The following is a 288,358-nucleotide window of genomic DNA, read 5'->3' as shown; positions in this document are numbered from 1 at the left end:
TCCCTCTGTCGTTTTGTCGGATTAGCTGGGGTAAGGAAAACACGAGGATCGTGTTCCGAGCGTTTCCCAGTCGCTGGCTGCTCAGCATAAACACCAGGAGTGCTTGGCCTCCCTCATATCCGCCTCCTCAGCTCCTCCACCTCTCTCCTTGGCCCCTGGGGTTCTAGCGCAGGTTTGTTTTAGTAGTGTAGTCCCAGAAGAGTGTTTGGTTGTGTTGTGTGTCACACTGGGTGAGTGTTTGATTATGTTAAGCGTTACACAGCGCGAGTGTGCATGTGCAGAAAGGCGGGAGATGTTAATCCCTCTCTGCTTTGTCCTCTGTCTGTGCAAGACGCTTCACACTGGAACGTCGCAGGAATTCACGAAGCCGCCGCTCTGAGGGTCTCATAGTTGTGCGCAGATTAATAAGATGGCTACTTGGATATGCACAGAAAGAAAGGAGGTATCAAGAACGCCTCAGTATGCTCATGCTAATCAAAGAGACTCATTTAGCAGCCATACTTATGCCATGAAGGGCAATTCCCATTAGACTAATTCCAAGAAAAGACACAAAATCAGTACTGAATTTCTAAAACCCGGAATTGTTTTGTTTTTACCTTGTGTTTCATGTTTAGTTTTACTTTGTGCATTTGTCTTGTTCCCGCCAGCTGGATCACCTGCCTGTGTTGTGCCACAAGTTTTTAGACTGAGTCACCGTCCAGGATAGAGATGACAAACATAAGGCCCTGGGGCCAGAATCGGCCCAGCAAAGACTCCAATCCAGACCACTGGACAGTTTTGGGAAAACATGAAGGCGGGAATTCATTTTTGAACTTTTTGAAGTTTGACAGCTGCTTTTCCTGCTGATAAAGACCTCCCTCACAGGCATTTATACTACACCAAAGTAGTTTAATAATATAAAAACAAACGACATGACAAAAAAAATCATGCTTTTAATTGGCTAATACAGAAATTTTGGTTAAAAGTTCAAGTTTTAGACATACGAAACAGTCCGGGCAGTGAGCTACCAGAACCTTTTCTGTAATTGTACACATTTATCATGTAGAATAATTGAAATGTGATGGTGTAATTTCACCTCTTCATCTTATTTATTAAGATATCTCAGGGATTAAATGTGTAGTTGAACATCTTTACACTGACAATTGATGTAATATAAGTTTGACACCCGGGGCTTAAATATAACTGGAAAATATGCTCTTTGTACAAGTGTAGCCTTTTTATCAGTTAGTTAAGCAGTTAAAATGTCAGCATGTGATTAGGGGTTTAACATTTGAATTAGGAAACTCTCTCAGCCTAACTTGTAGTAGAAGCTCTTTTAGCAGAGAAGTCCTCGGGCTGCAAAAAGGATGGAAAAAGGAAACACAACAACAACACAAAAAGGCCCGGATATTGACTGAAGATAGGAGTGGAGGATGATCATGGGATCCTTTCCATGGCAAAGACCTCTTCAGATATATAATACTTAAAATCAAATGAAGAATGCGCTCACTATGTGGCAGGGTGTTTTAAAGGGAAAACAAGAAAAACCAGCCATCAGCTGCAAGAACAGAAAAAAACAGATTAGGCTCTGCAAAAACATCTAAAACAGCAGACCGGCGCTGGAACTGCATTCTTTGGATATCTTAAAGAGAATGACGCATCCTCTGTAAAACACACTGGAGCCAGTGTGATGTATGGACACGCACAGCTTCCAGTGGCGCTGGGTCACTCGTGTTTATTAGTGATTTGACAGAAGACAGAAATGATGAGCTGCGATGTGTACGGAGCTTTACTTCCAGCTCGGACTCCTCCAAATGAGGGAATGTTGATTGGACTGTGCTTCAAAGTGCAGATAAATACTAGCCCAAAAGATACTCAGGAAGAAACCTGGGGTTTTTAGGCTTTAGGTAAAGAAGGAGGAACATTAAAGAAGGAGGAACAGATTCATCACAACATAACTGAGCTGAATTGCACTTGAAGACAGCAGAAGGAAAGACCTGGCAAGGCATCACAAAAAAGAAAACTCATTAGTTATTGAGATCCATAGGTTTCAGACTTCGGGCAGCCGGTTTTCATTTGACTCCCTGCAAATGGGACTGTATTAAAATACATTGTTTTGTTCAGCTCCTTGAATTCAAGCGATTGCACTCTAAGTCATCATCATATAACTGCAACCTAAATATTTTCTGTAAGTAATTTAAAGAAACAAAAGAAAAGTTTGTCCTAAGTTATCCACACACAGCTTTACTCGCGCTGGCTCTAACACATTAAAAAGTAATGCACTATAATCACATTTTTCTGTAACATAGGCAGTTTAAAGCTCCGCCTGGCTGTTGTTTTGAGATTGCCAGTCCCCCTGTGGTTCAGCTGATGCCTTGACTCGAGATTTTTGTACCTGTTTTTGCTGCTTTGGTTGACCTTTTACTGAACTGGGCTGGACTTCTGTGAGTCTGTTTTTCTGAAATTAGGCCTCACTCTTTGTTTTTGCAACCTGGCGTCGTGCACACTTTGCATCTTTATTTTCGGGTCCTCCTTTGAACTTCTGAACTTTAAAAAATAAATGTGGTGTTATGTATTAATATACACAGCTGGAATTAGTGTTCAACAAATGCACACAAACCATTTATTCTTTCTATTCCAAAAGCTTAAATATTATGATCAGAAATTTGTGATTAGTAGTCTGATGGTGTGAAGTGTGTTAAGCATGTGTTAAGAAATGAAACACAGAATATCACCAGCATTATTTAATTCTGCATCTGAGGCCTCCGTGGATGATACATGTGCTGGTTTTTTAAATTAATTGCACACTTTTCTAATGAGTAAGCTTTCCTTCGCCATGTTTGGCTGTATTTTGGAAACCCAGCTGAAGCACCTGGCCCAGTTGGGTTCTGGTTTGGGGCTACAGACTGGTCCCACTAATAGGCACTTGAGCCCCCCCGCCACATCCGCCTAGTACCATGTTCCACTTAATGAGGCTCTAGCCTAGGCTGTAAACAAGCCCAGATGCAACCCCAAAACACACACAGGAAATGTCTCATGACCATAACAACACAAGGATCCTGCCAGCTCATGCATGATGGGGTGTGAACAGGAAGGCTGATCCTTGCAGGTTTTCTCCCTCTCTCCTCCACAGGCAGTTATTATCCTGAGGGAAAAGGCCGCATGTGGTACTGCTGCTGTAGCCCTTGGTCTGCATGCCAAATCCTCACCAGCCGCCAAGATCATCACAGACCGTTGCCTCACTCCGTTTCCACAGCCTACAGTTACAGTATGTACACAAACCGCAGTTTATTCAGCACTGTGTTGGACCTGGCATGGCAGCTTTAACACGCCACAATAGGAACAATGTCTTATACAACAAGGTTTTTCTTTTACTTGTAGGGGGTTCAGACCTTGACAAAAGGTCCAGTGTTGGAGTGAGTGTGGCCCCAGCTGGTTCCTTTTACTCCGCAGACTGGCTAATGTACAGTGATCAGCCTGAGTCAACAGTGCTGGCTAGAAAGGGGCTTAATTGATGATAGGAAAGTTGTTTTTTGGATAAATGTGTTTGAACTGCCCCAAAATGTCCTATTCAATAAATTCTCCTTTTATTTACAGAATACAAATAATCCCGGGCAACCTGAGCGGATACTTGCATAAAGTGCCAAACACGCAAGTTAATTAACGCACTCATTCTTGCAAACAAAGAACAGAAGCCAGGCTAGAAAACTGTTCCCATTGGTGTTATATTGAGGACTCCCCCTACACCCTTCAACTTTCCACACACACCCACAATAACAGGCACCATTCACACAGCGCCGCTTTAATTAGCCAATTAAGTCTGGTGGAGTAAAATCACCCCTCTGTTTTAAAGTGATAATTCAACATTTGTTATGTAGCGTCAGTTTGAGCCTTGTTCCATCCACCTGCCGGTTAGCTTAGCTTAGCATAAAGACTGGAAACAGGTGACAAAGAAAACATTTAAATCTTGCTAATTAAGATTTTACATCAAATTTATATAATCTTTTTGTAAAAAATATTTGAACAGAACCTCTCTTGAAACCGCATCTTGTTTGGATAAGTCAAACCTCACTGTTTTCCCTTCTTTCCAATCTCTTTGCTAGGTAGCGGGTGGCTAGCTTTAGCGTCATGTTTAGCAAAAAGACAGAGTGGTACTAGTCTTTCTCTTACTCTAGTCTTTCTTTTACTCTAAGAAAACAAGAAACTATTGACTTACAATTTTTTTGTGCGTGTAATTCTGTGAAATATTTGCTAATTACAAAGATAGCCAACGGTTAGCTTAGCTTTGCAAAAGACTAATGGTAAAATAGTTTCAGACTTGTGATTTTTTTATGGAAATAAAATTTATAATAGCATGTTAATGACAGAGATTTAGAGGTACTGGCTTGCAGATTTTCTTACTTGCTCACACTTGTTTCCAGTCTAACTATCAACTAAAGTGATGTGCAAAAGTCTTAGGCCACCCCTCATTGCTGTATATTTTGCTTCTAAGCAGCCAGACTTGTAGTTTTTTAAATGCTCTTGATCAATAATTCTTCAGGCTTTCTGAAGGTCTTTCAGGGTTTTTAGTTTGGGCACTGGATGCTTTCTCACCAAATTTCAGTCCACTACTTTTACCTTTTAGATGACGATTTTTATGTTTGCTTAATGCTGACCTATGAGTCATTCATTGATGAGTCAATATAAAAAGGAAACTAATTTGAACTATGAAGCAGTGTGTTGAGTCAACAGATCGCAGACAACTCAGCTAATTTAAAATTGTATTACTATACACACGATTTGGTCCCATTTTTTTTGTTTTTTTTTTGTTTTTTTTGTTGTTTAATGTAGGAAAGATGCCATAGATAACACAGGCAGATGATGCCAATAAGGGGATTCCCCATTGAGATATTAGTGGAAAACATTTCCTATCCTCAAAAATTGATGAAACTGAATAAATGGAGGAAAAAAGAAAAAGAAGGGGTAGGCCTGAAAAACTATTTACACCAGATAAGTATCTGGAAGTCATGTCTTTAAGAAATGGGAAAAAATACAGGAAAGACTTGACACAGAACCTGAGAGATGCATCTGGCCCTTCAGTTGATTCACTGAAGCCTCATCAGAAATGGTCTCGGCGGAAAGCTGTCAAGAAGTTATTGTTAAGGAAGGGAAACAGGGAGAAAAGATTGACGCATACCAAATTACACAAGAACTGGACTGAAAATCAGTGACAACAGGTGTGATGGAGCGATTAATCCAAACTTAAAATTTTAGTTCAGTTTGTTGTCACGATGTATGGAGGAGGTCAAGTACAACAGTGAGTGTCTGTAGCCATTTATAAAACACAGTGGAGGCTTCTGATTTCTTGAGCTGCATTTCAGCCAGTGGTTTTGGGGATCTTGTCAAAATTGATGAAATTATGAACTCAGAAAACCACCTGGAAAGTGTCTGATTGGTAGCAGCTTTATTTCTAGACATGACAGTGCATTCCTGTCATACTTAAAGAAATTCCAAAAACGTATACTTTTAAGGCTATGATTAACATATTTACACATATTGTATTTCTTTGTGTATTTGCACATTTGAATAAATCTCTGGACCCATTTTCCTGGCAAAATCTAAAGAAATGAGTGGTGTCTCAAGGACTTTTGCTAAGCTACTAGCTAGCAGCTTATTGTTTGAATACAGATATAACGATGGTACTAGTGCTCATCTCAGTTCTGCCAAGAGAGTCAATACACTGTAGAAGGAAAATCTGGAAAATATTCAACAAAAACAGCAGGCTTGCAACTTTGCAAATAAGTAACTTTTCAGACTTTATGCTAAATCTGCAGAGGTAGCCTAGCAGTCCTCTCATCTCACTCCCTGCAAGGATGTAAATGTTTGAGATTAAGACTAACTCATTGTTTTGCATACAGTTTATTGGCCTTCTTTGTCATTGCAAAGGCTCACTGACTGAGAGCAGGCGTATGCGATTACAGACAGCATTAGAGCCATCAGTGCTGCAGTGCCAGTTTTTCAGAGCATTCATCATCTGAAAACTTCATGAATCAAAACAGTCAATATGAAATAGAACTAAGTCAAAAAAAATAGAGAGGAAAAAAGGCAGACAAGAACAAACTTCAAAACTCCAAATCAAAGCGTGTGAAATGCAACGGAGAATAGCAGATCCTTACTGAGCCCGGGGCTGGGGGGGGAGGGGAGGATCAGTGGGTGGGGGTGGGGGGCGGTGTGCCTCCTTTTCTCAGAACACAGAGCCGAGGGGTGAGCCTTTGATGGCGGAGCGTGACATGAGCACATTTAGGATGGGGGTGCAGCAGCAGCAGCGCGACAGCAGACACACTTTGCCAGAAGACCGAGCTCCACATCTGAGCGGTTCTGATCCATTTTGGCACTCGCTGACAGAAAATCTGTGTCAACATTGTGACTTTCATCAACTGTCCTGCTTTGACTGACCCACTGGAGCTGTTCCACTTGTTTTGAAAAGCTAGACTCGAGAACTGAAGGCTGTTAAGTTTTCGCTTCCCGGCGTTAAGCAAGAGTGCCACAGATTCAAATGCTGAATGTAGCCCGCTGTTGTTGATCCTTTAGTTAGCGAGTCAATGGCACAAACAGTCCACAGGGGTTTAAAGATGTTCAGGAGGGCCAGAGCAGGTTTCAGGGCCGAGCTTAGACTCCCACATCCTGTCCATTTCCGCTCCCTCCCTTTAGAGTGTTTCTAAAAGCAGTCCTTGCATGGGTTTGTGTTCTTTGTTGATGCTTTTTTTCACATTTTTTCCCGTCCTTTGTAACTCCTGCTCCCTCTCTTTTTCTCTGGGGAGAGACTCTTTGGTACAAGAGATTAGAGCGGGTGCTGCCTAGCAACTGAATAAAAATGGCAGCTACAAAAGGGGTGCTCTCACTCTCCAACGTCTGACCTACATAATCCCAAGCCTCTGATCGTGCAACATAACAACATGATGAAAGGCCTGCTGTGATTTAGCCCTCAAACAAATACTTGCCATGGCTGACCCCCTTGCTCAAAGAGCCATCTCGCTTACTGCAGAACACCAAAGGGTGACTTCTGAAATCTTGACGGTGCCTAATTAGAAAGGAAGAAGAGGCTGCGAACGCTATTGGAAATGAGATGAATGTATTTGAGGAGATGGCAGCAGAGTGGCAAAGGAGATTAACAGTGATCACAGCAATGCTGTTGGCTTCAGAGAGCGAGAGCGAGCGGTGGAACCTCCCTCTGTTCACTGATTCATCTCTCCTTCAGCCACAGGCAGACGGAGCACAGGAATGAGTACAGAGGGATGAGAAAGCTTTACTTCTCTGTCTTCTGCTTATTGATCAAAGGACGTGAAAAAACAAAAAAATATATATTTAAAAAAAGATACAGCAAAAAGCTGGAAACTTTTTCTTCAAACTTTCACTTCCTGTAAAGTGCTCCTACTCCCATCCGTACCTCTTATGTTTTTATTTGTTCTGACCTACAGCGCTGTTTTCCCTGCACTTTTGACATCTTTAACTTAATTTGTCCCAAAGTAACTTCACAATTAGAACCATATCCTCTCGGTAATGCCACTTGCTCAAACCATCTTTTGTCTTTGGTGTCTTGAATATTTCAGATAGAGGTCCCGCTCTAGAGACCTGTGGCAAAACTGGCAGTTTTATAAACCAGGAGATCACGTACTGGTTCACTCTAGTAGAAGATCATAGGGTGAGTTAAAATGCACCCTTTCAGAACAGCAACACGTTTGAGAATAATGATTGTAGCTCTCACTAATTCTATAACTCTGAACATCACAAAGAGTGGATTTTACAAAACATTGTCATTTTTTCATCCCTGGACTTGGAACAACCCGAAGGTCCAATGTGGTCAGATTGGATATTAAGCACTAGGGAAACAATGGACTTGTAGTCTTGTTGCATTTGAAATGATTGCTTCACAGACGGAGACCAGGTCTGCGATCATTCAGTTGTCCTCCTCGAAGCCACTTGGATGCATCAGGAAGATGATAAAAGATGAAGTCTGCGATCAGTTTGTGTTTGAATGGGGTCAAGTTGATAATAGCATGCAGTCTGTTTGTGATAATACAGCAGTGTGTCTGTAATAAATCACTGAAAATTGCAAATCTGATGTCTACATACATAGAAGATCCCAATAAACAGAAATTCACATGAACTACTTCAGCGTCCAACCAGAAACTTGCAGACCGGGAACAGACAATTCAGAAATCCTCCACAAATAACAACATAGTTAATGCAGGAATGGGCTTAAACAGTAGTCTTGGTAACCTTGCTTTCCTATGGGAGTAAAACCAGAAAACAACCAGTTGGCAACCAGTTGAACCGAGTTTCCTATTGCAAAGAGATGAGCTGCCATTGGACAGACTAACTCCAATTGATTCCAATGTGTTGCCAGTCTCTCTTAATTTATAATTTAGATATGCTGTAGTTATCTGAGTGACTGCAGTCACTCCTGGATGGACTGTGATTGGCTGCAGAAGAGTTCTCTCCTAGAGGTTGTGGCTGTTCATTGGTTTCCAGGTGTCTGAAAGGTGCAGTCACTTCCTGTTTCTTGTGCACTCTTTAGTGTCAGTGGATGACGCTAAAGAGTGAAGTAAGGGCATTATTAATTATGATTTCAATACAACAATAGTCACCCATTTTTACTTTTTTCCTTACCGTGAGCTTTCCTCACTCACTGCTCCTTATTATATTTAACTCCTCTTATATCTCGGAGCGAGTCGACACTCCTTGTTAAGGTCCTGAAACAAAACTTTAGCTTCTTTCTGTAATTTTGCCATCTCAACAACGCCACAAACGTGTGCACCCGCTTGTAAGCCGTGCTGCAGATTGTTGCTGTGCCTGCGTGCTCTTCATTGAAGTTTTAAATGTTGATTTGAGTCCCTTTTGGACGATGTTTAATTCATAGTTCATTCTGATTTTAATTCAAAGGAACACTTCCTCCTGTTCGTGTCTCTACCCTCGTTAGATGAAGATGAAAGGATGAAGACTGAAGGTACGTGTCCTTGAGCTCACATCAAGCACAGTTACAGCTGAGACTGCGATCCACAGAGTAATAAATATCAGGTCAGTGTGATATGGATATTTAATATCTGACTTGTTAAAACTGACCAAACCTTCTAGGTAATGGATAATATTTTAAATACAAACTGACTTTCTTTCCTTTACTGAAGTGAGGCAGATGGGCCTTTTTCCCCCAGACAGCAGCAGTGAAAATATTGACGTGAACTTGGACGAGCAACAGCTGGACTTTATCCTTAAAAATATCTCTCAAACAACACAGAGAGGTAACTGGAGATGGACTTTCAGTACCTGTATACAAACCTCCAACAGATGTATGTATGACACAGTAATTTTGAATGGTGAAAACACCTTTAAGCATTCCCTCTGTGCTACATTAGAGGTTCTTAAACAATAAGAAACCCTCTGCAAAACGGCTTTTCATCTCTCAGTCTGCCTGCTTTCATTAAACCGGCTGGAAAACCTCAGCCCCTCAATCTCTTCCTCTGCCACTTGACACTGAAATCCTCATTTTAGACAAAAAGTCACCATCAAACTTGCCTCAGAGGTCGCCGCGCGGGCCGTGATATCAGCATGCGCGCGCGGTCGCGTTGTGTGGTTTTTGTGCGTGTACTGGGCGTCTGATTGGAGTCCGGTTGCGAGGACTGGTGAGCTGTGTGAACTTTGGTGCTCTCTGACTGCCGCATTTTCATGGAAAGCATCTCTTTGGGGGCCTGCAGGTTTTCAATGCGCTCATTTACACATCAAAACAGCACAGGAAAGGGATAGTGCTCAAGGGGGGTGAGGGGCTGCAGAAGGGAGGGAGGGCAGGGTAATGAAGGATGCTTTATTTTCTCTTTTTACCCTCAGGGTTGGGCAGGGGTTTTAAGTCTATGAGGGAGGCGTACTGATGCCATAATGATCGCCTTTAATCAGACCCATGACCAGATGGAGGGATTTCTCCTCAGCAGACAAAAACACAGTGTCAGCAGCTAAAGCGGGATAACCGCTGAGGTGTTTTTACGCCTTTTAGTCGAAAACAAATTGTACAAATCCCGGATAAACAGAATCAATAAATACTCTGTAAAGCTCTCAGCGCACACAATGAAATTTCCCTGAGAAACCTATAAGGGAAAAGTGTTGCCTTTTCTGGGAGTAGCCTCACTCTTGGCCCAGACAAACTTGGTGCTCAGTGCGACTGACTCTGACACTATTTAACCTCCTGAGCCAGAGGAGAAGAAAAACAGTGCCGAGCCTCAGCCAAACTAAATCTTTCGAGCGAGACCGGGCTTACTTACTCCTGAAATTGGACATTACTGGAGATGGGGTGGGGTCTTCTTCAAAACAAGCCTGCTGCTGATTGGCTGGCGCTCCTCCAGCCCCGCAGACCTCAGGTGTGTGCGCGTTTGTATGCGTGTGTGAAGGCAAGGTGTTCCCGGCAGCCACATATCTGGCGCCAAAAGAACCACAGCTCAAACAAACTGTTTTTGGAATGAACCTTTCTTTCGTTCGTGCCTCTATCTGAAGCGCTGTGCTGTGTGATTCCTTTCCTCTGTGAAAGAAGAGAGCTAAAAATAGCTCTCAGTGACCTGGAAATGCAGCGATAGACTTCATACTTGTGGAAAAGAAACACATTAAAGACATCCTGTCGCTGTTGCTGGCCCCACTTTTTTATTTTAAAAAAGAGGCTTTTTATTCAGCACTACATGGAAAAATATATTTAAAAAAAGCTCAAGAGGGGCTTAACCCTCTGCAGCTCCTATCTAATCAGAGCAGCTCAGCGCAGGTGGGACAAGCTGGTTTGTGTCTCACACGGCAAGTGTTTGGCCTCTCTGGGTCATGTCACTGGAGTGTGAACCGGGGAGGAAGCACGCGCCCCCGATCAGTCGCTCGTGAACTGGAACATGTGGCCTAAAAACACCACCAGCCGAGCCTCGGGCCGCGAGGGCTCTCCAAGCAAAACAGCTCTTTTTAATAGTTAAATGTGATCCACACAGTGTCAGAGTCCAGGACTCGCAGCGCTCGCCTGCCAAAACCGTGGACAACATCTACAATGGCTGAGCAATGAAAACAAAAGAGGGGAGGATATTGGTAGTTAACCCACATCTTCTTCCAACGAAGGAAGGAATAAGTAATTTAAGTTAACTCATGCGTTGCACAAATCCACGACAACACCACCACGCCAAGTGGAAATGTGGTTAATTTACTGCAGAGACACAACTTGCCTTTGATTTAAAAAATGCTGTGCGTGTCATAACTGAACAGTGGAACAAGCTGTATTACATCCTTAATGACTCGGCTGAAATTCAAGCGGTGGAGAAAAAAAATGCAAACGACACAACTTTTAGATGTGCGGAGATGGTCAGCGAGCTCACCCCTGCTTCACCCAGCTCACATCCCGGTAACGTTCCTGGTCATCCCACTTTTACCAAACTATCACTCCCACAAGCTGATCCTGCTGCTGCTGGTGATTGTGGTGACACAGCACACAATTACACACAAACATAATAAACTCCACCGCTGTCAAACACTAATTTCCACACAACTTGCTGTGTGTGTGTGTGTGTGTGTGTGTGTGTGTGTGTGTGTGTGTGTGTGTGTGTGTGTGTGTGTGTGTGGTTGCAGTTTACGTTTGCGCTTACACTGTTAAAGTCCAGTAATGTAAAAGCTATTTATTTTCACTTTTTTATGGACCGTGTGAGGAGATGGTAGCGCTCATGCACAGTTAAAATCAGGTTTATTACTGAAAAGTTAGCTGCAGAGGACCAACTTAGAGTATTTGTTCAATGAAAAATAATGCTATGCATACCTTCTCTCTGAATCAGCCAGTGATCATTTATACCTCGTGTCAGTTTCTGAGAGCACGTCGTTGCTTTAGCCAAACAAAATGCACTGCTTAGCGGAATTCCTTAATTCATATCACAAGCGCAGGCTCCAAGAGACACAAGCCGCATATAAACTCGAATATTAAGTTAATAATCCATCTACTCGATGAGCAACCACAGTTTTGGCCGCGTGCGCTAAGCTTCAATCTGTCAGTGAAACCATGCAATAAGGCTGAAATCCACTTCAGGTCTGTCCTCTCACATCAAAGTGCCGAGTGTTTGCACGGGGATCAAATAGAGCAGCGAGAGGGCAACAACAGCGATTCGGCGGAAGGATTAAAACAGCTATTAATTAAATATATTCCTCTGATGATGCAAACATTAATACTTGCCACGGTTTGTCACTCTATTCATCAGCAATTCTCTTTGAGGATTATTGTCGGGGACGCCTCTGGGATGTAGCCTGCGCTTTGGAAGACAACACACGCAGCAGCAGTCCTGCTGTAAAAAAAAAAAATCCCTGAAGAAGAAAAGCTACGAAATCTATTCAAACAATCATCTGTAGCCACGAAAACTTATTAAAGGTTGCTGAAACTGTTAAACGGTCATCAAAACAACAAGAAGGCAAGAAAGTTGAGGATGAGTTCCGCAAATTTATTATCCTTCAAAAGGCCAGAACCAGAGGTCTTAGAAAAGGCACTTGATTTCCCACGACCTTTTTAATAAATGTATCTAAACAACAAATCCTGTAAGAGCCAAGGTGAACTTTAAATTAAATATATTGACAATAAATAACACATTTATACACATTTATACAGTTAATCATGCCAGGGGAGGAGAATACGCTAATATTTCCCAACATACCTCCCCTACGAGTCTCTTTTTCCCTCTCTTTGCAACACCGGGCATGTCTACTGCACAGAACACTATGAACAGGAAACATATGGATAGCAATACTGAACATTTTTCCCTTTATGCACTGAATACTGTTTATAGTTTCTCATGGTGTAGCTTCGTGTCCCTTGGCAGCAGCACAGAAGTAAGTGACAGTTCAATTCAATGCCTCATCTTCATATTAAGTCTTTTAGCAGCTCCTTACACAGGGCAAAGGTGTGTGAGTGTGTGTGTGTGCTCAATCTCAGACGTGTGTGGGGTTGTCTGAGTGCAGGTCAGTCTTGGCCATGTGCAGAACCACAGCAGGAGATTTGTAGTGGCAGTGTGTGCTGCCGCAGCTGACACCGCTGCAGGGTTTCCTACTACTAGTCCTGTCTGCCAGCTTCCTGCTGCACAGGCCCTGCCAGGTCTGCAGGGTCTTGGAGCTCCAAACCCACACCCCGCTGGTGATACCGACCACCAGCGACATGAAGATCTTCAGCATGAACACGGCCACTGTGGGCACGGACGTCTGAAGCGAGCAGTCGCTGCCGGGTCCGTTGAAAGATCCGCACTTCATCTGCAGCCCCCTCAGCTTCCAGTAGTCCATGTTGAGCCTCTCGTAGAAGTAGCAGACTATGACGCAGGTGGCCGGCACGGTGTAGAGGATGGAGTAGATGCCGATTTTCACCATGAGCTTCTCCAGCTTCTCCGTGTTGGTGCCCTCGGTTTTCATCACTTTCCGGATGTGGAAGAGCGCCACGAAGCCCGTGAGAATAAAGGAGGTGCCGATGATGAGGTAACACGACAAAGGGATCAGGACGAAGCCCGTGAGGGCGCCCGAGTCCATGCTTCCTACGTAGCACAGCCCCGTCAGCTCGTCTCCAGCCACCTTCCTCATAGTGAGGATGACGATAGTTTTGAGAGCAGGGATCCCCCAAGCAGCCATGTGGAAGTAGTTGCTGTGAGCTTCGATAGCCTCGTGGCCCCACTTCTTCCCTGCAGCCAGGAACCAGGTGAGGGTGAGGATGACCCACCAGATAGACGAGGCCATGCCAAAGTAGTAGAGGATGAGGAAGACGATGGTGCAGCCGGTGGACTCCAGCCCCTCTTGGATGATGTACAGCTCGCCGTGCTCACGGTCGCAGGCGATGTTCTCGGGCCCAGCCACTGAGCGGATGATGAAGGCCACGGAGTAGACATTGTAACACATGGAGAGGAAGATAATGGGTCGCTCTGGGTACTGGAAGCGGTGAGGCTCCAGGAGGAAGGTCAGGACGGTGAAAGCGGTGGAGACGAAGCACAGGATGGACCACACAGTCATCCAAATGAAAGCAAAGTCTTTGTCCTGCCTAGACCAGAAGACATCCACAGCAGGGGAACAGCGTGGAGCGCAAGACTGGCTCTTCTCCACAAACTGGAACTTGTCTGGGTTCTCGCAGGAACCCACGCTGCCCGGAGAGCGGTTGTTGCCCGTGCCCGGCTGCCTGGGGCGAGGGGGCACTGGAAGCATGCCCTCCCCTTTCTTCCCCTCCGTCCTGGTTTCGTTCTCCGGGGCTTCCATGCACAGAGCGTTGGGGTCATTCCTGGTAGGCAGCTTTTCGCAATTAAGTGACTCCGGCCAGGTGTAGCTGAACTTCTTCATGACGGGAGCGCACTTCTCCTTGGCCTGCTCGCACATGGGTCTGCATGCGGGGATGGAGGTGGACACTTTGTCCGTGCACATGGGGGCGAAGAGGGAGCAGAGGAAGAAGCGGAGGTGCACATGGCAGCCGTAATGCACCAGGGGGGCAAACTCTTGCAGTTTGATGGCAGCCTCCTTCTGGTCGTCGTGGGCCATGAAGTTGGGCATCCGGGTCAGGTTGTAGCCGATCCCCTGGCACATGGGGATCGTGATGAGCTCGCACTTGGCCGGTCTGCCACGCTCCAGGTCGTAGGAGCCAATCTCAAAGCTGGAACCCGAAATCACCAGCAGACACCACAAAAAAATCACCACCTTCAGCGGACAGCCGTCCATACTCATCGTTTCGGCCAAAAAGAAAAGAAAAAAAAAAGGGGTCTCTGTCTTTCAGAAGACACACGGGGTCGGGTAGAGAAGATCCCCGCTATTTCCCCATGTCGAGGGCAGGTCGAAATTCAGCCAGCTCTCCGTTAGAAAACCTCCCCAGCTGCACTCGGAGCGGCTCGCTGTTATGATTTAGTCCTGAATTAAAGCGGTTACTCCCACAGTCTGCCGAGATAAAGGTCCGTGACTAAAACGTGACAGAAACTTCGATACAAGATTGAGGAACGAAAACAAAAACAAAAATCGTAAAATCAAACGCCGGGGAGCTGTGCGTAAATCCTCAAAGTGGACCGAGCGAAGAGAAAAAGAGAGGCAGCGATCACAGCGGCTGTTTGAGCTGCTGTGAGGCTGTTTGTCGGCTCCAGCTCTTCCTCCTCCGCTTTCAGGCTCGACACTGAAGTTTGAAAGCCGCTCAGTGGGACTTCACTGAGGGAGAGACGGAGAAGAGGAGGAGGAGGGTGGGCGCTCCGTGACGCTCACATTTCAGCCCGAGCACTACACAAGGAAAATTATCAGACAGATGCTGGAGGATGGTCAAATACCTCTGACATTTCTGCCCTGAATAGTATGCCTACCCTTTCAGGCGCTTTGCCTGGAGGGTGGGGGGAAGCTGCAATGTCACGACGAATATAGTCGTTTGCACACTCGAGTAAAAAACAAAATTATCGATGTGACAGAAAAGCTGCTGCACTTATTTGGCAACTTTTCAAAACACGACGTAGGGCAGCAGTTAAAAAAGGCAAAAAATCTCACTCAGGAACAGCTATAATAATAAAAACTTACATGCAGTAATGAGGATACCATGGATTTCTTTTTCTTTTTCTTTTTTTTACAGCAGGCTATTCTACATGTTTGCAGTGTGAAAATACATAAAAGGTATTCATGCATTTGGTCATTCATTAGTAATGTGCCAAGTAAACCTGCAGCACAGCAGCACTTCTAGTCCCAGGTAAGGGGGCCTTACCTGGGACTAGAAGTGCTGCTGTGTTGCCCAGCTTGTAGAATAATTAAATGCAGCATTTAACACATTTAATATAACAGGAAAGTGGGTCACAGAGCAGATAGTTCTGTGCCATTCTGCAAATTTTGGTGTTGATCGATACCAAATTAATACAGGGTCAATATTTCGCAGACCAGTATCGATACGTTTTACTTATAGAGGCAGCTTATGTAGGGGAAGAGCAGTGCGTCATGACGTATGAGATCAATTTGAAAATTCTGATCATATTTTAATAATCACCAAATCACACCTTTCAGCTTTTCATGTATTTTGAAACCTTTTTGTAGACCCTGAATGTAAACACAAAAAAGTTAAGACATTTTTCATAGCGCATGTTTGGGGTATATTTTTTCACTCCCAAAAATATAATTAACTCAACAAAAATCATCGGCCTAAATACTGAGGATCAGATGGTATGATACTAGTGATATCTGGATAGATCCGCCCAGCTTTAGTACCAGGTTTAGACAAAGGAAGCTTCAGGATTTGGTAAAAGCTAAGGTCTGTCTTTTCTAGAAGTATCACATTTACAGCAGATACTTTCAAGCAGTTGGTTAGTATTAAATATTAGTTACAAACTAGCATTCCAATGAGGACGTGAAGTCATATAAAATGCAGACCATACAGTCGGATATGAAAACAAGGGGAGCTGGAATGGTGGTTATGTGTTAATAAGTAATTTTGAGGACTCCATAAAAATGACATATGTGAGGCAGGAACGTTCCCCCTCTGGATCCCTAATAAGGAACCTGCTACTACTGCTCCTTAGAGTTTATTTTTCTCCAGCGGAGTTGTAGAAAATAACCCGCTCCTATGGTAAAGTGATAGTCCCAGTGGCGTTTCACTGTTGCTGACTCACAAATTACTCTGTCACCATTTCTGCTAATGTGTTCATGCAATATAATGTGAAACTTTATTAAGCTCTGCGGGCCAGTTTCTATAAAAGCAAAGCAGTTCTGCAGCTGTTTTTTTTCTTTCCTTTTTCTTGCTGCCTTGCTAAAAGATGCTTCAGAAGAGGCAGGTGCTTGTATGCAGACCAGTTGAAGGATCTACAAACACAAGACCCATGCATACCCAGAATACATAAACAGGATGATTTCACGGGCATGATGAGACAAGACAAAGCGGTGCACGGAATCAGGCATAACAGGCAATAAACGAATGCAGTGGTGGTCGTGCAGAGCAGGCTATTGTTTCCATCTAGTGGCTGATTGGGAAGAGCCTGCAGCTCCACAGCTGTCGCTCTGAGCATTTGATCTTTTCTCAAACAGGGCTGGAACTCAAGGATTTTGGCCCCTCGCCCTGCGGGACTGAATGGGTTGTCAACTGCATACTGTCTCTATTAGCCCCTGTATTAAAAGTCTGTCTGCTGCAGCGAGATGCGTTCATGCCTCGTCCTGCCCCTTTCTGAAGGGTTAACATTCAGGGCACTGCACAGCAGGTTAAATACATTGAAAAATTAGAAAGATGCCGTGGAAGTTCATGGAGCGTTCTTATTTGCTTCAATAGATGATAAGAGTTATATGAAATACCACTCCCATATCTAATGTTAAATAAAGGGTTACCAGCAGCAGCAGCAGCTGGTAGCTAAGCAGCATGATAAAATAAAAAACTTTTTTTTGCTTGAGTTATATTTATGTATTTATTTATTTTATTTAGGACAGTGCATGTTAATGAACATAAATATAAAAAAAAAAATTACATGAATGTAAACATACCAGATTATAGCCAAGGGCTATAAAACTGAAAAGCAAACCACGCTTGGTTAGGCCAAAACAAAATCTGCAGCTGCTAGCTTTGCTTAAAACTCATATGTGCAGCTCGATTTCAGTAGTTAAAATGTTTTAAAATCATAACCAAGAGGCAAACTTATAGGCTGAAAAATGAAGACAACCCAGAAGCACCAAAAAAATGCCATTTATTCAAAATGTGTGCAGTGCAACCCTTACAGTTTACTAATGCAGGACCCTCTCATATGAACATGGTTACTTCCAGCCATCGTTTACAAGCTGAGCTTTAGCCACTACAGGTCAGACGGATATAATCTTTGATGTAAACAATAAACCAGAATGTCAGTGAGTTAGCAGCTCATCCAGCCCACGATCCTTCACAGTTCACCTGCCACGGGCTACAAATGAAAATTAGCTTGTGGGTCTAAATCTGGCATTGTTTACACGGTGTATTAAAGTGCTCATGTGAATTAATATGCATCGTCCCTTTCTGATAAACATAAATATAAACACAAGGTACTGTATTTCATGAGATGCAGGAAGAAAGTGATAAGTTTTCTTGTCATCGGGTGGCTGTATTGCACAGAATAATTAGACTTAAACTCCTTTGAGAAGTTGAGGAGACACAAAAAATTCATATCTAAGACAGAATAACCTCATTTACTACCAAATCAAAGTGTCTGAGTTCAAGCGTATTTAGGAATATTTATATTATTATATATTTCCACAGTGGCCATAAATCATCTGCTATAATTAACTTTAACCTGTAGTTTTTCAACTCTTGATGATCTGGTTTCTTATTATAATACCAAACATCAAAACCTTCTTAATACATTCGCTCCACTCAAACGCAGATCTGTCTCCTTTTCTCAGCACCTTGGTTTACATCCACCTTGCGCCTTCTCAAAGCTAAGGGGCGCCAACTGGAATGCCTCTTTAAGAAAACTGGACTAACCATACACAAAGAAATGTATAATAATCACATTTTGTTTTACAAGAACTGTATTGCCTCAGCCAAATCTGCATAATATTCTTGTTTAATCTGTTCTAGTGCATGTAAAGTTTCTTTTCTTGTTTAACAACATTACTTGGCCTCTGGACTCTTTTCCTTCTCATATGTATGTGCTGGCTTTTGTAACTCTCTCATGTCCTTCTTCACAATCAAAATTTCTAATATTCACCAGAAACCTAATTCTGCAGGAGGTGAAGTCTTTGAAGCTGACTTCCTGCTCCACTCTTTGTTTACCATTTGTCATTTTCGAGTTTCACTCTCCCCTCAGTATCTGATGTATCAATAATGGTTCAAAAGTCTAAATTAAAGCCTATCTTACCTCACTGGTCCCCCTTATTACCACCATTAGTCACTCTTCCCTCAGTACTGACGTTATTGAGAACTACTTCCGTTACTCACATTGTTAAAAACCTGGTACAGATCTCCATAATTTCAGTAACCTTTGACCACAGCACAGAAACAGCATTATTAAAAATCACCAGCTGATGGCAGCTGATGCTGGTTCTCTCACCATCCTCATCCTTCTTGATCTGAGCTATCCTTCTGAAAAAACTTGCATCCATCGGTATTAATCATAACTCCCTTGCCTGGTTCACCTCATATCTCTTGGATCACACTCAGTTCATTTTCTGTTTCTGCTGGTGTGCCCCAGGGTTCAGTATTGGGGCCTCTTTTATTCATTATTTACATGCTTCCACTCAGTCACATATTTCAGAAATACAATATTAATTTTCACCGTTATGTGGATGACACTCACTTGTATATTTCTTCCAAACCCAATTTCAGCCTTCCACCCATCTCCCCTTGTGACTGTCTCATGGAGGTTAAATAATGGTTCTCCTTCAATTTTCTCAAACTCAATATTAATAAAACTGAAGTTCTTGCACAGATTTCACTCCAACCGCATCCCACGCATTTTCCATTAATATTGACAAACCCATCTTTCCCTCCCCTCAGGCTAAGATTTTGAGTGTCATCCTCAACATTTCTTTATCATTTCAGTCTCTTATTAATCACATCACCTGATCCGCCTACTTCCACATTACCAATTCCTCACCCCCCATGCTGTAACTATACTTCTCACTTCTAGGATTGATTATTGTAATTCTCTTCTCTTTGGTCTCCTAACAAGTCCCTTTACAAACTCCTCCAGAATTCTGCAGCCTGGATCATAACTCGCACCCCTTTTCTTCAGCGGCTTCACTGGCTACCCGTAGATTCTAAAATCACTTTCAAAATCTTGTTTCTCACTTCCAAATGCATCCATAACCTTGCCCCTCCCTACTTGTGTTATTTACTCCACATTACTACTCCCTCTCGTTCCAGGTCACCTTATTGTTCCCTCTGCCCATCTCACAACTATAGAGAATTCACTTTCTCCTGATATCAGAAATACTTGCTCTATTCCCTTATTCAAGTCAAAACTCAAAACCCATCTTTTAAAACATGGACTCTAATTGTTTTCTAATGCTGTTTTTTAAAAAAATCATTTTTTCTGTGATCCTGGCTTTTAGAAAGGTGCCAACAAATAAAATGTATTATTATATCATTATTATTAAAAATAAAGAATATTTATGTATAATATATGAGAATCAGCATGTCATTGCACTGACCGTATTACTGATATCAGCATAATGGTTGATAAGCAGGCCCAAATCACACCTTCATAAACCAGGAGGACCACTTACTCCATCATCACCACCAGTAAGATGATGTTCATCACCATCTGCATGTAGCAACAAGTATGGTGATTTTAATCCAATAATAATACTGTTCAGTACATCAGGAGCGAAGATTAGATGAATCTGTAAGTAGAGTGCGTTAAAGTCACGCTTTAAAAATGGAAATGTTGCCATAAAAAACACAAATGTGATCTTGAGCAGAATTTGAATGAAGACCTTTAAGGTGAACACTTGTGTGCAAGTTTCAGTAAAATTGGAGCAAACTCCAAAACGAGCTTCGATTTTTGTGAACCTCTCTATGTCATGAACTCATCGGTCCTTCAAGCTGGATAAGCTAAAAATAACTTTAGTAGGCTTAACTTTACTAACTCAGTTTTGGTGAGTCGTATTTTATGAGTATCCTGGACTACTCGGACTAATACCAATACCAATACAGATACTTAAATACACAAACTATAACCCCCGTCCCCCGAATCATAGCTGTTATACTTTTAAAACGTTTCTCTTTATCCAGCTTTAGAGCTGAAGTACTGCTTCTGTTTTTTCCTGTCTCATGCCTGCTAAGGGAGTGACTTCAGGCCTCTCTGAACAGTAAAGCAAATTTTCCCCAGTTTCAAACTATTTCTTTAAGATAACTGCAAAGCCTGATATTTTCATCTTGTCCAGTGAAGTGTGAAAATCAAACACTGCACTTTGTAGTATCAGACGTATTTTACCTTTGCTTTATGAAAGGAAATTTACTCCTGTGCTTCTATTTGACAAATCGGGCTAGAAGACGGTTTTATCAGATCTGGCTTCAGGTAGGAAAAAAAGGCTCCGACTTTAAATTAAGCCTGATCGAGCAGGGGAGGAAATGCATTCCAGACTCCGAGATGATATCTTATTGTACGTCAGCACCCAGACCTCGGTGTATCAAAAAGAGAAGCTTTGACTGAAGTTCCATTACCACTCTCCACTTTAACGTTTTTTAAGTTCACACTTCAAAGACAGTGGGTCATCGGAGAGGGCCAGACTGAAGGCTGAGTATGCCCCCTGAAGGCTTCAGTTTATTGTTGGAGAGATTTCTCTCTGTAAGCTAAGCAACACATATCAGGATGCAGTAGCAGGTCTATGCAAGGCACAAGGCCTCTCACGGTGGGAGCGCTGGTGGATCACGGTTAGAGTGGAGCAGTAGCCTGGATGATAGTTACTTGGCCCTCAGTCTGCATCAATCAGGATTGACCTTTTTAAAACAAATAAGGAGTCGTTCAACATTTTAAATGAGACGATTCATGATGCTCTCATGTATAACTTAGTTTAGCAAATGCAAACTAGATGTAAGATATCAAACAAATGCGAGCATTGCTGTAGGGAGTTTTAGAGGAGCTGTTAGGTGGATTTTTGATTCATATCGGTTGTTTGTCTGAAATAACCCACATAAGGGTTCCTGAAGTAAAGTGAAAGCTCTTTCAGAGACTGAAAAACTCAAGCTTTTAAGTTTGGGTTCATTCCCTGGTTAGAGCCAGACAAAAGAATAGCAACTGCTTGGTATGGTCCCCTCACATAAGTAATTAAGTAAGTAAAATAAAAAAACACCTTTCAAGACAAGGATCACAAAGTGTTTCATAACAAAAAACAGAGAATAACAAAAGTTAACTAAATGCAAGTTACATAGAAAGCAGTACGCACTACATTGACTGTTGGTTTGAGCATGAAATAGCCCAAAACTTGTGTTGTGCTCTACCCATAATGTCTTTTTTTGTTGCACCTTTTCACAGCTTTAGTGGCCAGTCCAGGCTGTCCTAAAAACTTCTGTTAAGTCTTCAGTTAATCCAAAATACTGCAGCAAGAGTTCTGACAGGGACTAGAAAGAGAGAGCATATTTCTCCCATACGTTGGCTTCCCTTCATTGGCTGCCTGTTAAATCCAGAATAAAATTTGTATTCCACTTTGTATTTGGGAGACAGACACTATGTCTACTTTTAAGATTGCAATCAAAACTTTCCTTTTTGATAAAGCACATATTTAGGGCTCGATCACATGACCCTGAATCCTCCCTTAGTTACGCTGCAATACTCCTAGGCTGCTGGGGTCTTCCCATGACACACTGCTTCTTGTTCACACACCTTTTTCACTCCACTCTATGTGTTTATACACCGATCTCTGTTCAGTCATCTCTGGTTCTCTTCCACAGTGTTTCTTTTGTCATGTTTCCCACCCCCACGTCGCAGCAGATGGCTGCAGGTTTTTTCCTATTAAAAGAGAGTTTTTCCTTCCCACTGTCGCCAAGTGCTTGCTCTGATTGTTGGGGTTTTCGCTATTTTATTATTGTCTTTATCTTACCATATAAAGTGCCTTCAGGCAAACGAGTATTTACCTGTCAGATCACCGTTAATTTTCTGTTAATTTTCCATGGTGAAAACCAGAAACCTCCAGCAACCACTCGCTAACCTGTCAGGTGAGGACTAACAGGTGAGAAATTTCCTCAGAAAGTCCTCGTAACATCTTGTCCACGTAACATCTTGAACACACGGCCTTTGGGTTGGTTTCTAGGCATGTTAGTTTTGGATTTTCTGCTTTAACCAAGGTGCTATCCTAACCGACCATATTTGTAGGCTTTATGCTAGGCTAAGCTAGCTAGCTCAAGCTCTGTGTTTAACACAGAAAAATCCAGAAACTGATATTAATCTTCTCATTAAGAAAGTGCATTTCCTAAACTGCCTATTTGGAATGAACCACATCTTTAAATAAAACAATGCTGCAGCTAGCCTGTCTTTCAAAAGGCTGATTAATGGTTTCTGTGACTGTGTGGTCATTTACTATTATATCTCAGGACATCACTGAGCCAGAAATAGCTGCTTGGTGAACGGATGTCGCTTTATTTTTACTACAGAGTGCTATTAATCTTCTCAGCTAACTCCTGGCACAAATAAGCCGAGTGTGATGCAACTTACTGGGTTAATTTGCAAATTAACAAATGGGTCCTCTGAGTTTGGCTGTTGCACCTCCTTGGTATTCCTGCTGCGACTTGCATAAAGAATAAATGGCACTGTGCCGCTGATTAGCTTTGGAGCCACACGGTCTGACCACACTGCTGCTGTGTGTCCCGGGCCCTACAATAGGATACTATTGTGCTTTCTTTGTATGTTTTTATTTCTTTTAATCATGTTATTCCTTCCTGACCTGAACAGAAGACTGGAATAGAGTCGGAATGTGTGCAATTGAGTATTTTGATTTGGGCATTTTCTGGCTTGCGGCTGATTTGTTTTAAGAAGGTCAATGCTATTTACTTTGCTATTTGGTGGAAATGGGTATACGCTATTTATACCCCCCTTTGCCTGCTCATAATACTGCCGTATGTCAAGTCTCTGTATGTCTTTGTAATAACAAGCCTCCACAAAGAACCCCCATCTTTTATTTCACGCATTCATCAGGCGATCCGCTGGAGTGTGGGCCTTGTAATTACTACTTCTCACTTATTGGTTATCATATATCAGGCACAAAGCTATAAACAACCTGTGGAGAACAATGGGAGAGCCTTGCCAAAGCCCAGCATGACATTACTATCCCAGAGACACGGGCTGTCTGAGATTGTTATGGGTGTAATAAGAGGCACTTCACATGTAAAGCAATACATCTGGATGAGTGCGCTGCCTTTGACAGGGAGTATAATGGCAAATTGTTAAGGCTCGGATCGTCTAATTACCTCTTTGTTCACGTTGTGTAGCACTAATCTGAAATTTATGCAGTGTTGAAGGGTAAAGAAAAAGCATGCGGAGCAAAAGTCAGCATCAGCTGGGGCCGTCTTGTTTTGCAATCACGACTGCAGGATTTTGACGTCCACATTCGCCTCTTTTTGAACGCTCCTTTTGAAACAATCATTTTCTGTAATGAGAGGACAGCGTGCACAAAGTGTCTCAGTTTCACTGTTATGCAATTTTATGTAGTGCTATTAGGTGACTGAGTGAATGGGCCTGATTCTTCACCTCAGTCCATCTGCGTTCCTCATCCTGTTTTGAAATGAGATAATGTTCTTCACAGCCTGCGGCAGGTAGCATGAATGACGCCGCTGCCATATCCTCTGAATGTCAGCATTACTGGAATTAAACGAGCAGATAACTGAGCTGCTAAACAATCAAAATGTTGTGATTGTGATCCAAGTTCTCTTGAAATGCATTTATGGAAGCACGTTTTAATAGAAACGCATCTAAGAGGCAGCTAAGTCTTACTGTCCACACTTGAAAAATTTCCAGGGCTTTTGAAATGCCAGCATGGATATTAGAATCACTTGCTTTATGACTGCTCTGTAGAAATGTCGAAGTTTTCCATATGCATGCCTTAAATTTCCTTCTCTTTCTTCTTCTTGTGCCTTACAAACAGCCGATCCGTCTCATCCGACGGTAAAAACAGAGCTGCACAGCCACTGCTGCTTCCTGCAGCTGCCATCCTTCCTAAAACTGGCGTTCAACCCTTAAGCAAATAATTTGTTTAAACACTGATTATAGAAACTGTTATCTGTCTTGCTACCAGCTGACTACATGCAACACTGTGGCAACGTTGCCAGCTCTTTTTTCAAGGACAGTGGGTACTTGTTGCTAAAAACGTTTCCACAAGTTGGCTCTTATAAATAGGATATATTTTCTACAGTTCCCTGTTTGGAGTAAGAGAAGTGCACTACCCCTGAAGAGCCTGAGCGGTTCATGATAACACCGCTTGGGTTATGACTAGTATGTGACTGGCTTGCCAAACTGAAAGGTTGGGTTTAGACATAAGCTTAACACTGGTTATGTTTAGGTGGGAGCCTGAGATGCTTAAGTTTGGGTGCAGAGTTGGACGTTGTTCTGGTAGAGATCTTAGTTGACCTTTTCTGTCTAGTTAAAGCTGCTGTGATGCATGGTCATCTGTTCTTTTGTTTTTACTTGTTTTACATCACTTGCTCTTATTGCGGTTCCTGAGCTTCCATATCAGTCATTTCTATACGCAGGTATCTGCAGAAGAATATTCAGAATCTTAGAGTTAACCTGACTTGTCTTGTTTGAGCAGACATATTGATGTCTCTGCTGAAACTCAATCTCAAAATTATCTGCATTATAAGCAAAGTCTGGTGGAAACAGCAGGAAGTGTTGAATCTGATATCGTGGCTGCAGTGGAAGCCCTTAAAAGCTGGCCACTGTCTCCAGAGGCAGACTATCTGACGGGTTCACAGACTGTCTTATCATCACCTGCCTGCACACCTGTCCCACATTGCCTTGTTTTTATACCAGCCCACTGTCTTGTCAAAAATCCTGCTCCGTCAGTTTGACGGAGTTTGACTGCCTGACTACTTGCTGTTTGGTCTTGTTTGCTTTGCTGGCATCTTATCTGTTGTGTCTGACTGCATACGTCTGTACTTACACTTGCTTTTCTCATGCAAACGGGTGCTCACACTGACAAGTACAGTCATGTAATGAAAGATTTTATAGGACTCTCTGAAGTCCTGTGAAAAACTACATACACCCTTACTACTTCCATAGGAATTATGAGGGTCAGTAGCAGAAGCATCAAATGTGCTTGATAAACTGATCATCAGCAGGTGTGAGCACCTCCCATTGTTTGATTATAATGCATAGCACCTCGTTTGCAGAAAACCAAACACAGTATATCAGCACAAACACCTCATATTTACTCTCAGGACAGTGGAGCAGGGGTGAGTCCAGCATGAGTCCACCTGTCTAACAGCTAAAGCTTGACTCAGACTAAATCATGCAACAGGACAATGATCTCAAGCACAGCAGCAAATCTACAACAGAATGTCTGAAAAAGAAAAGAATGAAGGTGTTGCAATGACCAAGTCAAACTTCAGACCTCAGCAAGACTAAAATGCTGTGACCTTATAAGAGCTAAGCATGAAGAAATGTCTGCAAACCTCAACGAAATGAAACAACGTGCAAAGATAAGTGGGCCAAAATTCCTCCACAACATTGGGTCGTGCAGACTTTGTTGTTGCTAAAGGTGGTATTCGCCAAATATGTTCTCACCAGAGTACCAAATGGCAATCTAACAATTGTCAAAAGGTTTGGTGTGGAATACTTTAGACTTTACATCATCCATGGTCACCAGCATGTCTAGTTAGTGGAAGGGGGAGCACCAAACAATTTTCAGCCAATAGGTGGAAGATGCTTTTTTAACACAGCTACCAAATGGTTGCATAGTTATCAAACACTGTTGTGTAAAAGCTTTTTCATTGTAGAAGAATTTAGAATTAGCTGTGGCTCTTTTTCTGAGCACTTTCTGAGTCTCTAAATTGAGACAAAGTGCATGCAACCTTACAGTCTGTGCATACTGCGTTTGCGATGTCACAACAACTTAATGAAGCTAATGTGAAGTCATTATACATAAAAAAAACCCTGATGTGAAATAAAACATACATAAAAGTTGTTGGTTATGTAAAATAAAGTTAGTGTCCTGGGAAATATGGACTAGTCCTGCACAGGCCTCATCTTTTTGCAGCCGTCCGTATTAACTCCTATCCTCCCGTTGCTGGTTTGTGTAGATTTACAAAGGAACTATTACAAAATGTAATTTTTTTTAAAACTCAGGTTTGTTCATTAAAACAAAGCTTTTTGTGACCCAAATGTATTTCTTACTTAGAAATCAGAGAAACGGGTCTACAGCACAATTATAACCGTTATAACAACAGCCAGCTGTGCTTCTGAACCATTCCACCCCAACTTTGACCTGAGTTCAAACCAGCCTCTGTGGGAAGCAAATTCATAGCAGCTCTGCAGCTGAATCATTAAGAAATATAAAAATAGATGCAAATACAAGAAAATAGACAGCAGCTCTGATTAGCGACCTCAAACATCCTGAAACAATGTCCGAATTAGGGCCTTTTTTTGATGAACATGTAAACATTTAGTTAAAAAAAATATGTTTCAGGCACAGGATGTTTATCCATCACGAGACATCACAAAGTCTCTCTCAGACTCAGGAGGACACACACAGCCACCATAAATGTGCCAGCGAGAGCAAAACATTTTTGAGATATTACAAAATAAATTGGGCCTGTATATTCATATGAGAGGGATTTGTGAAAGTATAAACATTGCCCCAAAAGTTTGCATTAGCTAAGAAGAATGAGATGGATTATAGTCTTCTTTCGTTCAGCTTTGTCAAACACATGAAATAAACGTATGATTCACTGGTGTATTAACAGGACGTCTGCATGCGGTGCGTGCATTCGTGCGTGTTTGCACAGGAGGGCTAATGCTGAATGGCTCAATTTGCAAACAGTGAAAAGTCTCTGCTTTGTTTTTAAAGGCTGGAGTTTCTGGGCATACACTTGGACACTCTCAGATGTCCTTGGGGAGCAATGCAGTTGAAAGCAATACCAGTGCATGGTCATACAGACGTAGTGGAGAGGGGTGGGGGTGTGTGTTTTGAATGGCTAAGGATTTGCACAGAGAGAAAGAAGGGTTGGAGGATTTAGGAATGTTTCAAGATAAAGTTTTTAGGGGAGGTGAGCCAAAACAATGATATTATGTTATTGAGATTGTTAGAATTTCTGTGGGAGGAGAAACAACAATGCCAGTTTGCCACAGTTGTATAACAGGAGATGATCGTATATTATTCTTCTTTCCCAGAATATGAATGCTCTAAAGGCATCCTGCTTGGGGATTGATTGTGTTTCACTACAGGTCGTAGTGCAGCTAGTGACCGACACAGGCTGTCAGCCAGCCCGGCATGGAAAGACTAAAAATGGACTGAGGGGTGTTGGGGTGAGCAAGGTTAAAGGAACAAGTAGCATATCTGACTTGAAATAACACATGCAGTTGGTGTTTATTATGTCAGGAGCCGTCAGTCAGCTTCAGAAACTTTCCTTACACAATGAACAAATCTTAGATGTGTTTATTCTTTAAGGTCGGCTTGAAATGTGTTTCGTAAACTGTCTGCTTTGTTGGCATTTTTAACACCATGCTGCAAGAGGCAACAACCCAAATGGACGCTCTTTAAGGGGCATCCGCACAAAAGCATTTATGTTATTGGCTCAGTTTCCTTTCACACCTTGCTAAAACCTTGCTAACTAGGCAACTGGAGCCTGGAGTGTCCAAGAAAGCCATGATTATACTTTTACACAAACTGACACGAACAGACCCGATGCTGAGTACTCATTATCAAGTCCACTTGAGGTCCACTCAGGTCCGAGTGACAAGAATCAACTGTCAGGTAAAAAGCGATGTGCAATCTGAATCAGATGCTAAGGTAACCCTCAGTGTGCTGTATTTACCTGCAAATGTCAGTCAGCTGTATTCTTCACTCTCATTGGTAGCTGCTTTCATTGCTCGACTCAAAGTTGAGACGAGTCTTAACTGGGACCCACCCACTTCACATGCTGTCCATCTACACCAAGCGGTGCAAGTCCAAAGCTAGGAAGATTATGATGGACCTCTCCCATCCCAACAATGGACTCTTCTCACTGTTGAGGTCTGGGAAGTGCTTCCGCTCCCTTAAGGCCAAAACAGAGAGAATGAGGAGGAGCTTCTTCCCCCAGGCTATTCGGGCCCTGAACCAGGTGTAGGACTGGACTCTCCCACACACGTCACTATAAGACTGGACTCTCACACACGTCACCACACACACCATTTCCTATAATCCTATAATTCCTATAATTTATAATCCTTATCTTTATAATCTCTTCTGCTATTTGCACATTCTTTACTGTAAATTCCTAAGTTAATTTGTAAATTTTTGTAGTAAACTGTAAATTGTAAATATTGTAAAACTTTCTTCTGTCATTTAATGGTCGGGCATTGTACAGCTACAAGCATTTCACCCCCATGTCATACTGTGTATGGTTGTGTGTGTTTGACAAATAAAATTTGAATTTGAATTCAGCTTGTGGCCATTTCGTCCATCGCTGACATCACTGCCATGCCTTCGACTTTCTATAGTTGCTGCTAGTTGCTTTTATGTGGATGCCCTTAAGGGGTCAGGCTTGTTGGGCGTGAAGAAGGTGGAAATATGAAGCAAAACTTGCAAAAAAACTAAAGAGCTAAAAAGCTATGCTAAAGTGAAAAATATTGAGGATTGTCATGTGAATTTTGCTCAAAAGTTGTCCAACATATTGGATGTCTTAAAAACACCTATTCCCGGGCTGGTGGGCAGTGGTGGTTGCTGGTGGAAGTTGCTGCTTCTACCTGGATGAAACTGGCTGCAAAGAATGTACTGCACCAAAACCTCGCTTTTGGTTGCTTGCAGATTGCCACAGTCACCTGTAGTTTTTATCCCTCAGCTATAAAACACTGACATCATCCACCCAACTTTGTGAACATGATAACTCGAGAACGATACAACATAGGACTTTTAAATTGTTACCATAGGTGCATAAAAATAATCTTGGACAAGTTAGAATCTTGGTGGCAATGATCTCAAGTGCAAAGTTTTCTGAAAAGCTTGTGAATGCAATAACTCAAGAAGGATGTCGCCTACGATGTTCAAACTTATCAGTGCATCCACTGGGAGGCTGAGGGGTAGCACTGGCAGCATTTTTCATGTTTGTTTAGCAGATACTTGCTTACTGCTAGCCCAGCGATAGTAAAACTTGAAAAACTGCATTGCAAACAGAAAATGTAGACTGTTCACCTTCAAAATAAAAGTTGTTAGCAGTGCAGCAAACATGTTTCAAAAACCTTTACTTTGAAGGCTTTCATTTCTAATTTATGTCACACTGTTCCCAGTTTCACTACAGCTCGGAGAGTAGACATACAGTGTTTGTACCACTTCCATTGAAACTATGACTGAGCAATGTGATAGCAAACAAAACAACCACATGGAAGTTTCTGCCAACCAGCTGGACAATAACGTTTTTTCCATAGCGACAGCTGGATGCCAGGAAGTCACTGACTCATCTGGAGACCTGTGTGATGCGGGCGTTAGCAGTCAGTTTCCCAGCAATTACAATCAACCTCCAGCAATAGATAGACTGTTACTTAGAACTAATCAGCAGATATGGATACAGCTTGATGACATTTGCTGAAAACTCCCTTCTTTTCCTCCAAATATGGTAACACCAATAAACTTCACACCATCTACCAATAAACCAACATAGTGGCTTATGCTGAGACTTCGAAATAAAAATTCAACACTAATGGGTGACATCATGAAGGCTACATCCATGTTCAAAAGCGTCTGTAGTCTGGGGGCTAGCACGAGAGAAAGGAAGATGTTTTGCGCTGTTGGCATTGTTGTTTCCAGGAAATCTGACCAATACTGGATAAATTATTAATGCTAAACAAATAAATAACGCATCCAAGTTTAATTAGAAATTAAATCCAGTCGAATAATTAGCCCTGAACGTAGTTAAAGAAACCTTTCCCTCTAAATGGTGAAATCTGGTCCTGGTATGTGATTAGCTCTGTGAGTTTAACTAGTGCTCCAGTCTGTAAAACCCTCCCTGGTGTTCAGGTTCAAGGCCCTGTGGACGGCCCTCGGATTTCTCTCCTCTCCTTCTCTGTACTGATGGAAAACTAATAAAATACTGAAGGAGGGTGCATTGCTCGCTCTTCTTTGAAGAAAAAAAAGGAGGGAGGGGATTATTTCTCACAGCTGTGCAGTCCTCGGGCCATATCTAAGGAGCCGCCACCATAGATGTCAGCTCTGTCTCACACTAGCTCTTAAATCAATCACATGTCAAGGCTGTGAATAGCAGCCCAATAAGCTCAATTAACACTAAAATACTCCGAATCCATGCCCCTCTGCCACCCGTCACCACCTCCTGGGCGAGGCCTCTCAGATCTCGGGACATGAGAAGACGCCGACATCCCTGACTCACCATAGCTCCGGCCCAGCAGTGGCCCCCGTAGCCACGCACAGCCCCTATCAAGCTATAGCCGCATAACTTAAGCCTGCATTCACACACAGACAGCTCAGTGCCTATTTATACACCACATCCTGGCAACGCACACGAGAAAACAAAACTCCTGCAGTATCAGTGTATCCAGTGTTGTCTCCCTCTCAATGCTCAGTTCCCATCTGATGTCGGAGGGGGCACAGAGACATAGCTGCTTAGGATAACTGAAAGATGGCTGCTTTAGATAGCTGGAGGTACCAAAACAACCTGATTATGCATTTGGCTGATATTCCAATTGTATTCCCTGCATGTAATGCATTCCTGGCCATGTAACTGTCATTACCGACATTGTTAGCTACAATAAAACAGCAGGTAGGCGTGTGATTTAACTCCCACGTTCTGCTGTGAAAATAAAGACAGACACCTTTAACTTTACTAAAAAAGAAACTCACAACTGGGACATGAGGTTGGTAACATATCCAGACCTCACAGTATAATCACAACTATAGCTTTAGTTGTTGTGAGTGAACCAATATTCTGTGAACTTAATAAAAAAGATGTTAAAGATGCTGAGCACTTTCCTGGTTTGAGTTTAAAACAAAATACCTCCAAACTACTTCAAAAATGTTTCTTATGATGTGGATTTATTTTTATATTTACCAAAAAAACCACACCACAACAAAAAAAAAGGCTTACACGTGATTAGGTGAACATCAAATGGGAAAAAATAGACTCCTCAGATCAGAAAAAATGAAAGATCACAAAGAAGCACTCTTTATTATTCAATTTTATTTATATAGCGGAAAATCACAACAACAGTTGCCTCAACGCGCTTTATGTTTTAAGATAAAAACTCTACAATAGGACAGAGAAAACCCCAACAATCAAACAACCTCCTGTCAGCAAGCGGTTTGGCGACAGTACAAGGAAAAAACTCCCTTTTAACAGGAAGAAACCTCCAGCAGAACCAGACTCAGGGAGGGCGGTCATCTGCCGAGACCAGTTGGGGGTGAGGAAAAGAAAAGAGGACTTCTGCATAACGCAACTGATGCTCCCAACCCCATTAAGAAAGAAGAAATCCCATGAATGACCCCTGATAAGGCACACTGTGAAGTGGAAACCATTTCAGGTGACTACATCATTAAGAGAAGGCCAAGGGTTTGCAGCGCTGTCAAAAAAGCAAAGGGTGACTACTTTCAGGAATCAAAGATAAAAAACAAAACAACTTTTACATATCAATTTTATCTTTGTTAAATAACTTTACATCTTGCTTCATATATTTGATGTCTTCAGTTTGTATCTACAATATAGAGAGTAGTGAACAAAGAAAAACCATTAAATAAGGAGGTTTCTCCAAACTTGACTGGTAGTGTATATATAGCAGCATAGTGATGGTGGGTTTGAATCCACTGTCCAGCTCACGTCTTTCTGTGTGGAGTTTACATGTTCTCCTCATCCTTGCGTGGGGTTCTCTCCGGTGCTCTGGTGTACTCTTACAGTCCAAACACATGCATGTCGCTGGTGGCTCGAAATTGACTGCCAGTGTGAATGTTTGTCTGCCTCTCAGTGTTAGAACTGTGAAAGACTGGTGACCTCTCCAGGATCCCAACAGCTTGGTTGGTCTCTAGCCCCTGAGCTCACTTTGACCAGAGACTTGAAACAGAGACAAACAATAGCTTGTCCTCATATAATTTGTCTTTTAAAGGCATAAGCCTCTGAACCTTGGGCAGAAGCACTTCCCACCTTACGCTTAAAGACAAAAGTGTTTGCTGGTTGTGGAATAACCTGCCAGAGGAAATATGGTTCACCTCATTAGCATCTTTTATATCCCCCAAGTCTCATGTATACTATATACTATGAATTCAAGAGTCAAAAATATTAGGATTACGATTTAAGGATTAGCCTCCCTTGTTGTGCCAAGTAATGATATTTAGTATTTCTACTTTTTTATTTTTTTAAACTAACATCTTTACTTATATTGACAAATAGTCTGTAGTGAGCATGATTTATGAAGGGGTTAAATATAAAATTAATAAATTACCTGATTAAGTCATTATGACTTAACCTAGCCATGTTTTGGTTCCTTGAAGTAGGGTTATAGAATAGTGATGTTATCTAAAATTTCTGCTGCCCTCTCGGCCAGATCTCTCTTGAAAAAACAAACAAGGGAAATATCAAAGTTCCTGGAGCAAGTTTTTGGCACAACACTGTTAAGGAGGAAAAGGGCAGATACAGACATTTATGCTGCAATCATTATAGTAAGATTATTATTGATCATTGTGTCACGGTGTGCAAAGGTGAATCGTGCGGAGAGAATGAAGAAGGGACCCAAACGCAGACAATGGAAATGAAGATGAAACTGAAAACGAGCCTTTATTTGTGGCTGAATGAACACTACAAAAAAAAAAAAAAAAAAAAAAAAAAAAAAAAATTTAATTGGGGACAGCCAAGCATGAAACTGGAACTAAACAACCTGAAACCTGGAAACATGGCACAGACTTTCAAAGTAACAGAGCACAGAGTAGACATAACATAGGACACAGGGGAGGCACATAAACAAAACCTAAAGACTAGAAATCATGAAATACTAAGAAATAGGGAGCTAGAAATACTGAAACTGAGACTAACAGTGAAAACTTATGATAAAATCAAAGATTAATAACAACACAAACTCAAAACACTGGTTTGCAGTGAAAGTACCCACACCTCAAGGGCTGGCTCCAGACAGCCCAAACCAGAAGAGCATAACAATAACAACCCAACCAGGGCGGATGGTGGTGGTCCAAAACAAAAAGCACTAGAGCTCATGAAATAGTCGAAAACAGAATATCCACAACAAGCACTGGAACTCCAGAAACAGCCTAACCCTAACCCGGCCTGGAGGATGAAAGCGCAGGAGCCCAGGCCTAAAAAGTTCAGGGGGCCAAACTGCACGGAAAGCGGCGGCGCAGACACAGTTCAGGAGGCTGTCCGTGGAGCCAGCAGCAGCGAAGAAACAGTCCAGGGTGCCTGCCGTGAAGAAAGCGGCAGCGGCGCCAGTGTAACAAGTCCAGACGCTGACCACATGGGAAGCAGCTTTGGCAACACAGTTCAGGAGGCCGTTAATGATGTCAAAGATGCTCAGCTGATGGCCTGGAAAGTGGCTGGCGACAGTGTGGTGCTGGACGTGGACAAGCAGGCTGTGGACAGCTGGATGGACTCTCCAGAGCCCCCAGTGGGAGCAGATCCAGAGCTAGCAGTTGCGGAGACCTCTGGCTGAGATGAAGCAGGGCCAGCAGGTGTGGAGACCCCTGGCTGAATCGGTGGCTGAGCAGATATCTGAGCTAATACCTGAACTAATAACTGAGCTAGCGAGTAAGCTAGTGATAGAAGTTGATGTTGTTGTAATGGTGGATGAAGTGGTGGATTAGCAGGTGGCTGAACTAGTTCTCCTAAGCCTCCAAAAAACGAGGGAAACGGCTGGACAGGCTCACCTAAGCCTCCAGCGGAAACAGGAACGGATGCAGGCACCTGCTGGACACTAGCCGCTCCCACTCGAGGAGTGGGTATGGGTGCAGAGGTGGGCTGTGTCCTGGCTAGCATCGCCCTGGGAACTGGTATGGTTGCCGGGGCAGACCGGACACCAGTCACTCCCACCCGAGGGGTAGGTATGGGTGTAGCAGGTTGCTGGTTCATGGCCACCCTCACCCTGGGAGCCGGAATAGGTACCGGCAACGGCTGGGCAGCTGCTGTCCCCACCCGAGGAGCTGGTACAGATGCAGACACTAGCAGAGCTTCACCTGGCCTTGAATCCGGAGCAGGGACCAACCGGGCCCCGGGCCCCAGCCCCCCTCACCCGGGAAACTGATACAGGTGCAGGGGACGGCCGGACCACAGCTGCCCTGGAAACAGGGGCACAGAGAGGCAGAGGAGAAGGCTCGGAAAAAACAGTCTCAGCAAAAATAGGTTTAAAACCTTTTTGTTCACTCAACCTTTTGGTTGAGTGAACCAACTGTGACTTGACAGAACCTGACTTGGTAACATGGCTTACAGTTTTTGATTTAACAGCGTTAACAGTCCTTGAAAAATGATTGTCTTTTACCTCCTCTGGAGGAGCAGAACGAAAGGAATCCTCCAAGTCCAACTCCTCATCAAAAAAAGAAATCCCAAAGCTTTCCTGGGTGAGTTCATAGTTTCTTATGTTTGCGGGTTCTGAAGGCGCGTAAGAAAAGGAGTCACTTTTACTCACCACTGAAGGTTGCTCAGCTGGTGTAGAGTGACGGCGCCGTGAGCGCCGCTTCCTCCGGGAAGAGGAAGCCGGTGATCCAGGCAACTTGGCCTCCAGCGCGCAGAATGGGGAGCGCAGGCATGAAGGCTTGGGTGCTGGTTTAGCAGCAAGTGAAGCAGCACGGCATCTCCGGTGTCCCCCCAGAGCTAAACGAGTCCCTTGAAATATGCTTTCGTAGTCAGGGGTGAGCCATGGCTTCCACCTGAGCTCGTCTTCCAGCTGGGCGAGAACAGCCTGCTGTCGCTCATGCATTTCGAAGGCTGCTGCGTCCATTATTTGTCAGAGCTTCCAAAGGCAAATTGTGTGGTGAGAATGAGGAGTGGACCCAAACACAGACGATGGAGATGTTTAACTGAAAACGAGCCTTTATTTGTGGCTGAATGTAATACTACAAACTAACAAAAACCTTAACTGGGGACAGCTAAACTGGAACCCTAGCTAGCAAGAAACTGGGGAACATGAACAGAATGATGAGACACAGACAGTCTGATGAAGAACAGAGGTAAATATACACACAAGGTAACGAGGGGAATGCACAACAGGAGGGAGACACAGCTGAACCTAATTAGACGTGAGGAGACAGGGAGGAAGCAAAACAGAATACATTGCCATAGGACACAGACTTTCAAAGTAAAACAGGAAACACACGAACACGGACGCAAGGATGAAGAAGACACAGAGAAAAGAGACGTGGAGCAGGAAGGCACAGGGGAGGCACATAAACAAAACCCAAAGACTAGAAATCATGAAATACTAAGGAGCTAGGGAGCTAGAAATACTGGAAACTGAAACCAAGAGACTAGCAGTGAAAAATTATGATAAAATAAAGATCAATAATAGTACAATCTTAGGACCGTGACACATTATTTTTAATATTTTTGCAATTATATAACTTTAAAGTTGTTTTTAAAGTGTGCTACTAAGTTTAGCAAGAAAGTCGTGATCTAAACTTAACCTTAAGAAACTGCAGAAAAAATACAAATAACCCGAAACAAGACTTGAATGTGCGTGTGTTGTCCCTCCTGCACCCCGCTTTCACCCTAATGTGGCCGTTTTTGGTCTTTTAAAGTGGAAACACACGTATACGGCATTTGTTTCAGGAACGCATGCATAGCTATTTTTTTTAAAACCTCATACATTGGTCAGACTTCAGTCTTCTTATGATATTTTACGTATTAACCGCTCGAAGTTCCAAACTGCTGCCAGAACGGCTAAAGCGGCTTTTCTCTCTAAAATTATTACCACTAATGGTGATAATCCACGAATTCTATTTAAAATTTTTAACTCTGTGGTGAACCCCCGTCCCTCTATGCCACTGCTGTCTTCCCCGGGTCTTTGTGGAAAATTCTCAAACTATTTTTTAGATAAAGTTTTATCCCTTAGATCTACTCTTCCTCTGGTGACTGATTGTATGTCTACTCCTGATTGTTCGGCCACTTTTTATCAATTTGAACCCGTTTCTCTCTCCACTCTGAAGCGTCTAATTGATAAATTGAACAATACTAACTGTGTACATGATGCTCTCCCATCCCGTATTGTTAAGGATTGTTTCAGTGTAATTGGACCTTGTTTATTGTCCATATTGAACTTCTCCTTGCTTTCTGGCTATGTACCTTCAGCTCTCAAGCATGCCATAATCCAACCTGTTCTAAAAAAAAGGAACCTTGAGCTTAGTGATTTTGCCAATTTTAGGCCAATTTCTAAGCTTCCCTTCCTGGCTAAAATACTTGAGAAGGTGGTTCTGCTCCAACTGCAGACCTACCTTGATGAGAATAATATAAATGATAAATTTCAATCGGCCTTCAAACAACATCACAGCACAGAATCAGCATTGCTTCGTGTTTTCAATGATCTCCTACTAATGGCTGACAACGGACGCCCCTCAGTCTTAGTGCTTTTGGATCTATCATCGGCATTTGACATGGTTGACCATAATATCTTATTAGCGAGACTTGAGCACACTGTAGGCATCAAGGGCATCGGCTCTCTACGGTACATCTGGCTACATCCTCTTCCTCGGCTGTACCTGTTTGCTGTGGTGTCCCCCAGGGATCTGTGCTGGGCCCTACCCTTTTCTCATTATACTTACTTCCTTTAAGTGCCATCTTTGAGAAATACCATATTGCTTATCACTATTATGCAGATGATATCCAGCTCTATTTTGAGCTAAACGACGATCTTGCTCTGTCTCTGAATAGCCTCCGAGAATGCATGTCTGAGGCCAAGAAGTGGTTGTTGTCGAATTCTCTTATCCTTAATGAGAAGAAAACCGAGATTATGATTTTTGGTAGTAATGCCCTTCGTGCCAAACTCTGGGATGCCTTTGGTTTTCTTAGTTGTTCTCTCTCTGATACTGTCAGGAATCTGGGTGTCTTATTTGACAGCTCCTTTTCACTTGACAAACAAGTGTCTGCTGTTGTCAGATCTAGTTTTTACCAGCTTCGTCTTATCTCTAAGGCTAGGCGCTATATCCCGCATAAAGATCTCGAAAAGCTCATCCACGCCTTTGTAACGTCGAGGCTAGACTATTGTAATTCACTTTATTGTGGTCTCCACTCTTCCCTTTTACAGAGATTACAGACAGTTCAGAATGCTGCAGCTCGCATTCTAACCAAAACCAGCAAGTTTGCCCACATTACTCCTGTCCTTGCCGATCTGCACTGGTTGCCTGTCAAATATCGTATTCAATTTAAAATTTTGTTGTTTACTTTTAAAATTACTAACAACACTGCACCCAGCTACCTTAAGGACCTTTTAAACCCTTATGCTCCTGCTAGGGCTTTAAGGTCATCGTCACAGTTACTGCTGGCTCAGCCCAGATCTCGACTTAAGACTAGAGGTGATCGATCGTTTGCGCTTGTTGCACCTGTGCTGTGGAACAAGCTCCCGATTGGCATCCGGGCATCTGATTCTATTCATTCTTTTAAATCACAGCTTAAAACATATCTTTTTAAACTTGCCTTCTCCACCTTTTAATTGCTGGTTTGTTTGTTTGTTTGTTTGGTTGCTGTGACCTATTGACCTCTTGTATTAATTCCCTCCTATCTTTCTACTGGTGTCTTTTATTATGGTGGTACAGCTTTTATCTTGCTATTACCCATGTGCTGTAGTCATTCTTATTGGTAGCTTTTATCTATGAACATAACTCGTTATTTTTATTTATCCGTTATCAATGTTTGAACCTTTTATTGTTTTATGTAAAGCACTTTGGTATGCCCAAGGCTTTTAAATGTGCTCTATAAATAAAGATTGTTGATTGTTGTTGGTCGTTTCCTGCAGCAGGAACAAGCTGGCCTGATGGTACAAAGCTTCTCCAATTCATGCTTCCCAAAAGCTGAGCTATTCCTTTAATTCAAGGTCAACACTGCTAGTTTAGCTAAAATGCTGGGGGTAAGTATCTAATGGCATTTGTGGTTGACATGAGGGACACCGAGTGCCCAAACCAAACATATGTTATCAGTGTATGGTGATATACTGTCAGAGCTGCTGATCAGACCCAGGTCAGTGGCTCAGCATGGTTCCCCCTCTCTTTTCCTAATTACTTCTTTATCTCTGTTTTCTTAGTGGAGGAATCCTCCGACACGGCACCAGGAAGTTTGATTCTCCAGGCTTTCTTTTCCTTAAGATTAAAAGTGCTTCAGAAGTGGATAAACAGTGATCACACAATCTGAGCCAAAAACTATACGCTGGGATTTAAAACGGGTTTAAAATCAATTTGTTGTTCTCCACTTACTCAGGCATCACATTTAATCTGGTTGATCATCTTTAATCTCGTTAAGCTGCACATCCCGTTTCTCAGGGACTCTCTGTTGGGAAGTACAACATGTGCAGGCTAAATAGTCACAGGTCATATTTTAACACATGTTGACTCATTCTGCGCTGCAGCCAAGTGTGTAGGTCCTGCTGGAGGGGAGGAGGGAGTTTGGGGCCCGTTATAATTATGATGATGAAGCACAAATCTCCTCTCAGTCGCCTCACCATTTGCCGTGTTGCCCATGCAGTTTGGCTGCAAGCTGTCAACTGAGCTGCAGCTGAACGAAGTGCAAAGGAGAGACCGCTCAGCAGCAGCAGCAGCGATGCTGATGATGGTGCACAAATACCTCCTTGCCATTTGTCATGTTTTCATGCGTTTGACCATTTCAATTACATGCTGTCAGCTGGGAGGGACGGAAAGCTAGAGAGAGCATGAGAGACGGAGCACATGCCGGAGAGAGTGCGAGTGACACATGTTGCACAGAGTGAGTGAGGAAGGACACATGGCGGGCCGAGCACACAGACAAGAGCACAGGGAAGAGAGGAGGGGGGAGGCAGACGTGCATGTGAGAGAAAGCTGGCAGCAGAGACAGGAGGGGGTTTATAGAGTGGTTAGGGGACAAGCACAGGGATATCAACTATCTCTGACCCCACACCCACCCCTGCCTCATCTGCCCACCCTGTAGGCCTCTGCCCTGGTACGTCAAACGAGTCCTATTTATAACCTGTGGATGGATGAGAGAATCAGGTGGACTCTCCTCTGGAAACTGTCCACGTCTGAAGGGTGAATGTATGTGTTAATGTTGACGCGCCTGCGAGTGCGTGTGTGCAGGGATGGGATGCTGGCATATGTCCATTTGCTGCAATATATGTGCACAGGAATGTATCCTAAGTCTCACTGATCTGCAGTGCTAATGTGCTATAAATGTTTTGTTTTGTTTTCTCCATATTAAAAGTGAATTAAAGGTAAAATAGTAAAACAATTTAATTTTCCCTTATCTGCACTATGGGTGAACATAAATACAGACGAGTCTTTAAGGCTATCCAAAGGTTTACAGATGTGTCGCACACCATCAGACGTCAGCATGGTTTGGAAGTAGCTGCAAACTTAATTCAACTTAAATTTAGCTAATAGGCATCCAATAAATAGATTTGAACTATCACATTGTCTTCATCAAGCTCTAATGACACTGGACAAATTCCAGCTGACACTGGGTGAGAGGCAGGATACATGCTGGGCAGGTTGCTGCTCTGTAACGGGGGGGAAAGGACCACTTGGTCAGTATTGTTTGTATATAACAGCATAATGAAATAATAAAGGCATAAGGAGTGCTCCTTGGTTGTAGTAAATGCAGGATTAAAGAGACTGTTAATTTTTTAACTCTCTGTCACAGCTTACAAGCTTGTAAAGTCTGATCTCCCCGCTCTGTGGTGGTTTCTATCAGTAAATCATGATACATAAAAATAAGATGGCTTCAAATAATTCCATTTATATTCTTGTCGATGTTCAAGAAGAAAGGAAATTTCATTAAAATGCAGGATGTTACCCAAAGAGGAATGACATAGTATTGATGATAATAATGCTCTCATAGAGCAGGTGCTCCATACTCTGTGGTTCAAATCCACTTTGGGCTGTTTGCTGTGTGTCTTCTCCAATGATTTTGGTCCATGTTGACATGACAGCATCACACAGCTGCTGCAGATTTGGCGACTGCGCATACATGATGTGAATCCCCTGCTCCGCCACATCCCAAAGGTGCTCTATCGAATGAGATCTGGTGACTGTGGACGCCATTGTCGTGTTCAAGAAACCAGTTTGAGAAGCAGGGTTCAAAGATGGGTATGGTGTGGTCATAAAGGGATGGCTATGGTCAGCAAGGCAGGCTGTGGTGTTTAAACGTCTATACTAAGAGGCTCAAAGTGTGCTAAGAAAATATCCCCCAGGATGGATCCAAGCTTTCACGATGTTTACACCAATCATCTGAATGTTGCTGCAGAAATTTAGACTCATCAGACCAGGAAGCATTTTTCCAAACTTCTGTTGCCTACTTTTGGAGAGCCTGTATAAACGTTATCCTCAGTTTCCTGTTCTTAGCTGACAGGAATGGCACCTGGAGAGGTCTTCTGCTGCTTCATGTTGTACATGTTGCATAGTCAGACCTCTAGCAAGTGGTTAGTTGAGTTATTGTTGCCTTCCATTTTGGCCATTCTCCTCTGACTTCTAACACCAGTAAGACATTTTCTCCCAGAGAACTGCTGCTCACTAGAACTTTTTCAGACCTTTCTTTGTATTTAAGGTTATGTAGCAGTGGATCAGCAGTTTCTGAAATACTCAGACCAGCCTGTCTGGCACCAACGACAATGCCTTCAGAGTTTCTTAAATCACCTTTCTTCCTCATTCTAATGCTCAGCTTGAACTTCAACAGGCTGTCTTAACCATGTCTAAATACTTAAATACACTGAGTTGCTGCCACATGACTAGATATCTGTGTTCTGCACGTTCATGTTTATATATATTTACATTGGTGCAGCTGAGCAGGTGTACCTAAGTAAGGGGGCACATTCAGGTGGATTAGAAATACCATACAACAAACTCCAACTATGGAAACAAACAATTTTCCTTTGGTTTTAATTCTTTGTTTCTCCAAGTTGTTCTTTTTAGTGACGTGCAGCATGCACAGGTCATCTGAGAAGTACAATGTGGCCATTCGTTAAATTAAACATGACTGCCAATCGTTTGCAGGAGCAGATGTCGATTCAAGCATACCCCAAACGCGATATCATCATTTCATCCCGCTCCCTCTCCCTTTGGTTGCTGTAATCGCCCGTGGTGTGCCATGAGGCGAGCGCCGCCGAGCTGTAAAGCTAAACCTGTGCCAACACTGGACAGCTAATAGGCTCATCCATCATGGAGGGAATGAGACAGCCCCCCCACGCTCGCTCCCTCTCTCTACCCTCTGTGTCAGCCAACTCTCGAGCCCAGACATACTCTCACACACTTACAGGCAAAATTACTCCAAGGTTCTCCACCAGGGTATCCTTTCTTTATTATTCTTTAGTGAACAAGGGGGCCCTTCATAGTCAGCGCAATTTATCCCCTGTCTCGTTTCGAAATAAAAAAGTTTAAAACGAGGCAAACGGAGTGAGAAGGTCGTTGTGGTTTCAAACCTCCAAGCCGCAGGCCTTCCTGAGCGTCCTGAATGTGGAAGCGAGGCCAGAGGGTCATGAAGAGGCCCGTTCAGTCCCAGCTCTGTTTGCCACAAAAACAAACCCATCAGTAGAAATGTTTCTCAACTCTCACATTTCCACAATTTACAATTTCTTAATAATTTGCTAGTTTGTAGTTTCAGTATTTTTTAAATTTCACAACTTTAAGGGAGTCGGTGATTGATAATCGGACAGGACTGCAAATATATTAGACGCCTTCCAGGCGTGTTTTGTGTTTTGAAGCTGACACCTAAAAATCAGTTTGAATGTTTCAGGTTCATTAAATTCAGCTTGTTTAATATTTCATTATCAGTGAGGAGAGTAAACATTTTGATGTGTCCTTACTTTTAAAAGGCCAACCATCTGTACGTGGAGATGGACGCCGAGCGGTGACGTCGGCTTTAGAGAACGATATTAACTGACTAGTTTGTGTACGGTGGTACTGTGATTTATGTTTAATATCCTGCTTAAATGTTTTTTTTAAAAAGTAACTTGCCAAACTGTAACAATTTTTAAAAAGGAATATATTTTCTAATTTCACCATATTATTAGGTATTTTCAGATAAATGCAAAATATATGATGACTTAAGGCTGGATTAGCAACATGTGTGTGAGATCATTCGCTGTTTTAACAAATTGCTTCATTTTTTTCCCTTCTGTCAATTAATTCCCATAAAATCTGGTATTCCATGGCAAAATTCCATCACAGGAAAACTGTAATGCCCTCTTTATCAAAAACCTTGATTTCAACAATGAAGAAATTGTGCGGCTGACACGTAGTGTAGCTGACATTCGGTGGTTAATGGATGATGGTTATATAATAAATCCCAAAAGTTCTACCACATTAGTTAATGCTGGTTCTCACATTTCAGTCCAGTGTTGTGGTGGTAAACAGCCCCCCTCACACAGGTTTTCTGTTGACATAAAACAAACATTTTTCCTCTTCTGAAAAACTTTATATTTACTTGAGAACATCGGAAGAACTTAAACCTACATTTGTGTGGTGATTGGTTCACCGTAGCCACACACACACACACCTTCTCATGGTAAAAGATGCCTTTGATATGGTCCCAAGTGCTATACCCCGAAGTCTGTATGTTTTCCCAAAAGGAGGAAAGTCATAAAAAGTCCAGGTTCCCAAATTACTGTCACTCAAAGAGTTTCTTTCTCCTTCTCTCTCTCTCTCCCCCGTCTCCATTCACCTCTCCTCTCGCCAGCCCCGCAGTCTCCAACCTTTTCCTGCTTCCACCACTACCAATGGGGGCTTTCTCTTGTTTCCTGGTGCTGGAGCTGCTGGATAAACACACAAGCTGCCCCTCGTATAAAGGCTCAATTCTTCTCCATCATGTTTTAAATATGGATACAAAGAGAAACTTGTATGATAATTTTTGGCATATGGTGGTGGGGGTCAGCGGGTGGGGTGTGTGTGCATAGAGGGTGTGGGGGGCGGGCTAGACAAAGTTGTGCCTTGTTCTGATACTTGTCTAAGATTTCGGGGTTTTTGTTTTATGCAAGACCAGACCGATGCCATCTGATGGAGTGAACGGCAGTTTGTGTTTTAACGTGCCCGAAAATGCGAGGTTGAACAAACGTTTGGCTCCCTTCAGTCTTTGGCTGATGTGATAAGTGTTGGCAGGGTGTGCTGCAGCATAAGGCAGCACTGTTATGGAATTCGGGTGGCGTGTGGAAACACTGAGGAGCCAGAGATTAAACAAAGACGTAATTGCAAATCTCAATCTAAGATGATCAGGCGCTCCTCTCCGACGGCGAGCTGTCGAAAGGCTGGCAGCTATCTTTGATCTTTGATTTCGTGATGCAGGAGTGGAAATGGAAAGAGAATCTGGCTCCTGGGTTGGAACATGCCAGAAATGACACAGATACCCGAGATGATACCGATGGCCCGCTGATAGCCTGAGGATCACCTTACTGCCCCTGTGCCAGCAGCACTGCAGCTGGGCAAGTACAGGCCTCTGAGGAGAGTGACGTTACCCTCCGATGATGCTTTAAACACATTATTACGTTAATACAGAGAAGGAGATGAGGGTGGTTGTATTTTCAAATAAGTACATTTTTACACTTATGGTTTCTTAGTTAAAAAATAGAAATGAAAGTTTGAAACTAAGAGCATCAGGATGATTAACTTTGCTTTCATTTTAAACTTGCTTGTTGTTGTTTGTTTTGGAAAGCAAGTCATTTGTAAAGGGTCATTATACAGGAAGTAATTTTACATAAAAATAATAAAGTGCTTTGTTTTAAAAAGTACCGCTTTTACAGCAGTGTCTGCAGTTTTGTTCTGCGATGATTGAAGAAAGCTTACTCCAGTCACACCTGGGAAAACAGTAGTGGGAGTCCACAGCACGACCTACATTTTTATCTCTTTTTCAGTGGTTGCCCTGAAGACAGGGACCAGATCTGCAACCAATCACAGTCAGTTGCTGTCTTCAGTGCAACTTTGGTGCGATGAGACAGTGACAAAAGCTGGATAAGACGGAGTCAGACTGCTGTCTGCTATCAGTTTGTGAATGAATGGGGTTAAGCTGACAATTACATGCAATCTGTTTGTGATAAAGTGGCAATCACCTGGGATGGTTTGGAAAAAAAACACAAGTCTGTTGCCACTTGTCGCACGTCTGTTACCGTATCATTACAGTCAGAGTCCAAACAGAACCTCAGAGATTCCTCCAGAAATAGTGACGTAGTTTCTAGGGGGCAACAATTTAACTGCAAAAGGACATATGCACTCAGCAGCCTCACGTTTATATAGGAATATAATGAGGCTACAACCAGCTTAGACAAAGCCCTATTAGAAAGGGACAGGTTGCAGATGAGCTGCACTCATACGCACAGACTGATTGCAGTGTGTTGGCAAACTGCCTGCATTTAGAAATTAGACAGATGGTAATTATCTGCAAACCTTTGCCAATCTGCCTTGGCGAAGGTTTGCAGATAATCGCCGCTGGTGAAAGACGATTGTTTCGCCTTCGATCAGGCAACCGGTGCGGTCACCTGGTTATCAAAAGCAGTCACAGCAACTACTTGCAATCATTTTGCGAATGCAGAAAATTGAAATGCGATGCCTGTGCAACCAACCAAATGTTTCCTAGTTGCAAGGAGGATCCCGTCATATTTTTACTCCAGTGACTGAGCCATAAATAAAATCATCTAGCGGTGTAGACGTGCCTGGATTAAATTCATTACTGATGAGTCACATTCATAACCTCCTCAGACAAGCCTGTGTGTGCTTGTGGTAAACTGTGTTTTTTACAGTCAGTGTACAGCGTAAATATCTAAATGTCTGGATTTGCTACCTTGTGTCATGCCTTGTTTTGGCAATGAAAGGGCCACGGGCTCTGCAAAATAACACTACTGATTAGGGCTGCTCGATTATGGCAAAAATGATAATCATGATTATTTTCACTGAAATTGAGATCTCGATTATTTGACGATATTTATTTAACCCTTTAAGACCTACTATAGAACCAAGTCCGCCAGAGCTTGTATTATATTTTTACATGCTGTAGTGCCATTTGTGGGAGCATTTCAAGTTGCTATACAACTGTTATAGCCCATATTTTAATAATATGTATGCATTAAGTCCATAGCAACTACATTAATTGCAAAAAAGTGCAATAAACTACAAAAAAATTAAAAATCGTTTGGTTTTTTTTAACATATATTTCTACTTGGAGAAATTTAAGAGGTTTATCCCTCGAAACTTTAAATACAAAAAAGTTGCAAAAAATAGTTTACAACAACAGGAAATTTATTTTGAGTGTCTTCATAGTTTTATTTTGGAGATACACCAATTTTTATATACTGCAGAAAAAATGAAAAAACAATCCTATGATGCAAATTTGCAAAGAAAACAGCAGGTGCATCAAAATAAACTATTTCCAGCAGTGCAATTCGAGTTCTAAGCATCACAGCAACTATTCAGAAAAGTCAAACATGACCAGTATAGGCTTTTAAGGCCTACAAGTAAAAAACTACATTTTTCGCGAAAATGACGTCACTTCCGGTTTCGGGCAGGAAATGGCGGACATGCGACAGTTCGCGCTGACATCTGTTTCACTGTGGGAAGTGTTACAAACAGCTGATCAGATCGGCAAAGCGTGTTTCTGGAATATTATGTTTTTGTTCCTGCAAGCGCTTTTTATGCAATTTTTGCAAAGCTTTATGTGGAAGGAAACCGTGACCGAGGACAAGCTGATGGCATCAGATGTAAGTACAACTCCTCCGGTTTCATATACAAAACAAATTATTGCGCTAGCTTACACGGTTCAGGTTCTACAGGGATTTAAAAATAGTTACACAAAACGGAGCGTGCTGCTCTGACCGGATTTAAAGGGTTAACAATGACTTTAAAAAATAATATAAAATAGTGTGCAACACCACTGATGTTTTTTTTACCTCTTTTCAACCAACAGCAGTCACTCTCCTCTCCAAATAACTTCTGCTTAGCTTTCCGAGCTTCCCTCGGGTCCTCTTAATCAGTGGTCTCCAACCTTTTTTGCGCCACGGGCCGGTTTATGCCCGACAATATTTTCACGGACCGGCCTTTAAGGTGTCGCGGATAAATGAGGGAGGGGCTAATAATCGGCTCAGTCATTTTTAATGATCGTTGAAAGCCCAGATCGTAATCGTGATTAAAATTCGATTAATTGAGCAGCCCTACTACTGATCAACATGCATTAAAAATGGCTTCACACCTTAATAATTTAACAATAAGCAAGTTCTATATGTCATTCAGTCATTCACCCTGCATGACCCTGCTGTCTCTGATCACTCACCATTGTCTAAATACAGTGAAGTATTGGTTAATGGTATGTTGCTTATTGAGCCCTCAGTATTCAGTGAGCATCCGGATGGACACCATAGTCTTAAGCCAGTACTTAAAAAGTACTATGAATGAAATCCTAACAAAGCAGAGAGCTTGAACGCTAACAGATCCATCTTAGAGTCACCTTAGCAACTCCATCCGCTGATAAGGCCACAGAGATAATGACAGGGTCATTTTGGTTGGCTCTCATGATCTGTTTTGTTGCGTACATACATTTAAAATTTGATGCTCATCAACAATGAAAATCAAGGAAGGCAGCAACTAAAACCATCAGATACGAGCTTTCTCCATCGCAGTGCGTTTCTTCTGACAGAGCGGGATCAGCAGGATGGAGCAGGGAGCGTGACTCCAGGAGTCGGCGTAGTGTGGAAACGGCTGAATTCTCACTGAAAAAGTGAAAGAGACGTGATTTGATGCGAGATAAAATGAGGGCGGTGCGCTGTAAGGTCAAGATTATGAAATCCCGCCTGTGTTTGGGGCTTTTGTATCCATTGCAGGATCACTGTATGCAGTAAAGGTCATTATATTAGTAAAACACTGAATATCTGTTCAAATGGAAATATATATTTTAATACATTATACTCCATTTGTTTTTGCACTAGTGTGAGGGGATACCCGCCGTATGATGATTGGCAGCCCTGCGCAGAGGTAATAAAGCAGCTCATTCTTCTGTCTGTCAGGACATAGAGCGCGCATTCACCGGCAGCCAACGGACACAGCTTACTCTGGTTTGCTGAAGAGGACGTATAAAAACCCTGTTTCTTTTGTAATGAGCCCAAAAGCCTATTTGATATTTTAATCCTGTCTCACCTTACCCCCGTCTCTCAAAATTCAAGCCTCCAGAAATCTGGAAAAACAACACATTAAGTTTACATTTGGCCATGTCCTTTCCATTTTGACCCGTTCCAGTCAGAAAGTTTGTATTTTTGTGGAATGGCTAAAAAGTCCACATCAAATGGTTATAATTACTCTTGCGTGGTTCAAAGGGAACTACTGACAGTCACAGTTGGATGATAAACTAGATTTCCAACCAGATAACTACAGAAAATCTTCATTCATGCATTTATTTTCTCTGGACTGTTGATGTTTGTATATTAAAAACTCACAAACTGGCTCAGGATCGTACCTTTTCACCCCGTGACCCCACGCCCACATCTAAAGCGGAGACTTGCTGTGAGATTAGGAGACTTGATCCGGTGAGGACGATGTGAGATAAAGTGCCTCTATGCCAAACTGTAGACTAGAAAACCGATCTCAGAGATAATAAAGATTTCAAACACTGAAGTTTCGACCTGGTAATTCTGACTCATAACAGCCGCCTCACTGGAGCGGGCATGAAAGAAAAACCTTGAATGGATCTGACGTGTGGGGGAGTGAGAGATACGATTAGCAAAAAATAGCAGGAAGAAAAGCAGACAAGGCTTTTAGTGTTTCCACTGCAACTCGTCTGTAATCTTATGTTGTCTTTTTGATAGAGACAAATCTCTCTAAACAAATAGATACATGACTGTCTGAACAGCATATTAAGTTACTAAAGTTTTATTTTTTGCCCATGTGATCACTTGATAGTTACAAAGGCCTTGTCATCCATAAAGAATGAACAAACATTTGATATAAGGCTTTTTTTGCTTGTTTTTGTTTATGTATGCTTAAATAAATCTCCTGCTGCTGGTGTTGGCTGTGCGACTGTATTATATTTATTTATATTATATTTAGGTTTACAGTAAGTCACTGCTTAGTAAATGTTAGAATGCTAAAACACTGCTAAGTACACACATTCATAACTTAAGCAGAAGTACTGATACTTGTGTTAAAAGTACCTTGGTAAAAGTTGAAGTATTAATTCTTTACTTAATTAAAAGTAAAATTAAAAAAACATACAGACTCTGAAATGAATTTTAAAAAGTATGAGAGTAAAAAAAGGCTCTTTGAGATACCTTGTCAGATGTACAGTGACAAAGACGGAAATGCAATAGTCAATGGCATTAAAAGATTTGAATGGAATACAATCTTTATTTAAATTATAATTATAACGAAAGTCTTCAGCTTGTACATCAGTTTGCTAGAACATCAGCAGAGAAAAACAAAGCATTATTAGCTGTTGCCTACATTGTAGATAGGTAGATACTGTGGTTATACTGGTGTATACTCAGGGGTTAGAATGGGATGTTTTAACTTCATTCATGGGGCAACTCTAAGATTGGTTGTAGTGGTGCAGCGTGGGGGGAAACAATCCCTCAGGAATAGTAACAAGATATAAGCAGCAACCCTTAGACATTATAAAGCTAGCATCCAGTGCGTGACTCTATTCAGCATCATTAGCTAAAATTTAAATGGTAGCTGACATCAACCAGCTAACACTGACCATGAACGCCACAGCTTCTCTGCACCGGTGCATCGTAGTTGCAGTACTACAAACAAACCTGCATTAAAGTTCTTACTATTCATACAACCTTTGAATTCCACTAAATTATTATACTTGAATTTGTTTTTTAAGACTTCCCACAGTATGAAATCTTTCCGACATCTTTCTCAATTTCTGAGAGTGAATTGATCACACATTAACGTTTCTTTTGTCCTTAAGGTAAATACAGAAACTGTACATTTAACACGCACCTTTACTGACAAACTGCACAGAAATAGTTTGTATGATTGCTCATATTAGCTTGGGTCATAAGGGAGGTTAGCCTCATAGCTAAATATATATTTAAACCCAGCTAAGGCTACTGTTAGCCTGCTATACTCGGGTGGTCTTGTAGAAATAATATTTGGACAACTTGAGCAGTAGCTGTAGCCACAATCCAGAGGTCAGGAAGTGGATTAGTCACCTGAAAGTTGCCATTTTAAGACCAGAAACTTGGCATTTTGTTTCCGCTTTGATACCATAAAACACCAGATTTATTCCATACAGAGTTTATGCGTGTCTGAGTGTGTAGTGTTTCATTAGTGGTCGGACAGTTTGTGAGCCATTAAACATCATCCCGTTCAGTGGAAGTGTCTTTGAACACAGCAACAGAGCTCGGCAGTGACCGTGAATTTCCCATTCATTTTATCCACTGATGGTTCAGAACACGTTATATGCGTGTGTTCTGAACCATCGGTATAAAAAGAGTTTTAAGCTTTGAACCAGCTGCAGGATGAGTCCTGATCCTAAAAAATATTTGATTTGGTTTAACAAAAATAAAAGAAACTGGAAAAAAGGGTTTATGATTGAGGATAGACGTGACCTCCGCCGAGGAGGTTATGTTTTTGGTAGCGTTTGTGTGCATGTCCTTCTGCTTGTAAACACGATAGCTCAAAAAGTCTCGAATGAATTCTGTGGAAACTTTGTAAAGTGGAGAGTGTGGTCGTTATAAATCTGTTAAAATTTAGCTTACGTCCATCGAGGTCTTTAAGGTGAACTCTGTAATTTATTGGTCAAAAATGGACAAAAAACCTTATAACTTAAAGACTATGATTTGTAAATGGGTCTTGTGAATTGTCAACATATATAATTTATAGTATAATAAAGTATAAAACAATACAAGGTTGGTATCATACTGACTTGGAGCTCCAACAGGAGCAGCTGCCATCATTTCACCAGGTTGTAGCTCGTAGTAGGTCTACTTTCTATGGTTTTAACTTGATTATGACTCATTATCAAAATCCCTATGGAGAATATGAGAGTTTTACTTCATCATTGAGCTCTTTAAGAGGGGAAGGGCAGTGGGCGATATTGGCGGTAATCTCTAGGTTTTCCATCTAATCAGATGTTAGGAATCGTTCCAGTATTTCTTCTGATATTTTTCCTTTGGGTAAAGAAATGTATTCTTTGTCATGGTCATCAGCCAGTTGACCCAGTTTTATGGAGACTTTCTAGATCCCGGTGTTGTGTTATGTTTATGTTATTTCTTATATTCATTATCTTTGTGTATTTACTCTCAGTTCTAAATTCCTCCCTAGTGTTCCTCCCTCCTCTTTCAAGTCTCTCGTATTAAATTAATTCATGTCTTTGTCTTCCTGATTTAATGATCACTTCCTGTTTTCTGAGTTTGCAGTCCCGATTCTTTGCTTTTAGTTTTACGTCGTTGGTCTCGTCGCTGTGATTTGGTTCACCTGTGTCTTTTTCTCTGTCTCCAGCTGTCTCTCCTCCCCAAATCACCCTTTTGTGTGCATATAGTTGCTGTCTTCCCCTTTGCCTTTGTCACAGTGTCTGTTCACCTTCCCCAGTGCTCCTGGTTGCTAGCGCTTTTCCTTAGTCTAGGTTTCTGTTAGTTGATGTTTTTTAGTTACCCTTGTTAGTTTTTGTTTAATCTGGGTTCCCCTCTTCACTAAATATGACATTCTTTTGATTGGGCGGGCAAGATGCACATCCAGGTGGCCTGAGTCTCCTCCATCCATGGTTACCACTATGCCATGCTAAGTGTGAATAACCAAACAAATGGTACCAATGAGAGTTTTGTGAAGGTTGTGATAAGCAGGTACCCGATCGGTCTGTTGACTATGTGCACAGGCAGTCCGGTTGTGATTGATGAATGTGGCTTCTCGTGAAATACGGCAGAACTTATTGGCTCATTAATGTCAGATCTGCAGTCAGTTTCCCGTGCTACAATACTGGGATTTAAAGAGTTATCAGAATGGTTCCAGATCAGTTCCATTTTCCAGCTTTTTGATCCAACTGAAACAAATAGGATCATAAATAGGGAATAGGCAATAAATAATTTATAGATACATTTGTGCCAGTTAAACAACATCTCCTACAAGCATGCAGGTACATGTGTATATATACTCTGTCCTCTTCATCGTGTTTGTTTTGTACAAATACGCCAGTGTACCTATTTGATTTTAGGAGAGCTGCCACTGTGCAGGTCATTCATCAAGCAGAGCTTAGCCTGTAAACATTCAATAATGTACTTTACTGAGCCCTGATCTTACAAAGCTCCAGCCAGCATAGAAAACTGTCTATTTTCCACAACCGGCTACACGATGGGCTGAAATATTGATTGCACTTACGTCTCCTCATAAATCCCGTTAACAAGAACGCTTCATCTATCACAGCTGCTGGATGGAGAACCTTGTGTGTTCAGGAGAAAAAAAACATGAATATTGCATGTGAATCTCAGCCATAAATTCTGAATGCAACATATTTCACACTGCCGATGAGATACTGAGGCCATAACAGGCTTAGTTAGTTAGTGCATATAAGGTAATGAAACTTCTCAGCTTGGCTCAGGCGTTCACTCCCGTTCGGATCAGCACCTCGTGTCTTCCCAGGTTAAGCAGGTGTGAGTTATGGTGCGCGTTCACCATCAGGAGAGTTTAGCTTCCTCAGGTGTCATTGTTCTGGCCTGCTGATTTACAGCACATGCCTCAACTGTTTCCCCTGAACTAAGAGAGTCCTGACCCAGGGCTTTTAAGCCAATCATGTAGTGGAGCGATCCAGGTCAGGCTAGGCAATGTGGTCCAGAGGGAGTCTAATAAAACATGTCAGGGAGCGGAGAGGCCCCAGTCCATAGGGGGGACTCAATCTGTCATGGCCCGTCAGCACAGCCTTAAAGCACAGCGATGGCTGTGTTGCTAACAGTAATGAAGTTACCTGAGTTTATTACTGGGCAGGCCAGAACTGCTACTGCCTGGATAATACTGGATGAAGTCTGTCTCATGAAGGTGGCTGTAGGTGGCTGACTGTGCACTGCAGGTCACATGAATGGACTGGTACTAACATTGTGCTTTCCTGCTCCATTTGAGCACTCAAAGTACTTTCTTACTACAACCCTCATTCACACAACCATCTTTCTGGTTGAAGTTCTTGCAACCTATGTAACACACGCAGCCCGACAGATGCATCGGGGTAACACAGGGTTCAGTATCTTTCCTAATGATACTTGGACATGTAGACTACAGAAGCACCAACTTTCCAATGTTTGTATTTATCAACCACTTTGCATGCAATCATAATCATCCCCTCGCCCCCAACCGGTCACAGCAGATGGCTGCCTCTCCCTGGGCCATGCTTTGCCAGAGCTTTCCTTCTTGAAGGCAAAAAGGGACTTCTTCCCACCGTCGCCAAGTGCTCCCTCATAGGGGGTCGTTTAATTGTTGTGGTTTTCTCTGTATAGTTGCAGGGTATTTACCTTAAAATATAAAGCACTCTATCTTCTGAGCCACAGCCCCACACCAGGCCGAATAACAGCGCATAACAACATATTCAATTTTTATGTGATTTTAGCAATTTCTTTTCTTTTTTGTATATCTAACGTCGTAAATTATGGTTTTTGAAACTTTTTAAACAGGTTGGAGTTAGCTGACCCATTTAAAAAGTTTCAAAAACTTTATAAATGGGCATTTGGGTTTAGTCCAAAAAGTCACAGCAAGCAATGAGAGAATTTGTACAGTCTGTCAGGGCAGTGAAGGGTACAAACAGTATGAACACAATCAGTTACAGACATCAGGTAGCTTGCACAAGAGCTTTCCTGTTTGAAAAGTACAGAAAGACTTCAGGAAACCAAATCCTCAAACGTAATTCTTCATTTTTTTAATTGTATAAACACAGAGTGACCGTCTGCTGTCCAGAAAAATTTAAAATGAATTTCAGAGACTTAGTGAGATGTTAGTACATTTAAAGCTTTAATCACAGTTACAGGTAGCGGTGGGGAATAACACATAATTGGTCTTTTCTGCGTTTAATGGATCCGTGTGCTACACTGTATGATTTATACACCAGTGCTGAGGAAATGCAAAGCAGAGACTCAGACAGCTTTTTCCAGGACACTGCATCACATGTAAGCCTCCACAAATGGACAGGTAGTGTTTTTACTCCAGCTGCTCTCATCTGCCAAAACAAACCAAGACTCTAAACTGCAGGTTTAGAGGAACAGAAACAAGAGGCCAGCTAGTTCAGTTTAAGTGTTTCTGTTGAAAACTCCTTTTTAAAACTCTTTATAACATCTCAGACTATCTGCTAAAATCTGCCAGTGTGTGTTTTACCCTCTCCTCCCTGGTCACAGTAAACTTATTGTTCAGTTACATGTAGCCTGCACTGTGCACGCTACGCTTGACTTGTTTGCACTGTGTCAGGTGAACGGAAACGTTTTTTTAGCACGTCTGATAAGACACGTATGCAAACAGCAGACCACCTGTGAACTGTGACTGGATTTCATGTTACCAGCTCTAAACACCATCTCTCTCCACACATGGAAGAGATTATCTCTTCATTAAGTAAAATTTAGTATTATTTGCGTGATTACCCATGATTCTGCATGCTACCGCTGGTATCACCTGACTTTCTTTTTATGCTGTGTTTGGGAATAAAGCTAGCAGTGGACATCCCAGTAAATTCACCCCGAGATCAAACCCTGCAATGCTCAGAGAAACTGCAAAAAAACAGAAAGAGCTTCATCTCAGACTCTACAGGCCTCAGTTAGCATGTTAAATGATAAAGTTCATGACATAATAATTAGAAAACAACTGAACAAATCTGACTTGTTCAGAAAGGTTTTCATTACAAAGCTCTTCTCTCAAAAAAGAACATGACAGGATGACTTAGACTCGCATAGCTGGATATGAACACAAGACCAAAGTGGAGATGTTTTGACCACAATGCACGGCATCACATATTGAAAACACCATACCAGCACTAACAGCTCATGAAAAGCCCGTCGGTGAGGGGGTGGTGATTTGGACCTGTTTTAGGCTCCTTGCAGTCATTGAATCGACCATGAACCAAACAGCACAATGAGTCTGACTGGGCCGTTGCAACAAATTGGTTCTCTTCTTTTCCAGTCATTCAGACCTCACCCTGATCTAAATGCCATGTTGGGACCTTAAGAGAGCTGTGCACAAATGAACGCCCTCAAACCTAAATGGACTGAAGCACGTTGTGTAAAGACTGCAGCAATTTCTGTTGTTTTCTTTTTTCTGATATCATTATGTTTACATATTATATTTGGCAAATTAAAGGAATTGCACATGCCAGGTTTTTTCCTGCATTTTTTTGCTCTTACTAAACTTTGGTATAGTTTTGTATTTGCTTAAAGTGGGGGAGAAAGTTGTTTTCCTATTTTAGCACAGCTGATAGCGAGCAAGCTCAGACTTTGCACCTCTCCTACCACTACACTGCTGTCCACTATGTTTTCAGCATACTGAGGAATGCTAGCTCGGGTCACTCGATGTGAGATCTTCCCCTCTGGCTATAAAGCCCACTTTATACTGCTGCACATCTGTGCCCCCCGCTCGTGGAAATATCACATTTGGCTGTTTGTGACTTGTGTGCTCTTGCTGGCGTGTGGGACACATGCACAGCTCACTTACACCCTTTTACCCGTGGATGCCAGGCCAGGCTTCTCTAATACATGCTAATGCATTCGGGGTGGAACATGTGCTGTATTTCCTAAGGTTTAATCCAAGCTAATGTTTAAAACATTTGACCTTCATGTGTTGATATCACTGCACAGCCAAATGAGTTCATTCCGGCTTCAGTCACTGCGACTGCTTCAGCGACCTCGCGTAGCATACTTGCGAGGGATTACATCGATGATCTGTGATAAAGTGCTCGACTGTTTTCCACATGCTGCTCTCATGGCCACAAGGGCATTAGAGATGGATAGAGACACAGAGAGCGCAAGAGAGAATGAGGGAGGGAGACGGAAATAGCAAGCGAGTTAAAAGGACACAAAGAGGGACAGAGAGATACTGAGAGCGAGAAACACAGGAAGACAGAAGGCCGGGTTAGAGGGAGGAATGAGCAGAAGCAACGGACTGCGAGCATGAGAGGGAGAGGGAGTGAAAGAGGGGAACAAAGAGCATATTGTCAGTGCTGGGCGCTAATCGTCTCCTCTTAGGCTGCCAGAGACAACAGGTGAGAGCAGTTTGACTCCCTGCAGGCTCCATGAGGCCTTCATGGCTCTGTGTGTGTGTGTGTGTGTGTGTGTGTGTGTGTGTGTGTGTGTGTGTGTGTGTGTGTGTGTGTGTGTGTGTGTGTGTGTGTGTGTGTGTGCCGTGGCCAGGGGACCACGGGAGAACTCACTCAATGCCAACTCAAACGGCAAATGAGGGCCGCACCATCAAAGTGTTCTTTTCAGACATGCCAGGGCCTCGGCCGTTTGTGTTTGTGTGTACGGGCGAGTATGCACATTGTGCGAGCGTCCCCATTTGCATCATGTGCAGTATCTCCTCCCACCAGCCGTAATAATTGTATATGTGTTCAAAGCAACAACGGAAAAGGACATTGCACCGGCTGGAAAAAAATATATATATGAGAGAGGAGCGCCTTTGATGTTTACAAGAGTGCGTGGGCTTATTATGTGTTAACAATCTGACAAAGCATGCGACCCAGAGCAGCTGTTTGAAAAAGTCTCACCTTCAGGAGGATGGAAGTGACTGCAGAATATCAAGCAGGAGTGATTAAGCAAGGAGAGCAGCTGTAAGTGATGCGGGTTTAAAAGCACATTTCTCAGGAAGGGGAGAGCTCATGTTAGTGTTGCATTTCAGTGAAGTGACTAGCAGACCTCGCCGCGTAGATGCTTCTCGGAGGTGAAAATTTGAAGGTGAGTATTTTTTCGGAGTTCATGTGTATCAGGACTGGACCTGGAGTTAAATCACATGAAGAGGAACAGATCACAGGGGAGGGGGGAAACTGATGTAGAAGTCTCAAAAATGTTCATTTTGTCACAAAATTGTTTTCCTTTCTCCTCCAAAAGTCGAGTTTTTAGGTTAGTTTTAGTTTACTATAATAACCTTGGTATGGACTTTGTGACAGTAGGAAGGAAAAACTCGCTTTTAGCAGGAAGAAAAGTCTGGCAGAACCAGGCTCACGCCCACACATGTGGCCCACACATGGGCCAGCACAAGGCCAGTTGCAGACACACTGGTGGTCCTGTGCTGGCCCATGTGTGGATTACCTCTGGCAAACCAGATCTGGGCCACCAAAGGGCCGTCATTCTTTGCGGTATGTGGGCCTCGTGTAAGTTGCGTGCAGCCACGGGCCAGTTGCAGACACACTGCTGGCCCAGTGCTGGCACAGATGTCAGCCTAATGTGTACCTTAGTGAAGCCATGTAATAACAACATGTACTGGAACATATTAGCGCAAAAGAAACATGACAAAACTCTGTTCAGACAGTGAACGGACTGATTCTTATATACTGTAGCACTTTTCTACTCTCCCAGATTACTCAAAGTGCTCCATACAACATGACACATTCACCGAATCACACACTTTCTCTAAACTGAGAACTTCCTAACTACATTCGTACACATCAAAACAGTTGACATGCAGACTGGAGGAGCCAGGGATGGAACCACCAACCTTTCAATCAGTAGATGACCCACGCTACCTCCTGAGCTACAGCCACCGGGTGGTAACCGTAAGTAAATCGTCACTAGGTTTTGGATAAAGTGTACACTCACAAACCTGTCAAACCTGCATTTGAAACGTTGGATACTACAGCAGTATAGTATTGTAACATGGCATTTGGGTCTTCTAACTAAAATAGGAAAATAAATAGCACCATTATTGCCAGACCTGGTTGACATACACCCCGCCATGACACTGGTCAGTCAGAAGTGCCAGATTGATGCTGGACCTGGACCAGACCTGTCTTCATTGAGCCTGGGCCACATACACCAAACTACAATCTGGCCAGATGTGGCATGCCATCACATAAACAGTGCCATCTACACCAGGCTTGGCCCATATCTGCTTGACACCAGGTCCGGGCCTGACCTGTCTGCTATGTGGGTAGGATTGGGTAATTGGGTAAACATATCCAATTTTGGGGGAAGTGATTGGGGTATTTTTCTACTTCAAACCATTAACTGAGTAAAAAAATGAACTTGTAAAGCACAAAAGCCGAAGAGTGTACAGACGTGCATCTCTCCTTTTCACTGTGTTGTACAGACGTTGAAAGATCTGGTAAGACCTGGTATTGTATGCGGACTGCAGACTTACATGAGTCATTAAAAAAAGTTGAAATAAACCAGAATTTTCCATTAAAATGAATAATTTCTGTGTCCTGAGAATTCACTGGTGTTGTGGCTGGTGTGATCTGTCTAGTTTGGCATACAACAGGTAAAACTCTGACTTCCAGAAAGCTTCAAAATGATGTAACATTTCTGAATGCTTATTTGGCCCTTTAGCTACAGCACTTTTGATAATGCAGTTATGGAAATATAAGCACAGTGACAAGTTCTGGCAATACACAAGCATCCGAGATGACGTCACTTGTTTCAGCCTCATTTTAAGCCCTTTGTGATAAAATCATTTGACTTCCAAATAGAAGAAAAACAGCCATCAGTACCATTTTAGGTGTACTAGCCATTGTGTTGGTCACTCTGAGAATGGAAAAGAGCTGCAGTGGAAAACAAAAAGCAGTGTAAGCTCTGTTGTGCAGGGCATGTAGCATTAACTATGCATGCAGGGATAAACAAATGTACCGGAGTCACAGCAGACCATGTCGGGAAACATCTGGGGGGAGTGTGTGCGTGTATTTATGCTGGCATATTTATGTGTGCGTGTGTATTTGTGTGTGTGTGTGTGTGTGTGTGTAAGCCGGCAGACCGCAACCTCCTGATCATCACAAGATAAAGCCCGGCCCTTTAATCCATCGAACATGGGAGTACAAAACGTCATTCACTGAAGATAAAAATAAGCACGATAAGGTTACAGTGTGGAGTTTTTAGATTTGAGGCGTGTCACCACTGAAAGCACTCTCAGCAGAAGTTGTGGTCGGCGTTAGTGAACCTGCAACTCGAGCTCAGTTTTCTTTTAAATGCCAAAAAGATTGCCGGCAAACAAGAAAGAGCCAAAAGTAGAACCTCCTAAATTAGCCCATCAGTCAAAACAAGTGGTAGTACCTCCGAGGACGCCAGCGTCCAGAGAGTGTTTAAAACTGGATGTTTCATGTGGGAACTAAGATCAATCTTTTTTAAATTTTTTAAATTTTTATCACACACAGTTTTCAGTTTTCAGGATAAATAAATATCTAGTTTTTCTGGTACTGTTGGACTGTAGTCCTTTATGTGGAAGACACCGCTACAATATAGTTGTAACATTTTGATCATTCCTGAATCCTGATTTATCTTTTTTTAACTATTTCTTTTGCATGCAAACAGCTTTTTTTTGTCAGTTTAAGGGGAATTTTTCCAAGAGTTGACTGATTTTAGCTACCCTAACAAAACACGGCTTCAATAAATCTGTACTAAAGGCTGCAAACTACTTTGTGGTTGTCTGGCCTGTAGCATTTAGCCCGGAGTGAATGTCACACACACCTTCTGTGGGTCAGCAGTGTACTTTAGTACAGATATCCCCTTTTCTATTTGTAGCTAAAAAAAAATGTAAGGTGTGGTTTACAACTGCTCCGTCTGTCTCAACAAACATTAGGCTAAGAAACAAGGCTGGAATAAACTAAACAGTGTGGGCACAATGGCCTTATTCAGGCCTGCAAGTCTTGGTTAATTGATTGATTAGAGCATATAAAATACATGTGACTCTTCACATCACATTTTAAACTTAATGCATTTTTTCAAAAATATAAACTAGAACACAAACATATTATATTTGCATTTATTACAAATGTTACCAGCCAATTTATCAGGTACAGCTGTGGTCACAACTGTGCCACTCTGGTCAGCTAAGAGCAGGAAACTGAAATACAGTTTTGCACAGGCCCTTTAGTACCAACATTTAAACACCACAGTCTACCTGAGCATATTGCTGCCCCTTCAATGCCTTTATCACCACAGTGTACCCACCTACTGATGGCTGCTTCCAGCAGGATAAAATGCACCGTGTCACAAAGCTTAAATCATCTCAAATGCTTTCTTGAACTTGACAATGAGTTCAGTGTACTTAAAAGGCCTTCACGGTCACCAGATCTCACTCCAACAGAGCACCTTCAAGATGTGGCGCAACGGGAAATTCTCATTATGGATGTGGAGCCGACAAATCTGCAGCAACTGTTTGACGCTGTCATGTCAACGTGGACCAAAAACTCTGAGGAAAGTTTCCAGCACCTTGTTGGATCAGTGCCATGAACAATTAAAGCATCTCTGAAGGCAAAAAGATGTCCAACCAAGTACTACCCTAATAACATGGCCACTGAACTATTTTTGTGCACCAAGATTGAATGTGTCTGAATACTTTCTAAAGCAACTGCCTAATGAGAAGGCATGAGGAAGTTAGGCCTCGTTCTCTGGCCTAACTTCTTGAGGCCAGAGAACAAGTTCTTGATGTAGATAAGCTCAAAGTGGACAATGCCCAGACCTCGCCTGCTCAGCGACATCTCCCCCACAGTCAGTACAAAGTGCATTCCTGTAAGAGTCTAAACATTTCGCCAAATATCCGAGTGTACCTCATCTTCTTTCTTTCCTGCTCGTGTGGAGTCACTGTGTGAGAAGTACCTGTGAGGAAATTCCACAGAGTTTGGTCATAATAGTATAGGAGCAGTTTAATTATCTTTTTTTTCCCCCAGCTCTGTACTTTATATAAACAGACTTCATATTTCAACAGAATCCACACATCGGCCTCTTTCTTTGTTACAGTCGCACTATCCATTAGCAGCATCAACACACCCCAGATGTCCAAGGACGGCCGCAGAGGAGTGAATTTAGCCACACACACACATGCCAAGTGATATTGACAGACTGGAAGAGGTAGATTAGAGAGTCTGGGAACACACACACACACACACACACACACACACACACACACACACACACACACACACACACACACACACACACACACACACACACACACACACACGCACACTTAAAGCAGAAAAAGACTTGGACTGAGTCCAGACTGCCTGTCGCGCCAACTGTCAGTCATATTACACTGCTAACAAAGAATGCAAGAAATACCAGCAAATTAAATCAAACTGGATACACTCTTAGAAACTAACACCGCCTCACAGATTACATTTCTGGTTCTCTGTCACCATTACCCAACGCCGTGATGACTTTTGTACCTGCTCCTGAGCACACACACATACACACGAGCAGCATATCTGTCCACACAAACACAGATGCCAGCAGTCCCCCCACAGTCGGTGACCCCTGAGGCAGCACGGTGCACTGCAATTAAAGTACATTAACACATGCACCACAACTGTTTCTTTCCTTCACTGTTTAAGATGAGGAGTTGTAAAGTGTTTCCCCGATACAGTATTCTGTATCATTATATCCCTCTCCCTTCGTTTGATGTGCTGATCTTCAATCACCCTGCACTGGAGGGGTGAAGGAACATCAGAAAGCTTAACGCTCCGGCCAACTCCGGTTTCAGGATGCTATAACTTTTTGAACTTTAAGCTGTTTCCTTGGGATTTTCTACTTGTGGGAGAGAACTTTATTCCTAGTGACAGGTGACCGGAGAGATGTGGCAGACTGCTGAACAAGGAAATGGCTGAACTGTGAAAGTTAAGAAGCAGGATAACAGCTTAAAAATTTACTGAGGCCAACATTAAAAGTAAAGGATTTAAGATAGAAACAGCTAAGAGTGCTGTATGAAGTGGTGAAAAAATACACTGTTTACTAATTTGTTCACTTTAAATAGATGTAGATGCAGGTCCTCTTTGAGAGGACCCAGAAATAATGAAGGACACCTTTTGATTGTCAACAATCCTGAAATTAATCATTTATGGAGAATATAATGTATTCAGTAGCCTAAACTAGGGGATTCCTGATGTGTCACTGATGTTGTTTTGTCCGGCCTTCCTCCCCTCACCCCCAGCTGGTCGCGGCAGATTGCTGCCCCTCTCTGAGCCTGGTTCTGCCTGAGATTCCTTCCTGTTAAAAGGGTGTTTTTCATTCCCACTGTCGCCAGGTGCTTGCATGTACACTGAAAACAAAAGAACATGTTGGATTTACTTAATTCAACAGTGGAAATTTTTTGCACACAATTGTTTTGCTTTGGAAGAAACTTAAACAACTGAGTTAAATCAACACAACTTATTCATATTCAATAAAGCTGTGCATTTTGTGTTGATGAAATGTGGTTGAAACATGTTTAAATGAAGTAAGTTGAGCTCTTGGAACATTTTAATTCTTCACAATTTTGTCACTTTATTCCAACACTATTCAATAACTTTTACCCAAATACTACTTGGTCATGTAAATACTACATGTTGTCTTCATATTACATAATGTTCAACAAAGTCTAGATAACGTGAAAAGTTAATGGATTCACAACAACTTCCACTGTATCCATCCTACTATCTTTATCTGGGAGCTGGGGCATAACCCAGAAGTGATAGGGTAAGAGGCTGGGTACACCCTGGACAGGTCACCAGTCTCTCACAGAGAGACAACAACTATTTGCACTCACATTCACACTTATAGGTAATTTTGAATCGCCAATTAACCTAACTCAAATAACTGCATGACTTTTAACAGTGGGAGGAAACCAGATTACCCAGAGAGAACCCACTGCAAACTATCTAGATTGGGGATTTGAACGCATGCCCTTCTTGCTGTGAGGCAACGGTGTTAACCACCACGCCACCAAACTGTCAAACCAGGCTTAACAAAAGTAGGAAAGCTATGATTACAGGGCTTCATGCAGAGTTTTTGTCCTTGACAGGTTAAACCACAATAAATAGCGATAGCGTAAATGTGGTGTGTGTGTGTGTAGTTGTCTGCCTCTTATAAACCCAGTGACTTTCCTTTTCCCCTTGTGAATTTCAGTCCAGCAACTAATAATAATAATAATAATGGATTGGATTTATATAGCGCTTTTCAAGGCACCCAAAGCACTTTACAATGTCACTATTCATGCCCTGGGGCAGACTGACAGAAGCGAGGCTGCCGTATCGCACCATCGGCCCCTCTGGCCAACACCAGTAGGCGGTAGGGTAAAGTGTCTTGCCCAAGGACACAACGACAAGGACAGAGAGCCCAGGGATCGAACCGGCGACCTTCCGGTTACAGATGCGATTCCCAACCCCCTGAGCCACAGTCGGGCGTATATAACTACTCTTACTAGATCCTATCGTGTCATCTTAACAAGAACAAATTAAGTTGTTGAATATTATGCAGATCCTACATGATTTAATTACGTTCACCATAGAAACATGAAATAATTTGTTCAAATTACAAGTTATACTTTTGAAAATGCAACAACCGCCCAATTTCCTTTTTATGAGTGTAGGGAACTGTCTGATTGTTGAGCTTTGTTCTGTGTTATTGTAGATTCTTTACATTATAAAGTGCCTTGAGGCAGCTGTTATTGTCAATTTGCATTATATGAATAAAATGAAATTAATTGTTGGCATTTATTTAAAAACAAAAACCTTTGTTGACAAATAGGCAGCCAATGGTAAATGGACTACTCTACCTGAGCACTCTTTACATTCACACAAGCAGGTTTTTGGTTTTTTTACTATACTTTACTGGAGCAGTCTGAGATCAAACCATCAACCTTACAATTAATAGATGACCTGCTCTACCTCCTGAGCTACAGCCATTAAAGAAAACCATTAAAACCACCTTTGGAACTCCTCCTGCCTTTATGCCACCACCACTGTCATGGCAAAATGATGGTTGTTGGATAATTTCTGTGCTGTTGCAATGACACGAAGACTCAGTACATCCATCTGTTCCTCCGTCTGTCCATCCATCCATCAATCCATCAATCCACCTGGATGGGCTTGCAGAGGTAGTAGTGCAGAGAATCTCTGGACCAATATCCTCTTGATCCTCTAGTTCTTCTGGAGGGGACACATCAAGCCATTCAAGAGATGATCCCCTCTGTGTGTCCTGGGTCTGAACCACAAACACTGCTTGCTCTAATGTCTACGTATCGCCGATATGACAGAAGGTAAGGATGATTGCTGGAGGATTTCTGTGCTGTAGCAATAACACAAAGACTCAATCCGTCCATCTTTCCATCCATTTATCTGCCGATATAACATTAGGTAAGACTTACATACTATACCAAAGCTTAGGATCCAGACACATCAATGAGTGAGTAAAGTCTTCTACATATGTGCTCCTGTAAGTAATTTTTATCCACTTCTAAACCTTAAGTGGCCTTTTTTCCAATCACCTGACACTGATATGTTAACCCTTTGAGGTCAGAACCTTAACCCTAGCTCTATGTGTTGGGGAAAAGCAAAAAGAACTTTTGCGGACAATATTTAAATAGCGTTTGATGAGTCAGAATAATTATTTGTTTTGTCCTCTAGTTGACAAGATTTTGGAGTAATCACATGGGCTTGACAGGGTTGATGTCTTGGGGTAATTTTCGCTGCTTTCGATATAGCTGTGCAGTCATGGTTCAAGACACTTTCCCAAGACGTGAGTTTGGAAACCGGTGCCATCATTTGGTCTCACTGGCAGCTTTTTTTGTTTGTTGTTGGAACATGAGATTAAATCACATAAACAGATGATTCTTGCAGTAAAGGGACCAAACATGGTGCAGAGATAGGATGAAGGCTAAGACTGTTTATAAATGTGTGTGTGTGTGTGTGTGTGTGTGTGTGTGTGTGTGTGTGTGTGTGTGTGTGTGTGTGTGTGTGCCTTGTCCATGACGTTGTCCACCCCCTGGCACTGGAAGGGGTCTGAGGTCTGGGCACCATGGAAACTACCCACTGGGCCTCAGTGGGGAAGAACATCATGCACACACGCTCTGTTTCTGTTGGACCGCCAAGCACGAATTCACTTATTTGTGGAAATGTTAAGAATTCAAGCAATGAAGCTTAGAAAATTGAACGTGAACCAAAAGAGCAAAAGACTTTCTGGGCTGTAGCAGTGAGGCTCACACTGGCAGCTCAGCGGGATGAGGATCTCAGTCCTGATCTGGTGCTCGATCCTCGGTTCAAATTTTTCTATATTTTTGTTACGCTGAATGGCGTGAAATTTGCCTAGAAGGAAGAAAAAGAAAAGATTTCAACCATTTAAAAACAGACTTTAATCCTAAAAATATAGACCTCACACCAGCTTTGAGTACGAGACAGCTCTCTTCCTTCTTCATTCTCTCCCTCATGGCTGGCTCTCGCTTTCCTTCAGCAGACAATGGCCTCTCTGTCTCTACTATTTAACCATTTTCTCACCTATCCCAAACACTCACACGCACACACACATAGAGGTGCGTATATAAACATCGCTCGGTGTAATTTTCATGTTTACGCCTTTTGAAGAACACGCACACATACGCACGCAGAGCCAAAAAAGGGGAAAAAGCAGCGATATCAGTGGTGTGATACCATCCCGAGGATGCCAGGGCAGAACTGAAGTGTGGCACATGCCTTTGATGTGAATCCAGAGCATGGGCATGTAACAAACGCAGATACCAAATTACACCCTGTCCTGCTTTGATCTCTAAAACCCCACACCTGCTTCTACAGAGGTAATAAGATTGTGTATGTGTGTGTATGTGTGTGTGGATCAGAGAGAGAGTGCGTGAAAGTCTTCTGTGGGATCTGTGCACATCTTCTTCTGCACAATCGGTGCTACAGATGCAGAAAGGTGCGTGCACCAGTGTGTATTTGCATGCCTGAGTGCAAATGTTTTATAGTACATGTTGTGTGTGTGTTGCAGAGTTGTTTGTGCTGTTTGTGAATTGGAGGGCAGCATTACAGCGCTGGGCCGTGGGGAACTAAACCCTGGCAGCAGCTTGTACGCGCCTGGTAAAAACATGTTCCTGGCGACCTTCTGCCGAGTTTGCCTTGTCGTCACGTCGTCCACAGTGGACTCCCCACTCTGCCTTCACAGCCACGATGATCAGGTTGCGTCTTGGATTTCCATCTTGAAGCACCCTCTAATCTTGTGACAGTGGAGCGTGAAGGGGGGGCCACTCCTCCGCCCTGTAAGGTTGCCTCTCCCCTGCCCGTGCAGGAATTAGCGCAACACATGTTTATGTGTCCCTCATTACCTAAACGTGCTGAGGGGTTTGTTTTTTGTTTTGGAGGGTTACGCTGACAGTGACAGATGAAGCAATCCGAATCAAATATTGAAGCAACATGATGTAACTGAAGACACAAGCTCTGTTTTTCAGATCGACACCGGGCTGCTTGGATAAATGATGACAGATGAGATCTGCAACCGTGAGATGAGCAACAAGAGGATAATCACAATGACTGCGTAGCTTTCGACCTGTAACTTCACATGTCATCGCTCTTGTGACTCACTTGTTTGCAGAAATCATCAGCGGCAGGAGGACAGGGAAATAACTTTATTTCACTCAAGCTTTTTGGAAATTTGCTTTTATTTTCTTTCATCACAGCTTGTTAAAAAAAAGGTTTGCCAGCATCAGTAGCAAAAAAGATGATCCATAAAATCCTTGCAAACCAAAATATGTTGTTGAAAGTACAAGAGCATATCATCTAAACTGCAAGAAAAGCACATTTCTGTGTTCAGAAATGCATTACAAAACATGATTGGCATTGTTTGGCACTAAGGTACGGTGGCCCTGAGAGGTCAAATGCACTGCAACTTAAGAAAACAGAAGCAGATAGAAAAACACAACGGAAATGTTTTCGGGGACAGAATAACGTGACAGATGAGCTGTGATGCGTGTCAATTTTAGTCACATGATTCATGTAATACTGTAGAAACATGTTTGGTATTAGCTATTTACTGTTAGCTTGTCACATCCGCGTCTGGTCCATCACCTTATTGTCTCCCCAAAAACTGTTCCGTTGTGCTTTGTGAAACTTTTTGTTTTGTTTTTGTTTAGTTATTGTGATGTTTTTTCTATTTGCTGGTGTGCGATACTGCAGTAGTAGTATGTACTGATCCAATACTAAGTATATACTAATACCAAGTACCAATACTTTTAACCTATAAAGCCAGCTTCTGTAGGGGAGCAGCGTGCCATTATTAATGAGAACAATCAGCATCAATTTGGAAATTCTGAGCACATTTTAATGACCACTAAATCACTGTGATTTTTACTTTCCACAATAATTATTTTACACAACAAAACACAACTTTTAGCTTTTTATGTATTTTAAATCTGAATGTTTTTGGAGACTGTCTTGTGCCTGTCTTTAAAGCAGTTTGGGTCAACTTCTGTTGGTTATTACATTCACAGACATTTTTGGAATTTATTTTTTCATTTTCAAAAACTAAAGTATCGATTCTATAGTGCCAGTATCGGTCGGATACCAATACCAGCATTGGTATCTAGAATATCGATATCTGGATCGATCTGCCCACCACTTTTCTTAAGTTGCAGTTGTTTAAAAGTTTATAAGTAAAAATAAGTCAAAAATAAGACACCTAGGGGATTCTGGTAGCCTAAAGGCCAAACCTGCCCCCCTGAAATCTGCTGTTTTCCAAGCAGAAGCTACAGTAGACTCTGCAACGATTGATTAGCAGTAACAGTCCGTTGATTTACTTCAACCTGAGTCTTCAGTCATGAATCAGAAGAAACTATGGATCCTTAAAGGCAACTTGTGTGTGAAAGGTTTTCTCAAACAGCCTACTTTTTGTTGTTGTTGTTGCTGTGCACTGAGCACAGTAACAAGGGGTTTGTGCATAAACAAAGGGTGATTTGAGGGGGCTGTAAAGGGGTTTGGCGTTGGCTCGATGGTGCCAGAAAATCTATGTTAACATGTTCTCAAGTGGAAAAAACTTTGTGCATGTACGACAATTTGTCTCCCTCGGTCGTTAAAATTAGTGAACGAGTCATCCAGTGCTTGTAAATACCAAAGCAGCGCGGGATAATGGGGATGATGATGATGAGTGCCGCGGGAGGTTGAGCGAACTCCGTGAGCGTCTGGCGGCGCTCAGTGGTGCGCTGAGAGACTTCATCAGCGCGACCCTGAGCAGGAGCTCATCAGAGGGGGAAAGAAGAAGGGCTCTTCAGAGGTCCCGTGTGAAACGTGGGCCACTAATAGAAAGGTGGCGCATTAGTGTGATGACACACAGCCATTATGGAGCTTGTTTACAAACACACGTAAACAACTGCCTGCCAAAAATTGCCAAGTGATGTAATGGAAACTATGAAGGTGCTGGGATCTGCTGTCTCACCGGGAACAGAGGGCAAAGTATAAAGCCGCAGCTGCAGTACAATGTCAGCATGTTTTCCATCTGGGCATTAATACTGCAAGTTTATTTTACTGCAGCTACTAATGTCCTATTATGTTTGGCTGTGGCTGCATAATGAAATTATTTATGTGGGGAAATGTACTGAGGTTAAGGAAAAAGGGCACGCGTAAAAAGGTTTCCGAGGCACATAATTGAAGGCACTTCGATTTAAGGACATCTGTGCATATTCAAGTGTCCAAAATTCCTCCTGTGAGTGTGCTTAGAAAAGGACGCACAGCCTGGTTTTCCACGCAGTCTCTCGGTCGCGTTGGATGACCGCGGCGCTGTTCAGCTCGTCAAACACGCCGCTCTCAATCATCTCCTTCTGCCACTGCATGGACACTGCGCCCGTGCTGAACTCCCTGAAGAACTTCTCATCCTTGGTGTCAAACGTGACGTCCTTGATGTCAGAGTTGTCCTTGAACTCGTCCGCGTCTTTGGCGTAGACCACGTTGGGCTTTGGCACCCAGGGGGCCTCCAGCAGGCCCGCCTCCAGTCGGTGGAAGTTGATGCTGTTGAAGAACTCGTGGCTTCGTGGGTCATCGCCTCTAAAGGTGATGGATTAAGAGGAAGTGTTACTTTGAGGCATTCAGAGAAATGCCTTGTCCATTAACAGAAAACATGTCAGAAATATGTGACGAGAAGTTATTGCCACGCATTCAGAATCATCTGCCTCGCTTCCCCTTCTGTTGATTTTTTATTTTTACACCCATATTCTACACCACTCCATCCAGCTTCAACCTTTCTGCACTTATCTTGACTCAGAGGTTATAATGAAGGTGACACATTACTGAGGAGTTTAAATAATTGAAATTATTGAAAACACGTAACTCCAGTGACCTAAAGTTTCACTGTCAATACAATAAACACATGTTCTTCTTGCATTTATGTAATTACAGAGCCGCTATGAAGCTATACCTATAAGCGGCTCTGTAAGTTTGTGCAAATGAAGCGAATTAAAAATAGCCTTCTTTGCTAACAAATAAAACTCAGAGCAGCTGAATGGCTTTAAAAATAGTAAAAGTAGAAAAATAAATGGGTCCAGCTGCAGATCAGCCAGCTGTGTTGGCAGGAAAAGCAAAAAAATCTGTTCGTGCTCTGTTGTTAACTTTTCTCATTGGCTCCTTGGGAAACTCAGGACTGACCATGAACGTTTATGCATCCAATATATAAATATAAACATATGAAATTTGTTTCATAGGCTACAAATTTTTATAATTGGAGAATGTAAAGAATCACACAAAGTACATTTTTGTCACATGGAGCTGCTGGAGAGGACCAAAAGCAGAGCTGATGGTCACAAAGTTCCTCTGAAAGGCTTCGAGGACACACCCTCCCTTTGTTGTGATGCTTGGAGAGAACTTAAGACGACAAGTTAAAAATATAAAAATAAACTGAAGCAGAGAAGTTTGAAAGTCACAAAATAAAAATCAAAGCACATTCAAGTCGGTGCCTTCGTTTTCGCTCAGGTAATAATTTCCTTTTTGAACAAATTTAGCGCCCCCTTGTGTTGGTGTGGTTGTAGTACTTTGTCAGTGTTCACGTTGATGCTTTTTTCTATCATTTGTGGTCGAAATCGAGCAATCTCTACTCAGGATTGTCTTAAGTGCTTCTTATGAAGGCCCCTTTGGTTCGTGGAGATGTTTCACCTCTCATTCAAGAGACTTCCTCAGTTCTGTAAACTGACTGGATTTGGTGTTGGATAAGTGAGCGCAGGAAAATCTACAAGCAGGGGTTAAATATGTCGGACAGTTCTTAGAACTGAGGAAGCCTGTTTGATGAGAGGGGACAAAGCAAAAAGCAAAAAGAAATCCAGCTGCATTCGTTTCAAGCGCTTAAGACAAACATGAGCTGAGAACCTACACTACACTGTTTCTCCTCAGAATGCTGAAATATTTATTTCTGTTTATTAAAGACTTCCTGGTCCCATTTCTTGTAAAAACCACACCAAGAGCCATGGCATGTTTTCATAAGTAAAAAAAAAAGGAAGTGAGACTTTTTCTGCTGCCGGGCGACTTCGCTCCATTACATCTAGACCATTCAAACTTTCAGTGTTTTTCTTACTGGCACCCAAAGCGACGCGCCACCCTCTTCTTGAGGAAGCGGCTGATAATATCTTTGGTGGGAGCATCGAAGGATTTGTGTTCAAACTTGCACTCGTCCTCCAGGGTGCGGCGAGTCACCTCATCGTTCTGCACCTTCTCCCTGAAGTCTCTGAAAGGCAAGCGGGCGGCCACCATCTCATAAATGCTGCATCCCAGGGACCACCAGTCCACAGAGTAGCGGTAGTACTCCTGCTTCAGAACCTCAGGGGCCATGTAGCCAGTCGTACCAGCCTGACCACACACAGAGGGCACAAGAAGAGAATTTAGGTTTTCATTGTTTACAGGTTTTTGGGTTATTTTGTTGTGGCATTCAACTAAATTAAGCTCCAAAGAATTGTCAGTCATTTGCTGAGGTGTGTGAATGTAGTATGGGGTGGGAGAAATGGGGGGAAATGGATAATCACGGTAGGAAATTAACAAAAGGCGACAAAACATTGCTGCTTCCTTAGCAATTTATGATTCTGATAGGCACCTAAAGGCCCAAAGTGTACAAGCTGTTCAAGAGTGATTCAATATCAAAACATGACATTGTTTCAATATTAAAAAAGGGTGCAAGAGTGACGTTCGGTCAACATCAGATTTCATTGTTGATTCAATGGAATCACCTGATATTGACTAAACATTGAAACCACGTCTCCTTGCTATCTGGGTTGATACAAGCCAGGATGGATCCTGGTCTCAGCTGACAGGAGGGGCACTCTGACATCATCAAAGTATTTTCACCCAGAGAACTGAGAACAGGATGTTTTCTCTTTTCAGACCATGCTCTGCAAACCCTGCAGATGTTTGAGTGGGGAAAATCCCAGCAGATCCAACAGCCTTTGAAACACTCAGACCAGCCTGTTTGGCACCAACAACCACACCACATTCAAATTTATTTACATCACCTCTCTTGTTCATTCTGGTGCTCAGTTTGAACTTCACTAGGTCACATTGACTCTCTCTCTGTGTCTAAATGCATTAATGATCGGCTAATGAGATATTTGCATCACTGACGGTCTTGTCAGGTGTTACAATTTTGTCAAAGGCTTCTGTGGGTCTGACTTCCTTTGCATACAGAGGAGTTGCCCCCTGCTGGCCATTGAACAGAATGCAGGTTTAGGGCACTTAAGTATTTATTATTTTGCTCAAGAGCTGGTTGTGGAGCTGACAGACAGCAGTCTCTGATAGCCAGAAATACTAAAGTCCGAGATTCAAAAGACACAACTGTTAAAAAAAAGACCTTTTTCTGAAACCATTATAAAGCAGGGAATGAACGTCAACATGATAATCTACTCCAACAAATCATTTATAGTTTGAATAATTATTTCAGTTATCTGCAACAAGAAGAAGCTGGATAAGATATACAGCTTCTGTTTAATTGAATGTAACAAAAACCAATAAAACATCAAGATAAAAATGAAGATGCTAGAATGCACCAAAACAAGATAAAGAGAAAATGATGATCCTTTAAAGCGGGGGTGTCAAATGTAAGGCCCAAGGACCAGAATCGGCCTGGTAAACACTACAATCTGGCCCACTGGATGGCTTTGGAAAATTTGGAAAAAGGGTATAAATTTGCAATCTTTACTGCAGAAATGTAATTAAATAATCGATAAATAACTGAATTTCTGAATTTCCCGGAGGAACCCACCCGAGGGATTAATAAAGTTTCATCTAATCTAAATTATTAAATGACAGCTGTTTTTTCAATATCTGCTCTATAGATTGTAGTTTTTTTTTATTCAGTCCACAGTAAATAAAGAAAGAAAATGAGATTTTTTTTTGTAAATGAACTAAAGCTTTGAATTTTAAAATTACAAGACTGTCTGAAAAATTAAACAACCACACAGTTTTCTGTAATCTTACACATTTCTTACAAATTTAAGCCCATAGAGAGATTACATTTCCTACAGCAGCGTTTCTTTTTCAGGTAGAAAAACCAAGACATGTGATTGAAGTTGAACTTCTCTACTTATATTGAAACTAAATAAATAAACGAGTAGTTAAACTCTCTGGTCAGCAGATCGAATGCTTCTGATCAGACGACCCCACTCAGACGAGACCGGGTGTTCTCTTTGGTTGCTCCCAAACTGTGGAACAGCGTTCCCCTCACAGTCAAATCTGCTCCCTCCACTCAGTCCTTTAAAACTAGACCTAAAACCTCTTTTTACACACTGGCATTTGAGTCCTCCTGTACCTGCACCTGCCAACATATATTTCTTGCTTATTACTTTCCCTTTTTTTTTCATTTTACATTTTGTACAACACAAGTTGTACACCTCAGATCAAAGTGGGCTGTATGTGACCATGCCTGCTTTAATAGGCACTTGTGAGACTCATCCAGTGAGTGGAGGCCTGCTGTGAATCCTCTGACTGTGTTCCTGGACAGACACCTGTAAGCCATATCTGGCAAAGCAAAGATTAGCCAGCGAATGCTAACAGGCTCTGGTCAATCTACCTTACATTTCTCAGGCTACACAGCGTCCAACCGTGGATGAGGTCAGGCACCTTTTAATGAGATTCATTTGGGTTACACAGGGCTGTGCACTTATTCGTTGTTGGCCTGAGCAGGACTGGGAGTCAATAAATCTATTCCTGGTAAGCTCCTTGGAATGGCAGGTGAACACACTGTGAGAGAATTCAGTGTTAATGTCAGTGAGGATTTCCTTAGTGAAGCAGAAAAATAATACAAAGCATTGGGTGGCCATGCAGGACAATAAAACAAGAGATTCTCTGGTATGGAGAGTAGAATTTCTTACTCTTGCACAAACCACAGAGAGCCTCTGATCCTGCACATATCTGACACTGAAAGTCAAGGCTAATCTAGAGACACTCACCTTCTGGCAGATCATTTTGCCCTTGGACAGCTCCACAGCCAATCCGAGGTCTGACAGGCGACATTGTCCTTTACCATCCAGCAGCACATTTTCAGGCTTCATATCACGGTACACGATGCCCATGTTGTGCAAGTGCAGGAGGCCACTGGTTATCTGGGCTGTGTAGTAAACCACACGCTCCATCCGTATGCCTCTCTTCCCTAAGTCGTATATGTGGAACCTGAGGTCTCCTCCAGTCATCAGGTCCATTACCAGGCACAGGTGGTGTCTGCTGTTGTAAGCGTAAGCCAGGTTTACGATAAAAAGGCTGTTGACCTTTTCCAGAATCTGCTTCTCCACGAGAGCCATTCTCTCACCGCCTTTCTTCTTCAAACGCCTCTTATCCAGCTTCTTGCAGGCGTACATCTGGCCCGTGTGCTTCACCTGCACCGCGCACACCTGACGGACAAATTTATGACAAATCAATATGAAACATGTTTGAGCTACTTTCTGCTCTGAAGGACAAACTAGCCATGTTGCTATCACAACAGCCTAAAGGTGCTTTATGTTGCAAGATAAAGACAATATCATAGAGAAAACCAACAATCAGATGATTCCCTATGAGCAAGCACTTGGAGACAGTGGGAAGGAAAAACTCCCTCTTAACAGGAAGAAACCTCCAGAACAAGCCTCGGGGAGCGGCAGCCACCATTTAGGATTAAAGTGAGGAAGACAAGACAAAGGATACAATATAATACACAATAATAAATTGTACGACATAACATTATTCTGTAGAGGTGATTTAGGGGGATTATTTAAGTTAGTAGCCTGCCTCACTAATGTGAGTCGCACTTTCGTGCTATTGGGCTGTAGCAGGAAAATCCGTTGACTGTCCAAACACTTTTATTCTGACATTAATGTTTTTGGCACTCACCTCACCAAAGCCACCTTTTCCAAGAGTCCTGAACTCATAAAAGTATTTGTCAGTGATCTTCTGCCTCTCGTACTCCTTCCACTGCAGAAACCTGTAGAAGAACTGGCTTTTCAGGTACTCTGAGAAAGGTCTTCCCTTCAGGAACTCTCTAGTGGCTTCTCTCAGCTGGTCCAAAATCACCTCATCAAAGTTACTGTCTGATAAGTCCTTGCATGTTTCAGCATCCTCTTCGGTGAAGTAGGACAGGAATCCCGTAGACTGAGACTGGCAGAACTTGGCGAGGATCGTCTGTTTGGCTTTTTCTCTTTTTTCATCTTCGGCAAAGCTCCACTTGCTCAGCTCATCCAGAAACTCAGCAGCAGCCGCGTACTGGTCGTTAGAGGTCAGGAGAAACTGCTGGAACAGCTTGCTCCCGATAGGCTGTTGCTCGCAGAGTGACTCGTACATCTCTCCCTCTGCTGCCTGGAGAGCAGAGGTCTTCTTCAGCTTGGGCAGCGTCAGGGAGAGTCTCCGTTTCCTCAGCTCGTTGCGATCGATCTGCTGGGCCTTCAGGTAGGTGGTGTTGGCCACCAAGTTGTCCAATCCTAGCAGGTCACCCATGCTGGATGGATCCTGTGGCACACCAGCGGGCAGTGGATGAACTTAAAACGCTGACGTTAACCCATCTGCAAGTTCTACGCTCAACTGAGCACCTGCATCCTGAGCATCCCTCACTTCTTGGGCCATGCATGTTTGAGTCCTTAAAAGCACCACCGTCCTTAGGGATTTGTTGGTGGCTAAGGGTTTATTCGTATGTGGCACACGGGGAAAGCAACTTATGTGGTTTGAACTTAAGAGGCTTTATCCTGGTCTATTCATAGGAGTTACAAAGTGACTGTGTGCAGTAATTGGGCTGCCAGTATAACACGATGAGGTGGCTGATAAGGACCCTAACAAGTTATTGTAGAGTTAATGAACTCTTCATGAGAGTATAATGCCACTGACAAGGCTATATGTGCATGCAATTTGGTATGCACACTTGGTTTATTATAACTTTATTATAGTCTTCACTAAATGAGTCATAATTGGCTCAGTAGCAGCTCAGGAATTGATTTTTCCCAACAGCTAACAAAGCGTCTGAAGACTTAAACGCCACCTTGACTCACTTTAATATCTTTGCTTGTTTTAAAACAACCAACATGTGTACTAATTCTGAATATAATTTTTTTAAAACCTCAGATTATACATGACTGGATTTTCTGTTTCCTCTTTTACTTTATGGACAGAATAGCATGAAAAACTGGATGAATACAGTTTATAATTTATACCAAATTCTAACCCTACCATCTGAATGTTCGCAGCAGAAATTGAGACTCATCTGAACAGGGGACTTTTTTTCCCCCAACATTTTGTCATCACCCAGTTTGAACTGGAGCCTCAGCTTCCTGTTCTTAGCTGACAGAAGGTGGTGGTGGTCTTCTGCCGCTGTAGCCCATCTGCTTTAAGGTTCAGCACCTGCATTCAGAGATGCTCTTCTGCATACTCTGCAGTCTGACCAAACTCCTCTGACATCAAGAAATCTTCCCAGAATATTAGCATTTTGTGAAATACTCAGATTACCTTGTTTGCCACCAATAATCATGAGACATTCAAAATCACTTCACCTTTCTTCCTCATTCTGATGCTGTTTGAATTTCTGTAGATCACAGACTACACCTACATGCCTAGATATGATGATGATAACAAGCATCTAAACCTAATAAAGTGTTCAGTGAGTCATATCATATCATACAGAGTTTATTCAAACTTCTTACTGAAAACCCCCCACATATTACAGATCTTCAGTCTTTTTTTTTTTTTTTTTAAAGAAGAGAAAAGGGTCACATATTCAAGGTGTGCCAAACACCACCACAGACACCAATGTAAAGCTAACAAGTGACCAAACAATTCAACATATTTCATCCATCTTCTTCAGGGCTCCATGAGTAACCAGTCTGTGCAGCTTTCATTTTGTCCTTCCTCTGGTACCGGGACTACTGAAAACATGCAATCAATAAGCAGGAGGACAACTGCGGTGTCAGCGGCTCCGCACAAGGCTCTGCAGTGATCACTGCCAAGTCTGTCACCGCTTTGGGGTGCACGCAGGTGTAATCCACCTGGATGTGCAGCTTATTTGCCGATTCTCTGAACCACCCAGTCCTGCTGGCAGAGGGGGCAGCGGTTGTTCTGCTTCACCCACAGGGACATGCAGCAGTTATGGAAGGAGTGGTTGCATTCTCCCCACACAACTGAAACACAAAGGCAGAGCATAAGTGGCACATATTGAAAAACCATTTACAATAAGCTAAAAACAAAACACGACAGTCCTATTCATTAAAGGCATTTACCATGCAAAAATAGCACCCCAAGGATTAGATTAGGTGCCCTTTGATACCTTATATTTATATCAAAATGCTAATAAATTGTCATATAAAATCTCTGCTTTATATTTTAAAAGAAAGAAGTAAAAGGTTATTATCTTGTATTTTGCCTGGCTCAACGAGTTTGTCTAACAGCTCCAACTAGCTACTGTTAGCTTCTTCTTTTTTTCCCCTTTTTTCTATAGATTAACCTGCCGAGTGTCTGTGCTGCTAATAAATATGTCAGTGCTGGCAGGGTCTTACCAACACAGTCCTCCTGTTTATTTTCCGCCTGGCATCGTAGACACGCATCTGAAAATGAAGAACAATGTTAGAGTACCTCCACACGCCGGGCCGTTCGGGTTTTAAAGGTACAAGTAGCCAAGTTAGCTCCGTTAGCTCCTTGGACTCACCCATTACTTGTACTCGGCAAATGGCACAAGTGTCACACTCAACGTCCCAGCTCCACATAGCTACAGCATTCCACTTCTTCAGGGAAAACATCTTGTCCCCACCCGACTTGGAGCCCGACGAAGTATTGTGAGAGAGGACTAAACCTGGCTCGTCGCCGTCATCCATCTCTGCCGCACTGTAAATACACGCAGCTTAGCTAGGCTAAACAAAATGGATGAAACAGCTGGGTGATGCTAGCGCCAATGCTAGCAGGTTTAGCATGTGTCTTGTCTCCATAGAGACAGAAGAGGGCACTGTTTACCAGGAATTATCCACGTCCCAAAGGAACCGCACACTGACTAGTCTCTGCTTCACTTTCTCATTTTGCAGGAAAAAGTTTAATCTTTGAAATACTGAATGTCCTCAATACTTTATGGTAACATAAAATAATTAAATCTTAAGAAGTATATTTAAAATACTGTGTAAAAGTCTTGAGGCGCTCCCATTTTTTATATTTCTCAAGAAAATACATTTGAAAAAACAGCATATAAGACAAAAACAGAATTAGTACAGTTCTAGCGAGTTTAAAAGTCAACCTTTATTTCTCAACACATTCTGAACTCTCTTAGGCAAACTTTCTTTTAATTTCTTTAAGCAGTCTTCAGGAATAGTTCTGCAGGCTTCTTGAAGGACATTCAAATCTCTTCTTTGGATGTTGGCTGCCTGTGTGTAGTGTTCTCGGTTAAAATGATCCCACATTGCTTCAATAATGTTGAGGTTCGGGCTCTGGGGAGGCCCATCCATGACTGATGGTCTTACAATGAGTGAGTCCAATATGTTTTTTGTCAACTAGATGTTTTCCACGTGGTACTGAATAGTGGATCAAAACATGATGGTATTTTCTGAGTTCATAATTACACCTATTTTGGTGAGATTACCAACACTACTGGCTGAAATGCAACCCCAGTTCAACAGTCATAAACACTCACTGTTATGCCTCTCTCCTGACCTCCCTGTTTCACTTCCTTAACAATGGCTTCCTGACAGCCATTGTTAAGGCACACACACATTGGCAAGCTACATTGTAGCCACAGCTGCCCTGGGGCGCACTGACAGAGGCAAGGCTGCCGGACACTGGCGCCACCGGGCCCTCTGACCACCACCGGTAGGCAAACATGGGGTTAGTATCTTGCCCAAGGATATTTGGCATGCAGCCAGGAGGCAGCCTGGGATCGAACCACCGACCTTCTGCCACCTGAGCTACAGCCACCCCACTGTAGCTCACCCCACTACCCAACAGTAGGATCAGCTGAAGGGCCAGTTGTCAGGTCTTGGTTGAATTTCATTGTTTATACATTTAACTAAAGACGTGTTTAAAAATGTTCAGGTACCAGGATTGGACTAAAAATAAATAAATAAATAAATAAATAAATAAATAAATAAATAAATAAATAAATAAATAAATAAGGGATAAGCAAGAAGCTGTTTGATATTTTTGCTAAACTGTGTTTGTGATTGTTTTTTTTTATAGATCTCTGCAATAACCAAGAAGAAACTATAAAAATCTGTAGCCTACATATTCCGGGAGCTTTGAACCTTCCATTTAGACCCATATACTGATCAGTAAAGTGTATACTTAGGTCACAGAGCAACAATTTCAAGGATCATTTTGTGCAGCAAGGTGTGCAGAAACTGTCAGTTTTTCACCAAGAGATTAAATACACACCAATCAGGTCATTATGACCACTGTCATGAATTACACTAATCATCTCTTCAACACGGCACCTGACGGTGGTTGGGATAGATCAGTGAGTAAACACTTTGTCTTCAAAGTTGATGTGTTGGAAGAAGGAAAAATGGGCGAGTGTAAGGATTTGAGCGAGTTTGACAAGGGCCAAATTGTGGGAGCTAGACAACTACGTGAGAGCATCCCCATAACTGCAGCTCTTGTGGGGTGTTCCCGGTCTGCAGTGCTAAGTATCCTTCAAAAGTGGTCCAAGGAAAGGATAGTGGTGAACCATCGACAGGGTCGCCCGAACCAACAGATAACCTACTGCTAAACTGCTGAAAAAGTTAATGCTGGTTTTGATGGAACACAGTCAGAATACACATTTTGTTGTGTAGTGGGCTGTGTAGCTTCAGACCGGTCAGGATGCCCATACTGACTCCTTTCTACTGCCGAAAGCATGAACAATGAGCCTGTGAGAATCAGAACTGGACCAAGGAGGAGTGGAAGAAGGTGGTCTGGTCTAATGAATCACGTTTTCCTTTACTTTACGTGGATGGCTGGTGCATGTGTTGCTCACCTGGAGATCACCTGGCACCAGGATGCGCTATGGGAAAAAAGCAAGAGCCAGTGTGATGCTTCAAGCACAGTTTTGCTAGGAAACCTCAGGACCTGCCATCCATGTGGATGATAACTTGACACACACCACCAATATTGTTGCAGACTGCGTACACTGATTCATGGAAACGGTACTCCCTGATAGCTGTGGCCTCTAGAAGCACAACAAAGAGTTTGAGGTGTTGACTTGGCCTCCAAATTCCACAGTTCCTCAATGCAATCGAGGAACTGTGGGATGTGCTGGAAAAACAAGTCTGATCTGTGGAGGCCTCACCTCATGACTTACAGAACTTAAAGGTTCTGTTGTTAACATCTTGGTGCCAGATACCACAGCACGCCTTCAGTGGAGTCCATGCCTCAATGGCTCAGTGCTGTTTTGGCAGCAAAATGGGGGCTGCCACAATATTAGGCAGGCGCTTATAATGCTATAAATGATTGGTGTATATACCTCTGTCAGAAAGATTTTTCTGTGTTCTGAATGCATGTTTTACAGCTGCAAACGCCTTTCACAAGCCTCCAACAACTAAACGCAGATAACGTTTACCAAACAAAGATGGACTATGTTTAACATATGACTATACAACCTCCAATACACCAGTGCAAACACGCAAATGAAGAGAAGCAGTGAAATCATATAGTTCCTTTCCCATCCTCTTCTCAACTCAAAATTTAAAAGCAAGCAGACAAATGCTCCTGAAGGATTACATGTTTAAAGAATTTGAGGTGAAGCTGGAGCTTTGTCTGATGTCAACACTAGAAGGTCTTTAAATCACTTAAGATACTGCTTTTACCTCCTTATGTCACCTCATGTGACATCTCCATAAAATACGTTTGTTTCCTATATCCAGCTAACTGCTGGGATTTCTTTAACCACCGCTAATCAAACTCAGGTCGGTGGGGGACTGGAGCCTATCCCAGGCGTTACTAGGTGAGAGGCGGGGTACATTCTGGACAACTCAGCAGTCCATTATGAGCTAACAAGGAGAGGCAATCAGTCATGCTCACACTTACAAGTATGACCAACTTATAATCAGCAATTAACCTAACATGCATGTCTTTAGACTGTGGCAGGAAGTCGGGGTACTCGGGGAGAACCTGTGCAGACACAGAGGGAAGTATGCAAACTCCACACAGAAGTATCTGAACTGAAGACATCATAATGAGGTCAAGGGAGAGTGTGCTATCTGTGAGGTTCAATAGGACCCCAAGTATGAGACTGCTGCTCATCAGAGTGAGTAAAAACTCTGCAATCACAATTAGTGCATATACATACAGAGATTCCTTGATTTGTCAGTCAGATGTCACCTTGTTTGTGATCATTTTTTTTGAAAGTTAGTTTAGGATTATGAACCTGAAAGGACCACATCAGCAGACAGGTCAGGCTCTTTATTGGTTCAGCAGCAAATCTACTGTCCTGTCTTGAAGAGGAATCCCCAGTTAAAATCTAGTATTAAAAGCTTATTGGCCTAATTAAAAGACAAACTGTTGTTCATTGAAGTAATCTTTCCTCCAGGGCTATGACTCAAAACGGGTAACTTCTGATTTTAAGTAGAACTTTTTATATATATATATTTTAAGATACAGAGATCAATAAATTTAGAAATACGAATTAATTACCTTGTATTTAAACCATGGATTTTAAACACTGATTCCACACTCTGTGGTTGTATTTAAATGGCTGTATGATTGATATGATTAAAAAAGACCATAAGCCCCCCACATCTTTTAAAAGACCCGCAGTCTTTCTGTGCAAGATTTTCCAACAGGTACCCTGCGCAATAGTGAGCACGCCACTGTAAACGTGAGAACAAAACTGAACCACATCGATATCAAACTCACTCTGAACTGCTCTTCATTTTAAATCCTGATGCATGCTCGATCATCCATTCAGCACCAAGCTAGCCAGCGCATGGCTTTAGCTTGCTATTTAAAAGCAGATGATAGATTTTAAAGGACTAATAATGTGTGACTTTTTAATACAACAACACATATAATTGCTCTGATCTATAAAAATGACAAAATACCTCCTCACCTCAAAGTTTTTGACCGCGGTAAAGTGAGCCGTATGAGCGCAAAATGTACACATAGTTAATAAAACCACGCCTACGCGTGCAAAGAAAATATGTGACATTAATACATTAGACATGCACCAGCTCTCGGGCAGCCACGTGCTTTTATTTGATTTACAACTCGGGATTGTAAAGGGTCCCAGTGTTATTACCTAATTTAACTGTCAAGTGACTTTCCAGCTGAAGTTCACGGTTCCGACCGTGCTTGAACGCATCGGACGCAGGAGCTCTCCTCTCTCACTGAAGTTGAGCTGCTACACTCATGCAGCTGATGCTTGTGCAGCTCAAACGACTGTTCAAGTGAACGGCTGTTTGCATTCATCAGAAGCTGTCGGAGGGAAATCTGTGTTTCAAAGGAGGATTTATGGTCTGGATTCAGGGAACAGCACCGGGTCGGGACAAACGGAGCCCACAGAGCCGAGCAACAGGTAAGAGAGCGGTGGTGGCATCACAGCTGGATGGGACAGGAGTATTAAACTTGACTGATCATAATAATTCAAATCCCCTTGGATCCAGTTTACTTAATTGTTTTGTTGCTTTTAATCCAATCACGTTTTTGATAAGGCAGGTGAAGTGTTATTTGTTGCAGCACAGTTTGGGGTTTTCACAGAAGCTCAGTGATAAAGGCTGTCAGTAAAACTGATGGTGGTGTTGTAATCATGTCCATAAAGTGTGAAGGTCACGGGAGGAGATGAATCTCACTGCTCCTGTGCTTTTAATGTCACATAAACAAGGAAAGAGACAGGAAGCTACATGAACCCTTTCTGCTGTGTTTGTGTGAGCTTTAACTTTTGTCAGTAAACTTCACTAAAGTTTATCTTTCCTGCTTCCTTATAAGAGCTAAAAGATGCTGAACTTTGCATTGTTACACGTTCTAATGTTGTGCTCCAGTGTAACCCTGATATTGTTCCCTAAATTGTGTTTTAAAGTGCACAGATGTTTCCTTTGTTGGCTGCCACTGATATTGTGCGCGCTTTCATGGTTTCTTTGTCCAGTGTTCAGAAACCGTGGATTCAAGTCCATTTCCATGCCTCATTTTATTGAGCTGTAAATATTTCATGGCATGTGAACTAAACAAGATGGGTGTCTGTGGTTGGGTAATAGTTTTCGCAATAAAAGTCAAATAAATGAAATCCAGATAAACAAAATAAACTAAGTTGGGCAGCTGTCGAGATTTGAACCGGCACTGTAACGTTTTAATATGACTGAAACTATGTTTATTTCTTTGTTTGCTGGCTGGCAGACATCATGGTGAAGGTCAGGCGAGCTCTACGGCTGGTGCTGGGCATGCTCAGTCTGTCCCTGCTGCTAGTGGTGCTGGGGGTCTACACAACGACCCGAACAGAGAGCCTGAATGTGACTGGCTATGCATCTGGAGTTATTGTAAGCTGTTTTTAAAAAAAAAAAATCACATTTGATTTTATTTAGTGAGACATCTGGTTGATACGACTAAAGAAATGTAAAAAGTTGTCAGGAGGAACAGGAAAGCATCTCAAGCTGCAGTAGCCAAAGGTTTTGCCTCACTCGGTGCAGATTTGGTAACCTTGATCTGAGTGTGAAATTAATTATGGACGGCTGTATTGATTTATATATATTGATTGATCATTTTAAACTCTTTGCATCTGTTTGGTTTGTAACAAACCGTATGCTTTTAAATTTGGTCCTTTGGATGATTTCTTCAGCTCACCCTTGGATCCTTCCTGGGACTTCTGGGACTCTGGCTGGAAGAAAACCGCAGGCAGCTGGTATGTTCAGCCCTCCCTGCGTCTCTTTAATAGGAATAAATGCAACACGTACATTAAAACAAAAAGCTCTGAAGACGTCTCACTAGTGACAGCACATTATTTTACAGTAACAATGTAACCAATTATAAGACACTGTCATTGGGCTGTTTTCAGTAAGTAAAAAGAAAAAAAATGTATTTTTTTAGGAAAGCGGCACCGATCTGCCTTTATCCAATGGGTGTAGAGTGAGCTAATCCTGGTTTTGTCTGCAGTTATTTGAACTTGTGTGTGTTTCTCTGATAGAAATTCTAATATAAAAAATCCTAAACTGTGAAAAACACCATTAAAAAACTGAGTGTAGCACAAAAGTTGGTTTAAAAAAAGGCAAAATAATGTGAATATCGTCACATGACCTAGACTTTACTACTCAAATGAGGAGAAATAATGTGAAACAGACAATAGATGTTTTTCTGGTTTCTTTCAGTTTAAGTATTCATCACCCACACTTTACGATATATCAAAGGAAGCTTTCAAAACACTTCTAGGTTATGTGAAAACCAGCAGCTTATCCTGTCAACAAAGAGAAAAAAGGCGTTGACGACTTTCACTCTGCTTGGATTTGGTCCAGTTTGGATTTTGATCATATCATCTTAGCTGGTGAGCCGCCACAGAAACAGAAACATCATTTGATCCTATTTTGCGTTGAATCGGTGAAAAATGCCAAAGATAAACACAGTTTGACAGCCTTAAACAGACAAGTGGAGGACAAAAGAAGAAGTGGCAGGTCTAAAAACAACTATCTGAAAATCGTGTTTTTAAGAAATAGGGAAAAGAAAATCCAGCAAAGAGCTGACACATGACCTGAGAGACCTTAAGCTGATCCGTCCACTGTTCACTGAAGCCTTGGCAGTAATGATCTCAGTGGAAGTTTGAAATTTCTGGTCCAAATCATCTTCAAGAAAAAGTCAGAAGAGGTACAAAAGTGAGTGTCTACAGCCATCTGTTAAACATGGTGGAGAAAATAGTAAAATCATACTTGGATAGAAAAAGCACACAGTGGAACACCATCAGTCATGGACTGGCCTCCACAGAACCCACAGCTCAACATCACTGAAGCAGAGTGGGATCATCTTGACAGAGAACAGAACAAAAGGCTGCCAACATCCAAAGAAGAGCTTTGAATGTCCTTCAACAAGCCTGGAGAACTGTTCCTGAAGACTGCTTAAAGAAATGACAAGAAAGCTGCCTGAGAGAGTTCAGCCTGTGTTAAGAATAAAGGTGGTCATACCAAAGACTGACTTCAAAAGCTCATTGGAATTATCCACATGCTGTTTTTGCCTCATATGCTGTATTTCCACGTCTGTTTCCAAATGTTTCAGTAAATCGATGCAGCTATTTCCCATTTTCCTGGCAAAATATAAAGAAATTAAGTTTGGCTCAAGACTTTTGCACAGTACTGTTTATATAATTAACAGGTTCCACCTTTAAAAAAATGTCTTTCATAATATTTTACGCCTCTCAAAGTTCGGTTTTTCAAAAAACACGGTTTTAAGTGCTTTGTGAGGAAACCTAATAGCTTCACACCTACGATACATGATCCACATGAAAAAACGCTTATGTGTTGGAGAGAAAGAAAAAAACTTTTCCTCAGCTTTTCTCTGCATTCCTGTCAGGCTTCCCTCCAGCCTTTCATCTGGCACAAATCTTACATTATAGCGCTCTCATTTGTGTTTTCACCTTTGCTTCTCCTCCAGCTGACCGCTGCCATTGTCTTTCTCAGTTTCGGGATCGTCGTCTCTTCTGTGTGCTTGGTGATCGACGGCGTCTGCATTGCCTTAAATATGGTGAGATACCTACACTTGCTTGTAACCTCAGCAGATGGCTGCACAGTTAACTGAAGACTGTGAAGCAATAATAAAGGACCATGCTGACCTCGTGTTACAGTTTCAAATCGGACTGAGTGAATTTTGGAAGAGACCGTTTTATTCGACTTCAAACTTACCACTGTTTGCACCGAATAAAGATTGATTTGAATGGTTCTGGGTGAAATGTTGTGGATTGTTTCTCATGTTAACTTTTGCCAGGACATGCGGCCACTGAAAGCAGGGAGATGTCAGTATTACAGCAGCGGCAACTGCTACATCTATGAGAATTTCTACACTTCTGTGAGTAGAGACACGCTGAAGGAAAACATTATCCTGTGACTAATTCAGATACATAGTCACAACCAGTCTGGATAGATTCGAATGTGCAGGATAAACCTCCAGTTGTGTTGTCTGTATGTTTGTGAGCTTGTGGTTCGCTGCCCAGGTGTCGTGTTGGAGTCTAAAGGAGTCTTGTACCATGACGGTAAGAAGTGGAACCTGTTACTGCTGCGACCTGTATGACTGCGCCAAGTGAGACATTTAATCATTAGTATTCAGTAATCTATGTCATATGTGATCACAGATTGAACAAAATGATAGACACGTTCATATACATCCATACGTTTTGGGGCAAAAACACCTTTTTTTGCATTTTCTCTGTTCACCATCACAGTGGACTTTAAATCAAACTATTAAAGTGTAAATTTGCAGCTTTAATTCAAGGGGTTTAACCAAAGTACTGCATTAACTCTTTGTGCATTATAGTCGTTTTTGTACAGTCCCCATTGTGAAATGCCCAAAAGTAATCACATAGTTGTGTGACGAGCAGGTTTATGGTCAGGTGAAGCCTGTTTCCTTATTAATTCATGACAAAATCAGCAAACATCTGAAGTTGATTCAAATTCTTGAAATTGCATTTGGTTGCTGTTCAGTGGAGAGCTCGACATCCAATGAGTTGTCAGCAGAGATAAGTTAGGTCATCATTAAAAAACTAAATAAACCTACAAGACAGAGAGATGGGAGTGACCAAATCATTGTTAAAATGAATTGGATTGGATTGAGCAGCTCAGCGACACCATAAGGCTTTAACCCCTTCAGTTAAAGCTGAAAGTCTGAACTTCAGTCACAAATATCCTGATCATCCGACTTTTATGTGTTTTGTCTTACAAATCATTGGAACTAACCTGCTCTGTGGCTTTGTTATGCAGTGGAGGCTACCTCAGCAACTACTATGAATTTGTTGGAGTAGAAAGCTGTGAGGAAGTCTTTACAGTGTACATTTTAATTTGGACCCTCGCCGGCCTCAACCTCGTGGCCTTCTTCACAGGAATACTCACCACAGCAGTGCTGGGCAGCATTAGAGAGTTGGTAAGACATTCACAGCAACCTGTGTGTCATCTACATAACAGTGAACCTAAATGTTATATTTCCTGAAAATACTGCAGAGAGGAAGGAGAAAGAAAATAAAGAGCAGAGGTCCCGGGACTGAACCCTGTGGCACACCACAATTAATTGTAGTAGATTGTGATCTGTGTGCATGTATTTACACAAACTACCTTGAACAAAAAAGTGCAACAACACAAAATGTGGTGGATTTTAAAGCTGCACTAGTTGATTTATGACCTGTAAAGCAGGTAGCAAACTGACATCAGACGTCAAACTCACCTTTTTGCACCACGGACCGGTTTATGTCCGACATGACCGGCCTTTAAGGTGTCACGGATAAATACAACAAAATAAAGCCAGTACCGGTACCCAAAAAATTACGATTTATTCATCACACACGGGAAAAGACCCAGGGAAACCAAGTTAATGATAAAAACGATTTTAAAAAATAACAACCGTCAAAATTTCACACCCGTGTGACTTTCTCACAGATTGTTGTTTCAACTACAGGTGGACACATAATGACACCTACATTCATTGAGGAGACCTTGATTCAAATAAAACGTCTAAAAAAAAGTGTTGCCTGCAAGGTGTGGGGAGGGGTGTCTAAATAAAGTTAAGGGAGAAATTTGCCCATTATGTCCTCCTTCGAAGATGGCGGTTGATTGCTAGCAGATATTTCAGGCTAAGGTAACCCTCTAATGTATTTATTACTCTGTCATATCTCAGCCAATGTTGTCCTGTCGCTTCAGTTGCTCTGCTCAGATTTTTAAAAATGTTTAATTTTTAAATTTTCCATTTGGAAACATAAAACAGCCAGCAACAGTTGCAAGACTTTAGCGTAAATAGCACGATAGCAGGCATGTATACTGTAGGGGAGAGATTAATGTTTCGTCTTTACCCCTCACCAGTGCAGAGAGAGCAAAACAGAAAGGAAAAAGGATAACAGGAGAAGGAAAACACTGGAAAGCGAGCGTGGATCATGGCACCATCTGCTCTCACGTTCCTGCTGCACAGTATGCAGTAGCCTAGTGCAGTTGTTCAAAAGGCCAAAAATGATTCCCTCCCAAATATAAAATAAAACCGTCTCACTTTTACAAATTCCCTAGATACTGGTCATTCAACACTGAGTCAGACTAAACTCAACACTGTGAAAATGGAAAAATAATTCTGACTGCATGAAGTGCAGCATCTTAAAGCCAAGCCAAACAGCCATAAAGTCTGTCTCTCATCTCTTTGCGTGCCTTGACTGTAAGAAGTGATTACATCCAACCACAGAATACAGCCTTCCCACTCCTGACCTCCCTACCTCACTTTCTGTACACGGATAAAAAGATCCCAATAAAATAAATAAGTGTCAAAAAGTATGTTATTAATGATGAAAGGTGGTTTGATATTATGGTTTTTCTAATATTAAAAAAAGAAAATCACACAAATCATGCAGACTCCATCACATTTTGAATCACGGGCAGCACATTGTAATACTCACATGTGCTCCTCGCTTCAAGATCATTCTCTCCTGTTTAAAAGAGAAAAACTCTCGCACTGGCTTTACTCATTCATAAGTAGTTTCGTCATCTTATTGTAGCTGCATTTCTTTTTCTTTGTTGAAGTTTCCACTGGAGCGTGCCAGCTTTGTGGTGACTCATGCTCTTCCCTGTTGTGTGGGCAGTGAGATCAGGCTGACCCCAGATGACAGCCTTATTTATTGTTGTAACAACCTCTGCATTAAAGAAAAACTTTAGGAAATGTGTCTGAATTGCAGCGCTAACTGTTGAAAACTAGAACCAATCAAAATTTGGGACGTGCGGGATGAGAGGCAAGAAATAAAAGTGCTAGATAAGATAAGATAAGATAACCTTTATTAGTCCCACACGTGGGAAATTTGTTTTGTCACAGCAGGAAGTGGACAGTGCAAAAGTTATGACGCAAAAATTAGAATACAATAAGAATAAATACAGTACACAGCTGTACAGAATAGAATAAAATAATATACTATATACAGTAGAATAAAATAGAATAAAAATATACAATAAGATAAAAATAGAATACGAATGCTATATACAACTGAGTAAAAATACAACGATGCCAGAAAAGATTATTGCACTTAGTGTTATTGCACATGTGTGGATGTGTGTGTTTGTTCAGTTAAAGTCTTTGTTGTGGAGTCTGACAGCAGTGGGGAGGAAAGACCTGCGAAATCTCTCCGTCCCACACCGTGGGTGCCGCAGTCTCCCACTGAAGGAGCTGCTCAGTGCTGTCACAGTCTGCTGCATGGGGTGGGAGACGTTGTCCAACAGGGATGACAGCTTAGCCGCCATTCTCCTGTCACTCACCACCTCCACTGGGTCCAGAGGGCATCCTAGAACAGAGCTGGCCCTTCGGATCACCCTGTTCAGTCTCTTCCTGTCCCCAGCAGAGATGCTGCCGCCCCAGCAGACCACACCATAAAAGATAGCAGAAGCCACCACAGAGTCATAGAAGGTCTTCAGGAGTGGGCCCTCCACCCCAAACGACCTGAGTCTCCGCAGCAGGTACAGCCTGCTCTGCCCTTTCCTGTAGAGGGCGTCTGAGTTATGAGTCCAGTCCAGTCTGTTGTTCAGATGAACACCAAGGTACCTGTAGCTGTCCACAGCCTCAATGTCCATACCCTGGATGTTCAGTGGTTGCAGTGGAGAATGCTTGTGCCTGCGGAAGTCTACCACCAGTTCCTTGGTTTTACTGGCATTGATCTGGAGGTAGTTCAGCTGGCACCAGTCCACAAAGTCTTGAGTCAGTCCTCTATACTCCTTGTCGTCCCCATCAGTGATGAGGCCGACTATTGCAGAGTCATCAGAGAACTTCTGCAGGAAGCACTGGGTGGAATTGTGGGAGAAGTCTGCAGTGTAGATGGTGAAGAGGAACGGAGCCAGAACCGTTCCCTGTGGGGCCCCCGTACTGCAGACGACCCTGTCCGACACACAGCCCTGAGTCCTCACATACTGTGGTCGGTCGGTGAGGTAGTCCAAAATCCAGGTAGTGAGGTGATGGTCCACTCCAGAGTTCTCCAGCTTGTCCTTCAGAACCGAGGGAAGAATAGTGTTGAAGGCACTGGAGAAATCAAAGAACATGATTCTCACAGTGCTTCCAGCGGTCTCCAGGTGAGCGAGGGAACGATGTAGGAGGTGAATGACGGCATCATCCGCTCCAATGCCAGGCTGGTAGGCAAACTGAAGTGGGTCCAGTGATGAGCTTGTTAGGCGCCGAAGCTGAGCCAGGACCAACCGCTCCAGGGTCTTCATCAGGTGGGATGTCAGAGCCACCGGCCTGTAGCTGTTGAGGTCCTTGGGGCGTGAAGTCTTTGGCACTGGTACAACACAGGAGGTTTTCCAGAGCTGTGGGACTCTTCCCAACCTCAGGCTCAGGTTGAAGAGGTGCTCCATCACCCCACACAGTTGGTCCGCGCAGGACCTGACGACTGAGTCCCGCATGAAGCGGACACCTGATTGCTGTGCAGCCAGAAAATTGTAGTCAGACCACGTGTTGCATTGACACTGTGGTGTACAAGAGCATTGATTTGTCTGCATAATAAACTCTCCCTTACCTCTCATGCATGTCTTGAATGGTCTCTCATAAAAGTTAAATACAAGGAGAGTGATGCAATAACAATGTTCCTGAGACTGCTTGGCAGGCGGTTCTATCAGCAGAGGCTGACAGAGCTGTCTCTGATCCGCTAAACCTCAGTCCATCGGTAACATTTATCAGAAACATACCTTCACTTTTCCTCCTGCTGCTTCCACTCAAACTGTCACAGACGCAGAGTTCAAAAGACTTTTCCCACCAAACTAAAATCAAAGCTTAGAAAAAAAAAACAATTTTCAGAAGCGTTATGTTGCAGCTTCATCACATCGGTGTTGTTTTCACTTTGAGAGATAAGAACAAGAACAAATCAAAGACAAATGTTTTTCACTTCCTTCAATATATCATGTTCAGTGACAGTTTCCACAGAAGACATTGTTGATGCATAAGATAAGATGCAGTCAGTCTGATGTCAGTTTGCTAATGAATGGGGTCAAGTTGGCAATTATATGCAATCTGTTTCCAATAATAGAACAGTTCCCTGAGATAAATCATCAAAAATCACATATCTGCTGTCCTGCTACCCTGAAACCAGAATACGGCCGCTGAGTCAAGCAACCTTGACAGCCAGAGATAGAGATTTTGTAGAGACCCGACACACTGTTCCCGTGTTGCTTAATCGTTTTTATTGATTTTGCACACGAACACTGTTTCCCTGGTTCGGCACAAGCGTCCGCTAGCGTTCCAGCTGTCTCGCGCTATCCCGTCTCTGATCTCCAACCTCACTATAAAAAGGGGGAAACCTGATTAGTTAGATCATGTCCACCTGTCGCTCCAACCTCCCTGGCACTGCTCCTTGAGCTCACTGTACCACCCCTCCCCTGCAGCTGACCCAGGGACCACACCTCCGCCACAGTCAAGATAAGTGTGCCCAGTGTTGGATGGTTTATCAGTTTAGTGGATTTACTGTAAGTTATCTCAGGATGGTGTACGTGTTCGTACTATTCCCAGTATATTTTAATTTATTTAATAAAATATCAATATTTGGTGTCCCAATATCAACTGATTTTTTCCCCTTCTTTGCACTTACCTAATATCATGTGTGTGTGTTTCCCTTTCTTTGCCTCAGTGGAGCAGCAGCCCTGTGGCTGATCCCTCTGAGAAAACAGCATCTTCCCCAACAGCTCCTCTGCTGATGGACGCCAATATACACACAGCACACCAGCTCCACCCAGTCAATGTGAGGTCAACACCGTCTCTCTCACACACACACACACGCCAACACACAGAGATACAATTACAAATATATAGTGGCTGTGTGAAGTCTAAACTGTTTCTCGTGTAAACTTCTCGACTGGCCAGCAAACCTCTCTGTTTCCTCCCTATATTAAAAATTCCTTTAAAGCTAATTGTGGTTTCAAAGTGTCACACAAAATGATTTCATGCAGAATTTTTCAGTGTTTCTTTATGATGGACTTTGGAGACCATGGTGTAACTTATCAGCCACAATACTAAAACACTCATAGGTGAAGTGATTTTCTTGTCATGATAGTACCTGTTAGGGGGTGAGATATACATCAGTCAGCAAAGGAATAAATTTAGAAGGTGAGGCGGTAGAAGCTGGAAAATTGGGAAAATGTAAGGATCTAAGAGACTTTTCCAGGGGGAGTCAGAGGACGTCAAAAATGGCAGGCCTTGTGGAGTATTGTGGATATGATGAGCAAAAGTGGATCCAGAAGGACAGCCGGTGAACCAACGAGGGCATCAGAGGAAGTGTGATGATCTGGGCAAACAGATTCTGCCAGGAAACCATGCTTGTCCTGGCCTTCATGTGGATGTTACACTATATTCCAAAAGTATTTGCTTATCTGCCTTCAAACGCATATGAACTCGAGTGACGTCTATAACAGCTTCAACTCTTCTGGGAAGACTTTCCACAAGGTTTCAGAGTGTGTTTGTGGGAGTTTTTGACCATTTAAGGTCAGACACTGATGTCGGAGGCCTGGATCACAGTCTAAGCTCTAATTCATCCCGAAGGTGCTCTACTGGGTTGAGGTCAGGACTCACCAAACTCGCTCATCCACGTCTTTATGGACCTTGCTTTGCGCACTGGTGTGCAGTCATATTGGAACAGGAAGGGACCATCCCCAAACTTTTCTCACAAACTTGGGAAAATGAAATTCTCCAAAATGTCTTGGACCATTCTCATGGCAACTGCCAAAGCCAGGCTCATCCATCAGATTGCCAGGCAGAGAAGCACGAATCGTCACTCCAGAGAACACATCTCCACTGCTCTGGAGTCCAGTGGTAGTGTTGCTTGCTTTGAGGAAAAAGAAAAAAGTCAGAGGAAATTCTTTACATCTCAATCCAACCAAACATCTGACAGATGTGTCACAAAAACAAGTTGAAGATTTTACAGGATCGGCTGCTGAGATATCAAAGACCGCTTTTAAACTTTTACCTGAAAAACTATTCTTACAGTCATTCACAGATCTGCATCCTTCACTGAGGCCCAGTGCAGGCAGTAGTGTTTCTTGTTTCTTTGCATGTTGGCATTCGTTCATTGTGGCTACAGCAATAAATTCCTGTTCAGTATGAATGTTTTTTAAAGGTCATGCTGTGATTTTCACTACAGATACAAGTTTGTTTTGAATGTAGTGTACCCCGAAAGAGCTCAAAGATCATGGCTAAGATGATGTAATAATAGCATCTAGTTCTGGTTCTGACAGGAACACACTCAGAGGTGAACCTGCAAGTGTTTAGTGACAACCACAGTAATGTCACATCGTTTCCAGCAGCACATTTCAAAAAGAAGTGTGCTTTGATTTGCATGAGTTGTGGTTCTGATCGATCCAAATCCAGATGCAAATCTTGTTTGTTCACATTTAAAACACAGCACTGCGTTCAGTTTTTTTAGTACCCCGTGGGGTTTCGGTCTGTTAATTATGCTTGGAGAAGTGTTAGTTAGCTAGTATGAAGGAGATTATAAGTTTAAAATAAATGAGGAAATTCTTTTTTTTTTTTTTTTTTTGAGAAGGCCACACACAAGTGTTTAGGTGGAAAACAATCAGGGGAAGCCAAAGCTCTGTTTTAAATCTTCACGGGCCCTTTCTAATCCAGAAACCTAGTGTTTTCCACGAACCGCAGCTCTGTTGACCACCCACATCGGAGCAATTTATTGGCTGCATCTTAATAAAATAAACCCACGTGTTTACAACCAATAATGCTGAATGTTCCATCAGAACAATTAACAAGGCTTCTGCAGGTTTGATCTTAAACAACAGTTCGACTGAAACAACAAGCTGTCTGTGAAGGCCCGTGAAAAAGGGGGCCTCGAGTCGGGGTTTTAAACTCAAATGCATCAAAAGGGACCGGGTAGGCTCTACAGTGCTTCAGCTGTTTTCTTTTTTATAACATAACGGGTTATAAAACTAATAATTTATTTGAAAAGTGTGAGTTTTCACTCAGAAGCTGTGAACTCTGTGGTTAATGTCTCTTTTCCCTTGTCCTGCTCTCCCAGGGAGGATCGTCGTTTTGCTCTTCAGCAGAGAAGGCCAACCCGCCTCCCTTCGCCCCACTGGCCGGCGTGCCGCCTTGCAGAGCCCACGGCATGTCTGTGTGAGCAGCAGATTCACGGGACGATGCCTCGTTATTGTTGGGTGCATTTTAAACAGCAGATGCAGCTTAAAGCGGACATGCAGAAGTTTAATGGAAAGCGTCTGCAGCTACTTTACATTATATGCAAAGAAGAAAACAGCTTACCTAAAGCCTTTGAGTGTAAAATGTTTGCAAATGCAGTGCTTTGTCCTATAAATCTTTTCATTGTGGACTTTGTGCGTAAAAGGCTTCCTTTTTCCCCTGACACCAGGCAGAGTTAAAACTTTGCATGACCTAAATGTCTCATAGAAGATATATCGCTGATATTACTCGATGATGAATAAACAGATTGAAACAGATCAGTGTGGCTTATTTAAATTACAACAGACAGTTTTTCACCCTCTCTGTGGTGTAGCTGGAGCAGGAGATGCACACGTAAGAAGCGCAACACATAGAAAGACTGCACACGCACTTCAGGGACCACAAAGCAGCATCCTGTATGATCTGTGTATTTAACCTTAAACTCCTGTCTGAGTGTGTGTCTACCTTCCCAGATGGAGCTCTTTGTAAGGTGAGGACGTCTCACGCTGTGGTATAAATTCAATCCTCTAAACCCAAATATTTTTCCACCCAGAGACATTCAAAACTTGCCCCCTCCCCACCAGAGGAGCGAAAACATGTCTTTCATGTTTGATGTTTATTATCTTTTACTGGTTATTAGCTCTTACCCTTAGCGACCTTGGCAAAAATCACACCAGCTTATCAAGATCTCGCAGATGTGCGCTGAGCACAGGCAGCACAGGCAAGTAAGCATGCCTTACTTGTATGGTAAACAGGTTAAACTGATATCTGGACTCAGACCAAAGTAATAAAAGTCCTGCTACCAACACTTTTAAAGTGTTTCTAGGCAGCCAAGCTAGTTTCCATCTTTTATGCTAAGATCTACATTTCCAACTGTACAAACGTCAAGCTCGCTCATCACAGTTTGCCACAAAGCCAGCTTAGCCTCGCTCTGAAAACTAACTTTCTACAGTTAGAGGGCATGAGATGATACCTGCAGCCTATTCAGGTTGCACAGGTAGTCCAAGAAGAAGGTTTTTGCTGCATCTTCCTCAAAGTCTCAAGAGTGTGGAGGAGATACCAGGGCGCAAGCTGTGGCATAGGGCTTTAGACGGGTATCAACCCAGCAGCAGGACAGGTAAACGCTCCTTTGTGCGAGGAAAAACAGCATGAGCACGCTGTTAGACACAGGGTGGCGAGAGGGTCCAACATATTTTTGAGTCGGGATGAGAAATTAATTCAGCAGAATTTAGTTTGTCTTATTGGTGCAGCCCATCTATGCAATCCCTCCTTGCTAGCCAACAGTATCCTGACTGCTGTTATTATGGAGATAATAATCTCGACTGTCAGACTTTAAGTTGGCACAGTGAGCCCTGGGTCGCTCCTGGTGCACGGCCTAATGAGCCCAGTCCGTTGGTGGTTCCTTCACGTTGAAAACATTGGTGCCATTGGCTGGCCCTCAATCTGCTATAGACCTGAATCCAATTGCAAACCTTTAGCAAGTTATACGCAAAATTACACAACTTGTTTCTTTGTCTGAATCGTGGAGGACACTGTACGCAGGTCACATCAGCGCAGTAGGAAAACAGACACCTAACAAACAGAAGAGGCACTGGCAAAGTGTTTTTATTATGAAGAGACACAGAATAGACCATTTATGGAAAAATAAAATGTTTAATGTGTATAAAAATAACAGACATTCAGAAGAAACGAGCTGGAGATGTGACAATAACATCGAACTGCTCACCGTTTACTGGACAAGAAGAGACTTTAGCTTTAAAAAAAAAAAAAAGAAAGAAAAAAAAATTCTACAAAGCCTTCAGACGGTCATCTGCACTCACACTTTGCTTTGACACAGAACAATCTGATTGGCAGGAGAAAAAAAAAAAAAGATTGTTTCAGATACACCTGCAAAAACAAACTGCAGTGATATCAGATTTTGGTCCTTCTTAAGAGCCATATCAGATCTGCATGTTGGCTAATACCTTAATTTCCCCTGTGTTCACCTGATAGATCAAAGCACATATGGACATTTCCCTTCCTGTTTGGTAATCTTATGAAATGAAGCTGGCTGTAGTCCAACAGGAAAGTCACATGTTTCCACATATAACAACAAACAAATGAAGAAACTTCCCCTATTAAAATCAGACAGATTAAAACAACCCCACCCCGTTCACGTTTTATGAAAATAAGCACACATACACCACCCTCTAGTTTACTGGCCTTATTAAAACTAGCAATGGAGTTAGCATGCAAGCTTATGCGATACAACAACAATTGATTCTACGCTAGCTTTCCGATTCAGATGTCGAAGTTTGACATCAGAGATTTGTTTTTATTCAGCGTCACTCAAATCATAAGCAAAGTCCATTAACCGAATCGGCGTGAAATCACTTTACAGTTTTATTTTGGCTCCGATCAGGCACGTTGTTCACTACTGACGTGCACGTGAACACGCGACATTCACCGCAGTAACACTGTGTTAATCAGCTTCAACGAGAGGGAGTTTTGAGGGAGTTATGGCCACGAGGAGCCAATAAGGAGTGCGCACGGGCATAGAAAACACACACAAAACAACAACAACAAAAAAAAACAAAAAAGCAGAAAGCATCCAGCCTTGACGAAGTCGACAGACTGAGAACAAAAGTACCAGCTGAGTAATACATTAAAATCAGTGTTTAAAAGAGAGAAAAAAAAAAGGTACAAAACATTTTCCTAGAAAAATATATTGTTAAATGTACAAGACATGCAAGTTAGAAATAGATAATGGACCAAAGACACAACTCATGAAAACAATCACAGACAAATAAAAGAAAAGACACAGTTAACCCTGTAATATCAGCATTCAATGTTTAAACTTTAGATGTTCAAAGGAGACCCGTTATGCTCTTTCACTGCTCCATGTTCGTATTTCTTCTCATTTGATCGTCTACCTAAAATAACCTGTTTGAGCGTTTGTCTCTTTAAGGCTTTGTGAAATCCTTCCTTCTGATTGGATGCCCTAGATATCCCCCTATATGGAGCTGAGATGACCATATAAGGGGATATCCACTCTCTGACATCATCACCATCCATGAGTAGAAAAAACACAACAAAACAACCTCTGAAACAGTGAATGTAGAGCAGTGTGAACTTTTAACTCTGCATACACTTGTTTATATGAGCACCCACAATTAAACCTGTAAGTATATGAGAGAATTTAGAAGCATAACAGGTCCACTTTAATTTTGTCTCTATTCAACACTTCATCGTTCAAATGGGAAGCAGACTCAAAACCACAGGAAGGAACAAAAAAAGAACTCAAAAATCAAGACTGAATCAAAGTGATTGTTCACTGGTTCTTTCAGAGGGAAAAAATGAACAAAAATCCCCCTCCAAAAAAAACAAAACAATCCTCCGACTGATAATCAAAATCAGCCTAACTGGGGGGAAATTTTGCTGGTTACCACTTAAAAAATAAAATTGAGGAGCTGGTTTGTGTCAGTTACAAACAAACTGAATTCAATTAAAATGGAGTAAGACCCACAAAGTAAATTTGATAATCTCTATTTTACGCAATCAATCTTGATTATTTGCTATTGCTTTGTTCATCTGATGCAACCCTACTCCTGCAGGACATGCATGCTAGAATATGAGTAACTTTAAGAGTCTGACAGTTTGTAATAACATCATATTTTTCCCTTTACTACACAGACGTTTCTCTACTGGTCATTGCAGCAGAGTGCTGTGGCAAACAGCTGTGCCACATTTCAAGAAAATTCCCTAAAGACGATGAAACAGAACAGCTGGAGCCACGATAGTAAAGAAGGAGGACATAACGTGCGCACTGGCGGAGATTGTCTGGACTAAAGCGTGAAAGACAGGGGCGATTTTGTTATTCCAATTGGTTCCTCTCTGCAGGTTGAACATCATTTCTTACATAAGCCACTGTTAGTAAGGTTTCAAGGCTCTCAACACGACAGCACAGATCTGACGCACACCGTACCGATACGATTCACAATCACAGGGAAATACAACTCTTCACTACAGTCGTGCTATCAGGATTCAAAACTGAACGCATGCAAACTGCTTGCCTTAAGTCACTAAAAAGTAAAGGATATGTTAGCAAAAACGTACACATAAACCAAACATATATATATTTATATATATTCATCTTATTTATCTCCATTTTTAAACCATTTGTATTCAAAATACATTAATTTCTTCAAGTTCATGTTCAAACCTATGAAATCGTCTTTGGTCAAGAAAAATATCTTAAAATCTACAGGCTATAAATGTTATTGTACAGGAATGAAACAAAGGATCATGTAACTGATCAAAATGGGGAAAGCTGATACCAAGTATCCAATCATTTTCTATTTGGAGTGCTCCAAATATTTAAAGTGCTTTTGCATTATTCCCTCAGCATTTGATGTGAAAGAAACATCCGTCAAAGTAAGGCAGACCGGTTTAAATGTTCTTTGAAAATATACATTTACATTTGTTCAGGAGGAGGAGAAAAGACTGAAGTTTACGGGGGGGAGGGGCCTCCAGATTGGTGATTAGGAATCAACTGTAAAGACAGATGTTCACAGATGAGAGGAGAGCATCATTACAGCTGTTCGTATAAAACTCTGTGAATAAAAGAAAAAATTAGCAGCCTATTCACACACCATCTAATGATGCCCATTTCACACAGCTGTACGTAAAAAGGGGGACATAAGTTAAGACACGGATAGAATCTGTGACCTTCACTGCAGAGGACGGGGAGGAGATGAGGCAACATACTTCAAAAAAAAAGAAAAAAAGAAAAAACACCTAAGGGTTCATTCCTTTCGAGGATGAAGGTGCGATCCTGGTCAAGCTCACAAGCTTGTTCTGGCTCCCCTTCTCGGGCTGTCACTGCTGTAGTGGACTCATGACATGTGGAGGTCAGGTGGCGTATCATTCACCTGGTCGCACCTTTTCTCACTGGCACAACTCCTGGGGCTTCTAATGGACAACGTAGGCGCTTTGTTGTGATGCAGGCGTGGCTGCTTTTGGACCAGATCGCCCCAGCCAGGTTAAGAGGTTTTTCCCACTATGGGGTTGTCACTGAAACGGGAAGGAAGACAAAGATAATGAGTAAGTGATCTTTCTGAGAGTCCTGGGCCACAGCTGTAATAAAACATTAAAGTTAGGGCGTTAGTCCCTTTAAGTCAAACTTTCTTTTGTTATTTCTGCAAGCTTCCCAGCTTTACTTTTAGTGTCCAAAACTTTTGAACTGATCCTCAGGTGTAGCGGAGATCCAGGTGTTCGTCCTGGATCATCATTATCATTATAGGGCAGGGATAGAGGGGGCCATAGTCAGAGCTAGGATTAAGGTTTGGCTTTGCTGTGTGACGTGATTGTGTTTCCATGTCGAAAAACTATGACATCACAACAGTATTAATGGTCCCTTGCAGTATTAAAACCTGGACCAACATCGATGATGATGATGATCCAGGGACAACAACAACATGGGGATATCAGATGCTGCCCTGTGCACCTGTGATGTCCTTTGCAGGGCTTTAGATCACAACTTTAGCGTCTTATTTTGAAAATTTCCCATTTTTCTTTGCCATCGTGTTCTGCACTTCCTCTACCAATTTAGATCACATAGTCCTACTTTCAGCATCCACACTGCAGAATGTGTTTTAGTATTATTAATACGATTTCCACATCATTTACCGTCACTGCATTATATACTCATACTGCGTAAAACTGGTGTATTGTAATAATGTAACATGGAGACTTACAGGCTGCCGTACTGCCGTACGTCATTCCTGCTATTGTGCTGCCGCTGCAGCTCCTCCATGATGTTTCGGAGCTGTTTCAGTGTGTGAAAGGTCTCTTTGGGTTCCTGAATGGTGAACTTTGAGTATTCCTCCGGCTCTCGCTGGGGGCCCTGATACACTGCCAAACTGGCACAGGCATCTGTGGAGAGGACAAACATTACAAAGTGCAACTTCAAGTGCTCGGAAGTGAGATGGTGAACACGAAGACGGCAGGAAACAAGTTTTTATCTACGCGACGATATAGTGAAGTAACAGCTTCATTAGCAGTATGTGCAAAACAGTTTACCCTCGCTCTTTTACACAGACACCAGAGTGAAAGTAGAAAAACTGAGATGGCAGACTGGGTGTCCGAGGTGTTCAGCCCAATGGGGAAAACCATGTGATACAAAAAAAGGAGGCGTGTTTAATAGTTTGTATGAAACGTGGATGCAAACAGTGGCCCTGAGAGGTCAAATGCACTGCAAGAAAACACCAGTACATAGAAAAACTCCTGCAAAAGCACATAAAACACAAGAAAAATAATAATAATAAAATTACAAAACAAAACGGAAGTGTTTTCCTCCTGTAAGCGCGTCCCAGTGCAGTCCGGTGCATGTTTTGGTTTCTGTCACTTCCACAGCTCGTCTGTCCTGTTATTGTCTCCCTAGAAACACTTTGTTGTGTTTTGTGAGATTTTCCTGCTACTTTCTTATCTTGCAATCCATTTGTCCTCTCAGAGCCACCGTAGATTTAGCTTTAAGGTCAGATGAATGAAGCCTGTGTAAAAGTGCCCTAAGTTGGCCACCAGATGGCGATAGCTGTGTCTGTTAAAGGACTTCTGTTACTAGACAAGTCTGTGGGAAAATGTTTATTGAGATAACCAAACAGATTCCCGATGACTTTATGGGCTTAGTCACTCGTTTTGGGTCACACTGAATAATAAATTAAATCTATGTTGTAAAGTTTGGCGATACTGTGTTTGAGGAGGATTATCTGTGGGATGGTTACCAAATGCTCAGCAACAGATGATGTCACAGTAGCTACGTGACCATTTATACTGTCTGTGGTTTTGATTTAAGATGTTGGTGCTCTAGTGGTCCTGAATTAGACCAACTTCACCTCTAAATCACCAGATGAAGGCTGAAAATGAGTTGTCCCGCCACACTGGAAATTAAAAGTTTTGCCCTCAGTGGTTCGTGTGAAACACACCATAGTGTGGAGAATGAATGAATTTAAAACCTGACATCTTCATACGTTGATTGCTTTGATGGCTGATCCCACAAAGGACAGCTGCTGGTGTTTAAAAAAAAAAAAAAAAAAAAGCTCGCAAATGTCTGAGAGACAAACACCAGCTGATCTGACCTCACTCTGCACAACACTGGGCCTAATGTATACATAAGGCTTGTAGTTTTATACGATTAAATACCCTAAACTGAACGTCATATCATGAGTCAGCTGCATTTATATGAACCATACCCTGCTCTCTCTAATGAAGCATTTCTGAAAACGATGCTGATACTGACCCTCCATGCTCTGAAGCTTTGTGTCGTTTGCTGAGAGGAGTGAGAAAATTCTCTCTGCTTCTCGGTCACAGTCTATATCCAGCTGCAGGTTGGCCAGCATGGTGCTGAAACAGGAGAGAACACAAGTGTAGAGAAATCTTTGCAGGAAAAAGCAGCAAAAAAAGGAAACTCACAAACTAAGAAAAACAACGTAAATACATGCATCTCTCCACACTCGCACACATCACTTACACTACAGACGTTAGCATGAAAGTGCACCATCTGACTCATCTTTGTAAACTTGCTAAACATCTACAGAGGCGGTGAAGAAGATCGACAACATCAGAGCAGCTAAATGACAGTCCTCAAAGTCAGTAGCTGATAAATGAAATCAAACACTTCTCAATTAAAGCTCAGTTTAGTCCCTACAAAGCCTCTTCCTTATTGAAAACTTCAAACTTAACCTGCTTTGATGCCACGCTGAAAAGACTTTTCTTTTTTAACATCATATAAAAATCAGAACACCTGAAAAATCCTGCTTTAGAAGTTTTCTATTTTCCATTTGAAATGTCCTTATAACAAGAGAGAATGATTAAAAGGTTAAGGTTTGCTCGTGAGCACCTACACAGTCAGTCAAACTTAAGACCAGCAGGCAGTTTTATTAAGCGTTTATTGTGATCTGCAACACACGCCCCACGTATGGCAGCGAGGGTACTGAACCATTCCCCCCCGCCCCGCCCCTCGCGGTGGTGTTGATGTGGAGGAAAAACTCACGTTGTGCAGGGCTTGCAGCCTGGAGCGTTGCTACTCAGGCTTTGGCAGCACTGCCAGGCCCCGCTGGTGTAGTTTGACGGGTGGAAAGTGGCCAGGCGTCCCTCGTTGCAACGACTGACCTGGCTCAGGACCTCCAGCCACTCGCTGGCTTCCACACAGTTTCCAGCCTGGACGTAAAGAGGCTTCTCAGAGTGGACCACCTGAAACATCTGACGCAAGAGAAACAAAGTAGTTAAACTATGATGTGACCGTTTCGTTCCCATAAAGGTCATTCTGAGCGCAAGAAACAAAGCGCCCCTCTACACCAGCAACAACAACATTGTCATTTCTGTACTTCATTTGAAAGTGAACGTGCCCATGAGACCAACAATGCGCAGTTTTCACTGTTAATAACAACAGGAGGAAGTGACACTGGCACTGACGTTTCCATTTTAAACGGGTAATACATGAGAAGTGATGACGGGGCCATGTGAGAGGGGGAACTGGCTTACATTTTTGCGGTTAAAGGCACTTTCATCCACTTTCTCCACCGCCCGGATATTTTTGACATTAATGGTGCGGTCGGCATCTTTCCCTGGGGAGAACAAGTCATTCTGTTAGGTTTACGCACAAACAGCCTCCAGTCTCAACAACATTACCGTTTAGCTTAAATAATGAGCAGAAGAAAATAAAACATTTTAACTTCTCCTATGAAAGTAAAAGCTGCAGTTTTTGAACAGATTTTTTGGGAAATTCCTTGAAGACTTGAAGTTTTATATTCCTATCAACTGGCTCCAATGATTGATGATCAATCTTGTTTATTATCACACCCTCTCTCTCTGACAATTTACTGAGCACTCGAAACTTTCCTTAAGTATCACAGAAAGGCAGTATTTACTCTGCAAAGCCCTCAAAACATGCATTTCATTAATCAGCTGATGCAAAGTCAACACGCAAGTAATCAACACAGGAAACTACAAAAATAAATCAGGTCATTGTATATGCTTATTGTCCAGTACTTTAAAAGGCATAAACAGAAAAAAAGTGCTTGTATGAATGGGTGAATGAGGCAAGTATAAAGTGCTTTGAATACTCAGTAGAAATGTACTATATAAAAGAACCAGTCCATTTAATCTCTTAATTTTATAAGTAATATACAAGTAATTACTTTAGCTCCATCTAGTGCTAGTATCGGGAACTTAGCATTGCGTGTAACCCGTGCATACGTGTTTGTCTCATTAGTTTTCATCACATTCGAGTATGAGATTACAGTAAACTGGTCTCACCTTTATGTTTGTGGTAGGAGAGCTCCCTGTTGGTCAGTCTGAGCCACCTCTTCTTAAACGTTTTCATTCCAGGGGGTTTTCTCCCCTGAGCACGTTTCTGTACTTCCCTATAAAAGGACAATTTATTACTTCAGAGTAATCTTTATGCTCAAATGATGTAATTAGAGTCTTCTAACAGGACATAGTGAACGCCCTCAAACGGTTATCGTGTCATAAAATTCACTTGTTGTTTTATGCCTACTCTCAAGGCTTCTTTATTACCAAGTGAGAGTTCTCAGTTCTGCCCAGACTTGAACTGAACACTCACCCCTCCTTGAGAACGACAGCGTCTTCCAGCCCACTGGACTCCTTACTGACGTTGGAGGAGATTTCATCCAGAAACTGGAAACAAAATGATAACAGCCATTAGAAATGATGAATCCTTTTATAGACCTTTATGTGAGTATGTGAGGGGGGAAAAAATACCTTTTTAACTTTTTCGATACACTTCTCTTCCTGGAATGATTTGAAGAAGTCATACATATAGGTTTCTTTAAAACTGGACTAGAAAGAGAAAAAACAAAGTGGGTTTAATTAGCATAACAGGAAAAAAAAATGCATTTGGAAAGTGCCTCTGTTTGTCAATTACTATAAAGTGGACAACACGTAGTTCACACTAGAATTTCAGCAATATAAATCTTACCAGCTTTTTTGACAAGCTACCCCAGCTGCCGAGAGTCTGAATGGTTTTTGAGATGAGTGTGAGCGTCCGGGAAATCTCGGGATCCTGCAGTTACAGAAAATGTACAACGGCACCGAGGTTAACCGACTGAGAACGTAAACTGCAAACGCTCACTGGTCATTAGCGCTGAGAGTGGGTGACGTGTACTTACAGGATGATGGGAACGCAGTTGAAAGGAGTGAGGAGAGAGAACAGCGACAGCAAAAAAGCGCAGAAACACAAAGCTGCTGACGGCTGAGTACTGAACATGTGGGTCGCCTGTGGAGAGGAGAAAGAAACACCTGAGAAACCAGCAAATTCAATTCAATCGGCAAAAAAAAAAAAAAGGCGTATAAAATAGAGATATTTTATACGAGAAAAGCTCAAAACTGTCAAAATAGACCAAAACCTCAGGAATGTATCGAGCACCTTGCTGAATCTATGCCATGAAGAATTAAGTTAGCTCATAAGGCAAAGCAAAGGTCCAACCCAGTAAAATCAAGGTGTATGCAAAGAAAAGACTGGTGAGTGTATATATAAATATACCAAATATCATTTGGTTTAATATACTGCTGTGGACTACTAAGGCATTTAGCCAGCAGCAACATCGCAATCTGCTAAAAGCCCGGCATAATGACATTTACGTCACAATTTACACACCTGCTGTGGGTGTGCATATAACCTTTTGTCACAGCAGTTTTTCTTTTTAACACTGGCTCTACGTTTTACCTGGAAAGCGTTTGCAGGCCAAATGCCTCAGAGACCTGAAGACGTCACACATTAGTGGTGGGCAGTTAGAACTTGACTGGGTGATGGAGGAGAAGACTTTCTGGACGTAACCCTGCAGGTTTTCCTGCACAGGTAAAGTAAAAAACGCACAACAACTTAGCATCACTTTAAAATGTTTTAAACAGAAGCTAAAAAGTGGATAAACACTTTTTTCGCAGTTTTACGACAAGCAAAGCTTCAATTAATCCTGTTACAAGACTGATAAATCTAGTGAGATGGGTGCACTTACCTTGTTGACCTCTACATTGTCACCTTCCTTTAGTTTAATAGGGTCTATCTCACAGGTTTTGTTGGATTCACAAATCTGTTAAAGATACAAGGGGGAAAAAAAAAAAATCAAGCAAGCAAACAAAGAACAATTAGTACAAACCAAATCTTTAAATTTCAAGTGAACAAGAACTGAGATTTGCTGCTGTGTGGAGCTGCACGTTTATTCAGATTTTCTTGAAATTGGAGGGACACCAGCTGGACACGGTGAGTGAGAGGAGGGACTGAAGGCATTTTCAACACCAGCTGTGTCTTTTTGCTTTATGTCGAAGAACTCAAATTAACTAGCAATTGTAAGTCACAGATAAAAGAAAAGACCAAATACACAATAATGCACACTCTGTAGATACAGTTGCAAGAAACTGTGGTAATTACAGTGGCCTTCAACCTGTACATCTAGACCAGTGTCAACAAGCCAGACAGGATTAAAAAAAAATTACAGTTTTAAAACCGTTTAAAGGAAAATACCCTGCGCCTATCCAAACCCTCCAATTACATCTGCACATCTGCAGACTAAGGCTGAAGGGCAGATGTTTAAGTGGATTTTTCCATTCTAACCCCAGTGATTCATGACTATTCTGGCATCGACACAGGATGTGTGTGTGTGTGTGTCTCCTTTTTACTCATACCTCATCTATTACAGGCTTCAAGGTGACAGATAGGTAATTCTTTCCCACAATCTTCATCATGTCATCGATGCAGCGCGTTGCCAGCGAGTTGCCACGGAATATAGTGTTAGCCTCCCTGTATGGACACAGATATTCCACAGACACCAATTAGACTTTATTTTGTGACTAGAATTTTTATGAAGTTTCAGAATCAGACCGTCTGAGTCAAGACGAGTAATTAAAACCACATTCACTCTTGAAGCTCTATTGTATTTTAGAGCTGCTTCCTGTTTTATTGCATTAGTCATAGCCAGAAAGTTGAACTGTTTGTTAGGGAAAACACAGCGTGACTGCAGTGCAGTAACATCTGTTTGCATGTTTCTATCCGGTGTATCTACTTGGCTTGGTGTAAAAAGGTATGTGCCAGAGGAGTACTCACTGAGTGTTGTCCAGCTCCAGTGCTGCCACAGCAGAGACAAAAGGCACGAAGCGATTGTTGTGGAGCAGCAGTCGGACCATCGGCAGAACGACCTCGTATCGCTCTCTGCAAATGTCCCCCAGGATGTGTGCTGCTGATGCTGAGATGGGCTGAAGAAGGGTGAGAAAAAAAAAGTGAAAAGAGAAAAGACAACAATATCGATCTCTGCATCGTCTCAGTGTGGAATTTTCTCATCAGGATTTGCTTCGACTTAAAGCGTCTGTCTCACCTTCACATCTGGGGATTTGAGCAGCAGGGTGCAGAGTGGCGTGTAGCAGGCAGATGGCAGCACTGTGTCTTCTATGTAGGTCAGCTTCAAACGCAAGGATCCTAAATCATCAGACTTGGATTTGTTGCCGTTCCCTTTTGGCTGAAGGAGATACCTTATGGGTGACAATAAGAGAAACAACACATTACTGTGCTGTGACTAATGAGTCATCCTCTGAACACATGGAACCTGCGACTTATCACATAACCAAGACAGAAACCAGATAACTGAGAACATGTGTGTCAGTCACAGACAGCCTGGACACTTTCATAAAGTATTAACTCTACAACACAACCCACCTAAGATTACACATAATTTTAAAAAAAAAGAAAAAAAAAAGCTGATCCTGCTTGTTTGATACCAACTGTTTAACACATCACAGACCAACTGTACCAGAAAAAAGCAGCAAAACGAACACTGAAGCTTCCAAAAACACTTTGCAGGACAGAAGAAAGCATCTTCATTTGTCAAAATGTGCTTTTATCCAATGTCTTACCTAAATATATGATGAGTTGTGCACATATACTCATGCAGAATACAGTTGTCTGAGTCAAACACAGAGTTTAAACCTGCAATATTTTTTTTCACCCCTCCACAGCCAATTGAGGAAAGTGGAAACAAATTTTGAACAAAACAGCTGACATGTTATTATCTTCGATGCAGATAAAGATCGAGAGCTGCTTATTTGAGCACGCAGCGGTTTACATCTGGTGTGCATCCATCCAGTTAACTTAAGACTTCTTAGCTCTTTGTTTTAATGCACAAACTTCTAGTAGAGATGCCAGATTGTTGTACATGTACTACAAAATTGTGGGAGCGCCACACCATCTGAGCATGGTATGAAAACATAACTAGCAGGACAGCAGGAATAAATAACAGACATGAGGAGTATATACACAAAACAGGAGGAAGGGGCACAATACAAAGTCACACATTAGAGGACAGGGTTGAGAAAGTGACGAGGGTTACATAGGCCATGACTGATATTGGTGGGTGTGTGGGTGGCAGGGATAGGGTGCGGTGTGGTGGAGGTGGGAGTGCTTGTTTATAGTGGGGGTGGTCCAGGCAAAGAAGCAGCTTATGACCACTAATAATTAATAATTAACAACTAACACACTCTCCCATTTTCATAAATCAGTAACAGCCAGTTGAAACAGCAGATGAAGTAACAACAGAGATGCATGAGATCCTCAAAGTGGGAAAATATTAAAAAGACAAACAAAAAAAAACGCAACATTGAATCAACCAGGAACTGCAATCAGCCGATTCCCAGTGTACTCAGCTCGCACCAGTGACCCTCTGACAGCCTCACGTCTGATTACAAGACACTATAAATACATAACATGTGCACAGTGGTATATTCACAGCCACAAGCTTACACGGTGTTAGCACAGATGGTCTCAGCTCTGAGTTCGGCGACAAAGTTCTCCAAAGTAAACTGCGGGGGGACCACCACGAAAACGATCCTAACAACAAACCTAACCAGACACTTAAATCGACCTAACTTAAGTGAACAAGGACAAGTTTAAGAAGGTAACAAAAGAAAAGTGGTTGAACCTATCCAGAGGTCAGAGCCAGCCAAGAGTCGGCAGCTTCGGTATGAGCAGAACGATTAAAGCAGTTAGGAGAAAAATTATGGAGACGGGAGAAAAAGAGACGAGAGTTGATCTCCGGTTATCTAGTGAAGTTGTAAATATATTGGAAAATTATGGAAGTACCTGACATTTATTTTGTTCTATAAATCTACTAGACCCGGCTTTTGTCTAGAAAGATTATACATGTCAGGTACAGAAACTTATTTTCACCTCTTTGCAGTAGCAGAAAACTTTATACTCAGTTGTTTCAGCAAAAGAAGATCCTGTAACTTACTGCAGAAACTGTAAAGGTTTTATAGTTTCTTTTACTATTTAAGAAAAAAACAAATCAGTGAATAAAAGCTGATTAGCTTGTATGTGCTGGTTTTAGAAAGAAGATCGAAAGTGGAAAATGCTGGTATCGGAAAAAGGGAAATTTGAAATAAGCCAAAAAAGTTCAATGGATGCATCTTTAGAAAATATGTATACTATAAACATGAAATAGAGTAAGTATCAGGAATAGTGCAGTAAATATGCAGCATCACAAAGGATTTAAGTCCACTTTACAAAGGTTTTAAGCAATGAGCATAAAATCTTGAAAATCATAAAACCATGATAAATAGATTGCAAAGCAAGACGATAAACTAGAGGATATTTTACAGCAACAACTGAGAAAAACCAAAAAAAGGTTTCTAAATGCTGCTCAGTACAGATATACCCACCTGTTTATCACAGTATATCAACTAAACAGCCGTCTTTGCTACGCTGCCAATTCTTTCCTGCTGCTCTAACAGCTTTCACTTAAAATAAGAGGAATTCAATCATTAGGCTTGTTTAACAGCATATAGGGGTGTAAACCAAAGCACACAAATATTTCAGCTTTATCTCGACATAGGCATTTAAAATGTTCAGAAAATGCTTCTGTCTTTATTACAGGTATATGCCTAAACGAGGGATGATTTAACTTTGAACCCCTTTTTCAAAACAAGGGGAAAGAAAATCTAAATTTGTGAGGCTGTTCAACCGCTAATCGGCGTTTTTTTGACATTTAAATTAAGAAAGAAAAGATCAAAATGACCAAAAATCTGGACATGGGAGGAAAAGTCTTTTTATAATATCCATTTAGACGAGGGGTGGGGGAACTCCAGGCCTCAAAGGCTGGTGTCCTGCAGGTTTCAGAGGAGTCCTTGATCCAAAACAGGTTTTAAATTACTTCCTCAACATGTCTTGAAGTTCTCCAGAGGCCTGGTAATGAACTAATTCAGGTTCATTCATTTGATTCAGGTGTGTTGACCCAGGGCGAGATCTAAAACCTGCAGGACACGGCCCTTAAGGCTTGGAGTTCCCCCACCCTTGATTCAGAACATATTAGTCAGCCTAGTGATCAATAAATCTTCCTCCCATAGTGCCTGCACATCTCTCCATAAGCCAACAGGTGGGGTAAAACAACATTATACATGTCGAGTTGGCCTGCAGTCACTGCAGGTTTGCCCGTAATCCCCTTGATCTGTAATCACTGCACACAGACAGAACACTTTAACAGATCACCTGTACCCAACACTTTTTATGAATGCAACATGGACGACTTCCAGCATAAACACAGGACATGAGGTACTGCCACCATGCATAAGCCACCCACGCACTCGACTCAAAGCCCTCATCTACTAACAAACTGCTATCTGGCGTAATCCCACATCTCCTACTCTGACGCAAAGCAAGGAAAACACCCACACAGTGGAAAAACTGCTGAACTCTGAGAAATCTAGGAAGAGTTTTAAGATCACCTTGTAAAAGCAAGAAAATGCAACAGTGCAAACAGACATGCAAGACTGGGTTCCTGAACAGTGAAATACCAAAGGCAGCGGCTCCACCTTCCAGTGTTTAAATAAAAAAATAATAAAAAAAACCCCTGTTTGGTAAAGAGGAAGGTAATCAGGCCATGACAGATTAATGATCATGTTTTTTGTTTTTTTCCCCCCCGTAGTAAATTTTTAAAGGCACAGACGCATCAGACTGTGCTGGATTTAGTCGAGCACATATAGGTAAAACTGACCCTTCTGAATCTATTTTGGAAAATCTTTTAGGAGTTATGTAAACAGGAGGTAATAGGGGTGTAAACCAAAGCTCATGAACATTTCAGTTTTATCTCAGTATTGCCATTTAAAATGGGAAGAAAATGCTCTGTCTTTATTACAGGCATGTGCCTGAAGGGGGGAGGATTCCACTTTAAACCCATTTTCAAAACAAGGGGACAGAAAATCTAAATTTGTCAGCCTAGTGCTCAATAAGTATGCATAAATACGTTTAAAGATAGCGAGATACTTCCGTCTGCTCCTTACCAGGCTTTGTGAATGTGGTCGCTTTGTAGGATCTTGACAGGAACCCGTGTTTCCCCCAGAAAAACATCCTGAGCCAGATTCTCATTGTTCCACAAATCAACTCTGCAAAAAAGGGGAAAGGATGTGGATTGAAAGAATGTTTTTCATCTGCAAATATACAACTGTTACTACAAACTACATGTACAAGTAGCAAGGCAAAATAAATGTTGCTCTTTCTGTCTGTGTGTTCAGCACAAAACAACCACCCACTTCAAATATGGCAGAAAGGGCTTAAAAGAAAAATCGCTACTAAGCGGTGCTTACCTGCTTGGTGCATAAAAACCAATACAATGTGTGCAATGACACCACCTCAAATCCAAACCTCAACACCATGCACGAGTGTTTACCTTCAGCTCTGACTAGTCTTACCCAGTGAGCTATGAATCCACTGTGATGGAAGCCCCACATATCCTTAACCAGAAATCAAAGGCTCTCCATCAGTAGTCAGAATACACCAAATAAAAAGTTTTTTTGTTTGGGTTTGTTTTTTGTTTTTTTTTTTTTTTTTTTAAAACCTGAAGTCGTTAAGAAATTCTTCTTCTTTTGTCAAGACTATAAAGGGGAAGCGTGTACATGTATGTGTGTGGGTCTGTTAGACAGCGAGAGAGAGCGTTAAGCGCACACAAAAGGGGGGAAAAAACCTTCAAAACGCACTTGATCTCAAGTTTTTCGATGTCCTCCTCCTCCACGTTGAATTGAGTCCTCCTGGAGTAGGACCGTGTGACCTGCAGATGAACATGTCATGGTTAATATATACAATTATCTGCTGTAACCAACAGACCATTTGAAACCTATGATGTGGTAACATGTGTTACAAGATTTACCTCAAAGAAGAAGGTCTCTTCAAAATGAGGGTTGCTGGTTTTCTTCTTTACCTTTGTTTTCTTCTGATCAGACCTTAGGGGAGACATTACAGAAACTGAATGCCATTTTCTCTGATAATTTAAGGATTCAGCTATGGATACGTTGAGAAGAAAAGGGGAAGAGAAGCATGTGACTCCTATCGCACTGTCAGGGAGTGACTTAAGATGACTAAAATGTAATCTTGCCATCTGTAACAAGGTTCACGATGGTGGCAAGCTGTAAGTGGATGCTCATAGTTGAGCTCATAGTCTTTGTATTCTTGGAAAGTTTAGTCAGCTCACTCATGACATTCATTAAAAAAAATAAAATAAAAATTTGTTTAAACCAGAGGCTAGTTCTGAGTCTTTGATTTTGATATTGTATTTGTTTCAAGAGGTGTGGTTTGTTTCAGATAGTTTTAATTAGTTTCAGTCTTTCTAATCTTACAATAGCACAAAATCTCTGTCTGCGTGTTTGCTCTTTGTCTGCGAGCTCCTCCTGCACGATCAGGTGTTGAGCAACTAAACCTGGCACGCAGGTACAGCTCACGCTGCTCGAGGTTCCCAACTATATCAGAAATCCTGTCATCATGCCTAGCAACTAAAAAGACCTGCTTTTAGCATCTATAACATGCACCCTGTTACTTTAATTCATGACAAAAACAACTCGATAAAACAACTTTATATTCACAAAAGTCGAATTATAGATGCCTAATAACAGCCTTGAAAGCATCTAGCTAAAAACGCCTCCAAAAATAATATGGAGGGTACTTGCTGGGAGCAAGATTTAAGAAAGTCCAAACAGATATTACAATGCAAGCACAACAACTTGTAAAAGCTGAAAATGCCCCACAGAAGGTTGTTAGAATTACCTAAAATTAAAGGAAACAATTTTGTAAACTTTCAATAACAAAATATTTAGAGGAAAGATCCTTAGTCTTAGTATTTTTTTTAGTTTGGCTCAAAAAAATAAATTAAAAAAATTACAATTTCTCAAGGAGGCTTTGATGGATTTTTTTTTTGTTCTAATACCTGCACCGATTTTCCTAAATCTTCCTACATATTTCCTCCATACAATGATAGTTTAAAAACAAACAAAAAACTGACTAATACAGTGAAACCAATAAAAACTTTCAAACAATAAAAACTAAACTGAAAAGAAATCCACTCTGGAAATGAACTGAAACTAAAAAAACCAAACAAACCCATAATAACTCCCACATCTCAAATATGTGTGACAAAGCCTCTTCAGGCAGGCTGAGAAAGACTAAAACTAACGACATTTGTTGTCTGTTTGTACTTTATTTTAAGTCAGCTGTGCAAGTTCACGATGTTCTTACAGTTAGTTAAAAAAAGAAAACTACTTCAAACTTTTTCCACAATTAGCTTTAACCATAACAACCTTGGTTTAGACCGGGCGTGCTCCTAAAGATGAGAATATATGTAGGGACCTTACGCTTCAAGTCACACTGCACAATATTTCTGCACATATTCCTCAGTAGTTTTAAAGGCAGTGTGGAAAACCTGTGCACTGTTTATTTCAGGAAATTGGTCATTACTTATGTGATTACACAAAGCTAAAAAAAAGGAACAAACAAGCTACTTCTATATTCTGTAACACACTAAGAACTTATTTTGTTATCTGCGCGAAATTCAGAGTTACCTGGCAGGTCCGACAAGTGACACGGTAGCATAGGGGTCACAGTTCTGCCCACTGATCAAAGGCAGTTCCTTGCACTCAATTATCCTGAATAAAAACACAAGAAAAGAGAAAGAACATAAAATAAAGGCAACTATATTACACCGTTATAGCATTCTTGTTACATCTTATGATTCCACCTTTCTAAACACTGAGGAGCTGCTCACCTTGGACCAAAACCGTCAATATTTCACACAGTAACACTTTGACAGGCCCTAAAGTGACCCAGACCTTGGGAGAGATTAGCTTTTAATGCCGTGCCGCGGGTGCGTGAATGGTAAATAATTTCTTGTTGGTTCAACAGACGCCTCAGTGGAAATGCTTTTAGTGTTAAACCTTGTATGGTTTGCACTACCGGAACAATAAGAAAAACACCCCGTCTTCAAAACAGAAACCGTAAATGCTTTTGCACATTAAGCTTAAAGACATAATCATTAAAAATGTCACTGCATCACCCTATTTATTGTTCACAAACCTGCTTAGTTATGTTAGATGTCAATGACTCTGCACCAAAAGAGGAATCAGGCTCAACTGACAAGCATATACTACAAACCAAGTTTATATAGTATTGTATTGGAAAAAACAAAAACAACATGAAGCGTGAACTATATTTAAATGTAGCACTGGATTATTAAACTAGATTACAGTATATCATTAGAAACTCTGACCTCACGTTTGACTGGCGTCACACAAGGATCTTTTTAAAACAAAACAAAACAGGTGTTTCAGGTGACAACAGGCACTGTGAGCAGTCTAAACAGGATGTGGCTGCTAAGCACAAGTCAGCAGAGAATAAGAATGAATTTAGCCTGTTATGCTAAGCGGGGCCGGAGGGAGAAGCCAAGCAGCTGAATGTAAAGATGTTTGGGTATCATCTTCAAGGTTGTCATAACAATATTCCCTAAAGCCTCACTCTTACATCATTTTTAACTCGACGCGATGCAACTTTGCTCCGATTAGCTTCCTGCAACGGGACGATGAGCCTCACGCCCTTCGTGGACTTGTCTGGTCGACCCGATGGAGAAAAACAAGAGCAATTACGCACAGGTGACAGTGAGCAGGCCGACGGTTTAAGCAAACAATCCGATTCAAACACTGAATGACAGCAGCAGAAAACCACAGCGGTTGCAGAGTGAGAAGCGCACGCTTCCTGCTCAGATGCCATCACTTCCTTCTCATTACCCTGCTCTCCAAGCATGAATGGTGGGGGTGCAAAACAACATACGTAAACAGCAAGAGGTCTGACATACACATGCACATACGTGTGTGTAAATTTACATGCTCAGCCTAATCTGTCAATGGGCGCTTTCTTTCCCCCCCCCTCTCTCTCTCTCTCAACATCCTCCCACGTCATTATCTGCCCTTATATCGGTTTGTGCTTGTGAAAACTGTGTGATGTGAAATGTACAGCTCGGAAGTAAAGGTGAATGATAAAGGAATATTGTGACACACTGAAAACCACACAAAAAATAAGCTACCGAGACCCAAGATTAGCAAGCAATACTGAAACTTTTATCAATGATGACTTCTTCTTTTTTTTTTTTTCCCCCCCTTTTTTAAACAACTTTAAACATATTTCTTTCTCAAACAAGTTGTTGCTCAGAATGAGAAGTGTGGACAGTCAGTTTAGGATTGTATGCTATGCGCTATTACTCAAACTTTTACCTAACACCTTTTATGTTGGAGACTTGTTTTGCTGGGCTTAATGTGAAGGTTTGATCTTTAGCCAGTGAAAATACTCACTTGACTCAAGCTTTGGAGTTCTGTCATGATTTCCCTGCAAAGTTTCAAACTAACTGTACTCACAGGGACTTGACAGGAAACAAGTGACTCGTAGAACTCACCGGACTGATATGTGTTGGCCTGTTGATCCGTTCTCTGTGATCACTTCACTCAATCGCATCTCCAGGTGAACCTTGCCCTGTTGACCATGAGGAGAGGAGACGTTCTAAGAAGTTACACATTACTAAGGCCATGAGTCTACAGTCTTTAGTGAAGGCACAAGTCAAAAGTTATGTAGGCCGTAAACAAGATAAAAATCTGGCTTGCAGTACTGATGATATGCGATACTTTTGCACACCATGTTTATTTGTTACTAAGTTGCACATTTCTCTCGCTGTCATATTTCAAAATGGGTTCTGCTTATTCTCCAAGACCTGCAGTCCTGCTCCACCTCATACTCCATCTTGATTTAGGTTAATGGGAGAACCAGGAGAGTGACAAGAGCCACAACAGCTGTGAATTTTAAAAATGTAAAGGAAAAAAAAAATGTTCAAAATCACTCATAAAGATCTTTAGGGGAGTCGGATGTGGTGAAGGCTGCCGGTCTTGCCTTCGGAAGTGTCAGAGAGAACGAGAGAGAGAGATACAGAGTGAGAGAGTGAGCAACAGAGGGTGAGCTAAACAAAACGCCCCCACACTTGCACTCCGTCTCTGCAATTCAGCACTTGGCTGAGATGGCAAGTACTCCTTTCTCATGCAGCACCGGCCTTTAAGCCAATATACGTCCAAATGAACCAGCATCCTCACCAAATTAACGCTCACGTTCCAGCCGTGACCCCTATTAACTGAGCAGGTTACCTAAAATTAATACTGCTCGCAGGGTGTTCACACAGCCCCCCTGTTTGGCTGCAAATCAAACCAGAGAGGTACTAAAACAACACCTCCATCGCTCACTGATGTAACTTTGCTGTTGAAAGTGTCTACTTGTGAGTGAATCAGTGTAGCGGCACATACCCAGAATAGTCTTGGCGTGGGCTAATGGCAGCTAGAGTCAACATGTTAGCTGCAGCAGCACAGAAGTGGTAGTGTGCTATAGTTTCACCCAATACAAGCACGCCACAAAAACTATCTGATCAAAGATAGTGATGTACAGTTGAAACAGAGCAGCCCACATATATGCCCTATATGTGACAGAAACTAGAACTGCACTCATGAAAAAAAAAAAATGATAAAAATAAAATGCTGGAAAACAAAAAATGTAAGACGATGGACCGAAAACACCTGATAAGTCGATCAAGTATTTTAGCCCAGGATCATTTTTAGCAACAGCTTTCTCCTCGTGTGCATGCATTCTTAATTATACATCATATAAATGTGCAGGAGAAGACTTGAAATTACTCTTTTCAAAGTGTGCTTACATTTCAAATACAAATTTTAAGACTTTTAGTCTAAATCATGAAGATGGCTAGAACAAAACAAGTGGGGGGGAAATAGTATCAGTTATGGAAGCAATTATATTTTTCTGGTGGTGTTGGTTAAAAAGCTTCTTGCTGTCTATTAAACAGGTTAAATGTGCAGTTAGACAAATGTCTTTACTTCTGTGCCACAAACATTGCCTTTTTTCAGCTGCCATCGTGCGATGACATTAAGAGTCTGTCACTAATAAACTGGACACTTGCGTATTGCTTTTCTATTTCCATGCAAAAAGACTCGGACAGTGTGTTCTTTGGATGGTGACAGTCCGGATGTTAGTGAGAAGAGTTGAGTTTGTAAGGTTATTAAGCCTTATTTTGACATGGAAATGATCTTATCTGCATGCAAATTTCTGACTACGTGCGAGCAGATTTCCTGCTCGCTATGTTGGGGTACTGTGAGCTGTAAAAGACTATCATCATTAACTGTGCTGTGCTGATGACCAAGCGAGTGGAACTTTATGCAGTACGAGTAACCTTGCAGTAAAAAAAAAAAAAGGGGCAAGGGTCAAATACAGCAGGGTCAAATTTTTACATTTGTGAGTCATCAGCTTTCCTAGAAATTACCTGGACTTCTGAATTAGGATCTACTGTTTGAAGGCTAAACCAGTTCTCCTTCCCACTGTATTTACATAGGTCATCCTTCCGGATGGACACCTTGCCTAAAAGAGAAAGCAACACAAACCCACACACACACGTTAAAAATCAACACATTCATCGAGATGAGAAAATATACTTGCTTGTCCTCTTAAATGTTACTCACCAACAGGTAGGTCCCTTTGGAAAACACTCTTGGCATAAACATAGAAGGATAAACACTGAAATGGGCGTGGGATCTCAAAGTAGAAGTCCTCTCCGTAGAAAGGGCTGTAAAAGGGAGAGGTCTAAATTAGCTAACAAGGTTATCTCTTTTGGTAGAAAAGGGAACAAGCGAGAATGAGTATAGTCAGTGGTCAAAGGTTCTACTGTGAGGTAAACTGACCTGCAATGCACCATTTCAATATTTATTTGACAGGAATTACAAAACGCAGAAGTATTTTGTAACAAATAAATAAAATTAAGTACTGTTTCTATGCAAGTAGCAGCCTGATGATCAGTTAATCAAATGCACTTGATTAAATGATCATCAGCAAGTGTGAGCACCTCTATGTAAGCAGACGTACTTGAACATTCAGGTGTGTGTATACACAATGCCAAGAATGAGAGACATCAGCAACTGTCTCAAAGCAACTGTTACTTCTCTTCCACAATCTGGGAAGGGTTACAAGACCATCATTCTGCCATTTAAAAGATCATTTCTCACTGTGGAAACCATAAAAGGCAGTTGCCAGTCTTCCTAGGAGTGGACATTTGGGCAAATTAACCTTAAGAACAGACTGTGCGATGCTCACAGACTGCAAAAAACCAAAGAGCTACATGTCAGACTCTACAGTTCTTAGGCAACAGGACAAATGCTACAGTTTGTGACAGTACAATTTGGAAAAAGAATGAACAAGTATAGCTTATTTGGAAAGATTTTCATTGGAAAGACGAGAAGATGGTGGCAAGGTTTGCAAAACTACATTGGCACGCATGGTGAAAACACAGCATATCAGCGTTAACACCTCACAGCAACTGTCAAGCATGGTGGAGGAGGGCTAATGATTGCAGCTTGTTTTACAGCTACAGGTCACTGGGTCAACCATGAACTCCTCTGTATACTAAAGTATTCCAGAGTCAAATGTGAGACCATCAGACAGCGAGAGCTTGGTTGATTCTGATTCAAACTTCTTGATTAATCCCAGATGAAATAATGTCGTGAAACTGGGTTGTGCAACAGGACAATGATCCAAGCACAGCAGCAGATGCGCAGTAGAAATGCTGAAAAAGAAAAGAATCGAGGTTTTGCAATGGCCCAGGCAGAGTCCAGACCTCAACCCGGATGAAACAGAGCTGTGCATAAACGAATGCCCACAAACCTCAATGAACTGAAGCAACAGCGTAAAGAGAGGGTGCAATCGTTTTCTGTAAGACAGATAAAGTCATACAGAAAATGATGACTTCAACGTACTGCTAAAAGTGGTTCTAGAAGCTACTGAATCATAGAGTGTACTTAGTGTTTTTCCCACTCACACCGTTTCTGCATTTTAGCTTAGGTTTTGTTAGGTATCCGTTTGTGTAACAGGTCATGTTTTCTAGTTGACTTTAGGTTGCATTTACCCAATTTGAAGACCTGCCAAGCACCAGATTATTTTTTATTATGCCCTGATATGCAAAATCTAAGAATTTAAAGGGGATGCATTTTCTTTTTTCTATGGCTGAAACTGTTTGTGTTTCACTTTTCAGTCTAAAAATCTCTCACTTATGCAATTCTTGCCATTATGGGTGTCAACTCAAAATAACTAAAGACAACTTTGATATCACTGTGAACGCAGAAATGTTCCACATTAAAACAAGACCAAACATTCAAAACCTGATAGTTGCTATAGGACCAAAGCTGACTTGCACAGCTGCACTGGTAAATGTGACAACAGGCTGATCTATTGACTTCTGGGTATTGTTAATGTTTACTACGTCACACATCAGTGGCAATGCATTAGTAAACCCAGAGGGTATACTTTGATCGACAAAGAGTTAGCGGCATGAATGGACATAAAAATAACGAGTCAGCACTTTGGAACAATTTCAAATCTGCTAACTGCTGTAGTAGCTTATGTTTTACTTATGATTTATTGACAAACAGCAGTCAACTACAGTTGACGACTTTCCCTTTCTTCCATTTCCTGTTTGTTAAGTTGGTTTTAAAGCTTTTATTGCACATTATCATTGCATCAGCATCATTTTATATATCGCCCATCTGCTCGGTGGTTGTGGGGAGGGGGACGCTAAAATAGAACAGAGGATGAGATAAAGAAAAAAAATAAATACTGTCACCATGAATGACAGAAGGAAAAAAAAAGCAGTAGAGACTTTTATGCTGAGCTTTTATTAAATGGGCACCAATAGGTTGGTTAATAATGTAAAAAACAGTTTTTACTTGCATCCATTTGTCACGTACAGTCTAAAAATTGCAGCTTTATTGATTTTTATACTGTATTTGATTCATACTTCATACAATCATGGAGTGAAAAATAAAATAAAAACGGCAAATTGGTGCATTCCTAGTTATTAATATTGTATTTTACTCACCAACAATGTAGATGTGGTGATTATTACGTTTATTCCTCTACAGAATAAATCTCTTTATCTAGCAAGTGTGCATGTGTGTGCCGTGGAAACATGGTTGGGGTTATTTTTCCATGTTAAGTAGTAATTTTAATAATGGGCAATTATTGAGTACATGTAACATTGTAACAGGACATAAGCGTAATAATAATATCACATGACTGTCATAAACACCGCCAGAATTTGTTAAAATACTGGGAAATGAACTGGTTGAGCAGAAGGTGGACGACACAGGGTGCCCTTATGACTCATCGTGACTGAGGGGAATGTTCTTGATATCTTGTAGGTTTAAATCTGTCACTTTTACCAGTTTTCTTCTGATTTCCTGAACATACAGTGTAACTTTATTAAGAAAAATCAAAATCTATGTATTTTTTCCCTCTTGCATTATATTCCTGTGTCTTCCATAAATTACATTTTAAAAATTAAATGCAAAAACTGTGACAAGTAAGCTATAAGAGTAAAATGCAAAGAGCTAAAATGCAAAAATGTGAATAGCTGAGATCACAGAACAATGTGTTACATTGTCATGTTACATTGTTACAATGTTACATTTAGATACAATTCTGCATGTATGCCCAATGCTGCAACCAGAGAAATGCAGTACTGTGCAAAAGTCTTGAGCCAGCCCTCATTTCTTCTAAATTTCTGTTTCCAAGCTGCCAGACTTTCTCAAATATTTTTTTTTTTTAATGGTCTTGAGAATTAATTTTCCAGGTTCTCTGACGATGTTTCAGAGCTTTTCTTTGGACATTAGCTGCTTTTTCACAAATTTTCAGTCTAGTCCTCCTTCCTGATGACTTTCAGAGGAATGTTTTTATGTTTATAAACCTACTTAACACTGACCTATGAATCATAACCTACTCACGACTTATATAAAAAGGCACCTAACTCAAGGAATGAACCAGTGTTGTGTCTACACATAACAGACAACTTGAACAAACCAGTTTTAAATTGTATCTTTAGGCACTCTGTTACTGGCAGTCCGTTACAAAACAAATAATTTGTTCTCATTTCTTTAGTTGCGTCTACAGAAAAATACCAAAAGACAACACAGTTTAACTTAAAAAGTATTTTTGAATCAAAAAGGTGATTCCCACAGAGCTATTAGCTGAAAATTTAGCACATCTTGTTATGATGTTGAAAAAAATTTGAGGAATCTCAACAAGTGGAAGACAAAAGAAGAAGTGGCACGCCTTAAACAAAACAAAAAAACAACATCTAGAACAGACGACCAGCATCTGAAATCCATGTCTTTAAGAATTAGGAAGGGACCATGTCAAAATTGATGGAATTATTAACTTAGAAAAGTTCCATCAAATGTAAACCACCATTCAATATCATATAGAAAGCATCTCATTGGCACCAGTTTTATTTTTCATCGTGACAATGATCCCAAACGCCCTGGCAATGCAGTAATAGCATACCTGGACAGAAAAAACACACAGTGGGACAATATCAGTCATGGATTGTCTCCAAAGAGCAAAGTGGGATCATCTTGACAGAACAGAGCAAGTCAGCCAATATCCAAAGAAGAGCTTTGAATGTCCTTCAGGAAGCCTGGAAAACTATTCCTGAAGACTGCTTAAATTATAAGAAAGCTGCCTAAGAGAGTTGAAAAATAAAGGTGGTCATACCAAAGATTGTACAATTCTAACAAGCTTGAAAGTCAAACAATTTTTTTGCCTTATTGTATTTCAATGCATGTTTGCACATTTCAGTAAAACGCTGCACCCATTTCCTATTTTCCTAGCAAAATATAAAGAAATGAAGGGTGGCTCCGGACCTCTGCACAATACTGTGTTCTGCAATAGTCATCCAATTACAAAATGCCAAGTACACCCTGTAGAGCTTTGTAGCACACTGCTGGGATATCACACAGACAACATATTCACTCTTACAGTCAAATGCCTTATTCACCACAGGATTGACTGCCCCTTAGAAACTGGGGGATGGAGAGAAGGTCAGAATATCTCTGCCACTCAGCTGCCTCGTGACCAAGACTTTGAGCCAAACAGCTAGCAGACTGTAGGTTAAACGCTACCTTAATATGTGCTGCCTGCCCACCTGTCCCTAAACAGACTGAACAGTACTTGGCTAGATAAACTGTCCACATGTTCAAGTAAAAAAATGCAGTCCTTCTCTTTTAGATTTACTGAGATTGAAGCCGACAATGCTTGAGAAAAAAAACAAAAAAAACGTAATAGCGCACTAATTGACAGCCGGCATTTCAGAATCAGAATCAGAATCAGAAAGGGTTTTATTGCCAAATGTTGAGCGGGTTTACAACATTAGGAAATTGCTGCGGTGCTTCAGTGCAAACATACTGTTATAAATACTGTTATAAATTAAGCTTAAATAGACATGAAAATAAAAATGAGAATAAGAATTAAAAGTGCTAAGTAGATAGATATATACATGGGTGCAGGTGGTGATCAGTGCCAAACATGGAATGATGCAGTGAACACAGCGTAGGGTCATGTGTTAGTGGTGGGAACAGTCATACGGTTATTGTTCATGTGTTCAACAGCAGAGGGGAAGAAACTGTTCTTATGGCGAGAGGTTCTGGTGCGAATGGACCGGAGCCTCCTGCCTGAGGGGAGCAGGTCAAAGTGTATTTAGTGTATTCAGTAGATATACACTTGCTTTAGGTATAGATAGGCCAATTATAAACACATTGTAAATAAGTAGCTCTCGAAAGTGTGTGTAGAGCTTGTTGGTGTATTTATGACTTAATAAATTAAATTTACAATGATATTTCCTCATTAAAAAAAGAAACTGAAAATAAGACTTGTAAACAATCACATATGTATCAATATTTATTAATGTGTAGCTCTTTAATCTGTCCGCCTCTATAAAGTAGGAATCTTTTCACCTACCCATACCAGCTGTCATAGGACTTAGACGCAGGATACACAATGGACACGTTGCCAGTCTTTCATAGGGCTAGCATGGGCTTACATTCTCAGTCACTTTAGCCACTTTCAAAATTGGACTGTGGGAGGAAGCCGGAGTACCAAGAAAAGCCAGGCACACACAGGGAGAACATGCAAATGCCACACAGTCCATTAATGCATCTTGAATGATGTAATCTTTCTCAACACTTCCACCTTGGGCTTGGCCAGCCAATCCAATTTACACCCACATATCTTCTTTAACATCAGAGAACTATTTACCGTAACCCACCCATACACCCACTTGTCTCTGCTGTCATCCTAGTTTCCAAGTAAAGTGAGAAAGCCAATTGACCACAAAAGGGAGCAATCATAGTTATTAAAACCCGAAGGCTGGAGCACATACACACCAGGCATGAGTCAAACAGAACGCATACCCATATAGATTAAGATGCGATAAATAGTGGACTTGTGCAGCTGAGAGTGACAGAGGAAAAAGCCTCTAAAACTGTTGTTGAACTGCACTAAAAAAAAACCAGGACAAAGAGGAAAAAAAAAAAAGAACAGTTATGAAATGCCTAAAGAGGGCAGGACTATGTTTAAAGTTAAATGTGCAGCAATATAGAAAAAAACCCTTAAAGGTTTCATAATATCCACACCTTTCTCTGAACTGGCTGTGAACATGTAACTATGGCATAATGTCTCATTTCACTCAGAATCACACAACATTTCCCAGCTCAAAGGGAACCGAACACACACACACAGCTCTGAGTCATGTTTCAACAGCTTCTAAGTATTCGAAAGACTGCATTTCATCCATGAAAGACAGTATGACTCTGTCCATATAAAATCTGATCAAAAGGAGATTTTTTATTTTATGAAATTATTTTTTAAAACAAACAAAAAAAAGAAAAACTTAAAATATGAAAACACAAGTAACAGCAGCCAAATGTAATGTTCTTAATGACTCTAGACATGCAAAGTAAGCAGTCTAAACTTTTACCCCACAAATAAATGCCTAGTATTTGTACACGTGGCTCGTACTCACCAATAAATTCAAGACAGCATAGCTGAATAATTAAAATTGGCTCCAAAACATAAGTCTAAATATTATCTTAATAATCATTTTAAGGACAAATATCCTGGTGTAAAACACTGACTTAAAACAAAGACATTTACCAGACTGAAAAAGATGAAAAGTCAACCAGGACGTATTCAATATCTAATGATACACAGCAGCTGGAGAAGAGCTTTTTTTATTTGATGGAAAGGATTTTTATACTGCACATAATGAACCAAAGAAAGATTTTTTTTCTACGTTAAAATGTTTACAGTGAGGCGGAAACACCAAAACTAAAATACTAAACCCGAAACAGATAATGTTTGGATTTCTTGAATAGCCAGCATTACTTGTAAAAGAAAGGCATTGTTTTCTCAAGAAAAAGTTGACATTTTGAAGTGTTGCAATGATCAGGAAACATAACTTTCTTTTATAGGTGACAAGTCTATCAATGTGTGTGAGTAAGAATAGATTTTTCACACCTTTCACATCTACCATTTCACATATTTTTATTGGCCTTCCACAAAATCTGTGATGCAGCTACTGTGATCTCTTTCAATTCTACGTTTATATTAATAAAGGTTTAATAAATATCTATAATGATTTAATGACACCGTGGACTAGAAAAAAAAAAGCTGATCTGTACTCTACATCAGTGCAAAGACAAAAAATCTGCACAGTCTATCAGAAAAAGTCTCCTAAGTTCCTTTAGCTGCATCTAGTCAACTTAATGTTTAGCCATCTCCCACCTCGGCGTTCACGCAGCCATAATGATTATGTAGTTGCATTTAACTGAAGCCTACATGTGTAACTAATATTTATGAAACTAATACAAGTAATGTTTAACCTAATCACAATATGATAGCACAGTAACAGGTGCCAAACTGCAACCCTAACTGAAACAGAGAAGACAAAAAGGCATTGGGATTTGCAGCTGTAATCAGCATATTAGTACAAGATTATCCTGCTTACCAGACGCTCTTGTCAAACACCTTAGTGCGGAACACCTCCTCTTGATCCAGACTTATGGTGCAAAAAGTACAGAGATCCCTTTGTCGATTTGGACCCGAGACAGAACCCAGGTTTTTAGCTTCACCTGCAGCAAACAGAACATCATTAGCATCCTAGCATTATAGCAAAAATATTTTTTTTAAAAATAAATAAATTTTAAAAAAAGCTGTCTTCAACACAAGTAGCAATATCAGTAATATTTCTTCACCTCTGTAGCTCTTTTGGTTTACAATTGTATATCAGAATTTTAGTGATAAGTCCATGTATGTGCTAATATAATTAAGCTTAAGGTTTGGACCTCTAAATAATACATCTTCAGTCTGATAATTAATAATAAGCTTTTAATTTTGCAGCTACTTCTACTAACAAGCAAAAAAATCGTTATGTTTACATTAAAGTGATTTGATTTGCTCGACTTAGCACACAGGAATCCTAAATTAATAGAAGATTTATGATTGCAGTCGTTTTCAGCACACTTTTAAAATTCTGCTTTGATGTTCATCATCCCCTGTTCATTCGGGGGACACAGACTCCTGCCAGTTGCCAGGGTAGGCTGCAGAGCGGATGTAGCTGAAGTAGACTTGATGCTCAAATGTGGTTAAAAACATGAAACATCGACTTCCTCAGCAGAACCAATGGTGACAGCACAGCGCTGATTCACAAATGACAAACACCTTTGTAACACACTACTTCCATATCATTGCAGGCAGGCTCAGATTACATATCATGGAGTTTTAGTACAACATATCTAAACAATTCACAAAAGCTGCGCCACATAGGGTAAAGCTGATTTCCAGTACAGCTAATTGTTACCAAAAATACAGCACTATAAATAACTTCACAATCTAACATATTTAGGCCATTTACTGGATTAGAGGGGTCATGATGGTCTAAATTAGCCCTCTAGCTGCTGACCGGTACCCTAAGCCCAGGTAGGGACCTAATTAAGAAAAGCTGCCAGTGAGATCAGCTTTTTAACAAGTTATTAATAGCGGTTTGTGTCTAATCTTAGGAATGGCCAGTGAAAAGGGTCAAGCTGTCACTAAACTTGGACCAGGATGTCGTGGTGGGAGTAGGGCACAGAAGCACATATGCAAAAGAAGAAAAAAAAAGACAAACACATAAGGCATCACTTGATCCATCTTTGCCCTTTCATAGCATTTTCACTACAACAGAAGTGCGTCTCCCTGTGGAAAGAAACCACGACCTAAAGGGTGCGTAAGCCCTAGGACCTTTAATATGAGAATCAAACAAGGACACAGATGAAAGTACACTGGAAATTTTTTTGTCACAATAAACACATCTTCACACAATGCCACCTCCACTGAAGTAGGCTAAAGGAAAAAGGACAAAGTGTGAACGAGGAAGAATGGAGTTTCGCAAGACTGCAAAGTGAGTTACATGCCATGATAGTTCCTCTATTTTGTTCTGCTTACTGTTTTTTCATTAATTCATAGTAGTGAAACTGACATTTGTCTTCCTATTGTGTTCCTAGCAATACAAGCATTACATGGTAGCTGGCCTATACTCGTCTTACAGTAAATACACACCATTTCACCCATTACTCATGAGTGCCTACTATCAATTTGGAAACTGAAAACGTATCACGAGTGGCTATTAAAAAGAATGAACACACGATATAATTTCAGTAATACAGCAGTAATAAATATTGCTCTCATTAAATACAAATGCATTCATTTAACCAGTCGGTTAAATTTCATGTGATTAATAGAAGCAGTGCCACACACAAACCGAAACCTGAAGACGGAGACAGGATGGTGGGGAAGCGGATGAAGGCTAATGAATGGGTATTAACACTGAAAATAAGCAAATCTACTGCGCCATATGCAGTACCCTGTTATCTAAAACCAAAAACTTGCAATGAAGGAATCTACTCGTGTAACGTTTAAAACATTAAAAAAGGTGGTTAAAACGCTCGTAGAGAGAAGCCGTAGAAAACAAAACGATAAATCCATCAGGCAGATACCCCCACACAGGAGCTGACCCGCGAGGAGAGGACACCGAGGCTCTGCTGAGGTATTTTACTTTAAAGTCGGGATTTCCAGTTTGGACGTTTGACAAAAACGGGATGATTGTGGCATTTAAGTAACTACGATGTTATTTTTATTTATTTTTTAAGGAACAAGCATCTGTTTTTCAATCAGTAATTTAGTGGCACTTGATGACACGATAATCTTTTTTTATGACGATAGCCTCCACATGCATTTCAAACCGCAGAAATGGCTTCAAGAAACCGGTTTATTTTTTATTTTAACGCCAATAAACAATACTGGATTTATTAGCAAAAATAAGTTAGTGGTTCCCAGTTAAGTTAAGGTTGGTGTCCGGCTAAAAATGAGCAACTAACGTGAAACTTTAAAGGGTTGAGCAGCCACTGCTTTGCTGCCTTTCAATCCGATGTGCGTTTAAAGTCTGTGCTGTAGCTGGAAATAACGTTATTGCCGTCTAATATTTAGCATTAGAGTTGCCTGACTGGTAGATGCCCGCAGTGAGAATAGCTGAATGGGCTCCTAGCTTGGTGACGACTGACTGAAGAGGCTGGTGGTAGTAGCTAGCCCGACGCTGATTTAACTTGGCTTCAAGCTGCCAAAAAAAATAATACGAATAAAAATAAGAGTCACAGTTTCAAAATAGGCTCGGGGGTATTAAATGGTGGCGGCGAGGCTCTGCGCGATGAATGAATGCATTCACAACAAGCTAGTAGCCTCTACTAGCATGCTAGGCTAGCTTGACGTTAGGCACCAGCCAGCAGACGAACCAGCTCGCCTGTCTCTGCCTTCACTCAGTCGACTGTTGATAGCACACCGCACCCCTCCCGGTCTCCGTCTCACAGCTCTCGACCTCCTTCCCCCCCTCACACTGTGCGAGACTCTCAAAACGTCGGTTCACTTACATATTTTACCCCGCAGGCTCTGTAAAATCCGTATCTTAGCGTCGTCGTCTTCCGCCATGGTCAGAGCTGACTTTTGTCGCTGCTCCGGTGCATTCAGAGCTGGTTTATCATATCCGTTTATGAATGCAGGCAGAGTGGAGAAAAAGCCAGTCCCACTATAGCGTCACGTCAAGTCCCGCACACGCTCCAGCCTTGAAATGTTTGGAGCTTCCTCTAAAGTCGAGCTTCCTTTGGCTGGCGCAGCAGTGTGATTAGTAGGAGTTTTAAAAGGAATTTAAGGTCCCCCTCTCTCTCTGTGAGTGTTTGGTGTCATTCATTATGCAACCATAACGCTTTCGGATAACACGATAATAGTTTGACTTGTGGCACTAGCTTAGCTTAGCTTGGCTAATCTCGGACGCCAGCGCTTTAAGTTAACCCTGTACGCTTTATGCACGCTTTTAGATTTCAGACAGATAAAGGTGTCACCGGGTATGAATGAGTTAGCTACCTCTGCCCCGGATAAAAACTCATTTCTCGGGGCCACACACTGACTAAAACACTTTATTTTGAAAGCATTAACCAGAGGAAAGCTGCACACTAAATGATTGCACCAAAACATAAAAATGTCCGCGAACGTCACAGCTGCTTTATGAGTGTATTACTGAGCAAATATTTATTCGAGTTTGTGGGTGTGTCATACCTGGTTTGCATTTATTTATTTTCAGCAAAACAGGTAGATGAAAAAAATGTAATATTATACACTCTGGTTTTATTATCTTCTGTGTGGATTACAAGATACTGTAAGATACACAGTTCAGTGTGCATTTCACAGCTGTTTGTTTTTTTTGTCGTTTTATTCTCTTCCCCTTTCAAGGTGGTGTAGCTTTTTTGGTTGGGTGTCATCGTCAGATGGTAGTAGCATGGAGCCTGAAAAGCTGTCAGGTATGCGGTTTCTAAACAGCACATGCTGCATATGCTCACTACACATATACAGTTATTATAACATCGGAACCCAAGTGTTTTCCTTTGTTAATTTTGCACATGGAGTTCACCTCAGAGGGGTGTGGCAGTAGTTTCCCAGCTGCACAGGAGATTAAGATTCAAAGTAAAATACTTTGTGTATTTTTTAATATAATAATTCAGGAGTGGCCATGTATGTAAATTTTCTGTCTCCAAATAACATAAAAAATGCCTTTGTGATGTATGATACTCAAACAGAAAATATATAAGATTACTAATGATCATATTTAGATATACTAGATTTAGCTCATATTTATTTTAATGACCACAGTACTCAGTGTAGCTTTTGGGCAATATAGTGAGCCCTCTTCACCTGAACACTGGAGCTATTCCTAGATATAATCTTTCTTTCTTTCCTTTCATAGTATAGTGGTTTACACATTTGCTAGGCAGATCCCTGGTTCTGTCCCGAGGGGAGACACAAGTCCCTGTGGGGTTCTGCCAGGAAGGGCATCCGGTGTAAGAAAAAAATAAAACAAATTGCCAAATCAAACATGCTGAGCTACCAGCTGTAGCGACCCCTTGTGAACAAGGGAGCAGCTGAAGGTAGCTCACATACTTTGTCTTTCTTCCATCTTAATTTATAAATGTAAATACTTCTAACTTACGTTTGTAATCCCTATTCAGGACACATAACTCCACAATATTTAGTTATGCTCTTATATAATATGATGTTATAATTTGACCCTGCATGAGTAAAATCCGGTCTATTTCCAAAGCCGTATGCAGCAATACTTACATATTTAAAAATGAAAAGAAAAATCTGATCTGGAGTCACATCGCTGCCATCACGATTTGCTGCTTTTCCCTCATTAAAGTTTACGGCAGGACAGGCTGCCTCAATGTTACTATTGGTGTGTTCAACAGTGCCTTATACCTGAAAATGAAGAAAGGAATTTCTTTTACACATCTGGAAATTGTGTCTTGAGCCTAAACTCTTAAAAACAGATGCAGTTTGTGTGGAAGAAAACAGGGAATTAACTTTTCAGATGGTGTGCAGGTCCCCGAGGACCCATGAGGAGTGCACAACCATCTCGTGGCTTGATGGAAGAAGGCTTTGCACCAATAAGCCTGCTTAAATCCTTCTGCCTAAAAACATCCACCACACTTAAACACTATGTTTTTCTAGCTCCTCAGTTATAATTAGTTTCACCAAGTTTTAACATTTAGGCGTAGATTATGCTATGAAACAATGGTGAAGCCTTTATTATAGTTTTGGCCAAAGCAGGACAGGATGTAACAGTTTAGAATATCCAACAGTATTTATTTAAATAATTTTACATGTTTTATACATATTAAACACACAAAAGTATTAAGTTTAATCTCAGTGGTGCAATGAGTTAATTCAAAAATTGAAATTACATCAGTGGTGCTTCAAATTGAAATCGACTTATCCAAAGTATTAAATGAACAAATTAGCATAGTCTACCTATAAAGTGCAACTCGCCATGTCCAGCTAGCTGACAGGGAGATTCAGAAAGGTGACAGTCAGAAAATTCATATGGTTTTCTCCAGGCTTAGAAAAGTGAAGACTAGACGGATTTTACATATTTTCCAACACTTTGTCTCTCTGCTTTGATATTGCACATCGTTTTGAAGAAATATCACCAGTAGTTGTATTTATTTATTTTGTTTCCATGAGCTTTCTGTCATGTCACTGAGTCTACCTTACATGCATAGACAATGGACAAAATACAGTCTGTGTCAAGAGGTCCTATATTATGCAAGAAACAAAAAAAAAACTTGAACAAAAGCTTACTGAGTCTGGTTTAGGAGGGAAGAGATTACATGGATAATTAGATCATCATGTTTACTGTTTGCTGTCCCTTCAAACACTCTAAGCTGCAAATACAACATTGCAAATCCTATGTTCCCTAACCAAATTGCTTTTTTTTTTCTTTTCTCCTTAATCTTCCCTGTAGCTGGTTGCAGTCCTCATGGACCTTTAAAAAAACGGCTCCTCTTTGCACACCCATTTCTCTGGCTTGTGCATGGAAATGTGGGCACCTCTAGAATCAGAGTCATTTCTTCTAAAGAGTTCACTGTGACTGTTCGTTCTTGGTCCCGTCACAGCGTCCGTGTTGCTGTCACTGTCTCTGTCGCACGCTTGCCTTTTTGAAACCAGGTGACTTGAATGCTGTGTGTTTAACCTCTTTTTTGGTATTTTGTGTTTCAGCTTTGAGGCTGCAAGGGAAAACAGTGGGTCAGTGCAAGGTGATAACGGGCTTTTAATGCTGGAATATGACACATCTTGATGGAGAGTCGTTAAGTCAGTTTTCTCCTCAGTTTTAGGCTGATTCTCATCAACGGAAAAATGTTCCCCTTCCACTCTTTCATGTTTTATGTTCGTCGCCCCGTGATTGTCACTGTCCTCTGTTTTGACGGTTGCCTGTCTGTTGGCTTCGCTCTGGTGTGCAGAGTATTTCGAACACGGTGCGAAGTCGTCAAAAGTGTAGCCCTCCTCGTTCGCTTCCTTGTGTTTTTTCTCGTGGCTTCTCTTCGTGGCGAGGTAGAGAAAGCGCTGGGGACAGAAGGAGCAGCGGTACCTTTTCTCTCGGTTGGGGCTCTGGGGTGTGTTATCGAAGCAGGAGCCATTTTCCATACAGCTGCTGCAGATGTAATCGCGGCCGGCGGGCGCCTCACTGGGGGGGCCTTGTTTACCGCAGGTTCGACAGAAACAGGGGTGAGAGCCAATGACATGAGCCCTCAGACCGGTCTCCGTGATAAAAGAGCTGTCACAGATCTCACAGTTGTACGTGGCCCTTGGGCTGCAGTTCTTGCCAACGCTGTGCTTCACCCTCGTGCTGCTCACCGACACGCTCTCTTCTCTCAGCCAACTGCTTCTTTCCAGGTGGGCCTCGCTAGCAGCAGTTTTATCTACTGATGTTTCAGAAAAATGGTGAAACATGGCTTTTCTGTGCTTATATCTGAGCTTCTTCCTTTTCTTTTTAGCTTTATAGGAATAGTAGGGGCGCCAGAGCTTATCTGCTCCCTCGCAATCAGACGGGTCATCGCATGCCTCTGGCTCTCTGGTGGCAGCAACTTCTGGTCTGAAGCGGAGCCTGGGACTCTCTGAGTCTTCCCTTGTTAGAGGGCACTGGCTTGGGCTCTGCTCCACACTCAGTTCTCGAATTCTCCTTTTTTTCCTGGGAAAAAGTTTCGATCCTTTGATTTGGCGTCGGATAATGGCTTCGTTGCCAATTTTGACTGTTATCTGACACAGCGGCATGGCATCGCTGTCAAAAGATGGACCTGGGCATGCTGGTTTAGCGATGTATGTTTCTGTTTTTGCCCCCAATGTTTTATCACACAACAAATTCTCTGTGTGCGATTGAAGGATCTCCTTGGTCATGTCCTCGACTCTTTTGGCAGAAGCTGACAGCTCACCTAGCTTTTTAACAGTGTTCAAGGACTTTAAGAAGGGCATATTATGACTCATGTGCTCTGAGTTAATTAACGGAGATGGATTATCTTTGTAACCTGCAGGAGATTCTGCATGGGGTTGCACAGAAGAGGAACCGTCATAGCTAAAGAAGGGTGGACCTCTGTTTTCTGCCTCTTTTCTTGTGGCCCCTCGAATTTCCACCTCACTGTTTAGATTTTGGTCGCCATCCTGGTCACATGGCTTGTCAAAGCTGATGCGAGGCATGACAGGTGAAATCATCTTTGTCGTTGCCATGAACGTCAGAGGGAATGAAGCAGTGTCAGAGTGGCTGTTGAGACCATTTTCTTCAATTTGAGGGATAACAGAGTTACTGTCTGTTGCAGACTGATCACCTCCTTCAGCTCTCTCTGAATACGTGTGACTGTACGTCTTGTATTGTCTTTTTCTAAACTTCATGGGTAGAAGCCTGTAGAGTTTGAGAGGATAAATGTTGGATTTTAGCCCACCGTTTGCAGACTTTTTCTTAACAGACAGACTGGGATCAATGCCATGAAAGGACTTCTGATGGTTCTTCAGGATATAGTATGTCATGAATGTCTCCAGGCAGAAAATGCACTGGTAGCGGCGTTCACCTGTGTGCCAGATTTCATGCTTAGTGCGATACTCTGCCAGGGCAAATACTTTGTTACAGTAATGACAGGGGTAGGCCCTCTGCCAGGAATGTACATTCTCATGCCGCTTTAGACTGGATAGGGTGACGTAAACCCGTTTACACACACTACAGCTATATCTCCTCTGACCACCATATATCTTCATTGGCTTCTCATCGTGTGGAGGCTCTGATTGGTCCACTTGAAGGGGCTCTGGGGTGTGAGGGCTTGGTAGGTCGGTGGGAGGAGGCTGGGATATGTTGGTTTCCATTTCTGATCCGTCATCGGAATGGTGATCCACCTCTTTGGTTGAGCTATCCCTGGCATCTAGTTTAGGTGGGCCTCTCAAAGCCTTAGGACAGACCTGCTCATGGTTGCGCAGACGTTTGAGGTGTATAAACTTCCTGTGGCAAAACTTGCAAAACAAATGACTAACAAAACGCTTTTTATGTACCTCTGAGTGAATGGTGAGAAGAGCTTTATTTGTGAATATCTCCGGACAGTGCTCACAGCCATAGATTGATATACTGTCCTCTGTCTGAGGGGAAAGTGTTGGCGGACCCAGCTCCATTGGAGCTGTGTCTGTGGCCATAGGTGGCCCTGTGTCTATGCTTTTTTCTGCCTCAGAAAAAAGCGGAGGCGGGGTCATAACTGTGGCAGGTGTTGCAGTAGCACCGTCAGTAAATGTGGGGGTCACTGTATTTGGTTTGTCGGTTTCTGGTTCGGCTGGTGTCGGAAGCATGCTTTTACCCAAAATGCTTCTCAGCTTGTGCCGCTTTTTAAGCGGTCCTATATTCCTGTAAATGAGTTGCTTTGGCTGTGGTACAGCTGGCTTACAGACCTTCTTGCTGTCACACTGACTGCTATCTTTGCCTTCAGTGGATTTGCATACTGCATATGAGTGCTCGGAGAGGGCGTGGGTAGTCTCATTGTTCCCGCTGAAGCAGGATGTTGTAGAACAACTTGATGGGAGCTGACCCAAGTCGGGTGACTGCCTCTCTCTGTTTGCTTGATCCAGAGGGGTGAAAGGATTGTTTCCAGGACACACTTCAGTGATTGAGAAGGCATTGGTGATGCGTGGTCCTCTGCTGCTGTCTACCTCCTCAAGCCCAAGAGGTGCTTTCTTTATTTTTTCAGACACCGGGGCAGTGCAAGAATCTGCTGGTTTAACACATTCATCCTGTCTCTCTTGTTCTGCGAGCTTCTCCAAAAAAGCAATTCCGAGTCTTTTTCCAGCTGCTACGACACCCTTGGTGTCCTCTGCATCAGATGATGTCACCTTCGAGCAGTATATGAAGTTGAGGATACAGGCAAACACTTCAGACTTAAGGTCCATCAGCTCCAGCACTTGGCTGGAGTTCCATGGCTCAGAAGTCGTCAGAGCGTTCCTGAAGTACCCACTGCAGGCTGCCAGTATGTTCTTGTGGGCCCGAAACTTTACATCCTCCACCACAATGGTAACATCACAGAAGAGGCCCTGTAAACGCTGTTCATTAAGCTTGCTAAGCACAGTTTGAGGGTGAGCGTTATCCATCAGGTTGTGAGGGCATGGAGACACCACAGTCATCTAAACATAGGACGAGAAATAATCACATTAGAGTTTTGCGAAACAGAGAATCTGAATTCCAAAAGAAGACTCAGGAGTGAAGTGTGTACATGTATTATTTGAAGCTATCAAGCTCTTTGTGTGATTTAACACTAGATGGCAGTAATGTCCTGGCACATGAGCTCTAATGTCAACAAGCTGGTGAACACTTCTGACTCAAGAAACTATATTTTCACTTGCATTTTGCATAAAATGTAATTTTCTAACAATTCAAAAATGGCTTACACAATGACTTTAATGCAAACTGTAGGCTCATTGAAATATCAGACCTATAAACTGTGGCTGAATTGTCTTAAGACTGTGTTGCTCTCTGAAATCACTTCTGCTTAATCCCAGATGTGCTTCTCGTCTGTAGAAGAGCTCTTTAATCTCACATTTTTAAAAGTTAATCTCCCTTTTTATGTCGGGCACACATAACTGTTAATGCACTTTGTTATTTCAGGCTGTAAATCATTAGACGGTGCAGCAATAGGGAGGGTGTGAGTAATTACTTCAAGGAATGGAAATTTGAGCTTTAAGTGACAACTGTAAGCTACTACAGCAAAGGCTGCAGAGGAGCTGCTTTGTGGCTTATAGTTTGTACTAGAAAGTGCTCTGGTGGGAGTGTGTCACGCAACCGCATAGAAGTACTGCGAGCGAGCATTTTTATTCAAAGGCTGCGTTTAAATATGAGCTAAAACCAAAAATTTGGCGGAATGGCTGCAGTTAAAAAAAATCCTGAATCTATAATGACCTAATGGTTGACAGCTGGTGCACCTGGCATTCTCAAACAGTCGGCCCTTTTTGTTTTTAGTTGTAATTAATGATGAATAAATTGAATGGTAATCCAGTCAGTGTGATGCCACAGCGGTGCACAACACAAAGACCAGTTGTACAGTCATCATGACTGCCTGTTGTTTTTGGTTTGTTTTGCTTTGGTTTTAAAGTTAATATATGAATGTTACCCATAGAGTTATGAGTCATATGCTCCCATTTTGTTTTTCAGTTTGTTGTGCAGGCACCAAAGGTTGCTTTTAATTCCCAACTATTCATCAATACCTCGTTTAAGGGCAACTAACATAAACAATGCTATGAAAAGCTTATTTATTGCATGTGTTAGTATATAAAATTGATAATGCATTGATAACAGTAATGCAGTAGTTACTCTTGAGGAAATGCCTTTCAGTTTCCGCATACTGGAGCTAATGGCGGCCTTGATTGTACAGACTGGTATTTTTGAACGCTGCCAATCCAGCGTTTATGGATTAATTTGATTCTGATAATGACTTAACGCGATCTGCAATCTGCAAACCCTAGATGAAGTTAATTCTGACTTTGAAAGAGGATGACGGGTTAACTGTGGCCTACTCATATAGAGTCAGGGATGAGTTGTTACTGAGGCATTTAGCATGTGTTACACAGTGCGCTGACTGTATCTGCTAAAGCACACTCAGCTTACACTTGCAAGTGCTGAATCATCACGCCTTTTGCAAGTCAAGCTCAGAGGTCACCACTTTACATTGATGCTATTTTCATCTTTGTGGCTGCATTGAAAGTCGCGCAGTGATGATTGTACAAATTAGCATTAGATCCTTTTTTTTAGGAGTTTAATATGTTTTTATCTACACGCCAGCCATCTTTATCGGTTAGCTCTGTTTTAAATTCACAGTTCAGTTTGATATCTGATATTGTGTCACGTTTTGTTAATGTCTGCCAGTGGTGCGCACCATTTGGCAGCCTGCTGTTGTGAACGACCGGTATTCTTTACTCCCGGGACTGCAGGTGATTTATCACCGAAGGTATTTTTTGTTTACGTTTTGTTTTGTTTTTGAATTCTCGTGCAACAAATATGGCCGCCAGTCTTTAAAGCATCCCAGACTGATGAAACACAGCCACCCTGCTGCCGTCTTTCTCAGACAGGCCTCTGTTGTCATGGCAACATGCTATGGCGCAGCTCTTATTGGGATTCAGCTGGATGGCAAGTGACTGTATTAGCCGTCCGAGTATTCGGTCCCCTCTCTCTCCCACAAACAAGCTGCCCTCTCTGAGAACCTGCACCGCGCAGCAATCTGCAGAGCAATCGAGGTTTGCCTTTGTCTCGGCTTGAATGTACTTTGTGTCTGTGTATTGGTCTGTGTGTCTTTGTCTGCAGCAAAAAAAAATGGACTTTCTCACCTAGCGCAAGTGATGTGCCACGCATTTGTTTTAATTTCGTACTTTGTGCTTCATCAGAAGCGTTTCATCCTTTCCTCTGCATCGTTATTCTACTTCACCGCATTCATTTTTTCCACATTTTGTATGAGTTTTCTCGGATTTATTCCCACCACATGCTGAGCGGAAATTAGAATTTCTCATCAGGGCTTATGAATTTGCCACACCCCAACTTTAGTTTACCTTCAAAGACAAAGTGAAATTATTTTTGTTACATCTGTAATGAAAAAGTCCCCACACACTAAACCACAAACCAAGAAATGACAGTACAGCATACAGACAGCATTGTCAATCAAAGAGCGAAATATCAAAGCAAAAGACACTTCACTCATCTGTGCGAAGCGAACTTCCGCAAATAAAAATTAAAAACCCCAAACAAAAAAAGAGAAAGAAAAACGGTTAAAAAATCATGCAAAACATACCTTAGTAAATCAGAGAAAGTGATGCAGGGCGAACAGGAAGCAGTGTCATGCAGTATCCCTTTTCTACAGCCCCGTGTATACCAAACTATACATGAAAAACAGTTTCGTGAGACCAAGGCGAAAGTAGTTTTCTTTTTCTATGATGGTCGCTGAACAGTGGTGTTGTCAGAAGCAGAGCTTTTTCTGACGTCTTTCTTCCTCTCCCTCCCTCTCTGTATGAAGATGACTCCGGCTCCAACGTCCTTCGCCTCTATCCATGCAGCCCAAGTCCTGGGCTAGATCTGCCCTGCCCTCCTCTGGCTGTCCCTCTTCTGTCCTGCTACAAGCTATAGGAATAACTCACGGTTTAAGCAGCGTGTAGCTAAATCGGACTATTGGTCTGCTTTTGTGCTGGCTGGGCAACTGAAGCTTTCGTTCTGGAGCCACTGAGCAGGAAGCGGCAACTTTTATTAAGCATGGCAGAGGGTTGTAGGGAGAGCGGAGAGATGCAGGGTGCTACATCACACACCAGCTCTGTACTCGAATGCACCGCCAGAGAAAACGCTGAGCTGCATTGCTATTAGCAGCATAGAGTGAAGGGTTCCTCTGCTGTACAGCAGACGATCTATTAAATCTCCCCAGCACCGCACCAGCGGGATCTCGATGCAGCTCGATGTTGACCAAAAATGCATGACATAAAATCATCTCCAGCCCACTTAGAAAGAGCATGCACCTTAAATGCATGACGCTACACTATGTCTGTCTTTGCCAGTGCAGCAATACATTACACCAAAGGTTTTCGTCTGTGCTTACGCAGTCACTGTGGTTAGGTAATGCACAAGCTAAGAGAAGATGGCACTGTCCTATTTGTGTAGCTTTGTTAGTCAGCGGACAGATGTTCATCAATGCTTTTTCTCACAGTTGCATCGAGCATGCAAACCGGATGCAAAGCTAAGAGAGAGTCCCGCTTTCAGCGGAGACTCTGCTTATACCTACATAGAAGCTGCTGATTGATGCACCGGCAGCAGATGCGTCAGCAATGCAGACGAGGAGGGGGAGGGGAGGAAGCTAAACACGACATGGCTCTGTGAGCTTCTCACTAGCCTCTAAGGACGGAAGCACTGTTTTATTTACGTGGCTGAGAGTGGAGTCATATGACTGTGCCCTCCTCATCCTGACTGAGATCCACTTTAACAAACAGCAAGCATCAAAGCTTTCATTTTTATGGCACTATTTAGTTCAAAAGACAGAAATGAGGCAGGTGCTGTATCACCATGCATGCACTTACTCATCGCCCTGAAGGGGGGAATGTTTTCTTCATTAAGTGTTTGTGCTTTCCACACTTAAAAGACCGAACTTTAAAATCTTAACAGCCGTGACTGCTGCCCCCTTTTTTGTGTTTGCTGTATGACATTAATTTGGTTTGATGAATGCACACAATAGCCACCATTTCTGGGTGGCGTGGCACGCAGCCCTCCGCTCATCGCTGTTCAGTTTTCTTTTCAAATATCATCATCTACATATCTGCTTGTGTGAACTTACAGTGTAAAGCAACAAAAAGACAGATTAAACATATTTTTACTGTAGCAGCAAACATTAAAACGTGGATTAGTTGTTTGATTCAGAGTAAAAATTAGAAAAGCAGTCAGTTTGAGAGTGACAGCGGAATGATGATGTTTTCTTTTAACCTTTGTAAAGCAAAGAAAGTAAAGTTTATGTATATGAAGACACAAACTGCCTGACACCAAAAGGAAAAAAAAAACCCCTAAATGATAGTGGTATTGGTTGGACACTTTAGTTCATGCTTGGATCAGACTGATCCTTTAAGGCTTTTGAACAATGCTTTGTGGTGAAAACGCCATAATTACAGCGTGTGTTACTGTAAAGTTTACTTTGTATTCTCTGGTCTGACTCTCAGCAGAGTCAGCCTACAGGTTCGTTTGACCTTCATCATGCAGCGTCAAACTATCCGCCCATTCTGTGAGAAGTTCTTATCTACTCGCTCTCACGCATGTGAATGAGAGAACCCTGCTTTGGTGGGAAGAAGTTAATTTGTGTGCATGGATGCATTTAAATCTGCATTTAAATAAGTCTACACAGTAACCTTGTTTTGCTTTGATTGTCTGTGCCTTACACCGTACAGTAAAACTACTACATGTCAAAGTAACCTTTAAACAGAATAAGGTGGTCACAAAAACACGTGTACAAAAAATGAAAATGAAATAAAGTTAACGGTTTGCGGAGGCTGCTCTTGGAAAGCACCAGAGTGTAATGAAAAAGCGGTAAAAATGATTTCACTTTCATTTGGCATCATTTCTGGGAGGGAAGGTGGTTTAATACATTTGTTTTTAGACTCTCACCACTACTTAAGCCTTCTTCTGGACTAAGAAAGCTAGGAGCGTTTAATCCGGCCCATAACGTGCTAAAACTGGAGTAATCATCGCTACCATGAAGGCATTTTTTGCATCACTGTAGTGTATCAGTAAGTCCCCATACTGAGAGTAAGAAATAACTTGATGATAAAAAGATGGAGATTAGAATGGCTAGACATTTATTGCTTTATAACAAATTAAACCTAATCCATGTAGACCATTTAGGTTATTGTTTGCCACCATCTTTTTCAATAGACACGTGTGATTCCACTGTGTGCAGAAACCATTAAGAGCTCTTTTTCAGTAAGCTGCATTTAATTAATATTTATAGACTGCAAGATATTGAAAAGAGGAAGAACAGCATCAATTTCTTACTGGTCAGACAAGTTTATAAGCTTTTTTAAATAAGCTTATCGAGATTTGCATGTCACAAAGTGGGCGGTACATCAAACAGATAATTTTTGATCACGATTGCCTTGAACTGTCAAGACATATATACATATATGTATTTATATTTTCCTTCCTGGTATGACATCTCTGTCCAATCATAGCAGCCACCTGTTGTTTTAGTTAGCGCCTGTGTGGTTCTCGAATTCACAGCAAAGAGATATTAGACGTCAAATTAAAACCCTGGTTTCAGTATATATTAGTAGTTTGTGTCTAATTTCAGGTTTTCTCCTCCGTAAAACCTGACAGCAGATTCTGATGCTGGAAAAACGAATCATTTCTTATTTATGAGAAAAAGCCCATTTTGTGGTCTTCTTATTGTTTTAACCTAAATAATAACTCATCTGTATGAACAGCCTAGATACCCTTATTAGGGTTTTTTTTTTTAATTTATTGCTTGGCACAATTGCTTTGGGATTTACGAGGTTAGGTCTCAAGCTAAAGCTTAAAGAGGCCTGCAAATTATAAGAAAGAAAATAACTGTCCTAACTGGAAGTTCTGTGCTCATATTGGTATTTTGTAAACATAACCCTGACATTACAGCTAGGATGTGTTTAAAACCATAGGACAAAGTTAACAGGCCTCTTCGCCTCTGATGCTCAGTGAGCTCAGCTGCGGCCTGCAGGGACGCTCTTCGGGGAAAAGGCTGAGAGGAAAAGACTGCAGCAGAAGGCTGAGTAGGCCTCATTCTCATTCTCAAAGCATTCACACTCTTTCGCATACAAAGACATTCATCCCTTGGACAACTTATGTTGCTGCTGCAACAAGCACTCGTACTTTGAGATGCCTACCAAAACGTTTGTGTGGAAGGTCTTGCCGGGCCTGTCCCTTCGCTGTGGAAGCCTCTCTGGTGTTTGTTTAGAAGGAGGAGAGCGACTACCCAGCTCCCATTCTTCCTCTAGCCCGGATCAGGTCATTACCACTTTCCCTTCGTCACTGCCGTCTGTGGACTATGGCTCTGGCAGAGGTTCCCGGTTCCTGCTGTGCGAAGTTGCCTTCTGGAGGCTGCTGCTACTGCTGCGTCACTCCCGCTGCATCACTGACCCACAAAGAGGAACTGAGAAGGAGGGGTGGTGTTGTGAATGTGTGCAGTAAATGGATAAGCATGAAAAAACCCACACAGCCCTACACCAAGTCAGTAATCAAATGGATGTGGCTGATGTCTCTGTGCCTCAGAGTGAGGCCTAGCTGTTGCTGTGGTATTTGGGAAGTGGGTCTGGGAGACAGATTCTTTATTGTTACGTAATGAATATTTTTCCTAGACCAGACTCAGCTGAGAAGGCGGTGTCAGGGGCTAATAATAGGTCATGGTACCCACCATTCAGGGCTGTATGCTGTCATGTCAGATCACTCCAGCACACAGCTATCATTTGGCCACAGAAATATTTGATATTGCAGGAAGGCGCGGTCATTTATGTTAAACTACCTGCAGTTTAACACGTGTTCTACTTTTTGTTATAACACAAGGGCTTACTTAGGTTTTGTTTCTTTTTTTGGCATTCTTACATGACAGTAGGACTGTATTATGTTATTCTTTTAAAATTTACTATAACATGCCAGCTCTGATTCTAAAGTACCTGTAAACAGAGAAAAACAGTGCATACCTTTGTCTTATGTTACTGTAGCTTGCTGGTACAGGTTTCAGGAGAGGTAGGTAGGACTGCTGTGTCAGATGTCCTTACACACGTATATGTACAAGCTTTTAATCCAGAATAAGTAAGTTGGAGTCTTTTAGGCCTTGATATGGTAACCAGAACTACAGCACTTGTTTTGCACACGTTACCTTTACATACTTGATTTCCCTCCTCCTCCTCCTGTCATCTGACTCATTTTGACGTTTTTATTGTGACATTGCTCCCTCTGCTGGCTGCTTCAGTGATCCCACAGAAAGCCAGGCTGCCTTGTGTATGCAAAGACAGCGGAGGCCGGTTGAGGGCTTTCAGCAGAGGGCGCAGCCAGCAGTTCACCAGCAAATGTAAACAGGAAGTATGACATGATGTCAGCAGGACTTCAGTTGCTTATGTATTTTTCTGTAAGTTTGTTTACATTTTAATTTCACCAGGTTGTCATCCAGACATGAAGTGCCAATTTAATGTCATTTACAAGGAATCTTACACAACGCACACTCTTTGAAACAAAACAAAACTTGCAAGCAAGAGTTTCCTTTGTAATGCAAAAGTAGTGACTTCCTTTGGAGAATATTCACAACATTTTTACACACACACACACACACACACACACACACACACACACACACACACACACACACACACACACACACACACACAAAAGCCCTCATTCATTACTGAAGTCTTTTTTAGTTTGCTAATGAGCCAGTGTGATTTTACTTGTTTTGCAACAATAATAAAAGGGTTTGTTTTTGAATATATATTTTACTGCTGTTTTTTATCATCACTGTTGTGGAAAAAAGTTAGAAAGGTGCTCTTCCAGCCCATGGCACTGGCTATGTCCTCAATGTCCCTGTTAAACCCAGTGCAGTTCCTCACAGTCTGCTCCCAAAACTTCTCAGAGCTGAAGAGCTGGTACAATCCGGTTAGAGCACAGCACAACATACACGTGAACACAAATGAATTTGAACACAAGAAAAAAACAATAGACACTAAAGCATTATTTCTGTATCATCGAACAAATCCAGTACTTTACCGTTGTCCTCACCGTTTTGAATCTGCGTGACGTCTGTGCCAGCAGTGCCGTGTCTTTCAGCTCGAGGCAGTACATGATTCGGAGCATGATGTCATCAGGTAAACGCTCCAGGTAATCAAACTTTCCTTGGCACAGTGCTGCTGTGTAATCCAGGATCCTTTGCCCAAAAACAGCACCGACTTCATCTGCAGATGATAAGTCGACAAACACAGCCCTTTCTATGTCAAATTATAAACCCAAACAAGATTCAGAAATAGGTTAGAAAAGAATATTATCAAGAACTTCATGGAAGTGGGAGTGATGATTTCGATGAAGAAAACTTACACTGTAGAGTTTTATCATTTTGGAAGTCCTGATGAGATGTCTTCTGCTGATTTGGGGGAAGACCTCTGCATTCAAGTCGCAAAGAAATCCTCCATGAGGTTAGTATTACCTAAATTTAGAGGGGAAAAACAAAGATGGGACTTCAAGACTTTAATCCAGGAGACTCTCTTGAAGTAGTGACTACAAGATGCCGATATGCTACTGGAACAGGGCAAATGATTTTACTAAAACATATTGCTATTAGCTTGTTATTTGTTAAGCATAAATATTAGAAAATAGTAGCAAAGCCATATTTAAAGCTAAATAACAACGTGAAAATTAAGCTAGCCTCAAATAGAGGGATTGTTTTTATAAGCACGCTTTATACAGTTACTCCTCGAAAGTCTGTTATATAAATAATACATAACCTCGTTTTTGGTAATGACAAGTTGAAAAAAATCCTTTTGAGGCGGCGGACCCTGACCACTAATTTCAAACAGTCTATCCCCAAGCAAAGACGCCATTTTGGACGCAAAAAATGTTGCCATGACAACTAAAAAGCAACTAAAACTGTCTTTGCACAACGACTCATGAAACGGACCGATTGCTTTTTCATTGATGTTGGGTAATAACAAAAAGTTATGCGGGGCATATTAATTTTACACATATGCTTGTTTCATATATGTCTGTTGAAGGGGGGAGGAGGGGGGTCACGACCCAGCGGATTGATACTTAATATTTATGACAAGCTAATGTTACCGATGACTTCAGTGATTCAGCGACTGTCTCTGGATGCCTACAAAAATAGTTGAATTGTCTTCATTAGAAACCCGTCGCTTTGTTTCGAAAGAGCAGCCGATCCAGTGCTCGCGCTCGCTTTGTTGACTGAAAGCAAGCAGATACAGAAAATAAGGAGAAAACTAGTCCCGGAGCGGATGAATCACGCGGAGGTATATTGCGGTTGTAGGCCCCTCAGCTGATGTGAAACTAGCAGTGGTAGAGAGAAAAGAGGAGCTGGTGCACTGTCTGTTACAACTACAACACTGGAACAAATAGGTAACAACATTATACCAAAAGGTAGACATTTTCACTGACATTTAAACCTGTAGTCTTTTGGGATTTTGACAGTATTTAACCTCGAAATACATCGGAAGAATGGGTGTTGCGAAAATAACTCGAATCCCGGTCCTGCTTTCCTGTTTTTTTTGTGTCTAAAGGTATCAGGGGCCATTTCTTTTTGCTAGTTAGCGTTTACTTGCTAACTGCTAGCTAGACAACTTGTTAATGTTTGGGAAATTTTGATCAAAACTTTATCATAAACACTGAATTGGTGCGGTGTTGCCAAAAACGCTGTTTTCAACACAAATCATTTTAACCATCCTGTCGAGCTGGCAAAATGTTAGCCATCGACAACAAGGCTCGCTAACGTTAATTAGCTGGCATGCCAAGGTTAGCTGGTAACAGCTATAACGCTCTTGTTTGATTAAACATCGTAAGCTGCGCGACAGTCCTGTAGCTGCTAATTCGGTCTCGACGGGGTTAGTAATGTGGTGTTACCTCGGCTCCCAGCTTAATTGAAAACAGCGAGGTATTTTAAAGCCAATAGCCGGCTGTTTATTTATTTATTTTGTCAGCTTACTGTTTGCGAGAGAACGGTCATTGAAGAAACCCTCGCTGTGGCTAGGCTAGTATTAGCTTGCTAATGATAACCTAGCCGTGACGCTTTGAATTCTGAGCAAGGTACTTTAACGGTAGTTGAATGAGTTGTTTGGCGTTATGTGTCCCATTTACCCAAGTCTTAACAAGAACCATGCGCTGTGTTGGCACGCTGTTTGTTAGTGGTCAACTTGTCTTCCTGGCTAACAGTAGCTAAAAGGCTAGCCAGCGCTGTAGTAGTGAGAGGGAGGCACTGGCCTTAAGTCAGCTCAGAAAATATTGTTAGCCATCCTTATAGCTTACCAACATTAGTTGGGAGTCTGTCTGTACATAACAATTCGCGCTGACAATTGCATGGAGAGTGTAGAACTGTATCAGCGTCGTTACATGTCTAGGTGACAGTTGTGTATTTTGGATTTATTTACCCCCATCAATCGTAGACGGTGAGCTTGCTTACGAAACACAAACGTATTTCTCTTTTCTCTAAACTTGATTGTCAGCCCCCACCACCACCACCACCACACACACACACACACACACACACGTACACGTACACAGAGCTGTGTGTCCTGGCAATCTGACTGCCAACTTAGCTTGCTTTAGTTTACTTGTAGCCTGCTAGCTTTATTACATTAAACCGCTGTCGAAAGACGGGTCTTGTCGATGTTGCCTTTTTTCGACGTGAAGCTAATTTCGGATGAACCCGATCGTTATTCGCCAGTTGGAGGGGCGTATTTGCCATTTAGTAAGCATTATGTCGTTTCGTAACCCAAACAAGCTAGCTTCTCAAATGTGACAATTTGTTTGGCTAGGGTACTAGCTGAATAGGTTGACACACCGGCACGCCAACTACGCATTTCAGTGTAACCGTTGCTACGTTAGCCAGCGTAACTTTAACTAACTGCTGGTCCGCAGTTAGCAAGTCTTCTAGCGTTTTCTCTTTTTTAGATTCAAGATGTAAACGCCACAAGCTTCGCTTTTGGATGTGTGAAGCTTTTCTGTATAAATAAACCGATACGATGGAGGTATTGTTAAAATGTATGGGGCTTGCTAGGATATTAAGTGGCTAAACATGCTAGCGTTAGTCGGTGGTGGACAACTACGTCAGAAATATAGGCCTCTGTAAATCATGGGTATAAAAAATCGGACACTTCAGTTCTTGTTTTAGTTATGTGGTAAAATAAACTGGGTCGATGGTCTATGTGAGGCTGTAAATCATTTGATGAGCTTAACTAATACCATTATACTCTAGTGGGGAACACCAGTTGTCAGAATGGACGAATAACAAAGACTAGGATGCACTGTCAGTGCAGGCCTAACATGGCCCAGTGAGCTTGGCAAGTGTGGCGTATTTTTATCATCAGTATCCGTGATATCATAGTTTAACTTGTGACTTAAATAGTCAGATGCTTTTGAAAAGAAAATTAAAAACATATTTATTTAGGGATTCAATGGTTTTTGTCTAGCAAATAATGAAATCATCTTCCTGTATGTGTTTAGATCAAGTTAATCAATTGTCTTATCAGTACTGTCACTTTATTGACTCCTGTGAGTTAGATACATGCATTCACTTCTAATGTTAAAAAGAAAACTTCTGTACTATTCTGATCAATTAAACTGTTAAGATTGTACTGCACCCCTAACACTAAGCACACTGGATCAGATATATAAATTTTATACAATGCTGTAGTCATTTTGAAGCATAATTGCTGTTGGCAGTTAGTTTAGGACTTAAACTGAAACCAGAAAAGAATTAAATTATAGTCTACCGTATTGTATGTTTATTTTAATTAGGCTGTGACCTTGGTTAATAATACACAAAGGAATCTTTTGCTGTTGTAAGGAAATTGTAAAATGATCCTTTTGATGATTTTAAGTATGTGAAAAGGTTCCAGTAGTGCTTTCTGACAAAGATTTAAAGGTACCAATGTGTAAAAATGTATTATACTGTGCGTAAGTAGGGTACTTGATGATATTCATGGAGCACAGGGAGGGGGGAAAAACTAAAACATTTCAGTAAAATTTGATATTGGCAGTAAGGTTTAATATTAACAGCACTGCTGTATTTTACTGAATGTTATTCAGAGAAGTATACATTTTGTTATGACTGTTATTGAGAGATTAGGAACACGAACTGTGCTCTGTGCTATGATTTAGTTATTTTTAACGGGTCATATTGGGCCACAGTAATATAGTTTGCATAAAGTCTTTAAAAGTTCTTAGTTCCCCGTTTTTGATTTTCAGCTGTGAGGGGATGTAGTTACTAGCATGTGGTGTTGCTGCCAACCCCCACCCAGATGTTGTATCTTCATGTACAGTCTTGAGAAAGTTTTGCCACTGATCATCTCAAAGGGGCCAGAGTGGTGAACCTGTGGTTCAATGATACGCAATCTCAATAGACGGCAGCTTATTTTAAACCACAGACAACTTGGTGGTGATGGTGAGAGGGTGCAGGTTTAAGGGTGGTCTTTGTATTTTGTTAATGTTCTTTTGTGGTCTCTTTTTCCTTTATTACAGTGAATGGTAGTGTCTAGAAAGGGTATGTCCCTTCAGGAGAGAGGTGCCAATGTCCAACCGGCCTAATTCCAATCCAGGGGGGTCACTGCGCCGTTCACAGAGGAACACTGCTGCGGCCCAGCCACAAGACCACACAGTTGCTGGAAGGTGAGTGTATCTGCATCCTTACTGTCCAGTTAAAATCAGAATATTTAAAAGGCAGCCGTAGTTTGTGGGCAGCAGTTGTTGAACCTTTCTTGAAAGAGCAATAGATGAAATGATGTTTCGTAGAGGGGAATTTGTATTTGGGTTGTGTCTCTTTGTAGTTAATTGGTATTTAAACTTGCTGAATGGTAAAATTGTCCTATGTAATCAAAGGAAAAGCTTATCTTTGTTCTTTTGTCATAGTCGGTAATTAACCCTCTTTTAGCTTTATTTTTCATTAATCTCCAGACGTGATAATGGCCAGATTATATGCAGAGGGAGACAGGCAAAATGATTTGGAGATTGATCAAGTCTCTTTATAAGTAACTTAATCACAGACACCCACACTGTTACGTGCTCTTTAATTTCCAACCTTACAGGTTGCAGTCAGAGCAGGTAAAACATAAAGCAAATTCCCCACCTGAAAGTAGAAGACCTAATTCTAAGGCTCCCAAAGCCACAGCCAGCTCAGCCACTGGCCAGTCCAGAGGGCACAGCTCAAGAAGGTACCTGTGTTTTCTACTTGGTGCTTAGTGTGTATGTGTGTGTAAATAGGGTCATGCATTTTTTTGTCCTTTTGGACTTTGATCAAAATCTGAAAAAAAAAGGGCAGTGAATGTGGCATTGCAATGCTCTGCTTTTTAGGATTCATAAATCTTCTAAGATGGACTTCTGTGTCTTTTCCACCCTAACAGAAGCGGTCTTACTCTGTCCGTGGCTTCATTTGTATTGCAAGACGACCCAGAGGCTGCAGGAACATCTGAACAAGAGCGACCAGGCCACCAATCTAAGAGTGAAGGCAACCGAGGGCTGAAGCGAAGTGAAGCTCCTGACCAAATAAGTACCTTTGGCCCAACCCCTGCCAAGAAGCCGAAATCACTCCCATCACCCCGAGACAATACCTCAGAGACCAAGAAAGGCCCAGTTAAGTCCAAGAAGAGATCACTTACTTCAGAATTGCCTGCATCGTCAGGTCGAGGCCAGAGCAAGAAGAGTGTGGCCGCTGGGGCCTCGCCAATCCAAAAACGGAAAAAAGCAGACTCTCTCCCCGGTCTTAGTAGCACCGCTGGGTCCCTCCCCAATCGTACCGAGGGCAGAACTGCAAAACCCACCAAGCTGGCGTCTAAATCGGCCGCCTCAGCCAAAGCTGGGTGTAGCAACGTGACAGACTCCTCCTCCTCTGCCTCCACCTCTTCCTCTACCACAGGCACCAACAGCACCACCACCCAAGGCGCCCGAGTCAAACAAGGAAAAGACCAGTCCAAGGCACGTCGCTCCCGCTCAGCATCTAGCCCCTCTCCACGCCGTAGTACACGTGACAAAGAGCAGGCCAAAGCTGCCAGCTCTTCAAAATTTGAGTGGGCAGCTCGCTTCAACCCCAAAGTCAATCTGCCAAAACCCAAACTGTCCTTGCCTGGATCATCCAAAACTGAGACCTCCAAACCTGGGCCATCAGGATTACAAGCTAAGCTAGCAAGTAAGTTACATTTACTGTGTACGTCTGCATTATTAGCTCTATGAGGACAGCATTTGTACTTCAGAAATTTTTCTTTCATATTTGTTTTTATATTTTTTCTATTGTTCAGAATAGTTGACTATCACGGAGGGAAGTTGTTTTTTTTTGTTTTTTTGTTGTTGTTGTTGTTTTTTTGTTTTTTTTTAAATAGAGCTCTCCTTTAATTTTTCTTTCCATTGAACTTAATACTATAAAGAGGGTTAGGATTTGGCTTGTGGGTTTATTTTTCTTATTTGTTTGTTTTTATCTTTTGGCACATTGGTCTTTGATATTTGAATTGAGGTGTTATTTTCCAGGGATTAAGTGTTACATCATGAGATACAAAACCTTATTCTGAACTGCTGGGAATAAATGTATTTGTTTTTGTATTAGACATATTCCAGCATAACTGGTAAAGCATACACATGATTTTAACTTCAGATAAAATTGTGCAGAGAAAACATTCAAAAAGGCCCATATGCAGACATTAGTGTAATTCATATATTTATGATTTATAAGTACAGTTGGTGACACTGTAACACAGTGTGTATAAAAAAAGTTTGTGTCTTGACTAGGATGTCTCATGTACACATGTTGAGTGTGGACTGCACAGAGCTGGTTCATATTTCAGGCATAAGTACCAGTAGCCTGAAACCGGAGATGTATAAATACTGGTGGTCATTCAGTTGTCAGTGATTTCACAGGTATGGCAGGCTCAATCAGCAGTAAACAAGACTTTTTGTAACATGGTCTATATCGTGGTAGTCCTGTAAACTTAGTATAGTCAGTTACTGCTCTGTAAATTACTATGAATGCAGATGTTTTGAGTTTTAGCACAGTACACTAAAGCTGGTTCTCTTGCCCCTCCCCCAAAAGAGCAAGTATCTGAAATGGGAAACACATTGCTCCACCTTTGCATGTGTGCTGCAGAAGTTCACAACAGTTTCAGCTATATTGTGGCAAACATGTCTTTAGTTATCATAGAAGAGAGAGAGGTCAGTGTATTATTATTTTTTGTTTTACTTTTTGTGGCTTATCATATCTATAACATGAATTTGCATGAAGTTTTTTCTCCTCAATTGACATTCACAACACAGAACAGCACTTTAAGAGGAAATTCAAGAGGTCAGTAGTTTCAACAACAGTATTAAAAACGGTTATCATGAATATTGGAGCTAACGCTGGCGCACACATTAACGTTAGGTAGACACAAAGAGTCGAGGGTCACAAGGCCAGATAAAGAAGGGCACAACGGATGCCCTTCTTGCTGCGTTTTATTTCAAGTGGGAAGTCAAAAATCCCGTATTCCAAATTTGAATTATCAGCTGGAATACTGCCTCAGTTTGGATTTATATTTCTAAAACTTGGAACAGGCCTGTTAATCTTGACTTAACAATTCAACATGGCAGCAGTGTAGTAAAACTGTAAAACATGTACTCTGTCCTGAACCAGGGCTCTAGACTAACGTTTTGCCATGGTTGCACTGGTGCGCCTAAATTTTTTTTCTTAGGAGCACCAGCACAAAGGTTAGGCGCACCCAAATTTTTCAACCGCATCACTTAACAGCGCAGTTTTACATGTGCACTTATTTGGGGGGTAAATTGCTGTCCATACAGACAATATTCATTTGTAAATGATTAAATAACAATCTTGTGCTTGAAGTGCTTTGGCACTCCTTGGCAATATTGTAGACAATGTTAAACTTGATGGAAGCGCATCTGTAACCGGAAGGTCGCCGGTTCGATCCCTGGGCTCTCTGGCCTGGTCGTTGTGTCCTTGGGCAAGACACTTTACCCTACCGCCTACTGGTGTTGGCCAGATGGGCCGATGGCACAGTGGGGAGAGGGGACACTTAGGCAGTGCATTTATCATGACATATAATGTATTTTCTGGATACACTGTGATTTTTCAGCATTCAGAGATTGATGACTCCGTGTCAGAGCACTGGCTATGAATTTCAGACGGATCAGGGTTTAACTTAACAAAAAAGTTATCAATAGTTATTTTCATCTTTTCTTATTACCCATAGCTCTACATCCACTTCTGTCGGGCCTAGGCTACTCACTAGGGCTGGGTATCGTCACTGATTTCTATAATCTATTAGATTCCGATTCACAAGGTTTCGATTCGATTCAATTTTGCCTCAGACAGTCAGTACTGATACTTGTGAGACTTCATCAGAATTGTGAGCATCACAGCAGATGCCTTTGTGTTTTATTCAGTAACTGAGAATAAAACTTCCTGGCCTGGCTTTTTATAGCATATAATCTTAAAAATATTCTGCAGTATTCTCCAATTTTGCATAATTTCTTTAAATTTCTTCAGTATTGGGCAGCAGAAATTAGGCTTTCCTGTCCGAGGACATTTAAGTAAAAACAAAAAAAAAAACCACAGCTGCCGACAGCGCTGTAAACAACGGTAGACTGGTGGGTAATAAGCGAATGAATAATGCCAAAAACAGAGATTTGAGACGGGAAACTGTTCTTAAAAGAGAGAGAGCTGTGCATGAAGTGTGGTGGGTTTTTTTTTTTTGGGTTTTTTTGTTACTTGAACAGTTGGTCGCACCAGTGCGACCTAAGATTTTATTTTTTATTTTTTTATTTTTTTAGTCACACCATTGAAAAATTTGGTCACATTCTAGAGCCCTGTGAACTGTTGTGTATTTGTGACTCGATTAATAAGTCACATACAGTACTGACAAAACTACCTGTAAGTGCTGCAGGAGTGGTTCGAAGCTAAAGAAAAATGGGCCTTGCATATTATTGCTGCTGGTGTGGTATAGCTTTACCTTGTTAGCAAAACAAAGGCATCTAACTTCCTTGATAAAGTGAACGCAGCTAGTAGCTATGGCTACTAGTACTTAGATACAGGAGCAGCCCCCGCCCCCATGGCACCAAAAATGGCTTTGCGTATCTTCCTGGGTATTGACAAGTTTGAAATTCCAGTATTGTGACAACCATGTTGTGTATATGTAATAAAAGTACTACTTAAATGAGGTTTAGCTAATAATTATATTTGGTGAGTTTTGTGTCCCGGTGACCATCAAAATTTATACTCAGGCTTTCTCTCCAATCATTTACATAAGGACTTCATTTAACTGCCTCAAGGTGTTGCCAAAATGGCCACAGAGTTGCAAGAGTTGCTTCTAGGAAGACATTGGCTCTAGTATCCAGCTTGTCTGATAGCCTATATAGACCATTTGCACAAATGTATTAGTGAAAATCTGGTATGTCTGGTGAAGTGAGTTTGAACTCAGAGGGGTCAATGTGGGGTCAGTCTGTTCTAGATGGGTGAAAGGATAGTAACTGAAGTCAGCTCTGTTCCATGGGCTATGGCCCAAATAGAGACCCCTCCTTCGTAGGCTTTGGTGTGTTGGCCCACCAGCTGACCAGAGTTATGTTTGAGGGCAGGGAAGGAATCATGAGCTGGTTCTGTCAAAAGGAAAGTACTTCATCTCTCCTGCCATATCCATATCTGTCCGCCTCTGCCTTTTAATACACAGATTCTGTTACTTTATGCTGTAATGGTGAGTAAGCAAGCATGTACAGTGCTGCAGCATGTTTTTGTGTGCTTTTCAGTGCGAAAGAACATTTTGATCATATTAAATTAGTCACGTTACAGCAGCCTGTGTCATAGGACAAGTATGTGCTTTTAGTGAATTACCCCCCTGGAAGACTTACTGAAATAAGTCTGATGGACCTTTTTGTTTGACATGTTGTAAATCAGTAGCAAGTGGGACATGAAGATGAGGTCAAATGAAGTCCAGAAGTCAATTTTTAATGTTTAATTCATTTGGTTTTAACTCTGTTAATATTTATTTTTATGCTACTGAATTATGAGTCACAGACCTAGCATGAAGGTTGTCTTGTCATAGTGCCATAGGTGTTGCTATTAATACTCACTGGTCTGTGGTGCAGGGCTCTACACAGGCAACACCAGTGGGCCTTTACTATAGCATCAGTCTTTGCTTTTATGTGTTGACTGTGTTTTCACAGATTTTTAACCATAAACCTAATGTAGTGGCATGTTTTCTGTTTTCTTCCACAGCCCAAACTTCTTACATGTTTTACTATTGAATAATTAACCCTTTAAAACCGGTCGGAGCGGGCACGCTCTGTTTTGCGTAACTATTTTTAAATCCCGGTAGCACTGCAACCACGTGAGCTAGCGCAATAATTTTTTTTGCATATGAAACCGGAGGAGTTGTACTTACATCTTATGCCATCAGCTTGTCCTAAGTCACGGTTTCCTTCCACATATAGCTTTGCAAAAAGTGCATAAAAAGCGCTTGCAGCAACAAAAACATAATATTCCACAAACACGCTTTGCCAATCCGATCAGCTGTTCATAACACTTCCTACGTTGGAATAGACGTCAGAGCGAACTTTCACGTCCGCCATTACCTGCCCGAAACCGGAAGTGACGTCATTTTCACGGAAATGTAGTTTTTTACCATCGGGGCCTCATGAGCCTTTACTGGTGTTTTTAAAAGTTATGTTTGACTTTATAACTTTCTGTGTAGTTTCTGGGATGCTTAGGACTCATATTGCACTGCTGGAAATAGTTTATTTTGATGCATATGCTGCTTTTTTGCAAATTTGCATTATAATATTTATTTTCGTTTTTCCTGCAGTAAAAATAAAACTATGAAGACACAAAATAAATTTCCTGTGGTGGGAATCTATTTTGTGCAACTTTTTTGTATTTACAATTTTTAGAGATAGGCCTCTTAAATTTCTCTAACTAGAAATATATGTTTAAAAAAACAAAAATGATTTTCAATTTTTTTGTAGGTTATTGCACTTTTTTGCAATTTATATAATTACTATGCACTTAATGCAGACATATTATTAAAATCTGGGCTATAATGGTTGTATTGATGTATATCAACTTGAAATGCTCCCAAAATGGCACTACAGCATGTAAAAATATAATATCAGCTCTGGTGGACTTGGTTCTATGGTAGGTCTTAAAGGGTTAATTAAAAAATTTGATTCACCTCCTGTAGAAGATGTTTTTAAATGAAAGAATTTGATGCCACTGTTGGGGCCCAGTCCAAAAGTTATAATCACTGTTTTCTATTTTAGGTTTGAGAAAATCCACTAAGAAGCGCAGCGAGTCTCCTCCAGCAGAGCTCCCCAACTTTCGGCGGAGCACACGCCAGAAGACCACGGGCTCCTGTGCCAGCACCAGGTATACTACAGTGACAAAAAACAAAAATGCATGTTACTTCTGGATATTTATTTTTAAGGAATGTGCACATCATTGAAGCTATACTAAAGTTAAGAAATGCATATTCATGATTTATTCAGCATCTAAAATGATTGCAGTCTAATTTTAATGATGAGACCTAGTGCTGTGCTGTCAGTCTTTTCTCTTAAGCCAGAATGATGAAAAGAGCCTTTTGGTCAGGAATATCTGTCTAGAAGTTGGTCTATAAAGGTTATCTGCAGACAGATCATTAGTGGTGGCCTTTCTGTGCCTTTGTCTCTGAGGGTCCCTCACCTGGTCCACTTATGGTCAAGTGTTGGTTGGTACCTTTTGTCCTACAAAGTTCTTCCTGTAGATCGCCCAAAGCAGACCAAGGATTGTGCTGCTTGGACCTCTTTGTGCCTCTGTCTGCACCTGCAGAACTCTCACAGAGGCTAAGGTGCCAAATGCCAACAGTAGTTGGCATTTCAGAATAGGCTTTACTAAAAAAAAAACAACACACATCTGCTAGTTTATGCCATTTCTTCTACCGCCTCTGTTTCTTTTCTATTTCCCCAATAGGACATTAAACTCTTAAAAATATAAAAGATAATTTACATCCTGGAGTCCTGCTCTCAAAAATTGACAAATGTGATGCTGTCTGTGAAGCTGAATTTAAGAAATAAGCGCTTAAAGATTTGAGAACATGTGTAGTGCCATGTTCTGTCAGGACAGAACGCTGGGTCATGTGGTTGGTCGGCTGGTTTGCGGCTAATAGACTTCTATTAGTTTATGTTAGCTAACCAGAGACAGAAACCTTCGTGAGAATAAGGACACTAAAACTAAAAAAAAAAAAAATCACTTGTACAGCCCCTAGATGATGCAATCAGTTCACAGACAGTGTATCTATGTTATGTTATATCTAAGTCTACATTGTATCTATTTCAGTTTTTGAGAGCAGGGCTCCATGATGTAAATTAGCCTTTATATATGTAGTGTTTCATGTCCTCTTTAAGGTTGGAATGTTTACTATATTACGGTAATGACTAATCATGGTAAGTAGTTGCTAAACTTTTTTTTTTCTTCTTTTTTTTCATTCATTGGACTCAACTCACCCAAACACCTTAGCTTACATATATTAAACTCTTGGTTGTAGTCTACTGGGACCTAACTGATGCCTTTTTTGCTAGTGTGACTGCTTTATTCAGATGGGTGGCCAAAGGGTTGAGTTTAAACTTTTTATCAGTTTGCATATTAAAACTTTTAAATAACAAAAGATGAAAACTTAAAGATCCCTTGCTTTATTTCATGATGTTACACCAATGTTGCCATTTTAAAATCTGCTTGGTCTAATGATATTTTATTTTAAAGCACACGCCTCATCAGCTCCAGTGTCTGTCAGTAGCAGAGCTCCACCCAGACTGAACTGGATGTGAAGCCACTTCTCATCAAAACAGAAAAAAACTACTCAAAGTCTGTTGTTACGATTTCAGTAAAAAAACAAAAAAACAAAAAAACAACAAACATCAAGGCTGAAACGATTTTGTGCAAATGCTGTGATTGTGTTTGTTTAGAGTTCATTTAAGCTGAACGGGTTAGCAGCTTGTATCAGCTGAGTGGCCTTAAATAATCAATATTTAGGTCTGCAAATTGGCATTTTGGGGAAAAATGTCTCTATCACAGAAGGTACAAACTGGTATTTCATTGTGTTTATAGATCAGACCAACTGACCCCAATTTATTTTACCACCCTTTACAACATGAGGTGGCACAACAATCCTGCACAATGTACATGGTTGGCAGTATGCCCATGAGTTTAACATGAAAACTTCTAACGTGCATTTGATAAAAGGGCAGTAACTATGCATGGAAGCCTCTGTTTCAGTTGCATGATCCAAATTTACCATAGTAGAATCACTAGCCAAGGGAACCACTGCTATGTATTCGTATGATACAGAATGCATTGGAGTTTGACACTATAAAAGTATAATAATCAGAGTCTCTTTGTACGCATGTAACAGTCGGCGGGGCTCAGGCCTGGGCAAGCGCGGGGCAGCCGACGCTCGCCGACAGGAGAAAATGGCCGACTCCGACAACAACCAAGATGGGGCCAACTCATCAGCCGCTCGCACTGATGATGCATCACAAGGGGCTTCAGGTACTTTCGCTAACAAATTAAGATTACTTATTGCAACCAGAAATAACTCAAATGTTGGAATGATGTGTGATTGGGGTGTAGCTGAACATGTACTAAGAGGTTTTTCTAAAGTAAAAGGTGAACTACTAAGATTTCTGCTCCGATCTTTCTCATAATTATAGACTAGAAAAGTCGGACTAACTAACACCATCTTTTTATAATAACTCACATTGCAGTTTGAAAATGTCAGTTAATTATTCACTTCATTATTCAATTAAGCTTAAGACTTAAAAACTCCTTTGTCCCACACGCCATCAAACTGTTTAACTCCTCTCTGGAGGGGAGAGGGAGGAGAAACAGGAGGACAAAGGAGGGGGGAACGACTAAGCTGTAGTGCCTCTTCACCTCACTGTACAATACCTTGTGCAATACTTTTTGTAAATAGTCAATGGTGCAATAGACCTAAATACTTGAAATGTGCAATTCACTTGTATTTTTATTCCTATTTATTCTATTTATCCCCTTCGTATATTTTATTTATATTTGTCTCTGTATTCTGTAACTTCTGTCGGTGCTGTGCTTTTTGGAAATCGAATTTCCCAGAGGAACCCACCCGAGGGATTAATAAAGTTCTATCTTATCTTAAGATGATTCAGATTTCCATTCATTTATGTGAAGATGAAAACTTAACACAATTATGGCCATTTAATACATTGTTTTCACTTCAATAAAAAAAAATTAAAATATGAATTTTTACGGTTTATTTCCAGCGTCAAGCTCGGTTGCTGGAGCAGTGGGCATGACCACCTCTGGTGAGAGTGAGTCTGATGATTCTGAAATGGGAAGGCTTCAAGGTATGTTAAAACCACCTTAGAGATTTCTCATATTACAAAAAATATTTGACCTTTTAATACATAAAGCTTTGTATGTCCTTTAGCTCTACTAGAGGCCAGAGGTCTTCCTCCACATCTTTTTGGGCCCCTGGGACCCCGCATGTCTCAACTCTTTCACAGGACCATAGGCAGTGGAGCCAGTGAGTAATGTCTTCTAACATTGACATCAGCGTTCTTGTTGCACTCAAAATATTTTAATAAAAAAAAAAAAATCGCTCCCTTGTTTTCAGGTTCCAAGGCTCAACAGCTTCTGCAAGGCCTCCAGGCCACAGGTGACGAGTCTCAGCAACTCCAAGCCGCAATAGAAATGTGCCAGTTGCTTGTGATGGGCAATGAGGAAACACTTGGTGGATTTCCTGTGAAAAGTGTCGTTCCTGCCTTGGTAAATCCTATTTTCTTTGGCTGTTTAGCTTCCTGTACTCCACAGCCCTGTTTCCTGGTTTTGAAGCAGTGTCTCACCTATTCATTGTTTTACAGGGAAAAATTCCTCCCACAGTTATGTGTAATGTAAATATTGGTTGACAGAAAATCAGTTACTTTTTATTTTTTCACATGTATGCTATTTAATTCCATGTAACTGCTTGCTCTTTCGCAGATTACACTGTTACAAATGGAGCATAACTTTGATATTGTGAGTATGACTGGCTTCTGTTATTGTAAATGTCGTTGGGTTATTTACTTTTTGTTTGGGGGGGGTCATGCAACTGATTATCTTCACATCATTGCTCTGTGCATTCAGATGAACCATGCCTCGCGTGCACTCACTTACATGATGGAGGCCCTCCCTCGATCTTCTGCTGTGGTGGTCGATGCCATTCCTGTCTTCCTGGAGAAGGTAAAGCATGGCACTTTCTGTCAGTAATCACTTGTTAATTCATAACAGTGACCTTCTCATATGCTAATGGATTGTTCGACTTTCTTGTCTGCAGCTTCAGGTGATTCAGTTCATTGACGTAGCAGAGCAGGCCCTGACTGCCTTGGAGATGTTGTCAAGGCGACACAGCAAAGCCATTTTGCAGGCCGTAAGTGTTACGCTGTCTTTTTGTTGTGCCATTAATTTGTCTTTTCTCTGCTAGCCGCATTTAGTCGTAATGATCCTCACCTGTCATCCCTTATAGGGTGGGCTTGCTGACTGCCTCCTGTACCTGGAGTTCTTTAGCATTAATGCTCAGAGGAATGCCTTGGCTATTGCAGCCAACTGCTGCCAGAGCATTACTCCAGATGAGTTCCACTTTGTTGCTGACTCTCTGCCACTGTTGACTCAGAGACTTACTCATCAGGTACAGTTTTCATATAAAGGATACTGATCTGACATTAGCAACAACGGTACATTACGTCTGATTTGGGTCAAGCAGTGAGGTCATTTATTTAATGTGGTAAATCTTTTACTTATCCACCATTTATTCTCTTGCCTTTTTTAGGATAAGAAGTCAGTTGAAAGTACTTGTCTCTGTTTCGCCAGACTGGTGGACAACTTTCAGCATGAAGAGGTCTGTACCTCAGTTTGTTTTTGGTAGACCATGTTTGCTGTTTCAGTTGTTTCTTGCCATTTAGAGATTTGTAGTCCACATGCCCTCTTAATGTACATTTATGCATCTCCGTTCAAATCAACAGAACCTGTTGCAGGAGGTGGCATCAAGGGACCTGTTGACAAACATCCAGCAGCTGTTGGTAGTGACTCCTCCTGTGCTCAGCTCGGGGATGTTCATCATGGTTGTGCGCATGTTTTCACTTATGTGCTCCAACTGTCCATGCCTGGCAGTCCAGCTTATGAAACAGAGTGAGTAACATTTGCACATAGGCCACACATTAGTAGGCCCCCTGACAGTATTGGCTTTTTCCTTTTTGGTTTTACAGTGTATTTACTTTACGGGATAGCATATTTTTAATAGATTTAAGACGTGCTAGTTACTAGATACAGTTTGGTAACTTGTTTCCCCCCACAAAATTACTGAAATCCAAATTATGACTGCCTGTCAATAGTGGTCCTGCTAACAGCTACATCAACCTACATGATAAAGCTTTTCATTTTCTGTTTCTCATCTTGTGAACTTGCAGTCTTTATTTGCCAGCAAACCAAACAGATGTGACACTAAACATGTACTTAATGCTATTTTTGTGAACGTTTGCAGTCCTATGGCTCTTTGTAAATGATTTAAAAAGAATTGCCATGTCTTGAAATTAATTTATTTTAGTCATTGCGCAACCCATTGATTTATTTTTATCAGTAGTGTTATTATGGTGTGTATGAACTTGAAACATAACACTTAACAGAGAAAATGTTTGTTTTTATCTTTTTTTCTCTTCTAATTAGACATAGCAGAAACTCTGCGTTTCCTTTTGTGTGGAGCGTCAAATGGCAGCTGCCAGGAACAGATTGAACTGGTACCCCGGAGCCCCCAGGAGCTCTACGAGCTGACCTCACTCATATGGTATTGTTAAGGTCACACTGGGCAGTGTGGCAAAAATTAAAGACTAGCAGACATACAGACACCTGAGCAATGTTTTTATTTTGTTTGCTGCACATAGTTTATCAAAACTATGGGCGTCAGTGTGTTTTACCACTCTCTCTCTGTGTGTGTGTGTGTGTGTGTGTGTGTGTGTGTGTGTGTGTGTGTGTGTGTGTGTGTGTGTGTGTGTGTGTGTGTGTGTGTGTGTGTGTGTGTGTGTGTGTGTGTGCGCGTGCCTTTCTCATGTAATTTAAGGAATCTTCCTTAAAACAACAGCTTATTACTTTGTGGCATTTTTGTCTATAACATTTTTGTTGCATTGGGTAACCTCTGTATTTTCCCTTTCAGTGAGCTGATGCCCTGCTTGCCCAGAGAAGGCATCTTTGCAGTTGATGTAATGCTTAAGAAGGGCAGTGTCCAGACAACAGAGGGAGCAATCTGGCAGTGGAGGGATGACCGGGGACTGTGGCATCCTTACAACCGCATTGACAGCCGCATTATTGAGGTACACATTACTGTGTTGTTATTATTATGTTATGTCATATCAGTTTAGTCATTGTTGAAATTTTATTTATTTTGTAATATATTATAATGATTTAGTAGGATGCTACAATAAAGGATAACTAAAGAATGAATAATGGGTCGACTTTTAAACCTTGTGTCAGAATATTTAATGTGTTAGGATCATGTGTGGGTATAGATCTGTATATCTCTCACTGATATTGGGTGTGGTTGTCTTGCTCTGCAGACAGCCCACCAGAACGGGGAAGATGAGATCAGCTTGTCAACCCTCGGCCGCGTATACACAATTGACTTCAACTCTATGCAGCAGATCAATGAAGACACAGGAACAGCACGTGGTATCCAGAGGAAACCTAACCCTCTTGCTAACCCCAACACAGGTATTTTACTAATGATATGTGACGAAGATATGTGTGAAGACGAGTGTATTTTAGCAGAGAATAGAATGGGAACAAACTCCTTGGGTTGACTTATTTTAGGCTCGTAAAAGGAAAAGTCCTTTGAAAATCTAAATAAGCTCTCAGTGCCTAATGAATGAAGATTTATTTATTTTTTGTCTTGTGAGGGTGGTAGCTATAATCAGCTTGGAGTCGCACAGCTATATTTCTAACAGTGACAGGTTAACGGCCCAAAAAATAAAAACAAAAAAAATTCCCTGAAACAATTCCTTCGTTGTTAAATGCAATGTTTTAGTGGTGCAGCAGCACGAGCATTTGCCCCAGATTGTTTGGTATGCTTCATTGAAATTGAATTTGTTTGCTTCAGTACACACTGTAAGCTTAACAGTTACTCAGAAAAATGGCAATAACAATAGTTCAGCTAGTGCTAGTATGGTCGGACACATTAGCTAAACTTAAATTTTGTAGCTACTGCTGTTATTATAGCTTAAGGATAGTGTGTGTGTGTGGGGGGGGGGGGGGGGGGCTTTACAGCTTCCTAATTGGCCACAGCAAAAAGAGAACTAAACTATGACCCAAACAGTGAGGTATATACTAAACAACTACTATACTCTACTACAGACCCCTGAAATATTTCATTTTATCATTATGCAGTTATTGAGTGCATATGGTTAATGGCATTAATCTGACCCGTTCCATGTCTATCATTAGGCAGCCACCAAGAGGTCCGTCGTGAAGATGCACGAGCCCAGTTGATGAAGGAGGACCCTGAGCTGGCAAAGTGCTTTATCAAAACTCTGTTCGGGGTCTTGTATGAGGTGTACAGCTCATCAGCTGGCCCAGCTGTCAGACACAAGTGCCTTAGAGCCATCCTCAGGATCATCTACTTTGCTGATGCAGAGCTGCTGAAGGATGTGCTGAGGAACCATGCTGTGTCCAGGTAAGAGTCTAGGCTACTGGCTCCTGTTAGCACTGATATTAAATCTGGTTGTGGTCTTACAGTAGGCTAAAGATGTTGGAAAGGAAGAATTTTAAAGAAACAACAGGGCCAGTGTTGGGATTTTAAATTAAATTGACCTTTGTCTTGTGTTTATTTCTACAGTCACATTGCCTCCATGCTATCTAGTCAGGACTTGAAGATTGTAGTGGGTTCACTGCAGATGGCTGAGATCCTCATGCAGAAGCTCCCAGATGTTTTCAGTGTTTATTTCAGAAGAGAAGGTAGTGTATGATCCCATGGAGAACTGTGGTTTCTTATCTGTTCATCACACCAATAAGACAGTATAAGCGTTTTGTAAAAGAAGTATGCTCTGAAGCTGTCACTTTGTGTTAGTTTTTTGTATGATGTCATAGCTAAATTAATGTTTGTGGATGCAAATTGTTAAAGCTTTAAATGCAAAGATTTTTTTTAAATAAGATAGTAAAATGTGACAGTTAAGGCTGACTTTACCTAAAACCTTACTATATTGCAAGTGTGGCAATGGTGCATTGATGCTAATGGTTTCCTTTGCATTTTTTCCCCTGATGCATTATTCCCTGAATTACCTGAAATGTGAATTGAGTCCCAGTCCTCAGCCAGAGCTCTATGCTGGCGTGGAGCTCTGTATTGTGCTTCTTTTAAGGCTTTTTTTTTTTTTGCAATACTTTCTTTTTGTCTTCAAGGTGTCATGCACCAAGTGAAGAATTTGGCAGAGTCTGAGAGCTTTTTGGTCACTAGTCCTCCAAAGGCTTGCCCTAGTGGCACCGCCAGTCTCTGCACTACCACCATCAGCACTGCATCCACCACATCTGCTAATAATACAACTCCTGACCTGGGCTCACCCAGCTTCCAGCACAGCATGGACGACTCGCTGGACCTCAGCCCTCAAGGGTGAGTTTGAGGCCATATGTGGCTTTGGTTTGGCTATCTAAGGAAACGATATACATTTTTTTTTTTTTTTTTTTTTTTAGCAAAATCAAACATCCAGTGTGTATTTGGAAGAAAAGCTCATAAACACAAAGTAATTAAGTCATTAAGAGCAAATATTGTTGTCAAATAGTTGCTCAACTACTTAAAAATGTAAACAGAGCACAGATAATGTATATTGTCTGCAATTAATACATGTTACTATTTATCAAAGCATTATAGGGTATGTATGTATGTCTGTAGTTAATGGAAGAGCAAATATCTTTATAAATAACCACAAGAGCATGAAATAAATAACTTTCTCTTGCACATAGGCGGTTAAGTGATGTCTTAAAAAGGAAACGACTACCTAAAAGAGGACCTAGAAGGCCCAAGTACTCGCCACCAAGAGATGATGATAAAGTAGACAATCAGGGTGAGTGTCCCAGACACACTTTGAGACACAAATATGTTACAATAATTTTGTTGAAAAAGTTCTGAACCATACTCTTGAACTCAGATCAGTATGAGACTAATTATATTACACAGATTGACAATATTATTTGAACGTGTTTTTTGCACATTTGTTACTGTTTTGATGCATATGTTAAAGCAGGGGTGTCAAACATTTGCAGGCCACATGCAGCTCACTTTGATCTTAGGTGCTGTCAACACTGTACACAATGCAGAATGGTGCGTAACAAGCAAGCAAAATAGGCAGAAAAATATCATCATCTATTTTTGATGGAAAAGTGATCTGGAAGCACACTGAGAGCAAGAGAGCTGTGCAGGAAGTGTGGTGTGGATTTTTCTTTTTTGTTTTGGTTGGTTGTTTTTGTTTTTTCCCTGTTAATACAAGGGTAAGATAAAATTCATGACAATGTTTTTTCAAACGTCTTCTTTTGCTGCTGGTTCAGTGAATTTTTGTCAGAGGGTGCGAAACTTGCGGTTTCAGAATCTCTGAAATGTCGGTTTTCAGCTCCTGGGGGCACATCTGTGTACGCGCCGTCGGGTAAACAAGCCCACTTTGTGTTTGCATCTTTTTGCGGAATCTGTTTACCTGCTCTTTGGTCATTTGGTTTTTTTAGCGGTTTAGTGGTTTTGAATCCGTTTTGTGGGCTTTTATCTGAGATTCTGAGATCTGTATTAAATTACAGATCTGGGAGTAAAACCAGATGTTCTCCCTTTCACCTCTGGGGGCATTGGGGTTCAACAGGTTAATTGTTTATTGCTCAATTACTTTGTATAGTATGAATAGCCATGAGGGAGGTTTTTTATTAGTAGGAAAAGTTGTAAAACTTTTGAAAATACAGTCAAGTCTAGAACTTCTGCTTGTGCTTGCTTGTGGTGAGCAGCAGATCAAAGAAGTTAAGAATTATAAATGACTTCCTTAGCTGTGAGACTCATTTAAACACTGAGCCATGGCTCTGTGCCACATGCAGACATTTCTGCATCTCTTCCATTCAAAGACACTTTATATAATTTATTTTATGTAATACTTAACACTGAACTGTGAATGTAATACTTTTTGTCCTCCACAATGGAAAATGGCTGAAAATAAAAGCATGTATCACTTTATCCAGCTCCTAATGTCATGTAGCCTGTGCTCGTTTCTTCATTTCCTGACTGTCTCTCTGTGTAGCTGGTCTGCACCACTACACATGCTGTCTTGGGAACATCTACCTCCCTTCCTCCTTTTCACACAATGGGATGATCCCAGTCTGTCTTTGCATTTGATTGGTTGGATTGCCCATCAAAATAAAGTCCCACCCCCTGCCTGCATGGATTCTCAGCAGGGCTGAAGTTTCGGCTCCTATGTACAAACGTACCATTAATAACTGACACATGAAATTATCTAGCGGGTCGGATATAATTGTAGGGCTGTACATTTGACATCCCTGTGTTAAAGTAATACCTGCCGGCTAATATTTACAGTGTTGATCAGAACCTGTTGGTGTACAGTAACTTTTGGTACACTGAATTGTTTAGTCATAATCCTTTTTTTTTTTTTTTTTTTTTTTTTTTTGTATTATTAAAAAAAAAAAACCCAAAACCAACCCCAAATGAGCTAAATCTATAATAATCAAATATTTTTTATGTTATTAGTTGATAATTCTCCTGTTCTTCCTTTTAGCTAAGAGCCCTACCAGTACTCAGTCACCCAAATCATCCTTCTTGGCCAGTCTCAATCCCAAGACATGGGGCAAGCTGGGTGCTCAGACCAACAATGCCAACTCTGAGCCCTCGCGCACAGCAGGAGTGAGTGGCCTCGCAAGGGCCCCTCCCAAGGACTCAATTTCAAATAACCGGTACGGTTGTGAGTTAACAAAGACAGCTTAGCTTTGTCTTTACTCCTATATTATCCAAATCTCCCGTCGTGGGCTAAACCATTGTCCTTAACAAGTGAATTATTTATTTTGTCATTTGTAGAGACAAAATTAAGGCCTGGATCAAAGACCAAGCGACTAAGTTTGTGGAGCGCTACTTCAACTCTGAAAATGTGGATGGCAGCAACCCTGCACTGAATGTCCTCCAGAGACTTTGCACAGCCACCGAGCAACTCAACCTCCAGGTAAAACATGAGCGCTACCTCGAAAAAGAAGTTATTGAACAGCTAGCAACACCTTGTACAGGGTTGGTTTGTTTGAGGTTTTAAAGTTATAAGATGTATTCCAAGAAGATGGTAGTTGTACTTGTTGAGTACAAAGTAACTATCAATAGTTAAACCCCATACCTGAAATATTTTATCATCTGATGCATTTCACAGGTGGACGGTGGTATGGAGTGCTTAGTGGAGATCTCCAGTATTGTGTCAGAATCTGATGTGTCGTCTTTTGAGATCCAGCACAGTGGGCTGGTGAAGCAGCTGTTGGTCTACCTGACCGCCAACACAGACAGAGAATTGCTGAGTCGTGATGTGCGGCTCAAAAGGTTCCTCCATGTGTTCGGTGGCTGTCCGGTGAGACTAAAACATATATTATTGTTAAATTATCTTATTCTGCTCAAGTCTGAAAGTTCTGCAGTGATCCGTTTTTAGAATCAACGGTTTCCTCTAATAAATGTGTTTTACAGGAAGATGGTGGAAGCATGTTTGCTGGGTTTGTTTCTAACTTTTTATTTTTAAATTCCCTCATTTTGTCTCAGCCTCCAGGAATGGAGCCCATAGGTCGCCTGGATCTAGCTGAGAATGCACCTTACTTGGCCATGGTGCACAAGATGAACAGCTGTCTGAGCCAAATGGAGCAATTTCCTGTCAAGGTGCACGATTTTCCCAGTGGCAACGGCAATGGCAGCAGGTCTGTGGCTTTACGTACATTTTGTTTCCAGCTGTTTGTGCACATTTTGGTGTGGGTTTTTTTTGTTTTTTTTTTAATTGATATGAATCTCCCACTCTCTCCTCAGGGGGTCTCAGGCACTCAAGTTCTTCAACACACATCAGCTTAAGTGTCAGCTGCAGAGACACCCAGATTGCACTAATGTTAAACAGTGGAAAGGGGGACCTGTAAAGATCGACCCTCTGGCTCTGGTGCAAGCCATTGAGCGGTATCTTGTTGTCAGAGGTGAGAGACATTTGCAGAATGTTTATGTCAACTTGTGCTTCAACCCCACTGCAGGGCACTTTGCATTGTCCAAGAGACCAAACGTTTTTCAGCTGTTAGCCATTTTTCAGAACTCGCTGTTAGGTTGCATTGTAAATTTAAAATCTTGTCTCCACAGGATACGGCCGAATCAGGGAAGAAGATGAAGACAGTGATGATGATGGCTCAGATGATGAAATAGACGAATCACTGGTATGCGATTCCATTCATGCCAAATAATGGTTGTGCGTGTGCTTCTATATAATCCTCTGTAGATATGCATCTTTTTAATCCCTCCTATGTGATTTCTTGATTACTCAGGCGGCTCAGTTTTTGAATTCAGGCAGCGTACGTCACAGACTGCAGTTCTACATTGGTGACCACCTGCTACCGTACAACATGACGGTGTACCAGGCTGTGCGGCAGTACAGTCTGCAGGCAGAAGAAGAACGGGAGTCAACAGATGATGAGGCAAACCCACTTGGCCGAGCTGGCATCTGGACCAAAACACACACAATATGGTATAAATAACCACTTTTTATACCAACTAAATATCTCATGACAATCAAGATTCAAAGTCTCTTAAAGGGGGGGGGGTGACCGTGGCTCAGGGGGTTGGGAAGTGCATCTGTAACCGGAAGGTCGCCGGTTCGATACCCGGGCTCTGTCCTGGTCGTTGTGTCCTTGGGCAAGACACTTTACCCTACCGCCTACTGGTGTTGGCCAGAGGGGCCGATGGTGCGATATGGCAGCCTCGCTTCTGTCAGTCTGCCCCAGGGCAACTGTAGCTCTCCTCCACCAGTGTGTGAATGTGAGAATGAATGAATAGTGGCATTGTAAAGCGCTTTGGGTGCCTTAAAAAGCGCTATATAAATCCAATCCATTGTTTGTTGTTTAAAATATTGGAGTTTACTGCTTTAGTTGCTCTAGGTCAGAGTGACAGGGAAAAGGCATGAAACAGCCACTTAAAACCAGTGAAGATCCTTTACAGAGGCTTGCAACACACCAGGATGCCCCGCTTTTCAAAGACGTATTCTTCTCTGTGGCCTTTTAGAAGTAAAACTGGGACTGTACATGTTTTTTTTTTTTTTGTTTTTTTTCTTAAAGCATGGAGACCATTTTCTCTTTTATCCTGTAAACAGGTATAAGCCTGTGAGGGAGGACGAGGATGGAAGCAAAGATGCTGTGGGTGGCAAGAGAGGCCGAGCCCAGACTGCTCCCACCAAAACCTCACCCCGCAACGCCAAGAAACAGGATGAGCTGTGGCATGGTGAGAATTTTGGATATCTCAGGAGTAAGGCTTTGTTCGTTTTACATTAAAACCTCACCTGCTGACTATGAAATACTTGATGTCACTGACATTGAAATGTCAAGCAGGCCACACAGACTTGTACATCTGACATTTGATGTCACCTTTGCAAAGTTTAACTGTGAAATCAAAAAGCAAGTGAGCGGATCTGTGGTCTTATTGTTCAGTTTCTACTGAATCTAAATGTGTATGTTTTGATTAAAACTATTCCCATTGCTCCCAGATGGTGTATGTCCCAGCGTCATCAATCCCTTAGAGACATACCTCACTTCGGAGCCACCAGAGACCATAACTTTTGATGACCCTTCTTTAGAGGTCATCCTGCTGCTGAGGGTCCTGCACTCCATCAGTAGATACTGGTTCTACCTGTATGATGTAAGTCTCCTTTGGACAGGATTCTGACAGTGAGGAACTTAGTGTGTGTTTGTTTCTGATAGAGTTTTGAACACCAAATATCGTCCTTAAGAAAATGTTTTCACAGGCCTTTACACAATTAGGATTGTTCATTGTGTTGGGACATAAAATATTCCAGTAACATTGACTTTAATATTTTATTTTGTTGTACAGAACGCTGCGTGTAAGGAAATTATCTCTACCAATGAGTTCATTAACAGTAAACTGACAGCCAAAGCCAATCGTCAGCTGCAAGACCCTCTGGTCATCATGACTGGGAACATCCCCACGTGGCTCATTGAGCTTGGGAAGTCCTGGTAAGTTTCACAAGAATAGTCTGTGATCTGTTTTGCAACGCCAAGATTACATTTGTTGGGGTTGTTGCCTGGCTGTAGTAACACACTTTTCTCTCTCTTTTCCTCTGCAGCCCCTTCTTCTTCCCCTTTGACACTCGGCAGATGTTATTCTATGTAACCGCCTTTGACCGTGACAGAGCAATGCAGCGCTTGTTGGACACAAACCCGGAGATCAACCAGTCAGATTCTCAGGACAGCAGAGTTGCACCACGTCTGGACAGGAAAAAGGTGCAGTGTGTTACTTCGAAGCATTGTGCTGTACTTTTTCTACCTTGGAATCCACATCTTGTGTCGTGTGACCTGCTAAATGTGATCACGTGATTCCCTCTGTTATGCTGTGTTTTCAGAGGACGATAAACCGCGACGAGCTCCTAAAACAGGCAGAGTCTGTGATGCAGGATCTCGGCAGCTCCAGGGCAATGCTCGAGATTCAGTATGAAAATGAGGTATTTAAGTTTCTCGTATCTGAATACTCAAACTCTGAAAGAAAATAGGAGGAAAGTTTGGACTTTGTTTTCCCTCTCCTTTTCAGGTGGGCACAGGTCTCGGTCCCACTCAGGAGTTCTACGCTCTGGTGTCTCAGGAGCTTCAGCGCGCCGATCTTGGTCTTTGGAGAGGCGAAGAGGTTACTCTGGCCAATCCAAAAGGTACCAGCTTATATCCTGCAACTGTGAACAGACGTGCGGGAAATGATGAAAAGTGTTGTTAAATGACGCGAGTCTGTTAATACAAAACTCATTATCGAGGTAGTCTTCATCTCATTAGTCAGGCGTTAATGAAAGTGCTTAAGTTTGGTTTTTGAAGGATGTTGTTATTTAGGGGCCACTGATTTTAATTGATAAGTTTTCCCAAGAAGATATGACTGGAAGCGAGAAATGCATTTTTATTCATATTTAATGTTACAGTATCTTGTATTAACTTTCAGTGACCGCCTTCTTGTTTTGCAGGAAACCAAGAGGGAACCAAGTACATGTTCAGCTCCAGAGGACTGTTTGCTGTTCCCTTCGGCAGGACGACCAAACCAGCGCACATAGCCAAAATCAAAATGAAGTTCCGTTTCTTAGGAAAGCTAATGGCTAAAGCCATAATGGACTTCAGACTGGTAACGGCCTCCATTTTCATCTCTTGCACACCGTTTAGCATGCGGAGGCTGTAAACATTTACATGTTAAAACAAACTTTCTGACCTGATCCTGTCCTCCTCCTCGTCTTTAGCTGGATCTGCCCTTGGGGCTGCCATTTTATAAGTGGATGCTACGGCATGAGATGTCTATAAGCTCCCACGACCTGGTGAACATTGATCCCGGTGTTGCCAAGTCAATCCAACACTTGGAGGATATTATCCGCCAAAAGAAGAGGCTGGAGCAAGACCGATCACAGGTAGAGCGCAGAGAGCTTGTGTTTAATGAAATTAGCCCAGAGTATTGTTCTGTGGAACGATGCCTCTAAACTTACTTAGAGATACTGCTGTTGGTAGTGCTCCCCCTTCTTTGTACATATTTTGGTGTCTCTTACCTTTAGATCATACTTTATACCCAGAGCAGTTCTCCCTCACTTTTCTCTGCTAACCTGTTTGTCCTCGTTTGTTTCCATCAGACGAGGGAGACGCTACAGCAGGCTCTCGAGAGCCTGAACATGAATGGCTGCTCAGTGGAGGACCTGGGTTTGGACTTCACCCTTCCAGGATTCCCAAATATTGAGCTGAAAAAGGGCGGCAAAGACGTCCCAGTCACAATCTACAACCTGGAGGAGTACCTCAGGGTATTTGAGTTTTTCTAACAACCCACGCTTTTATCAATCCTCCCCCCGTCCCCACTGTTCTTAATGTTTTGCTTTGTCCCTGTAGTTGGTGGTGTACTGGACTCTAAATGAAGGAGTGTCCAGACAATTTGAGTCTTTTAGGGAAGGGTTTGAGTCGGTCTTCCCGTTACATCACCTGCAGTATTTCTACCCAGAGGAGGTAAGAAACTTTGTTTTGTTTACTGCGTGGTAGTCATTTTAAATCTATCTGTAATGATGAAATTCAGCAGTTTTCAGCAGTGTGTCAGCATTGCTTACAGCCGCACTCGGTGTGTTTTTAGGAATGCAGGGTAGACAAAAATGGGTCAAATATAGACACGAGTTGTTTACACTTTTGGTAAAGTAAATCCTGTGCTCATAGTTTGGATTTTCTCATTCCGTTCTCACTTTAACATTTAGCTTGACCAGTTGCTGTGTGGCAGTAAATCGGAGACGTGGGATGTCAAGACGCTGATGGAGTGTTGTCGACCGGATCACGGATACACACATGACAGGTGAGACAGTCTGTGGCTCTTAAGTTTTAGATCGTTGTAAATCTCAGCGTTCTTCAGTATTTATGCGAAGAATTTGGCTGATGGTGGCAAAGCATGATCAATTCCACATTCCTGGCTCTTACTGGAAATATCGTGACTCTCGTTTCTAGTAAACAGAACCCACAGTGCAGTCAGCTAGTTGCACCAGTTTTACCATCATTGCAAAGCAGAGGAGTATTTTTGATCATTTTAGTAACACAGTAACTTTTCTCAACCATTTCATCCCGTTTTTGCAGCCGTGCAGTTCGATTCCTGTTTGAGGTGTTGAGCAGCTTCGATGCCGAACAGCAAAGACTCTTTCTGCAGTTTGTCACAGGAAGCCCAAGACTGCCTGTCGGAGGTGAGGCGCATCATACACACACGCACACCATTTAATGAGCCTGACATGTGACTCTTAATCAAATAAACTCGGATGTGTTTGTACTGCAAGTCTGCCCCGCGCTCACCCGCTGTTGCCCTTGCACGGCAGGTTTCCGGAGCCTGAACCCACCTCTGACAATTGTGAGGAAGACGTTTGAGTCGACGGAGAATCCAGACGACTTCCTCCCCTCAGTCATGACCTGCGTCAACTACCTGAAGCTGCCTGACTACTCCAGCATAGAGATCATGCGAGAGAAACTGTTGATTGCAGCTCGCGAGGGCCAGCAGTCTTTCCACCTTTCCTGATCTCGCCACATCTCAACATTAAAATGCCTTCTACAGCAGCCGATGAAATCATGACTTCCTCCTTAGTTTTTTTGTAATCACACACATTAAGGCTACATGTACAGCCTTCTTGTTAGAGAAAGCAGCTTGCAGAAAAATTAAGACTCTAAATATATATTTGCTGCCCCCGTCTCTCAAAAAAAGGAGGGGAAAAAAAAGAAAAATGGAAGGGTGTTCCATGACGCAGAACTTAAAATATAAAGAGAGTAAAATCTTATATCAGTAGTTGAGTAATGTTAAAAAAGATGAAAACATCTGGGTGACATTTTAAATTGCTATGTGATATTTAAACAAGACAAAAAAGACAAAAAAAAAAGGGATGTCTCCTCTCCAGAGTGGTGGACAGCATCACTGGGTGACGGGGGAGGAAGGGGAGCGGGGAGGGCGGGTTCCATTGAGCAAGCTAGGTTTACTTTAGCTCCAAAGATCATTTGTACAGACAAATTTGCAGACTTTGCTCATTCTACACATTTGATAGAATAGCTCTTTGTTTTCACGTCTCCCCCTCAGTTCGACTGTTCGCGTTCTGTTCTGTATTATATTCGCCCCCAGTTCGTGTGTTGCATTGTTATTATAATTTTTTATTTTGATTTGGTTCGGCTTCCCCCTCCCCCCAGTGTGTCTTTGCTTCAAGTTGTGGAAATGAAAGTTGCAGTTGGTTGAATGCGGGTAGTGATGAGCTCATATTATCTTTTTTTTTTTTTTTTTTTTTTTTCTCCCCCTCGCTCTCTCTCCCTCTGCTCCTTCTGAGATTGTGTTCTGGCCTCATTTCCGAGAGCTTCAGCTCAAATGAAGAGTTGTAACTAATGTGTTGACCAGGTAAATTTTTTTTGCTCTTATTTTAATAGAGTTGGCGTCTTTCTGTTGGATCCTACCGGACGCGTAGGGTTATCTTGGTAGACCAAGCTCTGAGCAACCCTCAACACATAATGTAGCTGGGCACAAAGTTTGGCTGGTCTCATTTTTATCGTTTCATAGCCAGATTAGCATTTCAAGTTCATTTTCTGGAATAAAATATATATGCAGTTTCACACCCCGTTTGAAGTGGGAATGTCTGCTTTACCTCTTTTTTTTTTTTTTTTTTTTTTTTTTTTTTCTATATTGTCTTTATTTCTTGCTGTAGTGTTTTTTTTTGGTTTTTTTGTTTTTTCTTTGCACTGCTGGCTTGGAACAAACTGTGGTGTGCACCTGCAGTCTGTTGCCAGGGGAGGGCGCCACTGTATGCTCTCCTGGCCCCAACGTTCATGTGCTGGTTTCTAAGATCTGCAATAATTTACTGCATCAGGTTCATGTTTTTACCTGAACATAAATAAAGTAACTGTTTGACTCATATTACTGTTTGACTAATGCTCTTTGCCATTGCTTTGGCATGTTGGAACCAGCTGGGTTATTTCATAGTTCTTGAACAGTTTTCAGAGGTTCCCCCAAAGCTCAATGTTTTTCAACACCTGTCATTCTGGATCACAGGACTCCACGGTTTCCTGGTGGAAATGATTTGCTGTGGAGACGGTAACCATTTACAGGTCGCCTGTTGGGCATGGTTTGACAACAAAAGAGCTTAGCTTTAGATTTAACGTCGCATAAGATGTGTTTGGAACACAAAGCCATTTTCCATTTTGGACGTCTGTTTGTAGAAAATGGTTTCATTGATTAAAAATGTAAAAACAAAACATGTTGGTTTCATCTGACAAACATCTCCGTGGACTGATGTTTAAACGTCAACCTCTCTTCACGAGCTGTGCCTGCAGTAATGCCAGTGTTCAGAGCCACTTGGTGCATTGTGAGGTGAACATTTTCACCTCACAATGCACCAAGTGGCACCAGTGGACATTCATTATGGAAATGGGGAAGGTTGAGGCCAGGATGACATAGACAGCAGAAAGGTTTTGTATTGATCACATTGAGCATGCTGCAACAACCTGCAGCTGTTTTAAATGACTGACGGCATCAATCTTACATTATGGACAAGGTCAAGGACTGTTACAACTTTTGATTTCACGGCATAGGAAACGGATGTGTGCTTTAATATTTCTCCTGAATTACACTTTCCATGTTATTAGTTTTGATGACTAAAAAAAAATTATATTTGTAATAAATAAAAGATCTGCTCAAATTCAAAGGTAACCCTGACACTTAGGATATTTGTCTCTTTCAAAGCCTTACTTGAGTTGCCAGTATAGTTGCAGGGGTGGGCAATTCCAGGCCCCAAGGGCCGGTGTCCTTCAGGTTTTTAGATCTCACCTTGGGTCAACACACCTGAATCACATGATTAGTTCGTTACCAGGCCTCTGGAGAACTTCAGGGCATGTTGATGAGCTAATTTAGCCATTTAGATCAGCTGTGTTGGTTCAAGGACACATCTAAAACCTGCAGGGACACCGGCCCTCGAGGCCTGGAGTTGCCCACCACTGGTAAGGTCTAGAGTTTGAGTACATGATAAAGGCAGGTATCGATCTCTTGTTCCTCATACTAAAGTTTTGGATGTACAGTGCATCAATGCTTCATTTGTTCCATATTCTGTCATGTTACTCCAAAATAGATGAAACTTGTTTTTCACTTCAAACTTTGACACTTGAGCCCGTAATAACACAGTAGAAAGACGTTTGCTTAACATTCTTGCAAATTTATAAAAATATATAACATGTACATAAGGATTCACAGCCTTTGTCACGACACTCAAAATGGATCTCTGGAGCATCCCCATAAGAGCACAAGAGCACCAATGAATTGTGTGTAAACCTCAGAGACAGGATTGTGCCGAGGCACAGATCTGGGGAAGAGTACAGAAAAGTTTTTGCACCACTGAAGGTGCCGATAAGCACGGTGGCAACATCATCCATAAATTAAAGTTTCTGTAACCACCAGGACTCTTCAAACAGAAGCCGCCACATGGCAGCCTGCAGGGAGTTTACCAAAAGGTACCTGAAGGACTCTCAGACCATTAGAAACAACAACTCTTTAGCGTGAATGCCAAGCGTCAGGTCTGGAGGAAACCAGGCACCAATCATCACCTGACCATTACCATCCCTACAGTGTGGCATGGTGATGGCAGAGAAACCGAGAGACTAGACTGGGTCGAGGGAAAGATGAATGCAATATTATACAGAGACATCCTTGATGATAACCTTGAGCACTCTCGACCTCTGGACTGGGGCAAACGTTCATCTTCTAACAGCACACTAACTCTAAGCACGCAGCGTCCATCCTGTAGATTATTGCCATCTTGTGGTCGCAGTCAGCTATTGTCTCTGAAGACTGCAGTCTCTTATTTTGGCCTCATAAGAAACTGCAGCTCCCCATGTCCTGTAAACCTTGACTGGACCTGAGCGAATTGAGAGGTATTCGGGACACTGAATTGAAGACCGCCTCGCTTCCACGTGATTTATGACCTCAGTAAACTTTTCCTTTTTTCGAGTTTACGTTTGAAGTCTTATTTTTAAAGCAGGTGCTTCAGATTCTGCGATTTATAATTTAATTTAAAGTGAAACGAATGGTCTCGGTGAGACCTGCTGATCTCTGTCTTCAAAGAGATGGAAACAGCTGGACTGTGATGTCATTGAGGTGCTGTCCGTTTTTATTTACAGTCTATGTCTGTCTTTTCGTTATGTCCACAGCTGTCAGGTTGTCATACTTCCTGTAATCAATATATTGGCTTTGACATCGACCGCTACATGAACATGATCAACTGTAATCACCTACTGCAGGATTTTGAACAACAAAGAACTGCATCATATTAAAAACCATGTCTGCTCAAAGTAAAATCTACCCCAAAAGAGAACTGATGGCAACATTTTAAACACATTTCTTGGCACAGTTCACTGATGCTCTTAAAGCTAAAAAGCAAGGGATTTGAACTCATTTTAAAACAGCTCTAAACATGTCTGTGCTGTTGTGATTTGGGAGGCCTAAATAACCCTTACTTTCAGTTTTATCTATGCACACTTTTTTGTTACAGAACTTTATGGATTAAGTTTTCGGAGCATACCAGCCAAACTCGATCAGCATGATTTTGCAGTATTCAAGCCCAGAGTGCATTATCTCCCTTATGGTAATGCCGCCTGTTATCACTCGAAAGCAGCCAATCTTTTGGCAAAGCTGATGAGTTTTCTCACCAACCCCTCCTTCTCTGCTTTCCCTCCTCCCTGCCTCCTTGGAGGCCAAACTCCAAGAAGAGGATATGGATGATGAGACTCTAAATGAGGAAGGTGCAGTGCTCCTCTTCACTGTTTTTCTGCACAGTGAAGGCAAGCCAGGAGAGGGAGTGTGCATGAAGTTGGTGATGATGATGAGGAGGGGGTAGCGGAGGATGGTGTTTGTGTGTGTGTGTGTGAGAGAGAGAGTGTCGTCAGCAATCATCGTCACTGTGACTCGGAGGCAGAAAAAAGCAGAGAGCCCTCCCCTTCTCCTCTCGCATCCCTACCTTCTCTCCATCAGCCAGTCTCCTCTCAGTCATTCTACCCGCGCACAGCTGAGCCTCAGCATCCAACCAGCCTGCCTCCTCCTCCGCCCCTCTCTCGCTCTCTCCTCCTTTCACACACACCACACACACATTTCTCATATACCTCTCAGTTGCTGCTGAGCCCGGTCAACAGGAGCAGCAGCTCTGAGCAAAGGCGCAAAAGAAACACACAACCTTTTCCCCCGCACCCCCCCCCCCCCCCTAAACAAAGAAAAGAAAAGAAAACCAGACTAAGAGGATCAAGATGAGGATGGGTGTGTTCAGTGTGCCGGCAGTTCCTTGTTGCCGTCCCACAAAGAACGCAGGGAGCTTCACGTCCCCCCTGCTTCTCACCGTCCTGCTCCTGACCAGCGGCAGCAACAGCAGCAGCATCGGGGCCGTCCCCTCTCCGTTCCAGCTGGCCCCGGACACCCCGGCACCGGCCGAGCCCACCCCGACCCAGGCGACACCTCGTCCGGACCCCTGCGAAGGCAGACCCTGCCTCAACGGGGGATTCTGCTTGGCCCTCCTCCCCTCGGCAGGCAGGCCAGAGGACATCTGGGAGTACGCGTGTACGTGTAACCAGGGCTTCACTGGACGCAACTGTGAGGTATTTAATTTTTTAACCTTTTGCTACCTGTGTTGTCACACGATGGACTGTGAGCAGTCCCCGTAAGCGATGCTTTTGCTGGAGAAGATTTCACATACTTAGTGAGCAGGAAGTGGAGGTCAAGGAGTAGCCGGTGCAAGTTTGGCAATTTTGTTGGTCATGTGGAGAAAACTGGCACCAGCTGTGTCACTTTCTGTAAAATCACGGTGGGAAAATGTAGTTTAGTTTGGTTTAGTGCGCACTTATGTTATTATAACTAATTGTTTTCAGTTGTGGGAACTTTCACTGCTATTTTAGGATCATAATCGAGGCTTCACCAAAGATGACGTCAGTGACAAACCTGCATCATGTGTCCGTGTTATTTCTACGTGCGCCTTTACACTAGATTAGGCTGAGGGTACACTGCGTTGTAGTGCTCCCCGCTGTTTGCCGACGGTGATTTAATCAAAGCATGTGCTATCACAGAGACATGGAGACGAGTGCTGCGTTGCTGTGGCAACAGGAGGGAAGAGCGGCAGCAGTGCGATGCAAGCGAAAACTATAAATGTGTGTATTTTTATCTGTACCATATATGAAGCGTATATAAGTAGTTTATTATATGTTATAAAACATTATTTTGATGTTATTTATGTGAACTGCAAAGTTACAGTTAACATTGAATTTATCTGCTGCACACTAGTGAGCATGTTCACTGGGGTGTAAACTCAAGTATGGGTGAATTTATTAACACCAGGGATGCAGAGCCACACCGAATTCATTAACTACATCTGGATGGTGATGAATAAGAGAAGTGCCGTTTTTTTTCACATATTCCTGAAGATGCTCACGTCTGTCTTTTAAACCAGCACAGAGCTTTTATTAAGGTAAACTGAGAGCCCACTGGAGAAAGTGTCAGGAGCAAGGTTTTGTTAACATGGCATATTTAAAGAGTTGTTTTACTCCACTGGAAGACAGTTTTGATGAGTGACAAGCTGTTCGCTAGCAGACTTTAACAGAAGCAGATGCTCCTGCCTGAGCTCGGTCTGCTGAAGGTTTCTTCCTGTTTAAAGGGAGTTTTTCCTTCCTACTGTCACCAAATGCTTGCTCATAGTGTTTCTGTACCTTACAATATAAAGTGTCTTGTGGTGACTGGTGTTATGCTTGGGGCTGTAAAAGTAAAACTGAATTGAATTTAAATGAACAGGACAGAAATTTTCCTCTATTTTCCTTTTCCTTGACGTTAACCTACACTTCAGCTCCACCTTTGTACTCCTGACTAAGCCCTCGTTCTTTTATTCAGTTTGGCACATTTCTGATTTTTGCAAAAATCGCGTCTGCTGCTGGATTAAACGAGCTTCATTTCGAAGCTTAAAATGAGCGAACTGTAGCTGAGCATCTGCAGCATTAGGCTCAATAGGCAGCCAGGCTTCTGAGTCATGCTGGGGTGAAAGAGAGCATCCGCCAGCGGCAGAGAGGATAAATGAGTCTGCCGCAGCATCACGGAGGGGAAACAGCAAGGTGACTGGGTGAACCTCAGCAGAATCACCAACAGGTGGCAGCCATATCCTCCCCTCAGAGTTAGCACCTTTGCATACTGAGTGCTTCCTTACAAAGCATATGCATCCATGTATGTACGATAGAAGACAGGCGCTAGCAGGATCTAAATAATTTAGTGGAGTGTTTAGCAAGGGACACGATCACTGTCTCCTTGGCTGTCCTGGTTTTAACTCTCAGAATAGAAAGCATTTTTTATTTTTACCTCTGCAGCCTGCTTAACTGTTACTCTGGCCCACACGAACCGCAGACGCCGGTGTCATCACACCACCCGAGCTGAGGGGTGACAATTTAATGCAAAGAGGAGAACGCACAACTGCCCAAGCACTCTGCACAGTGTTTTGTTGTGCAGGACAACAACATCCTCTTATGCGCCACAGCTCAGGCCCGGCACAAGACCCGAGCCGGGCCCAGTGGGGAATCATTGATTTTTGTGCTCCCCTGTTGCTTGTTTCTTCTCCATGGAAACTGGAGCAGCAGTCAATTGAGATTTAGTAAATGACCTGACTGGCTGAGCACAAAGCTGGTTTGCATCTCACGTTCTGTGCATGCATCAAAACGCAGATGGTCGAGTGAGAGAGGGGGAGGAGAGACTGAAGAAAAGAGACAGGGCAAAGCAGGAGGAGGACAAGTCATATGGTGGGAAGACGTAGTGGCCTACGGTAGTGCTGTGCCATACTGCAAATTTTGGTATCGACCCAATACCGAGCATACAGGGCCAATATTGCCAACACCAATGCAGAGACTGATGCTTTTAACTTTTAAAGGCAGCTTAAGTAGGGAACAGCGGTGTGTCATGATTTATGAGATGATGAATGATCATCAATCTGCCAAATCTGAACATATTTTCATGACCAGTAGCACAAGTCGATGGTGTTCCCACAGTACACGCAGAACTGTTTCCAGTGTTTTAATATACAGCTGTAAAGAACTTCTACACAATGCTATACTTCCTCATTCACTGCAACACGTTGCTGCTGTGCACAGCAGGGCATGGAGGAGGGGGCGGAGCAAAGTGTGCCTGCATGAGAGGAGCGGTGTTTGTCTACTTTCTGATGAACGGGTGCAACGCACTGAACTTAGGCGAGTGAAACACAGCAAAATATCGATCCTGTCACGCTAGTATCGATCTGATATCTGTAGCAGCATTGGTATCGATCCTATCGATATTTGGATCGAGCCGCCTACTCCTAGCTTAAGAAATGAGAATGAAGAAAGGAGAAACAGTGACAGAAAGCTATGAAAAGTCCACACTTTCCTCCTCTTTTAGTCTAAATTCTACCTCCAGCCTGTGACGCTGCTCACAAAGCTGAATCTGTGAAACAAAACTTGCACAGTGTGCTTACTTTTAAGTCTTTGTTGTGCCTTGGGATATTTTGCGACATATTTTAAGTTCTGCGGCTAATCCTGCTTTGTTACTTACCTCCCTGGCAGTGTGTATACTGCTCTAATCAAAGCAGACTAATGCAAACCACAGCAGTGGGCAACATGGGGAAAATAAACCCTCTAAGTGTTTCTCTCTGGGTTTAATATTTGCCTGTACCTTTTTTTTTCCTGGATAGCGGCCTGTAAGCTGTCCTGATGGAATTTACTGCCACTGGCCTTTCTGCGAGTTATTAGCTGCTCAGCCGCTCACTTATTCATTACTGAAGGGCCTGTTGTGCACCCTGACGGATTTGCTAGCTTGCTCTACAACACAGTAGGGCTGTTACAGCACCAAACAGCCATCCGTCATGAAGCAAATTCACGGAGTGCTTGCTGCATGGGTTACTAAGCCAGTCAGCTACTGCATATTAAAGCAGTGGATCATAGCAGAATTTGCAGACTAAACTACAGCCCTGGCATTATAAACACAGAATTCATTTTTATTTGCTGCTATTCAGAGAGGTGATATATGGCACATGAGTTATTAGCCTCTACAGCAGGCAGGTCTGCCCCAGCTTAATAAGCTCATATGAGCATGTCAGCGCTGCGAAGAACTAGCGGCGTTTCAAGTCTTTTGATGATGATCTTTTTAGATCTCAGCTGGAAGATTTGCCAATCATTATTCTCTCTCATTACCCACTCATGCTTTCTCTGTTGTGCTGTTACATAAGCATAGTTGAAATCTTCAGGCTTCTTGCACCCTTTTCTAACATCTGTGGCTTCGTGGGCAGATCTAACCAGTGGAAGCTTAGCTTAGCTTAGCATGCAAGACTCGAAACATGAGTGAGACCCTAAGCTGCACCTATTCCTTATGCTGGCTCACTACATCCATGTACCTTCTAATCTTGTCCATCCTGGTCAGTCCCAGTGAAAATCTTAACACCTTCAGCTCTGCCTCCTGTCTGTATTCTATCTAGTTTCTACTACTCTCTCCAGAGCATACCTCCACCTCTCCAGGCTGTCTTCCACCTGCTCCCTACTGTCACTACAGATCATATTGTTGTCGGTTTATGGGCTCAGTCACTCATTTTGGTTCAATTTAAATACATGATCCAGGTTGTATATTTCAGAAAGGAGCTATACTTATTGGCTCATGACTTCCGATCGACCAATGAGCCCGCAGTTTCTCTACTCACAAAGATGACAAGGCTGGAAATGCTCATCTCGAGCCTTCTCATGTCAGTAGGTGACGTCATGCTGGCTACAGCTGAGTCTGTGTCTGTCATCAGGTCAAAAACCTTTACTAAATGTTCAAAAACCAGCGTATGAACATAATAAGTAACAATTTTACTAATGTGGTTGTTACATATAGCGTCTTTCTGTGCTAGAAGACATATCACAAGTCAAATAAAGCACTTCTCTGCTGCTCTGCTCCGTGTGTCATAAAGGAACAGACACGTGGAGCAGAGCTGACACCTGCACAGTGGGGAAGAGGAAGACAGGTAAGTAAAGGCAAAGTTTCCGAACTTGACAACTCATTTTGTTACTGTCAGTGCAATAAAAATGCAATAATCAGCTGTCACTCCGACGAACGATGTGAAATAACCCGCTGTTATATCATTCAGGTCATATGTACATATGCAGTTATACTACTCTGTTTTGCATTTATAGTTTGTATAGTTGTTTGTATAGTGAATTGTGGTCACATTCCTTGTTTTTGTGCACAAACTTGGCCAAATAAAGATGATTCTGATCCACACAGTGGGGTTGCAGGCAAAATAAATACATTTCCATATTCATAGAAGGAAAAATATCGGCTAAATATATGTAGAATCAGAAGCTTTTCTAATGCGCAAACAGATTATTTTCAGATATTACCTCTAGAGAGAACATAAGAAAACAAAAATCAAAAGAAGTCCAAAGAAGTAACTAAACTGTACAAACAGTACTTTACTAGTATAAATAAAAGTATTCAAAGCTAATAAGAATGATTTGTTGTTAATTCTGTTTTGTTCTACAAATTATTCTACTGGAATAAGTCTTTCGTCATTCACCCTAATGTAATTTTTCCTCACAGTCTTTTTGAAAGCTCCGGTTGATGGTTGAAGTGTTGGACTTGGCGCCCTGCAGTGTTTGTGGTTGGTAGGAAAGGGAGAACCATCCCTATCACATTTTTATAGACGGTATAAGAAGACAACTGAATTGTGCAGCACCAACACATAATAATAATGTAAAAAGGCGAGGTTAACCCACTACATAATAAAACCCACGCTGCTGAAAGTAGAAAGCATTTACAGGACCTGGAAATGTTCCCTCCAATACAGGAATGACACACCACTTAACATTACTTACAATATTATTTGTATCTCCTTTCCATAAAATACCTGACATTACACACTATTTAAAATTTACATACACACTTAGTCGCTTAGCCAATTTACTTAGGAGCTACAAAAATTACTCACAGTATAATTTGTGCCTCTTTTCCCATAAAGTACCTGAATTTAAGCACCACTTAAACTGTACTTATGAACTATTTAAAATTACTTACAGTATAATTTGTGTCTCCTTTTTGGGGGGGGATTCTACATTTTTCTAAGATCCAGAAGCAGGCTGAAGACGTTTATTAGACTTTAAAACATAAATGCAGCGAGAGTCACCAGCAATTCATTCAAAAAGTTTCGAGCAGGAAGCAAAATTAATGTTCTAATGACAGACGGTTTATTTTCTTTTCCAGCTGCATGTGCCAACTCTTCAATGAAAAGATCGTTCTCCTGACAGGACTCTGCGAAAGTAAACAAAACCAAGTCCTGAAGCTCTTTTTAATTGGAAGAGAAGGGAGTCTGTGTGTGGGTGTGTGGCGGTCAGCTCTTGTCTCCCAGGACCATTCACTCTGCTGCTACAGATACAGCCTGAGCTACATCCAATTAAGCGGAGCTCAGAGCTCATCACCAGCCTTTGGTCTCTTTGATATCCCTGGCTTGTTAGTCAGCGGGAAGACAGCAAGCATAAAGAATACATTTCTATTTATATATGCTGTATACTGTGCATCAGTAAGTTTGCTTATCCTCTTTATTTTGTAAAGAATGTGGTTGTCAGTGAATCGTTGTTTGTTTAGAAGATTTTCCACATGGCAAAGCTGATGATTCTGAATCATACAAGACTGCGAACTAACATTCCTGTGCATCACATCAGTCTCTATGAACTGCCCTGACTGAGGATCATAACTGGGACTGAAATGGTCAGAAAAACCTACTTTAGTGTTAGCTGACTGCCGATTCTAATTGCTTGAATAAATAAGATTTCTTGGTGGGTAATATCAGCGAATTTCTAACTGGATATTACACCACGTACCACTTAAATGCAGGTTCAGACCAGGCACAAGGATCAGCAGAACAAGATGCAAGGCTTTAATCTTTGCTTTACCAACCAGTCGTTATGTAAAGATCTCAGGTCACGCTGATGCCACAATGTTGAAAGTCGAATTTCCCATTAAAGGAGTCCATGGTTACTTTTAAAACTTTTTCTGTTTTATGTCCAGCTTCTTTGCCTCACTCTAATTACGAATAAAGACAAATTTTAAGGCTGATTAAATAGTTTTTCTTTCTTTCATTGGAAGAGAGATTCTTCTCATATTCTTAAAAGGTGTTGAATAGATGGATGCTGAAGTTGCTGTTACTAAAACCTTCAGTTCTCATTACACCTTAGTGAAGGCTAAACTTGAATAAAGCAGCGGGCAGTGCAATGGAAATGTGTCAAAATCTCTTTGTGACAAAGACAAAAATAGGTTCTGATTCTAGTAAGCGGATAAACTGTTAGCAAAGAGAAACATGGCTGCTTGTTTAATTAGGTACAGATGAATGAAGGGATGCTAGCAGGCTGCTTATGCCCCCACTGATACCTTTGATTTGATATCTACCCTTCAGCAAAAAGAGCCTTCTTTGAGCTATTATCACTGAGGTGTTGGTGGTGTTCATGTCGATGTCCCGAGGCATACACGTGCCGCCTTTGAACAGGAAGGCTTGAGGCCAAAGACTCTGGTCATTTCCATATCACACATCACCTGCTCTTTTGATCTGGGGAAAGAGTACGAGGAGACGCTGGTGTGAGGATTAGTGAAGCCTAATACAAATGCGGTGGATATGAGCTGCTCAAAAGCAAGTGCACATGCTACCGTGATTTCAATCACACTGGTTGTTTCGCATGTGTTTTTTTTTTTAGACAGACTGACAGTAGTAGTGTTGTTCTAGGTGGTGACTTCAATCTCCTGAGTCAAAAAGTCCACTGCTGATTGAACCATCTCTACAGCTGCTGCACTGGATGATCTGGAGACAGATATCTGTATGTCTGTTGTTTGGTCAGTGCTCAGAATGCACACAGTCTCAGAACTGTTGCCTATTCTCTGGTGATGGTTTTATCAGCTATTTTAAAACATAACCTCAATCTACTCACGCTGTAATCAATGAATGGTGCGCTGAGCAGAAGGTCTTGTACAGATATTAGATTACTGTCTGGATATTCATTATCTACACTCGAAGCCCCAAAATACTGGCAGCTGTATCCAGAGGTTGAGTCAAAAAAACAATAACCAGTGAGTTTTCAGGTTGTTTGAAGTATTGTAGTTAAAATTGGCACAAAGATTCAGCGTGCCCTGAAGACTTTTCCTTTAATGCCACCATCAGGTTCAGTTACGTGGTTCAGAGTGAAATATCTCCTCTATTGGATAAAATCACTTTAGCATTTCATCAAATTTAAATGTGCAGGCTTGTAAGGTTTTGGGTCATCAGGATTAAATACCTCTATGATAGGTTTACTAGCATGGTAACACGTTAATTTAAAGGGGCGGTGCACATTGCTGGGCAGTCAAGGTTCTGGTTGCCTAGGTAACCCTCGAATTTATTTGCCACTTTGTCATATTGTTACTGTAACCTGGTAGTTTAATAATGAATGACGACCAAAAGTTTTTATTATAGTCAAACCAACCAGTTATGATTCCTCATGAGTGATCAACCAAGACCCCCATTCACAACCCACTCAGAGGCACAGCAGAGTGGAGTCTTAACTTAGCAGAAATCACTGTCATAAAGTACGGACTGCAGGCTCAAATGGAGACTTTGAGACCAATTTCTTAAACAGAAAATAAACTTTTACTGAGGTAATCTGAAAAGGGGCAAAAAATAAAACAACAGAGCAAGCACATGAAGGAGGGCAACAGCGACAAAGGATGACTCAACAAAGAGGAGATGAAAACTGAGGATTTAAATAGATAAAGGAAGATAATCAAGGAGAACGGAAACGCCGCGTTAACATAGCTCAGCTGAAACTAATTAAGACAATGACAAGAGAAGTAAAACTTACAACAAAGCACAAGAGACAGAGAACCAAATGAGGAGAAAATGGGAGAAATTTTACATACCCCCCTAAAATTTTTGAAAGTGTTAGAAAATATGTTATTCATAATTCAATTGGTGGTTACAGAACAGCGCAGAATTCATTATTAAAGCAAGTCATCCACCGCACTGGTCAGCTAACAACAAGCAAAATATAATACCGCTGTTCAACCTCAATCATTTTTCTTTTCTTGTTCTTTTTCATACAGCCCTGCCCACTCGAGTATCTGCAGCCGCCCACCCCCCGGCGCGCTCATCGTGAATGGGGCTTTTGTGTCTGTGTCATTTGCTCTTTAATTCTTCTTTTGCCTGGCAGCAAAACATCCACCTCCTGTCCTGGATAGAAAAGTCATTACAATTCTCCCTGTGGTTTCGTGTTTTTTTTCTATTGCGTTTCATCTGCCCTCTTTTCTATTTATATATTTAATGGAGCAGCAGCCAGTTTCATCGCTAGTCACTGTATAATATAAAAATGGCTGTGCAGCTCTTACTCAGCACTAATTCCCCCCGATTATAACCCTCACTGTGACACCATCATTTTACTGTCGCTTGTAATGATTAGTCTTGTTGTTGCTCCTGTCAACATAATCAGGGTCTGTATCAGGGGTGTGGAAGGTTTGAGTATGTGTTTCATGAGTTTTTTAAAAAAATCTTTATTTGCAAGCTACTAGCTACTCCAGCTTTAAAGTGTATAAATGATTTCTGCTGTATTTTTTTCCTTCTTGATTCTGGATGATGTAAGCAGGAGGGGTTTTCCTTATATGGCCATCTCAGAAACACACAGAGCCCAGTACAGCGCCCCCACCCACCACGGAGAAAGCACAAGACAGGAGAGCTCTGTATGAAGTCTTTCTAGCAGCAAAGAAAACCTCTAGCAGCTAAATACATGCAGACAAAGCCATAACTTTACTTTGAGTGGTCACTAGGACATACAAACTCCATATACAGAATCACCAGTCTGTAGCCCATCTCTCTTTCTTGTCCTCTCTATGAATGGAAGATGCAAAAAAAAAAAAAAAAAGGTAAAACATATGTTAGCCATGCTAACCAGCATCGTTCTGCATTACTTTGATATTTGAAAAACAACCAACAGATTTCTGTGACAGACTCAGATTTTCATCATTGCGCACAGAGATTTCTCCAGATTTTGAGACCTTGTTGATGATATTATGCTTTATAGACACAGAAGACACAGAAGTCGTCCGCAGGTGCGCATTCACTGTCAAAATAAAAGAAGCGCACCAGATAAGAAGTTGCAACACGTGTTTGCGTACATAAGATTTTCTGGAGGAGGACAGACATTTGTTTAGAAGATGTCGAAGAAGCAAGCTCCTTTAAGCAATTACTTTGGTGTTCCTCCACCTCCAAAGAAATGTCAGAAGGAGTCCGAACCACAAAAGAAGCGCATATTCTCGGAAAAGCGGTTGCAGGAGGTGAGCTGGCTTCAAACAAATGATGAACGCACAGAGACGTGGTGCAGAATATGCCGAGAAAATCCCACTCTAGCGGACAAAAACAGTGCCTTTTTATATGGACGCAAATGTGAGCATGTGCGCGTTGGAACTTCTTATCTGGTGCGCGTCTTTTATTTTGCCAAAAAACCTAATGAGCTTCAAAATCTTCCTCCGGCTGTTTCTTTTTAGTTTCACTTGCTTTTCCAGTTTTCTGCTGCCCCTGTCCCAACTGTTCTTAGATGTGTTACTGCCACTGTTCATTCAATCCCTGCACTCCTGGCTCAGACATCAACACAGACCCAGTGTTAAAAATGTATCTTTTTTTTAATCTAACTTGTTGTTATTTGTTCATAAATTTGCTGGGTTGGACTCTATTTATAGCTTATAAATGAAACTGTAAGTGCTGGCCGTTTACTTCTGCAGCAGCTGCCTGTGACGTCTTTGTTATTTTCCTTTTCACGCTGACTGTTTTTCAGGCTCACTTTGGCCACATTTTAATGATAGTGTTAATAACCACATGTAAACAGTTAACGCTTACAGTGACAATATAGGAGCAAGATGCATTTGAAAACTGCTTGTCCTCCATGGTTTAGGGTAGTTTATAGGTTTGGGCTTGCAGAGACGTGTCCTGAGTTCTGATCCATACAAATGCCTTCGAAGAGAGACCGGCAGCAGAGCGAGCGCGTGAATCATCCTCTGCTCTGTTGCCCTCTATCTTCCAAAACATGGTGACTCAGTGACAGATGCAGAACTGACTCCTGCCATCTCTTTCTCAAACACAACTTGTCAGTCAGGTTTATATGACAATATGTTATTTAATGAGGCCAGCTGGGAGACACGCCACCACGCTGTGGCAAGTGTCTGTGTACTGGTGTGTGTTATGAACGTCTTCTCTCAGCTGCAGACAATAAATGCCAGCTTAATCCAAAAAAAATCCCTTCAGGACCAGTCGAGCACCTCCGACAGAGAGACGAGCGGGGCGCAGTCACCAGCCTGAGGCGTTAGACACAGAGATTAGCTCGTATTAACAGCTGGGCCCGTCTTTCAGTTGATAGGAGAGGCGCTGTGGAAAATTTGGCTGTCTGTTGGAGATTGTGGTAGAAATGTATTCATCAGGAAGTACACAGATGACAATAAAGAAGTTCCACTTGTTTTTGTAGTGGAAGGGAGAGCTCTGACTCGAGCACATGCATCCAAATCAGTGTTCAAACAGACTGAAATCATTGTAACCAACTGATAATAGTATTATAGTAATAATAGTATCATATTATTTTTATTACTGCTACTACTTACTACTAATAAAAATAATGTATGTGATGCTAAATTGGTTGTGAGCTTGAATGTTGTATTGGTTGGACTGTATCAAAAGTCTCATTTTAGTTTAAGCCACTTTTAACAGTTGGTCACCGTTTCTAAATTACCTAGAAAATGCTTTCTGGTTGTTATTACTATAGTTATACCATTACAGTTGGATGTCCTGAGACCGGTCTCGAGACCACTTTTACGTGGTCTTGGTCTTGTCTTGGTCTCGTTGTCTCAGGTCGAGATAGTGGTCGGGAGATTTGGAGTCAACAGCATCCATGACACACAACGTAACGTTCGATAATGTGTCATGCGCAAAAGCATCAGCTCTAAGAGCCGTGCTTAGAGAGTGCTTTGTAGTGAATCAGAAGAGTCGACTCCCATTGAGCGAGAGCCGGCTCCTCACTTAATTTCCTTTCGCTGCTCAGCTCTCACACAGTGGCTCAGCTATGCTCCAATCCCTGCATATTGTGGCCAATCACATGCGAGGATATAGGATAATATCATTATGTGAAAAACAGAGAGGGTGAGAGATGCGACGGTCAAGTGGAGCGTGCGTCTGTCCTCTCAGTACGCGAGTGAGACAGTAGACAGTGGTGAGGAGGGCTGTGCGAGTGCATAACACATAAATATGCCTGACACCAGTAAACGAAGCAGCATCTGGCTGCAGTTTAAAGACTTTTTGGTCTCGGTCTCGATCTTGGTTTCGTCTCGACATTGTCTTGGTCTTGGTTTTGTCTTGGTTTAGGCGGTCTTGACTACAAGTCTATATACCATACATCTTAGGACTAAGCTGTTATTTATGCTCTAATTTACAGTTTTGATATTTCATAACTAAATATGTAATCAATTTAGGATTCTTGTTCAGTAAAAGTGATAAAGAAACTTTTTCTTTAAAATTCCCCCAAAGATCGCAGGGCTGTTAATCTTGGAGGTGTTTCACATATTATTTATATAAAACCTGTGAAACATAACAGAAACATAACAGAATTACTGTGTTCAGCTACTTTGTGCAATCTGTTTGACAGAAGTGTTGATTATTTTAACAGTTACTGTGAAAGCTATAATTTATGACGCTGTAAATTTTCTATTTCCGACTTTGACCAGCACCTCTGATTCTAACCTCGATTCTGCAAAACCTCATCCTAACAGATCCAATGTGCCTAAATCAGGGATGCTATACTTATTTCACATTGTGGGCCACATACTGACGACTTTAATAGCAAGTGAGCCCGAACCAGTGAAACTACATGAAAAATGTGCAGAATTACAGAAAAAGCTAGTTTATTGCCCAGTATGGGCTATAATTATAAAATATTAAAATATACCTTTTTTTAGGACTTTTCTGTAGACTTAATTACTTTTTGTGTAAAATGGATTGCAAATAGTGGTGCACTCCTTCATATTTGGTGAACTCCTTTCATATTTTCAAAAGCCATCCAGAGGGCCGGATTGGAGTCATTGCCTGGGCGATTCTGGACCCCAGGCCTTATGTTTGAGAACAATAGGACAATAGCAACAAGGAGATGGAACTGTGCGATACACCGTGGACAGTCTTGTCACGGGGGATAGTTTTCTCATATTTTCTCCTCTTCCATCACTTTTCACTGAAAACCCTTTCATACGTTTAATTTTACTTTCTTAGGGCCCGAGCACTAGTGTGCAAGGGAGCCTAAACGAGCTCACCTATGTGTTGTTAAACGAATTCCTACAAACACATTGTTTGAGGTACATGAATGAAAAATGTAATGAGGTACATCATTACATCAGAAAAGTGCAAAATGAACAAAAAAGTCTTGTGGTCCATAGACCCAAACCCAAAAGGAAGTCTGCTATTTTGAATTGAAGGTGACATTTTGGTGCCGATTTTGCCATTTCCAGGTGTTGTATTTTTGCAAACTCTTCCTAGGAATTTTATTGGATCAAATTCCTATTCGGTAAGATCAACTACACACCTGGGCCATATTAAATCGCTGAGCTTTTGAGTTTACGTCATAGGGCGTGGCCGTGGTGCCACTGCGAATTTCAATCATTCGACATGTAATCTCACTTTGCACCGTTGGCTATAATCCTCATTGATCTAGATCGGATTTTAACTGGTGGTTCCACACATTATATGCATCAGTGTGACATTACATCAGATGGTAATCTCTAACGCCACCTGCTGGGCGTAGGTGTTGGGCGTGGCTCAATGCGCTGGGATGCGAGGGCCCTCTCAACGCTGCTTGCAGCTATAATTTAATTTGTGATTGTTGCTGTTTAATCAGTGCTTACATACACACACAAAAGATTTTTCACCTTCAATAAACATGAAGCAACTAAAGTTTCATTTTTTACAAGGCACATTTTCCTTAATGATTAATTATCATTAAGGAAAATGTGCCTTGTAAAAAATGAATGTATACCAGCAGAGTACATTTCATTTGACCAGATTTCATTAAATGTAACATTTTAGATTAAAATGTTCAATTTTTACATAATTAATTTTGCATAAATTGGTAAAAATTTGTATTTTAAAATGGTTTTGTATTGTGTTCCTCTTCCTGTACCAAGAAACAATATGGTTTACAGAGCCTGAGTGTTTTTTCAGTTTCTGACTAAATAAATTGAGTGTTTATTTGAAGCCTCATATCGAGTGTTGGGTAACCAGTGAGCTGTAGGGGGTGGACGAGGAGGGTGTTGGTGGATGAAGCTCTCTGCCAGGAGGAATTGATCCAGTCTGGAGCTTCGTCTCCTGCTGATTCATCCGCCTCTAACATCTGCTCTGCTCACATCAAACGTCACTGATCAGCAGTCAATCGCTGTTCATCAGCAGGGTGCTTACACACACCTATCAGGCTGGCCTTTTGTGTGTATGCTTGCAACATTTCATGAAATAGTGAAACAAGCAGAACAACTTGTTACTTGTTTGTTTGCAACAGTTACTGAACCCAAAAGAAGGACGTGTATCCTCACGTAGTTTTTAAATGCACAATCCATCGTAAAGTAAATAAGACGAGACTCCTGTGACAGTTTAAAGACGTTCAGCTGCAAACATTTCCGCTGTGACATTAAACGGTCTTTAACCTGCCAGCTTCCCCCGTGTGATGAGATCCTGTGTGACGTCTGAATGCACCCATGTGAGAATACGGTGCAGATGATTATCCGCTAAACATCACAGACAGCACATGGGCCTTGTGTTGTGCCTCTTGCCTACCAGCATCATAAAACTGAATACTGCAATGACAACATGTCTGGAGCAGATGAATCCCTCGTGTCTATGTGAAAACTTCAAAAAATGTCCTGAACTGATTCTTCCAACATTATTCAGATACTTCTTATGAAAAAATGACTTCACATTCCTGTCTGGCATTCTCAGCACTTTGTATTTTTGATTACTTATGAGATAGTGTTGTTCTGGGGTTATTATTAGTTCGTCTTAGTTGAAGTTTAGTCTAGTTTATGTTATCGTCCATCGTCTCTTTGTTTATGAGTCTTTTGCTGTTTATCACGTGTTATCTCCTTGCCTATGTAGGCTACCCTTGTGTCTCTCTCCTCTGTGTCCCTCCTCCTCTCTCGCTCGCTCCCTCTGTCTCTCGTGTGCCAGTTCATGTCTCAACATGTTTCCTGTTTTATATTGATAGTCTTATTTCCATGTTCAGTGTGTTTACTTTTGTTTTCCCTATGGTGATGTGTTAATTCGTGTCAGCTGTGTTTCCCCAGGTGTTTCCACTTCCCTCATTACCCTTCTGTGTATTTAAATCCTCTGTCTCCCTCTGTTCAGTGTCAGGTCATCTGTATTGCTTCATGTCTTGGCTCATGGTTTTTCATGTTTCTGTTCAGGTTTCTGTTTTCTCTGCCTCAAGTCTTGTTTTTTTTTTTGTTTTTTTGTCTTGTTTAGTTTAGTTTCTATTTTAGTTTTATCCCAGTTCGTCTTGCCTTTGTTTTGTGTTTTTTTCCCCCTTCTCTTCCCCCTATCAGCCAAATAAACAGCTCGCTTTTTGTTATACCTTAGTTTTCTCTTTCCCGTGTCTGCTTTTGAGTCTGCTCTGCAAACAGACCGGCCATCCTGGCCGTGACAGCTTGTCTATGATCCCGTTTGTCAATTCCACTTGTACTCCTACAATCAACTGATTTCACCTTGTGTGCTGGAGGAGTTCAGTAGTTCTGGACACTACTTTTACTTTTATTGCACATAAGAGGACAATGGTAAAGTAGAAACTGCAACCAGGTCAGAAACAACTGCATTTTGCTGCTAACACAACTTCTGGTCTTTTCAAGCACTTGCACAGAAAGCATGCTAAGGCTAAGCTAGCTAAATAGCGTGCTAATACTAAGCTAGCCAAGAGCCCAGGATGTTGTTAAAGTCGTGTAAATGCTGACCCCAGCCCAGCAGCCAGACCCTAATGGTTCATACTTAGTATAGTGACTTGTATCGATGTGTGGGTCTGTAGCCTAAAGGTTTATATATTTTATGGATCAACGCAAAAGTAATGTAACGAGTAGTATTATAAATTGCTTTTTTCTAAGTAACTTACTGCATTACTTTTAAGAAACATTTTGGGGTAATAATTACTTTTTTGAGTAAGGACTTAATTCTTAATGATGGTGGCTGCTCTCAAAGCAGAGCCAATGAGAACCCAATGATATCAATAATGGAATCAGAGTTGCTAAATCTTTTTTTTTTTTTTACTTCTAAGTATATCAGCTGCACAAACAGAGCAAACAACACTGTGGCATGGACTTGTACTAGTTAAAAAAACACGATATGAAACAGTAGATTTTTTCTTTGAGGAACAATGCCACTCTCTTCCTATGTTTTTAAATATTTAACTCTGTTCTTATTTGTAGAAACTGAACAGTCGGGCTTCCTCCCTTCCTTTGTAACGTCAGCCAAAGCCGGCTGAAGACCAGACTCCCCTGAATCATATTTGGTACTGTCACTTCAGATCATCCTCCCTGTCATCCTGCTCTCTCCCCCTGTCATGATTCAAGCGTGCTTTGTAGGTGTGTGTTCAGATGGTCCGGAGCTGCTCCAACAGAATCTCATTATCGTGGCTTCTAAAAGCGTTTGACAAAGCCAGTGGGAGGAGAGCGCTGATACATGTCCGGTGTTGCCTCCTACTACGAGGCCCAGTTTCATTTTCGGTGCCCTCATTCCTCTCCGAGGGTTTCTATGGCAACAGAGCAACGAGGGGGAGCCAAAAAGATCAACAGGTGGAGAGGACGTAACATCGTGCAGAAAATGTCAGAGCCGGCGCTCGGTCTCTGTTATTCATCAACGTAACAAATGATTTGTGCCACACTAAGAGAGCACAGAGCAATCTGCACAAGGCACGGATGCGTCCTCTTGTGCTCTTCTATAACATCCAATTTCCTACAGAAGTATTTCCTGCGCGCAACAGCTTCCCCGCGGTTACACCGACTTCCTGAGAGGCAGGTGAAAGGAACGCTGATCATTCACGGTCTCATATTTTCATGACAATGAGAGCAGGATGTTCCACTTCCAGTGTTTCAGGGGCTAATTCCCAGTGGCAGCAAGACCAGCTCCAGACCCATTTTTAGCTTCACGCGAAACCACAAGGGATTTGGGCTATTTTAACATCTGCTACATACCTATTTAAAAACAATAAGATGTGACCTGAAAAATCATTTGCCCAGCTTTCAAAAGCTTGCAAGACATCTTGTGCCTTTTGATTTAGCTCCAGAATCTGCTTTGCTTTCATGCCACCGCCCGCTTAATCATGTCAGCGGTAGACGTCACCTTTCTTTTTCTTCTCTTTTTTTTTTCACAGAGTGGGTATCTTGTTCTGCAAGGAGCCCTCTGTGTATGTAGGTCACAGTGAACAGCGAGCTCGTAGATCACCACGCAGAACGGCATCCATCTCAAACAGCTGCGGCCTGAAAAAAGACAGAGACAAAGAGTTTTACGTCGATAGCTTGATAATCGCTCACCATTTTCACTCCAGGTGCAATCTACTGCATCCAAACCAGTTTAGGCTAATTTGCTGTAAAGTGTTATAAGTAACGTTCCCACTCAGTGGGAGCGTCACAGCGGGTGGTAATTTTTTTTTTCTTTTTACGCAGACGGTAGTGATGAAACAGCGTGTCACACAGATATGCAGCTTAAAAAGCCAGAAGGTGGGCTTCTGTTCAAATCCAACAGTTTTCAATGTTGTGCAGCAGAGTCTGTATCTGATTTGGTGAAACTTGCAGAGATAGAAAACAGGGAGTATCAGCTTCTAATCCAGCGCTGTTATTGGTAAAACACTGGTGATGTACACACATGTCCATCTGCTGTCAGACCACAGCTGCCCGCAGCTTTGACAGCTTGTCGTTTTTCATACTGAGCAAACATGTCGGTGGGTGAACCATCAGCCTAAATGCAGTTTTGTCTCATAATAAAACTTGCCAACAGTATGCATAGATTTGCCTTTATGCCATTCTTACTTGGAGAACAAGACATTTATGTCAGCTGACGTTACAAGTTTTGTCTTCCTCCATCAGATAATGTAGCATGTCGATCAAAAGCCCGCATGATTCACAAGGGCCGCAAATTACAGGACATGATTGTGCAAGATCTTTGTGAGGGCTGGAGGGGCAGCACAACCGGCTTTGATGTCTGAGCTGCGGTGCTGCTGTCAGATACAGAAGTGTAAACAAGTGCCAGAATACTAAATGTAACTGCAAGTGTGTCTGTTGTTGTTTTTGATGAACGTTGGAAGGAAGGAAAATGATGGGCCCAGTGCCATAAAGCAAACATTATGCATAATGTCTTAAAGTGTAATGAACCGGGTGACGGGTAGCCGCTCTGCCGCGTCTATCAGTGTGTTCAATCAAAGAGCTAAGCTTGAAAAATTAACAAGAAATGACGCAACACGTGCAATCACTGCGATCAGTCACACTGAACATAGATAATGTACTTTGCAAACTGCCATCTTTCTTCCGTCGCACCACAGTGTGAGCTACGCTCTGAGCCGATGCGATTATTTGACAGATTTTTACAAATGAAACTTGATTCACCTCAGTTAACTCAGTGAAAGACGTGAAAAGACGCGAGGTTCTGTCAGTCCAATCGGTCTAATGATAGACGCTGTGGCTCAGGAGGTAGAATGGGCTGTCTGCTGCTACGTGTGTGCAGAAAAGTGCTTGTGTTTACTATAAAAAGGACTTCATGACTGTGGACATAAATGAGTTAACGTGGGTGTAAAGTATTGCTAAAAAAGTACTATATAAATGCAGTCCTTTTATAAGCCATGTGATGCATATTACAGAGTAAAAGTCAGGATATCACATAAATATGCACACTTGTTTCATTCTGTTATAGAGTAACAGAGTAACTGCTTTTTCAGCATGATCACACAACGTACTAAAAATCTGTTTTTAATTAGTAGATATGGAAATTGAACTATTACTTTTTTATTCTTCATTAGATGTGTGCTTTTATTTTGCTTAGTCTACTATAAATCTTAATGTCACAGTAGGCTTCATAGGAACTACTTTATGGATGACTGCACAGCTTCAAAAACCCTGCATCTTCTGACATCCTGACACTGGATTAAGCTGCCTCTGACGCCAAGCATGCGACAAGCAAGAGGTCCGCCTGAGATATTTTCCCAGAGTCAAAAAAACGGAACTCTGTAAAATGAGGTCCAGAAACCCTGTTCAAATGGATGAATCTTCATCCATCCATTCATCATCTTCTTCGCTTATCTAATTCAGGGAGGAAGGATACACCCTGGTCAGGCTACCAGTGTGTCACAGGGCTAACAGAGAAAGACAGACAGCCATTCACATTCACACCAACGGCCAATTAAGAATCACCGACCTCATCGACCTCACAAGAAGCGCAGAGAGTGCAAACATTCACCAAAGTAGCTCTCTGCGTGGGTGCTATTCACTTTAAGGCAATCGTATTGTATTTTGTATTTTAAGAAGTTTGCAGTGCAGTAAAAACAAGTGCATTTGAATATACTTGACATATTAACACATTCATTGTAATGTTTAGTAAATTCATTTAAATGTTTACTGATAAATATCAAGGGACTGAATTTTTTGATCAAAGGTGAAGATTTTGCATTTATTCAGGCTTTATGTATTGTTATAAAGGAGGGGTCAAAGGTCACATGCAACCTGACATTTTTAATCTTTACACAGTAACAATGTTCCCTCTAAGCTGCGCGCATGCGCAATCGTGCACTGCTGGCACGGTCTCTGCACACAGAAAATCTGCGTTGCGCACAAAAAAAAATCTAACCTGAATTGAAATTAAAATTAAAACTTTAACAATTCTGTTTTGCAGTGTTAGTCAGTGACTGGCTGCTCCCGTATGGGATTACAACGATGCCACCTTATCCCATAGTCCAGCCAATAATGCGATTCACATTCATATATACGCAGCTAATCAACGTCATTGACAGGCTATGACAGCGTCCTTATGTGCCACACCGGTGTTTTAGCTAGGAAAGCGGCGTGGCTGATGTGGAGTGAAGCCACGTTAATGACAACGTGTACAACCATTGGAGATGTGAGCAGGACAGACGGAACAATTGACAGAAACAGTGTGGACTTTATACCAGTTTTTAAATTGTGTTGATAGGTCACGTAAAACCAGAGTTGTGATAAAAATATCGGCAATGTTTGGTTTCCTTCCTGCATACTATCATTGTTTATATTTCCTGCAGGGAGAAATGGTAAAAACGGCGTTTTATAAGGAAAACGCTCGAAAGCACTGTCCGCCTGTGAGCAAAAACAAAAAACCCCCACCCTTTCCTATTGGTCGAAAAATGTACCATGTTGACCAATCAAAAAATGATATGGCAACATGGCATTTAGTTGTTTAGGAAAGGGGGGAAGTTTTAGGAGTGACGGTGTTTTGAGATGTGAGAGATTTGTGACGTTTAACGCAAATCTTGTGTAGTTAGTGTGTAGTGTAGTCAATAGTTTTGTTGTGCGTCCGAACAATGAGGCGACTGCTGAATGTTACAGGTGTTACAGGAGTGATACATCTCCTGCTGTCAGGCCTGCAGGTATCAGGCTGTTGTTCTCCTGGACAGAAAGTATTTTTTGGAGTGGCACAAATAATTTGTGTGGCATCAAATTTGATGCAGAACAGCTGATTGTTCTGTAAATAGTTTGAAATGTTTATTTAAAAAAAAAAAAAAACCCCGCCTTGGCTGCATTTTTAGGCAAACAGCTGCAAAAAACTTTGTTGTTTGCATAACTCAGTTACTTTTTTTGAAGAAGTAACTATATAATTAATTGCCTAACATTGGTCATTATATACTGAATTTTGCAGACAGAGTTACAGGACTCTCTCCCAGACCACAGACTCATAATACAAGTCAGAGCTTTATTTAAAAAAAAAAAAAAAGTTTTGTTTTCAAAATTGGAGTTCAAGTTATTTTTACTTCCAATAGTGCCATGAACAAGATTTTTTTTTTTTTTTTAAATTTTCATTGTAAGTGGGCTAAAGCAGTTAATTAAAAGTAGTCTAAGATAAATGTAAATGCTGTAATTTGATTATTTTAATTAACCATGTAACTTGGATGGATTCTATGCTGGCGTGACCACAGTGCACACGTCTGCTGTTGCTCACAGTGGTCCAAGGGATCACTCAGGGAGTTTGTGTGTTCGCTCAGACACATGAAAAATTAGAGGGAACATTGCACAGTAGGTATATTTTGACAATACACAGCACATATAATTCCTAAGTTATAAGGTTTTTGTCCATTTCTGACCACTAAATAGGTAAATTGATCCCTACAAGGTTCTATCAGAATTCCTTCAAAATGATCTGAGCCATCATGTTTACAGACAGAATGACACACATGCATTCAAACACCGCCGAATACATAACGTCTTTGGCGGAGACCACCAAGACTGATCAAAACTAAGCAGTGTTAATGCAAGGACTGCATGGTAACATCAGGTGGAGTGCATAATAAGTTTGGAAAAGGCGGATGTGGTAAAAGGGCCGGCGTCGTATCAGACATCGGGAGGAGCGTCACAACCGCCTATTCTTTAACCTTTCTGAAAAAGATAACCCAACGTTCAGGCCGAGGCTCAGACTTCTACCTCCTTTCTCACTCTTCTTTCTTATTTGAACAAAAACTGCGAACGCTTTCTCGGAGACAGTGTCAGATTAAATGATTATCACGTCTCAGCTCTCTCTCACTCTCAGCGATGTTCGGCTTTTCTCTCTCTGCCGACATCCTCCCCCTGCGCTCGATTTAGTTCTGTTTGAGCATGACCCAACCCCGTGTCCTCGATCCTCAGTCGCTGCTAGGTTTACATGAACACACAGCTGCATGTGCTTCCAGATGCCTAAAATAAAAATCAGTGCAAGACTGATTTAGCTTTCGCTTTCAGACGAAATCTCCAAATGAAAACATTTTTATTCTGTCTTTCACAGAGGAACTATTTCTAGACCGTCTGCTCTGGTTGTGGCTTAAAACAGTGCCATCTCAACACTGACACGGGGCTCATATTAAAGTCTCAGCTCATCCACTACAACTGTCGCGTTGCGAAGTGTCCTCACCGGAGAACTTATCTATCAAGCAGACAGATTGTCGCTGTAATGTGAAAAATCTGCATATGGGAGACGTAACACCAAACAACGAAACGCCGTCAGTGCATCTGCAGCAAGAGATGTTTCGGATCATTTCACAATGAGCCCGAGAGCTCCTGATCCATTTTAGTTCCTGTCTGGTAGCATAAGAAGACAGACAACTGTGTCCTCAAGGAGAAACGTCTGAATCCCCTGCAGCCCCGGCTCTACTTGGATAGGTATAAATAGAGCCATGCAGCACCTCCTCTCTTAAATCATTCTCTTTCCACTTAATATTCTCCTTACTCCTCTCCTCCTCCTCTTCTCGGTCTCATTTTCTTGCATCAATCCCTCTCTATCACTCTGTCTGTTTTGGCTTTTGGGAAAGTTGAGTGGTAATTGTTTTTTGAGGGATGATGTCGGGCAATCATGGCAGGTTATTTAATGTCATTTGCATAGGGAGCCTGGTGGAGTAAAGTAAGCGTCGTCCTGCTGTGGGCTGCTTTTTGAGTGACACATTTCAGAGAGGGGGAAAAAAAACTCCAGAAAAGTATGACAAGCAAAGATATGTAGAGATAGAAGAGAGACAAAGTGTGATGGAAATGGAAATTTATGGGCGTTGATGGCAGTTTCACCTCATTAGCATTTCCTCCTTCTCATCTTTCCTCTGCATTTACATCTAGTTATGCATCAAGGCGAGATTGAAATTTATCAAGGTGCTCGGCCATGTTTGTGTAGGCCTCATAGATTCAGATTTTAAAAGAAGGATTGCTCTTTGAAGCCACGGCGGCCAGGAAGTGATGGGGGAAGTTTGACGGAGAGGGGAGGGATGGATGGAAGGCGCTTTGATGTGCAGAAATAGACAACATTAAAAAGCCCCCTCACTAAAACACAACGTGGGCAGTGTCCTGCGTCTCCGGACATCAGCTTAGGTAAGTATAAAGTGCAGATAGTTGCACGTGGTTTTTATGGCAGATATGATTTTAGAAACTGTGAGCCTATTGTGCGAGGACTGCACAATCCAGGGTGCCATTTTTTTTCTTTTTTTTTACTCAGTGAACATCCATTGCGTCCATGCATGTTTCTCTCCTCCTGTTAGAGATGGCACTTCATCAATAAGCGTGCTAATTAAGATGCATCACATGGCTCAGCCTGATATACACAGATATAGCTAGAATATAAAACAAGAAAAAAAAATCAGTTTCAGGCCCTTGAATGCCTCCCATAGATGGAGTAATGTCTATTTTGAGCACTGAAGGGCTTTAGTGGTATCAACAAACAGCTGTTAAGAGTGAGTGAATGAGTGTAATTTATCTTTCTTGTGCTACACTCCCCCAGGCTTTACTGTGAATAGTAATATTGTTTATTTTTCGGAGGCTGTACAGGATGTTTGTTTGTAACATGGTTGTGTCCCCTAATGGATTTTGATCTGGTCATCACACGGGGCCGATGACCTAAGTGTACAGCAGCTATGATCAGGGGTTAATGTGGGCCGGAAAGACGTTCCTGCCCTTCGATTAATCAGCAGTTAAATCTGATATATTACTGTTGATCCTGGCGTTGCTTCCAGTGACGCCGTATTAGGTTTTTGATTCATACCTAATAGGAAAATAATGCCATCTCGCAGTCCGGTAACATCCAGTTTACCTCCCCTTTTTCTTCCTTTCTTTCCTTTTTTCCTTCTCATCCCTTTGATGCGTTCGCGGAGTGATATCGATACAGCTGTGGCTGCGGTATCTAGGTATTGCATCCATATTTAACTGGTCACTGGATTATATTTGTGTGAAATATGGTGTTAAATAGCTCTTTTCCTCACACTGCAGCATTACACCTGATCTTATTGTCCTCCCATCTGCCAAATCCCACTTTATCTCCTGCCTGTAATCAATATTCTCATATGAACAGTGCCTCATATGATTATAAAATCTACAACTTTAAACTGAATACTGAAACCACTAAGGCCGTCTCTGCTGGACAGAAACAGTTTATTTCACATGTCAAAATCTTTCTCTTTATCGATGAGTTCAAATTTCATTGGTCCTTGAGGGAAATATATGGAGACCAGAGATGGGCAGTAACGCGTTATTTGTAACGCGTTACTGTAATCCGATTACTTTTTTCAAGTAACGAGTAAAGTAAGGGATTACTATTGCAAAAACGGTAATTAGATTACCTTTACTTTCCCGTAGGAACGCTGCGTTACTGCGTTACTAAAACCGTGAATCTTTTGCGAGAATGTCTCACGACAGTGACGTAAGCGAGTGCGCCGTTGGTGACAACAGCTGTGTGCAGATCAACAGTGGATCACATATCGAGTGCAGGAGAGAGTATGAGCGTGCAGCGTTTAAAGTGTGGAAGTACTGACCTTACTTTGAGTTTGATTCCATAAAAAGTGACAAAAACATTAGTGTCCGCTGTGCGTGGGAAGAAAACTTCTTTTTACAGCGAAAAAAACCCTAAACTTCCAAGGAAGCACCGAGTAGCTACGACGTAATGGGAAACTCACAGAGCTGCCATATCCTTCCACTGACCGCAGCACACCTGCACCAGGGTAAACCTCCGCCTACCCAACTCCTGCTTTACAGGTGAAAATAGAGCAACAGGACCGCTGAGTCTTTGACTTTATTTATTTTCTGCTGTGTTTTACTTGCATCTATTTGAAAGACTGAGTGTAAACACACAAAATATTTTATTTTATGTGGTGGAATGTGCAGAAAATAGGTTTAAATGTTAAACTAATTTCTTCCAGTCAGAGAATGTTGCATATAATTAAATTTTTGCTTGATGCATAAAGTTAAAAGATTAAAACTAATAAAACAAGTTAAAAAGAGACTTTTCCATTTGATTACATTTTGTATGATGGATTATGCAGAAAAAGTAGAATTGGGCTGAAAGATCTATCGCTTTATCACCTCTTCAGGTTGTAAATCGTGTTTTTAAAAAGTAACTAAGTAACTAAGTAATTAATTACTTTTGAAAATAAGTAATCAGTAAAGTAACGGGATTACTTTTTGGGGGAGGTAATCAGTAATTAGTTACTGATTACTTTTTTCAAGTAACTTGACCAACACTGATGGAGACAGGTGCTGTTTCCGCTGCAAAGTGAGAGTCCAGTCCTAAATACCAGTAAGGAAGCTACTGGTAAACAAATAAATAAACAAACAAACACATAAATAAATATAACAAAGTTAAAATCAAAAAATTGTTTTGCATTGTATGACTGAAATGATTTACTTGAGGAATCTTTACTTAAGGGTTAGCAACATATGTGATAGGGAAATCACATTTTGGGAAGGGCTTTTGCCACCCAGTGCCCTCCCTCTGGATGCACCTCTGACTTTGAGGTCAGGGGTGAAGACATTAACAGTGGGAGTGAATGTTTCAGGGTTACAGGGTCTGACTGCATCTAACTGCGATAGATGAAGGGAGGATCACCTCATATGTGGGCGGAGCTTTACAATTCATACACATTCATCTCCTTTGTCAGGCACAGTGGAAACAGAAGCAACAGGTGGAGATAAAAGCAGAGCTACAGAGAATGAATTTTGTAGAGTTTTGTGTTGTACAGTTATCCAACTCAAAATGAACCATAAAATAATGGTTTTGAAACACCCGAGGACAGTGACACAAGCTGTAAACAACTCTGACATATCATCATCTTATTGAATTGTTATGACAGCAATTCTAAGAACCGCTTTCCCTAAAAACGAACTACACCCTTACTGCTTTCATAGTAATTAAGAGAGCAAGTAGCAGCCAGGTGATGCTAAGCACCTGATCATCAATAATTGTGTGCACCTCTGTAAAAACAGAGGTTTTGGTAGTTTGAGGTTCTGAGAATTCAGATGAGTGTTAACACACAAGAAGAAAGACATCAGAAATTGGGACACTTGATTGCACAGCTTAAGTTCACAAAGTTTTACCTGAACAAAGCACGGAAAGACTTCTGGATCACTAACCTTTAGACGGATGATACTAAAGTGGAGATGTTTGGGCTTAACGCACACCACTACATTTGGAGAACATACCAGCTGTCATGCATGGTGGTGTACTGAAGTATTCTGGAGTCAAATCTCAGGCCATCTGTCTGGCAGCTAAAGCTTGGTCCAAACTCAGTCATGCAACAGGACAATGATCCCAAGCACAGCAACAAGAATCAAGGTGCTGCTATGGCCCGGTCAATGTTTAGACCTCAACTCAACTAAAGTGCTTTGGCAGGACCCTGAGAGAGCTCCGCATAAACAAATACCTGCAAACCTCAATGCACTGAAGCAATGTTGCATAGGACAGACAGACACATTGACATTAGAGTGACATAGAAAACAATCATTTCAAGTTTTTGCTGCTAAAAGTGGTTCCACAAGCTAACGAATCCTGTTTTTCACAGGACTGTACGTAATCTGCAACATTAGTAACTACCAGGTGTGCTGAATTGTGGAAAAAATAGATAACATACCTCTGACATATGTGTATCTCATATATTACTGTACCTTTAGCTTCTCTCATACAGTAAAAGCTGAAGCTGCCCATGGTGTGAGTGAGATCACCACCTGTTCCTGCTTTAGCTCTGTCTGAGGCTCTTCAATCATCCCACAGATAGCAGAGCTGACAGCTGACATTTTTAATTTCAGTTTAACTTCATAGCTAAAATGGCTCATGAGATAAAAGCTTGTCGGAACAAGCAGGCAAACACAGCACCCTCTTGGAAGTGCATGCAAATGAAGATGAATACTCTTTCTGACCAAAGAGAGGAAGGTGCTGGAGCTGAAGGTTTTTACGGCTGGAGCTCTGAAGCTCACACGGACTGCAAGAAGCACATATGGGTATTGATGTATGAAAACATCCGACCAGTCACCCCCCCTCCCCTGCCCCCTCCTCTGTTCAAGACTGTCGCAGGAAGGGGAAAAAGTCTCCAGGTGTGAATCTGAAAAGTGTCTGTGCTGACAGCAGAAGTGATGAGGCTGGATCATGAGGGGGTTTCATGCTGGGTGGTTTTCTGACTGATGGGTGTAATAAATCATAACAGCAATAAAGTCTGCCTGGAATACTGACAGGAAATCGCTGAACTCCTAAGGCAGAAGCTCAAAACAGCGCATTACAGCGTCTTTGAATATTGTTAAGTTGATATTGTTGACAGGGCGGGACAAGGGTGGCGGAGTGATTACTTTTTCATTTGGAGAAGTGGCGAATAAATTTGTCATTTCTTCCGAAAAATAATCTCACTCGTCAACTTTTCGGTATCCTCTTACTCTAGTCAGACAGGGCAGCGTCGGACACTTGACAGCTTGTCAGTGCATAACATGACTTATATACAAAGACACACTTATTAAAGACTAACACTGACACTGAAGAGGAGATAGCTGGGGTTTCACCTGACCTGATCAGTTTATGAACTGCGGGAAGAATCCAATGTGTTTGGCATGCCAGCATGGCATGATGTGAGGTGAACATTGTTATGTTAAGCAGTGAGGTAGTCTTAAAGGAAATGATTTACTCTCATATTTGAATTTGTGACAGTGTAAAACTGAAGAACTGAATCCTCGGAGAAAACTGACACATTACATCATTTAACACGAAGTATGTAATGTGCAAATCTCTTCTGCCATGGTAGATGCTTCTGATCTTTTTATCTTTTTTTAATAATAGCACTGTTTTAACTCATGCTGAAAGATGGTCGCCAAAATGTGGTAATGTGGTGGCCCACCAGAGGGCTCCACTCACACCCAGGTCGGGAGGAGGGGTTCTGCTGGTTTTTGGTGCAGTGTGTCCAGATGTAGTTTGGAGATGAATAAAGTCAGAATGGAAAGTTACAGCTCTGAGTTTTTTAAATGGACTAACAATGAGGTGGAGTTGTTGCTGCGAGTAACACAAAAGAACAAAGTTGCAAAAGCGAGTGAGTGTTAAAGAATTTGAAAAAAAGCTATCTGGAGCATGTACATGCTGATATTAATCTTTAATAGGGCTGTCAAAATTGAGAGCAAACAAAACAACTGCTGTATAATGCCCTCCGCTATCTTAGTTTAATTGGTCACATGATTGCATCACATGACTAACATGACAAACTTTTAGAAAGTCTCCGTTTTCGCTGTCCACACTGCGACGCAATAGCACCGTTTTCAAATGTATGTGTTTTCGAGAGCGTTTTCAAAACGCTGCGTTTTCCATGAGTGAAAACGCTGTCTCAGTGTGGACAAAAGGCCAAAACGGAGAGAAAACAATGCATGAAAACGTGTGGACGTAGCCTTAGGTTGGTAGGGAAAAAAGCACACTCTCTTTGAGGGTGAGGGGTTGCTGGAGGTTGCTTGGTGTTGATAAGTGAACCTGGTCGTGCAGAGGTGTAAGGTACTGCACTGAAAATCTCCTTACAATCCGGACTCCAAGTCTGATGCCATTAGCCGTTTATGGGTCCAAACTCTGCTTCAGTTCCCAAACTCAAACAAACACTGCAGCATCACTGCGAGTTACAAACTAAGTTCTTTCATCTTTAATAAAATGATCAGTGTGGCTGCTCTACCAGGTGTAACAATTAAGTTTAACATTCAGGAATCCATGAAAACATAATTTGTGAAGTTTAACGGAGTTAAAAGTTAGCAGGGAGTTTGCTCACTAGTTTCCATCTAAAGATGATATAGCATGTTCTGACTGAGGGATTTCTGAAAATTCAAAACGTACAGCTTTGCTATCAGTTATAATAGCAGACATAAATGAAGACAGAAAACTAAACAGTAGTAAGATTTGTAGGGTTACTGAAGTTGGGCTAGCTGGTGTATCATAGCGTTTCGTGGTGGCTAGCTACACAGCTATGGTTAGCATAATATAAACACATTAGCAAAGTGAGGCTGGAGGATGAACGCTAATCTTTTTCCACTCGATAAAAGTTAAAGTGAGGTATCCCAATGGTTAGGGACAAATGTAATCGCATGGCAGGATGCTGTAAACGGACCAAACTTAAGTCAGGAGAACAACTGAGATAATCCATCCACAATACAAGGTTAGTCATTAATATACTGCTGCATGGGCTGGGCTGTGGTTACATTGTAAGGTTTTAGAAAACTGAGCTTTAAAACGTGCTGCCGAATAGTGGTAATAAAAGCCAGAGAGGCTGACAGCGACACAGACTTTTTTAGGGGCTTGTTCAGATTAAATAGAACAAGATACAAAGCATTAAAACATGTTAAAAACACAACAGCCTTAATAAACGCAGAGTAGTTTGGATCCAGAAGCAAAGTTCATACGTCATCACTTAACAACCAGATTGTTTTGGTTGCTAACAGGTTTTCACGGTTTCCCATAGTTTGCATGGAGGACCCCAACTTGTCTGCATACAACTGCTCCCCAGGTGGTAGTGAAACTGAAAAGTGTGATGCAAACAGGAAACAGAGAACGTTTACCTTCAAAGTTAAAGTTGCACTTCTGAAACATGTTGGTAAGGCAAAACCTTTACTTTGATAGCAAACGTTATTAAATCTTTTCAAGTTTCATGAGTGTTGGGAAATTCGCTGACAAGTACTTGAGAAACAAGTCTGTGTCTGCCATGCAAACTACAGCCAGCTCTGGCAATGCACTAGTAACCAAAGCAATCACAGTGGGGGTTTTGGTGCAGCACCCGGTTGTTTGCAGTTGATTTCATGCAGTTATGTCCAACAATCACCAGCCAACCAGTCAGGGAATACAAATTTTTCTTAGCTGCAAGATGTTGTCAAGTCCTTAGCAACCAGTTTCTAGGCATGCGTGACTGAGGCATCAGTTCGCATTGTTAAAATTCAGCAGGAATTACAATTACAGGCACCTGAGTCAAACTCTTAATCTTAAACTTAAGCTGGATTCTGTCTTTACAACTCTACAAAACACGTGTCTAGTTTAAGCCTTTTCATCTTCATCATTCTGTCTCTTTATCAGAGATATTTTGCTTTGTGTTTTCACACAGTGAGACTAGATTTTTATACAATTAGAACATTTTATCTTCCTCTTTAGCTTTTAAAGTAAAGCAGAGGATTTACTGTGCTTAGTCATATTAGCATTTTACCACAGTGTGCTTTTTTCATGGATATCTAGCCTCACATTGCCTTCATATCACCAGCAGAGTTTATTTAGCAAATATCACGGCACCATTTTTATATTTCTTTTCAAGTTTTTACCAAATATAGACTTAAAAACAAGGCAAACATGTTATTCACAGGATTAGAAATTAACACCAGCTAAAGGCCCAGATCCCAAAATATACAGTGTGACTCATCGAGTCTTTCACTTTTTTGACAGTTTCTCGGCAGCATTTCCATCAGTTTATTGTGTTACAAAATGGGTGAGTGATTAGACTCTCTTCCAGAGATGTTGATCCTCTTGCTAACGTGGCCTGTTAAAATAAAAATCACCACTTTTCTGCCAAGGACAGGAGAATTTAACGCAGTTTTGCGTCACGAGAGAAATACCTAAAAAGACTCAAACCGAGCTTAAACATTTGAATTGTCTGCAAGACCCCACATGCTTCCTTTTCCTATATTCCGATTAGGAGGTTCGTTCTTTCTTGTCCATCTTTTATTAGAAGACAAAAACAAAGCTCCTTCTTGTGTCCAAGCCATTATCCTGAGAGGTATTCAGTATGGGCTCAAGAAGTCCTATGTCTTCATAACATATTTGTCTGAACTGCTTTCCTGCTTCCTCGTTTCTCGGTTTGCTTATTTTATTTTATGCCTCATTTGGTCTGTTTTTGCTTCTCAGCTGTATTCCCTCAGTCACTTGGCTCATAAAGCAGGAGTTCACCGAAGAAGACATTTCGAGGCTTTCTGTCTGGACAGCGGATCCAAAGGATCCAAACCAGAAGAGTCGTGTGAAGTGAATTTTTCACTTGATTAGGCCGATTCAGCGTGTATCGGCTTCATGGATTTCGGCCTTTTTTGTGCCGTGTGTACTGCGTACATTGAAAATCACTTTGGGCCCAAACCTCAGAAGAGAAGACTTCAGAAAGTACCGCAGGGAGAAATGGGTCCATTGAGGGATGATTTCCAAGTATTATTTTGTCACTATCATGAATTAAATATTTTGTTTTAGCTGACTTGCGGGTGCTCATTATGCACTGCACATTTCATATAAAAATGACTGCTGGCTACATGAAAGTTTAATTTGGTTCATCCAGCTAATTGCTGTGTGATTGATTATATAATTACAGACTGTTTGTTGGCTGTTGCAGTCACAAAGCTCTGGTTTTAATTCCCCAAACTGCGGTGATGCCGTGTGTTTCACAGCTGTCCGTCTGCAGCGTATAGTGCCGTAAAAGCTCTGTTTGCGTTTGCGGTGCTAAGTACACGGCCTGAATGTTGCAGGGTTGTATTTTCTCCTCAGCCTCATATTCCCTGATATTTGTACTGATCCTCTGAGATTACACAATGCAGAGAGAGCAAGCAAGAGCCAAAGACACTCTAGTTTTCTCTCTGTAGCCTTAAATTCAGCTAACAGCAAATGCTCGACAAAAAACAAAGAAGAAAGAAGATGGATCTAGTTCAGGTGCATCAATTTTTAACTTTATCACTCATTAGTAAAACATTAAATGAGAAGAATCGTGCAGACACATCATGCCGTAATCTCTGCTGATATTCCTTCAGATCAGATTGCAGCGAGAACAAATGTATCCAACGAGATCCTGATTCTGCTATTTGTAAACAAATGTTTTCATGAGAGAGAGAGCTGAAGAGAAACTGGATCCATTCTCCCTCTATGGAGGCCACGGGAGGCTGCTGACACCCTGACTGAGGGTTGTAAAATGGTGATAAACAGTCCAGGTGAGGAACTAAGTGGATTATAAGATGGATCATCTCTCTGCAGCATGATGGGACACTCTGGGCAAAAGAACCGATGAAGCACACTTACAGTACTGCCAAAAAACAAACACACAAAAATCTATCTATCTATCTATCTATCTATCTATCTATCTATCTATCTATCTATCTATCTATCTATCTATCTATCTATCTATCTATCTATCTATCTATCTATCTATCTATCTATCCATCCATCCATCCATCCATCCATCCATCCATCCATCCATCCATCCATCCATCCATCCATCCATCCATCCATCCATCCATCCATCCATCCATCCATCCATCCATCCATCCATCCATCCATCCACCGGTATCTATCTATCTGGCGCAGCACTGAGGCGCTTCTGTGTTACTATCTTACATTACAAATAAAGTACAGAGAAGTCTACATAAATGAAACTTATTTTTACCTTTTTGTGATAAGTGGTTCACTTGCTCCGTTGATAATATTCTTCACGTACGTGTTTCCGTCGTCTTTTTCGGTGTAATTCGCGGAACAAAGTGAACCATCAAAGTGAACCCCTGCAGTATTGTCATCACCAGCCACTCGAATGAGTCGCACTTAAACAACAAGTGGCCGATAATAATGGTGAAATGGCGCACTCAGTCAGTTGTTGGCATTACGATTGGAGGCTCACATTAACTTGTTGAACTCTGTTTAGTTAAATTACATTTTTGAACTTAAACCCTTGAAAAGAGTCATTAAAACCACAAGGAAGCACAAATATTCCCCTCAAACCTGAATGCGATTAATAGTCTACTAATATTCTACTTCACATTATAAACTCGCCAGACACTTTATTAGGTACACCTTGCTAGTACCAGGTTGGATCCGCCTTTTGTTTGAGATTTTGGTCAATGCTGATATGATAACATCACACCTGCTTCACCTTCCACCACATCCTAAAGATGGTGACCGTGGAGGTCATTTGAGTACACTGCAGTCACGGTCACGTTCAAGAAGCCAGTTTGTAACACAATTCTCAGTTCAGCCTCTATGTTGCTACACTGACTTGAAGGATTACGTACTACTCGGTTATTGCACAAAATAATTTGTTGAAATCCTGAAAGCTTTGCACTTTTCGTCCAAAACCACTTTGCAGCATCACTTGTAATAGAGTAGCTGTTGAGTTATTATGCTTGATTCTTCCTTATTGCATCACCTTTTCAAATAACACCCGTTGCCCTCAAACACAGCAAGCTGCAAAACAACTTAGCGACTCAGCTCGGCCCCCTGGTTAGAGTGAAATAACAAAAGCTTTGGAACATTTATTAATCTGTGTTGAGTCTTTTCATACTCTCTGAGGTCAAAAGGTACAGTAGCTTCATATTGTGTAACTTCTTGCTCAAGTGCACTTCTGCCGTTCACTCTGAGCTTCTTAAAAGACTCGAAATGTTCGAGAACCCATTCCACAACCTTCACAGTTAATTTTTCATGGCAAGTAGTATCAATATTTTCAATATACACTACGCTGACTTCTACATTCTTTACACTGAGAGTTACCAAATGTTACTTCCTGAGGATGTTTCACAGCCCACACAAAGCCAATAAAGAGCACAATGAATATAGACATCGGCTTTAACAAACATGCAGTTTCATGTCTTCCTAACTGCTACAGCTCACTGACACAGCTCGTCAAGTCATCGCAGCATCAACGTTTGCTTCCTTGTCACGGTGTCAGAAGAAGCCGTTAGCGATGTAACACTCCCTCGTCACACCTCTGTTAATTATCATGTTAAGTTGTGGCGATACACAGATAAACTGCCACTGTAAAGCATGAAGACAGACCGTGCATACTTCCCAGGTTTAGTTAACTACTTGCGTCAGCTTCTGCAAATACTGATGCATCACAGCAGTGACATGCTTACTTTTAAGTAAAACTTTTGCTCACTTTCCTCATGCTTTTACTTTCTTTCACCTCTTTGAATCTCCAATTAAACAATAATGTTCAGAAATATATAATGTATGTATGTACATGTAAATGTGTCCCCCCACCACGGTTGGAACAACATGCATTACATTCCAAAAGTATTCACTCGTCTGCGTTCACATGCATATGAACTTGAGTGACAGCCCATTCTCAATACAGATATAACAGCTTCAACTCTTCTTGGAAGGCTTTCCACGAGGTTCGGTGTGTTTATGGGAATTTTTGACCATTCTTCCAGAAGCACATTTACAGTGGGGCAAAAAAGTATTTAGTCAGCCACCGATTGTGCAAGTTCCCCCACCTAAAATGATGACAGAGGTCAGTAATTTGCACCAGAGGTACACTTCAACTGTGAGAGACAGAATGTGAAAAAAAAATCCATGAATCCACATGGTAGGATTTGTAAAGAATTTATTTGTAAATCAGGGTGGAAAATAAGTATTTGGTCAATAAGAAAAATACAACTCAATACTTTGTAACATAACCTTTGTTGGCAATAACAGAGGTCAAACGTTTACTATAGGTCTTTACCAGGTTTGCACACAGTAGCTGGTATTTTGGCCCATTCCTCCATGCAGATCTTCTCGAGAGCAGTGATGTTTTGGGGCTGTCGCCGAGCAACACGGACTTTCAACTCCCGCCACAGATTTTCTATGGGGTTGAGGTCTGGAGACTGGCTAGGCCACTCCAGGACTTTCAAATGCTTCTTACGGAGCCACTCCTTTGTTGCCCGGGCGGTGTGTTTTGGATCATTGTCATGTTGGAAGACCCAGCCTCGTTTCATCCTCAAAGTTCTCACTGATGGAAGGAGGTTTTGGCTCAAAATCTCACGATACATGGCCCCATTCATTCTGTCCTTAACACGGATCAGTCGTCCTGTCCCCTTGGCAGAAAAACAGCCCCATAGCATGATGTTTCCACCCCCATGCTTCACAGTAGGTATGGTGTTCTTGGGATGCAACTCAGTATTCTTCTTCCTCCAAACACGACGAGTTGAGTTTATACCAAAAAGTTCTACTTTGGTTTCATCTGACCACATGACATTCTCCCAATCCTCTGCTGTATCATCCATGTGCTCTCTGGCAAACTTCAGACGGGCCTGGACATGCACTGGCTTCAGCAGCGGAACACGTCTGGCACTGCGGGATTTGATTCCCTGCCGTTGTAGTGTGTTACTGATGGTGACCTTTGTTACTTTGGTCCCAGCTCTCTGCAGGTCATTCACCAGGTCCCCCCGTGTGGTTCTGGGATCTTTGCTCACCGTTCTCATGATCATTTTGACCCCACGGGATGAGATCTTGCGTGGAGCCCCAGATCGAGGGAGATTATCAGTGGTCTTGTATGTCTTCTATTTTCTGATGATTGCTCCCACAGTTGATTTTTTCACACTAAGTTGCTTGCCTATTGTAGATTCACTCTTCCCAGTCTGGTGCAGGTCTACAATACTTTTCCTGGTGTCCTTCGAAAGCTCTTTGGTCTTGGCCATGGCGGAGTTTGGAGTCTGACTGTTTGAGGCTGTGGACAGGTGTCTTTTATACAGATGATGAGTTCAAACAGGTGCCATTCATACAGGTAACGAGTGGGGGACAGAAAAGCTTCTTACAGAGAACGTTACAGGTCTGTGAGAGCCAGAGATTTTCCTTGTTTGAGGTGACCAAATACTTATTTTCCACCCTAATTTACGAATAAATTCCTTACAAATCCTACCATGTGAATTCATGGATTTTTTTTTCACATTCTGTCTCTCACAGTTGAAGTGTACCTCTGGTGCAAATTACTGACCTCTGTCATCATTTTAGGTGGGGGAACTTGCACAATCGGTGGCTGACTAAATACTTTTTTGCCCCACTGTATGAGGTCAGACACTAATGTTGGATCAGAAGGCCTGGCTCATAGTCTCCACTCTAATTCATCCCAAAGGTGTTCAGGTTGAGGTCAGGACTCTGTGCAGGCCAGTCAAGTTCTTCCACACCAAACTCCCTCATCCATGTTTTTATGTACTTTGCTTTGTGCACTGGTGTGCAGTCATGTTGGAACAGGAAGGGACCATCCCCAAACTGTTCCCACAAAATCGGGAGCTGAAATCGTCCAAAATGTCTTGTTATGCTAAAACATTAAGAGTTCCTTCTACTGGACCTAAGAGGCCGAGCCAAACTCCAGAAAAACAACCCCTCACCATAATCCCCCCTTCACCAAACCTTATAGTTGGCACAGTGCAGTCAGGCAAGTACTGTTCTCCTGGCAACCACCATACCCAGGCTCGTCCGTCAGACTGCCAGACGGAGAGGCGTGATTCATCACAGCTCTAGAGTCCACTGGTGGTGTGCTTTATACCACCGCATCTGACATCTGATTTTATACTCCTGTGGCCATCAACGTGATTGAAACACGTGAACTCAGTGATTTGGATGACTGAGTAAAACATGTTGGCAATGTAGTGTGTCTTCATGTGTGTGTGTGGCATGTCTTTAAAAACAGACTCATCCAGCACCTCCACCAGGTTAAATTGTGGCTGTCAGTGCTTAAGTATTGTGGTTGTTTCCCTCCATCCAGCTGTATTGATCTTTTCTCCTCAGGGCGGCTATCTCAAATTAGCAAATAGATCACAGCACCTTGAGAAGCAATTAATTTGGCCTCGGAGGATCTCTTTGTACTGTGTGTTGGAGCATGTGGGGATATAGATAAAGGAGCTAATGTGGGTTATTATCAGCTGCTTAGAAGAAATTGATTCACATGGTTAGCCAGACCCCAGGCATATGAGCGGTCTGGTGCAGCAGAACAATCAGAAAAATGATGCAGGAAGACACGTAAAACACGAATAGCTAACACCAAGCATGTCAGGACATCATGATCAATCTGATATAACTCTGCAAACCTGTTTTCAGTATATGCAGCTGATAAGAGTGATACTGGGCAGAACTGTGCCCACAGAGTCACCAGCATCTACGTACTGAAGTGATAAGAGTTACTGCACACACCTCCCCTGTCCTGGTAAAAGATCTGATCAGGCAGATAGGTGGTCTGTTTTAAATGCTTGTGAATCTATTCCAAGGCTAACTTACACGTTACAAAAACAGACTAAGGACATTTTTATTGAATTAATCAACTGCAGCTCTACACCTGTACAGCTTCCATTGGAATTAAGAGTGTAAGCAGCAGCCAGGTGCTGCTGATCAAATGCACTTGAGTAAATGATGAGCAGCAAGTGTGAGCACCTCCATGAAAGCAGATGTTCTGGCGGTGTGCAGGTCTGGAGCGTTCAGGTGTGTGTAAACACAATGCTAAGAAGGAAAAGCATCAGCAACATGCTCAAACTATTACCTCCCTTTAACAGTCTGGGAAGGGTTATAAGTCCATCATTCTACCATGAGAAACATCATTTGTCAATGTGGAAGCCATAGATGTCCCAGGAGTGGACATCTGGGTAAATTCACCCTAACAACAGACTGTGAAATGCTCAGAGACAGCAAAAAACCAAGAGCTACATGTCAGACTCTACAGGCCACAATTGTTCTGACAGTACAATTATAAAAATACTTAATCAGTATAACTTATTTGGAAAGGTTTAGACTTAGATTTTCAAAATTGGATTTGAAGAACCACAAGACTTCTGGAAGACTATCCTTTGGACGGATGACATAAAACTGGAGATGTCTGGTTATAATGCACAGGGACACATCTGGTGAAGTCCAAAGACCATCATACCAACTTTCAGCACAGCGGTGGAGGCGTGGTGATTTGGTCTTGTTTTGAGATCCTTGCAGCAATTGAGACTACTATGAACTCTGCTGTATACCAAAATATTCTAGAGTCAAATGCAAGGCCATCCGTCTGCTTGGCTTAAATTGGGTCATGCAATAGGACAATGATCCCAAGCACTGCAGCAAATCTACAACAAAATGGCAGAATAGCAAAAGAATCAAGGTGTTGTAATGGTCCAAAGTCCAGACCTCAATCGAAGTGCTGTGGAAAAACTTAATGAACTGAAGCAATGTTGTAAAGAAAAATGGGCCAAAATTCCTGCACAATGGTGTGACAGACGGATACAGTAATAGAGGAAATGATAACTGCAAGTTATTGATACTACGAGGTACTGAATCCAAGGTGTGTTTAGTTTCTCTTCTTTGAAAAACTAAGAACATCCAATCAAGTATATTGTCTTTTTGTAAGTGAATGAGCAGATTTGGAACTTTTGTTTTCCAGATGATCTACTCAGCATCAGAAATTTTCAGACAAAAATGACCAAATCTCCACAGCTGAGGAGCTGGAGGCATTCACTGCAATATTTCTGTAGATTATTATCAACCAAAAAAACATTGAATAAATTCTGTTGGCGCTAACGCAGTCGTACAAATGTAGCAAACATCTAAACCTGACAGTTTTTTAAAGAAAGCTCAAACACGAACTTAACTTTATAAAGATAATAATGTTCACTTTGATCAACCCTGTCAGAGAAGCATTGCTATAACTATCTCTATACTGAGGCTTTAGCTTGAGGTGCTTCATGCTACTAGAATACTAGAAGACGAGGCAGCACAGGATTGTATTACCTCTACTTTCAGCCTTGGAAAGTCTTCACAATAAGCGACAGGGATTTTTTTTGTCATGCAGGTTTTACCTCATTGGGTCTAGTCCTGTTGTGCTGTGCTTGAGCACATTTCGTGCAGCCTGGATGGAGACATTTGGGATGGAGGGGGGAAAAAAATCAGGAGTGACACACGAAAAAGGTCATGAGCCAGACTCTAATGCTTCCTGCAATAAGGCAGCATTGCTGTTCTCTAAAGGTTGATAAACTCAATCCCCGGTGCCGTCTGAGTGCAGATAAGAGCAGCAGACTGTGCAACCACTGCTGAGCAGCTCGCTGGGACTGCTGGGACTCTCTGAGCTTCGGAGCAGGGAAAGTTTGATAGAAGCATTGCTTGTAAAAACCTGAGAGAGATTAGCACTAATGAGCTGTGACTTGCTTGCGGAGAGAGTGGACTGTTAATGATGCCTTGTTGTTCTGCTGCTTCTCGCACATACTTAATGCTCACATCTTTATGCACTGAGGGTTTTTGGGGTTTTTTCTTGGTGTGAGCATCATTCCCCTGCCTCTGTTCACCCTGATTTTCTGTTTTCAGCTGCCTTTAATAAAACTGCATCTACATTCATTCATATTAGACAGCTGGAGTCACAGATACCTGAGGATGTTGCAGGGAAATTGCTTTAAAAAAGAAAAAGAGGCAGCGGGATTAGAGAAGGCTCTGAAAGCCAAACACAGTGTGAGACAGCGAGCTTCATAAACGCGGCTTTGTCCCTTTTCACCTTCAACATCCACGCCTCAGTGTTTTCTCCAAATATGATCAATTATTGATGGGGGAAACCAGCATGAAGGAGGCTGTCAGGGTGCATTTTTCTCTTTGCTGCACGATGAGGGGGAAACCGTATTTTGGGACAAAGTGTAAGTGGGTCCATGCTGTGAGAGTGGAAGAATAAAATTATATATGCATAAGAAGGGATGGAAGAAAAGCCGTCCCTCGACAATTTACTGGAAACAAAGAGTCCAAAATTTAATAAAAGGTAAAAGCAGAGATGAGGATATAAACAGGGAAGCTGAGTCAGAGAGCAATAAAAGAAGACGCTGAGCACCGAGGGAAAAGGAAATGATGAGTGCGAGCTTGGACTACTTATAAAATGTCCTCCACATCGTTCAAGGGCCCGCTCCGAGAGCCCATTAAAACAGAAGCTGACTACTCTGTTGACATTTTGTGATTTGGATGTAAAAAATGATGTGGAGGCAAAGAAAGAAAAAAACGAAAGGTGCTCGGGCAGTGAGGACAGCAGTGAGAAGCATCTGAGTGTTTTTCGTTCTGTTTCTTCCTCTTGATGTTTTGCCGGTTATTTATTTTCTCCATTATCTCAGTTTTTCACAGACCCCTGTGCCAGCAGCCCCTGTCTCCATGGAAACTGCAGCCAGCGCAACGGCAGCGAGGAGGGGGAGCAGGCCTACACCTGCGAGTGCGCCGAAGGCTACGAGGGGGAGAGGTGCGATCAGGTCCTGCTGGACCTGCCGGCCGCAGACTGGGACCCCGCCACCCCCTCCGCTCCTGAGCTGGCCACCCCAGTCGCCTCCACGACCACAGCCGCCACTCAGCCGCCGCAACCGACCACCGTCCCCACCACCACAACGCCGCCTCCTCCCACCCTGCAGCCATGGCAACCCAAACCTGGGCAGAGGTTGCTGGTAGTGCCGTGGGAGGCAGACAGGGTGAGATAAATTTAAGCTGCTGTAGAGCTTAAATTTAAAAAAAGTACAAAGATTTCATGCTGTGTGGCGATGCGTGTGTGTTTCAGGTGACCGAGGGTCTGCACTGTGTGAGTCCTGAGCTTTGTGAGCTGACATCAGGAACTCTGACTCTGTCTCTGGAGGTGCCTGAAGAGACGACTGTAAAGTAAGAGTACCATCAAGTACCTTTTATAACTCATTGCTGTCCCCTTAGAGCAAGCTCTGATCAACCAGAACCACAGCCCGCAGGGCGAGCTCTACCTGTGGGGCCTTGTTTATTCATCTCGCTCTGTTTCCGCTGTATCTGTCTGGTTTCTTTTAACTACTCGAGAGATGCCGTTTGCTCAGCAGACAGAATGACAGCTTAATTAAATTTTCCCAATAGAGATTCAGAGACCAAATAAACTTGCTTGGGAATACGAACCCGGAACATGTTTGTGTACATGAGAGCTTCTGTAAATTCAATAAACGCACACATTCATCCAACTGAAATAACATCGATAGCAAAAAGACAGTTTGACACCAGTATTGTGTTTTAATCATGTGTTGTTGCTGCTAAATTACTCCAGACTAATATTAACACAGGGACTACGATTTCTTTCTTTCTTTCGGTAAACCAGACTTTAAAGGGCTTGGAGGTTAGCCCTTTAAAGTCTGAGCTGTAAAATAATGGCCAGAAAATTCAGATTTTTTTGAAAATGGAGTGTTTATTGAACCTTCTGCCTTTTTTTCATACCTTGGTTCATGTGATGAGTGGGTATAAGTGGGTCAAAACCCTGTTAAGGGATTACCACTATGGTTTAAATACCTGGGACTCTCCATCTTTCAGTTTTAGAGGTGACGAAACTTAAGATGAGAAACATCTTCCTGAAACTTAAAGAAGTCCAGTGCTTTCTTTCCAAGCTCCTTAGACTCCCATAACGTGGACAACTGAGAACCTACACAGACGAAATAGCGCTGATTTTAAATAAACTAGTTTTCAACTAATCGTGAAGACACTGCTTCTGTCTGCTCAGCTGTGGCATGCACTACACTGCATGTAATACACACATGAGAGTACGAGTGTTGCGAACACTGGAGCTGGAGATGCTCTGCTCAACAAACCATGTGATGACATAATTTCAGAGTTCCCTAAGGATAGTCTTTTGCTTTTTATGCTGTGAAAAAAGTCTGTTTCATATCAGTGCTCTATCTGTGATAGGCCACTGTCAGCCAATAATATTGACAAATGTCTCAGGCATGCTCTGATGGAAACACCTGTTTGTGTGCAGTGCTTTGGAATGATTAGTCTTCTTCGATCCATCGTGGGGGAGGGCTTCAGCATATCCCAGCTATCACAGGCCGTGTAGACAGGTGGTCAAAGTATTTTGTAGTGGTGCTATAATGGGAAAAAAACTCCTGATAAAGGGGTTTGAGCTGTATGTATCCTAAATCAGCTATTTTCCTGCCCTCATAATTCAGAGTGCTTAGCAGTCTAGTTGTAGCAGCAGTAATTTTTTATGTTTTTTCTGATACTTACAACTCTTTCATTTACAACCAGGAAAATTTCCCATCTCAGCTTTTTGTAATTACCGCGTGAACAACATGACATGAACTTGTGGCATTAGCTCAGTGATGTGGAAATGCCCTCAGGAGAGAGTGTTGTGGGGAAAACTTTCACCTACAAGTGGCCAGCGATAGCTTTTCACCTCTGTGTTATGTGAGCACACAAACACCAGAATCGAGCTTAAAAAACCATCTCAGCAAAATTAGCTCAGCTCTTTGGCTCCTAATCAGCAAGAGGAACAACAAAGCACGCTGTCCGGTATATCGGGCGCATAATTATCATCAAGATACATTAAAATAGATTCTACTTTGTGCAGCCTTTCATCTGCATACTTGCATGCAGAAACTTTCCTTGGAAACCGAACACAGCTCAAAGATTTTTAAGCTAATTGCCTCCCACTTGAATCCCCTCGTGACTCGGCTCTTGCACGTAAGACTTTGGCGTTACGTGACTGAAAGTGCGTTCTGTATTTTCGGAGCTTGTTTGCTCGCAAACTTTCTTCCTCTTGCTCAGTAAATAAGGGTCAGTGAATTATGCTGAAGGAATGGTCAAGGTGAATGCTGGGGGTCCTTTATGTAGAACCTCCTTACATATTGCAGGCACGACTCGGGCCCCTCATCACGACCGCAGAGCTGCGAGTTAATCAACTGCTGCTGCTTTGTTTTCATACTGTATAATTGCACATGACATCTGAACGCACGCCCAGATGCAGGCAGTGAAGGGCACTCTTACAAACCTGACGCACCGCACTTAGGAATGAAGCAGCAATCCCAAAGTGGCATCGATTTAGAGATGCTGATAGTATGATGATGAAGCTTCAGATCCCAGAGAAGCCGGAGAGAGTAGCTGTCATGTCTCTAAACAGACGTGCGTACGCTGAACCTGAGTATCACTCGCAAGACTATGAACTGTTTTAATGCAAGCGCTTTGAATTAATAATAATCACTCTAGGTCACAATTATTCACTGGCCACGAAAAATGAGACAAATGTCAACATGAAGTCGAACAAAGCCTTACACACTCCCGACACGCATGAGTGTAGAGCATTCAAATGCAGGACTAGCTGTCAGATATCACCGGGCACATTTTCATTAAAAAAACCCCGGATATCTCGACTCCTCATGTTGCGCCTCAGGCTGAAGCGAAGGAAAACTCATTTCAGCTACAAGCAGCCCGTCCACCATCTTATTACTGCAGTCACTGCTCGTAGCTTCACCTCCAGGCTCAGCCCCCCTCTTTGCCGCAGCGCTGTGGGACAGCCATCGTATTGATTCATCCAACCTGCCCTCGCTCCTCAGCTCAAACCTACAATATATCCTTATGGACCACAAAGTGTGCCTGGCAGATTTCTTTTTAAAAGCAAAATTGGCTTACTTAAGCAGTTCTGTCCTCTTTTGAATAACAAATTTAGTGCTGTGTAAAAGTCTTAGTCTTTAGTGATGTTTAAAAATAGTTTTCCAGGTTTTCTGAAGGTCTTTTTTTGGGCATTGTACGGTGGCCCTGAGAGGCCAAACAGACAGCAACTTAAGAAAACACCAGCAATAAGAAAGCACACAAAACACAACGGAAACAGGAAAAAAGAAAACAGAAATAGGAAAAAACAGATCTCAAAAAGCACAAGGGAAGTGTTTCTGGGGAGACAATAACCCGATGGACCAGTTGCAGGAACCAAAATATGCTAAGGATTTTGCTGGGAGACACTTAAAAGAAGTGGAGGATTTATCGTTTTTGTGAGGAAAGAAAAGATGAGATGTAAGTGTGTTAGCCTGACTGTTAGCCTAAAAATCCGTCATCAGTATTATGTGAGTCATGATAAAACACGCCTACCATGTTTTGGGTTCCTGCAACTGGTCCCTCGAGTTATTGTCTCCCCAGAAACACTTCCCCCTTTTTTTTGTTGTTGACCTATTTCTGTTTTCGTTTTTTCTATTTCCGTTTTGTTTTGTATGCTTTGGCAGCATTTTTCTTATTGCTGGTGTAGAATTGGCTGCTTTTTACTAGATTTCAGTCCACTTTATGTACCTGACCATTTTCAGAGGAGTGTTAAGCCACTTAAAACTCATGAATCATTCAAGCCCCAAAAGGCACCTAATTCGAGGTATATCTTGTGTCTACAAAGAACCAGTTTTTAATTGTATCTTTAAGTGCTTTGTTACTAGCAGCCTGTCACAAAACACGCAGCAAAAAATGCCAAATACAGCACAGTTTGACAGGCATAAGATAAAATATTTGCACCGGTAAGGTGAGAGGTGTTAGTTGGATACCTGGCATAGTATGGCGTCTATCCTTAAGAAATCTGAGGAAACTGGAGAGTGGAAGACAAAAGAAAAGGTATCTACAGCAGATGAACAGAATCTGAAAGTCATGTCCTTAAGACAGGAAAAAATCCAGCAAAGCGACCAACAAGACCCGAGAGATGCATCTGAGCCTTCAGTTGATCATCTACTGTTCACTGAAGCCTCATCAGAAATGGTCTCAGTGGAATATTGGCTGTCAAGAAGTTATTCTTAAGGAAGGGAAACAGGGAGAAAAGACTGACGCATGCCAAATTACACAAGAATTGGACTGAAAATCAGTGACAAGAAGTCTGATGGAGCGACGAATCCAAATGAGCAATCATAAGGATGTATGGAGGAGATGAGGAGACAGGTACAGCAGTGAGTGTCTGCAACCATCTGTCATGGTTTGGGGCTGCGTTTCAGCCTGTGGTGTTGTGGATCTTGTCAAAACGATGGAAATACAGAATAAACACAGAAAAGTAGCATCACTTGCAGCAATTTGCTTTTTCTTCATAACAATGATCCCAAACATGCTGCCAAAGCACACCTGGATAGAAAAACACTGAATGAAACACTGCGTGTCATGGATTGGTCTCCCCAGAGCCCGGACATCAACATTAGTGAAGCAGTGTGGGGTCATCTTGACAGAGAACAGAACAAACAGCAGAAACATCCAAAGAAGAGCTTTGGATGTCCTTCAGGAAGCCTGGAGAACTATTCCTGAAGACTACTTTATAAGGAAGTTGGACTAAGAGAGTTCAGACTGGTTATTAAATATTGAGCTTATTAGAATTGTATAAACTCTGTTTATGCCTCATATACTGTATTGCCAAGAACACTTACACTTGTTATAATAAGTCCCTGCACCTATTTCCCATGACGGGCTGGCTCAGTATGTTTACACAGCACTACAAATATCAGTCTTTAATTCTGAATAATTTATTACCATTTTATATTTTTTCATGCCAGCAAAGTTGACTCTGATTTTTTATGTTTTAGTAATGAATCAAACAGCTTGTTACAAACACTCCTGTGTGCTTATTTGTCACGCCAGGCACATCCTGTATCTGTCATTTTTTTATCCTAATTTCTCTGTAAATCTGTTTCATCTGTGGCTGAGTGTATGAAAAGCACACAGAGGTAATAATAACAATTACTGCTCTTATAAGTAACAAGCGTTCATTAGAACAGATACGTGACGGCGGGAGCTGAGAGCGTAATCAGATTGATTTTTGTTTTTGTTAATATTGGATGGATTAGGTGTGGGAGTGGGGTTAGAGGGCTTCTCAATTGCATTTAAACAAGAGGAGGCTCATTGAAGCTGCTGCCTCTCACAACCCCCGGTGACAGATTTCACTCTGCTCTGCGTGGTGATCCAGCTCGGCTCAGCTCGGCTTGGCTCTGCTCTTTACTGTCTCTTCAGCAAGCAGCTGGTGGAGCTCGGCGTCTCTGGCATGAAACATGGCGCGCATTGTTCTTCTCGCTCTGCCCAGAGGGATTAGATCATCCTGCTGGCAGCACGATCCCCAGAACAGTAGGCCTCCAGATACGGGATTTACCCTCATGGTCCGTGTTGGCTGTGGCTTTGGTAGCAGTGAGAGATGGACTGAGCTCTGTAAATAATACTTTGTCTCATCGATATCATTTGGGTTGCTGATCTTGGCCTCTGCATAGACATTAATTTGGAATTGCTCAATAATAGGTTTGTCTAAATAAGAGACCAAAGAGATCATTTTGGTGTCACTGGTATTTTTATGTGACTTATGTTTGAAATATGTGGTCTGCAGAGACCTCCGTGTCCCCGGGGGTCTATTTAATGGCTCAGTGTGAATGATGGATGCCAGCAACACTGATTGTATTTCACAACTCTATTCACAAGATTCACAGTGTTTCCACAAGAAGCATCAACCTCTCTGGCAGTCATTACTCACAGACCTGACTATGATCCCAGCTTGGACTCACCAACAGGAGGACAGTACTTTAATCATCGGGTACGCCGCACAAAATGTCCTTCGGTACAAAAACTGACTGACTGTTGAGCTGCTGTCGACCATGACGTGTGCACACGGGATGATATTTCACCAAACTTCTTCTTTTGAATAAAATAATCATTAGCAGAAGCAGGCAGCTTCACATAGAAGATTCATTCATGTGTCTAATATTTCAAGCTGACATGCTGACATTTTAAAAAGGTTCATGGCTGGCAAGATGGATTAGACCCTCGCTAGGTATACAGTAGCAAAAGCGTGCACTACGTGGATTGTGTTTGAGCACTGAGTCTTGAATTTTCTTGTGCAACCTATGATTTACACACTGAAGGCTGTAAGCGTTCATCACGAGCTGGGAAAGCAGCCTCATCATACTTGATTCCCTTCCTGTCTCTGCTCCAAACAGGGTCGTGGTGAATGCCAGTGGAGCTCCCGTGCTGTGGCGAGTGAACGAAGAGGGTTTCCTCCGTTCGTCCATTTTGAACGGCACCACCATGTGGTTCCTGCAGACCCCGGATGGACTGGTGGTGCCAGACCACTTGCTTCCCCTGGGACAGAACTACTTCCTGAGTAAGCCTCTGGTGTCCTGGTACTTTTTAATAATGCCTTTTGGGAAATATTAGCATGCAAACACAGGAAACTACAATAGTGGACATGTGCCAAACATCAGCATGTTAGCATTTAGCTCTTTGAGGCAACCAGCCCTGAGCTGTATTTCTGGACACAGAAGCCAAGAATCTGGATTTGTCTTTACTTAAAGGCATCAAAATTAAACAGCCTTGAGAAGAACAGAGGATTTAGTTTGTTATGAATAATTTCTTTAAAAAAGCTGGTAAATCCGGTTTGAGTATGTTTGGCTCAGATTGCATAGAAAATATAGGCATACGGTGCTTAACAAATTTATTCGACCAGCTGCCATAAAATCAAGAAAACACTTTTTTAAAATTGAAAATGATGTTGTTATTTTTTAAGCAAATATTAAACTGAATTCATGTTTTCAAATCCAAATTTGAGCAGAAACACTGCAAATGAATTAGGCGCAACACTCGACCACTAAAAACAAATGTTCAGGAACGCAAGTAAACGGATGCAGTTTGGCATCTTAATCAAAAATAATATCGCACTTGTACTATTTTTCTGCTTTTTTTGGTAAAAACATTTAATTTGAACATTTCTAACCACAATGATTATAGATATTATAGATTAACGAGCTTGTGCTTATTGGCGGATTAACCATGACAGAAACATAACAAACAAGAGCTCAACTCCTCCTGAAGGACAGGGCCTATATCAAATCTGTGATGTCAGCATTGGTAATATAAAAATCTAGTGTAGCGAATTAATTAATGTCAAAATATAAAGTTAAAGAGCTCAATGCCCCCCTAGTGACTAATATATTGGTTCAAAGTTTGGAGATGATCCAATAGAAACTAAGATTTTTCCCTAATTCGTGTGACTCTGGCCCTTGACCCTTAACCTCGAAGTACTACATACTAAAACTGCCTATTTTATTAACTTTGCCGATATGATTGCAGCAGAATTAGTTGAAACCTTTAGCTTCTATAGGCTGTAAAGATTTTAAGATTCGAGTGTGTTGTACAGCGGTCTCCGTGCCCTGTCATATGATACATTACTTGATATGGTTTCTGGAATTTCGTTTTCAAGGTCGACTTTGACCTTGCTGCCTGAGAATGAAGGCCAAGGTCAAATGTTTAGCCCACCTAGGTACTCAGTGTCCCCCAAGGCTTGGTGTATTGTTGTGAAGTTTGAGGATGATCTATAAAAAAATTGTGGGAAATATAAATAGATAGTCCCTCGATGACTCCAAACCAGCCATAACTTTATTAAAACTAGATACATATTTACAGAGAATCGTGTGTTTTTTTAAATTATTTAATGTGTATGGCAGTTCATCCAACAACCACAGAAAAGCTGAATTTGAAACATTGTCAAGAAGCTCCAAATAGATCATTTACAGCCGAGCCAAAAACATCAGAGGATTAATGAATTTAAATAAGTTGTAATTGCGACGTTTATTCTTCAGTGTCATCGGGGGAAAATAACATAACATTTGCATATGTGAGTCAGAATGTTTTATTTGCATACCGAACAGACATTTATGCTGATATTCCATCTGTGTTTTAATACCGAGCTTCACACGGGCAGTTTTTGAGTATTCACAGAGTGGTGCCAAAAAACCATGGCGTGAGCTGCAGCGGGTGCCGCCGGGGGTTAATTGGAGCCTCGCTCCTTTGACTGAAGGGCTGGCTGACCCCTGCGTGTGCTCTACATACCTGATGCTGTTTCGCTACTCTTCCCGGCTGCTGACCTTGACACGTCTGGTAACTCGGTGGCAGCTTCACCGGAGAGAGACGGAGGGAGGGAGAAAGAGAAGGACACGGTGGCGGTGGCAATGACACTGGGGAGTTAAATCAGAGAGAAGAGAGGATGAGGAAGGATGGAAGAAGGAGAAAGAAGAGTTAGATAAGGAGGGAGCAAGGGAGGAAAGGAGACAACAAAGAAAGGGATTAGAGGAAAGGATAAAGGGGCGTGAAGGAGGCGTGAATGAAGGACAATTTGTGGGAGAAGGATGAAGACGCAGGCGGTATCGCATTTATTGAATAAAAATGCTTGCAACAAAACCAAACTCACATCTACGCATGATTTTAAGCGTGCTGCATGTTTCCCTGCAAGATCAGGGGACAGGAGGAAAGACACAGGCACCCATCTACACATGGGATGGAAGTGCCATGTTTGTGGCCATGTGCTTTCCTCGCAGTTTAAAAGCGCAATGACTGTGCAGGTCCGACTTTCAGTGTCATTGTGCTGACGATGGTTCGGTCGGGGATGACGGAGGAACACGCGTCGTTTTATCAGGGCTCCGATTGGCCGAGGAGCTTGCATCATCGCTGTCGTCACCGGTGTTGCTCCAAAAGAATGGCAGGTGATATCCACTACGAAGCTATTTTTATCCGAGTGCCCGCGAAGCTGTCAGCTTTGATTGAACCTATAATACGACATGTTCTACATTTATAGATCCAGAGATGGGGAGAGACAAAGACAGAGAGGCACAGTCTCTATTTTGGTCACTGTAATGAACTGAATCCATCAATTCTTTTATTACCACTTAAGTTTTATGCAGTTTTGGGGCAGCGGTGTGTACTTTTACTAAAGCATTGTTAAATGAAAGCTGTGTGCGGCTGCTGCAGGCTGATGTTTGATGATTCACTCAACATGCTAAAAGGCTAAAAATACAGCTGAGCGCTAGGCGAGAAAAGAGAAGGGCTTGCCAACAATTCATCCTCTGGGGACCAGGAATCCTTTTAAAAACTCTCCAAAAGGTGTTGCGATATTTATAAATGAAGAGCCGTGTCTGAAAATAGAAAAAGAAAGTACATCTTCAGACTGCTGTATGGTTAAAAACTCCACCACCGAGTCCAATTATCCATCCAAATTATCCATCACATATTACTGTACTTGTTGTATAAATGAGCAGATTACACACTCTCTTGTGGCAGGTGTGATTCGCGTTGGCGCTCCCACGGCCCCGGAGGTCACGCTCCGTCTCAACCTGACGGTGAAGGCCAGCAGCTGTGTGGAGCCCGGCAGCAGCTTCAGTGACCCTCAGTGCTCCGGAAAAGGCAAATGCATCACCCAACCCTCTGAGGTGAGAACGTTTCTTTTCTTCACCCGAGAACACATTTCAGTGCTCGCTGATACAAGAAGCTACTTTCAGCAGTCAGTATGTGACTAAAATGAAGAATCCTTGCTTTAATTCAAAGGGTTTTTACAAATTAAAGCCTTTTTTATGCACAGCCCTCCAATAGGTTCACGTTTTATGGGACAAACTAGCATAAATTAGTGAAATAAATAAAGGTAGCACCGCTGAATGGGCACGCTCATTGCTTTAGTTTTAGCAATCTCTTTATTGCTTTCTAACATCTAAAACATGCAACTTCCAAAAAAGCTGAATTCCCATTATCATCATCATCAGAGATGCATTATTGTGCTCTGTTTTGATCACTGAAATTTAATAGCTGGAAGAACAAACACTGCGGTGCTATTTTTGATTTATGCAGGCCTGTTTTAATTATCCGTTGCTCATAGTTAAAAATGGATCCACTGAGCCCCAACATTCACGTACCGAACCAAAAAAAGATGTAGCGGTTGGTTGTGCCTCTTAAGCGTGAATGAAAGTGTAGAGAGGGAGGTGTTGGAGAGGTCATCTCACCGTGTCTGGTTTTGTGCCGTTTCTTCTGTTTTCCCTCGTTAGCTGAGAAAACCAAACTGTGTCACCGCTGCTCATAATTGCATTGTTGTGTCGCTGAATTATTTCACAATCTGCGATCTCATTATTACTGTTTCACAAGTTTTTCCTCCCTCCTGCCGTTTCGCCGTTAGGGCTCCCTGATTTGACGCGTGAAATCTGTGTGCTGTCGCTTTTTTGCAGAGCACCTTCTTCTGCGAGTGCGAAGACGGCTACACCGGGATTTTTTGTGAGGAATATGACGCCTGCCACCACCGACCTTGTCGCAACAACGGCACCTGCACTGACATCAGGCAGGGGGGTGAAGGACGCAACTTCACGTGCACCTGTCAACCAGGTGTGTGTGGTGAACTTGTTCTCATTCCAGAGCGTCAGATATTGCTGCTTGGAGGCGGATGCTTGTGCTCGTGATTTTCACTCACTGAGTTGTTTTGTTTTCATTCACTTTTTTCACCAAAGCTGACTTTGCAAGGTTAAGAAAAGATTGTGTTTTGGGTTAAAACTCACAGCATTAACCCTTTTGTGTGTGGCCTATCACACTATCAGTGTTTTTATGCCATATCGTGTGGTTTTACTTTCAGTGCTGTTTTTGAGATAGACTGTTTGAACATCTCAATTCAGGTTTATTTATATAGTGCCAAATTACAACACCATTTGTCTCAAGGTGCTTTATATTGCAGTGTCAAGATACAGTACTCTGAAGAAAGCTCAAACAATGAGCAACACGTGGTAAGGATGTTGGTAAGGAACAACTCCCTGAAAAGAGAAAAAGGAGAAAATAGAGAGATGGGACAAAAGGGAGGGAGAAGGTAAATTAATGATCTGTTCAAATGGTGAATAAAGGTGGTAAATGGAAAGAAGTGCTCAGTGCATCACATCAAGTCCTGCATCAGTCTGAGCCTATAGCAGCATACCAAGAGGGTTCAGGGTCACCTGATCCAGCACTAACTATAAGCTTTATCAAACAGGAAAGTTTTAGGGATAATTTTGAAAGTAGAGAGGGTGTCTGTCTCCCGAATCCAAACTGGGAACTGGTGCTACAAAATACTCGTCTCCCATTCTACTTATAGAAACTCTACACAAGTAAGCCTGCAGTCTGAGAGTGCAGTGCTTTATTTGGACAATATGGTACTATGAAAATCTGTAAGATATAATAGGGCCAGAATATTCAAGATCTTGTATGTGAGGAGAAGGATTTTAAATTCAATTCTGGATTTTGCAGGGAGTCAATTAAGACTCTCTCTTTTTAGACCCTGTCAGGACTCTCGCTGCAACATTTTGCATTAACTGAAGGCTGTAATAAATTACAGTTGTCCAGCCAATGAGTGATAAATGCATGAAGTAGCTTTTCAGCAGCACCCGGAGACAGAGATGGAAAAAGAAAAGCACACCCACATATTTCTTTAAAATGCAAATTAAAGGACGTACATTCCTCACAGTGTTACTGGAGGCCAAGGTAATGCAATCCAAAGTAAGTATCAGCTAGACACCATGTTTCTAAGAGCTTTTGGGCCGAGTACAATAACCTCAGTTTTATTTGAATTTAGAAACAGAAAATTTCATCCAGGCCTTTATACCTTTAGGACATCTGGCTTGATGGATAAATATAGCTGGGTGTCATCTGCATAGCAATGGAAATGTATGCAATGTTTTCTTGTAATGTATAAAAACTAGAAATTTAAAAAGTAGTGGTCCCAGTATGCTTTTGCATTTGAAGAAGATTCCCCATTCACATATTTTGGAACCTGACTGTGTTGTCTTGGCTGGGAGGTGAGAGCTTCTTTCATTAAGAAAATGTCTGAATAAAAAGAGCAGCAGAGAGTAGCCTGAACTTTTGATCTTGTCAGATTTATTTTGAGACGGGAACTGGAAAAAAAGACCCTGTGGTAGGAAGGTAAATGTCACAGGTGACTACTGATTGCCAGTCACTTCTCATTAGCATGTTGTGCTAACGAGCCCTCTGTGAGCATCTGTTTGGAAAAAAATTAAGAAAGCGGAAACAGACAGCAAACACCACCGTCTTTACTAGGTGGCTCAGGTGGTCTTGCTGACATTATTCATTAATTAGAAACCAAATTAGGCACAACTCTGAGCAGCCACTCTTAATAATATTAAATATTACTACGATCATGCTGTAGTTAGGCGTTGTTAGGTGGTTGCTAGACAATGTGATGACATCATAATATAACATGCCTAAATTGCGTTTACATTAGGTGTCATTACAGTAAAATTAATATCAGGCTTTTTTAATAAGGTGTTGTAAGTGCACAAAGGCTACAAATGTGTCAATTTAGCCAGCTGGTAGGTTGTTGCTAGGCAAGATGATGACATCTTAATGTATCATGCATCCCTCAAGTTACGTGGATATTCATTATTTAGTTATTACCCTAAAGTGAAAATCATGTTATAGATGGCATTACAGCCTGTTGTTAGGTGGTTGCCAGGCTGGTAACATAATAATCATGATATCTGATGTAGATAAAGACTCTCAGGGGTGTAAGGTGTACCTGTGTGCCATTTTTGGCTGTTGAACTGATTGTGTGGGAGCAATTTGCAGGCAAACAGAGATTTCATGTATTGGAATAAAACAGCTAAAAGGTCAAGAGTAATAACACAAATGTAATAACACAGTACTTAATTAGCAATCCAACAATCTAACATTGAAAGCAAATCATTTCCAGCTTTTCCATGTATTCATCACTTTAGTCTTCTGCAGATGTATAAATATTTATATATCACATCCTTGTATGATAACAATACACAGAATGTTAACTCCAGCAAAAGCAGTGTGATCATAAACCTCGTGTCTCTCAGGTTATGAAGGAGAGCGTTGCCAGTTGTTGGTCGATCACTGCGTCTCCCAGCCCTGCAAGAATGGAGCCACTTGTTTCAGCAGCCTGGCCGGGCCCAGGTGTTACTGTCCCGAAGGTAGGAAGCCCGTTATCGCATGCTAGAACCAATCGTGTGCCGTAAGTGAATCAGAAGGAATGAGTGAAGCTGCCAGAAATGAGTGGTCTGTGTGCTTGAGATTGCCAAGAAACCTCACAGCTTATGGTGTTTGTGTGCCTTTGTGAAAAAGAAGGAAAAAGAGAGAAATCTGTAGAAATACGTTTGCCGCAGTAGTGTGTGCAGCTTTTAGCTGTTATCATAGACGCTGCGTGTGCGTGCGTGTGCATGTGTGAGAGTATCTGTGCCACTGACATGCTTAATTTGAGCCCTCCTCCTCTATTTTAATTAGTCTTCATAGCCCAATTGACCTAAAACCTGTGGCCACAAAGCAGTTGTCAAAACAGCATTTCTCAACACTGCGGTTTCCAGTATGTACACAGACTGTGAAAATATTAGCCGACCGTGGACATCAACATGTGAATGAAGAGAGCCTTGAGTGAAAATTGTTTTGTTGTTCCAGGGATAAATCCCAGCAGTCAGTTCATTCTCAGTCTGGAGGAGGCCTCACACACATTATCAGTCTACAGCTGCCTAAGGAGCAAGGTCTCCAGAGAGGAAAGGAATTCATAATCCACTGCTTTTATGAATGTTTTCTTAAGATTAAAGCAATATTGGTGAAAGCTCAGTCAAGAACTGTGCCAAAGCAGTCACTGTGCTGAGATTTTGTGAAGGGAGAGGTTTGAAAAAACTTCATGCTGCATCTGAATTTTGACTTGTAGACAAGTTTGTTGCCACATGTTGTGTAACCTTAGAAACGAATTCAAAGTAGCGACAAAGGAAAAACTGCATATTTTACACACAAATCTCAGTTCGGGAAAGGTGATAGATTTCACACTGCAACAGCACCTGGTTGTTGGAACAAATGCAAAAATAATGGCAGAGAAAATCAGTAACAGCCATAGAAAAGGGTGTTTCATTACAGGCCATGATTTCTAACAAGGGATTAATCAATATCTCAGTAATCATTCAGAACTACAACACCTGCTCACACACTGCATGAGCAAATATTCTGCTTTTCATAAGGTAGCAGGTGGGGGTCAAATTGAGAAGTGCTTGCAGGGCTCAAAGATGACCCCACGATGTCTTATTATCTGTATGTCAGAAACTTTAATGTCTTTTGTTTTTTTTTAAGTGTGTTTGAAAACTAGGGAAGACTTCAATTCAAAGAATTCAGTTCAAATGTATTTATACAGCAACAAACTACAACAACAGTTGCCTCAAGGCTTAAGGAAGGAGATCCTTAATAACAGTGTTAAACTGCTGTGTCAAACATAAGGCCCAGGGGCCAAAATCGGCCCAGCAGAGACTATGATCCAGCCCACTCGACAGCTTTGCAACAAGTGAAGGACGGCATGAGTTTTGAATATTTAACTATATTTATTACATATTATTCAATATTATTACCTTCCTGTTTTATAGGTATTTAAAATAAAAATTTCTGTAAATGACCAAAAACGATCTGTTTTATAGTTAAATGACATTCTGGGCAATGAGTTACCAGAACTTGTTCCAAAATTTTATACATTTATTTTTTACAGTTTATGCCCAAAGAGTCATTGGGACAGACTTCATTCTTTTACTATCACAGCATTTCTTTGTTATGCAGAAAATATACTGCTGAAATTGCACTTTATTTTCTAATACCAACATATCTTAGGGATTAAGTGTGCAGTTAAACTTCTTCATACCGATAGACCGGGGGGATTCACTGGTCTGGCTTACTTGAGATCAAAGTGGGCTGTATGTGGACCACGGTGTGAGTGAGTTTGACATTCTCAGGTGTAAAACCTCTGAGTAAGAAATCATCAAAGGCTTTTATTCACAACTCATGGAGGTGGAAAAAAAAATGTATTCCACCTGTTTCAAATTGTTATAAACCCAACAAACGGCTGTTACTGGCTTCCTATGACAGCCAGCTGGTGCCGTCTTGCACCTTCTAGCAGGCATCACTAAGATGAAAAACAGAACAAGTCAGAATGGCACTACATGCAAAGAGTCCATACAAACATTTCCTTGGTGAAAGTTATCTGATTTCTGCCAACTCCACCATTCTCACACAGATTTTAGTTGCTCTTTCAAACTGGAAACACTCCACCTATGTCGATGCAGGAACACCGCACAGTTAAATGAATTGACAACAGCCTACTGCGCCTTGTAGCTGGGGGAAAAGTTTGCCTACTGGTAATATCAATGGCAGTGATAACAGCTGATAACAACCATTTAATGGACCGATAACACTGGCTTTCCAGCTTTTCTTCTCTCTCTCTCTCTTTTTGGGAGCCAGTAGAGCAGAAACGCTCTGCAATCCATGATAAATGAGACACTCTGTATTTATTATTTTTCTCCACTGGCAAAGAAGTACAAGCAAAATTAAACAGCCAAATTGGCACATGCAGAGGATGCGTGTTCATGTTTTTAAATGCTGCTTAGAGCACAGATAGGATCTCTTCCCATATAAGTTTTCTTTCAGTGTCTGCACAGACACAAGCAATAAGTAAAAGGATGGGAGGCATGACAACTCCAGTAGCTGTCATCAGAGATGCATCAGCTTTGGGATCAATAGGGCAAATACGACAACATGAGCTGCATTTTGATTTGCTCGATTCGCCTCACAGGGAAACAAGATATTCTCATCCCTGTTTGTTTTTCCTACCGGCAGCATTTGACAAAAACAAATTTTCAGAGAGAATTTGAGCCAAGAAACAGCCAAACTGGTGTTTGAGATCTCTATCCACTGGTTTTTATTGGTTTTAACCCACAGTTTTTACTGCAATCAGCATCATGTTATCAAAAATATCTCTACATTTTTCCAATCTATACCTGCTTTTCGACTCATAATAACACAAAGTATGTACTTAATTCCAGCTGCAGCACTTTCTCTGATGTAGAAGTCATAAGGGTTCACTTGCAATTTTCAGTTTTCAGTATAGCACCAAATTGCAATAATACTTGCCGCAAGCAGGGGCGGATCTACTGTGATGGCATGGGGTGGCATGTCCCAACCTAAAAATAATCTGTTGCCACTCCTAGTGTCACTCTAGCTTTGCATATGACAACATTGTTTATTAAAATAACCTAGCATTATGAGTTTGAGCCTCGCTACAATTAACATTGAATACATGAAAACATCGCCCACAGGTTGATATAGATTTATTTTTTGTTTTAAGCAGCAATCGACCCTTGATTGTGCCAGAGTACATTTTAAATCAACACCAGGGGCATTTCAGATCAACACAGGTGGTTGATTGTTACAGTCTGGAAATGAATGAACGTGTGTGTGTAATAACCCAATAACTCATGAAAAATGATGTTTACATTTTTGGAGAAAATGTTTTCATGATAGTGCAGGTTTCTGACATTTTGTGTAAATTTAAGCATGTGACACTTTAATTATTTGTAATAAAAAGAGCGTTAGACGTGTTAGAAGAGTTAGACTTGTGTTTCTAACACGAGTTATAACACGTTGTGTAGCTTTCTGGATTTTAAACTTACTGGGCTACACACTTATTTATTATATAGGCTAGGACAGTACATAAAATCAAAAAATATTACATTATTCATGTAACTGAAATGTCTAATTATTTGGGTTAAAGTCAATAAGAAAGTTACAGACTATGTTTATATGAAACGTGTATACATGCTGTATTTAATGTATTTTAACCACATATACATATACAGTCTGAAAGAAGGCCTCACACACATTATCAGTCTACAGCTGCCTAAGGAGCAAGGTCACCAGTGAGGAAAGGAATTCACAATCCACTGCTTTTATGAATGTTTTCTTAAGATTAAAGCATATGCGTAAAGTAATAGCTTTGATATCCATGCCACCCTCAGATCTGCCCCTGGCCTCAAAGTACCTTATATTGTAGGTAAAGATTAATACAGAAAAAAACAACAATTGACAAGCATTTGACAACAGTGTGAAAGAAAATCTCCCTTCTAAGAGGAAGAAGCTCAACCATAATTTCTCCTGAAAACAGTGACTTCCAAAAAATCTATCGTCCCTATTTTATTGCTATATTTTAGTGTGTTTAAATTTGTGTGGTCAGAAGCAGAGAGTTTAATAAACAATGAACCAGGTGTCCAGGTTTGCAGCCCAGTCTTACTAAGTGTCCTTACCTACCTGCTTCATCATTTCCCTGTCACATGGCCATAAAGAAAAAACAAATCTTCAGTCCTGACTGGCAGATAACAACCTGTAGACTGTGGATCATGACAGCAATCATGCCTAATTTACAGGGAATGTCTTGGGTTGTTTTTTGTGCATGTTAGTATCAGTTGGAGATTTATTATCTGGACAGAAATTGCAAATTTTCAAATGTTTTGAAATGAAAATCTAGTTGTTTGGACGTAGCCTTGTTTTAAGACAGACTTTGAGAAGAAGAATGCAGGAAATTTAACTTTGATCCAAAGTGCTGGAAAAGTCAAACCTGTAGGTCTCATGTTTAATCTGAATTTCATGTGTAAGTAGGCCATGTTTCGCACTCTGAATCCTCAACAGAGACAACCACCGTCATATTAACTTCTTCTCACTTACACACACCGACAGAAAAGTGTGAAGTGTGAACGCCAGCACTGTGGCTGCCTCCAGCCAAAAGTAGAAGGGTGGAGGAGTGAGCAGGCTAGCTAAATTTATACTGTTAACTCCTGGCAGTTTGAATGCTGGCAGCAGGAACGAACAGACTCCTCTCTGTCAGCTGGGACCTATGTCACAGTGTAGTTGTGCCTCTTTAGATAAATGTACGTGTTACCGAAAAAATAAAAGCTGAACCAGACAAAGAGAGAAATGAAGCTCAAGTTCTTAAATGGAGCTAATATGTTAAATACGAAGGAAAGCGGGGGGATTAAACCACAGCGGAACAAATGCAAATCAGGAAATTAAATTTATGTGTGTGTTCGGTATCAGCGGCGCTTTTGGAACTGTATGAGAGAAACGGGGAAAGGAAGATGAGATGAGGGGGCTTGGAAGAAGTCAGAGGACCAAAGAAAGGAAGGGATGAAGCAGAAAGAGAAGGAGGCAGCAAAGGGAAGAAGAGCTGTGGTGATATTTTCCCTGCCTGCTCCTGATTGCTCCTGTCCGCCCTGCTGAATGATAAATGTCCTGCTCACACGGTGAAATAAAGTCTTGCAGATCAATGGATGCTTCAGAGAGATCTCTTCATTAGTTCAATTGAGTGTGCACTCTGGTGCAGTCAGCACAGGGAGTTACTACGCTGTGAATCAGAGGACCAAGACATACAAAGAAAAGGTATGTGCGTAGAGACTGTGTCTTTCTGCTCTCTGCAGCACAATGGTGGTTCTCATGGGAGGTGAACACGGAGGAGGAGGAGGAGGAGAAGGGGTGACGGGAGGAGGTTATTTTTAGAATCGGAAGATAGGTGAAAGAGGCAGAGGCTCACAAGATAATGAGAGGAGGCGAAGAAGAAACACGTGAGGCACATCAGCAAATGAGATCATGGATGTGCACAGGACAGAGCCCCCATACAAACACGGAGGAGCATGACGGAAACAGACTCAGCCCCTTCAGAGATGCTGGTGTAGCATTATAGATGTCCCTGTCAACACAATATTTCGGTGTGCGTTAAGGTGCTGTCACTCTGTTTTTTTGGTGACCTGACTAAGGAAGAGGGACTGATGAAAGAACATTTTGAGTCAAACCATTTTCTCTCTCTTTCTTTCTGAGGATATTATAGAAAACAAGCCATTAATCAGGCTTCAAGGTGTAATTTAACATTTTTCTGAATATGCTGAATTGCTTCTTTGAGGACCACTGTTGGGCAAGTTACTTTGAAAAAGTAATTAATTATATTTACTAGTTACTTCTTCAAAAAAGTAACTGAGTTAGTAACTGAGTTACAAGATTCTAAAAGTAATTAATTGAAAAGTAACTATTGCGTTACTTTAAAAAAAGTTTTTTAACTACTTTCCTCTACATTTCACCTTTAAAAACTATTTACTTTGCCTTGTTTCGTATCATCCTTTAGTTTACAGTTATGTTTTCATTTTGACACACTGTATTAACACAATTGATCTAAATTCAGACAAAAAACATAAAAGTTGAAAAAGTTATATTTTTTACTGTAACAACCACAAACATGTTTAGTGAATCATATTTCATAACTTTAAATGCAAATATAAATTGTCAATTTTAAAATCATATGCACAAGTTTTGCAAACAACAAAGTTATTTGCAGCCATTTACCTTTTACCCATTTTTTAAATAACCATTCAAACTATTTACAGAACAATCAGCTGTTCTGCATTCAGTAAGATGCCACACAAATTATTTGTGCCACTCCAAAAAAATAATTTCTGTCCACTATAAAGGAGAACATCACAGCCTGATACCTGCAGGTCTGACAGCAGCAGGTGTATCACTCCTGTTTCTACCCGGAGACAGCAGTCGCCTCATTGTTCTGACACACAACACAAACCTATCCACAACACTACACACTAACTACACAAGACAACACATTAACTACACACTCCAAACATGCTAAACGTCACAAATTTCTCAAAACTCGCTCTCTTTTTTTCTGCTGTCTTTCTTTCTTTCTCTCTCTCTCTCTCTCTCTCTCTCTCTCTCTCTCTCTCTCTCTCTCGTGCCATCACTCCTAAAACTTTCCCCTCTTCCTAAACAACCAAATGTCATGTCGCCACATCATTTTTTGTTTGGTCGACATTTTTCCACAAACACGAACGGGCTGTTTTTTGTTTTGTTTTATTATTTTTTGGTCATAAGCAGAGAGTGATTGCTGCGCTGTCCTTAGACAGTAAACGTGGCGAAACTATTGAGGAAAAAACGCTGTGTATATATTTTTATCATGACTCTGGTTTTACGAGGCTTATCAACACAATTTAAAAACTGGTATATATCACCTTGTTGCTTTGTCTTGAAGTGGTCATGTGATTGGCTTACCACGACTACTTTATTCTTCCTCAGTCAAACAGCAGCACTCATGCGATTGTTTTGCCCCCTTAGCTCCAGGTGTTGTGCCAAAAAGTGATCGTCTGCCAGAAAGTGATTGCTGCCCGCGGGAGCGCGCTCTCGATTACTTACATAGACAGCTGCTTCCATGCAACTGATATAAGGTGCAGCAAGCTAAAGACAGCTGCAACCGTCTGTTTGTTGAAAAATAGTAGTGCGACCGCACCACATTTTCCTGTTAGTAACGGTAACGACGTTGTAACGATAGAAATAGTAATTAGTTAGATTACTCGTTACTGAAAAAAGTAACGCCGTTAGTAACGCCGTTATTCCCATCACTGTTGAGTACTGATTCTGCAGCATCAAAACTGTTTTGTATTGATCATTGCATACAGGTGCTGTTTCTTTTTTCAGTCACATTGAGTAGATACATTCTAATTTACACTCACTGGCCACTTTATTGGGTGCACATTTTCAGGTGGTCATTAATGCAAATACCTAATCATGAAATCACATTGCACCAGCTCAATGTGTTTAGGCATTTAGACATGGTCGAGACAACCTGCTGGAGTTCAAACTGCTGATCTACTGGGATTTTCACACGCAACCATTTACAATTCACAACGAGAGAAAAAAAGAGACATAAAAGAGAAAATCTCTATTTAGCAGCGTTTCTCTGAGAGAAAATGTCAGAGGCCAGGAGAGTGGCCATACTGCTATAAGTTGATAGGAAGGCAACATTAACTCAAAGAACCAATCACTGCAACCAGCGTATGCAGAAGAGTGTCTTTGAATGTGCATCATGTCAAACTTTGAAGCAGTTGACCTGCACCAGCAGAAGACCACACCAGCTAACAGCTAACAGCAGGAAACTGAGGCTACAGTTCACACATGCTGAGAACATTGGAAAAATGTTGGTGTGATAATGAGTCTTAATTTCTGCTTTAACCCCCAAAGTGTAGGGTCAGAATTTAACATACACAACATGAACGCATAGATCCTGCCTTGTATCAAAGGTTCAGGTGTAATAGTGTGCTGGATACTTTCTTGGCACAGTTTGGACCCCTTCGTTCCAACTGACCACAGTTTAAATATCACAGCCTACCTGAGTTTTGTTGCTGACCATGTCCATTCCTTTATAACGACAGTATACCCATCTACTGATGGCTGCTTCCAGCAGGATAGCTCACCATGTCAGAAAGCTCAAATAATCTCAGTCTGGTTTCTTGAACATGACAATGAGTTCGCTGTACTTAGATGGTCTCTACAGTCACCAGATCTCAACCCATGGGGTGTGGTGGAATGGGAGATTAGCATAATGGATATGCAACCGAAAAATCAGCATCAAGTGTGTGAGGCTGTCATGTCAATATAAAATACACTGAAGGCACAATGGGCTCTTGTCAGGTACTAGCAAAGTGTACCAAACAAAGTGGCCAGTGAGTATATAAAGTCTGAATTAGTTTAACTTTCTCCTGAGCATTTTCTCTATTAGACCTACCACATATCATACAAATACTGCCCTTTGTTTGTTCTGTTTGAGGAGTGTTAGCTTAGCTTAGCAGAAAGCTAGCACTGGAAAACGGCTAGCGTAAATCCCTCCAACCACTGCGACACACTGCCATTAAAAAAAGTTTGATCTTTTTTACTGAAACATTTAAAACATAGTTTTACACTGACAGAGTTGTGTTACAAAAGAATTAGACTTGAAAACATTAAAAGCACATATATAATTCAAACTAGTTTTTCTACATATGTAATGTTTAATGTGTTCTTAATTTATGATGTATTCAGTGACGCAAATAAACAGGACCTGGCTTTGTGTTTCCTCCGTGTGTAGTTTTAAAGGTAAATTGACTGTTTACTGACTTTAGCTTCACTCCCTCTTTTGACAAAAAAGTAATCCGGTGTGTTTTCTTGCATACTAAACTTTTCTTTTCAGTAAATAATAGCATGTAATCTTAAACTGCGCGCACTTAAATTATATAACCATACGTACCAAATGCACAATTTAAGAAGTGAAATAACTGCGTCAGAAAAATGCTTTTAAGTCTAAAACATTACAGGAGTATAATATAACCAGGACTGTTTAATGCACTCCTGCATTACTTACTGTGGTTTTCTTGCATGATAAATGTCTTTATTTATTTATTTATTTATTGCTTTAGGGAAAGCATTTGACTTCATCCTATTGTCCTGCTCTGTACATATTTTTGGTTGCTGGTGCTTTGTCATCATATTTAATACACCGTATGCAGCATGAATAATTGAAGCACATCCCTTTAGTTAGTGGTTATAAATGCAATAAAGTTCACTCAAAGAAAATAAAAACAAAACTTATGATCCCCTTTAACTGTAGAGGAGTTTCTTTTATCCCATTAACATTTTTCTGCAAAGTTCCATTTGCATTAAGAAGCGGCTTCAGTGGGCAGTTGAGTGGGTGCAATTTTATGCCAAAGTAGATGCCACATATTGGATTGCAACACCCGCCTTGCATAAACACAGCCCCTGCTGTGTCACCCACTGTTGAAAGCAGGTTCATCTGAATCCCAAAGCTTTCCCTTCAAAACTAACAATTTACCAGTAATAGCGCAGCTGTATGCTTTAAGCCTCTCCTTCCAGCAAATTAAGGATATTTGCTCCCTCTCTGCCCTCTCACAGGTTACCAGGGTGCTACATGTGAGCAGAAGGTGGACCCGTGTGCCTCCAGCCCCTGTCACAATAACGGGACATGCTACGCCCAGGGCCCCGGCCCCCTGGGGTTTGGATGTAGCTGCACAGCAGGGTTCACAGGACCCACCTGCGCCCAGCTGGTGGACTTCTGTGCCCTGAACCCCTGCGCTCACGGGGTCTGCCGCAGCGTGGGAAACAGCTACAGGTGTCTTTGCGTGCCAGGTAAGCTTATAGTTAACATAAAAGGGCTCGGTCTACTTAAACTAAAAGAGTTTTATGACATCTATGAATCCTCAGATAGTTTTACTTGTTATGTGAGGAGTGGAGGTAATTCTTTTAAATGATCTGATTAAAAATTAAACCAAATCAGCTACAAAGGCTGAATTAAACTGCACCAGAAATATAATAGGCTGATTCATACAAGTAGAAAAGTTGAAACTCTGTTTACTTAAAAGCCTGAAACCTCTGAGAGTAGAGTGGGGAGTAGAGTGAAGCTGGACTTTTTATTTTTAAATAAAACTACATGTCCACTGAGTTCCTGGACCGATGAGATTTTGACTGATGTCACTGAGAAATTCACATTTTAAGAGCCTTCATGAAACCTCTTGAATCCTTACTTTGATCAATCTCCACTCTGTATCTGGATTTACCACCAGCACATTAAACTTTGTAATAAGTAAAAGGATGGTGACTTGTAGTCCTGGCTTAGACTCAGGTGTGTTTAAATGTCATCTGCCCCAACGATGAGTGTTTTTTTTAGACTGATTAAATCAATTGAGTGGAATGATGACTTGTCATTATCTATTGTCTTGCAATTACCTTGCTAGGATGGAGAAAATGATGACTTTCAACATAATTTGACACTTTGCCCCTGCTTCTCACTGTTTATACACGCTGTCAGTCAAATGTACAGAGGAGTAACCATCTCAGTGTCATATTTTATGCTCCCATTCACGCTCCTTTCACACGGCTAATCTAGTTCCTGTCTCTTTGGAAGAATGGCAGAAAGCAATTAGAGCTTAAAGTGGATCTATTTGGAGCTGATTTCCTGCTCCGTATATGTGATTCACAGACCTAAACTGATAGGAGCAGCTCGTCGCTCTGTCTGAAACACGATGTTTTAGCTCTTCTTCCTTTAAGTTTACTTTATTCTGATTGGCTGCCCCTCACAAATAAAAGGTTTAAACAGCAGGTAGGTGGGGCTTCTGTATCTGAGACGACCATTTTAACTATATCACCTCTGTGTGATTCACACTGAGTCAAGATAAAACGGTTGAAAACAAGAGTTTAAGTAGTCTGGAGATTTCCACCTGTACACACGCTGACCTCAATATTTGAGATTTTAGCCCTTTTAATATTAGAATCCATTGTTGTAACAAAATATGTCTGCCACAAAATAAGGAAGAGCAAATGGTCCGCTTTGATCCTTTAAAGTCTAAACCCTGAAATAATCGCCAGAAAATTGTATTTTGTGACAATGGAACTTTTCATTAATTTAATATGAATTTGAATATATGACTTTTAATTCCTATTATATTTGCCACATTCATTTTTGCAGCATATTTATTGCTTAAAAATGTAGTGTGGAATTTATTTATTTTAATAAATACATATAAATCACACTGATAATGTAGAAGTGGAAAACTCACAGAAACTGTATGCGTGCATCAAATATGATACATTAAGCATTAGGGGCTAAGATTATGTTTGTTTTCTTATGTTAATGTCATTTTTTGTGAAAGCGCCTGACATTTCAGTACAAAGAGTTTTAAAATTTACATTTTGGTGTCTTTTTTTAAATTCCTGAAACGAAGCAGTATCAATGTTGAGCAGCAAGACTTGGATTTGTAATAATGCCTTCTTATTTCATGTTCTTCCCTTTTATTCAAACGGCTCTTACTGTGCTCTGAGGCAGAGCGGGCGCCCACTTCTTTTCAATTATTGCGACACCACCTGCATATTTTTCTATTTTTCATAACGTTGCATTACTTTCACGTGTTCTTTTCTTCTGCTTGTCCTTTTGTCCTTTCTCATCATCATCCTGTAACATTTACCGCACCTCATTTCCCTCTTATCCTCTGTTGTCTGGTTGCCATGGAGAAGCTGTGTGTGTGTGTGTGTGTGTGTGTGTGTGTGTGTGTGTGTGTGTGTGTGTGTGTGTGTGTGTGCGTGTGTGTGTGTGTGTGTGTGTGTGTGTGTGTGTGTGGCTCCCAGTCTGTCGTCTGTGTTTGTGCTTTGTAGCTGAACAGATGCTGCCATCCAATCAAATGCCTCTGCTCCCTCTGTAATGGGACTGGTGAAATTGGTAATTTGTAATTAGCATCCCAAGCATCACACTCACACACAAACACACACACACATGTGCGCGCACACACACAGATACACACACATTGCAGTGTTTTGGACCAAAACGATCTTTTCTCCCCATCATCAGAATGTCAGTTGCTTGCGGCATGTTTATGTGTCTGCATTAAAGTTTTAATTTCAGTGTGTGTGTCTGTGTGTGTGAGTCCACAAATGCAGCAGTGTGACCGTCTCCATGGTGTCGGTGTGCGGATGTGTGGGGTTGTGTAAATGCCTGTTGGCTGTTTGAAAGAAAGCTTCTGGGGAGCTGATATGTTGAAGGATCTGTCCTCCTGTTTCCTGTAATCCTGCTCACATGAGAGGCTGCCAGCCCACAGAAAGCAGGCAGAGTCTTGGAAAGGCACTTGACATTTCACTGACATTTCACAGAGAGGGCCCTGGAGGTTCTAACTGGGCTCCTCATTAATTGCTCTCCTCTCTTTTCCCCAAACACACGTTAGCTGTAGCCCGAGGAGGGCTTGTTGATGCTTCAGTCAGTACTTGCACCCAGCCGAGAGATGCAGTCAAAGTTGGAGACGAGATAATGAAAACACTCGATCTGCATCTGTTGTAGCCACAAAATCGAAGTGCAAGTTACACACGTCCTATATGAAAAGCGCAAAACACACAGCTGAAGAGGCACTGATGCTCTGATGCGCTGACCATGTTAATGCTGGTCTCAGTACACAGCTGCCATCCTATGGAAAACACGGTGCACTGCATGTCATTTGACATTGATTTAATATGCGCTCATACCCCTGTTGGCTAATTTATAAATCCCTGTAAAGAAATACAGAGGCACATACGGTGGTCCAGTTGTTATTGTGTATGCTGTAGTGTGCGGTTCAGTCAGGTAAACACGTAAAATGTTGAGCTTCTAGCATTGATGGCAGTAGGTCTCAATGCTGGTGTCAAGTGCGACTTAAAAGGTTGAAATATTTTTAATCTGCTCAGAGCACTGAGAGCAAGAACAGTGACCGAGGAAGGGCGCGTGAGGAAATTGCTTCATAGTGCCACAAGATGAATGCTACGGGTTGTTTGATAGGCTGTTGCTGTGTGAACTGTTTTTGAGGCGCTATTACAAGGACCCTCTGCTCAGCTTTAACTCGTGCTGGGGTCGTTACTGAAAGAAAATCACGTGTTACACATTACGTGCTACTATAATGAAATGTAATGCATCACTTGACATAATTACTCCCTGAAGAAATTAATTTGTTACAATAGAGCCCGACTGATGTGGGATTTATAAGGCCAATAAGGATACCAATATTCAGTGATTTTAAAATCCAATACGTCAGCCAATTTTTTTTTTTTAATTTTTAGGCACACGAAACATCTATGATGGAAGAAATTCCAGGAGAGTGAAAAAGTGGTCTAATTTGAGCTTTCTACTACTATTCATTTCCATATTTTTGTGAAGTGTGGGGGATTCGAGCCTTTTGCGATCAGTTTCCTGTGGAATTGAAATAGCCGTATCTAGAGATCTACTTAACATGTCATTCAATATTTCTAATCCAAACATCTGCTACTATGGAATTTCTAAAGTGTTGCTCAAGTTCAAAATAAAACTTTGAGAGCTTGGAAAATTTTGTAGTGTGACCCACCATACCATATTTGAAGGCCTTTAGAAAGAACAGCATGAAGCTACTCAAATGTACATGTATGGTCTTAAAGATATTAGAGCCTGAAAACTAAATAAAAAATATTTTCATGCATATTCACAGTGATGCAAAGAAAATCAGGAAAATCAATTTGTACCATTACTGTGTTTCACTGCAGAAGGATACACACTTTCTGTCTCTGTGTGTCACATAAACACAAACCCTTTGTTATTACATAATCATTCATAAAGACTGTGATTTTATTCTGAACTGTATGAATCTGTGTCCTGTTAAGGCTACCATGGCTTGTACTGTGAGGAGGAGTACAATGAGTGTCTGTCTGCCCCTTGCCAAAACTACGCCACCTGTAGGGATCTCATCAATGCCTATGAGTGTGTCTGCACACCCCAGTTTGAAGGTATGTGTGTGTGAGTGTATCCGAATATGTTTTAGAGTGCTAAAAGTGCTGCCCGGTGAATTATTGAAAGCTCTTTTTGTATGTGTGCATGCAGGCAGACACTGTGAAATCTACAAGGACCCATGTCTGAAGATGCGCTGCCTGAATGGAGGCCGCTGTGAAAGTGCGGGACTTAATGCTTCCTGTTCCTGCCCGCCTGGATACCTGGGTGAGCACAGCCTGACGACCAGCTGCGTGTTTCTGTGATTATGGCTGGTGATGAAGATGAATGTAGCTGCGTGGAAAATGAAGTCAGGCTGTGATCCATCAGCCTCACTTTGAGCTGTTGACGTTATTGCTAAAAAAGTCATTTAATGCCACCTTACCTGTCTGCTCAGGGGAAAAATGTGAGGTCGACGTCAATGAGTGCGACAGCAACCCTTGTCACCACGGAGGCACGTGCATCGACCAATCAAATGGCTTCACCTGTCACTGTCCACCTGGGTGGGTGGGACCCAGCTGCGAGATCCGTAAGTCACCCTGTCAGAAAATATCTCATCAGATATTATTCTAAATAATAAAATGATGATTGGGCCGCAGCTAGTACACACACACACACACACACACACACACACACACACACACACACACACACACACGTGTGTTTTAGAGCATACTGAACGTTGTTAGAGGTAAATCTAATTGGGGACGGTGGTTTTGGTCCCCAAAGGGAGAGGTGTCCCCAATTGACTGGTGTGTGAGCTGATAGAAGTCCCCAATTTTGACACAAGCAAACTCACACACACACACACACACACACACACACACACACACACACACACACACACACACACACACACACACACACACACACACACAACGAGTTCCAGAGGCGGAACCTTATTGTCTTTAGTGGTCCTCTGACTTTCCACTGTGAGGTTGAAATTTGAATGTAGTTCCTGGTTCCTGATAACTAACCCTTTGACCCATTGACTTTTCAGTGGGCACCATCGTCTGTGATATGATTTTCACACCTAAATGCAGGACGTGGGCAGGCTGAGAATAAAACAAGAGATTTGAATCTTTTTTAAAACTTCAAAAAAGAAACAAAAAACCATTCTAAAGATTTTAAAAACTAATGATACTCTTCGGTGTCCGTATATTTTCACATCTACGTGGTAATGCTGGCATCACCTCTGTCAGAATAGCAGAAAATTCTGCTGAAAAACCATAGATACAATCTGCCTTGCAAAGCCATCTATTGTGCCAAAGTGCATGGACACAGACCGCATGTTTGACACCCCTGGACCCATGCAGCAAACTCTTAAATCAGAATGTGTCCGCTCTTTAACCTGTGTAGAAGCAGATATGCTGCTTGATAATGAGCCAAATGCTTCAAAGTTTTCCCCGATGACGTGATAAAGAAGTGACCTTCCTCCTCCAACTACAAACAGGAAGCTCACGGGCAGCATCAGTGTTTGTATGACACTCACGAGGAGACCTCTGAGCAGGAAGGCTGCAGTCACACAGCTCTGCTTCTCCCTGCTGTTCACTCTCACCAGCAACATTCACGCAGAAGAATTTATCATCGCAAGAAGAAGGAGGCTCTTTTGAATTCAAGCTCCCAGATCAAAACAGCTCCTGCAGAACCTCCAAACTTGTTGGTGAAGATACTCTTGTCCTGTAGAACATCTCTGACCCCTGGAACAGAAACAGCGATGAAGAAAATCAGTGTTTTATTACAATTAACTGTGCATAATTTTTCTTAGATTCCTTACCTTTCACGATGACCAAAATAAAGCTGTTGGGACATGATCATCTGAGCTCCTCACACCACCAAACCCACCATACCTTCCCCCTCCTACTGACCGCCCTCAATTCCTCGCATTTTCTATTTGTATTTCTTTCAAGTCTCGCTGTAAGAAAGATGAAATTAATGTAAGAAATCATTATTGGATATATTTTAACTCAAGTATAGGATACCAGATTTCAGTATAAAAAAGGGAAATTGTACACTTAATTAAACTAAAAACATGAGCTTTGAAGAAAACCTGACGTGATGGAATATTTTTCCAAGTTTCAGTGAGGAAAAATAAGAAACAGTCAAAAAATCCTCTGCAGTTTTTTGGTTGCAGACCTGTGTTATTGTCTGATGCAGCATACACCTTATTAGGAATCATTTCTGAAATAAATATATCAAAATCTAATTTATAAGGCTTTATCTCCAAAAGTTGATTCTGTTCATCTGGACGTAGCGTTTTGTGGGAGAAACGTTTCGTCACTCATCCAAGTGACTTCTTCAGTCTCAGCTGACTGCAGGTTTCCCCAAATCTTATAAACAGTACATTTGCATAATGACTGAAACCAGCCCACTGAAGGAACAATGGGCGGGGAGGTCAGTTCCTTAATCTTATTTATGCAAATTCTCATGACCATTGATCAACAACCACTGACCAAAACCCACTGATCAAATGACCACTGATCAGTGGCCATGAGTACCATTCACAGAGAGTTGGGGAATGGCAGCAATCAAACATTGTAAGATGGTGAAAGATGTACCCATAGGCCCCCTCCTCGATTCAGGGATGGTCTTTCCCTTTTCATGTGAATGGCCTCCTTGACTCCGCGTTCCCACAAAATGCTACGTCCAGATGAACAGAATCAACTTTTGGAGATTACTTACCTGGATGATTGAGAATCCATCAAGACAACATAAGGCTGTATGTCGACGCGCTTCTGTCAGTGACTCCATGCTGATTTTTAGGTTTAATAAACAAACAATCCTCATATTTCAGTGCAGGATTTACAGCAGAGTATATTGGCAAACTGGATGGGAGTGCCTAAACTTTGATTTCAAATGATTAATCAGCGTTTTGGCCTAAACATGCACCCAAAAACACAATGCAGGTCAGCACACTTTAGCACGTCTCTGACTTAGAGCGAAATATTTTACAGAAACGCGGAAGAAAAGGCAAACTTCACATGGTCATCATCATTTCATCACTGGAATATGAGTTATTATCCATCCATCCATCCATTCGCTACCGCTTATCCTTCTCAGGGTCGCGGGGGGAGCTGGAGCCAATCCCAGCTGTCATAGGGCGAGAGGCGGGGTACACCCTGGACAGGTCGCCAGTCTGTCGCAGGGCCAACACACAGGGACATATTAATATTAATATTATTGAAGACACTAAGTTCATAGAAACATAGAAATCATTGCATACAGTTTACATGAAACGTGTTTGGCAGAATTAAAAAAAGATGCCTGCCAGCAGATTTGGATGCAACACAAACTTCTGACTACACACAAATTCTACTGACGACACGATGCACAGTTTGCACTGCTGTAACTTCACTGCTGGGCTAATTCAGTGTTGAGCTCCAGAAGTGGCTTACTCTGTCAGGCAAGACAGCCAACTCTTGGGGCAACTCTCCAGGCAAGTGAGGGTCCCCTTCAGGGCTGACAAACTTGAGACTCCAGCAGTGGTAATGTGCAGAGTCTGCAGTGACAGTATGCTAAACCTGACCTCATATGACTCCACTCACTCACCTCTGGCGAGCAGAAACATGTTTTCTTCAGTGGTTTGAGCTCCATTTCCTCCCACATTTCCTCCCATGTTTACTACAAATGAAAAAGCATTTTCCCTGCTTGTGCAGGTACATATCTACGTGAGCAATCATATCAAAAAACCTTTTGATATTTCAGTGTTTTTCCTGGGGAGTGAATGGCACATGAGCAGAACATGGTCGTTAAGACACGCTTGCAAAAGAGATTTTATCTCAAGAGTTGTATTTTTCTGATTCAGTGAAGGTTAAACAGTTTAAAAAATTCAATTTGTGACTGATCTTTATTAACTTATACACACACACAAATTTACAGTAACAGATTTATATATTTTTTTTTACCATTTCTTGTGTGTTTCTGTAATGGTTAAACCAGGTTTTTAATGCTAAAATATAATTAAGGCTGTTATCTTTCAACTTACAAATTTCATGTTTATAGCAACCCTGAAAGAAATAGTAAATCACATTATTCTGAGATTAAGATGCACTGTTACAGCTTTACCTGCATTTCTGAAAATAAATTTTTTTTTGAGAGGTTGAATCTTATGCATGAATAATATAACGCAAAGATCTATCCCTGTGTGTGTGTGTGTGTGTGGGTGTGTGTGTGTTAGACCTGCAGTGGAAGCCTGCACACACTGAGGACACCTTGACCAACATGCCCCGCCACTCCCTCTATATCATAATTGGAGCTCTGTGCGTGGCCTTCGTGCTCATGCTCATCATCCTCATTGTGGGCATCTGCCGCATCAGCCGCATCGAGTATCAAGGTTCCTCCCGCCACGCCTACCAGGAGTTCTACAACTGCCGCAGCATTGACAGCGAGTTCAGCAACGCCATCGCCTCCATCCGCCATGCCAGGTCAGTGACAGGATTTGTGTGTCAGCGTTCAGTTGCTGTGATTAATGAGCTGTTTTTATGAGTGCTTTGCATTTAACATTTCTTGGATGTTAGTTTTACCATCCACCCACGCTGCCCCCCCCTTTTTTTTAGAAATCCAAAATTGACCAAGTTAACTCAGAAATATTCTTTTTAATTAACACAACTTTTTGATGCGTTGTCGCCGTGTTTGTATATCTCAGAATCCAGAAGAAACGGGTACGGTAACCTTCAGTCATAACAGTTTTTCTCGATTGCTGCTGCCAAGGTCAGGAGTGATCTGTCAAAGCCATTTTACCGGTCACCAGCAGCTCTGTGGCAGCACTTAATCTGAAATTCTGCTCTGCACACTGTGCATGTTCAGTTTAGGACACAGTGACATTTAACAGGCAGGCAGAGTCTAACTGAAGACAGCACCGAGTCAACTTTTGGGATTTTTTAATTAAAGCTAGAGCATCTTGGATTTTTCCACTTGTGCTTTTTAAAAACATTTTTCAGTATTATCTGTCTTTTGTTTGTCTTTCTTGAACAATAATTAACTAACTCTTTAAAGTAGGGTGGGTAGTCAGGATGTTTTGTACTTTTTTTGGTACTTTTTCTGGGTTATTATCTCCTCCAGCTTTAAAAGCACTTGTCATTCTCTCAAAACACCTTCTTACGCTGCAATATTTGATAAACATTCGGCTTTTTTTAAATTAGATTTGGGAAAAAGTCCAGACCTGCGATGTATGACGCCACTCCCATCGCCTATGAAGACTACAGTCCTGATGACAAGCCACTGGTTACCCTCATCAAGACAAAGGATTTGTAAAACACGACTGCGTTTCACCATTACAGGCTGTACACACACACACACACACACACACACACACGCACATATACATAATGCCAGTACAAATCTAAAATAAGAGCAAAAGAAAACTGAATGTAAAGTGGAAAAAGAAAATAATGCAAAACATAGACTGTAGATTAAAAAGAGCAAATCTGGAATTTGATACATCTATTTTCCTGTCCAAGTTCACAATAAGGCTTTATTGTAGCGTAAGAGCATTCTTTGCATCACTTAAGTTATTAATGATGACAGGCAACACTACCAGTAATCTCTGCTGTACAATAGAGTGATGACTTTAGTCTGCACCAGACTGTCTGTCTGCAGGTGGGGCCAGCATCCCGGGAGCCCACATTTCTAAGCGACAGCGCTGACAACAGTCCTTACAGGTGTTGTAGAAATAGGTGCACTTGTCACTGTATCTTTTTCTATATTAAAACAACATGAAAGAATCTGCTGTAGGTTGCCTTACTTTGTGCATGGTTAGATTTGATGTTCTCTCTGCAAATATTTTAAAACCTTTGTACTCAGTTGTTGGTTGTTCTTTTCTTCCCATTGCACTTGTATTTCTCTCTGTCAAGATTGTGCCAAATGTTTTCTTTAGGGAATTTTGTGGTTAGTAGACAAAATACATAAATGTATAAAATACTAGTCACAGCCTTTCCCCCTCCCCCCCCCCCCCTTTATATTATATTGTCCTGTTCTTTACATGCAAGTTTCTAAGTGGTGTTTGAATAGTACAGAAAGTTGGTTTGCTGGAGTACTGTGACCCTACCATCCTACTGTATGTTTTTAAGTGATATTTAGGATAATAGGTAGGTATACTTCTCACTGCACAGAAACATAGTTGGTTCTACTCAGTGTACCTGTTCCTCCCAGTGTACAAATTCACCTCTAGTGTTGGCAGCATCGATTAGTTTCTGGATGTGAGTTTCTTTGCTAGAGTGGCCTCTTGTTGGCTTTAGTTTGGAGAAGACGGAGGAGATGTTATCTAGTCCAGAATATATGTGCTTCTGTGTTCTGCCAGTGGAAAACTTTCTGTCTGTGCAGCTCTGTTGTTCCTCTCGAGATCAAGCAATGTTTTACCAATAGGCTCAGCTAATCCTACCATTTTTTTCTCCCGTTTTAAACCGCAGCAACATGATAAACTATTATCTCTGTTGAATTATGTAAACAATAAAGATTCAAGTGAACATAAGTGACTTCTTTATGTGTGTCTCATGTGTACTGTACCACATGCATCATATTTGGGGCAGGATACTTGTTTGAAAGCGTTTGATTTATTGACCTTTATTTAACCAGGAAGTCCCACTGAGATCAAGTCTCTTCTCTCTAAAGGAGGCCTGGCCATGAAAACTCAAGCAATACTGAAAATGAAAGAAATATAACAAAAAAATGGGAATTATGTGCAGCGATTTATTAAAACATGTGCAAGCCTGACCTTTCTCAGTAAGTAGTCTTCAGGAATAGTTCTCCAGGCTTCTTAACGGACATTCAAAGCTCTTCTTCGGATGCCGACTGTCTTTTGTTTTGTTCTCAGTCAACATGATCTCACATGATCTCAATTGAGGGGAGGCCAGTCCATGACTGATAGAGTTCTGCTGTGTGGTTTTTCTACCCAGGTATGCTTTTACTGAATTTGCAGTGTGTTTTACTATCACTGTCATACTGAAAAATGAAGATGTTGCCGATCAAATGCTTTCCAGATGGTATTGCATGGTGGCTCAAAATCTGACGGTACTTGTCTGCATTCATAATTCCATCAAATGTAAAAATTTTAGGCCTGCCACTTCTACTTTTGTCCTTCACTCACCCAGTTTCCTCTTTTTTTTGCATCCACGCTGAGATATACCAAGTTTTTACCTGATAACTCATCGGGAACCATCTTGTTGGTGCGAGAATACAAATTAATGAATGTCAAAACTGTAATATTTCTGGCATTCTTAAAAATAGATTCGGTTAAATGATGGGGTAAGAAACAGGGTACTAGTAACAAAGTTTTTTGTTATGTGTAAACGCAATGCTGGTTGATCACTTGAGCTAGGTGCCTTTTTTAAATGTTTGAATGATTCATAGGTCACAGTTTAGTGCAAGTACACCAAACAAACAGTTAAAATTGTTTTAAAAAACATACAACCTCAAAGAAAAACTTGGAGAACTTTTGTTCAAGACAACATTGAAACATTAATAGAAAGTCTGGATCCTTGGAAGCAAAATATCAAGAAATAAGCACTGGGTCGAGATTTTTGCACAGTATCATAGGTTTCGAAAAGGGAACTCTGCACGACACTTCTCATTAAAGAGGGAGAGAGATTTTGGGCCGTCTACACAAACATCCTGAGTTTGATTTTGAAACCAGTCAGCCTTAGGATCAAATCCAGCGATAATAAGTTTGCTCACCTGTAAATCACGATCAAGTGAATCAAAACGCCTTAAACAGATCCACCGACGAGGAAGTGTAATGCTGTCTTCTGTCCAGGGCACCTATGAACCTATGAGCTCATTTGTCACAGCTGTAGCAGCAGTAATGGTACTGTGCCCTTTTCTACAGGCAGTTTAAAGATTTATTATCAGATTGAAAAAGTGTTGTGCTACTAGTACCAGTGCTGTACCTGAGGCCTGAGGCGCTTTAGAACTCATACCAAAACAATACTGAGAAACACGAACATGGTTTTCTACCAAATAGCATTCTATACGTACAAAAAGGACTTTGTTTATGTTTTTTAACAGAGCACCTCCAGTTCATCAGTTTGCATCTCGCCCAAACACAACATAAAAAAAGGTGGCAGCATCAGAATTTTGAAGTGTGATTACTGAGCGAGCGATGCTGCTGCTGTTCTGCTAATAATCCAGCTATGATGGGCGGACACATGGAGCTACAGCGATTAAACTGTTTTCTGAAAACGTGGATTCTAGCTATTTACAGCATCTGTTTTTCTGTTCCCAAGGTCATACCCACCACACTGAACCGTAAGCCGTGCGACAGACCTTTTATGGAGTGTTGGTAATGCGAACACCCTCAGTGACCTCAGGCTTTATCCAGATGTTTCCCCGTGTAAACATCTCTAAATACAGACTGCGACTGCGGAGTCATGTCGTTCCTCACACCTACGTAGATTATGTGTGTCGACCCACATACACACACACATTGCAGGAGGACCAGATGCGATTGCTGGCTCTTGTCTTTTCCTGCAGTCTGTTTCCGAGACTTTGTGAGGTTGACCTCTGCCCTTTGAGCGGTTTGGAGGGTCAGGCTGTTTCACATGGCGCCGTCTACTGCTAAAAGTTTCATTTTAACACGACAGCAGATTAAAAATTATCCAACTTTTGGCGGCAGTAAAATGAATTGATCAATTTTCGAGAAAATAACAGATGATGTTTTTCACGAATATCTCTTCCAGACTGAGCTCGTAGAGTAACAAGGTCATTCTGAGCCGATACAGTCAGCCTTTGTTTTTTAGGCGCTTAAGGAGATCAAAATGTGTGGGCAGCATAACATTCTTTGTCCTTAGCTGCCTTTGTTCAACTTGGGATTTATGAGACCGGAAGACTTAAACTAACCACGTTTTCATTGCTGCTAGCCGCTGAAATAATGCTGTTTTTGTTGGGTTTACATAACGTTTCTTTTGATTTGACTGCATTCTTCCACTTCTGGCTGTTTTGGTCCAGATGACTAATCTTCGAGGGCCTTTAATTCATTTTTGTAATGAGGCTAAATTTCATTATGGGCGCCTTTTGATGTTCGTGTTGCTTCACAGAGCTGGGTGGAAAAAATAGGGCCTTGGAAAAAGGATGTATGTGGAAATGGGAAATGCAGGACTTTGGGAGTATAGAATTTACTTCACTGAGGCCTGCAGTGACGGGATCTCCAAGAAGAACCTTGATGTTGCACAATCAACCAAAGAAAATGGACCTGGAGATCAGGAAACCAGAGTGATTATAGTTCCAGAGTCAGTTTAGTCAGTTTAGCTTTTATTGCCTAGAAATGTTTAGTTTTGATTGAATTTTTATTAGTTTCAGTCTTTTTAATTATTACTGTAAGAAGGGAATATGTCAGAAGCGAGATTTAGGATAATACAAGTATTACAATAAAACATACATCTTTTTGAAAGCAGTTACAGTAAGTCACAGTCTTGTCTCAATAAACACATCCATCAATGCCTCGTCAGGTAAGCTGTAATAAATGTTATGTAAATGTAAATAAACTAACAGGTGCTAAAGGGCGTTTCTTCCATATTTTTATTTTAGTTTTCCAAGTTCACAAAATGTATTCGGTTATCTTTTCCTCACAAAAGTCTAGTTTTAATTTTAATTTTATTAGAGTTATTTTAGTTTATTTAGTTTTAATTTATAGTTTCATTTTAGTTAACTACAATAACCTTGCATGAAACCAGATTAATAAACTGGAAGATGCTCCAAATGGAAGAGGAGAATTCAGGGACGAATAGTGTATAATCTGATATGTGCAATATTAATATTTAAGGTGATGGATTTTTCAAAGGAAATTACAAAGTGAGAAGTGTTAAAATGTGTATAAAAGAAAGAAACAAACAAAAAAACTAGCTAAAGCAGCATTTATACTCTCAGATTAAACCAACAAAAAGTCCCCCTAAGAATCAGGCTGCAGATTCAAAGCATCAGCTTAACCGTATCGATCCTCGATTTCCCACCGCACTTGAAAGCAGCACGAAGCGCCCCATCGTGGATAGCAGGTACCTCCACCTGGTGGCCACTGCGTTAACTACAGCCAGGCGGAGCAACCTATCCTTCATTATCGACCAGTCCAGAGAGAAGGAGGACGGAGAGGCAAGCAGTGAAGGCGAACAGATGTGAGCCGGACTACGGGAGGAGAACAAGCTGTAGTAAGAGACGGAGAACCTCTGATTCTGCGAACATGTGGCAACCTGCGTCGGAGCGACTGCAGGTAAGGATGTGAGCGGCTTATGGTCGGTGGGGTGGCAGAAATAAACGGCTCACAGCAGCTACCGAGACCCGCCGTGCTGGTGCCGTGTGCGTGTGTGTCTGCAGCCCAGGCAGAAACGCTCCGTTACAGATGTTCCCTGTGCGCCGTGACGCTTCACCGGGGTGCCAGCAGACTTCAGAAAATGACAGAGACGAGCGTTAAAGCGAGCATTTTTCTGCCCCTGTCTCTGTGTGGTTACCTTTTGCTGCTACGTTTCACGTTACGCAAGCCAGTGGGGTGGCTGGGAAGAGGAGGGGGGAGCAGCGTGCAACAATTTGTGTCTCCACTGCATTCCTGTGCAAACCCACCGCTGGAGAGCCTTTTTTTTACCCCCTCCGTATAAAGTCACAGACACGCACTTTGCAGCTGTGTTTGAAATATCCACACGTTGGCCCAGAGGCCAGCTCGATCCAAAATCCACCTTCATTGAGCGCAGGCCTCCTCATCCTCCTGCTGTTGTCACTTTTTTCCGTTCATGCTGCCACATCAGGATGCTTACCCTCTGTCTGAAAGCATCCCGTGATCTGTTAGGGTGTAAAAAAAAAAGCGACGTGGTTAATGACACGTAGTGTGATATCCACGGGTAAGTCGTGCACCGACCCTGGTTTCACGTCTCCTGCAGACGTAATGTTCTCCAGATGTGTGCCTGTGGACTGCCTGCCAAGTGAACTTGCACAATCCCCTCTCCTGCCCAGGCGTCAAGAAGATGGAATCACAAAGTATTAAAACCGAGAGTTCCGGTGTTTGTAGGGAGTCAGATGTGGGCGCTGTAAATTATCCCCTTAACACACATCTGCCCTCTAGGTGATCCAAACAGGCTGCAGCAGGACGCGGTTTATAAACTGCTATTGATCCGGGCTCGCTGAGCACACTGCGCTGTCGCTTTCGGATAAACTCAGATGTGGTCATGCTCAACAAGTGTCGTAAAGTCAATCTCATACTTTCCATGGCTGGTTGCTCCAGTACGTTTTGGTAGTGTTGCAGCAAGTGAATCATCATTCAGGTCCCTGCCAAACGCAGTGAAAAGAGGGAAAAAAACGGCCACATCAACAGCCCAGATTACAACCAGCAGGTTGTAATCCTTTTAGGTCAAGTTATTTTGTTCATTAATTTCTCAAACTGCTGGCCTACTCCTGGTTTATAGAGTAGAGTGGGCCCCTCCTCAGTTTGGATTCATGGGACAGACACCCTTTAGGCTTAAAGCTCTCCTTTTTGACCGTGAATCCTCCCGTAGTTATGCATTTCTTCTTCTCTTGTCTCTTTTCAGTCCATGTTTGTTTATACACCACTTTGCATTTAATCATTAGCAATCATTAAACTCTAGTTCGCTCTCCTCTAGTGTGTCTTTTGTCCAGTCTTCCTCTATCTGCTCACTCCTCTTTCCCCTCACCCCCGGCAGATGGCCACTCCTCCCTGAGCCTGGTTCCAGTTTCTTCCTGTTAAAAGGGAGTTCTTTCCTCCCACTGTCTCCAAGTGCTTGCTCATGGGGGTAGGGGGGGATTGGATAAGGCTCACAAGATCCCCAGTCATTTTATGAGATGTTGTATAGGGGGAAATAAAAAGAAGAGCACTTCAATTTGCAGTGTATTGTTGTTGTGTTGGGAAGTGTGTTTTATCAGTTATATTATATCAGGTAAAATATACTCGATGTTAGTGATAGCATTATAAAGTGTTCTAGGGCTAAAACTCTCCACGTCTACTATATGGTCAAAAGTACTGGTTTCATCAACAGGTTACACCTGCAGAAACTGCTTGGCCTTGGAAACCCATGCCACGAAGCTCCCACTGCACCGTTTTTGAGCTGATGTTACTGAGCCAGACCCCCAGGGTTATGTAGTTCCTATGTAGGAACTGTAATTACAAATGGGAAATGGAAAATCAGATAAATCCAACTTGGAGCCTTTTAATGTGAAAGTGGCTGTGCTGTAGGCAAGTACAGAGGCCTCATGCCAGCTAACCGAGCCTTGTTTTCTGGGAAATGTAGAATCCAGGGATGTAATACTGAACTGCTTCAGGGAACAGGTGTAATTAAGGAAATCTTAACTTTGATAACCTGGGCTTAGTCCACATCAGTTTACCGCCTGGAAACCAGGCTGGATGCTGATAAAAGAGTAAGGCATGTCTGAAAACTATCAAACGCTCCACGTTTCAGTTGACGACTTTATGAGGAGACTCTTGTTGAGGACAGCAGCCAGGCTGTTCTCTCCTTATGCTAAATAGCAGAAACCTTGCTGTGTATATTAATAAAAAAAAAAAGATATAAAAAAATAATGAATGACCCATACACCAAAAAGTGGTTACTGAACGATAGCAAATACCCACCCATTGCCTGCTTTGTTACCATAGCAACACCATCCTGTAGGCTGGTATCCTTCAGCGCTTTTGAGTCGGGCATGGTGGGGTTTGTACAATTTAATGTCTCTCTTAGCTGATTTACCGTCGCTTATTATGTCCTGTTTTGTTGTTTTTGTTATTCACATCTGTCCATATTATTCGCACTTGTGCCGTCCTCTGTTGCCATAGCAACGTCTGATGTCTTGCTGCATTTTTTTTTTTTTTTACGTCTTGCGCCCAGTCGAGAAGAGGAAAAGGGAGAAAAAGAGATGCGTTTATGCGTGTGGTTGAAGAGATATGGGGTCGTGTTGCCACGCTGTGTGCTGATGCTGCATCATGCCTCCCTGTTTTTCTCTCTGTTTGCCCTTTCTACCCCTCGCTGACCACATCCCTCGGTCATTTTTGACGGGCCCTTCCTCCCCAGCCAGAGGCCATGTTGGTTCACCGACAGATTGCACAATATGCAGTGGGCTGGGAACAGCTATGCGTGTGGATGTACGCTCACATGCAGCTTAGGAGGCAGGTTACAAGGCTGTACACATGCACAGCAGCATGCTTCCTTTGTGAAAATCCCTAAGCCTTCCAGACACGCTGTTTTCCGCTGTCAGCAGCTCTTTCTTTAGCCACGGTTTCAACTTTTTGACGCTTTCAAACTTCAGCGTGTGCGACTCTGACAAACAGGGCTGACCAGACGCAAAGATGTTGACCTGACAGTGCAACAGACTGAGGTCAAAAAGAGTCAGAGTCATTCTCTGCATTTCTGTCTCTTTGTCTGAGGTTGCTTTGTAGCCACAGTTAAGTTATAGTTGATGGCACAAGGAGACTGCCCAAAAATTCCCCATAATACCCAAAACCATTTTGTTATCCAGCAGACATTTCCTCATTTGTGTTTTCTTTTGTTTAAAGATTTTAAATCCATTTCAGTTGAATACTTTGTACTGGTCAAAGTGCATTTGTCGCACGGTGTTTAATGTTTCTTTACTTTTACTCATATTTTTGTCTGTTTGAATGCTAACAGACTAGATTAGTAGTTCCCAACATATTTCAGGTGGCGTGCCTGTTTTTAGTTTAATTTGAAGTTGTGTTAATGGGATCTGGGCTGTTTTTAACAGTAATTTACTTTTAGCTTAACACTTGTTAGCCATGTTTGGCTAACTGCTTAAAACAACCATAAATGCTAGCTTACCATTTCATTCACCTTCTATTTTTTGCTGTTGCTCCCGTTAAAAAATGTCATTAGCTTTATTAGCTCCGCTTAGCTGTTTATTGAAGTTTTGCACATACATGATCACTTTAACCACCTGACATTAACTTGTCTACCATTTTAGATATGTGACCGTCATGGTGACAGTGTAGGGCCCAATCAAGGACCTAGTCACACAGGCCTAGAGACCAGTCTGTGGCTGGTTGCGACTGATTGCTGGAGGTTGATGGCAGAACCAGGGAAAATTATTGCTAAAGCGCCCAGTTACACAGGCATACAGACCTGACATCATGTGAGAACAGTTAACCTTTACATTTAGCAAGTCATTTTAACAGCACAGGGATGTTAAATGCGTAGCCGGGCCCTTCTTTGTAAAGTTCTGTCTATGTTCTCCCTGAGCCTGTGTGGGTTCTCTCTGTGTAATTTGGCTTCGTCCCACAGTCCAAAGACATACATATTAACGGTAATTTATACTTTGGCAATGAATTTAGGTTGAGCCTAAGTTGTAGTTTATGCAAGTGGCCGATGTGGGAATTTATGCCTGTGGGGGCTGTGTCGATGGCGGTGTGTAGCTACATTTCCGGGGGGTGCATGGCAGGTTACGGTGGAGGGAGTCAGAAGGCTGTGCTGTTACAATGTGCCTGTGTTGTGGATTTATCACAGTGGAATAAAACCTCTGTTAGGGTGTTCTGGTGATTCTCACTTGGCTGTGGGTGTGAATGTGAGCTATTGCTTTTCTCTCCCCAGCTCCCTCTTTACCCCCTGGCTACAGTAGAAGTGCTCCCCTGCCAAGTTGTCATTTCTGGCCTTTCTTTTACTTTCTATGTCTCGTTTCACCTGGAAGTAGATCTCCATAGGATTAGGCCTTGAAATGATGTTAAACCAAGACAATAAATATGTATTTTATATAAGCTCCACAGCGATAGAGGTGAAAAAATTCTGGATGAATTTCTTGATGTCATTAAACTTGTCAAGTTAGCAAGTGTTTTTGAAACAATCTCATTGTTAATGATCTGCTGAATTTCTGTTACATGTATCTGTTACTATGTTTTAGAATTTTATTAAAAAAAATAATGAGAAAGTGAACTGATGATAATCAAGTGCATCCCTACGTATTGCTTTAAAGAAATAAATAAAAAGCATTGGGTCAGCAGTGTCTGAGTCTGCTTATTAGCTTTAGCTTGCATGAGCCAAAGATGTAGTGCATACATGTAATATACAGCTCTGTAACGGCTATTGTGACTTATCAAAAGGCAGTTAGTGCCCGTGATGGTTGACCTGTAGCCGAACAACGCACCATGCAGATATTCTTGGCAGCGAGGAGTGTTTTTTATCATTAGCACGTCCCGTTTATGTCCTCTGGCTCTAGACTCTTTAAGATGTCGCAGTGGGTTCGCTGTTTATGTCAAACGGTCGTTGATGTTTTTACTGCCAGCCAGAGAGTCTCCTTCAGGCCTTGAGGTTAGAGTGCTATAATGCCCACTTCCTCCTACAGAAGTAACAGACCAATCGCAACCTTCCGATCACTGACTTTCTCCCTCCTACACGCCTCGGCGCTCCAATCGTGATTGAGAAAAACAGGTTTTCGTCCATGTGCAGACCTCCCACAGTCTACTCGAGGTTGAGCTCATTCGGGCAAATTTCCTCTCATAAACTGCCCCAGGATCAGTGGAGGATGCTGTAAACACACAGAGAGACAGTTTTTTGAATTCTTACCATCCAGGAACTGGAGAAACGCATCCTACGTTTGGCTTTAGGAAGTAACCGCCACATGCTGGCCTACCTGTAGACCACAGCATTGTCCTTTCATAGGTTTACTGGGAAGGATGTGTTTGTGTGTATAAAAGGTGTCTGAGGGACAAACAGGGGTTGGATGGAGGTGGTTTCCAACTCAAGAGTTGCTTAAGGTATAAGCCGCAAGGTTTAAGTGTTTGTGAAAGACTCGCTTAATTGGCTGAGCCTGTTTTGGGAGCAAATTCATTTAATGTGCGACTTTAGCTCATTTCCTGTCTGCTCACAAGAGAAAGACATTTATATAGGTTTTTGTCTCACACTGACAAAATATTTCTGTATGGAATATAGTTTTTGGGGGGTTTCATGTTACTGTGGTAGTCGAAGTTACTGTGTTACTGTTACTGTGTAGGTGAAGGTCTTTCTATGTCTTTCGTGATGAAAAGAAAGAATGAAAGAGAGAGACAAGAAAGTGCCAAGAGCCAAATCAGGGATAGCATAGAGGATAGTTCCTGCTGGAAAAGTTGTAAAGGTGTTTTGAATCTCTATTTGGATGTTTTCTTTCAAACTTTGTGTCATAAATGATTCTGTCATCAGGAAAAGCACCTGTTAGTCTTGAGAACACGCTGTTTTTGCCTCACCTGGCTCCCGGTCGATATACGTAGAGTAGGACTAGGTACTGAAACCCAGTAAAATTGGTAGGATTAAGAAATACGATTTATTATTGGTACTTAAAGGTCAATTTCTCACATTTTATCTGACCAGATTTCATGATTTTTTGATATTCCTTATCCAAAATAAAGTTCTCGCTGGGCTTTGTGAAGATGGTGTCGAGAATTAAATGCTCCGAAGTGTGGTTCTACTTTGTTAGAGTCAGTGCTGACAGTGCTCATTGCCACAAATGCAACAAGTCTTTGGCTTGTAAAGGTGGAAACACGAGAAATCTAGCTCGTAGTTCATCTGTCATTGCTCCACGTATGTTATGCTAGCAGCACGGAACACACACGTAAGCGTTGTAGTTCTTTTTTTCTCAAATATGAATGTTGGTTAATGATTAAAAGTGAATGTTAGCAAGAGGACTGTTACCGGTGAGTGTATTCAGTCTGAATACATGGTTTAAATGTCCCAGTTCCAGCTTCAGATCACTCGTTGAGGTGAAACTGAGGATATGACACAGTAAATGTTGTCAGAAAATGGTAAATGGTCTGTATTTATATAGCGCTTTACTAGTCCCTAAGGACCCCAAAGCGCTTTACATATCCAGTCATCCACGCACACATTCACACACTGGTGATGGCAAGCTACATTGTAGCCACAGCCACCCTGGGGCGCACTGACAGAGGCGAGGCTGCCGGACACTGGCGCCACCGGGCCCTCTGACCACCACCAGTAGGCAATGGGTGAAGTGTCTCGCCCAAGGACACAACGACCGAGACTGTCCAAGCCGGGGCTCGAACCGGCAACCTTCCGATTATAAGGCGAACTCCCAACTCTTGAGCCACGATCGCCCAAGAAAAGGTCCTTAACATCTGTTCAAGGTGAAGGTTTTAGTTCTTACACACTGGATACATATGGATTTCATTCATATTGGATGATTTAATAAATATTAATGCATTATATTTTATTTTTTATATTTCATCATTAACCAGACCAGTAAGAAGCATAGCTAACTGCTTTGCTGTTAATGCTAAATGGCTAGCTAGCATTACCTAGCATGCCTTTCCTTTATCATGATTTTTTAAATTTCATAAGTTGAGTGCTATAATTTTGAATGTTTGGATTATTAATAGTTACCTTGGTTAGTTACATTAGGACTGTAGGACAGATGCACAGTTAATACAGGTTCTCCCTATAAATACAGAGGCCACAAACTTAACTTTAGCCTCCTTAAAAAGCCACAGTGATGTTTTTGTCTGTTTACAAGTACAACATCTTAAAAATACAGCTACAATTTGAAAAAAACTCTTATGGTTAGGAACAAATTAAGGTCGACTTTGGCAACAATAACTGGCACTGTTCCTGCCAGTGTTTCTTACTGTGCACCGGTCATAGGTTACGGGTAAAAAAAATAATTAAAAAATGATGTGACAGCAAGCAATCGTAGATGTAAATGATCAAAGTTAAGAAATAAATAAACATCATAAATGGGATTTTCAAAGATTTTGTGGCGAATAAGAGCATGTGCTTTTGTTGCTGCTAACATACTTGTAATTCATTTTTAGGTTATACTAAATACTATCTATTTGTACATCAAGCTTTGTCACCTAGTATACGAGGACCAGACATCAGTGCGACCCTTGCTTATCTTTCCAGTTTCCTACAGTTTGATGGTGCTTTCCTAATTGGTTCATGGCCAGAAGTGTTTCTAATTCTGGATCGTGTCAGGCTTAATGATCACATGTGGAGCTGTGTATTCGCTTTAAAAAAATAAAAGTTCTGCAACAGAACAGTTTAACAAACAATGATGGCCTCCTCTCTTGTTCTTTATCAGCGCCACACACATGTTGAGCAGCTGGCGCACTGCTGTCTGCGCTCCTTTTTTTCTTCAGGCTCTCCACATGTGTGTCTGTGTTTGTGGATGCCGATGCGTATGACACAGACTGATGTTGTTGACTCGTATTATCTTGAGGTCTTGTGTTACAAGACTTCTAACCATACTTAACATAATTAACCAGTCTCGGTTGATTTCTTGGGATGAGCCAGTAGCCATTTGTGTATCTGGGGGGTTAGGTGGATTTTTATCAGTGCTTTTTGGACAAGGACATCTGTCTGCAGGGCTTAACATTATTTCCAGCTGTTTCGTAAACTTTTGTCATAATCCCATCCCCGTAACCCTGACTTTATGCGTCTCAGTGGGTGTGCCCGAGTGCCTGTTTTCACCCTGTTATGCAGTGACTCACCATGATATTGACCTGAGAGCCTCTTTTCTCTAAGAATGCTCCCTCAGAGGGCCAAAAGTTGAACTTACCATCTGTGATCTGTTAAACTCATCACTGTAGGAGGCAAACTGCACTCCCCAAAACTCCCTGTGACTTAATGTCTTGTGGTTGTGATTGTTCAAGTGATGTCTTACATTTGCATATTTTAAATGCACAATTCCAAATCATTTAGTATTAGAGACTCTTTAAGAAATTAGCACTTGTCTAGATAGCACTTGTGATTTCCAGCAGTAATCAGAGTCGTTGTTGGAGAGCAGTCATTCAGAATATATTGGCTGCACTGGGTCAGTTTGACTAAGGTCCAGATCTTAATATTCAAGATTAATTTTAGTGTCATTCAAAACTATTCACAGGAGAGGTCCACAGCAGAACAGCGTGATTTTGTAATAGGGAAAAATACTACAAAAACTCACAAACTGACATAATAATAATCATGTAAACAGTCTCTAAATGACCATGAATACATTCTCACAAGACACTTCATTAGGTACACCTTGCTAGTACTAGGTTGGACCTACTTTTGCCTTCAGAACAATTTCTAGGTGAACTGTAGGAATGTTAAATTGGTGTTTTTTAGAAAGTCACATGTAACATAATTTGATGGGACGGATTCTGTTGTGTCAACCATTTGACTATTCCACAATCTGATTAGATCACTGAAAGAAAGCAGGGCAAGATCCTCAGAGCCAGTCAACTCTAGTACCAGGTAGGATCCACTTTTACCTTCAGAACTGCCTTCAGTGCCATTGATTCAAGAAGGTGCTGGAGACATTCCTTAGAGATTTTGGTCATATTGACATGAGAGCATCACACAGTTGTGCAGTTTTGTTGGCGACACATCCATGATGTGAATCTCCTGTTCACACATCCCAAAGGTGCTCAATTAGATGGAGACCTGGTGAATGTGTAGGCCATCTGAGTACAGTGTGAAATAGTGCTCAGTGGCACTAAGGGCCCACAGTGTGCCAAGAAAATATCCCCCACACAGGGCAGGATTCACCCATGCTTTCATTATGTTTATGCCAAATTCTGACCCTACCATCCGAATGTCACAGCATAAATCGAGACTCATCAGACTAGACAACATTTTTCCAATCTTCTCAGTTCTCATAGGTGAGCCTATGTTAATTGTTGGCAGTTCACACTGACTCACCAAGATTGTCGCGTCAGTTTCCTGTTCTTACCCGACAGCAGTGGCGCCCAGTATGGTCCTCTGCTGCTATAGCTCATCTGCGTCAAAGTTGGATGTGCTATGTGTTCAGGGATACTTTTCTGCACATCTTTACCGTAGTGAGTTGTTATTAGAGTTACTAATTGCAGGTCTGGCCATTCTGCTCTGACCTTTGGCATCAACGAGGCATTTTCATCCAGAGAACTGCTGCTCTTTGGTTGTTTTCGCTTTTCTGGACTATTCTCCGTCAACCCTAAAGATGCTTGTGTGGGGAAATCTCAGTAGATCATCAGCCTGTTTGGTACCAACAACCACGCCACGTTCAAGTCACTTAAATCACCTTTCTTTCCCATTCTGATGCTCATTTTGAACTTGAGCAGGTCATCTTGATTATGTCTACAGGCCTAAATACATTGAGTTGCTGCCACATGGAAATTAGATATTAGTTGAACAGGTGTATCTAACAAAGTGGCTGGTGAGTATATTGCTCACACTCTGATAGTATAAAAACTAACACTCTCTTTTTGTGAGTGTAAATGAGCGGATGCATTGCTCGCCATCAACTACTTATTGTTGCTTTTAGCATTAAAGTAATAACGCTAAATGTGAACATTTCCAGCCATGAAGGCAAATATCACAACTTGCGTGCAAAAGACCAAATCATTTCACAAGATTAACGATTAGATTAGATTAGATTAGATTAGATAGAACTTTATTAATCCCTCGGGTGGGTTCCTCTGGGAAATTCGATTTCCAAAAAGCACAGCACCGACAGAAGTTTCAGAGTTACAGAATATTTTATATATATATATATATATATATATATATATATATATATATATATATATATATATATATATATATATATATATATACACACACACACACACACACACACATATATATAAATACAGAGACAATATAAATAAAATATACGAAGGGGATAAATAGAATAAATAGGAATAAAAAATAAAAATACAAGTGAATGAATTGCACATTTCGAGTATTGAGGTCTATTGCACTGTTGACTATTTACAAAAGTATTGCACAAAAGGTATTGCACAGTGAGGTGAAGAGGCACTACAGCTTAGTTGTTCCCCCCTCCTTTGTCCTCCTGTTTCCCCTCCCTCTCCCCTCCAGAGAGGAGTTAAACAGTCTGATGGCGTGTGGGACAAAGGAGTTTTTAAGTCTGTTAGTTCTTATCTTTGGGAGAAGCAACCTGTCACTGAACAGACTCTTCTGGTTGTTAATGGCCGTGTGCAGAGGATGCCCAGCATTGTCCATAATGTCCATCAGTTTCTTTAGTGTCCTTTTCTCTGCCACTGTCACCAGAGTGTCCAGCTTCATGCCGACCACAGAGCTAGCCCTCCTGATCAGTTTCTCCAGCCTGGATGAGTCCTTCTTTGCTGTGCTGCTCCCCCAGCACACCACAGCATAGAAAAGTACTCCAGCAACCACCGACTGGTAAAACATCCTCAGGAGCTTCCTGCAGATGTTAAAAGACCTCAGCCTCCTGAGGAAGTACAGTCGGCTTTGGGCTTTTTTATACAGGTGCTCTGTGTTGCATGACCAGTCCAGTTTATTGTCCACCCACAGCCCGAGGTACTTGTACTTGTTGACCACCTCCACCTCCTCCCCCTCTATCTGAACCGGCAGTGGACCTTCTCTGGACCTCCCGAAGTCCACAACCAGTTCCTTAGTCTTTGAGGTGTTGAGTTGCAGGTGGTTTGTGTGACTCCATGCGACAAAGTTCCTCACCAGACTTCTGTACTCCTCTTCCTGATCATCCCAGATACACCCCATGATTAGAACGAGCATTTAATAAGTCATGAACTAGAAATGCCAACTGAAAACCTGAAGTTATCCATCATATGATAAATCTTGTGCTTTAGGGATTTCTTCCAAATCCTTTATAAATTTATGTGCATGCTTTCATTTAACATTAATGCTTTAAATCTGGTGCTCCGGGGATGCACTCTGCTAACAAGTTTCATACCGGGCTGTCACGCCATCTTCATCATATGGCACATCGTAGCACAATGACAAGTACAAATGTGTTTCTTCTCCCGAAACGACGAAATAAGAAGCGGTAAAATTGCTGTGTAGTTGCATTAACTAGTATTTTTGAAGTTTTAGAAGTTATGGCTCCTGTATACTCCAGAACAAACCTTTGGAGTGAATGTTAGAAACAAGGCAGACTCAAGCTGGACATTTATCCAAGTGTCTTGAATGATGGCACAGGGTATCGTAACTATTCTTTTGGGGTCTTTGGCGACTTGCAGCAATATACTGATTATCACTAAATGCTTAAATTAGAACTATCCCGATGGCAGAGCATCGCTAGTATATTAGGAGCCTGCTAAAATTCATTTAGGGTGGAAAAAAACCAGATCGATATTCAGCATGTGGAGGCTTTTGCTGAAGCCAAACATTTAAACACTAAGTATGGAGGTCAGGCACTTTGGTGATTGCTCAAGTGTTTACAGGATCCTCGCCTTATCCCAACTCACAACTGACTGTGCCCACACTGTCTGGCGCTGGAGGCCGAACACTTTTGTGGCTCCAAGTTAAAGTCAGAAATAGAATCAATAACTTGATGAGGAGACAGTTGGGACTTGAGAAATAACAAAAACATTAAGATACTGTGAAAATATTGTGAATAGAATTCCAGCATTGCTCCACAAGCAGCCCGCCGCATGTGGAAAAGTAATGGAGGAAAAAAAGCTTTCCCATTTCCTCCAGTAGTACGAAGCACCTCGCTGTGAACTGATAAGTATAAAACATGTACGTACATGTATAAAGCAAAGTTTTTTTGTTTTTTTCGCTTCTTTTATATACCTGCTTAAGCCTTGTGCACTTGGTGGGGGGTGCAGGAGTCATGGCACCCCCTCATCTCACTCCGTACGGAGGCCAACCACAGGAATGCAAGTCACCGTCAGGAAGCAGTAAAGTGCTGACGCGGAGGTCAGCGAGCGTTTACACACATGTGGCTTTACTTTCACAACTCCACCATTCTTCTTCTCCTTCATCTCCACGCCATATCTTTCTCCTTACCCCCGTCCCGCCTGCCGCTTCCTTCTCTTTATTATTCCTTTTCTCAGCATGAAGGTCCACTACGGTGAGTTAGAGGTTGGGGGTTACACTGTAGGGCGTCAGCACAGGATTAGGCGTTTCATAACAGAATGCTATAACAAGTCACAGACAGATATATTTTAAAACCCTTAAAACGATGGCAGCAGAAGACCCACTCAGGCGGGAAAGTGTTAATATAACCATAAACACTAACAATCAGATAGCGAAGCAGTGTTTAAATTCAAACGTTGATTCAGGATGTTCTGCTTGGCCTTATAAAGGCAACAGTGAAGATTGATGATAGATCGTATTGGCAGCATCGGCTGTTTTCATCGCTTGAAAATGTTGACCATCTGTTGCAGGAGAAAATGGCTTTCATGCAGTCCAACGTGGAAAACAGCTTTCAGCGCCACTGAATGCAAGACAAAGTATTGGAGAGCATTTGTTAAAGTGATCTGTACTTAACAAGAAACTCCAGTTTGTTTTTGGTGGTGCGCTCACAATAGCATCGATTGTATTGTGTAACCTAGAAGATTTGAGATTAAATGAAATTCTGAAGTACCGCTCGACTGTGACGAAACAGTCACGATTCTGAGAAATGTTTTAATAATGGACGTATTGCTGTAAATCAAGTGCAGACATTCAGGGTCCCCACATACTGAATTCCAGTGTCCGACCTGTTGATTATGATTTTCATCAGCTGCTGCCATGGTGGTTGGGATTTCTAGTGTAGGAAATGCAGGATCTGTCTCTGGAATCACAGTCAATCTTCTATACATAGTTTTTGCAAAGTAATGGATAGTTTTTCTAATAGGATCCACTGCAGAGCCACTTAGTTTGTTAAAACTGTTACCAAAGCGTAGAGTATGGCAGTGCACCAATTGATCCTTCTCTACAGCAACCCAGGCGGTCGATGGCAGGTTATGCAAACTTAGAACAGAGGTAAATTTTAATTATGAAACAAACTAACTAGCCAATCTGAGCTAATTACCCCTAATTAGCTAATTAGCTAATGAGCCCTTCTCGCGTGTAGTTAGCAGTCCTTAGCAGGGATATCACAACCTTAACACCGCTACGCAGGAAAACACTTAATGCAATTTTCAAAATCATCCTCCAACAACAGAGGTAACAGCAAAGTCATGTCTCGAAAAAGTGAACTTTTCCACTAATTCTCCCAATTCAATGAGATTTTACAAAATAAGCATTAAAGATTAAAGAGGTTTTACTCATTTTACCAATGCTTTAGCTGTTTTCTTTACAGATCGTGAGGTAAAATGTTTCAATGCAGTGGATGAACATGCTAGCAGTTTGTAGCTAGCAGTTTCGTTTAAGTTGTGTATAACTGTTTATCGCAAAAAGCTACCTTGTTAGTCCCTGACAAGATCGATTTATATGAAGCCTGCTAATATGGATTTGGCAAGAAATGTCATTTTCAGGCCTTAATTCACCGATTGATGGAGCCAGAAAAATAATTGAGGTCAGGCTGCAGACACCGTTGCCCAGCAGGTGTGCTGTTTTCCCCTTAGTTCAGAAAATCGTGATTTAATTAGCTGCTCAATTTTGTTTTGATGGTGTCTAAAAATACCAGAAATTCTAACAGGCACGCTGCACATGGCCAGACGGGCCGTGTGGTTCTGCACGGCTTCAGGAAACACTTGCCGTGCACTGTAGTATGAGAGCAGGCAGCCCCTCTTGTTTTGACGGGGACAGAGAGGGCAGGGCTTCCTTCGTCTGCTCCTCACATTCCTCTCGGAGCAGACTAAATCTCTCACAGCCATCTCACTTCGAGCCTTCATCTTCCCTTTTCACCACCGAGATGTGTTTTCTATCAGTTGGAGTGGGCTCCTGTGTAAATATAAAAGCCTTGAAAGTCCTTTGACCCCTTGAGCCTGTTCCATACTTTCCTTTGCAGGACATGAGGTACACGTCTGCACACAAAATGCTGAAGTTTCTGGGGGTTGTTTTTTCTTCATACAGCAGTGTTGACAAGGAAACTTAATGCTGAACCACAGCCATAATTAGCTTTTTGCTGTTTGGTACAGATTGCATATTTGCCTAAAGCACACTGTGTATATTTCTTTCTTTCTCCATCAGCACTTTCAGACCATGCTGAAGACCAAGCTGAATGTGCTGACGCTGAGAAAGGAGCCGCTGCCCACGGTGATCTTCCACGAGCCCGAGGCCATTGAGCTCTGCTCTACCACACCGCATGCAAAGAGCAGGACCCACGCTGGATACAAGGTAGGGGGTCACATGAACCTAATAATCCTCAAATCCAGTCCTGAACACTAAATCTGTAATAGCATTATTAGAGCCTTAATCCAAATGTTTTTCCTTTTCTTTTTGGTCACAAGTTTAATTAACTTGCACCGTGGATTTCCCAGCACAGAGTTTTTAAAGTTTTAACTTTTCTGTCTGAGCCACATACTTGAGAAATATTGAATGTCTGTGTGGGCACACACATACGTGCGTCCTGGCATGAATGTGTCCCCCCCCTCCCGGCTCTACTAAGTGTTAGATGTAGGGTTTCTAACTGTGATCCAACTCACAGCCCATATTCTCTTTTCTCTGTCCTGAAAACAGAAAGCAAACAGGGCTACAGATTAAAATAGCAGCCAGGCTCTGTTATTACACACAACACTTCTAACCCACTAACTGTGTCTTTGTGTATTTGCCTCCCTTGTGCCACAGCACTGTAAGCCTAACAAATAAACTGAAATCATCGCGGAAGGCAACTTCAAGTGGTGGTGGTGGGGCATTAGGGTTTTATTTTGCATGTCTGATGTTGTTTTTGGTCTCTAATGCTGTGTCATTAACAAGCATGTTGGAAACGGAGGTTTTTCTAACTTCGCTAAACTAAAACAAACCTTTCGTATCTGGCAGCTGACATTAAAGAACATTCCTGCCAAAAACAACCGACGTGGAACACACAGTCCCAGCTCTTGTTGATATTTGTATTTGTTGGATCAGCGTACAGAACAGCGAACATGAACACACGCAGACTCATGCAGATGCACTCGTACTAAATGCATATACGTCTGTGGGGAGAAAAACATCTCAAAAGCAGCTACGAGGGCCAAAAGTGCTGAGTCCTCTTTGGCACTTCCCAAAAGCTCCAGAAGTTGAAGTGAAAGTCAGTAAGAGGACCTTTGCTGGCAGAGCAGAGCAGTTTGGTCTAGCTAGAAGAGACACAAGTTACCCAGCAGCGTTTCCACTGGCTCATATTGAGGTACAGGTGGGAGAAGGCCTCTTATGTGACTCAACATCATATGCTAGGAAGTTAATAAAATCAAACCTAATGCTGTGGAATTTACATAACTTTTATCCAGTATCCAGTCATGCATGACTGGGGCTCTCTGGTAACCACCGGTTGCTTGGTAAAAATATTATCGAGCTGGTTGCCAAGCGGTTGCTAGCTGTTGCTTGGTGAAATTGGCAGCAAAGAAGGGGCTGGACCAAAACCCTTCTTACAGTTACTTTGTTTGCCTACAGCTTGCTGCAGTTAGCTGCATTTTGAATTAAAAACATGCTGTTGTGTCTGCAAACTCCTTTTGAATATGTTGGTCTAGATTGCATTCAACTTTTCAAGTTTCAAGTTACTGCTTGGTGGCTAGTTAGCAATTGTTTGCAAACAAATTGGCAACTTCAGTGCAAACTACAGGTGAACATGGCAAATTGCTAGAAACCAAATCAGTCATAAGGAAGTTTTGAGGGTGGCACCCTCTTTGTGACAGTGGTGGTGCTTTACAAAAGGCCGGAGGCAGAGCTGGAGATGGCAGAATTGAAGACGCAGATTTTGTGTGTGAATGGGTGAATGACTGAATGTAGTGTGAAGCGCTTTGGGGTCCTTAGGGACTAGAAAAGCGCTATACAAATGCAGGCCATTTACCATGCAGGCCATTTTCATTGGGAGTAAACGCTATGGATGGAATTACAAATGAGTACATCAGAGGGACAGATCAGGTTGGACAGTTTTGGACACAAAGTTAGAGAAGCAAGGCTGAGATTGCTGGGACATGTGCAGAGGAAGGACAGTGGATATGTTGGATAAAGGCAGGAGGAAAAGAGGAAGACCTCAGAGAAGATTCACGGATGTAGTGAAGAAGACATGCAGAGGGTTGTTGTGACAAATGCAGTGTCACAAGTTACTGAGTCATCAGGATACTGGTGTTTCGCGTGTTACAGTTAATTTCCACTCACTTATTGTTTGTAATTACCAGTACATACACACATAAATAATTTCCTTCATCTGTCTGTCTGAGACTTCTTCAGATGTGAGTCTGCCTCGCTGCCTGCATCTGTTGGCTTCCGTAACTTCCTGTCTGAGTCACTACCTGCCTGTCTGCATATCTGTCAGCCCACCTCTGCTTTTTGGATTCCTTGCCATCCTTCCTGCAGAATATTATAGCATTTATTATCCCCACGGAGTGTTTTACGTTGCCTTCCGTGAACGTCTTATTTCACCCTCACTCTCTCCTCTCACATTCTCCGGCCGTGCACCCAATTTACAGACAGACAGGCAGGAAGGCTGGCTGAGGACTGCTGTTCCTCTGCCAAAGCTAGCAGCTAGCGAGCATGAAAGGCCACCTCTCATTGCCCCGCTTTCCCCGCCGCTGTCAAAGCGCTCCACTTCACATCCACTGACAACGTGTGCAATGTACTTTGCAGCCATGCCAGCTTCATCACCACACTTCATGGCAATTGTGAAATTACTCTGGAGTCCGCTTAAAAAAACAATATAATTTTGTTGTGTTTGAACTTAATTTGTTCTCTTCACCTAAGAGTAGAAAGTAGCTTTTGAGAGTTGCCTGGCCGGGACCCCGAGGAGTAGGGCTGAACGATTATGGAAAATAATCTAATTGCGATTTTTTGCCCCAATATTGCGATTGCGATGCGATATGCGATTATTTTTTAAGGTCTTTGTCTTCTGTATTATTAAACAAAGACAAGCAATACATCATATAGTATGGCCAATACTATATTACATTAATTTTAAACTGTTCTTTCCTGGAAGACAGACCTCTGTTATGATGACATGAGGTGATGCATGAATTGATGACTGACATTTTTATTTAACTTCTTCAATCACAACAGTATATTTGAACATACACAATAGTTTATTTTTAGCTTACAAACATCTGAGCATAAAGTGCTGACAAGGAACCCTGGTGTAAACATTAAAATGAAAGTCAGTACAATGTGCAGATTGCAGAAATATACATAAAAAAATCAGTGGCTTTACCACACTCAGTTTTTCGACATCTGTGAACTACTAGACAGTCATTCAATTAAAAAATAATATTAAATAAATAAAACTAATAAATAAAAAATACACACATCTTACTGATCTCTGCAGTCAGTAACATTACACATAAAGTGCAAACATAATAGCAATTGTATAAACACACACACAAACACGCCTTTAAAATTTAAAGGCGTGAAATTGGACGGTCTAGCCTTCTGATTAGCGTCACCGCTGTCTCGGTGGAGTTTAATAAACTCGGCCGTCTGCTTCTTGCTATCTAAAATATAACCAGACACTGGTGTAAATTCTCGACTGTCTCATACTTCTGTTTAATAAGTTTTCTGTTTGACGTTTAGTCAGCTGTGTGAAAACCAAGGAGGAACCCACCCGGGGGATTAATAAAGTTTTATTTTATCTAATCTAATAACTTTAATCTCAGCCAAACCGATTTACTCACGAACAAACAAAACACTGAAAAAAGCCCAACAATAACATTTTTAGGTTGTCTAAGTGACTTATATATTACGTTTAACCCGAGCAGCGAAACTCCGCGGTGATCTGAAAATGATGTGCCGGGAGTTGTGCCGTTCTCGGCCGCATCAGTAACCCTCGAGCTCCCGGCTAGCTATCGAGCTGGTGGGTAGCAGACGCCCCTGAAAACGTCGAAGCACTTTTGCAAATATGGGATATCTTGATAAACCGAGCAGATATTTGATGTTTACATAACTACTTTCTCGCCTGAAAATATGTTAAAAGTTTATTTTGTGACCCAGAAAGATTAGTATGAGTAATTTTAAAACTTAGTAGCGGCCGCCATTGTTGGAAACTGGAGTTTGGCTGGGCCGCGCTATGAATTCTGGGATATGGTAGTAATTTGGACAGCCTTCGGCGCGTCGCTGTGACGTAATCGGTCTACAAATGCGGCCTCAGGAGGATGCAGCCCATGAATTTGGACATGTCCAGAGTATAATCGCAGCCTTTGCGGTTAGAAAATTGCACTTGATCATGTCGCGATATTATCGCAAATGCGATATATCGTTCAGCCCCACCGAGGAGTCAAACTGGCTTTTAGAAAAAGTGGGATTTTGGATGTGGCTATGAGGCACGAGCGCACAAGTCTCCAATTCAGACCCACCTTACGTATTTAACAGCCCAGCAGTGAGACAGACAGTGTGCAGTCTGTATAAGTGTTAACGTGAATGTCAAATGAAGGCTAATTACCCATCATTCACTGCTATAAATTATATTTGTCCTGAAGACAAGAAGAGCAGAGCAGGAAAAAAATGAATCTGGGAACCTCTGGGAAATTGAACACTATATCAATGAGCAAATTCATTCAGCTTATGTTAGCCTGTCTGTCCAAAGGCAACAAAATCCTGCTAACAATATATCTAAGGTTTGCAACTTACCATATTATATTTCATTTGTTGGGGGAAAAGTGCAGAAATGAGATGTTTTGGATTTGCTTCTGTAGTGCACCAAAAGGCACGGGGCATTCAGGCTCGCTGTAACACCGTAACATTGCTCTGTATTGACATCACTATGCTATGTTATCAGCTACTTCTGCTAGTCATAATTCCCCTCTGTCACTGACGTCATTCACGTCAGCAGCCCGTGCAATGCAGGCTGGTCCTACCATGCCTTTATCTAATCTGTTAGGCAGAGAGCCTTTTTGTCTGTCTCCATACTTGATATTCTGATGTCAGATTGTGCGCTGGATGCGCTGTCACTCCTCCTCCCAGAACAGAACATGCAGTGATGACATTTAAATCGTTTTTACCATGCAGTTGAGACGACTGGTGCTTCCAGCTGCCTGCGCTGTGGAATGTGCCAGCAGATTTGTATCAGCGTTTCTGGCATTTATGTGTATTTGTGTGTTCGTAGCTCGAAGCATCAGAATCACTGATGTGCAAACATTCCCGGGTTGTTTCATCCTCGTTTTAAAATTCAGCGATTGGTTTTCAGACCTCACTGAAAGGACAAGAGATGTTGATGAGAGCAGTATTCATGCTTCTGTTTAAAATTTAGCTTTACTCTGACCACCGAGAAACTGGAACTGTTGTAGAGAATAAGCTGAATTCACTCAAGTCCATGTCTTTATAAACTGCTAGTGGTGACAGTAGATGGTATAATTTGGCAATGAAATGAGAAGGTGCCAACATTTTATCACCATTTAATGAACATTACCTAAAACAACTATTAACTAAATGTGTGTGTGTATTTGCCAAGTTTCAAAGATCTTTCAATTTAGAGAAAGTGCTGTTTTGCTACTAGTTTAATTACTTTTAAGTTCTTTATTGTTGTTCAGTGAGAGAAAGCTAGTCTGTATTTGGGCTAACCAGTGCATTAAAGTCTGGTTCACTCTCCGAGGTGAAAACGTGGAGTACAACGGACACGCTGGTCCACTGTGTGGAAAAAACCCCCAAAACAACAGTGATTTGTACAAGGACCCATTGGAACACCTGCCAGTTTTTCCCATTTCAACCCCAGCCTATAAAGGATCAGTTACCTGTGTCACACACGTGACAGCCAGATCCAGGAAGTTAAAACTGTGATGACGCATGGCACATGTCCATAGTTATAACTATAGTCATAACTAACCCTGTACTTTTGTTACCACGTCTGGAATTACTGCTATTCTTATGCTACACACCGGCAAATAACTCACGAATTGCCGCTTTGTAACCATATATGTTTCGATCGTTACCAGTGAAAGCGCTTTGAAATCAGATTGTGCTTTTTGATAAACCCTGTATATTTCTTTATTTTAAATAAATAAAGAAATATAGACAAGCAGAATAAAGAATATTCTGCTTGTCGATTATTTTTATGTGAGCAGAAGTTAGTAAAGAATTGGGACAGAGGAGTTAAGTTATTCAGGCGTGTTACCTCTGCTAGCATCGCGACCAAATACTGTCTGTGGCCATGTTTTATTTTATTTGTTTCCCTGTGTCACCCACTTGATAGTCATTTAATGAAAGCAGGGAGGGAGCTTTTGTCATTTGCATACAATACTACACCCTTGGTTTTCAATGCATACAGCTACTGAGTACTGATCCAATACAAGTGTTACAGCTTCATCATCATCATTCATTATTTGAGGAGGAAACGGGTTATTCATGTGTCAGGTAATGACTTTTTTGCGAGTACTATTGTCAGTGTAGTTGTACATAGTTGAATGGTGAGAAGTATATGCGTACAGTTTAGATAAGTTCCACCTTGCTCCATCTTTGGACTATCGAGAGTCTTGTGCTGCAGTAGGCTGTACGTAAGTGAGAGTGAATGAAAAAGCTCCTTTCATTTACACCAAAGGGCTTCTGTCTTGGCACTGAACCAGTCAGAGTAATTTCTTTTTTTTCCTTTTTTTTTTGGGCTGATACATACCACATCATCTCCCAACACAAACAAGCAAAAAACACACAGCGCTTTGAATCGGGATAAAAAAAAGAAGCTGATCCATCTTCGCGTGCCGTGACTAGCACAGCCAGCTGGACTGTGCTGATTCAATACATTTAGAGGAATTTTAACAACCACTTCAGGAATGCTGAATTCACAAGCAGTGGATTCCCAGTCTTGTTGGAGACACAGAGGCTTTACAGAGGGAGACACCTTCTACTGTCAACAGTTGCATAGTTGTGCAAAGCTAAAGGATATACAGTACGACTTTGGTGTCAGTAAATATCTTTATCATACTGATGTAAATATTTTGGGCCAGTACAGTACTGAATATTTGACAACAGTGTGTAACTGATATTATTTCCCTTAAATGCAAACCAATGTATGACTGCTGATGAAAACAAATGAAAGGACAAACCTGAACCTTTGAAAGAAGGAATGCTTTCGGGAACAATGGCATTCCATCTCTCAAGTAAAGATTAGACTTACACTTTATGTTGGTTCGGGACATTTTCCCTTTACAAGTGTTGTTTTTTCTGCAGTTCTTTTTCAAATTACCTGCTAGTTTTCTTTCATCCATAGATAATAGCAGGTATTTTGCTAACTCTTGGCAGCCAACATTCAAACACCACCGCCAGAAACAAATCTGAAATGTTTCCAGATAGCCGGTGATTGTGGCGTGAACAAAAACAATTACATTTTCGTGCCGATATTCTATCTTTTATCATTTGGAAAAGATTGTAACATTTGGATGGAGCAAACTACAACCAGCTGGGTTGGTGGGGGGACTGTGTGTTTAGTCTGCACCACCTGTTTGCCCTTGGACCGGTTTCTGAGAAGGTGGCTTAAATGCAGAAATGACAAGCTCCAGAAGTGCTCCTGACCTGCCTTCACATCACAGTCTGTTCCCAAAGCTGATCCATCAAGACCAAACAGCTACTCTCAACAACCGCGTCTGTGTTCTGGTCTCAAACTCGCTTCCTTGTCCTCTCAGCTCCTTCCTCTTTCTTCCTCCATGGTCCCAAAGGGAACGTCTGTAGGGACAGGTATCTCTTTATCGAGTCCTCCCTCATCTTTCTCTCATACTACCCGCTCTTCTCTTTTCATCCTTTTAGATCCTTTCTCTAGTGAAGGCCGAACCGGCTGTGGCTCCAGCGGCACTAGCTCTACACCTTTCATCCACACAGACATGCGTGTGTGCTTACACACGAATAACGACTCACACTGAGATAGACAGGCGCAGACAGGATGTTCCCGTCTCTTCCCACCGGCTCACTTGCTGGGCTGCGGATGTTTTTTCAGTCCCCCTCTGTGTGTCCCCTGCTTTCTTCTACCCTTTTTTGCATTCACTCAGCTGTTATTAATAAACTTCTCTTTTCTGTCTTTGCATGTCTGTTTGTTCTTTACCCTACCACAGTTGTGGCTTTCATTGCATTGTTGTGCTTGGATCCACTGATTCATTCAAAATGGGAAATGTCAGAAACAGTTTGTGGTGCCGTGCTACACGATTTAATGTGTTTGCATGCATGTTCTCTGCAGTGCTCTATGATTTTAATTAGTAAGAGATGCTGAGTCCTTTGTAGTGTTGTAAACACAATAGGGTAACACCTACAGTTTTTATGCTCATTTTCCGATTTATTAAGTCTACCTTAACCAGTCCTCAGAAATTTCGCTCCATTGATGAGAATCACCCGTTCCACCACATCCCAAAGGTGCTCTGTTGGACTGATATCTGGTGACTGTGGAGGACATCTCTCCAGTGAACTCTGAGGGCGTGAGTGTTGTCCTCAGTGATAGGTGGCACCACTTGGACAAAACCTCCACATCAGCGCTGGTATGGGAGGAGAAGAAGTCAACACTAGAAGCAGAGGAGTCTCAGACGTTTTTTTTTATAAAGTTCTGGAAAGAACAGCGATTGGCTTATTATGATGTATTCCGTTTCAAGTCAGAACTTCCGAGTTTCCTGTTGGAATTTTTCAACTGGAATGTTCCCTCAAGTCAGACATCCAGCTAGAAAAGCCCCATCAACTCCTGCGTAACAGTCCAGGCTGGCGATAGTGGACATAAGCAGTAGTACAACAGCAAAAATTGTAACAATATACTGTATTGATACAGCAAATAACCACTGCAAATTTTTTTGTGTGATGATGCTTTATGAATACAGGAGTACCAACTTTTGATATTAAATAAATTCAAATACTCTGAAGACGGGGTCTCATCTCATTCGTCACCATTCTGAGATAACATTGGTCGATTGTTATCTCGAATCAGCTCAACTGAAAAACAAAAAAACAGCTATTGTGCTAGTTTGCTAGAGATTCATGAATGGGTCAAACTTGCTATCGATCAAAACAAGTCTGACTTTACTGGAATGTGCTCAGCGTGCTAGCTCTGACTTCCAAGGCAAATGAAATGCAGTATTGGTTAGGACTGACCTTATGTTTCTTACTAGAATTTTTTGCTGTACCATTTTAGCTCTTTTTCTTTTGTCAGTTTAACACCTAGCTTACAAGCTAAATGGGGGTGTCCAAATTCATAGGCTGCATCCTCCTGAGGCCGCATTTGTAGTCCGATTACGTCACAGCAACGTGATGAAGGCTGTCCAAATTTGTAGACTCCTCCAAATGCAGCCGACAAATGTGCTCCTTTTCCCCAGATTTGAAGGATGGGTCGGGTATATCCTTTGTGGCCCACCATATCCCAGAATTCATAGCATGGCCCAGCCATGTCCAGTTTCCAACAATGGCAGCAGCTACTTACGGGGAGATCATGGCTCAAGAGTTGGCAGTTCGTCTTGTAATCGGAAGGTTGCTGGTTTGAGTTCCGACAGTCTCAGTCGTTGTGTCCTTGGGCAAGACACTTCACCCGTTGCCTACTGGTGGTGGTCAGAGGGCCCGGTGACGCCAGTGTCCGGCAGCCTCGCCTCTGTCAGTGCGTCCCAGGGCAGCTGTGGCTGCAATGTAGCTTGCCATCACTAGTGTGTGAATGTCGGTGTGAATGGGTGAATGACTGAATTTAGTGTAAAGCGCTTTGGGGTCCATGGGGACTAAGTAAAGCGCTATACAAATACAGGCCATTTTTACCATTTACTTACTCTTTCCAGGTCGCAAAATAAACTTTTAACGTACTTTCAGGCGAGAATGTAGCTGTGTAAACTTCAAATATCTGCCCGGTTTATCAAGATATAACATATTTGCAAAAGCGCTCCAACATTGTCTGTTACCCACCAGCTCGATAGCTAGCCGGGACGAGAACAGCAAACTCCCGGCAAACCCCCCGTGGTCTTTTGCTACTCAAGTTAAACATCATATATAAGTCACTTAGATAACTTAAAAATGTTATTGTTTGGCTTTTTTCAGTGTGTTATTTGTTCGTGAGTAAATCGGTTTGGGTGAGATTACAGCTGAATACACAGAAGTGTGAGATGATCGAGAATTTACGCCAGTGTCCTGTTATATTTTACATAGCAAGGAGCAGACGGCTGAGTTTATTAAACTCCACCAAGACAGCTGGTGAGACAAATCTGAAGGCTAGACTGTCCAATGTCACAGCTGCTCACTTCTGGCCTACCCGGCCTGTGGAGGACCCGGCCCATGTAGACCGCAAAGGCCGGGTCCTCAGGAGGATGCAGCCTATGAATTTGGACACCCCCATGTGCGCATTTGAGCAAAGCTAGCTGTTCCCCTGTTTTCAGTGTTTGAGTCATTCAAAGTTACCCATCTGGTGGCAGGAGCTTCAAGCATAAACTACAGACGTCTGAGTGGTGTCAGTCTAATTTAACTCTTTGACCTAATGTGGATTCTACCTCGAGTTTTTTTTTTACACTAGAAGCAGCCAAGCTAGCAGTGCTACCAGAAACTAGCCAACGAACACTCCAACTGCCTCAGATGATCATGAAGCCCATCGGTGCTGCCATTATCTTCACCATTCTTCGAACAAAGCTGGACTATAAAAGTGACATCATATCGGCTGGTGCAAGTTGTTGCTGTGCACCTCTCGATTTAGATTTTTATGACCTCGCACGTTGCACCTTGAATGATAACAACAGAAGCGCTGAGATTCAGCTATTTTGCAGAGGGAGACTTTCTGGGGAAAAGAATAAAAAAAATCTGCGATTTCTTTGTTTTTGGTTTTGCACTGATGTGCAAGATTTTGTCTCAGTGGCGCCACCTATGGTTCAGGAGAATACCGCAACAGGAACTCGAACCCTCTGCGCTAACATAAATGGTATGAAACTGTGCAAAGCAACGACTGGGGCTCTTGCAGTCTTGCAGGTGGCAGAAGGCATTTGAGCTTCTCGCAGTGTACAGTAAGAGAAATGGAGAGTGAGAGAATAGAAAAGGACAATGGGTTAAACCAGAGTTGGTAATAGCAGCCACATGTCGGCACACATGTAAATGTTTAACCACGCTCCCTCCCCTCTCTGTCACAATCTCAAACATTCCCACTGCTTCTCTTTGTTTTTGTGTCTCGTTGACAAAGCAGGTATGCTTTTGTCTACACCAGAATTCCAGCAGAAAGTTTAAATTTCAGTTTCACATAAGCTTGTTTTCTAAACCTTGCCGTTCCCCTCACTCTCTGTTTTTTCTGTCCACATTTGCTTTATTTATCTTTACAACATCCTTTCTTTGCAGCCCCCAAGGCCTTTGTTTCTGTAACTGATCCTCATTTGTGTCTCCATATTGCTTCACATGCAATCAGCATTTCCACTCTGGCGGGATAGAAATAACGGCGAGGCTTTGAAGAAGTGCAGAATAGTAGAGGGGAAGCGGGTGAAGGAGTTCGCTGAAGAAACAGGTGAAAGAGAGAGGACAGAGTGGAGGGGAAAAGATACGAGTGGAGGAATGAAGGAGAAACTCATGGAAAGTTGAAACAAGGTTGCCAGGACATAGCCAGACTGCCAGATTAGAGCACAGCACACGTGTTGCTGTCTGGGATTTATGGATTGATGTAGCAGTTTTATCAAGAACCTGATGTGGAGATAGCTACAGCCTCAATGGTTTGCTTCATTCACTGCACAAACTCTGACAGAGCCCTGTGGCGAGCATCCACGTTTGGCTTGGAGATCTTGAAGGTTCTCATAACCTGTGCTGAGACCGAGTCCAACCTGAATCACATCTCTCCTGTCTGCAGAACTGATTATGATCTGAGTCCGTCTGGTCATTGTGAAACTGTCTCAATGCGCACGCACACACACACACACACACACACACACACACACACACACACACACACACACACACACACACACACTATGGCTGTAAAAAGTCAACCACTAACCTCTCGTGCCTCTTCAGCTGGATTCCAGACACAGATTGTGTGCAGAGCCATCTAAACACTGCTGCTTTAAAGTGTCAGTCATTTAGCTGGTGTCAAATGTTGGGAAAGAATGTGTGCTTTCAATTTTAATGTGATCAGTCACGTCTTTTTCTGCCCTTTTCAATTTAATTTAAAAAAGAAAAAACTAATTTAAAGAGCAAAACAAATGTTTTTTTTAAACATCAGGGTGTTTGGTTTAATACTTTGACAATATTTCTAAAAAATAGGAATAGATTCAAGAAGGAACTGCAACAGCTTCTCTATCAAAAATCTTAATTCCTCATATCCACGTTGTTTTGTTTTTCTATTTTCTATTAAAAAATATAGTAGGCAGAGCTCTCAACAACTTCCTGGTTTTATCCTAAAAGCAATTAAATTGACCCAATACCATGGCTTTTGGAAACATTGGACTCTGAGTGAATCATTACCACAAAATGAACAGAACTCACACTATCACATCGCTTATAAGATGCTGTATACACTTTAGCGACATACATGATCAGTTGCTTGTTGTCTAATCATTGAATCACATGGCACCAACTCAATGCACATGTAGGCACGGTCAAGACGACATTGAAGCTAAAACTGAGCATCAGAATGAGGAAAGAAGCACGGTTGTTGATGCCCTGGGCTGGTCGGAGTATTTCGCAAACTGCTGATCTACTGGGATTTTCCCACACAGCAATCTATGGGGTTTACAGAGAATGATCTGAAAAACAGAAAACATCCAGTGCCTTACTGTTCTCTGGGTTTCAGGATGGTGGTGTAATGATCTTGACACACTTTGTGCCCCACTTAGTGCTAAATGTGCATCATTTAAACCACAGTGTGCCCATGTTTTGCTTCCAGCGGGGTAAACCGCCACAAAGTTCATGTAAATCATCTAAAGCAGGTTTCTTCTTCTGTACTCACATGGCCTCCACAGTCACCAGATCTGAGCAGAGCACTTTTGGGATGTGGCCGACAAATCTGCAGGAATTGTGTGATTGTGTATCATATCAATATGGTCCAAAATCTCGGAGGAATGTTTCCGCCCACGTTTCAATTCTGCGCCACGAAGAATTGACGCAGTTCTGAAGGCAAAATTGGTCCAACCTGATACTAGCAAGGCGTACACAATAAAGTATGTGTGTCAGTAAGTGTATATGTCTGTGCTGTTTTTATTTCCATTTTCTCTCCTCAAGACACTTGACCTGAAATCATTTCACCTGCAGTGATTGCTGACACTTGCAGAATAACTGCTTTCAAAGTTAAAATCTACACTTTAATAGGGAAGAAACCAGAAGAGGAACTGGTCCTCTTTCGATTGGTCACTTTCATAGTATCCTAGCAACAATGTGGATGTTATTTTATACCGGAAATGCATTTTGGAAAATTAAGTTCCCCAAATGTATTATTAACAGTTCGTGTTTCCTGTGTACCACTGGATGCACTCACATGTATTGCTGGGTAGCTTTGACACTGAAGAAACGATGGCTCAGTTCTTTGTTCACATATTAAAATATAACCTAATAATATAAAAGCTGGATCTGTGCTGCCTTTAATCAGCAGCCAAGCCTAATAATAATCTCCAGATTTAGTTTCACATTTAGTTTGTCTGGAGTTCAAACAGTAGATGCACATTTATCACCTAGAGAGCACATTTTTAAAACCAGGTGTAAATGGACTCAGTGTTGTCTCAGGAAAAAAATACCAGTGCAGATGAAATGGGTGATTCATGCACCGCAAACCAGAAAATCATGCACTTCCAGAGTTTTACTCGTCTATTTTCCTCTTTTTCTTCACATGAACACTGCCTCATTGAGCAATATTTTATTCTATTTCTAGCTGTCTCTCATCTTTCTTCTTGAGCGATCTAACAGTTTCCTCTTCAGCTGCATGTTTGGTTTGGACTTTAAAGAAATAAACTAATGTTTGCTCAGTCTGCTGACCTCCTCACTTCACACATTCCTCACTTATCTTTCTGTGTGTGCTGCACACACATGCACAAACCTGTATAGCTCTAGTATTAGTCTCTGCTTTCCTACAAAGTTAAGAAATTTACCACGACCAGCTCGGACTTGCCAAAATTAAATAGCAAAGTTTTGCTTTGAAAATCAAACATGTTTGTATCCTCTTGACCTCCTGGCTGGTCCCCTCTGAAAGCATCCCGAGAATGGATTTATTTGCTTTCAATAGCAGGCTGCTGCGGCTCTTTTTGAACAAGGCAGATCAACTAGATTATATCCTGATTTTCAAACACAGTAGCAGAATAGAGCCAGCGGAGCAGACATGTGGATGTAAGAGAAAACATTTAACTGTCTTTTTTTTGGCCTTGAATACAACCTGGCAAAGCAGCCAGCCTTCATTTAACTAGGAAGCAAGCAATCAGTAAAAACAACGGCAGATTAAACAAGTAACTCAATATCAAAATGGGAGACGCAGTGAAAAGTAACCATAATGACTCTTTATTTCTATTTGACGTACAAAAGGCACATTGTGGATGGTTGATGTATCTTGGCGTAGTCTTTGGATCTGTTGGCTGACTGAGTAACCGCCGTTTGGCTGCGAGAGGGTGTTGGGGCGGTTGGCTATCAAAACCACCCAGCCTCCAGGCTGCTCCTGCAGACCTGTGGTGCTCAGCTGAATGATGAATCCAGTGTGAAGCCTGCATGTCTCACATTAGTGCCCACCACTAATGAAAACCAGGCATGATCCAGGCTGCATTCGCTGCCTGGATCTCTTCCCGTGTTTTAAATTGGGAATCCACATTTTGTTGTACTGTAATCAGGGAATCGTGATATTATGAGGGCTCCTACACCATAGAGGGAGGCTGGAGTTTGTTTATATAAATGGAACAAATACAGATGCTACTTTTAAACAAGCTTTCCAGAGGATTCTTTGACCTACTTTTATGTGAGTTTATTCATCGGTCCACCTTATACTAGAGATGGCACGATACCACTTTTTTATGTCCGATACCGATACCGATATCATAACTTTGGATATCTGCCGATACCGATATGAATCCGATATAGTGTTTTTTAATCAACAAAGCTGTTTTTTAAATATCTTGCTGCATTTTGTATAAGTTCATACTCAAGTTTAAAACAACAACTACACTAAAGCTATTCTGTTATACCTGTATGCAAAAAAAAATATTTCATAGTTCAGCAATACTGATCAATCTAATAAACTTAAACCTACACCATCCTCCCTATTCTGGTATTTTAAAGAGTGCTTAGCATAAATATTAAGCAACCTAACTAATAGGGTTCCAACTGCCAGCAACAACAAAAATAAATAAATAAAAAATAGGGAACCACCCCTCACGCGCCACCTCATGATGCTTAATCGACGTAATCAACCTTAATTTCATGCAGTGTGAAAAAAAAATGCACAGAAATCAATTATTTTTCAAGAAATATTAAATAGATTCAACATCTTTCTTCAACAAAATTGCAGACTGCACAGATGGTACCTTCCCAAAGGAAAAAGTACTATAGCTTACTAGGGTATATATATATATATATTAGACTTAATAGTCACTATATACAGTAATGGACTTCTATTCATTTTGCATCAAATTAAAACTTTGGCTGTCAGATAATTATTTATTAAAAGCTAGACATTTTAAATGAGAATAAGAAAGAAAAGTATGTCTTTGTGCCCCCTTTTCCCTGTTAATGCCCTATTGGCCCCCCTGGCTAAACTTTGCTAGATCCGCCCCTGCACAGTTACCAGCCGTCAGCTACGTAGAAAAAGATCCTCGAGTAGAAAGTAATATTAAATAAATTCTAACAACAGCTTATCGAGCTTAAACGTGCTGCTGTTGTTCAGCCGCTGGTTTCCTCTTTCTGGTGCAAAGTGGGCCAAAAACAAACAAAAGACACGGACTCGTGACAGAAAAGCCGATCAGCTGATCGTTAAGCAGTTTCATGATTGAAGTAGCAGCAAGAAGAGGCAGTCGTTTGGTAAGCTTAACGCAGGAATGCTTTACAAACATTCAGAGATGGACTTACACACTTGCTTTACTTCTCTCGGGATAACTTTGTCGGAGATGAAATGCCGGGTTGCTAGCAAAGCTCCAAATGCTATCCAGACCACCGACAGGTCCCGCATGCCACAGCCGCTCTATCACGTGATGCATACTGCTCCAACGTGCTAACGTTCTGAGGTGAGTTACGGCGTGTTGCAAGTTTTGTGAGGTGCTTTCGTGATATTTAATGGATCGGATTACATTTTTTATTTTTCTCCAATATCCGATCCAGTAATTTAGGTCAGTATCGGACCGATACCGATACGTAATATCGGATCGGTCCATCTCTACCTTATACTGGCAAAATATTCTAAACACTGTCGGTCCGGTTTGCAGCGTCATGTTGAATTCTGTCTTTAAAAAAATCTGAGATGCCTTTTCTGTGCTTTACTGTTTTAAACTTTTTACAAGATTAAAAGAATGGTACTATTGTACTCCTACATCTATGTGTACACATTTTTTAGACCACTAAAGCAAATAATACTTTAAATTTCACATTTTTGAATTCTGAGAATTCAGAAATGAATCAAGAATAATGTTCAACCACTGAAACTTAATTTTTCTGGTCAGGAATGTTTCATATGGCAGTGAATCAAAGTCACAAAATGAGTCTGAATGTTGAACAAGCATTTTCAGTACAGATCTAAGGCTACTATAAACACATCAACTACAACTCCCTGTTGTAATTACTACATTTCTGTTTATACATGAATTAAACAAAACAAAAGGGTCTCGTGGCATTGGCCTTTATAAAATCCACTAAATGTATATTTAAAAAGGAAAGAGGAGACTGGAGAAACACCCTTCAAGCATGTTATAATTGTTGAAGTTGCATACTTAGTCCACCAGAGGGCAATCTGCAACTTCCTTGCTGGCAACAGTGTTTGGATTGCCACAAAAAACCAGCTGATCTGAGTGGAGTTGGACAGACTCGAAAAAGTTAAATAACGGCACCTAAAATGTGTTTTGTGTTGAATATATATCCATATCTGACCTTTTTGATCACCAGATATCGGTATCAGTCGAAAACTCCTGTATCGTTTGGGCTCAATTAATGATACATTATTTTCATAATCGTGTCCCCCAAGCTTTTTGGTCCAGGTCCAGCTTTTCAGTTTTCCAGCTTTATGGTAATTGCCCTAAGCTTGGCCTGTCTATCCTCAACGCTTACACTGAAGAGTCCCATGCAGTCAAAAATGTAGCAGTGAACCAGCGCAGGTAGACTCGACTGGTCCAGACTAAACAAAATGGAAGCAGTTAAATTATATGATTAAATAAAACATGGCCCGGGCCTCTGCTTTGTGTCATTTTCTGTGTTTTTTGTCAGTCTGGCATGGATATCTGTTGGATGACGTTTTTGTTATCAGAATAGATGTGAGGATGGATATTTGGCTGGAATTTCTTTGGGAATAGTTTTATCAAGATCACTGTCTAGTTTGACATTCGAGTGTCGTGCATTGTGCCAGAAATGTTCACATTCAACACACATCACAATTCATAAATTCAAAAATGTGATATGATTGATACACTTTCCTCTCCTTTAGAATTTGCTTTTATTGTTGCTCACATGCTATCTGGAGCTATATTTTAAATATGCACTGCATGCAAGCCAGCCTCAGCGAACTCTTAAAGGGTTCAGAGTATTCCCCTGCCCCCGAATAAACAGGCAGGGGGGAAAACTCTTTGAGTGTTTGACTCATAGCAGGCATCTCCTCTGTGTATTTTTGTAAAGCCATAAAGAACAGCATGTAGAGAAGTGCACAAGTCAGCCATTATTTCTGGGCTGCTCTTGAACTGGCCACACTCCCCCCAAAAAACTCCAGCTTTGTTCGCTTCTTACGTCTCCCACCTTATCTCTCTCCATCTCCACAGTCTATCACTCACAGTGATAGACTTTCACAGTGATTAGTTTGACGACGACGACGAAGGCTCGTTTTGCTGTGATCATTCAGATCACATTCAGTTACAGAGTGACTCAGCAGTGACTTGCAGACGTTTACATGAGCTGAATGGGTGGATGCTCTTTTATAGATGCTGAAATATGATGTAATTATAACATGAAAAAAGATTATCCTATGCCCACTTATTTGTGGTGTTCCTCAAGGATCCAACCTTGTCCCACTGTTGCTTAGTTTACACCTTTTATGTTTAACTAAAGATTAAAGCACAGCGGTTCATTAGTAACCAATTTCATATGTAGATTTGTTAAGCATTGCATTGTAAATTTAAAAAAGAGTCTCACTGTAGATTTATGTATCTTGTTTGCTACAGGTGACCTATCTGGGCAAGGTGACAATCTCTGGGACGCAGTTCCTGTCTGGCTGCACAGAGTCGGCGGTGGTTGGTCTGGTGGAGCATCGCGCCCTGGCTCAGCAGCAGGGCACTTGTCCGGCTAGCGGCTCTCTGCTGGAGATCCGGCCCTTTCAGGTGCGTCTTCACCACATGGACGATCGCGGAGAGGCATCAGTAACCATGGACACCTACCAGGTGGCGCGCATCGCCTACTGCACAGCTGACCACAGCGTTAAACCCAACATATTTGCCTGGATCTACCGGGAGATCAACGACGACCTGTCCTTCCAGATGGACTGCCACGCTGTGGAATGCGAGAGCAAGCTGGAGGCCAAGAAGCTGGCGCACTCGATGATGGAGGCTTTCCGCAAGACTTTCCACAGCATGCGTAGCGACGGCCGCATCCACAAGAGCGGGTCAACGGACGACTTTGCGGAGGACTCGTCCACCCCCGAAGACTCTACCCCAGACGATGGTTGAACTAAAACACAATACAATAAACACAAGATCCCCATCCTAACAAAGTGAGGGCTGACTGGAAGGATGGACAGATTACCTTCTCTCTCTCATTCTCCCTTGCTATTTTTCTGTTATCTATATGAAATAAAATGAACTGACCATATGAACCAATGCACCCAAGACAGTGAAGTAGCTTTTAACTATCGTAAAGGAAGTTACGAAACAATATTTACATAGAGGAATAGCAAAGTGCTGCCCCATTTTGAGTAAATACTCAGCAAACAGGCACCTTTCTAGTTGTTCTCAGTTGAATCTCTCAACGTTTCCATTTGCAACCCCTGTCAGCGCCTATCGTTCCTTAACCTTTAGATCAAGGAAACAAAGAAAACAAAGTTAAGTCCATGTTCTCCTAGCACCAGGTCAGAATAATCTACTGCCACTCTTGCCATGTAGGGACTCAGCAGAAAGATGTCTGGTCCCAACTCAGAGTTTATATGAGACTGTTGGAGCACATACATTCTTGAAATGTTTGATTATGTGGAACGTAATGCCTTCAGCCTTGGCAACAGCAAACGAGAACGTGAAAGTAAAGCTAGGCCTTTACGCACTGCTCATATCTTTGCTATCGTACCTTAGTCCGAACCCTGAATATTATTCACAGAGCATAGCTGTTGATTCATTTAGACGATAGAGCTACTGCCTCTGTCTCTTAAAAAAGATTCAGAGTACGCGTACGGCACCTGGGAGAACATAGGTGCGAAATGTCTTTTAGAAGTTCTCACTGGAGTGAAAGCCCAGCCCCGTCCGAGACACCTTAACCACCCACATCCGACTTCTGTTTTAAGTATACCAAAATTCAGGCTCTCTTTTGCCTGTCACATTATGTGCCTCACTTTCCTCTCACATAAGTTTGGTCTCTTACCCAGGTCCCAGTGTGTATGCGTGGCCGCGTGTCTGCTCACAAGGTTTTATCCTACTCTTTGTCGGTGTAATTCCCAATTCTGTACTTTGTGTATATGGGGTGTACATGCGAGTGCTTGCAACTGTGTGTGTGTGCATGAAAAAGAAAAGGTAAGAGACGAGGAAGTACAATTCGTATTGTACGATTAGCTAGAAGTGAAGAGAGCATCTGCTTTTAAAATCAGGCGTCGTACTACGACCATTTGCCAAGTTTACTCAACTCCGTCTTGTACCAATCAAAAAGATAAGAGCGAGTGATTAAATGTGCCAGTCACACTGAGGTTGTAAGACCCCCTAAATCACAGCCATTCGAGATATAACGACTTACACCTCCTGGCCTCTGCTGAATGTATGAGTCCGACATACTGTGAGCACCTCACAGCATCTCCAGTCACGTCCAGTCTCCCGTAATCTCCTCGTGCTCTCAGACAGCTCTAAGGGGGGGTGCTGCTCTGGCCCCGCAGGCAGTCGGCCAGTGACCAGCTGTCTCTGTGTGCTCTGTGTCATCCCTCCGAGTGACTGAGGCACCGTTGTGGAGGAGGAAAAAAAACCCGAACTCTTTCTTCTTTTCTAACTGAACTGTCCTGAACAGACTGGAAACCATCGGTTGGAAATGGTCTTCAGTCAGCGACTCCAGCAGAATATTCAAACTTGTGTAAAGCTATACAAATGTTACACACATGTTGTATTTGATTCTTGCCTGATAAGCTTATGTAAATACAAATGTATCACTTCCCAAATATTACAGTATAAATGTCGATAGCTATTTTAAGTAATAAAGAAAAAATGTTGAGAACCATCATACAATACAGAAACAGTATTATAAAGCTTACTGTGAATAATAAGTGGAGAGCCTGATAGTGGTGGCTGTGAGTATGTGTGTGTGTGCACGCGTGTGTGTGTGTGTGTGTGAGGAAGAGATTTTATGTGTTTGGGGGAGTGCTGAGTATGGACAAGGCCAGAGGACGAGAACAGGAGAGAGCGTTTCTAAAGCTGTAGATTATACTGTGCCATGTCTGTCTGGAAACTCAGACGCGCTTTAAATGTTTAAAAAAATGTTACCGTAAGTGTTTTCTATACAGTGTTTGCAAAAATCAAAAATAATTGCATATAAAGTATTTACCAAGACCGAGCGTATGACAGTGTGGTCTGTTCTCTCTCAGTTTTCACTTCTGTCTCGTGTGTTCCCCCCTTTCGCCCAGATCTCAGCTAAAAGACGTTTTTTTGTTCTCCAGACTCTGCTGTATTTTAACCTGATGGATTCCCCGCTGAGGCCGCATGTGGGAGGATAAATACAAGGCATGCTCAGTTTCAGAGCAAACAGAATGGGTAACCAGATGATGTTCTGACGAGGTGCCAGGACAGATGTACACCATAACCTCAAGTGTCTGCTTATCCTCCATATGTGCAATGTTTCCACGCTTGATTGGGTTTTTTCCTGAAACCTAAAATGTATAAAAATCTCTTTTGTGGTGCATAATGTGCTGAGCAATTCCAGCATCTCCCACAATGCTCTAAACATACTCCTAAAAATAGCTTTATGGTGTGTTTCAGGTTTAAGTGTGACACAGCCACAGCCTTGTCCATCCTCTGAGGAGGTTTTTTTACTCTCCCCATTCTTCACATTCCTCAGACTTCCTCAGATCTTCCCTTTTATTGTCTTGTGTTGCTGTCCTCTCTGGCAGAATGTGGCAGCCCCCTTTTCTCTACAAAGCGCCCACATCAATAACAAGATAACTGCTTGCTCTCAGCTTCCGTGGCAGGCGATCATTTTGCGTCTTAAAAGCTGCAAAGAATTGGATGGAAAATGGATGCTGTGAAGAATGTAAAAGCATGTGCAATGTGAACACTGCCTCCCTCTGGCAGGCAGAGCGATTGCTTCTGCTCTGAAGGTTTTTTGTTCAAACAGGCCTTTTGCTCTTCTGATAAACTCCCCTTGATGATAATCATTTCTTTCATTTTGGTTACAGAGAAACAGATTGTTCTTGCCATGAAAATCACAGCCTCATTTAAAAACAAAACAGTGGTGCATTTTAAGGGGAAATAAATGCACAGTCTTTATCTCCAAATCTAAGCTATGGTTTTGTTGCTGTTTTCTTCTGTTAATAAACTGAGTTTTGCAGCATCAGCTGCAATCGTGCAATAATTCACCCACAATGCTGATAATCTTCGCTTTAATGGAAGTTTTAGAACAGTGTCAACAAAGCCTTCTGCCCCTCTTCTCTTCCAGCTCACTGTACACAAGCGTCCCTGTTTGGATGCTTCTTTGTCTTCGATCTGTGCTGAGCACACACCCACCCAATTGCTCTTGACTGTGCTCTTGTGTCTGACTGGCCCACTTCGAGCAGTGCATCAGTGCGCTGGGGCCCTGTGAGGCCCAGAAAGAGGCCACCCCGGCAGCTTGCTCTTCTGCTCCTCTCAGGCGTCAGTCAGTCAGTCAGCTCACAATACCACACTGTTACCACTCCAGCTGGCCGCTCTTCCTTCTCCGAGTCCCAGAACCGCCTGTCTATCCACCCGCCAAGGTCCTACACGCTTGAGGTCCGGCTGGGGAAGGGAGCCAATCTGGCTTCTGATCAGATTCCTCTATCTCCGCCTTACTTTGCTTATTCTCTCGGCTGCTGCCACCCAAGCAGGGGGCCTGGGCCTCTTAGAGAGAGAGAGAGATTGTGTGGTGCAGTACAGTAAACACATGTGTGTAACGTGTATGTGTGAAGTGGAACTGTGCACATTCTTTCGGCCTCTGGCTCGACTTTATAAGGCACACTTTTCATTGCATGAGACGCAAAACCTTGAGTGGTTAAATATGGTGAAAGAATTTTAAAACCTTTTTAGAATTTAAAAACCATCTGTGGTGAGAGTAGGAATACATTTCCTGTAGGAGCCAAAAGAAAAGAGCTGACATGTTTAGGTTC

The 288,358-nt window shown here is 41.7% G+C and overlaps 11 protein-coding genes across 21 annotated transcripts; 4 read left to right on the top strand and 7 right to left on the bottom strand.

The window, feature by feature from the left end:
- Window positions 1-12,428: 12,428 nt before the first annotated feature.
- On the bottom strand, window positions 12,429-15,225 carry fzd9b (frizzled class receptor 9b). The gene has a single exon (XM_026193198.2). The coding sequence runs from the start codon at window positions 14,689-14,691 to the stop codon at window positions 12,934-12,936; it is 1,758 nt and encodes a 585-aa protein (XP_026048983.1). The 5' UTR covers window positions 14,692-15,225; the 3' UTR covers window positions 12,429-12,933.
- Window positions 15,226-31,858: 16,633 nt separating this feature from the next.
- LOC145420050 (uncharacterized) lies at window positions 31,859-36,930 on the bottom strand. Its single transcript, XM_080288803.1, has 2 exons — window positions 35,193-36,930; window positions 31,859-34,845 (listed from the first exon to the last, which is right to left on the bottom strand). Exons 1-2 carry the CDS (start codon window positions 35,502-35,504, stop codon window positions 34,729-34,731), a joined length of 429 nt encoding a protein of 142 aa, XP_080144929.1. The 5' UTR covers window positions 35,505-36,930; the 3' UTR covers window positions 31,859-34,728.
- Window positions 36,931-66,192: 29,262 nt separating this feature from the next.
- grk7b (G protein-coupled receptor kinase 7b) lies at window positions 66,193-75,110 on the bottom strand. The gene is made up of 4 exons (XM_026193148.2): window positions 73,874-75,110; window positions 72,961-73,398; window positions 70,101-70,372; window positions 66,193-68,584 (listed from the first exon to the last, which is right to left on the bottom strand). The coding sequence occupies exons 1-4, from the start codon at window positions 74,471-74,473 to the stop codon at window positions 68,257-68,259; spliced, it is 1,638 nt and encodes a 545-aa protein (XP_026048933.2). The 5' UTR covers window positions 74,474-75,110; the 3' UTR covers window positions 66,193-68,256.
- A 523-nt stretch (window positions 75,111-75,633) lies between these two features.
- On the bottom strand, window positions 75,634-76,986 carry rnf7 (ring finger protein 7). The gene is made up of 3 exons (XM_026193149.2): window positions 76,665-76,986; window positions 76,516-76,563; window positions 75,634-76,140 (listed from the first exon to the last, which is right to left on the bottom strand). Exons 1-3 carry the CDS (start codon window positions 76,828-76,830, stop codon window positions 76,022-76,024), a joined length of 333 nt encoding a protein of 110 aa, XP_026048934.1. The 5' UTR covers window positions 76,831-76,986; the 3' UTR covers window positions 75,634-76,021.
- A 3,047-nt stretch (window positions 76,987-80,033) lies between these two features.
- On the top strand, window positions 80,034-93,546 carry LOC113036463 (transmembrane protein 255B). The gene is made up of 10 exons (XM_026192843.2): window positions 80,034-80,219; window positions 81,383-81,485; window positions 82,301-82,440; window positions 82,740-82,802; window positions 84,536-84,625; window positions 84,866-84,946; window positions 85,092-85,177; window positions 85,855-86,014; window positions 90,720-90,830; window positions 93,111-93,546. Exons 1-10 carry the CDS (start codon window positions 80,148-80,150, stop codon window positions 93,210-93,212), a joined length of 1,008 nt encoding a protein of 335 aa, XP_026048628.2. The 5' UTR covers window positions 80,034-80,147; the 3' UTR covers window positions 93,213-93,546.
- A 4,184-nt stretch (window positions 93,547-97,730) lies between these two features.
- Window positions 97,731-126,638, bottom strand: rasa2 (RAS p21 protein activator 2). Of its 2 annotated transcripts, XM_026192272.2 has the most exons (25): window positions 126,443-126,638; window positions 123,490-123,613; window positions 116,123-116,226; window positions 115,927-116,021; window positions 114,010-114,086; window positions 112,130-112,213; window positions 110,449-110,521; window positions 110,279-110,349; window positions 109,586-109,687; window positions 105,634-105,787; window positions 105,366-105,514; window positions 104,948-105,062; window positions 104,281-104,355; window positions 103,992-104,115; window positions 103,435-103,541; window positions 103,245-103,328; window positions 103,028-103,105; window positions 102,870-102,943; window positions 102,563-102,669; window positions 101,789-101,871; window positions 101,298-101,506; window positions 100,545-100,648; window positions 100,261-100,311; window positions 99,004-99,181; window positions 97,731-98,320 (listed from the first exon to the last, which is right to left on the bottom strand). In XM_026192272.2, the coding sequence occupies exons 1-25, from the start codon at window positions 126,498-126,500 to the stop codon at window positions 98,290-98,292; spliced, it is 2,511 nt and encodes an 836-aa protein (XP_026048057.1). In that variant the 5' UTR covers window positions 126,501-126,638; the 3' UTR covers window positions 97,731-98,289. The 2 variants fall into 2 exon arrangements, with proteins under 2 accessions (XP_026048057.1, XP_026048060.1); XM_026192275.2 differs by lacking the exon at window positions 100,261-100,311 and having other exon boundaries at window positions 126,443-126,637.
- A 2,049-nt stretch (window positions 126,639-128,687) lies between these two features.
- On the bottom strand, window positions 128,688-139,427 carry zbtb38 (zinc finger and BTB domain containing 38). 2 transcript variants are annotated; one of them, XM_026192269.2, is made up of 2 exons: window positions 139,287-139,427; window positions 128,688-133,046 (listed from the first exon to the last, which is right to left on the bottom strand). In XM_026192269.2, the coding sequence occupies exon 2, from the start codon at window positions 133,044-133,046 to the stop codon at window positions 129,390-129,392; it is 3,657 nt and encodes a 1,218-aa protein (XP_026048054.1). In that variant the 5' UTR covers window positions 139,287-139,427; the 3' UTR covers window positions 128,688-129,389. The 2 variants fall into 2 exon arrangements, with proteins under 2 accessions (XP_026048054.1, XP_026048055.1); XM_026192270.2 differs by lacking the exon at window positions 139,287-139,427 and adding an exon at window positions 135,698-135,838.
- A 1,441-nt stretch (window positions 139,428-140,868) lies between these two features.
- fbxo36a (F-box protein 36a) lies at window positions 140,869-142,083 on the bottom strand. Of its 2 annotated transcripts, none has more exons than XM_026192276.2 (4): window positions 141,891-142,083; window positions 141,484-141,592; window positions 141,160-141,344; window positions 140,869-141,035 (listed from the first exon to the last, which is right to left on the bottom strand). In XM_026192276.2, exons 1-4 carry the CDS (start codon window positions 142,008-142,010, stop codon window positions 140,889-140,891), a joined length of 561 nt encoding a protein of 186 aa, XP_026048061.1. In that variant the 5' UTR covers window positions 142,011-142,083; the 3' UTR covers window positions 140,869-140,888. The 2 variants fall into 2 exon arrangements, with proteins under 2 accessions (XP_026048061.1, XP_026048062.1); XM_026192277.2 differs by having other exon boundaries at window positions 141,172-141,344; window positions 141,891-142,076.
- On the top strand, window positions 142,066-170,792 carry trip12 (thyroid hormone receptor interactor 12). Of its 8 annotated transcripts, none has more exons than XM_026192264.2 (42): window positions 142,066-142,087; window positions 145,636-145,782; window positions 146,199-146,324; window positions 146,514-147,295; window positions 152,401-152,506; window positions 154,524-154,660; window positions 155,410-155,493; window positions 155,577-155,672; window positions 155,763-155,914; window positions 156,128-156,163; window positions 156,272-156,367; window positions 156,462-156,554; window positions 156,651-156,812; window positions 156,954-157,022; window positions 157,147-157,312; window positions 157,847-157,964; window positions 158,331-158,487; window positions 158,731-158,884; window positions 159,614-159,842; window positions 160,005-160,123; window positions 160,565-160,772; window positions 161,123-161,223; window positions 162,922-163,096; window positions 163,218-163,359; window positions 163,555-163,746; window positions 163,932-164,083; window positions 164,190-164,347; window positions 164,505-164,578; window positions 164,687-164,886; window positions 165,508-165,635; window positions 165,898-166,049; window positions 166,242-166,384; window positions 166,495-166,651; window positions 166,771-166,869; window positions 166,956-167,070; window positions 167,371-167,525; window positions 167,638-167,802; window positions 168,019-168,183; window positions 168,269-168,382; window positions 168,622-168,716; window positions 168,992-169,095; window positions 169,225-170,792. In XM_026192264.2, the coding sequence occupies exons 2-42, from the start codon at window positions 145,685-145,687 to the stop codon at window positions 169,419-169,421; spliced, it is 6,171 nt and encodes a 2,056-aa protein (XP_026048049.1). In that variant the 5' UTR covers window positions 142,066-142,087; window positions 145,636-145,684; the 3' UTR covers window positions 169,422-170,792. The 8 variants fall into 8 exon arrangements, with proteins under 8 accessions (XP_026048049.1, XP_026048047.1, XP_026048053.1 ...); XM_026192262.2 differs by lacking the exon at window positions 142,066-142,087 and adding an exon at window positions 142,378-142,518; XM_026192263.2 differs by lacking the exon at window positions 142,066-142,087 and adding an exon at window positions 142,407-142,539.
- Window positions 170,793-173,913: 3,121 nt separating this feature from the next.
- Window positions 173,914-247,538, top strand: dner (delta/notch-like EGF repeat containing). The gene is made up of 13 exons (XM_026191904.2): window positions 173,914-174,508; window positions 213,732-214,076; window positions 214,163-214,260; window positions 220,314-220,477; window positions 223,426-223,574; window positions 224,358-224,511; window positions 226,989-227,102; window positions 236,716-236,949; window positions 240,967-241,089; window positions 241,184-241,297; window positions 241,467-241,598; window positions 245,247-245,493; window positions 246,211-247,538. The coding sequence occupies exons 1-13, from the start codon at window positions 174,164-174,166 to the stop codon at window positions 246,320-246,322; spliced, it is 2,331 nt and encodes a 776-aa protein (XP_026047689.2). The 5' UTR covers window positions 173,914-174,163; the 3' UTR covers window positions 246,323-247,538.
- Window positions 247,539-251,104: 3,566 nt separating this feature from the next.
- pid1 (phosphotyrosine interaction domain containing 1) lies at window positions 251,105-284,650 on the top strand. Its single transcript, XM_026192261.2, has 3 exons — window positions 251,105-251,264; window positions 265,849-265,995; window positions 284,004-284,650. The coding sequence occupies exons 1-3, from the start codon at window positions 251,235-251,237 to the stop codon at window positions 284,502-284,504; spliced, it is 678 nt and encodes a 225-aa protein (XP_026048046.1). The 5' UTR covers window positions 251,105-251,234; the 3' UTR covers window positions 284,505-284,650.
- The last annotated feature ends 3,708 nt before the right edge of the window (window positions 284,651-288,358 follow it).

The sequence above is a fragment of the Astatotilapia calliptera genome, chromosome 14, assembly GCF_964374335.1.
Source record: "Astatotilapia calliptera chromosome 14, fAstCal68.1, whole genome shotgun sequence".
In the NCBI taxonomy this organism is placed as follows: domain Eukaryota; kingdom Metazoa; phylum Chordata; class Actinopteri; order Cichliformes; family Cichlidae; genus Astatotilapia; species Astatotilapia calliptera.
The sequence above is the reverse complement of the archived record's forward strand: the minus strand, read 5'-3'. Positions and strand labels throughout refer to the sequence as shown.

Excerpts from the sequence above, each read along its gene's own strand:
- fzd9b (XM_026193198.2), bottom strand. The coding sequence starts at position 14,691 with ATGAGTATGGACGGCTGTCCGCTGAAGGTGGTGATTTTTTTGTGGTGT.
- LOC145420050 (XM_080288803.1), bottom strand. The coding sequence starts at position 35,504 with ATGGACGCAGCAGCCTTCGAAATGCATGAGCGACAGCAGGCTGTTCTC. Across the intron at positions 34,846-35,192 it reads CAGCTGAGCAACCTTCAGTG|GGCAGCTGTGGTCCGGCCGT; the intron begins GTGAGTAAAAGT and ends CCCTGTTTCCAG.
- rasa2 (XM_026192272.2), bottom strand. The coding sequence starts at position 126,500 with ATGGCGGAAGACGACGACGCTAAGATACGGATTTTACAGAGCCTGCGG. Across the intron at positions 123,614-126,442 it reads GAGCCTGCGGGGTAAAATAT|GTGAAGCTAAAAACCTGGGT; the intron begins GTAAGTGAACCG and ends TGTTTGCTGCAG. Across the intron at positions 114,087-115,926 it reads ATCCTAATTCAGAAGTCCAG|GGCAAGGTTCACCTGGAGAT; the intron begins GTAATTTCTAGG and ends CATGGTCAACAG.
- grk7b (XM_026193148.2), bottom strand. The coding sequence starts at position 74,473 with ATGGGTGACCTGCTAGGATTGGACAACTTGGTGGCCAACACCACCTAC. Across the intron at positions 73,399-73,873 it reads GAAAAGGTGGCTTTGGTGAG|GTGTGCGCGGTGCAGGTGAA; the intron begins GTGAGTGCCAAA and ends TTTGTCCGTCAG. Across the intron at positions 68,585-70,100 it reads GCGCGTCGCTTTGGGTGCCA|AGGCGATGACCCACGAAGCC; the intron begins GTAAGAAAAACA and ends CATCACCTTTAG.
- fbxo36a (XM_026192276.2), bottom strand. The coding sequence starts at position 142,010 with ATGGCAACATTTTTTGCGTCCAAAATGGCGTCTTTGCTTGGGGATAGA. Across the intron at positions 141,593-141,890 it reads TTGTCATTACCAAAAACGAG|GTAATACTAACCTCATGGAG; the intron begins GTTATGTATTAT and ends CTCTAAATTTAG. Across the intron at positions 141,036-141,159 it reads TCAAAACGGTGAGGACAACG|CTCTTCAGCTCTGAGAAGTT; the intron begins GTAAAGTACTGG and ends GGATTGTACCAG.
- trip12 (XM_026192264.2), top strand. The coding sequence starts at position 145,685 with ATGTCCAACCGGCCTAATTCCAATCCAGGGGGGTCACTGCGCCGTTCA. Across the intron at positions 156,368-156,461 it reads TTCCTGTCTTCCTGGAGAAG|CTTCAGGTGATTCAGTTCAT; the intron begins GTAAAGCATGGC and ends TCTTGTCTGCAG. Across the intron at positions 167,526-167,637 it reads CCATAATGGACTTCAGACTG|CTGGATCTGCCCTTGGGGCT; the intron begins GTAACGGCCTCC and ends CCTCGTCTTTAG.
- LOC113036463 (XM_026192843.2), top strand. The coding sequence starts at position 80,148 with ATGAGGTCAAGGGAGAGTGTGCTATCTGTGAGGTTCAATAGGACCCCA. Across the intron at positions 81,486-82,300 it reads CCCACAGAGCCGAGCAACAG|ACATCATGGTGAAGGTCAGG; the intron begins GTAAGAGAGCGG and ends GCTGGCTGGCAG. Across the intron at positions 82,803-84,535 it reads AAGAAAACCGCAGGCAGCTG|CTGACCGCTGCCATTGTCTT; the intron begins GTATGTTCAGCC and ends CTTCTCCTCCAG.
- pid1 (XM_026192261.2), top strand. The coding sequence starts at position 251,235 with ATGTGGCAACCTGCGTCGGAGCGACTGCAG. Across the intron at positions 251,265-265,848 it reads CTGCGTCGGAGCGACTGCAG|CACTTTCAGACCATGCTGAA; the intron begins GTAAGGATGTGA and ends TTTCTCCATCAG. Across the intron at positions 265,996-284,003 it reads GGACCCACGCTGGATACAAG|GTGACCTATCTGGGCAAGGT; the intron begins GTAGGGGGTCAC and ends TGTTTGCTACAG.
- rnf7 (XM_026193149.2), bottom strand. The coding sequence starts at position 76,830 with ATGGATGACGGCGACGAGCCAGGTTTAGTCCTCTCTCACAATACTTCG. Across the intron at positions 76,564-76,664 it reads TTGCCGAGTACAAGTAATGG|ATGCGTGTCTACGATGCCAG; the intron begins GTGAGTCCAAGG and ends CTTCATTTTCAG. Across the intron at positions 76,141-76,515 it reads TAAACAGGAGGACTGTGTTG|TTGTGTGGGGAGAATGCAAC; the intron begins GTAAGACCCTGC and ends TTTGTGTTTCAG.
- zbtb38 (XM_026192269.2), bottom strand. The coding sequence starts at position 133,046 with ATGACTGTGGTGTCTCCATGCCCTCACAACCTGATGGATAACGCTCAC.
- dner (XM_026191904.2), top strand. The coding sequence starts at position 174,164 with ATGAGGATGGGTGTGTTCAGTGTGCCGGCAGTTCCTTGTTGCCGTCCC. Across the intron at positions 214,077-214,162 it reads TGCCGTGGGAGGCAGACAGG|GTGACCGAGGGTCTGCACTG; the intron begins GTGAGATAAATT and ends TGTGTGTTTCAG. Across the intron at positions 245,494-246,210 it reads GCCTCCATCCGCCATGCCAG|ATTTGGGAAAAAGTCCAGAC; the intron begins GTCAGTGACAGG and ends TTTTTAAATTAG.